Here is a 281481-nt window from a genome sequence, read left to right as displayed (position 1 = left end):
AGGGCTCGCAAGATGGCGCCGTGTTAACAAGCTTGTGTACGTTGCTTGTGAGTTATTTGAGCGAACTCAGTTTTACTTTACGATGTGGTGAACTATTTTATTATAGTATAATGGCTTACTGATTTATATATACTTTTTTGTTTCGTTGGTTGCATTATGGGCAAACGTTCTGCTAAAAATTCAAACAGAAATCTCTCGAATTCCCCCTCGACAAATCAGATGTAAACGTCTCGGGTTACGACTGTAACCCTTGTTCCCCGAGAAGGGAACGAGACACTGCGTCGTCGTCGTGACGACACTATGGGAACGCCCCCAGCGTAACGCATCTGAAGTATGAATGAAATCTGTCCAATCCTGATTGGTGCTGCGTCATGACGTAGTAGATGACGGCATGCCCGGAAGATACAAAGGGACGCTGGCTCAAACACACGTTAGCTACTTTGCGATGAAGCAAGCGCTCTGAACGTGATAGGTGTGGCGACGAGACGCAGTGTCTCGTTCCCTTCTCGGGGAACAAGGGTTACAGTCGTAACCCGAGACGTTCCCCTTCGAGGGAACTCGCACTGCGTCGTCGTGACGACACTATGGGAACGCAATGCCCACTATGCCACACCGTAAGCACGCCACCCTAGTGTGAAGCTGGGAGACCAGGCACACTTAGGACGCGATCACTCTGGCGCCAGGCGTCACAGGGAGTTGCAGACTATAAAATCTTATGAAGGTGTGTGGAGTGGCCCACCCAGCCGCTTCGCAAATATCTTGAAGCGAGGCTCCAGAAAGGAGGGCTACCGAGGAGGCCATGCTCCTGGTAGAATGAGCCCTCACAGCTATAGGTGAAGGCAGACTGCGCACCTGATAAGCCATGGCTATAGCCTGAACAATCCAATTACTGATTGTCTGCTTGGATGCAGGCAGCCCTTTCTTGGGTGAACCAAAGCACACCAACAACTGGTCTGACTTCCTCCACTGAGAGGACCTCTCAAGGTACACTCTCAGGGCTCTGACCGGGCAGAGCAGGTGAAGTCTCCCCTCTTCCGCCGTCACGTGAGGTGGAGGATGGAATGCCTGAAGAACCACTGACCGTGCCACATTAAATGGCACCTTGGGCACATAGCCCGGTCTAGGGTGTAAGATGGCCTTAACTCCGCCAGGGGCAAACTCCAGGCAAGTTGGCATTATAGCCAAGGCCTGGAGATCCCCCACTCTCCTCAGAGAGGTGATAGCAAGGAGAAAGGCCACCTTAAGGGTCAGGTTCTTTGCCTCAGCCGACTCCAGTGGCTCGAAGGGGGCCTCAGCCAACCCTTCAAGTACCACCGCCAGGTCCCAGGTTGGAACTCTGGAGCGAGCCGCAGGCCTCATCCTCCGAGCCCCACGGAGGAAACGTACAACCAGATGGTGCTTCCCCAAAGGCCCCTCACCTATAGGCGAGTGGAAAGCCGCAATGGCAGCCACATACACCTTAAGTGTGGACGGGGTAAGACCGGCGGAGAAACGATCTTGGAGGAACTCCAGCACTGAAGCCACTGGGCAGTTAACTGGGTCCACCTCACGCTCTCTACACCAAGTGGAAAACACATTCCACTTCAGGCTGTACAGTCTCCTGGTAGAAGGAGCCCTGGAGCTGAGTAGGGTCTCGAAAACATCTGCTGACAGGCCAGCCTCTAGGTACCGAGCCCCCTCAGGGGCCAGACCCAGAGGTTCCACAGCTCTGGCCGGGGGTGAAATATTGTGCCCCCTGCCTGCGACAGCAGATCTCTCCTCAGAGGGACCTGCCACGGAAGGCCGTCCAGCAGTGCTACAATGTCCGAGAACCATACTCGGGTCGGCCAGCGGGGTGCTACTAAAAGTAGGCTGATCCCCTCCCGGCGGACTCGCTCCAAGACTCCCGGGAGCAGAACGATCGGGGGAAATGCATACAGACGCAGCCTTGGCCACGTCTGCATCATGGCGTCCAGCCCCAGCGGAGCTGGATGCCTGAGAGAGAACCACAGTGGACAGTGGGACGTCTCTTGAGACGCGAACAGATCCACTTCCACTGGGCCGAATCTCACGCACATGGCTTCCACCACCTCTGGGTGGAGTCGCCACTCCCCGGGCCTCAGCCCCCGCCTCGACAGGACGTCTGTTCCCTAATTTTGGTCCCCGGGGACGTACATCGCTCTGAGAGACGACAGTTTCCCCTGGGACCACAGAAGGATCTGGTGTGCCAGTCTGCATAGAGGGCGCGACCTCAGACCCCCCTGATGATTCAGATACGCGACTACAGAAGTGTTGTCCGAGCGTATCAGGACATGGTGGCCGCGGAGGTCTGGGAAAAAGCTCCTCAGAGCTTTGTAGACCGCCAGCATTTCCAGGCAATTGATGTGCCAAGAAGAGTGCCGGGTCTCCCACAGACCTCTCGCAAAGCGGCCGTCCATGACCGCGCCCCAACCAGTAAGGGAGGTATCTGTTGAAACGGTTTTCCGGCAACATGATGCTCCCAGTACTGGTCCCTGGGACAGGAACCAAGGTTTCCTCCATATGACGAGAGAACGAAGGCATCTGCGCGTTACTCTGATCATACGGAACGGATTTCCCCTCGGGGAAAACCCCTTGGCTCTCAACCACCACTGTAGGGGTCTCATGTGTAGCAGGCCAAAAGGTATGACGTTGGACGCTGCTGCCATGTGCCCCAGCAGTATTTGAAACTGCTTCACAGTGAGGTTGTGGCCTAGCTTCACTCTGGAGACCAACGCCTGTATGGAACCCACCCGAGCAGGAGACATTTGTGCCCGCATCGTCGTGGAGTCCCATACCACTTCCAGGAACGTAGTCCTCTGGGAGGGCGTCAACACGCTTTTCTTCGTGTTGAGTCTCAGCCCCAAGCACCTGATATGAGCGAGAACGACATCTCGATGTCGAACTGCCATATCGTATGACTTGGCTAATATTAGCCAGTCGTCGATGTAATTTAGTACACGGATGCCCTGGAGTCTCAGTGGAGCCAGCACTGCATCCATGCACTTGGTGAAGGTGCGAGGGGAAAGAGCTAGGCCAAAGGGAAGAACCCGATATTGGTACGCTTCGCCCCCGAAAGCGAACCTCAGGAACTTCCTGTGACATGGAAGGATGGAGATATGGAAGTATGCGTCCTTCAGATCTATCGTGACGAACCAGTCCTCGAACTGGATCTGACTCACGATGGCTGGAATTGTAAGCATCTTGAACCTGAATCTCCTCAGAGAACGATTCAAGTGCCTGAGATCTATTATTGGACGCAACCCCCCATCCTTCTTGGGAACTATGAAGTACCGGCTGTAGAACCCGGACTCCCTGTCTGGCAGAGGAACACGTTCTATGGCCTCCTTGACCAACAGGGATTGAACTTCCTGTTCCATAACCCGAACCTGCTCTGGGCCGACCACAGTCCAGACCACCCCGTTGAACTTCGGGGGAGGGGAGCTGAACTGCAGTCTGTAACCCAGCTCTACAGTACGCAGGGCCCACTCAGATATATTCGGAAGGCATGACCATGCGCCGAGATAATCTACTAAGGGAACCAGCCTCTCGAGGCTGGCCTCGGGTGTCAACCGAGCCTCGTTCCCGACCCCCTGAAGCGGCTGACCGGCAGGGAGCAGTCGAGAATGATTTTCGGTGTGCGTACGCGTTCGCTGCCCAGCCGCAGGTCTTACTTGAGGCGGCTGGAGCGGCGTGCGTGCGCGGGAAATCAGTGTGGCCCGAAGCGTACTGGACGGCGGGAGCACAGCACTGATTCCCCGAGAGCTCCGGGACGGAGGCGACCTCAATCGCTCCATCCCGGGGGGGACAGCTCTCAGCGGTGCGGCCACGCCTAGGACCGCTTAGAGGAAGCCTTCTTCGCCTGAAGGACGGTCCTCAGATCGACCTTAGGCTGGGAGGGCTTACCTCGAGAGCGTCGCCTCCTTTGCCAGGCTCCCTCAGGAGGGGCGCGGGCGGCGACACTCTCTTTCTGCACCTGACGGTGCAAGGAGCTGGTAGACGGCTGAGACTGCCCTTTTGCGGCAGTCTTCCCCGAAGAGCTAGGACGGCGAGGGAGATACTGATGGAAGGCAGCTGACTGCTTTTTCACCTCCTGAAACCTCTCGACTACGGAATCAACCGCGCCGCCGAAGAGGCCAGAAGGCGAAATCGGAGAGTCGAGAAGAAAGTGCTTCTCCCTCTCCTTCATCCCTGATAAATTTAGCCAGAGATGTCTCTCTACGCATACCAGACCAGCCATAGAGCGGCCGATTGCACGGGCCGTCTCCTTGGTAATGCGTAGAGATAAATCAGTAGCCTTCCTCAGCTCCAAAATATCATCAGGGGAAGGACCCTCGCCTTCGTCTAGCTCTTTGAGGAGATCAGCTTGATAAGCCTGCAATACCGCCATGGTATGCAGGCAGCTACCAGCCCGCCCGGCCGCCATAAAAGCTCTGCCCACCAGAGAAGATGTTTCTCGGCATGGCTTGGTGGGCAATACCGGGGCCTTCAGGGAAGATGCGGCCTCGGGAGAAAGATAGCTCGCGAGAGCTTCCTCTACCCGAGGGATCTTCCCATAACCGTACTCTGCCGCCCCCAGTACATTAGCGAAATCGAGCACTGGGGGATTGGAGAGCCTGGCTGAATAAGGTTTTTCCCACGACTTGCACAACTCATTGTGCAAGTCAGGAAAAAACGGAAGGCCCCGGCGTGGAGGCTGAGCCCGGCGCTTAAAGAACCTCTCATCCAGTTTACTAGATGGCTGGACTACAGGTTCTTCCTGTGGCCAATTTATATTTAATTTGGCCACAGCGCGGGTCAAAACCTCCACCAGCTCTTCTTGAGCGGGTGTATGGAGCGGTGGATGGGGCTCCATAACACCCGCCTCGATGCTCACAGCATCTGACCCCTCAGAGCCTGATAGCTGAAGCATCGGTGCCTCCACCTCGCGGGAAGAAGCCGCATCGCGGGCTTCCACACGAGGCGGGAGAGCGTCAGAATCTTCAGACGAGGACTGGGAAGATGACGAATCAGTCCCATGTCCCGCTGAAAGATCCATCTGCGAACCCCATGATCTGCGGCGCCGCGCTGCCTCGGCAACGGCGGGCCCAGAACCACGAGGTTCGCGAGCTTGGCCGAGCTGATCAAATATAGCAAGCCGCGAGCGCAATACCCTCAGCGGCAGCTTCTCACACTCGCTACAAGCGGCTCCCTCGAGAGCCGCTCTAGCGTGCTGCACGCCGAGACAATGCACACACATGAGGTGTGTGTCCGTGCCCGAAATGAAACGTGGACACGGGTGCACACACCTTTTAAACTGCTCGCTTGCCATATTGATAATAATGCTTGTACAAACAACACCAAATAAGACTCACAGAACACAGAGCGCTTAGCTGAAGAGCAAAAAGCTAACGTGTGTTTGAGCCAGCGTCCCTTTGTATCTTCCGGGCATGCCGTCATCTACTACGTCATGACGCAGCACCAATCAGGATTGGACAGATTTCATTCATACTTCAGATGCGTTACGCTGGGGGCGTTCCCATAGTGTCGTCACGACGACGACGCAGTGCGAGTTCCCTCGAAGGGGAACTATGGTGCACTCTTCACAGACAGAAGAGATGGACATGCATACCTGTGCGAAACCTCTCGATTCAGGTTCTACTCTTGATATACCACTACCTGATACTCCTGACAAATGCCCATTGGCCAAGAAGTCACGTGATACAGTGAACGAAGATGATGTACCGAACTCTGTTATCTTGGCGGCTAGTCTTGGGCGAGGCTTCAATCTGTGGAAAAGTCAGTTCAAGAGAATACTACTTCTATTCTCACAAGGAAATCGAAGACGTTACGAAAAGAGTTGCTTCTCTGGAGAACACGGTTACTAACCTCACGAAAGAAAATGAAGTCCTTTGTCAGTCTTGTCTGGAACTGGATGAATATAAACGGAGATGGAACTTGCGCATTGCAGGTGTTCCTGAATCTAACAATGAGAATGTAAAGAAGATCATCCTGGATGTCTTCAGAAATGTTTCACCAGAATCTGCCTCGTCTCTTGCTAATTCTGTGGACAGTGTACTTCGACTTGGTCCGAAAAGAGCTACGGATTGTTCTCGTATTATCATCCAGTTTACCTCGCGCAGCATCAGAGACACAATCTGGAAAGATGCCAAGTCTTCCGACTACCTACAACGTAATAACTAAAGGATTTTGGAGGACTTGTCTTTGAACATGGAGGAACGCAACAAATTGTGGCCACTAGTGAAAACAGGCAAGAGACGAATTAAGGAAAAAGGGCAGGTTTTAGAGTTGCATTTGCTTACGTAGAGGGGAAAAGATATTGAGGTAAATAGTTTGTAACCAGATTGGGATTGTATGATTTAAATATAAATGAAAAGGTGATCCATAATGTAAACCACAAGCTGATTACAGCCTTTTACATGCAGCTCTGTTTGCATGAATCCATTTTTGTTGATAGTTTATCTTTCTCTATAAAAAAAAGTAAACCATGAATGGTTTTGTATTCTGAGTAAGCTCCTTTTCTTTTAATTCTTTACTTTTTTCCAAATTCAGCTTTAAATCTGGTTGTTTAGCTTAATTATTTTATTTAATATTTCTTGTTTTTCACTTAATGTTCGGAGGATAAGAGACATAATGTTTTTTGTAAATCTTTTAACTGGGATGTCTATTTCATGCAAGAAACTCATTCATGTGAGGAAGACGAGAAATTTTGGCAAAATCAATGGGGTAATAAGATTTTATTTGATCATGGGTCTCGCCGTGCAGCTGGTGTCGCTGTTTTGTTTGGTAGAAATTTCAGTGGTTCAGTTATTGATTTCTTATCTTATCTTATCTTATCTTATCTTATCTTATCTTATCTTATCTTCTTATCTTATCTAAAAGGAAGGTGGATATTGAAGACAAACAGTCAGGTTTTATGAAAAAACTGCATATTTCTAATAATATTCTTAATAAATAATAATAAATCTTTGATTTACTAGATTAGTCTGATTTGAATAGTAATGACGCCCTTATTCTTTTCTTAGATTTCTTCAAAGCTTTCGACTCAGTCAAACATAACTTTATTTTTCAAGCTTTAGATAAATTTGGGTTTGGCCCAAATTTTATTGGTGTTGTTAAAACCTTATAATGATACAAACAGCTGTGTCTCTCTTGCCAATGGTACTTCTCCTAGATTGTATGTTTACAGAGGTATAGGTAGGGGTGTCCCATCTCCCCTTTTTTGTTTTTACTGGCTGCAGAATTGTTAAATCTATTTGTGGTGAATTGTGCGGCTATTGAAGGAATTCATATTGGAGAGGAAAAGTTAATGATAAGTCAACTAGCTGATGATACATGCATCTTTTTAAAGAATCAATGTCAAGTAAGTTCAATAATCCGCGGCCTAAATCATTTTTCTAAAGCCTCTGGGTTTGTAATAAATACAAAAAAAAAGTGAAATAATGTTTATACACAACTCAGATGTGACCTCTGTTGATGGAATGTTAGTAAAAAATTTTGTTAAATATCTTGGTATTCATATTTGTAAATCTGCCAAGGAGAGAATTTCGCTGAATTTCCATCCTAAACTAGATTCTGCCAAAAAGATTTTTAGCTTATGGTTACAAAGAGACCTTACAATATATGGCAGCTAAAGCTGAAGGAATTTCACGCTTTGTTTATCATATATCCCTTAATGTTTATTCTGTCACCTGTAAATATATAGACTCTCTTAATTTTAAATGTATATGGAAAAATAAAGGGGAACACGTCAGCAGGAAATCGTATTTATTTCAAAGTGTTTTTATTGTTTTAAATGTACATAACACAAACAAACCAACATACATTCTCTTATGTCATACAAGGCATCCCCATCAAACCTCACACTTTGTATACATTATCTCACATATCCCCTTTCGTCGCAGATTGGCATCCAAGGTTCGTACGTCAGCAGGAAATCTTTATCTCAACCGTTCTCAAAGGGAGGTTTGAATGTTTTAGTTTTTTTTTTTTTTTTTTTTTTTTACCTTGAACCCGGTTTTTTAAATAAACTAGTTGAAAAAAAATTATAAAGTGGAACTCAGTCTGGTTCTAGATTCCTAATTTGATTTTTAAAAGATGTGGAAATTATAAAAAAAATTTGCTGTCTTGCGATTTTAAATGTACAAGACTACCTATGAAACTTTCATAAGCAAGCTCTTGTGTCATGGAAGCTGATCTTTAAACACAATTTTTCTCCTCATATCATATGGAACAATCAATATATATTATCAGGCCGTAAATCCTTTTTCTTCCCTGATTGGTTTAATAAGGGCATTGTTTTTGTTTCAGACTTAGTAAACAATAGTGGAGACTTATATTCTTATAAAGATGTTGTTGAACTATATGGTTTAAATGTATCAAAACAGAACTATATTAAGCTTACAAAGACTATCCCTTCTAATTTGTTGTTTTTAGTGAAATCTGATAAATCCTATGGTAATTTGAATATGAATGTCCCTCAACTATTTATACAAGGGGTGAATATCCTGGATGTTAAATGTACAAATATTTTTTTTAAGAAACTTTATCACTGATAGTAATCATTAAATTATTAATACTTATTGGAAATGGTTTGCACTTTTCCCAAATATCACATCTCATACCCAGATAGCAACATTGTTTCTGCCCAGATCCGGCCCACATCTGGCACTTGTGGAATGTGGATCTGGCCCACATGCAGCGTGGAATGATGGCACTTGGGCGGACTGCTCCTGTTCGCCAGATCTGGGCCACAAGCAGGCCATAGCAATGCCACATGTCAGCCAAGAGCAAAGAAATAAACCAGAACTGGACCTTATCTGAGCCACAAAGTCTGTGTATATTAAATATGGAGTAATTTCAGCCTTAATAAGCCTGTTAACAAGCAGAATCACTGAAGGAAAGAAGAGAACAGAAAAAGAGACGAGCAGAAACACAAGAACTACAACTGACTTCAGACACAGCCTTAGATGAAATCAACTGAAGAGAAAAGAAGACATTACATCTGTGAAGATCTCAGCAGAGGAGGATTAAACAACTCCTCAAACAGCATTACCAGCTTCACTTATTACTAACCAGACTGACTTTATTTCTGTCAGACGTCTACAAACGTTTTTATTGATAATTAACAAATGTTTAACTCTAATGTGTTTCATTTGAAGTCACCATAACGGTGATTAGTGTTTCCATTAGTTGGGCTCTTAACTCTTATTATATCTTATGTCTTTTTTTGGCCGCTGTGACAGTGTGTTTGTCAAACACATTTGCAGCGGCAAAGAAAGCTAAAGTGAAACGAGATCAGGTGATGATGGTTACCTGGTGATGGTTTTATAATCATCATGAAATAACCTGTTTCAATGATGTCTTTGGAATCTAACAATTGTGTTGATCCATTAATATATTCACATCACAAACCCTGAATTACTGCAGCATGTTCAGTGTTCTGTATTGTTTCCTTTGTACTGATTTATAATGCATGATATCGGTGTCAGTAAACAGACTGTGTTAATGCTGTGACAATATACGTGTGTGTGTGTGTGTGTGTGTGTGTTTGATATGGTGTACGTGCATACAGTCCATTCATGATCACGGGGTTGCTCCGTGACAGAGACATTACAGTATCACTGAGGACACTTTAAAGTGATTTCTTCCTCCTTTTTAAATGTACTTTTGTACCAATAAAATCTTTATATTTTTATAAATTAAAGAGAAATTGCCTACCGTTTATTAAAGAGAGTCGAACCTGTGTGACCTTTAACACCTCTTTGTTATTAATATTTCCTTGAGTGAAATTCCCAAGGTGGCGTAGTCGAATTTTCTACAAGTAAAATAACTTGGGCTTGTGTTTTAAACCTGTACCGCTCCGTCACATGGTGTAAATGGAAATCTCAGAGGAATCAAATCATTGACATGTGTGAACCTTGCATATGTATTTTCTTACATATAAACAAGAATTTAATTAACAAACAGGTTTGGGAAGAACTCTTTTTATTGATGTAGCTGAGTATAATTGTAAGTAATACAGTTGAATCGTCCTTCAAATATTTGTATAGCTATTTTTTGTTTGAGAGACAGAGAATCAGTTATAAAAGTCTTGTGGATTTGGCCGCAGGTTCTCATTACAAAAGTCTGCATAAATAAAGTAATATCAAACCTGAAATCATGATCTGGAAAAGTTGTTCATGGGACCATAGAAACAGTGATAAAGAACTATCACATATAGAGAATATAGAAAGTTTTATGATCTAAACATGGAATATTGTTTGTCAGTTACCATAAAACTATGCATTAAGAGTAATTCAAGAGTTTCTTATCATTTAGAGCAGTTGTTTCAGATGATAGTTTGATCGATGTAATGAAATGAATCACAGTAACTGTCATTAAATTATGAAATGGTCAAATTTTTATGTCACATGTTCCCCATTTTGTGTGTCATTTTGTACTTTTATGTTTAGTCTAAGGTGCTGTTTACACACCGTTTTCAACTAAAAACGTAAAACTTTTTATGCATGTTGGCCGTTAATTTACACGAAAACAGCATTTTGGGTGGCTGAAAACGTAAACTTTTGAAATCGGGTTTCAAAGTGCACGTTTTTTTAAACAGTCTCCGTGTAAACAACAAAAACACAAATCTCTGAAGACGATGACGTCATGCAGATGCATACTACGTCTTCAGTCTATAGTGTTTCATTGCTATCTGATGGCCTGGCAGCAGAATACAGGGTTTTTAGTGGTTTTCACGGATCCGTGTGAATGGGGAATGTTTTGACAATGGTGTCGTCTGTAAGGGGAAACCTCAAAGGAAAAACTTTCAACTTTATTGTGTTCGTGTTTGTCAGTTACCTCCTGTGTATGGTAACACTTTAGAATAATGGTCCATAGTTAACAAGTAGCTATGCAGGAAGTAATAGGTAGTACTGCATTAACACCGAACTTAATACTATTAACTAATATGGAAGCAATATTAACTAAGCAGTAAGTAATATCTAATTTAGTACAAAGTTAGTTCCTTGGTAGGTATTTGATTATTACTAAAGAAATATATCCTCATTGAGAACTACTTGTGAACTAAGAAAGAATAACCAATTAATTACTAATCACAAAAGTAACATGTCTAAAAAAGTGAACAATTGTGGGGGCTTTTTTTACTCTTAACATGGTCATAACATTTCAGAAGCTTGTGCCTCAAATGGCTTCTTTGTGGAAACCAGTTTATGAATATTACATTCCCCCAAATACATTAGCTACATGTTGAGATTGTGAATACTACTCTTGCCAAAAGATGGACGTATGTTTATTTCAAACTTAAACATAGAATAATACTAATAATGATAATTTCTTTACAATTTTAAATAATTAGGAAGTGATGCTGACACTCATGATTGGATTAGTTCACTATTATGAGCTCTATTGTGTGTCAGTTCAATGTCTCAGACTCCAAAGACCTACCTTTATGTTACAGTAGCCGAATGCTAATAGGAGCGCTGTCTCAATGGACAGAAAAATTAAGCTCTACTGTCGGCAAAGGCTCAAAAGGAGGACTTTGGAGCGCTCTATTTTTAGCACTAAAGTTAAGTCCCAAGAGGGTACAGGGTGCAAATCACGAGGTGGATTTAGCCTCCTAGCACCCTTGAGGAATCTGATGACCAGGTCGTGCTTCCCCACGGACTTACCTTCAACTACATCGTGATGTGCGGTTATTGCGGCAACATACACTTTGAGGGTGGAGGGAGACAGCCTTCGCTCCAACCCCTCTTGTAGGAAGGAGAGCACGACCCTGATCGGGCACGTTCGTGGGTTCTCCCCGTGGGAAGAACACCAGTCGACGAACAGGTTCCACTTCAAAGCGTAGAGGTGCCTCGTAGAGGGGCCCCTGAAGAGATGGTATCTACCACTGCCTGTGGCAGGCCATCTAGAACCTCCGCGTCCCGTCCAGGGACCAGACATGGAGTTTCCAGAGGTCTGGACGCGGGTGCCATAGAGTGCCCCGTCTCTGAGAAAGGAGGTCCTTCCTCAGAGGAATCGGCCAAGGAGGGGCTGTCGCGAGGAGCGTGAGTTCTGGGAACCAAGTCCAGGTTGGCCAATACGGGGCCACCAAAAGGACCTGCTCCTCGTCTTCCCTGACCTTGCACAGGGTCTGTGCAAGAAGGCTCACTGGGGGAAACGCATATTTGCGTAAGTCCCGGGCCAGCTGTGCGCCAGGGCATCCATGCCGAGAGTTCCTTCGGTCAGGGAGTAATACCACTGGCAATGGGTCGTGTCCGGAGAGGCAAACAGGTCTACCTGCGCGGCTCCGAAAATTCGCCAAATCAGCTGGACCACCTGGGGATGGAGTCGCCATTCTCTTGGCAGGGGAGGCAGCCGTAAAAGCTCGTCGGCCACACGATTGAGCTCCCCTGGAACATGAACGGCACGAAGCGACCTCAGATGCTTCTGACTCCATAGGAGGAGGTGGGAGGCGAGTCGCGACATACGACGGGAGCGTAGACCACCTTGTCGGTTGATGTACGCAACGGTCGCAGTGCTGTCCGTACGGACCAGTACGTGCTTGTGCTTGAGAAGCCCCTTGAGGCGACACAAGCCTAAGCGTACTGCTTGCAACTCTAGGCAGTTGATGTGCCAATGCAGCTGGGGCCCCGTCCACAGACCCGAGACTGCATGCCCTTTGTACGTGGCCCCCCCCACCCCATGGCAGAGGCATCTGTGAAAACCACAGAATGCCTGAAAACCTGGACTAAGGGCACTCCGGCCCACAGGATCCTACCATGGGGAGAAGGTTTGGCGACAGTGCGGGGTTACTTTGACCCGGAACGTGCCGCTCTGCCACGCCCACCTCTGGACTCGATTGAAGCCAGCACTGAAGCGGTCTCATATGTAACAGGCCGAGCGGCGTTACTGCGGCTGCGGCTGCCATATGCCCCAGGAGCCTCTGAAATTGTTTCAGTGGAACCGCTGTCCTGCCTCGAAAAGACCCGAGACAGGTGAGCACTGACTGGACGCGCTCCTCCGTGAGGGGCGCAGTCTGGGCGACCGAGTCCAGTTCCATACCGAGATAAGAGATCCTCTGCACGGGGCAGAGTTTGCTCTTCTCCCAGTTGACCTGAAGCCCCAACTGGCTGAGGTGCCGGAGCACCATGTGCCTGTGATCGCACAACACATCTCCAAAACTCTCGAATAGTCTTCCTGATACTGTTCGTTGCTCAGACTCGCTCTCCCAGTTTAAAACTAGATTAAAGTCGCATCTCTTCAGCCAGGCATTCATATAATCCCACAGTTCAAACTACAATCCGACCTCTAGCTCATAAATGCCAGAGGAGAACTGGCCCCCGACTGAGCCTGGGTTCTCCCAAGGTTTTTTTTCTCCATTAGGTCACCTGATGGAGTTTTAGGACACCATTAGGTCACTTGATGGAGTTTTTCGGTTCCTTGCCACTGTTGCCTTTGGCTTGCTCAGTTGGGGATATTTTGGGGATATTTAATTTAATTTTATCAATCAATAAATTCCTCTTGAAACAAACTTTGTTGTATTATTTAAATTTAATACTGTGAAGCTGCTTTGATACAATCTGTATTGTGAAAAGCGCTATACAAATAAACTTGACTTGACTTGACTTGACATCTCGCAAGTGCGCCAGAATGAGCCAGTCGTCGAGATAGTTGAGGATGCGAACGCCTTGTTCTCTCATGGGAACAATGGCCTCCTCCGCGACTTTCGTGAAGACACGGGGCGACAGGGCCAGCCTGAAGGGTAGGACCTTGTACTGATATGCTCAACCCTCGAAAGCAAACCGTAGAAATGGTTTGTGTAGGGGAAGAATCGAGACGTGAAAGTACGTGTCATTCAGGTCAATCGCTGCAAACCAATCCTGGGGACGGATGCATTCGAAAATGCGTTTCTGCGTGAGCATCTTGAACGGGAGCTTGTGCAGGGCCCGATTCAATACTCGCAGGTCCAGGATCGGCCTTAACCCACCGCCTTTCTTGGGTACAATGAAGTAAGGACTGTAGAACCCTGACCTCATATCGGCTGGAGGGACCGGCTCGATCGCGTCCTTCGCCAGCAGGGCGTCGATCTCTTTCCGCAAGATAGGAGCATCCACCTGACGCACACGGGTGAAGTGGATGCCCTTGAACTTGGGAGGCCGGCGTGCAAACTGAATTGCATAGCCGAGCCGAATGGTGCGGATGAGCCAGCGCGACGGCCTCGGGAGCGCTAGCCAGGCCCAGAGAGACCGCCACAACGAGCCCACTCGCACCACCGGCGTACCCGCGGGGGGGCAGCGAGGTGGAAGACAGGGACACAGCTCCGGAGGCTTTGTAGCGGCCGAGAGCGGGGTCTGTGTGTGTTCTTGGACAACACCTACCTGTTTCCACTGGGGGACAGACGGCAGAGAAGACCCTGGAGTGTTCTGCTGCGGGCTGTCGCCTGGCGAGGGAAGGGGGGGGAGACGAGGAGCGAGGCCAGAGGGCAGCTGCTGGTCTCCGCGCCTTCCGGTCCAGCGGCAGACAGGAGTGACGAGACCGAGGTGGCGCCACTGCTATCTGAGCGCTGGGGAGAGGGGAATGAGAGTGGCGAGACCCGAGGGTGGCGCACACTGACATCCCGCTCTCGAACGGGAGAGACTGCTTGCTCGACAGTCTCGGCCGTGAATGACCCAGAGGAGGAAGAAACTGCTCTTTTACTGAAGTTTTGGGTACCACCGACCGGCCGGTCAGCGGCGGAACAGAAACTAAATTCTCCACCCGGCCCTCCTCCAGGGGAAGGAGTGGTGATGACACGCACTCCCGAAGAGCAGACTTCACATACTCTGGGTCGCTCCTCTCAGGGTCGTTTCCCTTCCTTTTGCTGGGGAGAAACGAACTCCGAGCGAGCTGGTTTAGAGGCGCTTCTGGACCACCAGTGTGGACATCGTCTGACCGAGGGCCAGCGCTGTGACTAATCACGGTCAGTCACTAAGCGCAGCTCCACCCCGAGTCAGAACTACCCACGTGCACTGAATGTGCAGGGGTAGTGAGAGAGGAAAAACTTCTGCAGATTTAGGCATGTTTGGCTTTCCATATTGGCACCAAAATGCTTCCATACTGCCAAAATTTTTCACACCCATCCAGGCACTTTAGAATAGCCCAGCATGAGTTCTGAATCTTCAGCATGAGAACACACCATTATAGTAGGAACTCAGCATCATTTTCAGAGAATAACAGCCCTCTCTCCGATGTAGCGATCGACATCTGTCCTCCCCTGGAGCCCCGAATGAAATGCTTGGTCCCTCACGAGGAGGACCAGAATCCCATCCGAAAGCATCGACGGCACACGGCACGCTGAGCGGCTCAAGCCTTTACGAGAAAGGGGAGACGAACAATGTGCCGACGTGGTCATGCACTCATGAGAGAACATGAACCACCCACGAACGCAGTCTCAACACACTGATTAGGTATGTGAAACAGTGATCGTGGCCGTCAACCAGGCATGCAAGACAGTGAACGTGGCCATCGCCTCGATGACACACGGCACGCTGGGCGCTCAAGCCTTCAGGCAAGGCGAACCACGTGCCGACGTGGTCATGCTCTCATAAGAAAGCATAAACCACCCACGAACACAGTCTCCGCATATTTGCGATGCGCTAGAGGAGTGGGAAGCTCGTGAGGGTCTTTCACCTGGCGAGACGTTCCGCACTGTAACTCCCAGATCACCAAATGCTCATTAGCCAAAGTAGTCCTCCCCTTTTTAGAAAAGGAACTAGATTGGGGAATAAGCAAAGGGACTCAACCTCGTAGAGTTACACGAGTCTCGACCGCGCATCTAGAGCGGCGAATGACGCGCGCTGGGTTGCCGTGACAACCCGCGCTCTCAGCCGGCGCTCGACGGCACACGGCACGCTGAGCGGCTCGAGTCTTTAAAAAGGGGAGACAAACAACGTGCCGACGTGGTCATGCACTCCTGAGAGAACATGATCCACCCACGAACGTAGTCTCACACACTGATTAGGCATGTGAAACAATGAACGTGGCCGTCAATGAGGACAGGAAACGATCGCATCCAGAAACACTCGAGTGAAACGTCATCCTGAAAAGGACGCGATCTTCACTCGTGTTGCTCTTTCAGGAAGAAAGTACTCTCTCAATTGTGCTGAGGCACACAGGGACCCAACGCGGCAACACAGCGGGGAAACTGCAAGCTCGCTGTGCGCGTTCAACCGTTTACCAGCTGTGAAAACAGCTTTTGAATTAACAGCGTGTAGACGCAGCCGGCAGACAGGAAATCGCGCGGACGCTGAAACGCCGTCTCACCAACACAGAGAGATCCCCTCCAGAAACAGCAAACTCGTAGAGCGTAAGATAGATACAATCTTAAAGCTCATTCACTCAGAGAGGACACAAACGGTCGGCTCCGAAGCTAAAAGCATTTGTGTATGCGCTTGCTTCCGCCTTTATACCCGCACTCGTAGGCGGGCTGCGGAATGCAAATGTTGCATGCCAATGTTCATTGGCTCGTTTTAATTCACTCGAAGGCAATTGGTCTCCCTAGCGTGATCCCAATTCGTCAGGGGAACTCCCCCGATGAGGCGTCGGAGTTCCCTGATGACGAAAGGGATAGTTTGAGCCACTATACCCCAAAGTTACCCCTAAACCTAACAATTTCTTAAAACTACGTAGGCTACAATTATAAAGGAAAACAACAGACAGACACGTATAATCACAATAATTTATTTATTGAGAAAATGTCAAAACCGGTACCAAAAGTCGGTCACATGACGTTGTGTCGCAGTCCTCTCTGGCAGTATAGTTTTGTATGAGGTAACGTTACAGAGCAGAATTTAAATCATTAATCCATGAAAATGTTCATCCGGTTTCGGTTCGCTGTTCGCTCTGTGAAGGCGCGCGCGCTTCTCCAATTCAAATGTAGTACACCAACTTAAACACGGCATGTCGTAATCTGTGACGAAGCATGCGAGAGCCAATGAGCGTCTGATATCACTGCCGTAAAACATGTCGTAACGCTTCGGGTGCAATTGTTGAATTTGAATTCACTAGCGCAGGATTTGACGTTTACGTTCTCTGCTGAGAAATGGAGATGAAGATCGCTGGATAAAGGGCTGAATTTGGATCTATTTCTTGCTAACAACGTATGGATTATAAAGATTTTGATTACATCAAGCTAATAAAATTGATGTCTTTTGTGAATTTATGTTGTGTTTTAGTGTATTATGGGTCTATAGGAGAAAACTCCTTTGTTTTGTGTCTCACGGTAAATAAACCAAGTATTACAAAATGGTTAAACGATTAAAGAAGGTATTTTTAAGGTTTTAAAGTGTATTCTTGTTTAACACCATATAGGCTAATCCTCCGAAACGAGTTTGCAGCAGAAGGCATGAACAGAGTGAAATGTTATTATTTGAGTAACGTTAAACTGTAATAAATGCGACTGAAAATGTAATTGATAAGACAATTGAATGCAATAGAGTAAAAACATTAATGCCACGATTTTAATATGCATAAGTTAAATAGGAATACGTACAAATTTGTACGTCGGTAAAGTTGTTTATACGTAAATAAATTACGTTTTTGTGCTGTCAATACGTAAATGTTATACGTTTTAGTGCTGTAAATACGTCAGTATTATACGTTTCTGTGTGTATAAAACGTAAATAAATGTACGTATGGTAGAACTACACTTTACATAAAAATACACACGTATTCTCATGAGATCACGTTGACTAGTGATGTGGGCCATTATTTTAAAGTGAGAAACATGTTACCTCCTCACTAATTACTCAAGCGTTACCTTGTCATCCCGCAGGAACTACTAGTGATGTGGCCCATTATTTTAAAGTGAGAAACATGTTAACTCCTCACTAATTACTCAAGCGTTACCTTGTCATCCCGCAGGAACTACTAGTGATTCACTAGTAGTATAGTAAAGTGTTTAAAAACACTAAGTGTTATAAATATAAAAATAATGGGTCACATCACTAGTAGTTCCTGCGGGATGACAAGGTAATGCTTGAGTAATTACTGAGGAGTTAGCATGTTTTTCACAAGTAATACAAGTTATTTAATTTTATATTTGACACATACTGTACAGGCATTCATTTCTGTGAGGCACTAGTAATATTATAACGAACATTGTAAACTGGAAGATGTGGTTTTGCGATTAACGCAGCCAATTTCTTCATTAAGGATGCAAATTGTTTTTGACAAGAGAACATCAATGTTTATATTCATATCCTAAAGAGAAGTCCTCCTCAGGCGGCTACTGTAACATAAAGGTAGGTCTTTGGAGTCTGAGACATTGAACTGACACACAATAGAGCTCATAATAGTGAACTAATCCAATCATGAGTGTCAGCATCACTTCCTAATTATTTAAAATTGTAAAGAAATTATCATTATTAGTATTATTCTATGTTTAAGTTTGAAATAAACATACGTCCATCTTTTGGCAAGAGTAGTAGTCACAATCTCAACATGTAGCTAATGTATTTGGGGGAATGTAATATTCATAAACTGGTTTCCACAAAGAACCCATTTGAGGCACAAGCTTCTGAAATGTTATGACCATGTTAAGAGTAAAAAAAAAACCCCACAATTGTTCACTTTTTTAGACATGTTACTTTTGTGATTAGTAATTAATTGGTTATTCTTTCTTAGTTCACAAGTAGTTCTCAATGAGGATATATTTCTTTAGTAATAATCAAATACCTACCAAGGAACTACCTTTGTACTAAATTAGATATTACTTACTGCTTAGTTAATATTGCTTCCATATTAAGTTCGGTGTTAATGCAGTACTACCTATTACTTCCTGCATAGCTACTTGTTAACTATGGACCATTATTCTAAAGTGTTACCCTGTGTATATAAGGTTTCCTGTGTTCATTTGTTTGGTGTTGTACATTGTGGGATGTGTCGACAATGTTCTCAGTTCTGCTCACTTGCTCACTCCTGGTTTGTTTATTTTGGTTATTGTTATTAAATCATATTCACCTGCACATGGATTATCCTTCCCAATGTCTCTGACAGCACCTGACATTAGGCCAGCCACTATCCAGCTGATGAATGCATGTTTCGTTAGCAGTGGCAATTACCCCTGCTGGACTACTGTCAACAGTTTTAGGAGGATGCTTCAAAGACTCCCTGGGCTGAGCGTGCCCTCCAAACTTTTTTTTGGATGGGACCATTCTGTGAGGGAGGTTGTCCCATTGGACAGCAAGCTTGATCTGCAGGATTGTATTATTCGGATTTTGCAGACAGCACCAACGCTCCTAAGTCCAGTGGTCTCAGTGCCTCCAAGTTCGGTGATCCCAAGTCGGTGAATCTGGAGGTTCTTCCACAGTCATCAGCGCTTCCTGTGATGGCAACTGCCAGCTTGTGTGTTTGGGCTGCACACACGTCGGCAGCTCCCTCTGAGGCAGCGGTGTCTGCTGGAGCTCCTTCAGAACATCGTGTTTGTCCTGTCATGGGCAAGAAGACCATCTCTGAAACCTCTGTGCTCGCAGTTACGGCCAAGGAGGCCATCTTTAGACTCTCTGTGCCCCCCTGTCACGACCACAATAGCCATCCCTGAAGCATCACTAAAGCCCTCTCTGTACCCCCATTATCTCTGTTAGAGCCACAGAGATTGTATCTAAATTCTCTGAATTCTCTCTCTTTCTCTGTTTCGCCGGCTCCGTCATGGTCTTCAGATCCGGCCCAGCTCCTAACTCTGCCTCAGTCTCCAAACCCACTTCCACCTCACAGGCCTGGCTCTCCACCCCTCCCCCTGGTCTGCCTCTGTCCCTCTACTCCTCCAATTACATCATATGCTCTCAATGTCAGATGAAGAAAAGTTGATCCATGCGTTCATGACCTCAAGGCTAAATTACTTTACTAGGTGCTTGCCCTGCACGCTTAATAAACCAACCATGCAGAAGTTAGAGTTCTCACTAGAACCAGGAAGTATGACCATATTAGTCCCTAATAAACATTGCATACATTTCTAAATCCTGTTAATTACTTACAAAGCTCTAAATGGTTTAGCTTCTCAGTACTTAAACACGAACTATTGCATTATGTTCCTTCATGTTTTTGGGGTCTCAAAATTCTGGCCAGTTGATAATACCTAGAAAATCAACTGCGGGCAGTTGATCCTTTTCCTATTTATCGTCCAATCTCTGGAACAGTGTTCCTAACCTTGTTTGGGAAGCAGACACACTCTGTCAGCTTAAATTAAAGACCCATCTCTTTAACCTAGCATATACATAACATTTCTATAATTCAAATCCGTTAAAGGATTATTAGGCAGCATAAATTATCTCGAGCTCTGAACACCCGATGTACTTTGTACACTGTAAGAAGAATAGCATCTATGCTTATATAAGTCTCTTTGTTTCATCCTTATCCCGAGATTACCGTAGTCAATCGGATCTGGTCCCTATCTAGATCAGATGGTTAACCTGCACCTGGACAACCACAACAGCCCTGAATATCAGTGGACAGGGGCGGAGCTACGGCCACACAGATTGACAGCTTGCCCACCCTGTCAGATCCAGGGAAATATATACATTTTTAAATAATAATATTTTCTAACATTTAACATAAAAAAAAATTTTTTTTTTAAAATATGATTTGTTTTGTCATGCATTAGAACTCTATTCTATATTGCATAAAGCGCTATATAAATAAAGGGGACTTGACTTGACTTTGGTTTTCAGTGGCATTGCATTGGCTAATTTTATTTTAAAGGTGCAAAGGATCTGATATGATTTATTTTCGTTTTATTTTTTACATCTGCAGTTAGGTGTATGAACTACCCCAGACAGCAACATAGCATCAGCCCAGATCTGGCCCACATCTGGTACGCGTTGAATCCACATGTACCAGATGTGGCCTGGATCTGGGCCGACACTATGTTGCTGTCTGGGCTTGGTTAGAAATTGTATATTCTCCAAATTAATAAATGTAATGTATATACATATACAATGTATATTAAATGTCTACAAATAGTTTTTGTAGGATATAGATTGCAAATCAGTTTATGTAAATTCACCAGCAAGTAAAGCTTTTTCAAGCAAATAAAGACATATTACCCAAATAAATGGCTGTACTTTTAATTGTGTTGCGTTAAGATCTTTGCGCAGTACTGTACATATGGGAATATATAAGCTGGTAAAGACAGCTCTTTGACTTATGAAATACTGTCAATATGCTGTGCTGGAGAGGCACAGCAGGAGTAGACACAGTACTGTCTGATGGAGCTTTTAAGACCGCAATTAGGCCATTAATCCAACTGCAGCAGGACTCTTGCATTAATGGATTTTTAATCGTAGCCAATTCACACCCGTTTGTCCCTTGCTACCTGCTGACTGCATCAATAATGCATCATTGTGACCTAAACACCCATCGACAGTAGTCAGTTCTCAGAATCAACTCAAGATCTTTTTAAACCGCAAATTATACTGAACATATTCCTGATCAAATGTGATTAATCATAGACTGACATTTAGCATTCACACAACTTTTTAGATTATAGAACCCCCATTCTCTGAGACATGTAAATTCACCAAATCATGCCAGTCCTATCAGAGGTGCTTGCAGGATTTCATTGAGAGTCCGCACAGAGAGGATTCTTGTAAGTTAAAGGTGGGGTAAGCGTTTTTTCCAAAACGCTGTTTGGAAGTTAGTCGGACCGGCACACAAACAAACAACAACAAAAGTGTGTAGCCAATCAGCATTAGTATGACGGTGGAGGAGAGAGAATGAGCAAGAGGGAGATTTGAAGAAAGACTGCAGAAATAGAGATAAGACACAATACAAAAGAGAAAAGCTCAGAAGAATATCACTGGAAAATTAAAGGTTATGACTGGGAAAAAGCTTTAGGACCCGTGTTAATATTAGAAAAGCTTGGCAGCGCTGGAGAGAGTTAAGCAGGAAGGCCAGAAAACAGACACGGACACTGCTTTGATTCGGCTCCACACGTGAGTTTGGACTGTCACACACACTGGGTTTGAGTGTCATTGTTTGCCTGGAGCTGCTGTGCTGTTGGCAACTAACAACAAACTCTTGTTTGTAATTACTATTGTGTACTGTTCATTAATTTCTTGTCATTCGTTCATAATCTGCTCTTTATTTTTAGTGAAGCATTATTTTGTTGTGCTTCTGATAAACAGATATCAACTCTTGAATTGCGTGTGTAATGGAGGCCAGCTAGTTAAGAGTCGCACTGACAACTGCTAGACAATGCAGTGTTTATTGCCATTGTTAGTGCACTCGCCTCACATGATCAGGGATCAGGGTTCGATACCGACTCGGAGCAGGGCAAAGCAAGGAAGATAGGGGTGTGTTTGTTTGGGATTTTTTTTTTTTTAAAACAACAACAACAAAAAATGTCTCTGTGTCAGGGATAAACACAAGATCCAGTTACAAATGCAATAACAGTTTATTAATAATAAACAGGAGAAATGAGCAAAACAGGATGGTAAGATGCAATAGTGCAGGGATGGAAGCAGGCCTTGGCAGCAAGGGGACTAAAATGGGATGAGATGTCTGCCGATTAATGAAGAGATGATAATCCAGATGGTAAGTAATCCAAACACAAGCAGGAACCAGACACGCAAACAGGAACTTGAGAGATACTGATGAAAACAAGGTGGCAAGACATGAAACCCAGAACGATCTGACAACGAACACAGCAAACACAAGACTTCACATTGGGACCCATGACGAGCCGCAGGTGCGGCTGATCTGATTAGCTCGTCAGCGCAGTTGGTAGCTAGGCAACACTGATAGGCAATCACACCAATGACAGCACACAACAAACAGTCAGAATGAAGAGACAAACCTACGAACCGTGACACTGTCTGGATTTAAATAGGCGAATACTTAAAGGGTTAGTTCACCCCAAAATGAAAATTCTGTCATTAATTACTCACCCTCATGTCGTTCCAAACCTGTAAGACCTTCGTTCATCTTCGGAACACAAATAAAGATATTTCATATTGTTTATATTGTAACCACATTGCAGCGCTTCCGGGTTCTATGTCAGAACGCCAACGGCAATTGGCCTATGCTGTTCACGTGATCACCACGACATATGTGTGTGATGCTGACGCAGGAGCCGGCGTTCTGATTTAATGAAGTCTTTACTACCTTTCTGGGCCTTGAAAGTGGTCGTTGTGTTGAAGACCATGGGGAGGTCAGAATAAGGTCTCGGATTTCATCAAAAATATCTTCATTTGTGTTCCGAAGGTGAACGAAGGTCTTACAGGTTTGGAACGACACGAGGGGGAGTAATTAATGAAAGATTTAACATTTTGGGGTGAAATAACCCATTAAGAGTCTAAGACTGGATCATTATTGCTGTAATTATAATTTTTCTTGCACGGTATATGTTTGGGAACAGTTATTTTAACCATAATTAATGGAGTGTGTAACTTTTAATTTCTTAAACAACCATGTAGGAAGACATCATGGCCATATTCCAGGATGACAAAGCCAAGATTCATCAGGCTCAAAATGTGAAAGAATGATTGGGAGGGAGCATAAAGAATCATTTTCACATATGAATTGGCATCTCTGAGTTCAGTCCTTAAAATGCATTTAAATATATTATTCATGTTACACCTGCAGGCTGGAGTGCCCATGATAACCACCAGAGGGCACTCCTTCAGCCTCCTTTAACTACATTATCCCGTAATCCATTGCCTGGACTCATGTTCTGATTACTGCCACCTGTTTGTCATTATCTCGTTTATATTTGCCTTTTTAATCCCTGTGTTCTTTCACTAGTTGCGAAATCTTGTTTAGTGTCACACTGCAATTCTGAAAAAAAAAAAAAAACATAACCAGCCAGTGTTCAAAACTATCTGCTTGCCTTAGCTCGATTCAAATCGGTTAGCTTTTAATAATGATTTTAATTCCAGTGGTACTGGTGAATTTCCGCGGGAAATTCAAACATGTCTTTGCGTCATTATGTCACATCTGTCCACATAAAGAAGGAGTCCCGGCTAGTAGGCTATATTGTGTGTGAGGATGTTCGAGTTGTAAATTTATAGCCTTTTCTCACAGCACTTGAAATAATTAAACTTATAGCGGATCCAGAATGTTTCAAACAACAATCACCAGTGCCAACTGGAGATTCACCAGTTGTAAAACCCAAAAGACTTTGTGACTAGAGAAAAAAAAAAGACTGCAACCGGGCCCATGCGAAAACAAGGATAAACATCGGCAGGGCTGTTGAAAGATGGCGTGAACTCAGTGTTTTAAAGGGATTCAAAACGGACGCAGAGACAGCTTTTTTTTTGCTAGACAGGTAAGACATTTCAATAGTTTAATTACGTAACAGTAGAGCACTTGTTCGCTTACTTTACACAGTTACGGAGTTTCCTTTGTTGTGCCTTTCTCGTTTTGCTATTATGTTAAATATTAATTATTTTGTGCTAGCTATGAGAGGGACCAATTCACCTCTACTCCAAGAAAATCAAACCCGCCTCCTCCGTTGTCAAGTATTGGATCTGAATCAGATCGGTAAAGGGAAAATGTTCCTGACGTAAGATGTTTATATTATGTTATATTATAACACGTTTATGCATAACAGGGATTCCGTTCATACACCGTTTATTTCATAGCACTATGATTGTTATTTGTTTGTACAAAATAACTGCTCTTCTATGATTTGCACGGTTTGACATGATATGATAAGCGATCGTTAGATTTAATCAGCGCAATTTACTGCAATGCTTTTTTTTTTTTCTTAGTTGATCAGAACAAAAGTGGATGTTACTTACTTGTTCAGATGTCATTTTCCGTTGAAAATTCTAATATTGGTCATACTTCCAAAAAGTATATTCTGTGATTCTGAATGCCCGTATCCACACCTGCGGGGTGAATGACAGCCTATACGTTTTATTATAGGTGATTGACTCTCCTCAAAACATTGGATTCGTCCGCGCTGTTTCATGCCGATGTACAACCCACGTAAAGTTGATAATTCCGCAAATAACTGCAATTGCAGATTTCGAACAGAGATGTCGACAAAGAGGAAAAGCTACGGACTGCAGCTTTAAATTTTTTAAATAAAACTTTAAAATAGTCCATCTAAACCTTTGGTGAAAGTTTTTATGCCTCATTTAATCTTTAAATCTGTCACAATTAGTTTTTAGCCCTACTCATAATTTGGGGCACACATTGGATCTGGTGTTGTCACATGGTTTTCCCGTAACAAATCTGAGAGTGATTGATGCTGCTATTTCAGACCATTTGCCAACTCTCTGTTTCTTCCACCTCCACTTGCTCTCAGTCTGTAAGTTATTCTCCTTTAATTCAACCTTCCACTGCCAGTATATTTTCAGAGTACTATCAAGCTAACTTCACGGATGCTGTCTTCTTTGACAAATTAAATACTGAAGAGATGGTGGAGGTTTATACTAAATCCTGTTCTGTTTCTATATACTCTGTTGCTCCCCTTAAGCCCAGGAAAGCTAAGGGAAAGGGCATCACTCAACCTTGGTGAAATGATAACACCCGCTCTCTTAGACAAGTGTGTCGTAAGGCAAAGCGAAAGTGGAAAAGAGACAAACTTCAAGTCTCGTATGAATGTTTAACTGCATGCTTAACCAGTTACCAAAAGTCAGTAAAAGAGTTTTCCTAAATTCCTCACCAAACTTATCACTTAAAATGCTAACCGACGAGAATGCTGTTTAAGACAATTGTTTCAGTGCTAAATCCCTTACCGGCCCATTCTCTTGTTCCATCTTGGAAAACCTGTAAGAACTTTAAAAATATATATATTTATAAAGTCTTGGAGATCAAGGCTTCCACTAAGCCAGTGGTTCTCAACCTCTCCTGCAGGGACCCCCTGACAGGCCATGTTTCTGTTTTAACCCTGAAATGACACACCTGATTCAATTAATGAGTAGTTATTAGAGTAAGAAGAGTAGGAATTAGTCAATGAATCAATTAGTTAACTACTCATTAAGCCTTTAATTAATTGAATCAGGTGTGCCATTTCAGGGTTAAAACAGAAACATGGTCTGTCAGGGGGTCCCTGCAGGAGAGGTTGAGAACCACTGCACTAAGCCATCAACATATGATCCCCCTTTTATTTGTTCACCAACAGATTCAAAAAGTTTTCATTCAGTTACCTCTGCTCAGCTAGCTGATATTGTTTCCCAGGCTAAATGCTCCAGCTGTGAGTCTGATGTCATCTCAACTCGACATTTTAAGGAAGGGTTTGTAACCTTGAGCCCGGCCATTATTAACAGTTCTCTAGCAAATGGAGTTATACCTGCTAGTTTCAAACATGCTGTAGTTCACCCTCTGCTTAAGAACCCCATCTTGACCCAACTATCCTTAGCTATTTCAGACCAATCTCCAAATTGTCTTTTCTTTAAAAGCTCTTAGAGTTGTAAAATTCACCAGTAAACGTGCCTAAAAAAAGATACAAACACAAACACACACAAAGAGAAAAGATGTGCGCACTACAGTGTACATGCAGCACCAACGGAGGTCATCCACCAAAGGGACCACACCCGCGTTCCAACCAGCACCCCTCAGTGATCCGCTAAAACAAAAAAAAAAAAGAATAAAACAAATTAGTTGGTTCTCAGACTAAAATAATGCTCAGGAAACTGACAATTTAGTTTAAGCAGCCCCTATGTAGACTAATAACAGCATTACCTCAGTAGACCTTAAATCAGGATGGAACTGCAAACTTTCTGGAAGGGGGGGTCCCAGGGAAAAAGGGCCTGGAAGACTCATCAGTAGAATGCACCTGTCTAGAAAGGGAGTCAGCATTAACATTTGTTCAGCCAGACCAGTAACGGATAGTCAAGTCAAGTCAAGTCAAGTTTATTTGTATAGCGCTTTTCACAATACGGATTGTATCAAAGCAGCTTCACAGTATTAAATTAAAATAATACAACAAAGGATAGTAAAATCAAAGGCAGCCAATTGAGCCGCCCATCTCTGCTCGGTGGCCCCCAACTTGGCTGTATTCAAGTAGCTGGGAGGGTTATCGTCAGTCCACACGACACACTTATGCCTCAACAGATATTCCCGGAACTTCTCCATCATGGCCCACTTTAGGGCCAGGAACTCAAGCTTCATAGGACTATAGTTGGACATATTTCATTCTGAAGGGGAGAGAGCTCTACTAGCATAAGCAACAGGTCTTATTCTTCCTCTTTGGTCTTGGGAAAGTACAGCTCCCAGGCCCCTATGACTAGCATCAATCTCTAAAATAAAAGGCAGAGAGAAGGCATATGCTAACACTGGTGCTGTGGTCAGGGAGGCTTTCAAGTGCTTAAAACTCTCCTCACATTCTTTGGTCCATGCTGATCCTATCAACTGTCCTTTCCCCTTCTTGTGCTTGCCACCGAGAGTGGCACAGAGGCGATGCAATGGAGCGGACAATCTGGCAAAAAAAAAAAGCGGACAAGCTAGCGAATCCCAGGAAAGACCTCAACTCAGACACTGTGGTAGGATGGCCCCAAGTGGAGACAGCAGCCACCTTCTCAGGATCTGTAGAAACACCATCTTCGGAGATGACATGGCCGAGGTATTTCTCTGCAGTCCGAAGGAAAGCAGCACTTTTCCAACTTTACTTTAAGCCCCTCCATTTGCAAACAGGACAACACAGATTCCAGATGGCCAAGGTGTTGATCTACAGTAGATGAAAACACAATAACATCATCAAGGTATAACAGTAAAGATTGGAAATGCTGTGCTCCAAAAAGACGTTCCATTAGCCTCTGAAATGTGCTCGGCGCATTGCACAGTCCAAACAGCATGCGATTAAATTCAAACAGGCCACAGGCGGTGCAAAATGCAGACTTACTCTTATCCTTCTCGGCCATTGGCACCTGATTATATCCACTCGCCAAATCCAAAGTGGAGAACCACTTGGCTCCAGATAATGCATCTAAAGATTCTTCGATACAGGGTAAAGGAAAAGCATCCCGCTGAGTCATGCTGTTCAACTGCCGGTAGTCCACACACACCCGTAGGCTGCCATCTTTTTTCTTCACAAGAACTATGGGAGAGGCATAGGCAATAGAGCTCTCACGAATCACCTGGGCCTCTAGTTGGTTAATATGGGCTTTAACAGAATCATAATCTGATGGAGGAATACGTCTGTACCTTTGTCAAATAGGCACATCATCTATATACAGCACCCACACACAAGCGTGGGGGAAACAGCCTACAAACAAAACAAACAGGAATCCCTTTAAAAGATGGTACTATCCACACTTCACTTAAGGGCTTCACTTTAAAGTCTCATCCCGCTACACTTCGACCCTGCATGTTAATATTTTAACTCCAGTCGTGTCTTGTTCAGTCCTGTTTTGAGGATGAATCCCATCTAGACTCTTGATAGAACGATCTGGCCAGGATGGATTCAGCAGGCACAGAGCAAGTAAGAACTTGGGCCGGCATGCCACCTAACTGACTACCACTTCCAGGGAGGTTGATTTTCGGACTTCTCAAAAGGCTGATCTAAACGTCCACTTTATCAGTCATGATCATATCGTGCATTGACGCCAGCGTCGGGCCGCCAGTTCCTCCTGAAAGTCTTTTCCATCAGACCGTCTTATCTCCAAATCAGTCTCCTCTACCTGACCCTGAGCCCATGCAGTTTGGCCATCTTCATCTCACACCCCAGGAGAGACAACACCTCACCCAAGGCCTGTGCTTGTACAGTGGGAAGCCAGGACACTTTGTATTAAGTGTCCTTTAACCCCCTGGGGTCGGCGGTATCGCCGGCGATACCAACTCGCTTTTTTTTTTTTATCAGTTCAAAAGAGATTAATTTTGCTCTGTTGACTTTGATATTACAAACACGTTTCATACATCAATCGATTCTGTTAAATGTGTATTATTTTTGTGTATACTCACAATAAAAACAAAGTGTTTTGCTTTTTGCCAAATAAAGAAAAATAAACACGAAGCGAGTTCTGCCTTCTCTCTGTCAGTGTAGTCCATTCTGAAACGCGTCCGAAAATGAACAATAACTCAGCGAATACTCAGTCAAACAGGCATACAGACACACAGGCATGAAGCTTGAATTCTCTTCTTTTAAATGAAGTAATTTATATAAAAAACAAATATTCTCAGTTCATGTAATCTGTAAGAAAATAGCGAGATGTCAGTCGTTCTCATCTCATCTAATTATTTTTAATGTGACTCCGCCCACGGAGAGCGCGCTCTATTCAAACGCAAATTACTGAGGCAATCCACGCAAACCTGTGAACGCCCCCATATTAGCTCGAGAAAACACAAGTTTAATCAGATCATTGTACTTGTTTACACCATCTCGCAGCGCTGTGAGGAATAATAATAATGGAAAATGTACCTCAGAAGTGCGGGTATTTCGAGGAGCAAGGATCCGACTGAGCTGAGGAATGCTGAAGTAAGTTTTTTTTCCTTCTCAAGTGAATCGCGTTTCTGTTTGTGAATGAATGAACGGCAGAGATGCGCGCTGTTTACCACAGCTCGCAAAAAGAAGGTTTAAATTTAAATAGCTTTTCTGAGTGTGAATGAATAATGATGTTTTAGCAAACTGTATTGCTATACTGAGATGAGTAAAAATCTACTGAAATATGTTGAAATAAAATGTAGGCTATTTGTATAAGCAACGTATTAAACTGCAAATTAACATTTATATGCCCTAATATTTCATAAAAACAACGTTACAGTCAGGCGTTCTGTGTGTGAATGAATGTTTCGTTTTTAGCAAACTGTATTGAGTAAAAATCGACTGAAATATGTTGAAATAAAATGTATTTGTATAAGCAACGTATTAAACTGCAAATTAACATTTATATTTCTTATAATAAAAACGAAAGACCTATGTTACAGACATATGAAAGACAACATTTCGTTGATTAGTTTTGGATAGATTATACATTTTTACTGTAAAATATCTGCCACCTCAAATAAGCTTTTGTTTGCCAATTTTTGCTCATATGTTAAATATAGTATGTTTTGTCAAAAATAAAGTAATCAAATAATCATTCAAATCCTTAACTTTGAAATATGTATGATAAAATGTATACTTTAGTTTTTACAAAGAAAGATTACACTTGAATTGTTGTTGTAATTGTAACCTTTTTGATAAAAAAATATATTTACAAGGTAGATGTAAACAAACTATTAAAAGGTAAATATAAGCCTTTTCTTTAAATAATTTTTATTGTGTTTTATTAGTGACAAATTTGGAGAGAGGATAAATATTCCAAAACTGAAAATACAGTATGAGAATTAACTGCACAATTACTAGACATGTTTTCCTTGGATATTATAGGCCAATTTGCAAGCACAATTTGTGAAAAAATAAATAAATAATAACAATTAGATGCTTCCAACTGTTGCTCTTGCATTCTTTCTTGTGGCTATAGGTGACACACCTGAATGAATGGCTCATTAAGTATGCGGGCCCCATTGTCTCCTCAGGTGCGAACCACTAAATATGCATGATGGTGTCATTGGATCGTTGACGCCCACTCGAATATTGCCTTCCCAAACAGAAAGTGCTTTGCAAAATTTAAATCAATGTATTGTGTTATGTGAATGATAAGGCAGGGTGATTTTCACATCATTTTGAAGAAAAAACTCTAGGCGACAACATCCATTAGTCAAAAGTCTTATTGACACATATTTAGCATGTGTTTTGTGGCCTTATTTCAGAAACTTTAGTTTTTAGTTTTTTCAATAACCATGCATAAACATTATTTTCTCAAAAATGCAAACATGTACATTCTTGTTGCTCACATATTATGTTAGCCCTGTTTGTGCTAAATAGAGTGTAATTTTTTTTTTGCCATTAATATGTTTATAAGCAACTGAAAAAAGCACAAATGTCAGGGCATGTCAGAACATCTCAAGGACCCCAAAAACACCTTAGGCCCCAGAGGGTTAAAAGCCAAGACCCATCAGTAGACCGTGGGATCCTGGTGGGTGCTTCTGTGTAAATTCCCCTTCGTCTTGCACTCTGTTACCGGTCACAATCAAATTTTAAGGGCTCTTGTAATTCCTGCTCTGCGCTGGTGGATTCTGGGGCAGAGGGCAATTTCTTGGACACCTCCACAGCAGCGCAGTGGGGCATCCCGGCCGTCCCCTTACCTGTCCCTGTATCTGTCTGGTCCCTTGATGGCATCTTATCACTTCCATCACCCACTCCACTCCTTGTGTTAGTCTCGTAGTGTCAGGCAATCACCATGAGGTGACCAAGCTGTACCTTTTTAATTCTCTGAGTGCCCCAATAGTCTTGGAGCATCCGTGGCTGCACCAGCCCTCATGTGGATTGGTCTGGAAATTCTGTGTTGGCCTGGAGTCAGTATTGTCTAGCATCTTGCTTGGGTACTGCCTTTTCTCCTGGCTCTGTGTCTCCTGTTTTGCAGGTTGAGGCAGCGGATCTGACCGGGGTCCCGGTGGAGTACTACAATCTACACCAGGTGTTCAGCAAGTCCCGTCTCTACCTCCTCACCAGCCGTATGACTGCACCATTGATCTCCTCCCAGGCACTTCTCCGCCCAAGGTCGTCTTTATTCCCAGTTCGGTCCAGAAAGAGAGGCTATGGACAAATATATTCACGATTCACTCAATGCCGGTCTCATTCGTCCCTCTTCATCGCCTGCTGGTGCGGGGTTCTTTGTCAAGAAGGATGGCTCCCTGTGACCCTGCATAGATTATAGGGGTCTGAACAATATCACAATCAATAACAGGTATCCCCTACCTCTCATGTTGTCTGCCTTTGAGTTGCTGCAGGGAGCCAAGGTCTTCACTTAGTTAGACCTCCGCAACGCCCATCACTTGGTATGGATTTGTGAGGGGGATGAGTGGAAGACAGCGTTCAACACACCTACTGGACACTGAGTACTTGGTCCTACCTTTCGGTCTGACTAATGCACCAGCTGTCTTTCAGGCTCTGTAGAACTGAAGAGGTGTCAGTTCCTGGAGTATGTCATCTCAGCTGATGGGGTGGAATCTGATCCCACTAGGGTAAGGGCCGTGGCCGAGTGGCCAGCCCTCGACATCCGAAAGGGCTTGCAGCAGTTTGTCTACAAACCTGGGGTTTGTCAATTTCTACAGGTGATTCATCAGGAACTTTAGCCAGATTGCTGCTCTCACCTCCACCAATGTAGCGTTCTGCTGGAATCCTCAGGCTCAGATGGCCTTTGATGAACTGAAGTTCAGTTTCATCTCTGCCCCTGTTCTCGCTATTCCAGATTACAAATGGCAGTGTATTGCCAAGGTGGATGCTTCTGATGTCAGGGTACATCCCTGTGCCTGCTTCTCCCATCGACTTAGCCCAGCAGAGCGTAACTATGACATTTGTAACAGGGAGCTGTTGGCAGTCAGATTGGCTTTGGAGGAGTGGCGCCACTGGTTGGAGGGGTCGGCACAACCCTTTTTGGTATGGACCGACCATAAGAACCTTAAATATATTCGCTCGGCCAAGAGGTTTTGTTTTTAAAATGTAAAACCCAAAGCCCTCTCTCGGCTGTTCGGGGCCCCCGGGGGTGAAACACTGACTGGGACTATCCTCCCTAGTGGAGTGGTGGTGGGGTCCATTTCCTCGGGCATTGAGCATTCCTGGGGCATGATTCCCTGCCGGTAGCGTCTACGGGTTTGTCACAATTTTAATGTTCTGTTGGTTACCAACCTCCTCACAGGAACCCGATGCTGCGATCCCGTCGGCCTTTGCCTTCATCTAGCCTGAATCTCAAAGATTGTGTTTAATTGTGAGTGTGAAGTGTTTTGCCCAGAGCGGCAATTGAGCTTGTGTCGGCCCTGATGCTAGAGTAGAGTTGATATGCAGAAAAGAATAAACTGTTTTTTTTTTACCCGAACAAATAAATAGAATCTTAATATGCTAATTATCAGTGTTCAGGAAAGATTTTTAAAATCATTTTAGATTTTTTCAAAATTACTTAGCTTTTAACTAGAGCTCTGTGTTTATAGTGAGCATTGCAGAAGCCATCTCTTGTCTCATCTGCTGTCACTGAGACAGGCGGTAGGAGGAAGCTTTGTGCAGTGTCAGGGTGAGTGGTGTCAGGGGACTTTTAGACTGTGCATTGCTCATACATCATTTTCAACTCATGAACAACACTTGAGTCTGTAGGGACACTCCTGGACACCAGACGCAATGCAGTGATGGATATCCACCCAACAACAATAACACAGAGTCTGAATTTTCTAAAATTTTAAGTTCTGCATTTGTAGAACCAAACGCATTTGGATACGAAAACATCACACCTGATGTGATGCGTCTGAACACACTATTTGTGAATTGAACACACCTACAAATTAGTTGTGTGGACTAATTTTATGTTGTTGGTTATGTGGATCTTTACAGTCACGATCACTATGAACTGTCATTATATGGAAAAGAGCTGTGAGAAGATTCTTTCAAAATTCTGGTTTGAGTGAATTATTTCTTTAAATTAAAAATCTCTAATACACTGTTAATTTTATAAATGCTTTAATAAGCAACCCTCTTAGTGTCAGGGAATACTAGATTCAGAGACAGGGAGTAAGTTCAACCCAAAGAGTTATTTATTGACACACTTGTTGGTGCAGCACTTGGTTAAGCTCACTTGCTGTTTTATGAAAAAGAAAGCCTCCTGCAATGAAACATATGATTGACAACAGCCATACAGTTCTTGTAAAACATGTATAATAGTTTCTTGATCTCCCCTTCTCAACATCTGAATGATATTCACTTTCAAAGCAAAAAAAAAGAAAGCTTGTTCAGCAGGATTAAATATTTGAATGAATAAATGTGCGGTACATCCGTGCCCTAAATAAATTTAACGATATTAAATATTTAATTAATCTTAAAGAGTAACGCACACAGAGGAGAATGACAGGGAACTACTTTAAAATATTAATTACGTATTTTGGGCATAAACGTGTAGGAGCCAAAATGTGTTTATAAGGGTGATGTGTTATTCTCATTTTGACCATTGAGTGGCGCTATGAACATTATATAGATATCAGTGTATACAGGTGGCCTTCCTTATGTTGTAGATAGGTGTGTTGACCTGGAAGGGCAAAAAGGTTTTGACCACAACAGCGAAAGCGGTGAACGTATGTAAACTTCTCTTAAATATATGGGAAAATCTAAATTGGACATTATGCACGGTGGTGTTGTGGAGTCAATGAACTGTATGGTGATGCAATGGAAGAATGGTCTTCTCTTTTCTTATGGATGAAGTAAACAACGTAACACCAAAGCGCAAGAAAGTGAGTCAACCTAATTACTCCGGGACCAAACAACTATACAACCAAACAACTATACTTCAAGTAGCTTGAAGTATAGATTTAGCTCCTACAACATGTATAATGATTGACAATGAAATATGACACAGAATATTGATTAAAATATTTAATTCAAATAAATGTTTGTTGGTTACTGATCTTGAGCAATGACACACTGTGGAGAAATAATCGTGTATGTTTAACAGCCACTGCTTTCTCAGATCGGCTTGGGTTGGATTAAAACTTCATGTTCTGATGAGTTTGGAAAATTCTTTACACAGTAATCATAAGAATTTCTCTTCTCCTGTCTTTGAACCTGTCACATTTTTTAAATCTTCTTGCGGACACTCATTGTAGGTGACGTTTAGTCAACTCGAGATCTACATGAAAATATACATAACTGAAAATAAATGAGTTGTTATATTTCAAAACTGAAGTGCATCACAAAGCTTAGTCCAAGTAGTCCATTACATAAACAATATCTAAATCATACAAAATTATTATTATAAATAATAATAGCTAAACGCTGCCCGGTCTATTGTCATTAAGTAATTAAAGGTTGCATTTTCAGTAGAATTTGAGGAAACCACTTGAAAGATTGTGTTGTGTTGTGTTGTGTTGTGTTGTGTTGTGTTGAGCTATTTCAATGACTTTTGTCTGATTTGTTCATTGCAAACAGCCTGTAAATGTTATCAATAAACCGGATTTGCAATGGGAGTTGAATAATTTATATTACAACTGTATGGTGCTATGTTGTTCTGAGTGGTTTAAACACATTGCTTGTTGCTTTCCTTATAAAATAAGAGCTATTGCCAAGGGTGAGTCCTGGGATTGTTTGTGGTGATCAACCCTGTGACATTATAACCCCAAATGGATTTTTAATGAGCTGATTATTTATAACAAGCTTGAGCACTCTTCTCTCAGATGAAGTGTAGCATAAAACGATACTGTCCAGAGGTGTTAATGTACTGTCAACATCAGCTCTAATATAACACCATCCACTTTCATGCTCTGCTGAAGATGCAGCCTGATGCAGTACTGGGTCAACTGAACTGCTGATCTGTCTGAACTAATTTACATAGATGATTAGTCTATTATTGTCAATCAAAGCATCTGATTAGACAATCCTTAAAGGTAGGGTAGGTAATCATTTTTCTAAAAAAAAAACATTCCAAATTTGTTTAAACTGTCTTTATATACCAATACATAATTAAAATGTAAGTACTCTGAAAAAGAAAATATAAAAATCGAGTGACTGTAGACCTTTTAATCTGCAATAAACACAGCTCATTATTTCCATTCACTCCACCCCCTCCCTTCTGAGCTCCTTCCAAAGCCACGCCCCCAAAACACATGAACGCGCGACGCCAAACGCTCAGGCAGGAACAAGACGCATTTATTACCTGAGACGAGTGGAGAGGAAGGAGCGCAGTACATACAGTGACATCATGTCAGAATCACATGTAATAAAATACCTAACTTTATCACTATGAATATAAACAAATAAGATTTCTTTTAGTACTCACTATCAAGCTAGCATATCGATAATGGTAAAGTTTCATTCGGTAACGAGCTATATTTATAAGGCAAAACTAAAAACAGGTTGCATTGATACACGTTTTTCCATTACCATCAGTTACACTGTGATGAAGATGAATTTCGTGTAAGATTCATAACATATACAGTGTTTTGCATGTAAGAGTTTCCATGATGAAAACATTGTTGACTCTAATGAAGACTAACTTACCACCAAGTCCGGAGACAAGTACCGCATCGTCGGTTCGAGGACAGGTCCGGGGTTGAGGGCGAAGCAGAGGAGGTCGTTCAAGAGTGCGGGCAGGGTCCGAGGAAGTAGTTTTTGCCTTGTTTGCCTTCGCTGACTGCATATGCAGGTGCTTTGAGCTGAATATTTCCGGGAACGGTGACATGTGATGAGTGCACGCAGGGCAGCGCGCGCAGTGGGGCTCGGGGCGGGCACGAGACATGAAGGCATCTGATTGGTTCTTTACATTCGCACCGAATGGCAGTGATTGGTCAGAGTTTTTACTGTCCTGCAGCTGCTACAGAGGTCTGATTTTTTTCATTCCTTTTTCTAAACACATAATGTATTGACTACTATCAGGATGGAAGGACCATTTCACCCAGTATAAAAAAAAGTGTTTCTGAACAGGATTACCTACCCTACCTTTAACTAGACGAAATACACTATATTTTACTTAACATTAAGAGCTAATAAGAGCAGATCAAGATTTTCTTTTCATCATAAAAAGGGAAATAATATGTTGTAAAAAAAAAACATATTCGCTCATGTTAATTCTCCTTGCTTTTCACGTGTCGCCCCGCCCCACACTTACTCTGATTGGCTCCGCCGTCTTTCATAGGCGTACGTGATAGAAAAGGTGTTCATAGTTGGTGTAGGAAGGAGTATGTCATTTGAAAAACTGGAAAAGCTGTGCAGTTTCACAGAGCCTTCATTATAATGCACAGAAGGGAGAAAAAAAAGCAATAGCCTATAACTCGCTATATCCCTGAATTGATTGTTTTGGTAAATTAAGATGGTCTTTGGGCTAACGCACGAACGACCCCACACTTCAAAAAATGTATTGGTTGATTATCCACAACAGGAGGTTCAGGTCTTCAGGTAGAGGAATTAATTATGAATTAGGCTAAATAATTTATGATATTTTGAATATTTCATATCACCATAGTATGAGAAAGGAAGTGAAAATGATGTATATATACTATCATTATCAGTAACATGACAGGACACACTTCTAGTTACAGAAGGTGTTATTGGACATGCAGTTGTATGTTAACTAAATAACACTGCAATAGGCTAATGTGTCTGCCGTGTTATCTGTGTGTGTATATGAAGCTTTATCCAGCAAATACAGAACGTTGGCACAACGTATCCAACCTTCTAACAACGTTTTAACTACATGACTAAAAGGTTGCTATAACTACGTTGTGTGATGAAGGTTGTTACAGCATTCGTCACAATGTTGACATTGAACCACCGTTCAGGGACATTGCTTAAGGTTGTGTCTAGGGTGTTTGAACAACCACTGGACAAAATATGTACTCGTCACTATACAACGTGCCCTGAAGCGCGAATCAGCCTTTTAAATTTCATCCGCCCGTTGGGCTCATTGTGTTCTCTTATCCTTCATTGAGTATTGTATTCAAACACAACCTACAACTTCCTTGTCTAATGTGACATTATTTGTTCTGTCTACCTGAAGGGACAGAATAATGTTAGCTGATAATTTATGGAGTTTGCGATCTTGTGTAAGTTACAGTACCAGTGTATAACGTTAGCTATATTTATTTTAGTATTCAGATATCCTTTAATCCTTACCGTTAGGAAAATTGTTGAACATCTTCTGGTCAGGTATGACAAATATTTTAACGTAATGCCAAAAGTATTAAGCCATAATGAAGCCAAAATTACTTTAATGATGAGTAATTGACATTTCAGCACTTCTTGAACAGACAGATTTAAGTGCTTACTTGTTGCACGTTAATGTTTTTTCCTTTTTTTTTTTTACGCACAGAGGAAAAAAAGTGTCTGTAACCGCTCCCACACCAGTTTATTTTTTCCTTTGATTTGTCTGCTATTTATGCTATCATGTCTGCTCATGCTAGTACTCCCTGTATACCCAGCAAACACAGAACGTTAGCACAATGTTTTGACAAAAAGGGCAAAAGGTTACTATAACTATGTTGTGCTGTGAAGGTTGTTACAGTGTTGTCACAATGTTGACATTAAACCACCGTTCAGGGCCATTGCTTACGAAATATGTACTCGTCACTGCCCTGAAACGCGAATCAGCCTTTTAAATTTCAACTGCCCGTTGGGATCATTGTGTTGTCTCATTCTTCATCGAGCAGTCCTCTGGACTGATTCCAGTTACTGACCTTTATCACCGGGCTACGCTCCACTGTCTGCCATGTACAGAACCCGGTTTTGTTCATTAAATGTTCTGATCTGCCTTAGCTTTTTATTTTTTATACATAAATTTATTATAATAAATTTGTATATATATATATATTTTTTTTTAACAAATTTATGACTTGTGGAAGTGCAATTTGATCACCATATGCAGTTTTAATAAAGTTGAATTAACGTAAACTTCGGTCATTTTTACTCTTCAAAGTGTACACCTGCAGGTGCTGATTATTCAATTCAATTCAATTCAAATTTATTTGTATAGCGCTTTTCACAATACATATTGTCTCAAAGCAGCTTTACAGAAAGTGCATTTCAGAAATGTACATAGAAAAATACAGTTAGTTAATCATGTATTAATTTAGGGCATAACATATCGCCGGCGTCGAGTCGTCTCCTCACGGGCGTGGAGTCGTCTCCGCACGGGTGTTGGGGCATCTGAAGTTTCCATGAGAGGCTGGATACAAACTGGAGCTGACAAACTCTATTTACCTCGGGACTAGCGTCCCGAGACAACGACAGAAAAGCAGATGGGAAATAATTAGCGTAGCTGCTGTTCATAATATTAATGCATTCAATCTGATTCAACTGTAGTATAAAGGTAAGTATTATGTGAATGCTTGGCTAAAGAGATGCGTCTTTAATCTAGTTTTAAACTGGGACAGCGAATCTGAGCCTCGAACAAAATCAGGAAGGCCATTCCAGAGTTTAGGAGCTAAATGTGAAAACGCCCTCCCTCCTTTAGTGGACTTAGATATCCTAGGAATGGCCAGAAGCCTCGAATTTAGTGATCTTAAAGAGCGCGATGGATTGTAGGGCGAAGAAGTTCTGTTAAATACCCAGGAGCTAAACCATTTAGGGCTTTATAGGTCAGAAGTAATACTTTGTAATTGATACGGAACTTAATAGGTAACCAGTGTAGAGATGATAGAATTGGTGTTATATAATCATATTTTCTTGACCTAGTAAGAACTCTAGCAGCTGCATTTTGGACTAACTGTAGCTTGTTTATTGAGGATGCAGGACAACCAGCTAATAAAGCATTACAGTAATCCAGTCTCGAGGTCATGAATGCATGAACTAACTTTTCTGCATCAGAGACAGATAGCATATTACGTAGCTTAGCAATGTTTCTAAGGTGGAAAAAGGCTGTTCTTGTAACATATGAAATATGATTTTCGAAAGACAAGTTGCGATCTAGTATAACTCCCAGGTCTTTTACTGTAGTGGATAAAGTAACAGGACATCCTTCTAAATTGAAGTTGTATTGTAAGAGGTTTTGTGGGCAGTTTTTTGGACCCATAAGTAATACCTCCGTTTTATCTGAATTTAATAGCAGAAAATTACACGTCATCCAGTATTTTATATCTTAACACACTCTGTCAATTTAGATAATTTATTGTTTTCATCTGGTCGTGATGAAATATATAATTGAGTGTCATCAGCATAACAGTGGAAATTAATTCCATGTTTTCTTATAATATTACCAAGTGGCAGCATATATATTGAGAATAGCAGAGGGCCTAACACAGATCCTTGCAGCACTCCATAGTTTACTGACGTTATCTTCGATTTTTCCCCATTTAAACAGACAAAATGGTAGCGGTCTGATAAGTACGATCTAAACCAGCTTAATGCCTGTCCATGAACACCAGTGTAGTTTTGTAGTCGATCTAAGAGTATTTTGTGATCTATAGTGTCGAACGCAGCGCTAAGATCGAGTAAAACTAGTATTGAGATACAGCCTTGGTCAGAAGCTAGAAGTAAATCATTTGTAATTTTAACGAGCGCAGTTTCTGTGCTATGATGCGATTATAATTAGGCTAATTTACTGATAGGCCCATTAAATAATAATAAGGATAAACAATATTTAAAAAGTATATAATTATCTAACATCTGACAAATAAAAAATTTACCTCAAAACATAACATGCTAAATGGGGGATATCTATAGGCCTATCTAGCATTAAAAAAAAGTAATTATCAGAACGTCAATTGTCGATTGCTGAATGTCGCACAACAACGTTGCTACAGCCCTGCCGCGTGTTACAATTCTACGTTGTTACAATGTTGCGAGCACGTAGACATCGACGTTTCCACAGTAGAAATACAACAACGTAAATGTGTTTGCTAGGTATTTTCTTCAATACATTGAGCATAATATAAAGACTTTTTGCTACACTTTATTACAGAAAAAACAATCTGTTCGTCGTTATTTCGAAGTGATGAAATCGATAACTTTTTATTGGATGATTATTCACATTAGTTGATTATAACCTGCCATAATTCGGAAAGAACGTGCCTAGTCTGTTGCTACAGTAATGAACGCAACTTTCATGCACATCTGACTGACAGATAAACAACATAATTATTTTTATTATTTTTATCTCAGTGCTGTTGTTTATGTTGTAGTTATTTCAGAAAACAGTTTAGTAAATTATTTATGTATGTAACCCTCGTTACTTGAAGGAGGGAACGGAGATGCCATGTTGGGGACCGACGAATATAAATCTTGCTAGAGAGGCCAATCTACTTTGAGTGAAACTAAACGAGCCAATGCACATTGGTGTGCAATCATTTGCATCAGCTGTTCAGTCACGCAGCACGGAATCTAATGAGCAGCAGGTGGCATTGCACTTCAGTTTTTTGCTGAGGAGCCGAGCCGATGAGCTGGCTGCCCCAGCGGGCCGCAGATGAGGCGACGGGACGTGGCGTCTCCGTTCCCTCCTTCAGGGAAAGAGGGTTACCATATGCAACTGAGACGTTCCTCTTCAGTCGGTCTCTTGACGCCACGACCGACAAATAGGAATCCCTAACAAAGGGCCACAACTGCTGACCCATCCAGCGCCTGGAAGGACGATAGGAGAGGGCTTACACAGAGTATATCTGTCACTATTGTTCCATGATAACCCATACATTGAGATATATGGATAACACTGGGAAAGTGTGCCCTTTCTGTTAGGAAGGAGAACACTGCGGAATCCACATTCTTCCCTGAAGGAGTTATATGGAGATATACATATGGACTGACCCGAAGGTTGTGCTGCATATGAAATACTGAGTGACTTAGCCCAAGGGAAAGACACAGGCTTCCATTTAGGAGCAGCCGTGGAAAAATACCCATATGGGATCCCCGCAGGGCCGCATATATGGAACCCAGCCTAGACCTGGTTCTCAAGGATTCAACGGATAAAGGCCTGGCGCCTACAACTATCTCTGCAGCACTCTAAAGATATCTGTTAGCGAGGAGTGAGCAGGCAACCTGAGCGGGCAGGGCACGCCTTGTGCTTGGTAAGCCAAGGCAATAGCATCCACTATCCAGTTGGCCATCCTCTGCTTGGAGACAGCCTTTCCCTTCTGCTGGCCTCCGTAACAGACAAAGAGCTGGTCTGAGGTCCTGAGGCTTTGAATTCTATCCACGTACAGTTGCAGAGTGCGGACAGGACAGAGCAAAGTCAGGGCTGGGTCTGCCTCCTCCAGGGGCAGCGCTTGCAGGTTCACCACCTGGTCCCTGAAGGGAGTGGTAGGAAGCCAGGCCGGGGTCTCAGTACAACATGGTTGTCACCCGGGCCGAACTCTAGGCACGATTCGTCGACCGAAAATGCCTGCAGGTCCCTTACCCTCTTGAAAGAGGCCAGTACAACCAGCAGAAAAGTCTTCATGGAGAGAAGCTTTAAGTCTGCTGATTGCAAAGGCTCAAAGGGAGCAACCTGAAGTGCTCGAAGCATCGGGGAAAGGTCCCAAGATGGTATGGAGGGGGGTCGAGGAGGATTTAACCGTCTCGCCCCCCTAAGGAACCTGAGAAGGAAAGCACGGACCCTATCGAACATCTTCGGGGGTCCTCTCAGCGAGAAGAACACCACTCGACGAACAGGTTCCACTTCAAGGCGTTCGCATGTCCAGGGACCACACATGGAGTTTCCAGAGGTCCGGACGTGGGTGCAGAAGTCAGGAGTCAGAAGGTCCTTCCTCAGAGGAATGGGCCAGGAAGGGACTATCACGAGGAGCATGAGTTCTGGGAACCAGGTCCGGGTGGGCCAATAGGGAGCAACCAGAAGGACCTGCTCCTCGTCCTCCCTGACTTTGCACAGGGTCTGTGCAAGTAGGCTCACTGGGGGAGACACATATTTATGAGGGCCCCGGGGCCAGCTGTGTGACACCATTTCTGAAATTGACATGTCAAACAGCCAATCAGTGTTTAAATTAACAGGATTGCTGGATACCAGCACACATACCGTGTATTTGTCCATCATGCTACCTTGTGAGGACAGGGGAGAAGTGATCCAAGAGGAATGCATGGTCATCAGCACCATGGTCCACTAACTCCTCTTGGTCTTCAAGCCAGCTGTCATAATTTAAGATGCTGAAGCATTTGACAGCCTTGATTGTGGCATATTTGACATCATCCTCTCCTATTGGAAGGATAAAGACGTCTTAATAAATGAGTAACATAATTTCTGATCTATCAATGTGTTCATAAGACGGAGTACACTTGCCTAGGAGGCTACAGAATTCTGCTTTCAAATGTTTGACAGTGGATTTGATTGTTGCCTCCATTGCTCTTTGAAGTTTAGTGTTAGCAGTACCATCTTCTGCCAGCTTAGACACTTCCCCCTTGAGTGTAACTGTCTGTGTGTGACATAAAGCATAAACACACATTGTGAGTTCGATATTATAAATATTTTGTTTTTTAGAGTATTTCCTATATCAGAAACAAAACCATAAATGTACCTGGAATTTGTAGATTGGTATTTCACCGTGACCCTGCTCATCCTGCTGCCTCTTCTGCAGCCTAAGGTCAGCCAGGAACTGGGACAGTCTGCCGCCAGGCTTAGGCCTTGCAGCCTTCACCTCTGTGGTCACCAGTAGATTCCCCAGAGTACAAACTGCCTGTTTAGACATATCAAGCACTTTTACAAATACAGCTGAATTATATCCCATTCATCTCCCTTACTTGAGGTTGGATGGTCTCATTTTTCTGAAGTAGGAGACTAAACTTGGTTATTCTAGCAAAAACATCAGCCAGAAAGTGACGAATAGCCACAAAAGTGCCATCTTCTATTGATTTATTGACCTGTATCATACAACCACAGCAACTATTCAGATACAACATGGATAAACTAAATTCTGGGGGGAAAATGACTGAAGTTAAAGTGGCAATAATTTAATAAATTCCTTGTGGAAATCACCTGACCTTTGTCGCTCGACCTGCAACATCTGCATTGGCAGAGGACCCTGCCAAATAGTCCATATGACAGTGAACTGGCCTTGATGGACATTCTGTCTGGGTCTGAGGAAGGTCTCCAGGGCCCTGGAGACATGTGGAAGCCATCGTGTTCCTTTAACCCCACCAGGGACTAACACATCCACTCCCAGGTCCTCTACAATGGTCTTCAGCTCCCTCATTGATTTGGGACTAAAATTATAGGTCTTCCACACCAAATGTAGCATATCATACACTTGACGGATCATTGCATTGTCCTTCAGGACCGACAACATGGCCAATTCCAATCTGTAAAGATACACCTCTTTATAAGGAAATACACAAAAGCATACAATGTGCATTGGGGTGTCAGGTACAAGATTTAAGCCTACCTGTGTGGCATACAGTGAAAGGGTATGATGAAATCCCCTGCGTCTTTTTGTAAAAGGGCTATAACTCCCCCTTTGCTAACAAGATTAACTGCAGCACCATCAGCCCCCAGAGCAACTGTTTTTTCAAGCCAGTCTCCACACTGATCCCCAAGCGCAGCAAATGCTTTCTTTGTGACGGCATAGATTCCTAATAAACAAAGAAAAAATATAATGCAGGTCACTAGCCTATAGCTTGCCAGGTCAATACTTTTAATGTGATCAAGGCTTACTTAATTTTTTTTTTTTTATGATTTTTTAATTATATTTTAGGCCTATACAAATTTCTTAAGATTTCTATTTCATATATCATGCTATATTGTGGGTAGGCCTTAACATAGGGTACACTTACCTTGTGCATGACCATGCTCCACTTCACTGTGTCCAATTAGTATATTGACCGGTCTCCCTCTCCTCAAGATCCGGCTGTAGACAATCACACACTCCTTCATGGAAATGTCTGTGTCACTGTCGATCATAAATTACATGTATGTGGAATTCGCGATAGCAACAGTCGTCTTTTTTTAAAATGTGTCGGCTATTACCCCACTTTACCCACTTACCCACTTTAGTCACACACTTATCGCGGCATAAAGTGTGTGGTTTTTTTTATATACATTGTGCTTTTTCAGCGTTTCGATTCGAAACGTTGTTGATCCACTTACAAATGCACTGTTCCCTGCCATGGTCTGGCCACATTCTTTACAATAAATGCAGTGCATTACATTCTCTTTCTTATTAAACCTTAACCAGGGATACTGGTCTAACCAGACTTTACGATATGTATATGTTTTTCCCTTTTTATTTTGAGTCTCTAGCTCAGGCTCAGTAGGCTCTAACTCTGTCTCTGAGTTGAATGCCATCTCCGATGAAGGACAAGGGCTTGGGATCTTACCAGGGACTGGGGAGACTGGTGGCTGAAGTAGCTCCATGTCTGGGCTGTTGTCGGAGCATTGGCCGGAGAGTGTGTTGAGGGGAACAGGCCTACTTTTCTAAGAGAAAAAACTCTCTATGGGTCTATTTCTTTTCATTGTTCGTCGTCTGTTTTCTTGTGTTTATTTTGCTGATGCTGATTGCCGTAACTGATTCTCTGGTGCTCAGGTCGCAATTTCAATCACACAGCACGGAGCAGTGTAGGCCTACAGGAATATCTGGACCACAGCCAATCAGAGGCAAAGACCCGCTCCATCTCTGTCTCTGATTTGTTTAGACCACGATATGATCCAACCATGAGTGTGAGTTCCGTCAAAGGAGAACAAACGCTTCCTTCGTGGAGAGGCAGCGGATGCGAGGACGTTAGGTGCACCAGTGCGACCTAGGAAAAAATTTTGTCGCACCCTTACAAATTTTGGTCGCATGTGTGCACAAATTGGTCACACTCTAGAGCCCTGGATATCGCAGGAATGAAATCATATGGTCCTATGGTTGCCAACCGCCGTGAAAAAACGAAGAAGAAGAAGTCGCTGTCACTTACTGATCCAGCAGCAGTGATAGTTATCGATTGTATTTCTGATTTGAGCTTGAGCTTTAGAAATGCTTGGGAAAATGTAGCTTGTGTGGACACTACTACGTGATCAAAAAAAGAGCTTCACTACTGAAAAGCTATTTGATTTAGAAAACAGTGACGCTACCACCACGCTACTGAGAAATGTGGTTAAACTAGTAGCGTCACTACTGCCCAACACTGCATATAAGTAACATGCAAATTATTGCAGCAAATTGCAACTAATAAGAACTGGAAATTGCACTGCAGATGTTAGGCATCCAATTAATGAAACCAGGCAGCAGCGCTGACTTCGCCCCCTGTGAGCAACGCAGATCAGAAAACGGAGATAGAATACAGAGAGGAGAAAGAGTGATTTAGCGAATTAATTGTGAAATAACTGAAAGAAAACCTAGAATTTCATTGAGAATCAGTTTTATGTTAAAACTACACTGATAGAGAAGTTTTTGTTTAGACACTTAAGTTACCTGCACAGAGTTCCTGTTGATCTGTAAATGGTTAAGGCCAAACTAACACTAACCAAGCTTAACATAACATATGTGTTTTTATCTTTTGAAGTGATTGCTGTAGCCGTCTCGGCGGCATTCCCTGGGAGTTGCGTCACGCGTTCATTGAAAGCTTTAAGGTATGTCGGCTATCGCGATGTGGTGTGGTTTCTATGGTGTTAGTCGAGTTTAATGGGGGTTATTGTGTGTTTTTAGCGGAACATTCGCGAGTGCATCCTGACATTGTGATATGTGTGATTCTCGTGTGGTATGTATGATTTAGTGAATGTTTTGTATCTCTTGATTGGAGTAAATCCTTGTTTGATTGTTATGTTTTGTTTTGCAGTCTCTCGCGTACCACGTGATGGTTAACTCAGGTCGCGCTGCTGTTTTTCGTGACTAGGTTATTTTCTTTGTCTTTCGTGAACGGATACTTTTCTCAGGTTTTCATAACTTCATTAGTCTCTGTGTTTTTTTTTGTGTTTTTTAATGGTTTGGGCTATTTTGTTATTTCTGGATGGAAGTTGGTTTGACCAGTGTGATTTGGGCCGTAGTGGCCGTGTGGTGTAATTATCTAGCAGCGTGTAGTGTCCATCTAACCGTCACCCGTTGAGTACTTTGGGGTCCTCAATGCCGACGAGGTAGGACGGGTTATCCGTGCACCAACTGATTTGGTCAATCATCATATTTGTGTCTAATGTGATTGTTGTGACGATTTTGTATTTGTACCGCACCCACTAATTTCTCTTTTGTGTATTTTGGTTCGAGTCAAGGATGAGTGCACCGAAGGGGAGGCTAGTCACCTGGGTGAAACACATTTGCTGTGAGTTGGAGCACCAGGTTTTGAGCACCTCTTCCTATTTTGTTTGCTGTGCACACATAAGTGGTTGAGAGCACAATTTCTTACAGCTAGTTTTCCACCCCTAAGGTAAGCTTTAGTCTTGCAGTTTCTATTCTTTTTGTTATTAATTTTATTTTTTTCTTTATTTGGTGGGAACGGTACAGTATTTTGCTTTTGTGATGTTTGGTTTGATGTGGTTCAGTGTTTGAATCAGGCGGGTCTGGAGGAATGTTCTTTTAACATTGTGATATTCCTAATATTGTTATAATAAACTAATTTATAAATTTATACCATGATTAAATGATGCCATTTGAATATTTTTCCTTTTAAATAAAATTATTCATTTGTTTACTGGATGATGCGACTCGTGTCTTTTCACTGCACCACCGAACCTGTGTTCCTTTCATATTTCCTTGGGTGCAATTCCCAAGGTGGCGTAGTCAGTGCTATCTGGATTAAGTGATATTAGGAAGTACCAGGCCGGTCACATAATGTAAAGAGAATTGAATAAATACGTTGCCCTGTTGTGTGCAGGCCAGTTTTTGCATGGATGTGTTTTGAAGTTGGATTTTCGTACTGTGGACTGCGTTCTTTGGCGTGGATACATCGAGTCGCGTGACGAGTGAAGGAAATATGGCGAGCCACCCATAAAAAGAACGAACTTGGATCTACTTTTCTCATTTTCCATTGGATTTACGTCATTCCTGCAGTTCGTTCATCTGTAGGAGTTCTTCTCTTTTGAACTTAAGGATTGAGGTATTTTTTTCCTTTTGGAACCGACACTTTCCAAGAACTAAAGTCCAATTTATACTTCTGCGTCGAACTCACGCCGTAGCTACGTCGAAGGCTGTGTGTAGCACGCGTATCCTGACGTGCACCTCTCCAAAAATTTACCAACGCATCAATTCTACGCGGACCGCAAGCGCTGATTGGTCTACTACAGGGGTGCCCAATCCTGCTCCAGCCGATCGACTGTCCTGCACAGTTCATCTCCAACCCTAATCAAACACACCTGAAGCAACCAATTAATGTCTTCAGGATCACTTGAAAATTAAAGGCAGGTGTGTTTGATTAGGGTTGGAGATGAACTGTGCAGGACAGTCGATCGGCAGGAGCAGGATTGGGCACCCCTGGTCTACTAGAACCCCAACCGCGGGTTCACATGCTCCCTCTTGCATGTGTAATTGCATGTGTAATTGCATGTGTAATTGCACGTCAATGCGAACAACGACGCAGAAGTATAAATGAAAACCAATGCTCAGGCTACAGCGTAGAGGCTCCGGCGTAGGTCCAACGCATAAGTATAAATCTGAAAATTCGAATTCTTTGTTGTTTGGACTGAAATCTTTAAACTGAAAATAATTATTTGATCTGATAAGAGGTGATATATATCTCCTACATATTTTCTTTCATTATTAATGTGGTAACGAAAAGGTATTGTACATTTATTTTGTTTGGAAATTGTAATTTAATTTTGTTTGGAAATTGTAATTTAATTTTGGTTGTGAAAAGGTCATTTCACAAAATACACTGAAATGAGGAAACGAGATATATCCAAAACTAGTAAATAACTAATAAAACCTGTAAATTAGGTGCAACTAAATAAGGTTATAAAAAAAAATGCCAATAAAGCAAATTCTAAATTATGAGGAAACTCAGAACAGAAACCAATTAGCTAAAAGGGAAAAAAGAAAGGAATTAAAATGTTGACATTTGTCTTTTGTTGACATTGTTTGTATTTAATTTGGGTAATTGTTTTAATTTGTAACTAAGTTAAGTCACCACTGAATTGTGTACAATGTATTTTCTTTAAGGGGTATTGTTGATTCATATCTACTTTTTTTGTCTTTGTTTATTTCATCCCATTGATTATTTTCACATAAAAAAAGTGTGGCTGGAAAAGTCTATGTGTGTGTAACTCTGCCTCCTTCGACTCCTGTGTCTTCTGACTGGCCCATTGATCTGGTTTATCACAATTTCTGAGTGATCGAAATTAATTCACATTTTGAAGCCTTGAGCTGACCCTGTTAGCGTGGGTTATTCACACACATTTTGCGACAAAAGTGATTGAGTGCTGTGGAGATGTGGCTATCTGGCTGAAAGCATCTCTCTCAGTCGGGGATTATACATTTATTCAGGCTTGTCTAAAATACCCCAAAGCAAAGATGAAACACTGTGGATTGATGCTATGGTGGCTATTAGCATTTTCTGCACAGCTTGAGACTGCAGGACTTTGTGTCAGCTAGTGGTACAGCAAAGCTTCAGTCTATGTTTGAAATAACATTCTCACATTTCTGGAGAATGTAGCATGTATGTATAATGTGCACATTTTCTGTATATACATGGAATACCCAGATGACCTACTACTGCAGTGCCCTAGTGAAAAGAAAAAAAAAACGATACCAAATTGTGTCTAAATTCATTCATGTAAAGTCCGCCTGTAGAGAAAATCAAGCTTGTAATGTTGTTTATATGTCTATGTGGTGTTTTTAATATGCTTTAAGAAAAACCATGTGCAAATTCTTAAGTCAACAGCATTGCTGAGTATTTTCTCCTTAAACTGCAGTGACAGTCTCAAAAACACACAAACTACCTTGTAACCAATCAGGTCAATGTGTGATCGTCAACAAGTGGATCTCTGAACTGGAGTGAGTCTAATTTGCATGGAGGTGGGGCTCATTTGCATATTCATAGAACCGCTTATACTAAATGAGGCAAAGCTGTAGAGTTACTTTCAAGCTATCATTTTGGTGATCAAAGATGAGTTGACAAATCCATTAACATATTCACTGACATATCGCTTGAGACTTACTGATATAAATATTATAATTAAACTTTATTTGGAGTACTTCTTTATTGCACAATGCACATTTCTTAATATTAACCCTATAATGTGTTTAATATCACTATATGCTGCAGGATAGAGATTTATCAGTGGCTGGTGAGCTGTTTTACTCATCCTAGAAAATCAAAGAAACATCATTTGTATACTCCACTTTGTTTTCCGAGTTATGTTGTCTTATTTCCTGTACAATACCCTTACGAGAAAGAAGTTTCAACTGTGCTATTAGTATACTTCTTTTAAACTAAAAATAAGAAAGTATACCTTGTCTACGTATGTACAGTGCATTCGGGAAGTCTTCACAGCGCTTCACTTTTTTCCACATTTTGTTATGTTACAGTCTTTGCCATGACACTCAAAATTGAGCTCAGGTTCATCCTGTTTCCACTGATCATCCTTGAGATGTTTCTACAACTTGATTGGTGTCCACCTGTGGTAAATTCTACCCTGGTAATCCAGAGTTCTCGCGAGAGCACAAGTTGAATTTGCTCAGCGAGTTACTCTGGTGTTGAGTAATGATGCTCATTAAATATGCCCCTCTATCTGAGGTGCACCAATCACATCGGGTTATCTGATATAGGCGGGCCAAAGGCGAGCTAAACAGTTGACGACAGCGCTGTGACGTCGAAGTCATTAGTAAACATTGCAAGATGGCTATGGATGAACACCAGTTGTTTGAAACGGCTTTGGCCGCAACAACGATCGAGTTAGACTTAGCTTTTTATCTAAAACAGGAACAGAAGACAGCGGTCGAATCATTCCTTTGCATGAAGGACGTTTTTGCTGTTTTGCCGACCGGATACGGTAAGAGTCTAATCTACCAGTTAGCTCCGCTGGTAGCTAAGCGATGTTGTGATTAGTCGTAGTGTTATCCAATTTGCGTGCAGTGATTTTCATTAGTCGACGCCAGACCATTAATCTTTTAGATTTAGGTCTGGATTTCCAGGCTAGGTAAATTCAGTTGATTGGACATGATTTGGAAAGGTACACACCTGTCTATAAAAGGTCCCACAATTAACAGTGCATGTCAGAGCACAAGCCAAGCCATGAATGCCAAGGAATTTTCTGTAGACCTCCGAGACAGGATTGTATCGAGGCACATATCTGGGGAAAAGTACAGAAAAATGTCTGCAGCATTAAAGGTCTCAATGAGCACAGTGGCCTCTATCATCTGTAAATAGAAGTTTGGAACCACCAGGACTCTTCCTAGAGCTGGCCACCCGGCCAAACTTGAGCGATCGAGGAGAAGGGCCTTAGTTAGGGAGGTGACCCAGAAACCGATGGTCCCTCTGACAGCGCTCCAGCATTTCTCTGTGGAGAGAGGAGAACCTTCCAGAAGAACAACCATCTCTGCAGCACTCCACCAATCAGGCCTGTATGGTCGAGGCTGTGGGGGTGTTTTTCAGCGGCAGGAACTGGGAGACTAGTCAGGATCGAGGGAAAAATGAATCCAGCAATGTACAGAAACATCCTTGATGAAAACCTGCTCCAGAACGCTCTGGACCTCAGACTGGGGCGACGGTTCATCTTCCAACAGGACAACGACCCTAAGCAAACAGCCAAGATAACAAAGGAGTGGCTTCTGGACAACTCTGTGAATGTCCTTGAGTGGCCCAGCCAGAGCCCAGACTTGAACCCGATTGAACATCTCTGGAGAGACCTGAAAATGGCTGTGCACCGACGCTCCCCATCCAACCTGATGGAGCTTGAGAGGTTCTGCAAAGAAGAATGGGTGAAACTACCCAAAAATAGGTGTGACAAGCTTGTAACATCATACACATAAAGACATGAGGCTGTAACTGGTGCCAAAGGTGCTTCAACAAAGTATTGAGCATAGGCTGTGAATACTTATGTACATGTGATATTATTTTTTTAGATACATTTGCTAAGATTTCAAACAAACTTCTTTTCATGTTGTTATTATGTTATTATTGTTTGTAGAATTTTGATGAAACTAATTAATTTAATCCATTTTGGAATAAGGCTGTGACAACAAAATGTGGAAAAAAGTGAAGCGCTGGGAATACTTTCCGGATGCACTGTACTTCTCAGAAATATACTTACAATTGCTCTTAAGTAAAGTTGACATGTACAGAAAGAAAGGTCTAATCTGGCCTGTACTTGTGCTCAATCTTTTGATCGAGATTTACTTAAAAGTATAATTAAGTATACTTGGCTTGTAGTTGGTTGAGTTTAATCTTTATATTGAGTAGCTGTAATTGATCCACTGAAGGCAAGTGTAAATGAGAACCCAAGTGCAGTTTATTATAACTAAAACAAAACATGAAACAAAAACATGGCGTGGCATATGAACATGAACATGAACATGAACAACAGCAGACTACAGGAAACAATGCTTGACAAAGACACATGGCAAACATGAGGGCCTAAATACACAGACTAAAGACAAGGGACACCTGTGAATAATGATCAGACAATTAACCAATGACAAGACACATGGCAGGATCACATGACAAACAGGGAATCACATGACAGACATGGAAACATGACATGAACAAACCTAAAACGTGACAGTAGCCTATTAAATACTTTTTTACATGGTTGTACTGTCTTATAAACTTTGTTTGAAAATATTAATTTATAATCGCTTTGCTTCTGCGTTTGTGTAAGAAAATGATCTATATTTAAAACTTTATAAACTAAAATAACTAGCTTCCGACAGACGGCCGTACGCATAATTTTACGGCGAAAGAGTGACCCTTGACCTGACGCGTGACGAACGCGGAAGCGCAGAGGATTGAACAAAACAAAACACTGAACACGAATTAGAAGTCTAAAACGAGAATTTTTAGAGATAAATGTCAGAGGACTTCAATATAAGAGAAGAGGACTCTATAATAGAACTCTATTATATTGAACTCTATAAGCTAGAGTTTGTTGCCCAGCTCTATTTGTTTGAACCGTGAGAGCGTCAGAGCTTACGCTACTCCTACATCCTACGTCATACATCACGTCAGGGGTTACTCTTTTGGCTTAAGTCGACTGGCGTAGGCTGTCTGCCGGAAGCTAGTTATTTTAGTTGATAAAGTTTTAAATATGCTTATTTTTCTTACAAAAACCCATTGCTTTGCTTCAGAAGGCCTTTATTAACCCGCTGCAGTCATATGGATTACTTTTATGATGGATGGATGCACTTTTTGGACATCAGGAACGCCATTCACTACCGCTATGAAGCTTGAAAGAGCCAGGATATTTTTTTTAATATAACTCCAATTGTGTTTGCCTGAAAGAAGATGATCATAATCATATACACCTACAGTAGGATGGCTTGAGGGTGTGTAAATCATGGGATAATTTAGATTTTTGGGTCAACTATCTCTTTTGGGTGAACAATCCTTTTATGGACTTTGTATGAACCCTGTCAAAACCATCTAGATCTTTACCAATAGACCAAACTGTCCATGGGCTGCAACTGGACACAAGCTGGTATAATGTTCCTCTGCTCACTGTGGTGTTGTGCTGGCATATGGAACACATCATTTTTTAAAAGGGGATAGACATGTATGCTGGAATGTAAATCCCTGGCAGGCCTGGGACCATCAGAGATGCTGGATTATCTCTGCAATCTTCTGGAGTGAGTGGCTACTCTCTTAAACACACACACACACACACGCGCAGGGAAATTACTGTGTCCAGGCTCTAATCCTCGGCTGCATACAAACACAGACTTCAAATCCAAACCATAGAGATGAAATGATAGCAATCATTTTAAAATGCATCATCCCATTACATTTATTTCTGCACTTATTACTCTTGCATTTCTTTAAAGATTTCCCCCCACAGTTTGGTTAAATTATGATAATCACAAGGAAAAAACAGAACATGGACAATTCGGATTGAGAGAAGCCTGTAATGTGATCACATATTCTGTAGGTTTTCAGAAACAAAAAAAAATTATTTTGGTGAATTATATTTTTCAGAAACTTCTACTGGCCTGAATAATCAGCTGTTAACCATAGGCTACTTTCACACTGTGAGCCTTAGTGCTCAATTGCGATTTATTGCTCAGATCCGATTTTTTTGTTTAGCTGTTCACATTGCTGTTTTAAATGTGGCCAATATCAGATTCCAGTCAAACAGATCATGGTCCTGAACTGACCCACAAGGGCAAAAGAACAATAAAAGGACATACATGTTGTAAATGATTTCTGGACAAATACCGTTGCCCTGTTGCTGCTCAAATATTTTTATGCCTGACACATGAAAAAACAAGATATTGCAGCCGAGGTGGTCTAAAGAAAGTCTAGTCCACCTGGAGTCAGGTTGAGTCCCGACTGCTCCTGTGGGCTGATTTTTCCTCTAGCTTTCTATGTGGGTGTGTGACACTACTGAGATTGATCATCTCAAGAACACTTTGTCCACCCACTTGCCAGGTTTATAGCTTATATTTGTTTCTTGCTAGACAGACAAATGTGTCGAGGGGGGAAAAATTACTTCAGGACAAAACGTGTGCATCAGAAAACAATTCCTGTGGCTTTTCAGACGAGTGTTTTGGCTTTGCTTGTGTCTAATGATTTATAAAGAAAAGGCATTTTTAAATGCTTGTGGTGAGCCTTATGATTTGTTTGGATCATTGTTTTTCCAGACCACCTCCTTTTGTGGACTGTTCTCCCCTCTATCAATAATACAGTGGCTCTGCCTGGGAAGAAGCTAAATGTGGCTCACACCAGGGCTTTGAACAGAAGGTCAAGCTCTTGAGGGGGTACTAATTAAATCCACCCTCCTGCCCACTCACTAACACCCTCCTGCAAACGCTGCGTTCATTAGTCCTCTGAGCCCAGCAGTGCCCTCACCTCTCTAACCTCCACAAATAAACACACTTCCCTGGTGTCGCAGCATCCCTGCTTTTAACACCACAAAAAGTGAGGGTGGCCACAGCTGGGCAAAACTGTAAGATATTCATTGCACAACTTTTCTTTTAAAGATTTCTTGAAAAAATAGTTGAAACTATAGTTGAAATAGTTTCAGAAAATTCTAATATAAGACCTACATATACCTTTAGGTAGCAACAATCCTCTGAAACAATTCCAATGCCTACGGTAACATCTTAACTGTAAAATTACCATAAAATTATCATTTAAACAGCTTTACTGTTCAAATAATACAAATACTTTCAACAATAACAAGAAGCTTTATTAAATAATTAACCTCACATTTCAGCCTAATACAGTCAGTCTATGTAAAAAAGAGGTAATCTAACTAAACATATCAACATAGATATCGTTCAGAAAACTCGTATCTCCATATTTCTTTCATTTTCCCCCCCATAATCATTACTATTGATCACCCTTACACGTCTGTCTGTGGGTTTTGCAAATATTTAACCAATGAAAAGTATTAAAAAGAGCTTGTGACTAAACCTTGTAACTCCATTGGATCCTCAAACTGTCAGTCAAACCTCATAACTCCACCCGTCTCTACGGTGAATGAAGTGCTGCACACAGTCTGGACTAGAGCTGAAGATCTTTGCCCGAACCCGACGGGACCCGACGGGACCCGACGGGTTTGGTCCGGTTCGGTCTTAATTTCTATTATTTTACACGGGCTCGGGCCGGGCTCGGGCTCGCGCTTCGGGTTGCGTGGTAAATGAGCGGTCAGGTGATGTGTTTAGATTAGCGTGAAAATGGATCTTGAGGAGGTGAAATGGAGGCTGGTCTCTGGAGGACTTATTTTATTTCTTTGTTCCAACTTCCAAGTGGCCTCTAGCCTCCGTTAGTCATGAATAAATGATGTTAAAAAATGTATAAATTACTCCTTTTTTTTACGAAAGACAAAGCTGTGTGCGTGCGGCGCAGTCTCTTTTTTCCTTTCTCTCCCTTTTCCGCCGAGTGGTGCGTGTGCCGGCTCGCGGTGTGAAGCGCGTGTCCGCGCTATTCTCCGACACTCTTATCACTGCTGATAGACGGCCTTTTGGACAGTCGGGCTGTAAACGGGTTCGGGCTTTTAAAAAGCTGTCAATCAAAATGTACTTGTCGGGCTCGGGCCAAACTCTGTCGGGCTCGGGCCTTTTCGGGCCGAACTTTTAAGGCCCGATTACAGCTCTAGTCTGGACCGTCTTTGCTGGTTTGCAATGCAAAGGTAAATAAAGAACTGTTTGTTTAAATAAGTACAGCATTTTTCTTTACTCAAGAAATATACGAATGTCCAACATTCTCTGTTCAACATCCTCGTAAATCCATTAGACACATGCAAGTGTCTGACTATACATACAGCCACAAAATCAACTGCATGGAGGAGCTCCGGGAGGATAAAAGCAGGAGCGACGACAGTGAAGGACGAAAGAGGATCAGGCCTGGACATTTATGTTATGTTTTGTTTATGTTTGTGAAGCAGTAATCCGTGAGGGGCTGCCACCTTTGCTTTAATTTTGTTGTTTGTTTATTTTGGGATTTAAAGTGTGTTAAACGTTTGCCGGTTCCCGTCTCCTTCTTCCCTGAACCTTTAACATTACAGGGTACTTCACCACTGGCAAAATGGGATTTCTTAAACTTGGCTGCCTATACAGTAGAAAGGCGAAACATTTTTTGTAATCGCTGCTACCTGACTAGTGAAAACAGAGAAATAAGGCTGTTGTCTTCCCGTTTGCCAAATAGGTAGGAGAACACCCATAATGCACTGGGCATGTTGCCATCCAGCACTTCCACCAGTCTGCTATACACTTACCAGAGTCAAATACCACCTTTCTTTAGTAGGAAATACTTCTTAGCAAACTTTAAGTCAAAATACCTCCCAGATAATTTGTTATAGCGTGTCAAATATGCCCCTTTTTGGGTGTGAGCAAAAATGTGCCCTTTTTGTGTGTGTCCCTTTAAATGCAAATGATCTGCTTTTCCCCGCCTCTGTTCAGAAAAGGGCCGATGCTTTACATGAGCTTCTGCAGACCTGGAGCCAGTAGATACACGGCCCAGGCAGTTTTACGCCCCTGTTGATCCTAATGCGTCCAGTAGGGGGAGGCTGTACAGTTAGCGACACGAATTGAGGTATGTTAAATAATCTGCTAAAGTTAGTATTGTTTAGCAGTGATGCAACATTTATTATTTATAAACGATTAGCTAAGGGTAGATATCAATTCATTTCTATATGTCAATGGATGGGTCAATAATTTATTTCGAGAGACAAAAAAAATACTTGACGGTCAGGACAGGTTGATGTTCTGTCTGGCTTAAACTTAGCTAACCACGTGTAGGTTTAGCTGCCTAGTCTTCTCTACTCACTTTCAAAATTAATTGTCTTTTGTTGTCTGTCTTTAGCTTGCAAGATGGCCTCTTCTGGTAAGACCCTGTTTACTCCTTGCATTAAAACATACTCCACATGGTTTCTGGGACAACATTACAGTAGTTATTGGAAATATGTGAACTTTGTGTTGTTGTTGTTTTTTACAGTCTATGGTGTGAACACACAAAAGACACATTTATAATAGGAATATATCTATGCATGTATGTAAATCTCTCTCTCCAAGTAAAGAGTTGAACTGCACACTCACTCAAATAATTTTATTATTTCCGACGTCATACATGATAAAACCCACATTAAAAACTTTGGTCCCATATGGTTTGAATGTAGATTTTGGTTTGAGTTGTTTCTTATAAATGAGATGATCTAATTATCTATCTTAATATACATTTTTCTAGGGATGTCCCAATACCACTTTTTGCATACTTTGCAATACTTTCATTTTTGGTACTCGCCAATACCGATACCGTAACCGATCCCTGAATTTTCACTGCATTTGTAATTTTTAAATGTATTAGTAGATAAACCAAAAGAATATAAATCATATTAGTTGTCTTAATTTGTTCATCAAATATACATTTCTTTCAGTTATTTTCATGCTTAATTAAGCCTGCTAAAATGCATTGTATGAGCTTCTGTTACTGTCACCGTTAATTCTATTGCTCTATCATATTTTATCTTTCATTTAATAGCCACAGCAATATTTAGAGCTGCTTCAGCAGGGCTCAGTGCTGAGGATCGGGTCAGCGGTTCAAATGTTTGTCAAAACCAGTGAAATATCAATTATTTAATCCAATTTTGATACTACAACAAAAACTACCAGCCTAATTAATGTGAATTTAAAACAAGTAAGCAGTCAGTAACAAAATAAGAACAAACAATCGAATTACAAATAGGAAAAATAAATACAATAGAACAAAGAAAGGCTACAAATGAAATAAACAGTGTTTTTAGAGTTTTTCGGGTAGATCTAACAGGTACAGAAATTTGAATAAAGTAATCAAATGTGAAAAAAAGCATATTCATTACTGTATAAATTATATATAGATGGATATTTTTGTATAGTTGAAAAGGGTAGCCTATTTAGTCAAGAGCAGTGAGTATTTTTTTGTCCTTTGTTTGATTAACATTAAAGGAGCTGTATGTAAGAAATGTATTTCAATTAATCATAAAATGGCCCTGATATGTCAGTAGACATTAAGAAATCATGTTAATTTCAAATACTTATATCACTGACAACAATAGTCCAGCCAGGATATTGTCATTTAAAAAGTGAAGTTGCAGCCCTCAACTGATGTTGATGTTGTCATCTTGTGTTTTGGCCTGATGCTCCACCCTCCACCTATCTACCAATCACGAAGTCAGTAGTGTTTCGGCATCGGGGTTGCCAGCTCTGCTCTAGTTACCACAGCTACAGCTGGATCCTGCAGCCTATCTGGCAACCTCGAGTCAGGGGGAGGGGGAGGGGGAGGGGATACACCGCTCTACAGTAATTTGAAAGTGATTGCAGTACCAGTTTTGGCCACAATCTTACATATGGCTCCTTTAAAGGGTAACTAAACCCTAAACCAACTTTTTTTAGTTAATGATCTGTAAGAATGGGGCTTTATTAGTGCTGTTCATTGATTCAAGTAGTTTTTTTGACATTTGTGTTTAAAGTGTTTTAATTTTACAAAATATGGTGTAAAAACGTCTGAGTGCTGCCCTCTTCAGGTTGAACAGTGGCTACTGCAGTTGAATTTTCCTATTGGAAGTTGTGGTACCCTCTGACGTCAGAGAGTACCAGTTAACCACGCCCTTGCCTGCAGAGAGATAGGTCACAGATGCACGCCCCCTCTCCACTGGGCTCTGCCTACTTTTCCAGCATTTTTCAAATATTGCCAGTGGGTGGAGTCAGGCTCTGACCAGGGGTTTAGTTACCCTTTAAAACACAGAAGCAGGTTTATCAAACTGCCGCCCCTTTAAGACCGAACGCACGTACGGACCCACATTTGAACATGGCTAAGTTCATTTGAGATATAACCGACTTTGTTTACTATAGGATACTCGCCAAGACGTTTTTACATAATTTTGTGTGAATTCGTCCGTACAAGCGCAAGACGTGAAAGACAATTTAATTCAGTATTCGCGCGCTGAGACGCTGGTTTGCTGGTGCGCGCTTTGGATGTTTGCGTTCATGGAACTTCTTGACCTGCACACGTCCTGTAATAATGTAGGGAACCACCATAGACTGTAAAAAAATATGGACGTAGTGTCCGTGCCGTCACCCGTAGGTTTCTGAAGAGCATTTTTGAAGCCTAAAGTGGGCGGAGCCGGCCGTCGCCATCTTGGCCTCGCGTCACTCCCGGATAACAGAAAATGGGCAAAGAGGCGGGGCGGGTGGGGAGGTAATGCTATGCTATATGCTACTGACAGTACCAAGTCTGCGACTGCACAGGGCCTCGCGCTAAAGTGACATTGATGATGTAAAGCCAATTAAAAGTTCCTGTTTTTGCCCTTCGAAATATTATAATAGTTAAAAGACATGGCAACAAGTGAGACTGTGTATCGTGATTCTGTACTATTCTGCTAGTTGAAAATGTATATGCAGTAACTTAATATTACTCTGGGAGAGTGTGTGTGACAGTGATTTATGTGCATACATGCTAGTCACTCTTTTTTTATAGTGTATGGTCCGTCAGCGCGGCATCGCTCGTCAAGTTCGTAGAGAGCTTATTCAGTCCATTTTAAATTCTGATTTTGGCCGCCTCTCAAATGGGTTAAACCATAGATATATTAACGTTACCTATGAAGTTCAAGTAAATGCGCTGGAAATCCGCGCTCATGTAAGGATGTGCATTTATTGCATGGACGGAGAAAGCGCCGACACCTGCAGTATTTCACCTGACGGTACATAAGCATATTATAATCTGTTCCGTGAGAGCAGAACGAACGAGCCTTTATAGACGTTTTTAAATCTGAAAACTCCAAAAAGCAACGAAATTGTCAGACATCCATTAGTGCATGTTCACAGAGGAAAACAACTGAACTACAGCGCTGGTTGTTCTCTCGAACGATACTCGACGACAACGACAGAATCCAAAGCCGTGGGCGAAGTAATGGGTGTATTAAATTGTATGAAATGATCCAGAAAAAAAGCACAAACACTGCAGATATGGCAAGTTCAGCAGCTAAAATTTGCTGAGGTGAAGTGACGGCTAGTAACAGCAGACAAACGGCTAGCATTGACATCAGCGGCAATCCACCTGTCACTCAAGTGGACACACCCTTAATTATGCAGAACATTAAATATTAATCAACTAAACGGATGAGTTAAAAAAAAAAATCACCCCCCTCACAGTTGTCATGAAGGGCAAAATTAGCTGTATAGACCAAAGCCACATATACAGACACCAGGCTGTAAACATGTTTTTTTCTGCTGTAAAATTTGGCATTTTAACATGGGGGAGATACAGATTTGACTCACTTTTGACACCAGCCTCAAGCGGCCAGTCAACGAATTGCAGTTTAACTCACTTCCGTGTTGGTTTCAAAAGAGAGACGGGGAGGTTGCCGCTTGGGAACCACTCGTTATACTTAAATCAGGTAACAGTTCATGTTTACTTACATATACGATTCAGTTTTCATCCAAATAACATGTACTGAGTGAACGATCAGCAATCAAGAGCATTCAACAGAAGTGCGCTCGCTCGCTCTCTCTCTCGTCAGTTAACGTTAATAATAAACTACATGCCTCGTTTTATTTTCTTTGCCATTGACATCTGACTGAACAAACTTTCCACTGATGTCTGTTTAAAGGGATGTGCTCGACCAGGGGCCTGTACCATGAAGCCGGTTTAGGTGGCTAGCCAGCTATGTTTCAGTTTAGTTTCCGCCAACCCTGGGTTTTAGGTACTATGAAAGTAGCTCGGCTTTAATCGGTGTTCGTTGCCATGGTATCTTACGCTGCACGGCTAACCTGCTCCGGGGCAGGTTATGTTCTGGATTCAAGATCTCAGACTGAAGTTTGACCAATCAGCTGAGAGCAAAGAAACATATTGGTGACGTAACTTATTCCCAGTGTCTGTTGCAATGACTTCACCTTTTCTTCCAAATCCTGTGGACATCTCAGCGCAAATTGTTTGACGAGCACTTCGTAGAGAAAGAGTTTTTAGCCAGACAAAATCCCCTTGCCTTTCCTGATAGTTGTATGAAAGATACAGATTTTATAAAAAGTGTGCATGTATCATTTTTTATATATTATAAAAATAGGCTATAGGCTATATTACACATATAGGCCACACATACATACATAATTTTACATAAATATAGAACGTATTTGTTTAACTTACACATTAACAATCAGCAATCTTTCTCCAACAGTCTTCTCTTGCTTTGGCAGCAAAGACCGTATTGTTTCGAGCTTGAAATACATATTTAAACTCATCGTAATTCTGAATGATTATCTCTTGCTCCTCCGCGGAAAAATATATCGCTCTCGCTCTACCCGCGATTGGTGGTTCAGTGTCGACGTCACTCTTTTATGTGCACGCGCGCGTGGAGTAATCATAGCTTAAGGATCAAAGCCTGAGTTGACAGAGAAAGTTGATGAGCTGCATCATGGTACCAATAAAGCCTGATTACATCGGTTTGGTTTTGTCAACTCAAAACTAATCCTGTAACCTCGAGTTTGTTCAGCTACCTTCATGGTACAGGCCCCAGCTCGCGCATCTATGCCTCAGTTCACCTCGACAAAGCACTCGCTGCGGCCAGTTTCGTTTCGCAAATTGTATGTGGTATCGGTGCGTGGTATCGGCACATTTTTATGAGTACGAGTATATGAGGACAGTATCGGCCCGATGCCAGTATCGGTATCGGACCATCCCTACATTTTTCTTAGCTTACTGATCTGGACTAAAATTTATGTGCACTTAATGTGGGTTTAATCATACTCTGTCTTTACCAAGTTCTCTTTAACTTGCATCCCAAAAAGGTGTGTGTTTGCTTTAGCTACTTAAGGAAATGAAAATCTCTCTCTCCCTTCTTCTTCTTCTTCTTCTTCTATCTTTTAATGGCGGTTGGCAAACAACTTTTAAGTGTGCATTACCGCCACCACTCTCTCTCCCTAAACTTGTATAAACTATAAACACCCATCTCTTTTTTTAACTGCATTCCAAACCAATTCATGGGTTTCATCCGGTCCCTTTCCACAGGTGTATAAAATCAAGCACCTAGATTATGAATGCAGACTGCATTGTGCTTGATTAATACACCTGTGGAAAGGGACCGGATGAAATCCATGAATAGCTTGTCTAGTAAATAAACGACTTACAGAGACATACCGTCACGTCACCAGCTAAGCCACCACCTCCTCATTACATTTCCCATCATCCTCCCTGGCCCTCACCTGTAGGCACTTCCCAATCACCTGAATACTAATCACCTGCACCTGTTATTTATCAGCCATGGACTACTTAGACACACACCTCACTCACACACATTGTCTGTTCTCCCAAGCGGACACTAGACTGACACTTGTAACGCTACTTACCTATTGACAACGCCTCTTCCAAAGATTCCTATACCTTCTCCAGCATTCCACGATCTCCACTCTATTTCCCTAGTCGTACTCCTTCATGCGTTTCACCGTGGTTTCCTTCAACTCATTGACAACTGAGGTGTGTGCATACCATCCATTCCCTTCGTTCATTCCCCACTCAGCTATATTCAAGAAAGGACTGTTACTCTCATCCTCCTTATCATCGCTCTTTGCTCTGTTTCATCCTGATACCTGCCTGTTGTGACTCACTCTCTGCTGCATCAATAAACTTGTTTAATTGTTCTCCCGTTGTACTCCCTGAGTCCATCATCAGTGGCCAAAAGAAATCAAAGTGGCTTGGCACTTTTTCCAAGTGTTCCACCAAGACAGTGCCTGTGCCGTTGCACACTGAAGATCAGGAGCAAATTGATGCAATCCACACTCCCCTGACATCAATTCTAGACAGCACACCCACAGTGACAAATTCAAATTCACCATGGATGTCCTTTTTAATTTGTTTAATTTAAAATGTAAAGCACTTTGGGAGCACTTTGACAGGAGGATAAAAAACAGTTAAAGAAGAGTGGCAAGTCATAGGGGAGTCATCTATGGGAGTCATCCTAATTCATAAATGGTGTTAATAAATAACTTTCTTGTGAACAACAATATTGTCTCTTTCTTCTAAATGGCCCTTGGAATTTTAGAAAAGGGATCAATTGTGTTTATCTTCATAAAATGCCATGTAGGACACTGTTTTGTAGCTGTATGACGACCAATAGTGAATAGTACAGTAGATATTTCATTGAGGATCCATATGATTACACGGTATGTCTAATGGGCTAAATATGGTTAATATCTAAATGTAACTTTATATAGATTCACACATCATATTTCACTCAGTCTCCTGTATATAAAAACCTACGGTGAAGATAACTATTCTACAGTAGGCCTAGGTCATATGTCATTACTTTGTCCATCTGATCCAACTATGTGTATTAATTTTTCAATTCACAAGAACAAATAGTCTTCTGTATGCTGAGTAAAGCCCAACTTAACAGATATTGTAATCCATAGAGCAGATCATTCCACTGCCTATCGTTACATTGTCTGCACTGTAACATTTATATTTAAATTAACAAAAAACACTAAATTAGTCAAAGTCTATGGACAGGACGGTTATTACAGTTTTTCTCGATTGCTTAAACACATTTCTTGAAACTAGGCCTTGTATTCTCCAAGCAGTAAACACAAATCTGTAACATCTCACCCAGTTCCCCAAACATCCTATTTTCAGGTCAAAATGAAGCTCTACACTCAAAACCATTCACTCTTGCTAAAAAAACAAACTTTGCCCTCAGACATCACACACAAGCCCTCACAAACACACACACTACAACATAGTCTTACACACTGGTGCAATAAATTCAAAACAACATTTCCAAAACTGGTAAGTTATGTTGCTTGTGGTTCCCCCCTCACAAACCTTTTCACACGATGAACACAAAAGACACAACCAATGGATACATTGTCACATTTTTATTCATTCATGTACTATTCATTCATGTACAGCACACACACAAAATTATTCTGCCTCAGCATCCCGGCATCCCGTCTGGGTCAGGCCAGAAAATCTTGTCCACATCACAGGCTATTTTGGCCCTATCCAGGCAGAGGGGTAAACTCCCCTTGCATGCCTGTTCCCCGCTGGGACGCATCAACTGAAATATTTGGCAGGCTTCTTCCATTTCATCGACTCTGTTACTGTAACTGTAACACATTTTACAGTTGTTCTTGGTCGAGGGCCCACGGACCTGAACCGATGTGTACGCTGCCCACACACACTGATTTACAAAATGGAAGCATTCAGAAAACTCTATCTGTATGTGAGGCAATTTGATGCATTTCTTTTTATGACAGTAGTTAAAAATACAGTAGAGAGCAGTCTGAAGTACATCTACCTGGTTTTCTCCTGGAAGGATTTTATGATCAAGACGACAGTGAAGCGACTCAAATTTGGCCTTCCTCGTCGTAGCCCAGCCTCCCTCATAGTCATACCATGGACAAAGACATGGGCAACTATAGTGGCACGAATTTCATCCGAGACTTGTCTCCTTGCCCTGGCCCTTCACCTTCCTCTTCCTCCTCCTCCTCCTCTTCCACTCCAGTGTCCTCGACCTCTTCCTTCATGTCCTTCTGGATCCATTTTTCCAAAACCCAATGAATTAACTCTGGCCCTTTTCTCTATCTATTGAAGGTTCTGATTAGTGTGTGATCAATTTTGACTCTTAGTGTTTCCCCTTGGGTAATTGTTTGCTAACTGAGCTGAAGCTATGCTGATTTGAGTGAACAACATTGAATGCTAGTGCTTTCTAAATGACAACATGGTATAGGCAATGAGAAATGAAGGGATTTGTGTGTAAAATTTGCAGTGACAGTTCAACAAATCTGACTCATGTGTCAAAACCGGGAAATTGTGTTTACAGTTTAGGGAAATGGGTGTGCTTTTTAATAAATGACAGTTATGTTTTTGAAATTTTTGTTCAAAAGCCTGGTTATAGTGTTTAACCCTTTCACACGTAAGTTTAAAATATTCTGGCTGACCCCCCAGCGTGAGTTTTTCAAGGCGACCGTTATTTAGAATGTGTCACTTTATGGTTTCCATGGTGACGTGTCATTGCTTGTCACGTGACACACCGCAGCAACAACAGAGCTGAATGAATGACGATCTGCTTTTATGTCATTTTTCCTTTTTTATTCAAAATATTCACAAATTTGTTAGATATGACATGAAATATCTGATATTCCGATTGTCAAATATATGCAAGTGGAAGTATTTTGTTGTTTAAACACCTTTATAACGATCGCGTTAGTTCAGCTGTATTCGCGATGGGCGCCGCCATCTTAGTTTGTGCCGCAGACGCAGTTCAGAGAACCGGATCTGTTGGATTTACAACACGTGAATTCATCCACTTCTCCCGAAATACATAAAACAAGTAAGTGGCAGGTGAACTGGGAGAAGAATAGTGTAAACTTTAAAGTTACTTACACAATGTGTATCTGATGAATAAAACTAATGGAAAGGATTATTATTGCCTCTTCCTTTGACATCAGTGTGTATTTTATAAACTCTAAATGTATTGTTTATTTAGTACTTATATGTCTGAAACCTAAAATAAACATTATGTGGTTGAAAACACTGAAAAGTTGTGATATATGACAGCTCTGAGCGCGTCTGTCTCTGGCTCAGCGCCAGCCAACGCGGGAAAGCCCATTTGAATTTAGCAGTTGATCACGTCATGTACTGACCGTTCTAATCACACCGGTGTGATCGTACGCTCCAGGGACCAGCCTAGACTGATCACACCGGTGTGATCGTACGTGCGAAAGGGTTAAGCAATCAAGAAAAACTGTAATGTGTAAGTTCCGAGCGTCGATTTAATGATATTACTTCGCCGTATATTCTTCTCCCCCTACTGGACGCATCAGGAACAACAGGGGCGTAAAACTGCCTGGGCCGTGAAACTGCCTGGGCCGTATATCTACTGGCTCTAGTCAGCCTCCCCATATAGCGAGCTTTGGATACTCGGCAATAACAAACACGAATTTCACTCATCCAAAATCTCAGAAATCACCACCAGTAGGGAGTGCAGCCTTACAGAGAGACTCAGGAAGAGGTTTAACTTTTAGATGCACCTGGACGTTTCTGAAAGGTTAGTGGATACATTTATATAGTTGTTGTGAAGTTACACTGATTCATGTAATTTTCATCGACTTGCATGTACCGTCATGTTTAACTTTTACACAAGTTGATACAATTCCCTGAGATCTTTATAAGACAGCTGTGACTTTTTTTGGGTCAAATAATGTTCAGTGCTCGTCTGTGCAGCAACGACAGAACAGTTTGCATGCTTTGCTCGAACTTTTGCCATTGCGTTAGAACTGGTTACACTGTTGTAGCTTGCCAAAAAATGAAATGGCGGCGCTGTGGGTGGAAACCCATGGTGGTAATATTATAATAAGATCCCCTTCCTACGTCAGAAGGGGAGTGAAATCTGATCAGCTTATTTTTTTACATGCTTGCAGAGAAAGGCTTACCACAACAAAGTTACTTGGTTGTCACTTTTCACGTTTTCTCAGTTGGCAGATTCACCGGGGACCCGATAATAGCACTTAAACACGGAAAAAGTCAGATTTTCATGATATGTCCCCTTTAAAGGATTAAAGGAGTAAACATTTAGCAGGAGTTTCCTTTCAGTTTCCAGTGAGGATACAGTGCGATGTAGGCAGTGGCTAAAGGCTTCACAGAATTGTAGATACAGAGAGAACGCCGTGACAAACAATCTGAAAAACCTCTTAACATTTCAAACTGGATGACCACAAAGTGTTTTAGACATTTTGTATCAGCTGGCATACTTTTGCTGACAAAAAATCTTGAATTTCTTGGTTCAGCTAAAGGGGCGTCACACTACACCGTTTCGTTCCATTGACTTCCATTCATTTGCATGCCAATGTTTCGCGTTTCGGCGTGTTCCAAAGTTCATGTTTGGAGAACTCCGATCTGCGAACTCGCATCACATGCGAACATGAGCATATGACAGCTTAAAATGTTATCTGATCTAATAAAAAATATATATACAAGACAAACTAAAATATTTTCTAAATAAAATAAAATTATTAACTTTTTCATATAAAATAATGGCATTTTTTAATAATTAAATATAAACTAATTTTTGAGTTTTGACTATGAACACAGGAAAACACAGCTATACAACATAGTTCAAAACAAATAAATAATTAGTAATTTCTGAACATTGACTCTAAGTCTTTATTCACCTTTTTCTCATGTTTTCTTAATAGAATTAATAAAAGTATAGAATATAATAGCATATTTCTAATAGGGGCTCATTGTAACGCAGTGTGACAACATGCCCCACCTGCACAACTGGGATTTAAACCCAGCTAGTGTCTTCTGCTAGTTAGTGAAGCATTAAAGATCTCAACTGTTAAATAACATATTGGAGATTAAAATAATATCAGATTTGTCTAATTTTAAATAAACAAAAAAAAATAGAGATGAAAAATTACCTTAAAGGAGAACTCTGTAACTCTAGCGAACTCTAGTCACTTCTTCGCTGATTTTCCCTTTTGTTGTCGCATGTTTTCCCCACGAGCTCCCCCTACAGCTGTGGGGGGGGGCGTATATTTCACAACACAGTCGTAAAAAACTCACTTGCGGCGGCCTCCTCCCCCTCTCCACCGCTGCTCATGTGCGTTTGTTTTGATCGGAGCAAGCCAACTGTATCGTGTGGAGCTATGTCTACCGAGGTGAGTAATCTGGTAATACATCATACATGCGTGTGTGTTTATGTCGAATTGCCGTAAAGCAATTTGTGTTTCGCGCTCGTTCTCGTTCTAGTTCTCGCTTCTCACGAGACTTCCAATTTCTAACTTGCCGGGACGGTAGTGTTGCAAGTTGCAAGGTTGGTTTTCCGCCTGGGAACGCTGGGGGGAGCGGGGAAAGTCACCAATATCACCAGAACAGGTTGTTTAACCATCCAAATGATTTCTAGACAGTTTTATTAAGTTAAAAAAGTTACCAAGTTCTCCTTTAAGAAATTTACTTTTGCTATGGTTTAATAAATGTCTATGGATATCTTCCAAAAAATGTTTTATTTTGGCGCAATTTTTTCTCTACATAATGTTGATATGGCAACTAGTAAATACACCAAGTCATGCTAGCATGTGTGGAAGTATTTAAAACAAGTGTGTTACAACTAGCCCCATGTTACGTTGTGCCCCGCGCTCCCCTAAAGATCGATACGTCAACTCTTGGCTGAATTAAAAGAATGATATTTTTTACAGTTAAGTCAGGTAGATTGTATATTTTTACATTTTGAATGTATTGCTATTTGTCATGTTGAATTCATGTTCATAAAAAAAAGAGTGTGACCTGACGTCATTTTACGACCGTTGCAGTGTCTGAAGAAATCGTGCTCGAAGTCTGTGACCGTGTAGATATTTCATAAGAGACCTCTTTCAAAAACATAAAAGAATCATAATTTTCCCCAAACATTTGCCCGCTAGTGTGTATAATTGGTCTGAGCAAAATCGGCAGACGGCTGAATGAAAATGCAAATTCACTTTCGTACTCATGGAAATGCAGAAATACAGGGGTGATGCATTCCCCAGTGTTTGGTTAAAACTTGTCAAACACAGTGTTCACTAAAACCCCTGCAACCCTGCTTATGAATGATCTCAGCTGCTGCAGATTTTTAGACTGGACACGCTAAAGGCAAAGCAATTCTGCCTCTCACTGCTGCTAGACATTCAGCTTTACAAACACAATACTGTGAGCTATTCAACCCGAGTAGCAACACAAGGAAAACAAGTCATTTCAATAACCTTAGTGGGTGTAAATCAGTGTTCAGCTTTCTCAAAGCAATCTATTCCTGAGTAGCTTTAAATATCCATAAAAACCCTCCATCTGCTAAGATTTCTGAAATCGAAATGAACCTGCTGGCACTCTTAGCATTAAAGCCATTGCCACAGGCAGGTATATTCAGCATTAATTGCTTTCAGTGTGGACACATTTGTTCAGGTGTTATTCTGGTGGCTGCGTGGGTAGATCACTTACAGAATCTATTTTAGTGACAGAGAACATGAGCCTTCTGTATAATTACTGTCGTCTCGGTCTGATGACAGCAGATCTCGTGGAGCGACGGGGTTTCGTCCACTGAGGGGACAATTAGAGAGAGATCCGTCAAGAAAACACTGAATTAAACAAACACAGCTTATCTAGTCATTTACACATCATAACGTTACTCAATTCATCAACACATTACTATGCATTGACATCAATTGATTAAATCATATTAAATTCCACTGCATCTGCTAATACACTGACCTGTATACATTTGGGAGGCCCGACTTATCAAATAATCATGAATCAGAAAGAGACTTGAAGGGATAGTTCACACAAAAGTGAAAAAATTATTTCATCATAACTCACCCTCATGTCATTCCACACCTACGGACCGGCTCCTAGACTAGAGGGAGATGGTGGTGGTAAAAATAATTAGATGGGAGGAATAATGACATTAAATATTTATTTATTTTGCATTCGCTTGCAAAAGTATTAGTCTCCCCAGTATGGAAGCTTGTTTCCGCCACAGAATAAAACATTTAAAAATATAATTGCGACTTTTTATCTCAACATTGCGAGATATAAAGTCAGAATTGAGTGATATGAAGTCGCAACTGCGTGTTATAAAGTTGCAATTCTGACTTTTTTTCTCGCAATTCTATTTATATTTTTAATTTATATCAATTGCGACTTTATATCACTTATAACTCGCAATCGCGACTTTATATCACGCAGTTCTGAGATTAAAAACTCAGAATTGTGAGATAAAAAGTTTCAATTACCTTTTTTATTTTCTATTCTGTGGTGGAAACAAGGTTCCATACCTCAGAGAAACATTGTTCGCAAGACTTTTGTGATGGAAATAATATGAGGTGGAAGGAAAAACTAAATGTCAGAGCTTTTGTGAGTGAATGCAAAGTTTCTCAATGCTTTTCGAGAGAACACAAAAGTTTTGCGAGAGAACGCAATATATTAAGGGGTTAGAATGCAATGGTTCCCAAATTCTATATAGTTTCTGCCTGTTCATATTCACGCAAAGGCCAAGAAACAGTGCAAAAGTGCATAAGTGAGAGGAAATCTGTCATAAATTAAGAATATGTTCAAAAGACACAAAAGAGGCTCTATCATGTCGGTGTCTGGTGAAGTTTGGGATGGCTGCCCAGATGCTGAGGTCTTACTACACATGCACTATTAAATGCATCCCATTATGCTCTACTCCCACCGAACAACACCACACAAGACGGCAAAGCCATGCAGTCAGTGATAAGGCCCACACTTCCCACACTGCACAACAAGAATAAACGAATGATCCCAGCCACGTGAGCAATTACAATTCAATTACAGTTCAGTTAATTCAATTCAGTTACAATTCTATGTCTGTGATTCGGTCGGGACTAACATCTGTGTTCATTACAGAGGTGAGTATGTGTTTGTTAAAGTAAGGCATTTTAGAAGGTCATGTGATGTGGACGTGGTAGTGTGTATTTTTAATGAAATTGATATAATTTAATTTATTATAAAACCTTTTATTAAATAAAAACAAAGACTTAAAAAATTCAATGTGGAAACACACATTTTTCTGACGTCCTTTGGGCAAATCTGTATAATTGCAATTTGTTACTGTTTCTTCTGGAACGCACATCACAGTAAACCACATTAGATGGGGTAAAAGTCACCTTTATAGTGCTTAATACAGATTGTTTCAAAGCAATAAACAGGAAAATATAAGAATCAATTATGCAAACTTGAAAAATTATGTAAAGCAACTCCACAGAAGACAATAGTGTCGTTATTCAGCTCAATTACCCAGTTATTCAGTTCAGTAGCAGTGTTCATGCTGCAAAATTGGTCAATTATGAAATGAAGTAGAATCAGCTGTAAAGCAGCACTGCAGAAGACCGAATGATAAGTATGTCAGAATTCATAAAATGGCATAAATCATTAAACACATGAGTAGTTATCTGTCACATATACAAAAATAATAAGCAAAGTAAGCTCTCTCCATCCCCAGCACTACTCCACTGAACACTGGCCTCCACAGACAGACAAACAAACAAGAGATTCTGATATACCAGTTTGGTTAGAATGAGGAAAACTATTTATAAAAATGTAAAGAATATTTGCAGTGGGCAAATATCTGCATTAAGCCAAAAAACATATGAAAACCATGATATGCAAAAAGGGCTTAATGGAGGATTTAACTTTAAGCTCTGTAGAAGGTTCTGTAATCTGTTTCGCCATTTGGATTATTATTCAGTGCAATGGTTGGAGTGAATTAAAGTGAAACTTAAAGCGATATTTCACCCAGAAAGGAAAATGCAGTCCTAATTTACTCACCCTCATTTTGAAGATTGTCGGGAGCCAAACAGAAAGTCATACAGGTTTGGATCACGGGGCATGAGGGGTGAGTAAACGATGACATCATTTTTGAATGAACTACTGTATGCCTTTAAGTGCACAGACAGGCTAGAGAACCAGAGAATTTAGCTGTCTCATAGGTTTACGTTTTAAATCGAGCAGTGGAGTGGAATTTGCACTCTCAACATGATGACAAGCTTAGTGATGGCTTCAGGATAGCACTAATAAGATTAAGAGGATGAACATGGACTTTGGGAGGAAACAAGGCAGAAAGCATGGGGTCAGAACCACTGGGGTTTCAGTGGGAATCACAGGTTTACCCGCTTCCTAAACAGCCTTTACACCTGTGACCAAGTGTGATTATGTTGAGGGGAGCGTCAAATGCTGTAGGGATGACATATTTTTGTCATATTTAGTATTTTTGACATATAATATATGACCCACTTCTACCCCAAATAACTTTGAATTTGGTTACATGAAATTTTTGGCCAAAATAACTGCTATTATGAATATGCTATTCCATCATGTAAGCAAAGTACAGTGATTACAAGATGTTTGGTTTCATTTCTTCACTCATTTCATTTCTTTGTTATATAATTGATGACTAGTCTATTCTTGGGCTATGGTTTAGAAGTCTATAAAATTTTCACAGACAGCCCAAATTTTGCCTTGTTTTAGCCTAGACGTCAGGGCTGTGTTTGGACGGCTATTAGACGTCTTTTTAACGCAAAATTGCTTGCTGGGATCGTATAGAAGTCTAGTTTTAGTTAAAAGCCTGAAATAAGGTCTGTGGTGTACACAAGCTCAAGATATCTTCATGTTTTAATCTACAACATAAAATACAGTAAAACCCCTTTGTAATTTAATACAGATTTTACTTGTCTTGAAAAAGAAGTGGCTAATTCTCATAGAATAAACATGGTAGGAAAGCACATCTCCCAAATGTATAAATGCTAATTTTCTAATTTGCTGAATGTCCACTAGTTAATAACACCCCATAGACTTCCTTGAGCTCATTCTAATGAAAAGGCATATAACCGGAATAAACCGTAGGACAGTCATAGCCTCAACTTCCTCACTAAGAAGTCCCATTACTTTCTAGGCCCCTGATAGTCTGTCTGTGTTCTGGACTAGGAGGTCGAGTGCTCAGAAAACTTGCTTCTTCCGCAGTCCTTCTGAGCGAACACTGGGCGCTGGTCTTCAGCGGCGTTCATCACAATCAGCTCCCATGCTGGCGACACACACAGGGGACGGTACGCTTGTGCTGGCGAACTAATTGCTCCCTTCCAGACCCACACTGTGCTCAGCTGAGGCAAGAAAAAAACAGCAGTGCTTATCACCATAATGAAGAACAGCTGCTCTCAGTCAGAACAAGAACAAAAGGCTTGCAAATGATCGAGACAGGCTGGCAAAGGCTGCATACAAATATGCTTACTTCCTTACTGTGTAGCAGGTGAAAAACAGTATGTGAAAAGAGTAGGACGTTTAATGAATTCATAGTATTCCTAAAACAGTGGGCGAAAAGTACCCGGATGACCTCCCACTACGACTGCGATTCTGACAACATGGTAGATGTCGTATGTCTGGATTTCATTCATAAACACATTCATACTATATAGAATTCACTTTTCAACAGTTGCGGATTCAAAAGAAGGACCTACTCAGAGAGTATGCCATTTTGGAAACTGGCAAGCATCTTCCAGCAACAGTCTCTCTGTAATGCTCTGCATTTTAGATTTTGTGGTTGCTTTTAAATGTCTTATTTTACACTTGAGAACATGTGCTGGAGAGTGTATCACCAAATCAACAAAAAATATAAAGAAATAAGGTTAAAATAACAAATGTATCAATAGTGTATCATCATACATCATTCATTCTTATTATAACAGTGGAAAAAACTTAAAATACTCCTTAATTTATGATCATACAGATAAGGGTAAGACATCATTTGAAACTGTAAAGGGGTGGTTTTTATTTGTGTACACTCACAATAAAAACAAAACATTTCCGTGAAGTTAGTGGAGCATGTCACAAAAATTAATCGCAACTCAGCGTATCGGCTACAAGCAAGCTCTTGCGTCCCATCTGAACTCGTTTTGGGTTGGTGCGTTGATAGTCTGTTCTTCTTTTGCTCTTTTTCATGTTGTGGCATAGATATCCATATAAGGCTGGATGTCTCGTCCGCGCTGCTGGCCAATGGAGGTCTACGTCCGCACACGGCGGCCATCTTGCCACAGGGAGCTCGCTCACTCGTAACATTGTGTTTTAATGGTGCATGTACTTTTAAATAACCATAACTTGCTCAATTTTCTACCGATTTTCAAACGGTTTGGTTTGTTATAAACGTCAGAGATGTAGTTATGACACTGCATACATATGAATAATTATAACAATGGACTTCTATATGAAAGAATTATAGCCACGTTAATAAAGTTTGTAAGAAACCAAACTGTTTGTAAATCCGTCAAGATTTCAGCGAGATAAGAGGATTTGTGTTCGTGCTGATCACTGACCTTACATCAGGTACCACAGAGCTCGCCAGAAAGCTTCCTTGTGGCAAGATGGCCGCCGGTGATGCCGTTCGAGACTCCGCCTTAAGACATCTAGCCTTATATGGATATCTATGGTGGCAGTTAGCAAACGGCGTTGCAGTGACGTGTACGCCCCCTTCTGGATGGATCGCCTGTGACAGACTGTATTTGCCGTCTGACTGTATGCACTGCAAAACACCATGTAGACCCCCACATTACAACTGAACAAAAATAATGATTATAGGGGTTGAGTGAAGAGCCTCATGAATTTTAACTACAATATTCCTTTGAACAAGTCCGACATTAGGCTTTGCATTAGACTTCAAAGCTTTAACAATTTTCTTATTAACCTTTGTTCCAAAACCAAATCAGCTACTAGACTTGAGTATCGTAGGCCAACAACAGCACAGCATGTTGACCAGGTGACACACAGCATATGCAGGAGGCCTTGCAGTAATTCATAAACATCTCGCACTCATTCAAAACCCTCAGAAATGTATCATCTCTGCTGTTTCATTGGTGTCTTTAGACACTTTGCATGAAGAAATCACACCCTCTGTTGGTATCCAAAGCTTTGTTCACACTGGACACAATTACCATTTGTTTTTCTCCTCTCTCATTTTGCTAGTAGTTAAATTTGAGGTTTTGAGGATTACCTGCACAGCTCTTTACTAGCTGGCCTCTATTAAACTTTATTTTGTGTTGTGATTTTTGCCTTTTATTGGGACAGGACAGTAGAGAGTTGACAGGAAATGAGGTGGGTGATGGGATCGGGAAAGGTCCACGAGCCGGGACTCGAACTCGGGCCGTCCGAGCACAACTACGCTACATGTCGGCGCGCTGACCACGAGGCTATCGGCGCCGACAGGCCTCTGTTAAACTGACCACCCCTAAACCAAACTCCCATGCAAGTCACAGCAATAATGTAACCCCTTCAGTTCTACTGGCACAACTCCGAGCGGGACCAGTGGAACCAATGTTTCCGGCATGGGAGGCGTGCACACTTACAAGAATGACAGTCGCTATTCTTCTAGAGACCAGTTGCACAGCTCTTATTGGCTGGCCTGTTACATATGCAAGTTTCAAAATGTGTCAAACCACTCTTATAAAGCAGCAAATGTATGTTCATGGTTACAAGATGTGCAATGTAATGTCTTCAACAGTTCTACAGTTTTTCTATCAAGTCAACTACACTCATGGAAGAGAAACAGAAAATCAGAAAGAAAAAGTTAAGACATATAAAGGCAACACCATAGTACCCTAACATTGTAACACAAGTCTGCTCAACAAAACCACATGCAATGCTGTACAATCTTGTTTGCATGCTTGTTGTAGTTGTTGAGTGGTCAGGTCTACACAGATGATTGACAAAAAAAATCATCTGTACAGTGTAAATATGACAGTGTGCTTGCTTTAGCAGAGGAAGAATTGTTAAAGTGTGGACTGGAATGTGAGCTGACTTCTCCAGCTGCTCTCTTGTGCACTAAATTAGCAGGAGGTCTAATATATTTAAGCTAACTGCTGGCCCAGCAAGTTAACAGTCAGTCTAAATTGCAATGCACCGTTCCTTGCTGAGAGCAGTGGATTTGCAAATGAGTTTAACACTTTCCAGTCACCCAGCTAACACCCAGAAGAAATATTCATACAGCATGAAATCATAATTTCTTCAATGTCTGGGCTAGCTAAAGGGCTAACTGACCCATCGCTGAGCCCTGTTCCCTCTGTTTACTGTGCCTTTTACCAAATATCCCACAGGAAAGAACTGGAGGTTTAGGAGATTCCAGATGTGGACTAGAATCAGTTGTAATGTTGCTAAGCATCTTTTATCCGCCCTTTCTCATTAAATAAATTGTTAAATGATGCAATAACATGATTAAAAACGGAAGAGACTGGGAATCAGAATTGAGGCAAATCCTTCTCACAATCAACTGAAAAAAGAGAAGCCTGATTTGAAAGAGATGATGATAACATTAGTAAAACATTAGGGTAAGTGAACAGAACAACACACTCGGATCATATCAGCTGTGCAGTTACTATCACATCTGTTAGGACCACAATCGTTCAAAGTTGCAAAGCAAAGATGCTAACAAAATGTAAAGTTAGTAAGCTAATTTTAAGTGCTGTTTAGTTTAACTGAGCTGTGAATTTACTTGATATGTGACCCTGGACACACAAAACCAGTCTCATAGGTTTTTTTTTTTTTTTATGTATATTTATACATCATCTGAAAGCTGAATAAATACGCTTTCCATTGATGTATGGTTTGTTAGGATAAGACAATATTTGGCTGATATGCAACTATTTGAAAATCTGGAATCTGAGGGTGCAAAATAAAATCTAAACATTGAAATCTCCTTTAAAGTTGTACATTTATGTTCGCGATTGTGCAGCATTCACACACAAAAATGAATGTTTTATATATTTACGGTAGGAAATTTACAAAATATCTTCACGGAACATGATCTTTACTTAATATCCTAATGATTTTTGGCATAAAAGAAAAATGTATCATTTTGACCCATACAATGTGTTGTTGGCTATTGCTACACATATACCCGTGCGACTTGTGGCTGGTTTTGTGGTCCAGGGTCACATATCTCTTTTTTTTTTTTTTTTTTTTTTTTGATCTGTCATCAAGGGGCGTTTTCTGGACCAAAGCTCAAGTTGGTCATCCCCACTTGTTTAAGAGAGTAGTTGCTTAAATATGCTCATGTTAATCCTTTAATTTGTCACCTAGGTTGACTGAAAACTCTGCTACAACTTATGGAAATTGCACACTGCCTGTTTAAGGTCTGGCTCATGAAAGTACTGTAAGGAGTCACAACTTGTCAAAAGTACAAATCGTAATTTTCAAAACTGTAAGGTTATTTGCAATCAACACCAGTGGTGGAACCTGGGTGCATGTTGGGTGTGGATCTGGTGGGCCCTTTCCCCAAAAGCTCTAAACAAAATGAGCATCTTTTATCTGGTCAAGTAATGCTTGAATTGGGTGGAACTACTGCATATCATCCTCAAACTCACCTCACAGAACGGATCAACAGGGCTTTAAAAACCATGATCGCCTCATTTGTGGGGAAACAACCATCGTCATGGGGATAAATGGTTATCTGAATTCAAGTTTGCCATCAACACAGCCTGACAGGGATGTAGTGTAACGTGCATTTTTTATAATTTTTTCCGAAGTGTTGACAACTTAGTGTTAACTAATAATTGTTGCAAACTGGTTCTACCAATAAAATGTTGGTGCATTCCTGGAACTGGGCGTCGTTACACTACATCCTTATGCTTCGCTTTCTCCCATGACTTTTACGTGCTTTTCCCTAATCACTGAAGTGACGTCGACGTCCAGGTTAGCGGTAGCATTAGCCATCAGGCAAGTGTTATTTAAATAAACTCCTGAGGTACTTACAAACTTTCCAATGCCTCGTTTTATGAGTACAGAACCTATTTGTACTACTGTAGAAGTTTGGTACCATTCTGGGCATTATTAGTGGGGTAATTTACGAGATACAACCTTGGATCCATTAGCGCCTACACTAAGCCATCCGGCTGATTTCTCTAAATAAGCTCTAACTTTAATAATGTTCAACCAAGGGAAAAAAAAGCTTCTGGGGGGTGTTTGGCTCGAGGTCATGGTGCAAAGGACCCTATGTTGAAATTACTCTGAACCATCCCTTTAACAACTAGTGGAGAACCAGCGTACCACAGTGCGTACTCGATGTATTCAAATAATGAGCAGTTGTCGTTCCCAATCGTTAAGCCTGCTCCAAATGTGCACCTTTAAAGTGCACTCGTCCCAAAAAACCAGAATGCACAGTTCCAGCAAATCATCCACAAAATCCTCCAGTGGCCGTCCTCCTTGTTATAAGGCCTAGAGTTGTTCCTCTGATTTTCTTTTAGTAGTCCGGTTTTCTGTTAAGTTTTGCCCCAGGATGAAGAATATAGATGACATAATTCAAATAGAAACATTGTTTATCAACCAATACCTGTGACTCTGGTAATCCAAGAGTGAAGAAACACAAACGACACAGCGTTTAAAACACAATACCAGACAATGAACAGAAGGGGAAGAGGAACTTAAACACACAATTATAATGAACTCAAAGACTAACAGGTGTGATTGTTAATGAATATTTGTGGTCACAAAAGACTGGCAGGAACAAAGGAACACAGGAAACGGGTAAATAGGCAGACAGTGTGAAAACGAAACTGAAACAGAACAAAACAGAAACTTCATGTGACAATGATACAGTTAACTTTCCATACCTGTTAACACTGGCTACACATTCACTTTTACTTTTACACACTTATAACTGGAATGTTGTACGGTAATTTGCTGTTGACAAACTGTAGTGGGAACATTCAAGTTTAAACATTAGTTGATAATAATGGGAATTGCTCTAGTTTGTTGTTGTTGTTTTTAATGTTGTGTGTGTTGTGTCACACTTGCAGTGTACAGTGCTACAGAAAGGAAGAGAACACAGTTTATTGAGATACTCAGATTTCTCAGGACAGCTGTCTGTCTGGTCTGAGTCACAACTAGATCACAGGCTAAACAAATTCACTGATGAGACTCAACCCTTCAGTCTGGACTGCGATGTGAAAACAACAGACAACTGCAAAATATTAATGAGGAAACAACTTTGAGGTGAAATCTTGCGAAACCATTCCCAGCCTTCACAGATGTCTGGCTAAATGCTGTGGATGTGTTCAAGAAGAATCATCTCTCACTCATGCAGTGCTATAAGTTGTTATAAGCAATATGAGCTGTTGTGTGTTCAGACGTTTGATGAAGGCCTGTAGAATTCCCCAAACAATTAAATAAGTATAGATGGAAAATAATAATTGGCAGGCCTATAGTCCTTTTAAAATGTGGAAAACAACAATTTATACACTGTAAAAAATATTGTTGCAATTAGCAATCACAATTCACAACTTAAAATATTTGCGTTAGAATAACTTTCCCAGATTTACCTTGAGATAGGCTAACTCAAATATTCAAGTTGTCACTTACTTCACATTTTAAGTTGACTAAACGTAACAATTTAAGGCAGCATGAACACTTTTTTTTTTAAATATATTTTTACAGCTTTAGAACAAAATGAATAACTTATAACTTGCAATGTAACAAAAAGGATATCAAATTAATGTGTAATCAAGAAAAATAAATATTAGACACAATTACAAAACTAAAGATGAATGATGTTTGAGAGGTAACGATTCTTATTCCTACAAATATAACAATAGTAATAAAATAATTTTAAATACTATTTTATAAAATGAATATAATGCGCCTTTGAACTACAGAGAAATGGTGCTTTAACGGGAGCAACACCATGAACACGGACGCTTTGTGTATAGGCTAAATCTGCATTAGATTCTTATTTAGGTCTTATTCATTTATAGAAGAGAAAATGGTATGAATTATGACTATATTCAGTAGTAGTGAGACAATTTTCCATTATGAAAATGCGTAATGGCTTCAGTGCCATCTAGTGGAAACCATGCCATTAAAATACTTGTTCAAATATAAAACATGCAGCATTTAAAAACTGTACTAGAGTTAAAAAATATTGCAATTCCATTGTATGAGTGCATGCTACATAAAAGTAATAATTTCACATTTTAAATCATTAAAAAAAAAATAAAAAAATTTATTTGCAGCTGAAGAGTGAAAATATCACAGGAAAAATTATAACATGTTGACATATGAAGCATTTAGGTTGCAACCACAAAGCAATGCCACTGACTCTGGCCCGCCACATGTTCTTGTGTAAGAACGTGTGCATTTGTGTTGCTTGCAGCATGTCTTGATATCTGTCAGCTCTTTGTTGTGGCTTGTGCACAGCAGAAGCGGCGGCAGCGGAAACCGTCTTAAGTGAGAACATGTGCTGCACTTCATCATGTCAGCAGCAATACACCCCTGATCTCAGTGTCCAAGTGTGCCTCTGCATTACCCAAAACACTGAGCACAAGAATCACAGCAGGCGAAACAATGAATCTCAAAAAAGGGCAAGTCAACTGTACGTAAAAATTTATTCAGCATAATTTAAAATAATTTCACGGTTAGTTCATTTACACAAATTTATTTTGGTTACAAAAAGGCAATTTTGACAAAATTGAGTTCCCAGTGTATAAATGTAGTACCACATACCAGAGACACACAGACAGTGTGCAGCGTGAAGCTCATGACAGGACGCTGCGCTGAAATGATGAAACCGAGACAATCCCTCGTCCTTCACCACTGCACACGCCGTCACACCTAATAGTGAGAGCAAGGTTTGCCTTTCCCTTGCAGATTTCATCTCGGCAACAACACAGCGATGCTTACATCGAGTTCGGCAACACTCACTTTAAATCTAAACAAGGAATGATTAGTTGAGACGCTCTCCTGGATTTAATGAGAGAATCATGTCAGGTGCGACTCAAACGTTAACGTACACGAGTCCAGTTATTCCACTAAAAATCTTTGTATCCAAAAGGCACTCTTTGGCCATGTTGGGCGGACAAGTAAGAAAAAGCTAAACAAAAAAAAAGTTCAAAATTTACAAATGCTAGGCAATTTAAAAATCAGTTATAAAACATTGGCTGTCTAACTTTTTAAAGTGAGTCACAGGTTTCCACAATGTCGGTCATTCAATGATGTCAGTTTTGCTAAATGTTTAACCACGGCTTCCAGTTATTAAAGCAAATCACGTATCAGCACATGCAAAGGTCTTTCATAATGCCTGCAGTTCACCGACTGCCTGCTACCATTATTTGAAACTGTGCTGAGATGAACGAAAAGACACTTTATGACAATAACACTGAAAACATTCTGTATGTGAGATGAGGATATTGAAATACAGTGGCCAGTGTCGTTCGGTAACATGACAGACAACATTTGGCCTCTTATTGAACATGCAACCTCAAATAAAAATAACTCCACGGCTGATAACAACAATAAAACGCCTAACCCGAGACAAACATCTTTGATTGAAACATTTATAATCAGTTCTGAGTGCTTGTTGTGTTTGTACTGTGGACCGGCGGATCACGCATGCCTGCTGCTCAGTCTTTGGGCTTGGAAGATAAATCAGTGTTTTTTTGTCACACAGTGCACAGCGAGAGCGAGAGCGAGCCGTTCGCTGGGTCTGAGGAATGAGGCGTTGACTAAACCAAGCGACGACGACTCCTGTGAAGCGTCAGATAGCGAGACAAGCTTGAAAACTAAGAATCAAGTGGCAGATCAGGCCGAGTCGAACTCGAGGCTCAGTAACGGCATGCGGAGGAACCTGACTGACGATCTCTGCTGAAGAACATATGGGCTGCTATCTTGACAACAGTACTAATATAATACATGTTTAGCAGCAGGATGAAGCCCTTTAAAGAAGCACATAAGGCACAATTCTCAGGATTATGGGTTAAGATCAAAAACACCATTAAGGGTCATATTTAATCCCAAAATCACAAGTAAAAAAAAAATAAGAAATTATCTTTTGCATTAAAATTTTTGGACCACTAAGAAGTTTTGCATTTGTTAAATATAACTGGAAATGTACATCATTACAGTATTTGTTGTACCATCTTAAAAAATCAGTTTGAGTGTGTGGACAGGAAGAGTTTCATTCTTGCATTACAGGAAAGGACTTCAGGATTTCTAATAAAAATCTGAATGCTTCTAAAAAAAAAAGGTTTCATTTCATTATGGAGTTTTTTCTTTTGATTTTGGAGTGAAATATATCCTGCAGTTTTCTACATGAAATTCATCATCGCAACCAAAACAATCCTCTCTTCTTTTTTTCGACCTGTCCAAATATTGCTTTTGTGATGACTGAACAGGTACGGATAAAAAATATATATTTTAAAAAAATATCTAAGGCACATCAAATATTTGGCTGGGAAACTTCCCGATAAGGGACTATAAACGTAAAGTCTGATGTGTCGACCTCATTCAGTCTTCATCATATTGCACATTTATCGGAAGGCACAGGACAGCGCGGGTCAAGAGAGCAATAAGGCCACAATCCCGATCTACACACATGCTAATGTATCTTTCATTGAGTGGCAATAAACTGTTATTAATCCTCAGAACAATAGGTAAGCGACTGCAACAGACTGCATTTACAAGGAATGTGAACGTGTCAGCGAAATTCAAAATCAGTGAGCCAGAGGAAGTCCTTTAAGAGCTAGAGAAGAGGCCAAGATGGGAAGAGAAGGATACAAACACCAGGAGGATCACAGCGTGTTTATGAGTTCATGTCCGACTATAAGAGCACGCACCTCTTGCTATTCTTTTTGGTGGCGGGGTAGAGCACTGCGCGAACGGCCTCCACGAACACCTCCCGCACGCCCTCCTGCAGGAGCGCAGAGCACTCCATGTACTTCACGGCCCCGATCTGCTTGGCCAGAGCGCCGCCCTGCTGGTTGGTGGTGGGAGCGAGCCCTTGCTCCTTCAGCTTCTTAACCGTTTCCGTATCCGAGCGCAGATCCCTCTTGGTGCCCACCAGAAGGATGGGCACGCTGGGACAGTGGTGAGACACCTCCGGGTGCCACTTGTGGCGAACGTTGGCGAACGATGAAGGGCTCCCGATGGAGTAGCAAATGATGAAGACGTTGGTTTGCGGGTATGAGAGCGTGCGCAGACGGTCGTACTCCTCCTGCCCCGCCGTGTCCCAGAGGTTGAGGCTGACCGTACGCCCGTCCACACTCATCTGAGCGCTGTAGTTGTCGAACACAGTGGGGATGTACTCCTCGGGAAAGGCGTTTGTCGTGTAAGAAATGAGGAGGCACGTCTTGCCCACCGCCCCGTCTCCCACCACAACACACTTAATGGTCTGCATTCTGCGTCCACACGGGCAGCGGCACCTGCGAGAAAGTCAAGGAGGAGGCGTTAAAGGGGTCATCAGATGCAGAATTTGCTTTTATATGGTGCTTGCATATAAATGTGTCTTTGCAGTGTGTGGACAACCATCATACAATGAAGAAAATCCATTCGCTCCTTTTTTTATAATCAAAAAGCCTAAAGACTCTCAAGCCGTTTGGATTTTCAAAACATGCTCCAACCACTGACGGATTGTCCCGTATTAGCATATTTCCCCCTCCGCCATATGTATACTGTCCGCCAAGGACAGTATTTTCAGTACAGCACAGGAATTAAAAAACACATTAAATTATCATTATTTTACAATATGAATAAACCAAGTAACTGTGGTATCACCTGGAGACAACAAAATAAGATTTTTTTGAAAAATATGTAATTTAATTTTTTTACTTTTGTGCATGTAGGCCTACTCATGCTTTATCATGAATAATTGCTAGAAATCAAGGAATTGAGATGAATATTGAGAAAATTAAATAGACCTTGTGTTTCATATCACAGTCAAAACATCCTGAAGACATGTCTTCACTGCTTTCATAATTCATAAAAAGATCCCAAAGCATCTTGATTGAATCAAAACAATACATTATGAATCCAACAGAAATCCTGTCATATTTCATTCAGTTGAGGATGTTTTGGGAAGAGCCCGGGAATCAGAAACCAGATCACTAAATCCCCTTGAAACCAGCAAACTTAATTAACTGACTCAAACTCTCAGGTTAGTGAAGTGGCATCAGGTCTCTAGAGCTGACAGACACACTGTTATTGCGGAAGCGGCTAATGCTAACCGTTAGATTAGCTATCGAAAAGTTAATAAGTCAATTAAAAAGTCTCATTTTCATATTCAAGTTTCTTTAAAACTAACACACCAGCACATGTTGTTAACCATGTGTTAATACTAGAGAAGTGAACCCTTCCTTCATTTTGAAAACAGTTTCTCCAGACTGTGACATTGCTTAGCTGCTATTAGCAGTGACTGTCTCAGGTCTCAACACACAGCCACACTTCACACGACGAAGTACAACTATCCCGCTATAATATTATTTATAATGATGATTAGTTTACTGTATATTGTAATAACTGTTCTTATCATTATTACGGGTATCTTCATGTTTTATTATTATTTTAGTTTTAGTTTAACTGCTGTACGTTAGTGTACTGACGCTTTGACAATATTTGTAAAACAATCACGCCCCGAACGCGCTTTTCAATATGAAAATAATAATAATATTAATATTAATAATAAAAATAAAAATAAAGAAGGTTGTTGCAGTTTTGACGCGTATGAACGCAGTTCAGTCACTTCATTATCAGATTTGACATGGGAGTTCCTGCGCGCGCCCAATGACAACAAGTATTTCCTGTATTTTTCTCACATCCATAACATATGTTTTACACTGCAACTAAACACCAGAACTAACACGAGTCTTCATTTAAGCACTAACACAATAATACAACTTATTAAATGACTTTCAAGAAGTTCTCACCGCCTCAGAGATCCTCGCGCGCCTGTCCGATGGCGTTCAAACTCGCGTTCGCGTGAACTCACACACTGTGATCTTACGGAAGCTGCAGCGAAACACAGTGTCAAAATAAAAGCCAAGAACTCATTTAATTCTCTTGAACCCTTGTTATGAAAAGTAGCTCAGATTTAATTTGTGTACTTGAAGATTAATGGTTAAAATATTTGTAAATCAATATTAGTATTAGGGATTTAAATCAGGACAAGGTCCTCTGGCCCCTTCTTAAAACTGAGTCTGAATTTTGATTTAGCCTAGTTTTAATTTTAATTTAGTTGCCACAGCTGATGTGAAGCTGCTACATTAGAACACTGATCAGCCAATCACATGACTTGGACAAATACATCATTAATGGTCACATGGATCATGGAATGTTGAGGCTCGTTTAAATGGATGGGAGAGTATGTTCATATTAATCAACATCACAAACACGAGTGCCGGTGTTGTGAATATCAGCACAACTGTGATGCGGCAATAGACACGTGGCCACAGCTCACTGCCATGAAGTTTCTTACACAACAGTTTCAACAAGATTTTAATAGAGAGTGGTTGAAAAACTATGTATCATTCACAGACAAATAAAGCGATACAAACAGTCAAATATTTTGATACGCACTCATAGAATTTTTTTTTTTTTAAATGCCACACAATCACAGGCTAAAGGCATTGACCAATCACATTGAAGTACTAAAGAGAGCCAAGTAAAAATGTTTTATTTAACTGTAAATAAAGATTTTATCTATTTAGTTTTAATGCTTATGCACACTCGTCTGTCACCCCTTAAATGATCTGTACAATGAAAACAAGTGTTCCATAAGTACTTAAGACATGCTATACAATTTTATTATTATGAAAGTAATATATTTTTTGTCTTTCAATTTTTTTCTAGAGTTAAAATATATTATATTACAAGCAAAAATGCTGTTAAATCATTTAAATATTAACTTACAATCTTAGGAGTACTTCAAGAAAATATTTTTCACATTTAAAAATATATTTAATGGTGATGTTTTGCCGTATACTCAACATGCAACAATATGGAAGCACATATTGTATATTGTAGTCTATAGTGTAATTTAATTTCAAATCATTGCGTGAACGTCATCTTAAATAATACTTATATTAGTTATGCGTTTATTGTCCTATTTCTAAAAACACAGGCTTTTCATAGAATCTTAAATTACATTTAAAGTGGTCTGACCCATGAATCCCTAATATATCACTGATGTGCATCACCACTCAAAGAAAGAAAGAAAAAAACTCATTACATAACCAAGGTTCCGCTCTGTTTTTCCAGGACTTTTCCTGGACATTTTCACTTTCACTATGGTAGAAAGGATCACACCCTAAAGTAATATGTTCCTCTCTCCTCAAGTCTTTAAGACATACAGTTTATATCCATGACTTAACTATGAAATCAGATTTTCTAGATTTTTTCAAGTGGTTCTTGGAACAAATTTAAATACCATAGCAATTTTTTTTTAAAATATATACTTAACTTGAAAATAAAATACAAATATTAAATTATGTCAATTAATTATTCATAATTATAAGTTCAGCCAAGTCACATACAGGCTGAGACACAATGATGGTAGAGGAATGGATCAGTTCAAACAGGCAAGTTTATTAGCAGATATGGCAGGAACTCAATGGATAGATCCGGAGGAACACACACACACACAGAACAAGGGATAGGATAGCTAGAGGACAACTTGATGACTAGAAGATGACTTGGATGACTGGATAGAGGAAACCACAGCAGCGAGTGTGACCATCAGGAATATGTCACGCAGTCAGTGGTCTTTAGCATCAGATGAGGTCAGAACATGACTGAGGGAATGTGTGTGTGTGTGTGTGTGTGTGTGTGTGTGTGTGTGTGTGTGTGTGTGTGTGTGTGTGTGATCTCTATATAGCGCTGCTGTTGATGTCTAGATGAGTTTTGGTGCCAGGGAGGATGATGGGAAAAGCAGTCTGTGACAAGTTGATTATAGTAAATATATCTGAACCCTTATGTTGTGGTCTGGTCATTTTGACCCATAGAGGATTTTCTTTTCCCTGAAAATGTTAGTCACTGTTATCGCTTTCGCATTGGACTAAAACTTACTGAATTTGTTCACAGGATACATCTACTTACCAATTTTTTATTTTTTTTTACAGTTTTGGGGACTTTTCCCACCCCACCTTCTTAAACTTGTGGTGTCCCCGGGTCAAAAATGGCCAGCCAACAAAAAATATCATATAAATCTCTCGTCATGTTATATTATCACCAACTTGCTTTCTTTTTATTTGGACAGGTTTTATTTATTTTTTTAAACTGACTGATTGGAAGTCGAATTCATCTGAGCTACATTTTTTAAGTATTTGTGGATCACTTTGTCAATTTGCCAAAAAATATTTTATTGAACCACCTATAAACCATTTTGAAATCTCAGTATTGACTTGGTTTCAAAGTACTTTTGACAACAATCATTAGTAAATAAAGCAGGCTGTGCCACTGCTGTAGGTTATACCGCTTCAGTTAGCAAGTTAATGAATTAATGTGAACAAGGTTAGGTAGCAGCTTTCCATTTAACATTCTCAGCAAACATTTGAGCAGTTAATAACACAAGTTAACTACTGCCAACATGATCTGTCAAAATGCTTCTCTCATGTGTCAAAACTCTTTCAGGGAGTGATAAACTCTTTTCCAGGACACGTGGGAACACTTCATTTTGATTGACTGCCCAATTTTCCTGAAAAACACACAAATACGAGTTCAAACACAAAGTTTTATTATAAAAGACTGCATTGGAATATTACTTTCTTTAAACCCATTAAATCATCATTTTAAACATTTAACATTTTCAACAGACATCAGCTTTTGTACAGAGCTTCTATGGTTACAGATTCTTCTTCTTTAATGAACCAGAAAGTCATGTGTAGAACAGCACAGAGTAGACGGGCTTGTGTGTGTGTTACATCGTGCTGTTACGAGACAAACAAACAGAAAGGAAGAACGAAGCCCTCAGTTCAGAGCTTGGCTTCCCTCAAGTAAATCACAATCCTCCATAACAGCAACACATAACACGGATTTAAATAAAAAAACCCACTCAAATCACAGGTAAAGGTGGATTAGATATTAAATTCACCTCCGCTATCTTTAACTGAGCTCTTGACAAATCAGCACAGATGTGTCCATCAATCCCTCTTGAATAGCATCCGTTACGGAAGGACAGTCATATTGTCGTAGATGTGCGCTCTATATAAACCTGCTGGTATGATCAGCAAATTTAACAGGAAAAAAATATGACTGATTGAAAAATCAATTCCACACCAGCTATTCTATTGAGTTTCATCATTCATAGTTTCATACTCTCCAAACTAACCAGCTCAAGCTTGAAATATATACGAATCGGCAATTTCCAAGCAGAACTGATGGACAGAACAGATATTCGTGTATTTAAATATAAAACATTTATGTCTTGAAGTCCTGATTTTATAAATACTCATTGCTGATATAGACATCCCAAAGCCGATCAGACACACATTCAGCCTCGTTTATCTCCAACACCAACCAATGTTTTTGAAAAATATTATTTCTAAACACAAAGATATATCTTTAAAGACATCACAACACAAAACACTGCGCCCAGTGGCTGGAATGCATGTCTAAAGGCTGAAGGCTCACGTCTATGATGAGCATGTATATCTATCGTCAGGCTGACCTTTAAATCCAACATGGCAAATCAAACACTTCATTGCACATTTTGCTTCAAGATTGATGCAGATTATTTTCAGCAGACACAAATGAATCGGAGCTTCTAGACATTAAGGGAGGTGGATGAGGAGAATTGGTAATATTGTTTTGTAGAGTTTACTGTCAAAAACACAGTATATGTGAGAAGATCTTGCGTACGCTGCTCAGAGAAACACATTCAGTCCCACAGTGAACTCCAGGGTCACAGGCTTTACTGCTGGCCCTCCTTCTTCTCTCCGGCGTCTCCTCCTGAGCTCGAGCCGCTGCCGCTGCCGCCACCTTCTCTCTCTGACGCCATCTGACAAACACACACACACACATTCAGGAGATGAGGAAATACTTCAGACATACCTGAAAACACCTCAGGTGTAAAAAAGATAGAGGTACTTTCAGGTAAAGTTCAGAGAATGACGCTGCATACTGTGTTTTTACCAGATTAATCTATTAATAGTCCATACGCTTCAGGGGGGATTTTTATTGTTAAGTTAATTTAAATCATAAAATGACTATTGCTTTGATTGTTTGTAAGTGCAGTAACTAATAATGTTACATGTTTATTTCTTGGAAATGTACATTTGACAGTAAATCACTGAGCTGGAGTTGAGATGCAGATCAAATTAACTTAACATGTAAAAACCCTAATTTTTAAGTTTTTGGTCATCACATTTAAAAGAACATGCAAATTGGATAATATTTAGAGCTTTGAAGTGCTGGAAAAAGTAAAGTTAATGTAAAAACATTTGACCATTTCTGCCACAATACTTCGAAACGTTTTACAGTTAGCGTTTCTAAACTGGTGATGTGTGGACTGAAAAGCCTTCTATATCTTGTTTGTTCATGGCACAATGTTTCTCCTGTTTCCACATCAGTGCTGTTTGATCAGATAGGGTTTATAACAGAATTCTGCGCTGAATTTGAAGGCTTCTCACTGGATTCCCCAGCGCTGTGTAGAGATCGGCCTGTGAGTAACCCTCACGCAGCGCTGTATCATTGCTCCGAGCTGATGAACGGTCCACACAGGCTCAAACCAGTAGCGCGGTTTCGTTCGATACGCAACAGAAACGGCAGCTCTTATCAGTTGGACCACGTGGCGGTCGCAGTCTGGAGCCCTGTACTTTATTATTATAACAACTGTAAAGGCCCATTCACACAAAGAACAATAAAGATATAAAGATAACAATTTATTTGGTCACCCTTTATATTAGGTGTCTTTAAGACGACTACTAACCGTACTAACATTTAAATTAATAATTTGATACAATGCATTATAATTACCTGCATGTAATTACATCTGTAATTAATTTCTGTAATTACATGTATAACTACACCGTTGACCCTGCCCTTGTTTTTAACCCACCCATACCATCAAACCTTCCCCGTATCCCTCCTCAATACCAGCAAAGGTGTCTTACAATACAACATCAGCACAAGTACACTATATAATATGTACTTGCATCAAATAAGTACAGAGTATGAACCCATATTTAGTAGTGGTGTAACGGTTCAAATGATTCATGGTTCGGTTTGGATCACGGTTTCTGTATGGTTTTGGCATGTTGACAATTGTGTGTGAATTTGTTCGTTCAAGCGAAAGACAAAGTGAAAGAAGTAAATTTAGCATTCGCACTGTCTGAGACCAGGCATTAAACTTCTCACACAGTGCTCGCTACTTCTCTCGAGTCTTCTTGTGCTTGAATATTTAAATGGGTAAGGCTTAAAAACACATGCAAATGATAAACTTTCGTGACGATGCAGCACTGGCCTGATCGGGACAGTGACAGCTCCGTCAACTGTCCCGAGCGTCAATCCCTGGCCATACGCTGATTTCACGCAGCCGTTATTTTGAAATCGAAAGTGAGGCTCCGGTGGGAAGAAAACCGGAAGTGTCGCCTTTAATCATAGGAGAGTCGTGAATGCGATGGCGTATTGTTGTGTTTAATGATGTTGTGTCAATTCTAAAAATGTACATACATTTCTTTCATACTTTAGACTATATACAGTGAAATTCATTTATAAATAAAAAATTGTATATATATAATTCAGAATGTAAAAAAAAGAAGCAGGAATGAACTATATACATATCCTATATTGGATATTAACATCCAATAGTGTAAATCGCGGCAGCAGCTTCAGGTTGGTAATCCAAGGCATTGTTGTTTATCTTTACTTCCGGGGTTCTTCCCACCGGAGCCTCACTTTCGATTTCAAAATGGCGGCTGCGTGAAATCAGCGTATTGGGCAGTGCTTGTGTTTGAGCCCGTCAGCGCTTTCTTCATTGTTTTGAGTCTGTCTGAATTGGCACTGACTGTCAGTTTAAACAGTTGGGTTTAGGTCTCACCTGCGCTCGGGTGATGATGCTGTGAAGACTGGTCATATCAGACATGATGCCTTGAGCATATGGCACTCGCATCGAAACAAAGTTTACAAAGAGTGACTGTTGTCCATGTTCTTTGGACCGTCGCTGTTGTCACGTATTGGGGAGCCAGAATGTTCTCAGACAGGAGTTTAGTCTCCTTCACATGCTAAACTGTGACACCCCAACACTCAAGAAACTGATGTCAGCAACAGACTAACATCCTAACAGTACACAGGCCCTTAGAGAGTATCCATCGACAGACTCATAGAGGAACTCTGTCTGTCTCATGTTAGAGATTCATGCCGAAACGTGGGTGGATAATGGTTTGGTTCCTTTTTTTTTTTTAACAAAGAGCCGTCACAGACCTAATATTTAGCGCCCACACCAACGCACAATATCATTGTTTATAATAAGAGTGCGCTACAGATTTGTATTCTGCTGGTTTAAATGCTCAAGTTCTTTAAAGCAGGATGGATTCTGATTGGCTGTCAATGTTTTTATTGTCCATCAGCTGGAAAAACTTGTTCTGAAAGTGACTCCAGCGATATTGTTTCTCTGTGCTGTTATAGTTGTAATATGGTGTGCTATTCTTTTACATTCAGAAAGATTTTTATATATATTGTTAGTTATAACCATCCTTGGTGTGAACGGGCCTTAGGGCTCTTTCAAAATAGTCCACTGATTGACAAAAGCTTGTCAGGTTAACAAGTCAATAGGCAAAATATGAGCGAGTCAAATTAGTTTATCAGAATATATAAAGTAAAAAAGGTAAAGGGTCACGTGATTGACTGTACCTTCTTATACGCCATCTCAAAGAGTTTGAGTGATGCTTGCTGCAGGTTTGTGGCAGCTTGCTTGATGTTCTCTCCCGTCTCCGCGTCCTTCCGTGACAGAAGCTCTTGTACTTTAACAATCTCCTCCTTCAGTTTGTTACACTACAGGAACAGATCACAAAACATTTATACAACGCCTCTGAACAATCCTGGAGTTTCAGCACTTCAGACTGATAATAAAGCAGCAGAAGTAGAAGTGTCGGACCTCATCGGCTGGCAGCTGATCCTTAAACTCCTCCATCTTCGACTCGGTGTCGTGAACGATACCCTCGGCCATGTTCACCGCTTCCACACGATCCTTTGAATCGAAATCAAAAGATGTTGCAACAGCTTAGAAGGTGCCACAAATAAAACCACGTTCAAAACGGTTTCAAATAAAGACAAACATGTTGAAAACGAACTGTGATTTTGAAGCATTTGAAAATCGGACGCTACCTTCCGCCTCCTGTCCTCCTCTGCGTACTTCTCTGCATTCTTGATCATGTTTTCTATGTCGTCTTTGCTGAGGCCACCAGACGACTGGATGACAACTGAATGAAGCGCATGCAAAAAATAAGCAGAAGCAAAATTTATGTTTTTCATTAAGACTCAAATTCTACATGTGATGGTTTTCACAACCTATTTTACTTCTGTAATGTGATGTGTTCGAGTTAAACAGGATTTTCAAACTGAGCGGACTGGATTGAAAGTTGCATGCTAGAAAAGAGTTGATCTGAATGTGAGGTTGCAGTGGACTGCCAATGACTTTCATATATATAAAAAATAAAAATAAAAAAAAAGTTTCAAAGATACTGTTATTGACTTATTTCTGTGACCTTTACTACATTAACTTGAACTGCATTAGTACAGGTCGCATTACCTACAACAGTGGCGTAACACAATGAGTAAATACCAGCTGTTTGAGAACTGGTTAACATGAACCAATAGCCTCCATAAGAAAGTTATTATATTTTGATGAACAACTGAGAAAGGTTTTCCTTTGAAGCTGATTTTGGTCTAGACTTACTCTGCTGTTCTCGGCCGGTGCCCTTGTCTTTAGCGGAGACGTGCACAATCCCGTTAGCATCGATGTCGAAGGTGACTTCAATCTGTGGGACGCCACGAGGAGCAGGAGGGATGCCGACCTGTTCAGAACACAGAAATACAACATTTGAGCCGTCAATGGATATGAAATGTAAATCTGCATGTCAGTATTTCGCCCCAGAGCACATACCAGGGTGAACTGTCCCAGAATCTTGTTGTCTGCAGCCATCTCTCGCTCTCCCTGACAAACCTTGATCTCCACTTGAGTCTGTCCATCAGCAGCCGTAGAGAACACCTGAGAGGAGACAGATCACCAACGTCAACACATGCATAATTCATACCTTATATAGGGCTGAGCAAAACATAGCTTAAAAAAAGATTTATCATAGACCTCCTTTTAGGTCCTGAAATGGCTGATTTAGAGTAACCTTCATTTCCACTACTGGCCATTGCAACTTCAAAAATGTAAAAAAAGAGAAACACTGAAAATGTTTAATGCAAAAATTTAAACAGTAAAAAAATTAAATAATAATCAAACTGACTAATATAGAAATTTCTTTTGACATTGTTTTGGTATTATCAATATGATCATAATAAACAGCATTTTCTGCCTAGATACACAACCGGTCAAAAGTTTTGAAAGCATTAAGGTTAATATATTTTAAACTGTAATTTATTCCTGTGATCAAAGATGAATTTCAGCATCATTACTCCAGCCTTCAGTGTCACATGATCCATCAGAAATCATTCTAATATGATGATTTGCTGCTCAAGAAACATTTATTATACTTAATGTTAAACCCTTGTGCTGCTTAATATTTTTTGTGGAAACATTTCTTTTTTTCCTGATGAATAGAAAATTCAAAAGAACAGCATATTATAATTAGAACTTTTTAAAAATATTTATTAATTTCAGAAATGTGACCCTGGACCACAAAACCAGTCGCACGGGTATATTTGTGGCAATAGCCAACAATAAATTGTATGGGTCAAAATGACCAATTTTTCTTTTATGCCAAAAATCATTAGGATATTAAGTAAAGATCATGTTCCATGAAGATATTTTGTACGTTTCCTACCGTAAATATATAAAACATTTATTTTTGCGATGTCCAACATATATGGACAACTTTAAAGGAGATTTTCTCAATGTTTCGATTTTTTTGCACCCTCAGATTCCAGATTTTCTAATAGTTGTATCTCGGCCAAATATTGTCATTTCCTAACAAACCATACATCAATGAAAATTGTATTTATTCTCAATTCAAATATGTATTTCAATTAAAAAAAATTGTGGTTCAGGTTTTGTGGTTCAGTGTCGGGGGGAAAAAGAAAGAAATCAATACTTTTATTTAGCAGTGTCTCATGATTTCCACAAATAAAATAAAATAAAAAATAAGCAGCTAAAACTGTTTTCAACGTTGATAAGAAATTATTTCTGAAGGATCATGTGACACTCAAGACTGAACATTCAGCTTTGATCACAGGAATAGCAAAGTTTTGGTGGAACAGACTTTCAATGAAGGAACAGAAATCTCCCAGGTTTCATTAAAATTATGAATTTGGAACGACATGAGAGTTCGGAATTCTGTCATGGGTAAATGAAAATTTTCATTTTTGTGTGAAACCATTTTAATACGCCACAGAAAGACAAGCTGTCGAATCAGAGCTTTGAATCTTTATATTGACAGAGACAGTTTCAGTAAAATGATAATGAAAGCCACATCTGATACTGAGGTTTAAATTAGTGACGCTGTGAAAACACTTAATCCCTGTTACACACAAACACAGTGCATTCATGTACTTGTAATTCTGACAAAAAGACTTTGTTTGTGGGAAGAAAAAACATAAGCAAAGCACATAACAAAATGTCAATTTCAAATCACCATTGCTTTTTCCATCCCGTTTATGAACCTACCTGGCTTTTCTTGGTAGGAATGGTTGTGTTTCTGTTGATGAGTTTGGTGAAGACGCCTCCCAGAGTCTCGATCCCGAGAGACAGAGGAGTCACGTCCAGCAAGAGCACGTCCGTCACGTCCCCGGCCAGAACTCCTCCCTGGATGGCAGCGCCGATAGCCACGGCTTCATCTGGGTTCACGGACTTACTGGGAGCCCGACCAAACAGATCCTGAACCGTCTGCTGGACCTGAGAACAGAGGGAATCGTCAAGTCAGCTTCATTTATACAGCGCTTTTAACAATACAGATCATTTCAAAGCAGCTTTACAGAGATAATAGGAAAGGAAAGTAATAGAGATTGTTTAGGCTTTACAGCAGCTCTAGAATAAAGTTATTGTCCAGCTAAAGTTAGTTTTGATTGATTGATTCACTTCCGTTGCAAAGATCATTAGTTATTAACTAAGCTAACACGACACCGTTCTAACAGAAATCCCTTAACGTGCTCCAACCCGCTCATCTGCACAGATTCAGATTGTTTTATTTAGTGCCATATCAGCATTCAAGCCTACTTTCATGGCAAAAAAATTTAATAAAAAAAAATAGTTCTGGTTCAGTTCTGACCTTCGGCATTCGGCTCATTCCCCCGACCAGCAGCACTTCTCCGATGTCACTCTTGGAGACTTCGGCATCTTGCAAGGCCTTCTGGCAGGGAGACACCGTCCTGCGGATGAGATCTGCCACGATGCTTTCGAACTGAGAGCGTGTGAGCTTCATGTTCAAGTGTTTCGGGCCAGAGGCGTCCATCGTCAGGTACGGCAGGTTGATGTCAGTCTGTGTGCAGAAACATTAACAATCAACCTGACTTCATTAAAAACCTCACACAAATGTATCATAACATGCTTGTTATTTATTTTTTTAAGAATGCATGCATGTATTTTGGACTGATATGTTGCCAATATGTTGGCATGGCTTGGTGAAATAACAGAAATAGCCGTTCCTCTTCTCCCAATTTCATAATAATCTGTTTCCTAAAAATACAGACTATTCACCAATCATCTTCCCCTCAGGACTCAAATTATGCTTGGCACTTTTAGATGTGTTGTGTTGAGTTTGACATGTTCAACAGCCATGCAAAAATACCAAAAACAAACACTTTGGTTTGAGTGCTTTAGTGGAAGGGAAGATTACTGGTAATTACAGACTTAAAGGCAAAGCACTGCTACTTGGGCGGAGTGATTGAAGCCCTGTGGTGAGGAGCAGAGAGTTCGCTCAGAGTTGGAGTAAAATCACTCCGCAGAAGTAGCAGTGCTTCGCCTTCTGAGAATATAGTTCCCAGTATGTATACGGTTAGAAGATGGCTGTGTCTCATGTGACCTTGTTATTTGTACACGCAGTGACTATACAAATCACAACATGTAAATAGGAAAATGTTGGCGTTATTTTGTCACTTATTGGGAGCAGTATGCTAGCTGGAGCCATTTACCTCCAGTCTTTGTGCTAAGCTAGGCTAGCGGTGGGTGCGTCAGACAGAGTTACGGCACGCACGGAGATGAAAAGGGTATATATGGACTTATCTAACTCTGGGGGATACGGTGAATAAGCTAAAGTCCCAAAAAGTCAGCATGTTCCTTTAACCATTAATTATAGCCATTCAAAATTACAGTGTAATTGAAAGCTATATATATATATATATATATTTACATTTATTATGCTTCAAATTCTATTGAAGTGAACTTCAAATAAATCCTCACATAAACCCATAATAAATGTAATTTGCCTGTGCCCTTCCTGTCTAACATTTAAAGAACAATATACAGAAGTAGAATAAAGTTATCAAACAGTCTGCACGCCGTAAATTCTAGATTAAATATAGACTAATCCTTAAAGCTACAAAAGTTCTTTAGTCACGCACACGCGTCTCATTCTCTCACAACTCTTTACTTTCATTTAAGACTTTATTTAACTCAAGACGGCTCTTATGTTATGAGGTATGATAATGTAAAGCTAGCCAAACGATAAAAAAAAAAAAAAAATGTACGGATGCTGTGTTAATTACGTTGCGTTAAACTGTCTTCCAGCCACTTCTGCTGGAATTTGCACTTTCCCATTTTTCTGGTCTAGTTTTATTCCTGTTGTTCAAAATGACCCGCGTCACCTCCGCATCACGGCAATTTTGCTCCGGCCGGAAGTAATTACCAAACTGGTTCCGCGTGTTTATCACACTAACGTACATATTTTGCGACAGCAATTCAAAATTATTAATTATGGAGGCTATATTCAAATAAATTGATAATATACAATTTTCTTCAAAACTATATCTATACATTTTAATGCCTGTAATGACTTTTAATGGTTTTTAATGCCCCGCGGAAACCCTGGTGTTATAATTTGAATAATAATGGCAAAAATGAATAAATCACTGTATGATTATTGGGTTAAATCATGTCTTTGATCACATGACTGCTCTTAGCACTCACACACTCACCTGCAGAGAGGAAGACAATTCACACTTGGCTTTCTCCGCAGCCTCTCTCACCCTCTGCAGAGCCATGTTGTCTTTCGTCAGATCCACTCCAGACTGCAACGAGACCACGCACACACACACACACACATTAACAAGCAGCACAAACTCTCCTCAACAACACTTTACCTGGATGCTGAAAATCCTGCATTAGGTACTACTTTCCTAATGCAAACCGTGACCCATTTATACAAGACAGATCGCCTCAAAAGCAGCTTTACAGTGATAACAGGAAAATAATGATTCATAGAAATGCAGTGAGAATACAATTCTCAGTTCAATAACTGAGTAAAGTATGGTAATTCTTCTGACTTGCTGTACAGTTAGAGATGGCGAGGACAAACATACTGCACATGAATGTAGAACTGAATTAAACAGATGCAAATACAAATGAGGCTGTACGTGATGTAGTGTCTGTTACAGCAGTCAGTGTGGAGAGATAAGAGAAAGTGCTTATGTGTGCTCTCCGCCTCACTCAGCCCGATGCTACTCTGTGGTGTTTTCTGATCCACAGATATGCATGTTAGTAGTTTATATACAGAATTACATGCGTTTATAGTTTGACCTTCAATAACTGCACTGCATCTTCAGGCTGTTGCCTAATAATTGGTGGTTTGCATTACAACAAAACACCAAGACGTCATCTATACTGATGATTTCTCACTGCTCGTTTACGGGTTGCCAGTACATCACAATGATCTTAGATAGTAAAACAGCACCATTCATAACGGTTTCTTTAATTTAATTTTAGCATTTTACACAATGTAAATTGTATGAAAAATTTTGTGTGGTACATTTTAATACAGCATACTAACTAGTAAATGTATGGGCAAAAAAAAGTGATCGTTAACAGCCTTTAAATGTCCCGATGGGTGCAACACTACTCAAAACACACACAGACACACATAAACAAACCTCTCTCTTGAACTCCTTCACTATATGTCTGAGAAGGTGCTGATCAAAATCTTCTCCGCCCAGGAACGTGTCTCCATTGGTGGATTTCACCTCAAAAACACCCTTCTGGATCTCCAAGACAGAGATATCAAACGTCCCGCCACCAAGATCATACACAGCAATTCTGGAATAAAGACAGAAATAGTTTCCTTTTGAATGAAGTTATTAGTAACAAGCCTACAGATAATGCGTCCGTGCATTCGGTCTTTGTTTGTTTGACTTTATCATCTGTTCAGATTTCCTGGACAGAAATGTATCTTTCATGCTGGCATAAAAAAAATAATAATAAAAAAATACATCAGACAACACTGTACAACTACATTATGTACCACATAACACGAGGAACACACATTTGTCCCTATCAAAAACATGCAGATGAATACAATATATATCTGCATAAATACACGCACACATACCTATGCATACACACCTATAGTAACTACCTCAATTAAAGATTTGATTAATACAGGGCTGCCAACTCTCACGCAATTTACACTTTTCACACGCTCTCACGCCACACATCCATTTTCTCACGCACAGAAAAATTGCGGAGCAAAGAGGTACTTTTAATAAGGACAAGTTCGGTATTTTACACTTAAAGCCCTGTTTACAGATCGTTTCTGATGAAATAGAACGGTTAAGATAAAAATTTGGACACATGCTGCTGTCCCGAGAATTTTAGGTTTCTTTCGCTTCAGACAAAATACGTTTGGCGCTTGTAAATGTGACAGATCGCTGAGCGCCTCAGTTCAAGTGCACGTGAATCGATCATCTGTTACTCTTTTATTTAAAGATGCAGTACAACTTACCGAAAGTATTCATAATAGACCAATTAGTGTTTTTCAACCACGGAAAGAGGTCAATATATAATAGCAGGAGAACAATGATGTCACATAACGTTACATTTACCTCAGGAAAGCCATTTAATGACCATAGCATGCTAATTGAATAGAAAAAATAGCTAGAGAGGAGATTTTGCTGAGCACTATATTACATATTTATTATGTTTTTACTTATGTCATTAAATAATTGTTATTATAACAAAAACTGCATTATATTTATTTAATTTGTTATTTTTAACCTTTAATAATACCAGCAGATTGGGCCCTCTATGTTTACAGCATTAGGTGAGATTATTTTTTTAAATAAAATTTTAAATAAACATGTATCCAAAGTAGTCAATATTGAATCAAATTCGGAATCAAATCACAAGAATGGAATTGAAATCTTGAAATTTTTGTCAAGCAATAATAAAAACTGTATCCTACCAGTCATTGTACAATGTAAACATTGTAACATGTTGTCACTAAACTTCATAAAATTCTATTTAGTTACCAAATGTTTTGTCCTCTAGAGTTCCTCTCTAGTAAAGAGTGAGAAGCGATCGGTTTACGTGCCGCTTTAACTGAGGCGCTACGGCGATCTCTCCCGACACATTAAAAAGTGCCAAAACGGGATTTAATTTCATAATAAAATTGAAAGCTTAGACTTTGTTTCATATCAAAAGTAACAAAGCTTTTTGCAATTATTGTATGGCAGGTGCGCTACAAATAACGTTTTATGATTTTTGTTCACAAATCAACTGAAAACAGCACAAACTATTGGTTGTTGAAATTTAATCAATATCAGTTCATCAAAATGTGAAGATTAAAATTGAAAAATGTATATTTTCAACCCTATCCTGAACTTTAGCAGCTTTAATAAGAATTGCTATACATTTAATTTATACACTAAAGACTATGCTTTATTTTGTACAATTTATTTTAATTTCTGAATTTCTTATTTGCTACTGTTTAATAGTACCTGAAAAATTAAAGCACTTTTTTTATATATTATTGGATTGTTATCAGCATCTGAATCTGTATTGGACATAAGTGGAATGGAATACTCCCTACAGATGTTGGTATATAAAGATAAAATAAATGATTAAGCGCATCTGATACTTACATTTTGTCTTGAGTCTTGTCCAGTCCGTAGGCTAGAGCAGCAGCAGTCGGCTCATTAATAACACGCAGCACATTCAAACCTGCAATCTGTCCCGCGTCCTTGGTCGCCTGTAACAAACACACCAGGTTTTACAGACAGCAATGCATCTGATAAACCAAAGTTGTTCACAACATGAGCACTCACGTCAGTGGCCGAGAACAGAATGCTTTCTAAAATGTAAGATTGAAACGAGCATTTTCTGTGAAATGCTTTGAAACAATATGTACTGTGAAAAGCACTGTCATCAACTCTGTCATTATTTCCTCACCCTCAAGTTGTTCCAAACCTGTAAGAGTTTCTTTCTTCTGCTGAACATAAAGGAAGATATTTTGAAGAACGTCAGTAGTCAGACAGTTCATGGGCCCCATTGACTTCAATAGTATGGAGAAATAATATTATGGAAATCACTGGGTTCCATAAACTGTTCGGTTACTGACATTCTTCAGAATATCTTCTTTTGTGTTCAACAGAAGAAACAAACTCATCCAGGTTTGGAACAACATAAAGGTGAAGAAAAGATGGCATAATTTCCATTTCTGGGTGAACTATCCCTTCAAGTCAATCTAGTAGAGTGTAGAAAGCAGAAGGTGTGGTGAAACACTGTTCACCTGTCTCTGGGAGTCGTTGAAGTAAGCTGGGACTGTAATAACAGCGTTCTTCGCCGCATGGCCCAAGTAGCTCTCTGAGAAAGAAGAGGAGGAACAGTGGTTTGATGGAGCTTTGATTATTTCGGTCTTAAACTGCTGTTCTTCAGTCGGATGGACTCACCTGCGGTCTCCTTCATCTTCATCAGGATGAAGGCTCCGGCCTGACTGGGCGAGTACAGTTTGCCGTGGGCTTCCAGCCAGGCGTCTCCATTAGAGGCACGCACAATCTTATAGGGCACATTTTTCCTGTCAATCACAGCAAAGTTTATCACTTATTTGCCAGAAAAACAAAAACTACATGGTAAGGATGTTAATTATTTATTTGATTGATTAATTCCAAGTTAATGATTTAATTGATTAAGCTAATTGATTAATTTCAGCACAGATGCGTTCAGTGATCATGCGAGCGGAGGGTTAAGACACTGCCTATGAAATCCTCCGACGCTAGAGTGCATTTCACCTCTGCTGCACAAACGCACAACCTTGGCTTACTCCAAAACGGTAAAATGCGGGCTCAACGCCATGAGGGTTGGAGTATTTCCTTGTAAGTAAATATTATGAACACCATGATTGTATTTTAAAGATGAAACAAGACATCGTCTTTATTTGCAGTGGTGATGTTACTTCTAATAAGCTCTTGTCTGTGTGTTTGAATGAGCGCTGTGTGAAGTGTCAGAGGTGAGTGCTGTGTGTGAAGTGTCAGAGGTGAGTGCTGTGTGTGAAGTGTCAGAGGTGAGCACTCTCGGTGTGTCTGAGCGTTTCTGCTTGTGTTCAGATGAGCAGATTTAGCAGGAGGAGAAACAGTGCACTTCACGCGAGGAACATTTTTTGTGTGTCCCCAGTGTCTGTTAACCACGGCGCTCACGGTGAGCGAGAAGCACAGAAAATAACGAGACGCGGCGCAACATATACGTCTACCCCACTGTTCTTTCCCAAATATGTTTGGTACCGTTCATGCCAATATATGTAATCATTCATGTTAGCGTTAACGATTAATCGATAAATTGATTGTTAATATTTAATGAAAATCGATTATTAATATTCCTGATAATGTACATCCCTAGTACATTATATTTCAAATATTTTGGCAATCGAGTAATCTGTCGATTATTTTGACGATTAATTGGATAACAGTGCAACACCTTACTATGAAACGAAGCACATCAGACTGTATGCCTTCCCAAAATGCATGTTATTGGAAACCCAAACAAACAGAAACTGAGTTTGTGCAGAGCAGGATTTACTGTGAAGTATGGCTGCCCCCGACTACAGACTAGTGGTCGTTCATTTAAGCCATTAATCGTAGGTTTATATTACTTTAATTACTTAAATATATACTGAGGAGAATACTAAACCATAATATAGCCTATTCCGCACTCGAGCGCACACATAAAGCTAGCCGCAAAGCACCGGCAAAAGTAATGATTGTGAATCATCATCAGTCAGAAAAATAGCAAGGAGACATTTTAATTATTTATTAATAATCTAGGTCTGTTTAAAAGTAGACATTTCAAGCTTTCTTTTTTTTTTCTGCTACTAATCAACTAATAAAATTGGTCAACTAAGCCTCTCCTAGCCGACTAACATTTCGTTTTAATATGTCGTGCAGCAGTTAGAAAACGGTGTAATAATGCGGTTCATGGATTCTCGTGCTTGGAATGCAACACTTCTGAAATTTTGGCAATTGATCGAAACGTGTAAATTGCAATCAAGGATTGTTTTTTGTTTTATAAATCGAGTACTCAAACTCTGAGGAATCATGACAGCCCTAATTACAAGTTTGCTAGTATAATAGCACACATGTAAATATGTATGTACATGTTGGTGTGAGTGCACGTATGGATATCAAGTTTGAAGTTAAATGCCTTACAAATCTTTCTGGACTTCAGCGTCATCATAGCGCCGTCCAATCAGACGTTTAGTGGCGTAGAGAGTGTTGTTGGGGTTGGTGACAGCTTGACGTTTGGCCGGCATTCCCACGAGCCGCTCTCCATCAGATGTGAAGGCCACGACTGACGGGGTCGTCCTCGCACCCTCTGCGTTTTCCAGGACCTGTTACAGTGATGCGTTTTAGTTCAACAGCATTTTGATTCAATGTCAATTTCAGGCAGACAGTAGTAGAGGTGATTGATCCTTCCTCGTCACTCAAGATTCATTCAGATCTGTTCTTGTTCTCAATAGGGGCTTTACATAATTTCAAATGTGCATTTCATAGTAATTCACATGGTTTCTGCAAGTTTTATGAAGGTAAATTTCTGAATTTTAAGACCTTTTTTAAAACAATTTTAAAAAAAGGAATAAATTGAAAAGAACCTCTTTTACTGTAACTTCTTACAGTAAATTTGGCTTTAATTTGTGCAAGGATGAATTGAAGACCTTTTTAAGACTTGCAGAAACCCTAATACATTGTGATCTTTCTTCCACCCCCATAATACTGTCAGTAAAGCATTCATTCAATCAATCAAAATGCTTAAAATATTTATTCAAAAACACTGCTGTATTGCCCAATGTAAATTATTTCATAAGCTTTGTGCATATTTTGTGCATTTTAAACAAAGACATACAAGTGCATGACAGTTCAGTATAACACTGATTCTTGAGTCCTAGGACAAAACCATTTAAAACATTTTTTTTTTTAAGTTCATGTATTAGGGAATTATTCTGGATTAATCTTTTCAACATGTTCAGGGGCAAGGACCAAGTCTTGCCTTGCCTATCAATATGGGCCAAAAGCATCAGAAAGAAAAAGTACTTCAGTTATTATGGGTTGAGATCATCTCAAATTAATTTCAAAACAGAAATGCCATCATTATAAAAACTACAGGCAGGTTAATTTGTGTGTCCCACATCTCAAGAATGGACACAATGGTGATAGTTGAACCTACAGCCTTTTGGTTTCCAGCCCTAATCTTTAACCACTAAATTAACACATCATGGCCTGGTTTCACAAACAGGGCTTAGATTAAACCAGGATTAGACCTTAGTTCACTTAGGGCCTTTAAGTGGCTTTTATTAACGTGCCTTAAAACAAAAAAACACATTACTGGTGCATCTTGAGACAAAACAATGGCACTGACATATTTTAAGAAATGTTTCTTTCAGTTAAAACAGCTTGAACATGCATTTTAGTCCGAGACTCGTCTTAAACCTCATCTGTGAAACCAGGAGCATTAGTTCTGGCTTACCTTTGCTTGTTTTCCCTCCATCACAGCCACGCAGGAGTTTGTGGTTCCCAGATCAATCCCGATGACAGCGCCTCGGATCGCCTCGGAACTGAAAAAGCACCCGGCAGCTCAGACACTCGTTCATGGACCTTCATCATCTATGATACAACAGCTAATATGATACTCACGCATATTGGCGTCTGGCTGAAGTCTGGAGAGTTTGTTGAGTCAATCCATTCCAACAAGCCTAACAAAAATGAGACAAAAAACAAACAAATGGAAGTTACACTAGAATATAAAAACTATAATACAAAATAGAAGGGAAATGACTATATGAGATGCCGTACAGAGTACAGTAAGTGCCAAAAGACAGACATATACAGAATTACTCAATTTGACAGGTCTGACCATGTGGTCATGTTGAAACAAAGAGAATCACGTAGATTACAGTACTTTCACATAATAGCAATATTACTTCAAACACTTGGTCAGTATATGTTAATAATGAACAACAAGTGATTTATCAGTGAAACAGCCAGATGAAGGAAAGCTCATGTCATAACCCGAGGTGGGATGCTTCAGGGACACTTCATGAAGGTCATTCAAACACACTCTTCCTCAACTCCACACACACCAAATGAATGACCTCCACTGCTGTTTACACACTTTTAACTGTCTAGATGATTTAACGGATAATAATTCATCACGTCTCTAAAACAAATCACTTACATAACGCTGGAACGTGGTTGAATCACGTGAACATTTGGGTTTATCTTAATTCAAGGGGGAAATTGTTAATTTAAAGCTTGTCTTCCCACTGTTGTGTGATTTTAACATATTTTATATGATGAGCATGGCTACAAACACATGATTACTAATCACTTCAGCCAAATGTCAACGGATCCTGTTACCAAACCTAACGTTACATCACTGCAAACTTCTACAGTCCAGATCAAAATCATGTCGGCTCGATATAAAGAGACTGAATCAAATACACACTGAGAAATCAATCTGACTGACAGCACACTTTAAGGGCACTCAGTAGTAGTGAAGAACTCACTCACCTTCTTGATGAGTCCAGACACACTGCTGGAGGTTTTCTGGGAGCACGACATGTTTCTCGCTGCTGTTCTCGCCGCAGACAACATCTTTGAGTCCTTAATAGCTAATATAAATGAACGTTGAGGAACAGGTCTTTGCAAAGCCACTGAATGTCAAATAAATGAGCTCTGACGGGTCACTCTCAGGCCCTGTGCTTCGGTACCGCTTGTGATGAAGTCTCACTGACGTTCTTCTAGAATTATCCAACACCACATGGCGATCAGAAGGACCTCATAGCAGGCCACGGAGCGCCTGAACAGAAAACGACATTCTGCTTTAAACTAAAATAGCACTTTTGCTTAATGCAATTATCCAGTGTGTGTTATATGCTGTTTTTGTCCGAAATTATATTAATCTGAGCCAAAAAATTTATTAAATACTTTTTAAATAGCAAAATACACAAGGCACATATGTGGACATCAAAAGCTGCAATCCTGAAGGTCAAACCAGAAACCACAATCTTTCGTAGTCATTACATCATGTAGCATTTTCATTACTTCTATACCATTATTATTATTTTATTATTATTATTACATTCTGCCAGGACTCTCAATGCATCTGACAAACATTATATTTGGGTATTTTTATTTATACACTAAAAAAAAAAGTAAAATAAAATTTAATTTTATTCTTTTCTTAAGTAAATTTGGGCTCTTCATGTAAAATTTGTATGTATTGGCCCTTTCTTTTTTTATTATTATAATTTGTATGTGATATTTTTTATTGTTATGTATGGTTATAACGCTTTATACTAGTGTTATTGTTCTCTGCGATAAAACAATTATTATTAGTTTATTATAGTTAATTGCAAATTGCTATTTAGCTAATATGTTTGGTTTGTATAATTATGTACTGAAAATACCATTGTCATTATTTTATTGGAGAAGTTTCACATTCATTATTTTCATATAGCCCTTATTTTCGGTTAGCCTATTATAAAAAATTAAAAAAAACTGGAAATTACATAGATACTGTTTTGAGGCCCTTTATGATTTTTATAAGATTTTATTTTGTTTGTTTCAGACTAAAACGACTAGAAGACATTTGGTGTCAGCAGGTTTCCAAAGAAACCTCAGACAAAACCTCAGAAAAGTCATGCTATATCCAGCAGTACAGATAGCGTTTTGCACTTGATTTGATCATATGCATAGGTGTATGGGAATGACACCATGACATAATTCTATGAGGAGACAAACTTTAGCCACCTTGCAAAGCCATCTAGCCTAATTCATTTCCTTCTTAGTTTCTCTCCTCTATTTCTGTCCAGGCATCAGAACCATATGTCTTCATGACACTGGGTCCAGACAACATTCAGAGCTTGACCTTCTACATCCAGCATTATCACTGGAGGAACTTAAAGATATCAACTCTCTCACACTTCATCTACCCGTATTTTCCGGACTATAAGTCGCACTTTTTTTCATAGTTTGGCTGGTCCTGCGACTTATATTCAGGTGCGACTTATATATCAAAATTAATTCAGACTGAGATGAACCAAGAGAAAACATTACCATCTACAGCCGCGAGAGGGCGCTCTAGTTGGCAGAGTTGTTCAAAAGCGACACCAAGGATGAAGAAAATGATCTGGAATGAGATCGCGGGAGCTTGGTGAACTTGTTTACTGGTAACTTGCTTGTTGGACTCGCTGGCTTATGTTAATTTAGCCTATTCAGCCTCCCAGGTATATGTTCTTTATGCTACTGTGTAGCTGAATAACTGTTAATGTGTTGCGTTAACATACCGGACACCTATTCAGCCTGTTGTTCTGTGTAGTTGAATAACTTGCCTTTCCAGATTAAATGTCTGTTCTTGGTCTTGGATTTTGTGAAATTAATTTCTAAATAAATGCGACTTATAGTCCAGTGCGACTTATATATGTTTTTTTCCTCTTCATGACACATTTTTTGACTGATGCGACTTATACTCCGAAGCGACTTATAGTCCGGAAAATACGGTATATTAGAAGCTGAAATGAAATGCAGATTCAGTCTCTGACAGCAGGTGGCGCTCATGGAAAAGCAGAAATACTGTGTGACCCCTGAACACAAGCATCTTTCTCCTCTGTTCTTCTGACACTCTTTTGTTGTCATTGTCACAATTCTAACGAAAGGAATAAATGAGGTCAGAGTATTTACAACAGCCCTACACATTTGTTTGCATTCGCTACGCTGTTTGTCAAACAATATCAAATACTTAAAGAAGCCATTTTTTAACATGTTTATGAGTAGACTAGTCTATTGTCACATTTTAATCTGGACTAAAACATGCCAGCCAATAAAAGATATCTAGATATTGGTTGAAAATGTTCTTATTTATTATTATTAGTTGTGTTCTTTTACTTTTGCATCGTGCATCTTTTCATTTTTATTGTGAATTGTTTTATTGTTTTTAAATGTTCAATGATCTTTTTTGTTATTTGAAAAAAGTGGGTTAACTTCTTATTTAGATGAAAGCACTCAAATTTGCTTACCTTTTTTATTGCAATTCAATGTCATAATTAAAGGTTCAGCAATTATTGTGATATGAAAAACTGATGCTGTCACATGTCCTTTTAACTTGTTTGTTTGAGATATATTTGTGTTTTTTTATATACCTCTCAGTATTGTGTATTGTTCTCCTTGAGACTGAGGGACATTCAGCCTGTAGTGCTGGACAAAGATGTTGAATGGCTCTTCGCTCTGCTTTACATTCCCTGACCTCAACAATGTTTTCAGAAATGAACATGAGCTTTTTCTGCAGCTATAATGAAAATGCAATTCAGCTAAAGCTCACCATGAGCAGCATCCCTGTATACTACTAGGCTCTCTGTGAAACTTAACACCAAGGATGAGACTCGAACCCATGCGCGCAGAGTAAAATGGTTTAGCTATCCATCACCTTAACCACTCAGCCACTTGACTGCCCATGGTGTTTTTCCAAAGCTATTTTTAGTATGATGACATTATAGTTGGCAGCAAAGGGCTTTGCCAGGCGCGCTGGGCTCTCTTGAACACTAAAGACATCAAACGACGGGATTTGAACCCACGCGTGCAGAGCACAATGGATTAGCAGTCCATCGCCTTAACCACTCGGCCACCTCGTCACGCCTGATGAGAGAGGTAACCCTTCGACTGACCTGCAAGGAGCATTGGGTTCTATGGGTTAGGAGACTCACAACCGTGTTGATAGAGGGAGATGTGCTTATGTTTCGTTTGTGTGCTGCTTCTGCTTTGTTGGAAAGAACCTAGAGAGAACGCCTGGGTCAAGAAAAAGGCAGCATAGCTTGCACTGGACCTCTCTCAGAATATGTTTGCAGTGTCCTTGCACTCTTCACTATCCTACCCAACCTCGTAGAAGGCTCGTCGAATTGATCCCGAACTCAAACATGTTCTTGGAGTTTGAGCGTTATGACTCCGCCCCTTTGCTACCAGGATACCCATAATTCTCTCCCAACAAAATTACGAAAGCAGCGCACTTTTTGTTATTTGAGTGAAGAGAGAACAATGAATAAACCTTTTTGTGCATATCACTCGCCTGTTTCGTAGACACACCATGCAGCCGTCAGTGCCAAAAGGCTGATTACATGGCAGTTTAAAGCTTGATACCACCCTGTCGTTCCATGTCCAGATAAAAGCACAGGAGACGTCGCTACCTTTGCTGGCATTCTTTCGCAGAGGCAATATCATATTCTATGAGGTTCATCCGAGGCATGATCTTTGCTGGTTGAAAACTTTACCCAATACCCCGCTGGGATGACTTGAAATACAGTCAGCCTTGGCAATTTTTGTTGGTCTCTTAGGAGGCTTCGTGACTTGTTGGAAAAAGGAATTGTGCTTTTGCTTCTATTGAGTGCTGCTTTCGCTGTGGTGGCGAAAGCGTGAGCTTGAAGAAGGCTGGTGTAGCCAGGATTTGGACCTCCCCTAGAACGTGCTTTTGTATTTCTAATGGTCATATCCATGCATCAGGGGGCTTCTTGTATTGATCCAATGTTTTCAGAAATGAACATGAGCTTTTTCTGCAGCTATAATTAAAATGCAATTCAGCTAAAGCTCACCATGAGCAGCACCCCTGTATACTAGGCTCTCAGTGAAACTGAACAGCAAAGATGGGACTTGAACCCATGTGCATAGAGCACAATGGATTAGCAGTCCATCGCCTTAACCACTCAGCCACTCTCCTTCCAGTGGTACGTTTCCGCAGCTATTTTTAGTATGATGACGTTATAGTTGGCAGCAAAGAGCTTTGCCAGACACGCTTGGCTCTCTTGAACACTAAAGACATCAAACGACGAGGATGGGATTCGAACCCACGCGTGCAGAGCACAATGGATTAGCAGTCCATCGCCTTAACCACTCGGCCACCTCGTCACTCTCCTGCGTGTCTGGGCGAAGCTGGGCTCTGGTGTGTTTCTGCAGCTATTTTAAGGATGATGTCGTTAGAGTCGGCAGCAAGGGACTTTGAACGGCTTTGCCAGGCGCACCAAAGACATCAAACAACAAGAATGGGATTTGAACCCATGTGTGCAGAGCAGAGTTGATTAGCAGTCCATCGCCTTAACCACTCGGCCACCTCGTCACACCTCTTAAACCTGTTCAACCGCGGAGATAAAGTTCACCATAATGTGTTGTAAAAGGTTGGGCTGATGAGAGAGGTAACCCTTCAACTGACCTGCAAGGAGCATTGGGTTCTATGGGTTAGGAGACTCACAACCGTGTTGATAGAGGGAGATGCACTTATGTTTCTTTTGTGTGCTGCTTCTGCTTTGTTTGAAAGAACCTAGAGAGACCGCCTGGGTCAAGAAAAAGGCAGCATAGCTTGCACTGGACCTCTCTCAGAATATGTTGGCAGTGTCCTTGCACTCTTCATTATCCTACCCAACCTCGTAAGGGGCTCGTCGAATCGATCCCGAACTCAAACATGTTCTTGGAGTTTGAGCGTTATGACTCCACCCCTTTGCTACCAGGATACCCATAATTCTCTCCCAACAAAATTACTGTTTTTAAAAACCCTGGCACAAATCGTCTATAGACCATAAATTCAGGTTGAATGGCAGGAGGGGGAGGAGGCTTTTCAAACCTATAATGTCTTATACTTAGTGATGCTCCTCAGGCCTGTCCAGACTGACGCCAGATTGTTGGATGTATACTGTTTTTTCAGCTTTTCAGAGTACCTTCTTTTAGCCACTCTGATCTCCTTTTTCAGTCTGTTTCTAGCCTGGTTATACATCCTCTTTGGCATGATGACACTGTCTGAGTTTTGCTATAAACCATGGTTTATCATTATTGAATGATAAAAATGTCCTAGTAGGAATGCACATCCTCACAGAAACTGATGTATGATGTTACTGTCTCTGTGAACTTGTCCAGATCGGTGGCAGCAGCTTCAAAAACACTCCAGTCAGTGCAATCGAAGTAGGCTTGTAAATCCTGCTCTGCTTCATTTGTCCATCTTTAAACAGTCCTTATGACAGGTTTAGCTGATTTTAGCTTCTTCCTGAAGGTCTGTATAAGATGAACTAGACAGTGATCAGAGAGCCCCAGAGCTGCACGTGGGACAGAGTGATATGCGTCCTTTATTTTGATGTAACAGTGGTCCAGCATATTACTGCCTCTGGTGGGACATTAAAATCACCAAGAACGATTTTAAGAGAGTCCGGGTAACGTTGCTCCATGTCTATGATCTGATCAGCCAGCTGTTGCAGAGCTGCACTCACACACGTGTAAAGGGTATACCTACTAAGAGAGAATATTATTGTTATTTCATGGTTAATAATGTCATTGGTTCCTGTAGACTGTTATGATGTGGTACCGAAAGACTCCAGAAGGTGGTGGGGCGAGTTAATAAGAGGCACGTGGTCCCTTCCCCACTCTTCATGTTGTCTGTTCTTTAAAATAGATGTTCCCCATTTTCAGGTAAGCCCCTTAAAATTGATGTTGATTTGAGTATACACAATGTTTGTATAATTATTATGCAAATGTATAATGAAAAAAGGGATGAGATTGAGTCGACTGAGGTGAACGTATAGCTAGTGGTGGGCAGATCGAGGCTTCGTGAAGCAATGAAACAGTTGAACCAAATGGTCCATATTGTTTCGAGGCTTCGAAACAATCCGACACCCGTCTCAACGGTGACACCTAGTGGTCACTTGTAGGTGTTGATCTGAAACAACCTTGACGAGCCATTAAAAAAAAATGTTTTTTTTTTATTATTGTATTTTTCTAATATGTGAAGCTTGTAACCTATAGGCTCCTCACTGTGCATAATGTTATTTTGGTCCTGCAAAATGAATATTAATAAAAGAAATCAAGCCACAATGCTCACTTTCTCTGCTGTGGAAGGACTTAGCCTACTTCTTTTTTTACAGATAATTTCTCCAGCCTTTGAAAAAATCCTCTCACAAGGGACACTTGTTGCTGGCATGCAAAGATATTTTTTTAGCTAGGACATACAAATGAGGAAAGATTACTGCTCTCTCTTTCCAGTAAGTTAGTGGATCATGAGTTCTGGGCAAATACGCAAATTTCAAATTCTCCTCAAATGGCGCATCATGGATGATGTATTGTTGCAGTAGGCTAGCTGCCGATCACAATACACACATCTCACTTTATTTGGGGTTTCTAAACGGAAATGCTCCCACACCACAGATGTACAGCATCTCTTCTGGGGAGCCTCCATTTTATCTATCTATCCAAATCTATCTATCTATGTATCTATCTATATGAATCTATCTATGTATCTAGATATATATCTATAATCTATCTATGTATCTAGATATAATCTATATATGTATCTATCTATAATCTATCTATGTATTTATATATGTATCTATAATCTATCTATATATGTATCTATCTATTAATCTAGCTTGCTATATATATTTATATCTATGTATCTATTAATGTGTCACTATATGTATACTCTGTCTGTCTCTAGCCTATCAGTCAATGTGTTGTGTAAATTTAAATGTAAGCCTAACTATGTCACTATATCACCAAAAATCCGCTATCTCAAAATCAAACTCCTCTCACAAAAACCCGCGAGGTCAATATGCGTTGATTCCACGCGATTGTGTGGTCTGTTCCCGACCCTGTCAATCAAACGCTGATTCAGCGGACCACACCTGATGAAACACTTGGTGAAACCAAGCGGCAACATTCTAATCTGAAAAATGAAGCCTACCCGGAAGTGCGAAAAACTGCAATACATCGAAAATCCGCTAGGGGCAGGTCCCAAAAGGGAGCAAATGTCCATACACCCCCATGTTAAAATGTCCGTTTTCACAGCATAAATTCATGTTTTTACAGGTTGGTCCCATGGACTTTTATTGTATTTTTCGATAGGTTCCGAGTGCCTGACAACTGTGAGGGGGGTGAATTTTTTTCTAACTCGTTAGTTTAGATCGTATTTAGATATAAAATGTATGACAAATAAGGGCGCGATTGACAGCTTGATTGACAGCTGACAACGAGCATAGGCTGCGCCGAGTGGAATTCCTGAAATTTGACGTCTCGGCCATGATCTGACACAACACATCACACCTGTAAGTTATCCTTTCTGAACATTTGTATTGAAATATGGCGCCGCCCATACCCCCCATAAACGGCCTCAAAACCGTTCTTCAGAAGTCTATGGGTGACGTCACAGACGCTTTGTCCATATTTTTTACAGTCTATGGGTGAAACACTTCAAGGCTTCGTTTGGCCATAGTCACGTGACATGGGTGTTTTGAATCACGCTTCGGATCAGTGTTTCGAAACATCTGCGCTTCGGGATCTCGCAAAGCTTCGGAACGACTGTTTCGCGTCAGCCATCCCTACGTATTCATGGGTTTCATCAGGTCCCTTTCCACAGGTGTATTAATCAAGCACATGCTGTCTGCATTCATAATCTAGGTGCTTGATTTTATACACCTGTGGAAAGGGACCTGATGAAACCCATGAATAGCTTCCGATGCTATGCTAATGTTAGTGCTACATTAGTGTAGCACTGACTGACAAGCAAGAAATGCTCACACACAATGAACGCAACGAATCAGCAAAGACATGCAGGGAAAGGAGCACAATGGACTACTTGCATAACTACTTGAAACGTTCTACTTATTACATATTCGGGAGTTTCCGGTAACAGTGTTCAGCACACCTACATTCATGAGAACGCAGATTATCACTATGTTTTATGGCTGCCAATTGATTAAAACAATGAATCAAGAATTAACATGAATTTACATTTCCATTTATTAATTTAGCAGATGCTTTTATCCAAAGCGACTAACAAATGAGAACAATAGAAGCAGTTAAACGAACAATAAGTGCTATGACCCTTCCCAGTTTAATCCAACGCAGTACATATATATTTTTTTGTATTTAAAAAATAATAGTAAATAGATATAGAATAAAAGAGAAAGTGTTAGTATTAATGGATCAAGTGCTGCTGAAAAAGAAGCGTCTAAAGTAGGGCTGGGACAACGCATCGAAGTCATCGATGACGTCGACGCAAAAAATACGTTGACGCAAAATATGCGTGTCGATTCGTCGACCTGTTTTCATTTCTCTAAAAAACGTGTGCAAATTACTTCACAGTGTGTACCTTATGTGCGCTGATACGCGATGGCCATCATTCTATCCAACAATAACCAATCCAGTGGTTTTCCTGCATTGAATTTTTTTTGGCGGCTGCCAAAGCCTTATTTGATCGGTGAGTGATGTAGAATAGAATGACTGACTGCGCTTGACAGGGCGCATAATAAGTACGAGAGAGAGCGCCGGCCGCGCGCGCGCACTCACCGTCTTCAAACAACACGAGCGCTGTCTTGCTCTCTCGCTCTCCCTCGTGCATATTAATCAAAATCATTAGACACGATAGAAAAAGGGCGGAAGACCAAAGTTTCACGTGGAGCATTCGGAGATTTTTTTCTCTTGAATTACCGCGGAGTGTGAATTGTGGTAAACAATAAACTGCCGGGATAATCACACAACGCTTGCCGTAGGCTACACGTCCACTAATTACACGTCCGATTCGCGAACTAATGACTCATTTGAACCGATTCACTTTAATGAATGGTTAAAACAACTGATCTGTCCAACACTGAACTCACGAGACGTCTGAATCGGTGTATAACAAATCGGTAACACTTTACAATAATGTTCCATTTATTACTGTATAGGTTACTGTATTCTTTCAATTGCTCTAAACAAGTATTTTGGGTGACCTTTTTATTTTTTTATTGAATGCTAGACATCAAGTTGTTGTTATTTTCATCTGAAAGAAGAACTTTTTTTCAGTAAGCTAGGCCCTATGTGTTCAGTAAGCTTGTTTCAGTAAACTATGTGTTTTCAAGGCTTTAAGGTTTTATTGAATGCTACCTCTGACTAAGAAAGCATTACTATGCACTTGTATAGTCTTTTATTTTGGAATTTTAAGAGCAATAAACATATATTGCAATGTTAAGGAATTCATGTTTTTTTTCATTCAGATATGTAAATTAACATGTATAAATTGCTATTAGTCAATTAATGGGGATTGGGGAGATAATCGATAATCGAAATCAAATCGGACTGGAAAAATGAATCGTTAGATTAATCGATGCATTGAAAAAATAATCGCTAGATTAATCGTTTAAAAATAATCGTTTATCCCAGCCCTAGTCTAAAGCCGTTTCTTGAAAATGGCTACGGACTCAGCCGCTCTGGTTGAGTTAGGCAGATCACTCCACCAGCAGGGAACAGTCCAGGTAAAGGTCCGAGAAAGTGATTTTGTGCCTCTTTGAGATGGCACCACAAGACGACGTTCACTTGCAGAGCTCAAGTTTCTGGATGGCACATAAGTCTGAAGTAATGAGTTTAAGTAAAAGGGAGCAGAGCCAGTGGTTGTTCTGTAGGCAAACGTCAGTGACTTGAATTTGATGCGAGCGGCAACTGGCAACCAGTGCAATTTAGTGAGGAGAGGTGTGACATGAGCTCTCTTCGGCTCGTTAAAGACCTCTCTAGCTGCAGCATTCTGGATCAGTTGCAGAGCTTTGACAGTGCAAGCTGGAAGACCAGCCAGGAGAGCATTACAATAGTCCAGTCTGGATAGAACTAGAGCTTGGACAAGGAGTTGTGTAGTATGCTCTGATAGGAAGGGCCTGATCCTCCTAATGTTGTAAGGCACATCTACATGACCGGGCAGTTCTAGCAATGTGGACTGTTAAGTTTAATTGATCATCAATTACCACTCCAAGGTTCCTGGCTGACCTTGATGGAGTTATGGATGACGAGCCTAGCTGACTGGTGAAGTTGTGATGAAGTGTTGGGTTGGCCGGGACCACAAGCAACTCTGTCTTTGCAAGGTTAAGTGGAAGGTGGTGGTCCTTCATCCACCCAGAATGTCTGTCAGGCAGGCTGAGATCATCAGGCTGGAATGAGAGGTAGAGTTGTGGGTCATCAGCGTAGCAGTGATAGGAAAAGCCATGTTTCTGAATCACAGAAGTGATGACATGTAGATGGAGAAGAGAAGCGGTCCAAGCACTGCGCCCAAGAGCCCTGAATTATCCTGAACCTGCTGAAATGTTCCGATAAATATATTTTCTTTCCAACTGTGCATTCTGAATAATAAATTAAATATATTTCCCCACTAATCTGCAGCAGTGCAGACTAGCTCATCTTCTTATTAACAGTGTTTTCCTCTTACTGATCATATTTTATACCTGTTGAGTGTGTGTGCAGGTGCTCTTATTCCAGTCTTTTAAAATAGTTGAATGAATGAATGCGTGGTACGTGCCTTAAAATGTTTTTAATGATGTTAAATATTTAGCGTCTAGGATAATGACAGTCAACTACTTTAAATATAAATTAAGCATTTTTGGCATAAACATATAAATTACATACAGTATTGACCATTTAAAAAGACAGAATAGTGATTTAAAATATATAATACAAATAAATAAAGGTTAAATGAAGGTTTGTATTCATCAGGTATCACACACTTCAGCATTGCGGTCACTAGTTTAGATGAGCATTTTTTCGTTTAGTCAACTTGATGACTACAGTACATGGAAACTATACATAACCGGAAATACGTGAGATGGTCTATTTCAAAACGGAAGTGTATCACGAAGCTCAGTGCAAGTAGTCCATATTGAGCAGTGGTTCTCAACTGGTTTGGTCATTGAGCTGCGACCCAATATATATATATATATATATATATATATATATATATATATATATATATATATATATATATATATATATATATATATATATATATATATATATATATATATTTAGGAATTTGACCTAATTCCTAAAAAAATATATAAAATGTTATAAGTATATATATTTTAATATATTTAAAACTAATTTATTTCACACAAATGGTTGACATACTGTACTGTCCTGCTTTACTTAACATGATACAGATAAATTGTAAGAATATGATACTGATGATTAAAGAGTTTAAGGTAAGGCTATTAAATAGCAGTCCTAATCTAGATTTTAGTAACACGATAAAGTTAGTAGAATGAGCCACCACAGTCATTTAAAAATAAACTAAATAAAAGTGAAAATAAAGTAGCATTTTGGGATTACAGAAACAATAGTTAACATGGTTAAAACACAATAATAATACATGAACTGTAAATGAAACATACGGAAACTGCCCCTGATGAATAAAATGAATATCATACCTGCATGCAAATCCTTAACACAATTCAACTGTTACATAATTTATTGGTACTTTTTGGTAATTTAATGACTTACCAAGGTGAGATACTTTTTATTCCACTACCAGGTACAAAAATAATGTTAGAATAATGTTAGAATAATGATACTGACATATAGCCTGACAACACCTCATATGACCACAGATACTGAATCAGGACACGTTTTTTTCAGACACTCTTTACTTAAACTGCGTCTTACAGATGTGTCAACAGCTTTCACGCAGGTATTGCATCCGCAAGCATTCACACAGGTCTTATATCCGAAGAATTTAGAATTTTACATTTGTTGTTGTTTCTTTGACTGCACATTCCGCGACCCACTCAAAACGGTCTTGCGACCCACCAGTTGAGAAACACTGGTCTAGGGGAATGCTTCAGGGCTGACCTGGGAAGGTCTGGCTTTAGGAATCCATAAGGGTCAGGTTACACAGAGGATGGGATGGGAGGGGTGGGGATATTATTAGTGGCCCTTCTGGTAACATGGGTTCGCTCCACTGGCAGGGACTTCTGACTGGGCTTGATGTCTCGGGCAGATTCAGGAACGCCCACGGGGGCTGCAGGAACAGACACTGGGCTTGACTCAGGGGCGCCCTCAGGGGGTGCTGAAATGCCCTCCGGGGCTGCCGTGACAGACACTGAAATGCCCTCTGGAGCTACAGGTACTAGGAGAATGGGCAGCTCTGGGACGGCCTTCGTGGCCTTGACAGTGGGAGCAGGCAGCTCTGGGACCACCAGACTTGGGTCCTGCTGTTCTAACGGACAGGGGAACACTGGGCTTGGGGGATCCTAACTCGGGTCCTCCGGGACCACTACACTTGGGACCATCAGAATCGTGTCCTCAAGGACCACTGAACTTTGGGGCTCCTGACTCTGGCTCTCCTGGACCATCAGAATCGGGTCCTCAAGGACCACTGAACTTGGGAGCTCCTGTACTGGAACAGGCTTGACTTGCCCAGGGATAACTATCTCGGCAGACTTTGGGGTGACTGGAACTGACTTGACTGCCCCTGGGATAACTGCCTCGGCAGACTCTAGGGTGACTGGAACTGTCTCAGCAGACTCTGGAGTGACTGGAACTGACTTGACTGGCCCAGGAATAACGGTCCTGGAAGACTCTGGGGTGACTGGAATGGTCTCAACTGGAACTGACCTGGCTGGCTTTGGGATGACTGGAACTAACTTGACGGACTCTAGGATGACAGGAGCTGACTTGAGTGGCTTTGGGATGATTGGAGCTGACTTGGCAAATTCAGAGACGGATGCAGCGGTCTTGGCCGTCCTCTTCCTTCTCAACCTTTATTTTATAGTTGGAGTCAGAAGAGGATCGGGAACTTGACTCGACGAGGGAGGGAGAGCAGGGTGGTCTGTGCAGACAGACTCTGGAGGTGTAAAAATCTGCCAATCCTTGCGGCGGTGCAGGTAATAGGAGAAGTTCCAAAAGTCCAAGATCCTGTTTAAAAGTCTCCCATTGAGGCAGGGGATCATCCAGACAGAGGTTGAAAGCCTCTTTAAGGGCCGCATCATGGTACTCCAGGCCCTTGGCCATAGTCCAGGCGAAGGACCGCACATCCCGGCCCTTCTGACGAAGTGATGCCAACACGGATACTCATTCTGCTGGGTGCGGTTCTGACTGGACCAACTATCCACAGTGCCATCTTGTACCATCTGATAGTTATGACAGTTCTCCTATGGCCAAAAAGAATGAACACATTATGATTTCAGATTTCAGTCAGACTTTTTGTGGACTGATATTATTCCAAATTTTGCATTCAGAAATCAGAATAAGCCACGGTGGAATTAGATGATGTTCAGCGGGTTGAATCATGCGGGTTGACTCGCAGTTTATCCAGCAGTAGATGACAGGCTCATCAATGGCAGCACACTTTTTACAAAACTATGGTAGTAACCAAACTATACCCAGAAAACATTGCAATTCATGCTTCTTAGTTGAGGTGTGGAAACTCAACAACTGGTTTTACCGGATCAATTTGCTTACCTAAATAAGTGACCATTGCTTTCGCTAATTCACATTTTGCCAGCTTCAATGTTAGTGAAGCGTTCGCCAACCATTTAAACACTAGGTCAAGGCTATCCAAATGTGATCCTGGATCACAAAACCAGTCATACGGGTATATTTGTGGCAGTAGCCAACAATACATTGAATGGGTCAAAATGATCGATTTCTCTTTTATTTAAAAAATCATGAGGATATTAAGTCAAGTCAAGTCAAGTCAAGTCAAGTTTATTTGTATAGCGCTTTTCACAATACAGATTGTCTCAAAGCAGCTTCACAGTATTAAATTAAAATAATACAACAAAGTTTGTTTCAAGAGGAATTTATTGATTGATAAAATTAAATTAAATATCCCCAAAATATCCCCAACTGAGCAAGCCAAAGGCAACAGTGGCAAGGAACCGAAAAACTTCATCAAGTGACCTAATGGTGTCCTAAAACTCCATCAGGTGACCTAATGGAGAAAAAAAAACCTTGGGAGAACCCAGGCTCAGTCGGGGGCCAGTTCTCCTCTGGCATTTATGAGCTAGAGGCCGGATTGTAGTTTGAACTGTAGGATTATATGAATGCCTGGCTGAAGAGATGCGACTTTAATCTAGTTTTAAACTGGGAGAGCGAGTCTGAGCAACGAACAGTATCAGGAAGACTATTCCAGAGTTTTGGAGCCAAATGTGAGAATGCTCTCCCTCCTTTGGTGGTTCTGGATATCCTAGGTATGACCAAAAGCCTTGAATTTAGTGATCTTAAAGAGCGCGATGGATTATAGGGTGATAAAAGATCCGTTAAATAGACTGGAGCTAAGCCGTTTAGGGCTTTATAAGTCAGTAGCAATACCTTGTAATTAATACGGAACTTTATAGGTAACCAATGCAGTGATGATAAAATCGGTGTTATATGATCATATTTTCTTGATCTAGTAAGAACTCTAGCGGCGGCATTTTGGACTAACTGTAGCTTGTTTATTGAGGATGCAGGACAACCAGCTAGTAAAGCATTACAGTAATCCAGTCTCGAGGTCATGAATGCATGAACTAACTTTTCTGCATCAGAAACTGATAGCATATTACGTAGCTTAGCAATGTTTCTAAGGTGGAAAAATGCTGTTTTTGTAACATAAGAAATATGATTTTCAAAAGACAGGTTGCAATCGAGTATAACACCCAGGTCTTTTACTGTAGAGGATAAAGTAACAGGACATCCTATGATGTTAAAGTTGTATTGTGCGAGGTTTTGTGGGCGGTTTTTTGAACCGATAAGTATTACCTCTGTCTTGTCTGGATTTAATAAAAGAAAATTACGGGTCATCCAATCTTTTATATCTTTAACACACTCTGTCAATTTGGAAAATTTTGCGTTTTCATCCGGCCGTGATGAAATATATATTTGAGTGTCATCAGCATAACAATGGAAACTAATTCCATGTTTCCTTATAATATTTCCAAGTGGCATCATATATATTGAGAATAACAGAGGGCCTAACACAGATCCCTGCGGCACTCCATAGTTTACTGGAGTTATGATCGATTTTTCTCCATTTAAATAGACAAAATGGTAGCGGTCAGATAGGTATGATTTGAACCAGCTTAGTGCTTGTCCTTGAACACCAGTATAATTTTGTAGTCGATCTAAGAGTAATGTATGATCTATAGTATCGAACGCAGCACTAAGATCAAGTAAAACTAGTATTGAGATACAGCCTTGGTCAGAAGCTAAAAGTAAATCATTTGTGATTTTAACAAGCGCAGTTTCAGTGCTATGATGCGGTCTGAATCCAGACTGAAACTTTTCATAGATCTCATTTTGTTGCAAGAAAGAGCCCAGTTGAGCGGACACCACTTTTTCTAATATTTTAGACATAAATGGAAGATTTGAAATGGGTCTATAATTTGCTAGATTATTATGATCTAATTGTGGTTTCTTAATGAGAGGTTTTATAACTGCCAGTTTAAATGTTCTTGGAACATGACCTAAAGATAAAGACGAGTTAATAATATTGAGGAGAGGCTCTTCCACTACAGGTAACACTTCTTTCAGTAGTTTAGTTGGTATAGGATCTAATAAACATGTTGTTGTTTTAGATGAAGTGATAAGTTTATTTAACTCTTTTTGTTCTATAGTTGCAAAGCACTGTAATTGTTCTTTCGGGGTGATAATTGAAGCTGAATTATAAGGCGCGATTGAAGATTGAACGTTTACAATTGTGGTTCTGATGCTTTCTATTTTCTCAGTGAAGAAGTTCATGAAATCATTACTACTGAACTGTAACGGGATATTTTGTTCGGGTGACGTCTGTTTATTTGTTAGTCTAGCCACGGTGTTAAATAAAAACCTTGGATTGTTTTGGTTGTTTTCTATTAGTTTGCGGAGGTGCTCAGCCCTGGCCGCTTTTAGGGCCTTTTTATAACGTGACATACTGTCTTTCCACGCGATTCTAAAGACCTCTAAATTAGTTTGTTTCCATTTACGCTCTAAAATACGCGTTTCTCTCTTTAAAACATGCGTAGTATTGTTATACCATGGTGCTTTATTTTTCTCTCTGACCTTTTTTAATTTAATAGGTGCAACCACAATGTTCTAGAGAGAATGGTGCTCATAGTGCTAGTTAGTTCTTCTAGTTCATCTGTTTGTTTGGGTTCAGGCAGCAGCTGAGACAGATTAGATAAGCAATTTGAGAAATTATCTATGGTGGATGGGAGGATTGTTCTGCCTGGTTGATAACGCGACGCCGCATGACATATTACAGCAGTACGTAATATGCAAGTTACCATGTAGTGATCAGTGACTTCATCACTTTGTGGAATGATATCTATATCGCTTGGATTGGTTCCATGTGATATAATTAAATCGAGTGTATGATTAAGACGATGAGTTGGTCCGGTGACGTTTTGCTTGACCCCAAATGAATTTAATAAATCTGTAAACGCAGCTCCTAACGCATCATTTGGATTATCTACGTGTATGTTAAAATCTCCAACAATTAGTGCTTTATCGACATTGACTAATAGGTCTGAGAGAAAATCTGCAAACTCTTTTAGGAAATCAGCGTAAGGCCCTGGCGGTCTATATACGGTAGCCAAGGCTAGAGATAATAGGGATGTTTTTCTAACATCTAAGAGCGTAACATTTAGTACAAGTACTTCAAATGAAATAAACTTATAACCCATTTTCTGGGTAACATTTAGAATATCTTTATAAATGGTTGCAACACCTCCGCCACGGCCAATCAGACGGGGCTCATGCTTATAACAGTATCCAGGAGGAGTAGACTCATTAATACCGAAATAATCATTTGGTTTAAGCCAGGTTTCAGTAAGGCAAAGTATATCGAAGCTATTATCTGTGACTATTTCATTTACAATAACTGCCTTAGGTGTGAGTGATCTAATGTTTAGAAGACCTAGCTTTAGAAATAGTTTTTGTTTACTAATAGCAACATTTTCTGTTTTAATAACAATTAGATTTTTCCTAGATCCTGCATTAGATTTATTATTTGATCTCACTAAACGAGGAATAGACACGGTTTCTATGCAATGTTCTACACTAGTATTTATATCAGTTGAATTGGTGCAACAGAGACTATGATTTGGACTTTTGGTTACTAGTCAAAGGGTATTTAACATTTTGGAGATGTTATCTGACAGAAGATCCACTCCGAATCTGCTTGGGTGTAAGCCATCAGCACGGAAAAGCCTAGGACGCTCCCAAAACAGATTCCAATTATTTACAAATAGCAGTTTCTGCTCATTGCACCATGACATTAACCATTCATTTAGCGCAAATAATCTGCTGAACTTTTCATGCCCTAGTCGGTACGTGGGAAGCGGTCCTGACACAATGATCGTTGTTTCAGGCGATGTAAGTAAAGATCATGTTCCATGAAGATATCTTGTACATTTCCTACCGTAAATATATAAAACATTTATTTTTGTGAGTGAATGCAGCACAATCGTGAACATAAATGGACAACTTTAAAGGAGATTTTCTCAATGTTTCGATGTTTTTGCACCCTCAGATTCCAGATTTTCAATAGTTGTATCTCAACCAAATATAGTCCTATCCTAACAAACCATAAATCAATGGAAAACTTATTTATTCAGCTTTCAGATGATGTATGAATCTCAAGTTCCAAAAATGTACCCTTGTGGTCCAGGGTCTCAAATGATGATTCCAATTGGATTACTGCAATGCTCTACTGGCAGGTTTTCTAGCCAGAGCGACTAAGCCCCTGCAGATGATCCCGAACACAGCAGCACGTCTGCTCGTCAATCAGCCAAACAGAAACTTCTTCACACTTCTCCTGATCTGATTCCTTCACAAGGCACAAAGTAACTCTCCAAAGCCTTCACCCTCACTGGTCGAATGAGCTGCCAACCTCCACCCGATCTGCGACATCACATCTTTCAAGAAGCAGCTAAACACTTTATCACTTTACACTCTTAAAGGGATAGTTCCCCCAAAAATGTAAATTCTGTCATTAGTTACTCACCAACATGTCGTTTGTAAAACATGAGAATAAACCTTGCATGTCAAACAAACATGCTTGAGCTTCCGTTTACAACAACTGATGTGTGAGTTGATCAATGTTTATGTGTGAATAAAAACCTAAATTCAATCTGTTCATCATATAAAGTGATCGTGTCTCTTCAGAATATTTGGACTAAAACACTTAATTTATATGGATTAGTTTTACAATCTCTTCATGAACTTTTTGAAGTGTCAAAGTGGTAGTTGCATAGCTGTCAATGGACGGACAGTGTAATACATTAGATAATACATTTTGATTAAATTTCCAGGAATTCAGATGGTTAGGCCCAGGTGCTTCCCCAACAAGCCTCTGCTGCCCTCCCTTCAGACTAACTGTCCTCAATGACTCTCTAGAGCACCTGATCTCCTCAGCTAATCAATTCATGAGATTAGGACTGGAAAATACACATTAAAACCTATGATTTTGCCTGGTCTTACTATTCTTCATTCTGTGTTGCACATGCAGTTTCTTCTGTTCCAGTTACAATCCCTACAGTATGGGCCTTCATCGTCCATTGTTTTGGGTCTAAAAAATTGCAGCCTTCATCCATTAAAGCACTAGAATAAGGAATTAAATTCCATCTAAGATGCTTGGTTCCCGAGATGCACAATACGCACAATAACTGGAATTTAAAACTTCACTATGTGAAGAAACAAATTATCAATAAACTGTTGGACAGATATAGGCTACACTAGGATTTGTGCGCTCGACATTTCTTCGCTTTGTGCCGTGAACTTTTAAATGCACACGTTGTGCAGCGCAGCGCTGCACCATCTGCACCCGCGATGCGCATACGCGCTTTGTGCGCTCTGTTTTGAAGCGTTTCATATTATCATGGTTTTTCCTATATTTTTTATACCTAGCCTGCACAATACATTTAAAATAGGCATAATTTAATTGTATATTATATTGTATGCACTAAAGCTGGTGAAAACCTATCTCAGATCCACAATGTCAGATGACAGATTAAGCAATTTAGGTGAACTAAGTATTGAGTCAAGGAGGGCAAAGGCCTTAAATCTAGATGAATTTGCTGATCTTTTTGCAAAAAAACCCCCACAAAAATCGTAGAATACAGTTAATGTGACTGATTCTGAATATGTAATGCAAATCTAAAAAATATAATGGAAATGCACATTGTTGAATGATTGTAAACATGGTATTTTGCCTGATAATGCCTATAGTGCAGTGCAGAAAATGATATGACAACAATAAGGTCTAAACTGGCCCCTCTAACAGTACAACTGCCCCCAGCTTGCCCCCCCCCCCCCCCAAGTTGAAATGGTCTAGAACCGCCACTGCTCGCGGCACGAATGTAACAATTCTACAAATAAATAAAACATATCCAGTTAACTGGCAGAGCATTCATTTCGTTCGTTTTTTTAAATAAGAGAAGATCTAGCGCTGAAATGTGTTTTTTAAATCAAAGTGCTCGTTGCCGCTGCGATCAGTGGCACGGATACAGTGTTTTCTCGTGTGGCTCGCGCACACACCGCACTGTCTTCATTTGGACGCGCGCTTCAATCCGTTGTGGATACTCTAACATAATGCACACAAATGTGTCCCTGCTTGATATACAACCACTGATTAACATAATCGGTTTTGATGAGAAGAAAAAAAACTAACGTTATACGGGAAAAATAAAACTATACGAGAGCGGATTTGAACCCAGAACCTCTGACACACTTGGCTGAAGTTCTACCACTGGACCGTTAAGATACACGTTGGTGAGGTAGGCGGATTCTCGATGAAAATTCTCGAACTGACTTTTTTCCCCTCTAAAATAAATAGCAAAAAGTCATAGCTGAGACTATGTGCATGATTATGCTGTATTATTCTACTTGATAAAAACGTATTGCAGCGAGATTATGCGTGCAAAAGAATTAGAACAGCTACGTCCGTGTGACTGTAATTCATACGCAATTGAGCATCCACATCAAAGAGCAGGGCCTCGCATTTCAAGTTCGCACAGGGCCTCGCACCCCACCTGCGACGGCGCTGCCTCTCTTCCATGGTCCAACACCTGAACTACCGCACTCATTCACATCCCAACGAGCCACTGTTGACAAGACATCATGACAAGATGCACACATCACCTACATCTCCTTTGCCAATATTGTGGTCTAGCTAACCTCTAACCTCTACACAGCGCACTCCTTCCGCATCGGAGCAGCCACAACAGCATCTTCTACCATCCCTTTTCCTCTGCTCAAAAGAATGGGATGATGGACATCTGCTTTCCAATGCTATATTCGCCCATGAACTAACGACATATTGCAAGCCCAGAAAACCATGAGCCATCACACTCTATAGACTCAACCTCTGTTATGAACAGAACTCGCTAATCCATTCTAATGTACCACTTACTCAGTTTTTTGGGGGATTGATAATACATTTCAGAGTCAACCTACGTATTTAAGTACAGTCTTTTTTCTATAGTTCATCTATTCATTCATGATCAGACTCTGAAGACTAGCTCAGGGAACCGCCTTCCCTACCCTCTTGAGGTACGCTGCAACTGTTGATTTTAAGGGGTTAATCCCAACTCAATGACTTTGAACTACATTATTGTGTAGGGGGATTTATGCCTCAGAAATGTATCTCAAACTGTCTAGTATGGCTGCTGAGCCCCTTGTAGCCTAAGCCTTTCGCCAAATCCAAGAATTGTCAAGAAATTGTATTATTCTCAAAAGTGGTCCTGACAGAAATCACACTGTACAACATTGATCTAATAAACTTGGGTACAACATGTATGTAGAGTCTACGATGATGACACCTATTGTATTGTAGGCTACGACGCAAGATAGTATAAAGAATAAAACTTCATCAGCATGTGCTATTGGTAAACAAACAGACAAGATTAATCACACTTCGGCAATTGTGGTTTATATGTGCGTTGAAAAAAAGAGGAGAAAGTGAAAGAGGAGAATATGGATGCGGTCATGGCTTGGGAATGGAGGCCAATTTGGCATGTCAATTTTGCAAATGAGTTTGAGGTAAGTAGTTTTAAGTTTTAGCGCCATGTCGTGTTGATCAATACGCCATTTCATGCTGCATTTGGAACCTCTCTCACTATAAATAGCGCAGTTCACAGAGCTCCTCCACATAGCTCTTCTCCAGACCTCTGGAGTTGTTTCATCGTCTGTACAGGAGCAAACACACAAAGGAGGAGGTTGAACCCAGCTGCAGGATCTTTATTGACAGTAGTGGGAAACAGGTAGTGAACAGGTTTTTGAGCTTAACCTGATCAGAGATCCATCCAACAGTGGAATCTCTTGATTAAGATGCAGGAGGAATGAAGAAGATGGGAGATTATAACCTCAAGGGAGATTGATGAAGATCTGAGTGTTTGGAGAAGCGAGTGCAGGGAAAAGTGGGTCTTTTGGGAGGGAGTTTGCGGTGAGTATATGTGCAGTACTTGATTAGCAAGTGATGAGAAACAGGTGTGTATGATCTGCAGTTCATGGAGAGTGGGCAAAGAGTGAAATGAGCCCAGTGCAGGTGTAACAGTAGGATTATAAGAGGAACATATAAATACAATATTGAAGACTAAAAACGTGTGTAGTACTAAGGTTGTGCACAATGAGTGAACTGATGTACAGGTGTATGGACGGTTGGAATACACCCAAAGAATTCACGTTAAATGCTAAAAAGAGGATCATACTGGGGCTTGAAGGTTCTGATTATCATATTATATTTTTCTTTCATGATTGGTGATAGTGGTAAGTAATCAACCTTACAGTGGGCTGGACAATCATTAATAAAAGAGCTTCTTGCATATGTTATTTCTATCCCTGAGGCCGAGTGCATGAGTGTGATCTATATTTGACACCGAAGTGTTTGGTTCACCCGTTTACTGTGGAGTCAGCTGTGTCGGATGGACAGACTGTAACGTGAGATTACACGTACTTCCTCACTTTACTGCACCTTATACCTACCCAGACAACCTGCAGTCAAGCTAATGAATATCTTTACCAATAGCCCAGTCTAGTGCCTGTCTCCATTTCTTTTACCGTGTAGAAGACATCCTTTCAAAGAGGGGGGCAAGAAAGATTTGCTGTGTACTCTCTTTGAGAGGGTAAGAGGGCAACAAGGTGGGTTTTTGTCTTTTAACATCCTTTAGCCTTGGTTTTGTCAACACACTGGAATTTAGCCCACGCTAACAGGATACACTGGTAAGGCTCCAGGTTGTGAAGTAGGTACGCTGGTGGGACACGTGCAAAGAAATGTTTTTTCTTAGCATGAGAGGTGGCTAATAAGTTGCTTTGACAGAATGGATATTTATGTAATTAGACATATATGTTGATTTGCTCAAAGAGGATTTGCTCATGTTTGACAGACAGACATTACATGGTTGTGCAAAAACTATTTCTGGCTTCAGTGCTGATACTGAAACATCTGTAGGTGCTTAAACTCCACTGTTCAAAAAGCTATCCAGATTATTTTTTGAGGATATATTTGCAAAACAATAATCCAGTTGGTTAAACTAGTAAGCAGACAAAGTGTATTAGAATGCAATCTTTGATGTAGGGCCACATATTTTTGATCAACCAAAAGGAAATGTAATTTAATTTAATATTTTGTATTATCCCAACATGAAACTTCAATTGACATAAAAAAATGCAGAACCCTTTGCAGAACCCTGTTCTTATCTTTCTGTATGGGATCTGGAGTTTCTATTTGGTTCTTTGGAGTTCTTGATGTTTCATTTTAGGTTCTCCAACAGCATATTAGATTTTGTGTGATTTAAGGCACCAGTCCGATTTTCAAAATAACTAGTTCTTTCTCTAAAAAGTTCTTTATGGAATTTCCATGGAATGTATTTCCTTATGGAATCCCCCCTCCAGACTGTAAATCCTTTTTATTGTAAATGGACCCTTTTATTTTGTAAGGTGTACCTCACTTTTGAATGAAAGCACTTTAAAAATCGTATTCACAAGGTAATTTGTGGAAACAATAATGATAATTATTACAAGATAATTCTTATAGTATCACCTGAAACTGACACAGAGAATACATTTTTCTGATTATTTATTTAATAAATCCCTTTTTTAGCTGTTTGCTCAGTTTACTTAACTAAAATGAGCTAAAGCAACACAATTTTTTACATTTTTGCTTAATTATCATTTGCACTCAATTTTATTCCGCCAAATAAAACAAAATTTGTCAAATGTTAATTTAACTTAATCCTTAATACTTCATGCAGTCCTTAATACAAACAGTATTGGGACTGCATGAATAATTTTTATTGCATTGACTGAAACTGAGCAGTGGATTTCTAGTTCCCAGTATGCTTTATAGGGCTGGATAAGGATTGTACATTTTGAAATTAAGTGCTAATGTGTTTTGAATGAAGGGAAAGACCTGTTAATGTTTAATGTTCAGTTATGTTTGACATTTAAAAGAGTTTCTGGTGATTTTTTTTTTATTTTTTTATTTTTTTGGTTACCATTGTTCTGAAGAATAAAGCTTATGTTTAGGCTGAGGGTGGCTACATTCAATCCAGTTCAATTCAATTCACATTTATTTGTTTTTCGCTTTTCACAATAGATATCGGTCTAAAGCAGCTTTACAGAAAATGCATGAGTCCACATTACAATTTAGAGTGACCTGTTATCAGAGGTGACTAATGAATTTCAGAAATGTATACAAATCACAGTAAGTTAACATCATATATTAAGTTGTGAACATAATGATCACAATATAGAAAAGTTTTCATTGGTGTCTGTTGATTCAGGAGTTGGAGTCGTCCAACATGTTGGGCATGTAAAGGTTTTTGTAAGAGGCTAGATCAAAAACTGGAGTTGACACTCTCCAGTTATCTCAGAATGGGCATCCCGAGATAAAACAGAAAGCAAATGGAAAGAAATTAGAGTAGCTGCTGTTCATAACATTTCAAGCTAAGATAATCATGTGCTTTTGATTTGATATAAACGGAGTACAGGGTTATGAGATGCATTATGTGAATGATTGGCTAAAGAGATGTGTCATTAATCTAGATTTAAACTGGGAGAGCGAGTCTGAGTCCAAAACATTATCAGGAAGGCTATTCAGGAGCCAAATGCGAAAACGCTCTCCCTCCTTTAGTGGTCTTAGATACCAAAGGTACAACCAGAAGCCCAGAGTTTTGTGATCTTAAAGAGCATGATGGATTGTAGGGTGATAGAATACATACAATACAAAGATGCTGTACTCAATAAGCCATAACGCTCACAGAAAACGTCAAATGAAATTGGTGTGATCTCATTGAATTAAGATAAATTTTACACGTCAGTACAACAACACTAGTTTAAGTTTGAATCAATCTATTCAACTGTGTGGAAATGTGTGTCATAATTTTATTAACTTAGACCAACAAGCATTTTTGAGTGAGATGGCACTTTCAAATCCAAACCAGGGTGAAAGATTTATCCTTCACCATGTGTTTCTAAATGCAACACACAGAAGGCACAACAAAATTAGCCCAGGAGCTGCTCAGGTTTCGTTGCTTCACTCTATTGAGTACCAGTGAAATGACAGTAAAGGGGTTAGGCTCAGAGCATTGCAAAGGATAAAGTCAACGATCTGTTTACCAAACTTGCTTAAGCGTACTTTGAAGTGTGAAGACATTGAGCGTGCAGAAAAGAGAGAAAGATTTTTCTCAAACAAAGGTGTTTTTTTGTTGTTTTTTTTAGTCGTGCTCATTTGCAACTTTACACCATGCACACTACAGGATGACCCTTCTTGCTATTGTTGTGTAGGGTCTACTTTATGCCACAGGATTTTGTGTATTGGATGTGGATTAAAGGTGATATGTGAGTCTTTCTCAAGAACACTAGTGCAACTTTCTCCACCACTAGTGCAAATTGTAATTGTGTGTTAAGATAAAATCTTCCTTTCAACAAATGTATGTATACTAATAAACATAATAAACCCTTCATGCCCTGATTAACTCAGTATTTCTCTTTTCTTGAATTTTCAAGTGTCTCCTACTGGGCTCATCAACACGCGCTGGAGATACTGGAAACATGGCACAGTAAGAGACCGACAGATAAAAACATGCTCTTTAAAGATGCTCTATGATCATGCTCTAACCCTAACCCAAAAAATGTCAACTCTGTCTATATTTACTCACATTTAAAACCTGTCAGGCTTGCTTTCTTCTGAAAAAAATGAAACTGTGCAGGTTACCTTTTTCATGCAGTTACAATGAACAAGTATTCAAGGTTTCATAGCACCAGAAGTAGTTTCAGTGTGTCCCTTGCATTTAGCAACTAGAAAGACTTAAAGGTGCAACGCGCAACATTTCATGTTAAAAATACCCGTTTTTCTAACCCATACATGCTTAAACAATTGCCTGATGGGCTGAATGAGCCCTTCTCTGATCACTGCGATTGCCTCTATAATCCTGTACAGTAAAATAAATAAGAGGGATTCGGGACGGAATTTGAGACTGGGCGTGACGTCATGCGCGTTCACGCTCACCTGGCTATGTCTGGTTGCAGTTTCGCTTGTCGCCTGAGGGGGCATAGTTCTGCAAAAACTCAGAGACTTGCGCATTGCACCTTTAAAAAATACTGGTAACATTTTATTTTAATGTGTCCTTGTTACACGTTACATATTTACATGCCGCTAATCCTAAATCAAACCCTAATCCTATAAACCTATAAGTACATGTAGTTAATTCATATTAATCAGTCAATTGGTCCTCACAATGCAATGTCATTTATTATAAATTTGAGTAAAGTCCCTCTGTGCCCTCTGTGATGAAAATCAAGTTTTTAACGTTGTTTATATGTCTATGTGGCGTTTTAAATATGCTTGAAGACAAACCATGTGCAAATTTATAAGTCAATAACATTTCGGAGTATTTTCTCTTTAAAACTGCAGTGATCGCTGAAATCGTTCGCGTTTGAAATTGCTGGTGTTTCTGACATCACAAACTACCTTGTAACCAATCACGTACGTCCTAGCGGGCTTTAGCATATCGTTAACTGCTCTGAAGCAGGGGAGTCTCAAGAGATGCCAGGTCATCCTGCTATATTTTTCTGTTGATATGAAAAATCAGGTAGATTTAGCAATATAGCGGGTATATGATGTATAATGAACTATATACCTTTCTCCGTTCTGAGTTGTTCAAAGCGTTTCTAAGGATACTGAGGCAGCGGTCTGACTCTGAGATGGTGAACGGGAACATGATTCATGTAACATTAGCAAACACTATTAGCTGTTTTATAACATAGTCAAGCAAAAGGCTAATCATATTAATTACCGACGTTGTAAGGAGCGATCCCATTGTGCAGCGTTTTTACCTCAGTAAGTTGACTGAGTGAATCTGTGAGCTGGAGTGAATAAATGGAGGCGGGGCTAATTAGCATATTCATAGATCCACTTGTACTAAATGAAGCAAGGGTGTCGAGTTACAGAAAGCTACTTTAAGGCATGAAGAAATTTTGTCACAGGAAAAAAAAACGTTTAAATATGTAATTTTGGTGATGAAAGATTAGTTTTAAGTGATACAATTATTGACTACAGGAGGACTTTAACAATTAGTTCTGTAGATTTCTCTATCTTAAAGCTTTAATGTGTGTCATACTTGTTTTGTCATAAACTTTACGACGCTATTTTCTAACTCTTCAGGGTTCCGAAAAAAACCTCAACTATGTCCCTAACTATATCATCATGTTCCCGTGAAACATCCTCCTCCTCTTCATCATCATCTTCCTCAACAGTGCTTCAGCAGAGACACTCCACTTTAGTACAGCCTCTCTGCATCAGTCCTCAACTGGTAAGAACATAAATATAGATCAAATAATTTCTGTTTTTTATAGGTAATCAGAGTTGAACTTGAATGAAGTGAAGCCTTAACAGTTTGTCAAGGACTGTGGACAGTTGACTTGAACCAATCTGCCATTTTTGGATCGACTTCTTTAATCTGAAAATTATTAGCTTTCTTTAATCTTCACAGAAACCATCCTTCTCAGGGTTTGCTCTTGTATGTTGTGCTTTGTGATTTATAAATGAATTGCTTGCTTGCTAATGCTGCACTAAACGTTTGATTTGACTTTCCCCTGTGCCAGAGAAAGGCAGCTGAGGTTTTGAATATGTCCACTGTCCTGCAAAGCTAAAAAAAAATCTAACCTGGTTCTGAATCCCATTTTGCCTGCTTTATTTATTTTTAATATGATTATTATTCAAGTATTCTTTTCATGAAGAAAAAGTAAATTTTTCATTTGTAGCAGAAGAGTATGTTATGACGTATCCTATTACCACGTCATAAAATTACATCTTGGAACCACAAACCATTTTGTCGCATAGTTACATGCATCCTATCATCATTAACACGACAGATAACGTCCTCGTTTAGACACAAACTAAGGGCACGTCGTTTACAGGACACTGATGTAAAAAAACGTAAAAGTTTTTCACGTACAGGTTAAAACGTAGTCAAAATGATCTCTGTTCACACGGATCTGCAAAAACAATTAAAAAGCTGCATTCTGCTGTCAGGCCAGTAGTTGGCGATGTAATTTTGTCAGGAAACTACATGCCTATAAACTGAACACACATGCTAATTATGTAACAGTTTCCACAAATCCATGTTTTTGTAGTTTACATGGAGACAATAACGGTATCATTTAAAAAACGTGCACTTTGAAACCCGTTTTCAAAATTTTGTGTTTTCAGGCCTCCAAAATGCCGCTGTCTTGTAAATGAAAGGCCAAAACACATAAAATAAAATAAAAACATGCCATGTAAATGGACAGTTCCTGGAGGGCCACAGCCCTGCAGAGTTTAGCGTCATCCCTAATCAAATACACCTGATCCAGCTAATCAAGTCATTCAGTCTTAAGGGCTGTTTACTCAACACCGTTTTCAACTAAAAACATAAAACCTTTTATGTGTTTTTGCCGTTCATTTACACGACAGTGGCGTTTTGGGTGCCTGAAAACGCAAACTTTTGAAAACAGGTTTCAGAGTGCACATTTTTGAAACCAGTTTCCGTGTAAACAACAAAAATGTGAATATCTGAAGACGATGACGTCATGCAAATGCTTATTACGTGTTCAGTCTATAGTGTTTACAGAATACATCGCTTTTAATCATTTTCGCGGTTCTATGTGAATGGTGATCGTTTTGACAATGGTGTTGTCTGTACGTGGATAACTCAAGGAAAAACTTCTCCGTTTTAAGCATTGTTATCGTGGAAACGTGCCCTCATTTGAAAACTACAGGTATGTGTGTTGGAGCAGGTTAGAACTAAACTGAGTTTTGCAAACTATAATAGTTTTTTTCTTTTCTTACAAGTTTCCATATTCAAGCATTAAACTTAGAAATGTACATTTTTAAAAAGTGCTAAAGCACTGACGGTCTCACACGCATTGGCGTCCACCATTTTTACTCGGCCAAAGCACAATGAGTAGTGGGCCACATTAGCCGTTAAAGCAGGGCAGGACAAGACAGGCAATCTTTTTTTTTTATTTTTTTTAGCTTTTAGTATGAATATGTTGGCCTTGAGGTTATGAATAAGCTGGTGTGCTTGCATTTAGGAAATATAAGCATTCAAAACTTAAGTCTCTCACATAAGGATTTTTATGACATCACCGCGAACTTCAGCTTCTCATCACATCTTCTGTCCAATCAAATGCTCTCTAGAATCTAAAGCTCCGCCCCCTATGCTATAAATACCACCTGGCCAAAGCGAGAGTTGACACTTCACGGAGCGATACGGGTTGGAGATGTGAGTTCGGTTGCTCAAACGTTCGCGTTTTATTCCGTTTTCCAACTGTACGTTGGTTAAGAATGAAATGGCTCGAATTTATTCCTCTACTATTGAATCCGACGCGCTCGGATTCGCTTCCATGGTGCTGTCAAGTACGACTTGCAGTCTGTGAGGTAAACTAAATGCTATTGGCTGTTTGAAAAAGGGGAGGAGCCATTCAATATGTCCCACCTTAGCTTCCTGTTTCAGTGGAAATTACGTCAACACACCATACAAAGCTGCGCGTTTAAGGCACTTCAGTGGGCCTTTAAACATGATAGTGTGTTATGCATTTATATATATATATAAATAACCATACTTCCAGCCTAAACAGATTGTTGATCTGTGTTTTTGTCATGTTTCAGGTTCAGAACACAAATCATGGTTCAGGAAATGCTGGAGTTTCTCCAACATATGTCAAGGTAATAAACAATAACATAAACCTGAAGTTGACTGGATCAGTCTCTGGTTGTGATTTGACGCTGTGAGCTCTGATGTGGTTGTGTCCTGACAGCGTCTCCATGACGTGAGCACCGTGAAGGGGCAGCTGGTGGTTCTGGAGTGCAGGATCAGAGGAACTCCTCCACTGCAGATCTCCTGGTTCAGAGAGAATGAGCAAATCCTTGATTCGGCAGACTTCCGTATTCTTAGAAAGAGTGAGTGGAAAATGTAGCATTATTTTACATGTTCTCTGTTTAAAGGAATAGCTCACCCCAAAATGAAAATGCGGTCAATGAAAGTAATCTTTACACAGCTCTTTTCATATAATAACAAATCATAGTGACCATGTCTGGGAAGCTCTAAAAAGAAAAGAAAAGAAAAAAACACCATAAAAGTAGTCCATATGACATACTATACTCCAAGTACGGTAGCTTTGTGTGAAGACCAAAATTTTGGTGTTTTTTTGTTTGTTTTTTTGCATTCACTATTAAAAAATATGCACACAAAAAATGTTTTGGTATCAGTGCCACTTTGGCATTTGTGCACTATTTTTAACCTGAATACAAAGGATGGAAAATACCAGCATATAGGTTTAATTTTTCAAAAAATGTCATTTGAACTATTGCTTTAAAGATAATAATAGGTATAAATCACCTTCCATACAAGTCAATAAACTAAAACTGTTTCTTATTTTATTTTTGTCCTTGTCAGAGGCAAGTTCAGCTTCTGTTCCTGGTGAGTAGACATATCTCTCAAATGGATAGTGCATAAATGGATGGACTTATTCATCTTTTGAGAGATAAACAAACAAGAGTTAAAAGCCTGACGAATATGTTTGTTTTATTGCAGAGGAATTGTGCACCCTGGTGATCACAGAGGCTTATCCAGAAGATTCTGGAATATTTAAATGCACAGCATCGAATCAGTTTGGAACAGCAACATGTAGTGCCATGCTTGAAATATACACAGGTAACTTGATTGTTTGATTCAATGCATGCTTACAAATAAATCTAAATGAATGTATGATGTATGTATAATTATATTATTATTTTACAGAAGTACATTATAACACATGAATGGAAAAACACAAAAATAAAAACACACTGCTTAATTTTCTTGACACAACATGATGATGACTCCTGTATACAAAACAAACACAAAAGCCCATGTATCCCGATGGTCCCACACAATCTGAACCTCTGTTATTCATTAAATTCTACATTCCTCTCCACACTGTTTAATACATTGTACCAAGTTTAAATCCATTCCATGGAATTCTGCAGAAAAACAAGGCAGCAGATTCCATTTGGGCCTCCTAATGAATTGATCTATTTTACTGATCCATATGTATATAATTGATCTATTTATCTAAAACGACAAGTGAAGAAACATACTACATTCAATGTTTAAAGGAATAGTTCACTTTTCATTTACTCACCCTCAAATTGTTCCAAACCTGTATGAGTTTCTTTCTTCTGCTGAACACAACGGATGATATTTTGTAGAATGTCAGTAACCAGACAGTTGATGGACCCCATTGACTTCCATAGTAGGAAAACAATACTATGGACGTCAATGGAGCCCATCAACTGTTTGGTTACCCACATTCTTCAAAATATATTCCTTTGTGTTTAGTAGAAGAAAGAAACTCATACAGGTTTGGAACAACTTGAGTAAATGCCGAAAGAATTTTCATTTTGAAGTGAACTAATCCTTTAATAATATATTTGTGTTCTTTCAAGACCTAGAGGAGGTTTTGGGAGATGAGGATGAGCCTTCCTCTATAAGCTCAGCTGGACTAGAGCAAGATGAGCATCCCTTGTTACTACAAGAAACACTAATTCCTCCTCCAGAATGGCCTGACAGTTCTGAGGAAGAGACTGCCACCCCTGCTGCACGGTAGGATTTTTTCCAGCATCTGAGGTGTAGCAAATTAGCTGAATATTTAGCTGAATGTATACATTTATCCAAATGAATATTTGGATCAGTTAATAGATTTGACTTAATATAGGAAAATTAATATTACAATCAATTAACCTGTTTGTGCCATGAACTCTCAGTGTTAATTGTTTATTAATTCTAAGAAATGTACATTTCCGGGGTATGGGAAATGTCTTTCTTACTGTACAGTACTATTCAGAGCCTGTAGTCAAAATCTATGATTAGGGACTCCAGTAAATGAGCTTGAGACACGGACAACTTTATGTGTGTCATGAACAAGACTTTATTAACTAGACTAAATATTTAAACTACTCTAACATACACATACATACAAACAGTTTACCAAGGGAAAGAGAGCTGAAGCAGAATATGGGAAAGCAAAAAGTTATAGCATTGTTTGAAATTCAGCAGATCAACAGCCTTGAGCAAACCATCAGTTTAGTTCTTACACGCCATTCTTTTAAAAGGGGCAAGGATACTTAATGTATCAAATAATGAGACTAAGTTTGATACTTGCATTTCTCGCCCATTTGAATTAAACTGTCCTGATGCAATTTGTTGAGGCTCCAGTTGACCTTTGCTGATGTTGTCTTGATGAGAGAGAACCTCTTGATAAGAGAGAACCAGTGGGAGTGAGAGGATCTTTGGTGAATGGAAAGACAAGGCCGCAGCCTGGCACAAGCTTGGGGGTCCTTAGGAAACGCCTCAGGTTACGAATGTAACCTATGTTCCCTGAGAACAGGGAACGAGACACTGCGTCAGAACGCTATGGGGAACGCCTCCACGTGAACCGCTGTCTGAAACGCTCATCTAATCACGGCAATCCTTTTGGCCGGTGACAGCCTATGACATCATCACTAGTGCGACCCGGAAGTATATAAGTGGAGTCTGGAGAACATGTCAACAACTTATCGTCTGAGGGCACTGTTCAGCAGGCATCCCCGAGGAATGGCGGAAAGACGCAGTGTCTCGTTCCCTGTTCTCAGGGAACATAGGTTACAGTCGTAACCTGAGACGTTCCCTTTCGAAAGGGAACTCGCACTGCGTCAGAACACTATGGGGAACGATCTACCCACGCTGCCATGCTGAGGGGAGTGCATGCCAAATTATGGCTGTGACAAAAAACGTCAAAAAACGGCAGTTTCACTGAAATGCCAAAAACGCTCCCCCTTCGGGTCACATACCCGAAAGCCATTGACATTCTGACGTCAGTGACAATATTCCCTATGGCCACTGCCTGAGCTTGATGTTAAGCGAGGACGTTACTTTTGCTTTCACACGAAGGACTTGACCCAGAGCCAGCTCAAGGGCATGGATACCACAGCCTGACTGGGGGGTTCCTTTAAGGGAATATGAGCAGGGGGTCCAAAGGAGTCCCGTCCAGTCCCTTACTGAGGGGGACATGAAGTCAACCCCACATGCCACTAGGGAGGCTGACCTGGTCTAATTTAATGACCTAGTCTTGCCAACAACCTGTCTGTTTCTTAAACAGAGTCTCTAATATATTTTGCTTCACTTGTGGAGGCATCCGACTCTTGTAGTAAGAGGAGGCCAGTACTAGGAACAACTAGATTTACAGGAATAAATGATCCTGATATACTCTAACTCTAAGGAGCCTTCACTCAGATACTGAGAGGCTCGGGGCGAGAATGCTTAGCAAACCGCCACCAATTTCCTCGTTACTAAGCCTAAGCCAGAAATCGAGGTGGCCCCGTGAGGGCCGACACACGAATATGAAGTGACTGAAGTTCAGAGCTATAATCTCAACGACTTTCTAAAGTGAGAGGAGAACTGCTGCTCTAGTATAAGGTGGCTATCAAGGTGGCCTGAAGAGGGCCAACGCTTTACTTTGTAGTTATATCTGGAGCTTGACAGAGCGGTGGCCTCAGTAGAATAACTCCCGATAGGGAGGAAGCCATCTCAAACAAAAAATTTCTATTTGGTGCTCGGATGAACGGTGGCCTCACTGTATTTTCCATACAGCCAACCTATTCCCTACTACAGATTGGCACTACCCATTATATAAGCCTGACAACTCTAACATAAGAGGAGGCCAATGGGAAGGGTATGCATAGCCTACCTATATATGGGAACTTCAGGGCCCTAATTTCACCATCCTATGAAAATCATATTTAACACCCTCTTAATACTTACTAACAGGGAACCGTGGCCTATTATTCAACCTTACTAAAAACTCACGTAAAGGGAGAAGACCTACAGAGCTCAACCTGCTGCCCATAAAGCAAGGGCCTAAACTACATTCACAAAATGGAGGCCTATCACGGAAAGAGCACGAAAGAGCACACTTACTACCAAACCCGACGCCAGGCCTACAGAAGGGTTCCAAATTGAAGGAATAAATCATAATAGGTCGAGCCTCAGGCTGATGCAAGAAGCGCTTGGGGTGAGAGATGTTAGTAACAACACATCCTCATCTTGGATTAACAACTCTCTCCACCTCCTCATCGAGCGCCTTCTGAAAAAAAGACACAATTCCAGTCTCTGCTCTGCCTCAGCGTGAGCGGGACCTGAATCGCCTGGTACAGATCTCTGTCCCTCTTCCCTCGAGAAGAGAGCAGACGAGAGTGGAGTTTTCTCAGGGGAAAAAAATCACAGAGATCCCTCTGGAACTGATCGTGCATGCTCTGAGCCCAAACAATAAACACACAAGTTGTGTGTCATCAAGTGTCAATATCTTAGACATGGATGCACACACTTCCTGAAGCGTTTTTCACAAGCCATGATTACCTTTTTGAAGTTTTCAGGTTGAAGCATACAAACAAAACAGTCCCTGAAGACGAAAAAGTTGTTGACATGATCTCCAGGCTCCCCTTATAGACATCCGGGTCGCACTGGTGATGATGTCATAGGCTGTCGCCGGCCAATAGGATTGCCGTGATTAGATAAGCATTTCAGACACCAGTACACGCGGAGGTGTTCCCCATAGCGTTCTGACGCAGTGTCTCGTACCTTTTCGAAAGGGAACTTGTCGTTCAGCATCAGCTTCACATCAGGATTTCAGAAAGGAACTAAAAGATTAAGAGACTAAAAGACTAAGAGAGGTGATCTTGTGATCAGTAATTTTTTAAAGCGTGAAGATGTCACACCCTCTGGAGGGTTGTGAGCCAATAAGAAGTTGTTCCCTTTGGAGGGAATTTCTTTACGACCCTTTGTTCAAGCAGGCCTTTGAACATGTAATTTGATTGGGTGTTTAACAAAAGAATCTTCAAGATTCTTATAATACTAATGCGTCACAAAGTTAGCTAAATGTAATTTTGTAAATTGACAAATGGGGGATGAAGATTGGAGTTTATAGAGACTAAACATGCTACACATGATTTTGGTTAGCCATAGTATGCAAGTCTGAAACATTAATCCAAAAGAGTTGAATGAATACAAACCACATAAAAGTTGAATGAATCAAGCCAAACCACATAAAAGGTACATCATGAGATGGGAAAATTAGATACATGTTTATACATTTCTCAAGTGGTTATATAAATAGAATATATAGGATTAACAGGGTTTATTTATCCTTCTCAGCAAGTGAGTGAGAGTCACAACTCTCTGCAAATTCCTTTTGGGGTCGTAAAAAGTCTTATGAGTCTTAGGGCCCGTCCACACGGAGACGCATTTTGCTGTATACGTATACATTTTTTATCGTATTGGCGTTTCGTCCACACGGATCCGGCGTTTTCGGAGACTGAAACCGCTATTTTTTTAAACCGGGTCCCAAGGTGGATAAATCTGAAAACGCCGCCCTTGCGTTTTCGTGTGTACGGCCAATCCGTACATTTTGTGAAACGATGATGTCATCACACCAAGTGTCAACTAGTCAGACACCGTTAAGTCACAGCAACTACATTTATGGTTTTTCATATTGTTCAACAAAGTTCTTGATTAAAAAAGAAAAAAGAAAAGAAAAAAATAAGCTACTGTGCCCAATATTATTGTTGTATACAGCCATAGTATACAGCGCGCAAGGTTTATGCGCATGCTTTAAGTCTTCTTCTCCGTTTTTAGTGTATGTCTGTGGCAGAATTACAGCACCACATACTGGTCTGGCATGTATACTATATCGTTTTGAGTCGGTTTCAGTGGTTTCGTGTGTACGCAGATATTTCTTGAGACGACGCCGTGTTTACGGAATTTTTTTTTTGAACGGGGAAAAAAAAAATCGTATAGGGAAAGCTCTGGCTTCGTGTGGATGTGGCCTTAATGTGTCCTGTAACAGGACACCGGGTTCTGCCAGTGTGTTAAAGTCCCTGTAAAGTCAAAATTAAGTATGTGTTCTGAGTTCTGTGTCACACCACAGAAAAAGGTGTTATTAGCCACCCAGCCAAATTTGAATTATAAAAAAAGCCGGCAAGTACATAAAATAAGCTATCAAAATCTTGAAAAAATGAATCTCTGCTCTCAAACTCTGGGGGCGTGTCCACTGGCTGCGCTGAAACCACGCCCACTCGTGGGAAAGCTAAGCTTCCGTCGCCACACTGACTGACTGTCACCGCTATAGCCGGAATGGATGCTCCTAGGTTTTACAAAGCCATACATGTTCGAGCCTGGACTACCTACTATAATTATAACATAAGCCTACAAGGCAACTTACACTCATTGGTGGGCACGCACTGCCGTCTGCCGACGATGGCACCAGTTGTCGGCGCGACGGGAGGATGAAGGCCGAGGCGAGAGCTCGTCGGCTCGGCCCCATTCACGCATTTCCGTGACGAAGGCATAGTTAGCTAGCAAACTGTAGGCTGTAGTAACTAATAGTAGGCTACTGACAGTAACTCGCGATCGGCAAACTGATGTGAATGTGCTATATTGTTAGGGGAGGGGCAGTGTCAGGGGCTCCAGTGCGTCATCAAGTAGGGGCGTGTCCAGGAGCTCAGGGGCTTCAGTGCGTCATCGAGCCCCCGTTTTAGCCCCGCCCAAAAAATCCGGAACACAGCAATGGAGAAAAACTGTTTAACGGTCTAACTCCACAATTCAGTACTTCACAGTTCACAGTCTTTGTAATATGTTTTAGCAATACATTTCTAACATTTCTAATGTGTTTAGAATTTTTTTTTAGAATTGCCTTTACAGGGACTTTAACTTTATTTGGGATGTTAGTTTTGGGGGAAGTTTCATAGACCTTTGTTGGGAGAGTGAGTTTGCTGGATTATTCATTAAATATAATGAATAATTTGAGTGTGTCTGGGTCAGAGGTCAACCAAAGATCAGATTTTATTATTTCATAAGGAGAATGATCCGAGCCAAATCAGTCACTGTTGGAATACTTTAATGATTACAGTAGCCAACAAATGAGCTCAATAGGAGAGGCAATATAAATGAATGGCCAAAACGCATAACATTTTTCCGATTTTAGTTGAAAACGGTGTCGTGTAAACAGTCCCTAAATTCAACCTGAAAAGAAGCACAAGGAACAAAGACACTGGAAAGAAAGAACCAAGAAACCAATAGGTTACTGTCGTAACCCCGGTTCTCTGAAACATCGAGTGGAGAGATCCACCTATGGGAAGGGCATCCTGTACCTGACCTCTGCAGAAGCATCCAATGGTGGATCTCTCCACTCGATGTTTCAGAGAACCGGGGTTACGACAGTAACCTATTGTTCTCTTTCATCATCTCGTTTCGAGATCCACCTATGGGAGAGACATGGACAGCTCCCCGATTGCCCAATACACTCACAGTGAGGTTCTGAAGGCCAGAGAAGGACGGTCACCTCAGAGAGGCGGTGCCTGACACATCCCACAAACATGACCCTGCAAGGGTGACGCCACGCTAAACTGCTGTGGACAAGCAGGGCATGAAACATGCATGAAACGCATACATGATAATGGCCCCCGCACCACCAATGCACATAGCTAAACCCAAGAAAGGAATGCGAATGCTTGGTGACAGGAATGAACATGGCCAGCCGGCCCATTCACTCCTCGTTGGTTGACCCAACGGGGCTGTGGGGAAGGGCTAAGAGGACCCTACCCCTAGGACCGAGTGTGCCACCGAGGTTCTGGTGACATCCAACCGGTAGTAACGCTCAAAGGTATGAGGAGAGGCCCAGCTGGCCGCGGAGCAGATGTCCTGCAGTGGCACTCCCCTGAACAAAGCCCAAGAGGTGGCTAAGCCCCTTGTGGAATGAGCTCTGATGCCCCCTGGGGGCTGCACTACCTTTGCTTCATAAGCCATAGTATAGCGTCCACAAGCCAATGTGAGAGGCATTGCTTTGAAATGGGACTCCCCTTGTGCGGGGGAGCCCTTAAAACAAAGAGCTGGTCGCTCTTGCGGAAAGCACTGGTCCTGGTCATATATGCTTGCAGAGCACGGACGGGACACAGAGCATTCAGCCCCTGATCCTCCGGGGAGGAAAAGGGTGGAGGGTGAAAAGCGGATAGCTCCAAAACTTCCGAAGTGAACGCAGGGAAGCATTTCGGCATGAAGGCCGGGTTAGGCTTAAGGGAAACCTTATCTCCACTTAGGGAGAATTTGGCGCACGAGGGGTGAACCGAGAGTGCATGTAGCTCACTGACCCGTAGAGCAGATGCCAGGGCCGAGAGAAAAGCTGTTTTGAGGGACAGCAGCTTAAAGGGCATCTATTATGCCCCTTTTTACAAGATGTAATATTGGTCTTGGGTGTCCCCAGAATGCATTTGTGAAGTTTCAGCACAAAATACCCCACAGTTAATTTATTATAACCATTTGAAAATGTCATTTTTGGAGCCTGTTTTAAAAAGAGCTGTTTTGGAGTGTACCACCTTAAATGTTAATGAGCTGCATATCCCCGCCCTGCTGCTGGACCCAGATGATGAAGAGACACGAATGAGAATGGACTAAACGTCTCGGAATGGTTATTTGATACATTTATGTACTTACAAAGTTTTAATCGCGTCCCCTTTGCAATTATGGATGTGCAACTCACACACACACACACACACACACACACACACACACACACAAATACTGTGATAACGTTTGCTAAGTACAAACGATTTATTAATTTTTTTCTTAAGGGGAGGGAGATAGACGTTTATATACTGTCTATGGAGATAGAGCAGACCTTAATTTATTTACATTTGTAATTGCTGCAAAAATGATAGCCTACGTGACATAAAACTGTCTGACGTTGTTTGTTGAGACATCTATGACGACGACAATAAATAGCTTTATACGCATTTGTTGTTGAACTGGCTGACATCGATTGAAATGACTATTTGCTCAAAAATCATAAAATACACTTACTTCTGGAGGTGACGTTGAATCGCGAACTGTAGGCAATGATCCACACTTGATTAACTTTGACCCTCGTTCACTAAACAGTCAGTCAGAAAATGAAGGAAGTTTAAGTGGCGCCGTTTCTTCATAAATAAAATCCATCCGCTGCGTTTTCAGTGGCTCTGATGTTAGTGAAGACTACTATGTCCATTCTTAAATTCCACAACAGAACACCTAAGTTACACTTCTTATGAGACATTACACACCGGCTGTCGTTGAAACAATGGAGGATGCAGATCACCGAGGGTGGGGTCTATGCCAAAACCAGACTGTCAATCAAACTGCGTCGGTGGGGCTTAGCGCATTTCTACGTCACAGTGAGGGAAATCTAGAACAGGGCGTTCTGAGACAGTGCTTGTGATTTATTGAGATAGTAAAAAAACGACTGGGTGGATTTTTATCATTCTAGGGTGGTTTTGCTCAAACACTGCCAACACACATTTATGTTCAAACACCATGTAAAAGTGAATTTTGCATAATAGGTGCCCTTTAAGGGAAATACTCCCCAGAGGCTCAAAAGGATACAGAGACCGCGCTTCCAGCACCATGGAGAGGTCCCACTCTGGAACAGATCTCCTGATGACTGGCAAAGAGCGGCGTGCACCCTTCATAAAACTGCGGGTTAGAGGGTGCTGCCTGACGGTGGAGCCCTCAAAACCCACATGACAGGCTGAAATCGCAGCCAGGTAGACCTTAATGGTGGAAAAGGACCTGCCTCTTTCCATGAGGTCTTGCAGGAAACGCAAAATATCAGGCACCGAGCACTGATAAGATGTGAGACCACGCCCATCACACCACCCTTCGAACACTTGCCACTTACAGCCATATAGGGATCGCGTGGAAATGGCCCTGGCATTCTGAGTAGTGGCGATTACACGCGGCGGGAGCCCCAGTGCATTTAGGTTCGTCCTCTCACGGGCCAGGCCCAGAGAGCCACCCTGTCCGGGTGGGGGTGGTAAATCTCCCCGTTGGCTTGGGACAGTATGTCCGTGCGAGGGGGGAGGCGCCATGGCTCGGCGTATAACAGAGGGATTATCTCTGCCAGCCACGGGGCTTTGGGCCACCTGGGTGCTATCAGAATGAGAGACAGGCCGTGCTCTCTCACCCTGGCCAGTGTGAAATTTTCAGGCACAGGGGAGGAAAAGCATACAGCAGCACTTTGGGCCATGGGTGGGCCAGTGCGTCTGCCCCGGGGGGGCGCGTCCACGTCCTTTAGCGAGAAGAACATAGGACAATGGTGGTTTTCGCGCAAGGCAAAAAGATCTACGGCTGCCTGTCCGAATCTCATCAATAACCTCTCCACTATCTGCAGGTGAAGACGCCAATCCCGGTAGATTGGGTTTCCCCTCGATAGCAGATCCGCGCCTCTGTTCAGAATGCCCGGAACATGAGTCACGCGTAATGACAGAAAAACCTGTATGCTCCACACCAAAAGCCTGTAAGCTAGAGCGTGGAGTTTCGACGAGCGCATGCTGCCCTGACGGTTGATATAAGCCACTGCCGTGGTATTATCGCACCATACTAGAACGGGATGTCCCTGCAGGCGAGGCAGAAAATGATTCAGAGCTTTCCAAATGGTAAAAGCTCTAAATAGTTAATGTGCGCTGAACATAGTCTGCTCAGCCACAGACCGTTCACCGTTCTGCCTTCCTGGGTGGTTCCCCAGCCTGTTAAGGACGCATCTGTCGTCAAAACTTTCCGCATCGTAACCGTCCCGAGGGGGGTTCCCCGTGCGTAAAAGTTATCGCTCTCCCAATGGCGCAGGGCCGCCGAGCAGGCGCGCCTCACCGTTACCGAGCGGCAGAGATCGCGAATCGGGCTGAAGTGTAGTGACAAAACCCATTTCGTGAAACGCTCTCATTCTCAGGAGACCCAACGGCACAACTTGGATAGATGAAGCCATGAGACCCTGCAGCCTGAGGCATGTGCGATATTGTACTCTCGCCCCTTCTCTGAACTGAGACAGACAGTCCATCAGCGAGCGAACGCGCTCTTGAGAGAGACGCGCTCGCATGGAGACTGAGTTAAATTCCAAGCCCAGGAAAATGACATTCTGACTGGGAGTCAGATTGTTTTTGCTCGCATTCACCTTGAACCCGAGGGATGTGATGTGCGCGAGCACCCGGCCGGTGTCCAGTGACACCATCTCCTTCGATTTGGCTATGATGAGGCAATCGTCTATGTAAGTCAGAATTCTCAGCCCTGATAGTCTCAGGGGTGCCACACCCACCTCCGCACACAGACAGAAAGTTCGGGGACTCAAATTGCGCCCGAACGGAAGAACTGTGAATTCGTAACAAATGCCTTGGTAGGCGAAACGAAGATATTTCCTGTGTGGAGGGTAGATGCTTATGTGAAAGAAAGCATCTTTCAGATCGACTGATGTGAACCAGTCGTTCTGCTTTATGGCACGGGCGAGAGAGCCTTGTGTCACATTCTGAAATTGTATTTCCTCAAATGTTTGTTCAACACTCGAAGGTCCAATATAGGGCGGGGGCGCCACTCCTTTTGGAACATGAAAATACCAGAAATAAAAACTTCATGGTTTATCAGATTGGGTGGCACCATCTGAATCGCTCCCTTGTTTAGGAGGGAGGAAATTTCCTCTTTCAGAATGTGTGAGGCGTTTTCTTCTGTGTGAGAAGAGAGAACGCCGTTGAAATGCGGAGGTTTTATTGCAAACTGCAGCCTGTAACCCTGGGTTACGGTACCCAAAACCCACTTGGGCGCTGAAACGGCTTGCCAAGCCGCTTCGTGACTCGCGAGCGCCCCCGCTCGGGCCGGAGCGGGGCTGTATGGACCTAGCTGGTTCATTTGTGATGCAAAGGCACCATCTAGTGGGCACACTAGAGGCGACATGCAGGGGTTCGGAGGGATTTCCTCTCTCTGCAGTGAGAAGTTTTCTCTGCGGAGAGAGGTCTTCTCTCCAAAACGAATTCATTTGATTCGTAACTTTGTGTGTTTTGTGTTGGGCAAACACTGGGGCCGAAGCCTTTATTGACAGAGTGAGGGGAACATAGTGTGGTGTCCACTGTGCTAAACTTACCCTCACAAGGTGCCCCCTGAAAGTGGAGGGAAAAAACACACATCTCCTGAACACATGAACTGAGCAGTCTCAAGTGCAGGCAGAAAAATTATATCCGCAGAGAGAGATACTCTCTCTGTAACGGATTTATTTAATTCATTTGTTTTAAAGTGTTATTTAGTTATGTGTGTGTTTTGTGTTGGGGAACACAGGGGCCAAAGCCTTCCACACACAACGTCCACTAACAACACATGGGCTGGGCAGCCACGAGACGGGATTAACCGACCGTCCGCGGGAGACCCTGTGTCTTTTGGAAAGGGGTTCCGAGACCGGGAGAGAATCCGGAGGGCTCGTGAACGCGGGCTCGATACTCCCAACGGTCGAACAACAGGCAGGCCGCTTGCGTTCGGGGCCGCCTTCCTAGGAAGGCATAAATTGAAAGCCTCAACACGTAATCGTAACACATCAAGGCCTGTGAGGCCGTGTTAACAGTCTAGCGGGACGCTCCAGCCGCGCTTATGAGCTTCGCGAACGCTGGAAAACGGTTTTAAGAGTTGTTTCCTCAGACTGTTTTTGGTGGTCCCAGCGCTACCCGTCGTAAATATTCCTATCCTGGTCAGTGGCGCTCAGTGGAGCTGGCCACACAATGTTGAGACGAACGGCCGCTCGCTCACAAACTTCCAGGAGGATGGACTGAGGCAAAGCCGCGTGAGCGCTAGCCTAGGGAACGCTAAGAGGACCGTGTTATCCCCGTCGCCGGAACCGGCCGGTTCGTCAACGAGGGTGAGGTTTTCCGGCGAAGATGTCCTCTTCAGGGAATGCGGATTGGGCTGATGTCAGCTCAAATATTTTAGAGAGGTGGCACTCCGGGAGTCCCCCGGTAGCGCGTCATCATCACCGTGTCCCCCATCCGAGTCAGAAAGGCTGAGCACGGCGCGCTGGGTCGTGCAACTAAAAGCCGGCTTAGAAAAAGCGACATGTTTTTTAGCAATTACAATGACCGCAATTCTCCGGGTTCTCCAAAGCTTCTTGAGCGTGTTAAGCCCAAGCAGACCGCGCAGAACGAGATGGTCCTTAGCGGCGATGAGAGCACCACACGCGGCCGGGCAGGCTCGTCGTGGTAGGCTGTTCCCCTGAGAAGCGGCGGTTTAGACGGTCACATAGCCATGGGTGGGCCAGCGGTGAAGAACTCTGAAAAAATCCGTGGCGGGCAGCCATGTAAGGAGGAGCAGGTGAAGGACAGCGAGAGCACGGGCGGCTCCGGATGCAAAAAACACAGCGGATAGGCTGAAGAACGACTGTCACTCACGTCTGGCGGAGGCTGATCTGGCGATATGTCCTCCTGAAGACTCGAAAGTGCGCAGCGTAACGTTAATCCACGCTTCTGTCTGTTAGCCAGACTAGGTGCAATTGGATGCTTCTGCAGAGGTCAGGTACAGGATGCCCTTCCCATAGGTGGATCTCGAAACGAGATGATGAAGAGAACAAGCATAACCCTGACACAGGGATGTTTAATTTTAGCTCAGTTTATATGCTTCAGTTTGTTAATTTTACATTATATAATCTACAAAAAGAATTGATCCCACAAGGGGATTGTTAACTATAAAGTTATATTTGATACAGTTATGTATAGATTAAAAACAAGAAAGTTAATTCACATATAAATGTAATCATTCTTTATTTCACAAATAATTGAGATTTGCAATGCGATGAGATTTACATTTGTTGAATTGTGTGCATATTTTTGGATCTCTTCATGTGCATTTCTGCATTCCAAGCTACATGTGGGTTTTTAAGTTAGTTCTTTGTCTGGTATTGTCTTTATGCACTAGAGTGTGTTCATGCATTTTTATTCTCCTGTTATCGCCTGCGTTTGATTAAAGACTTTGTATCAGCACTTCCTTGTGTGTAGTGTGACTAGAACACACCAGAAGCCTGACAACCAGTACCCCCTGATAGCCGGCTGTTTTAAAATGCTTCTGTGAGTGTTTGTGTAAGTGCTCTGTGAAGGTTTCTATTTACAACATATTTTTGCAGCGTTGAGCTTAACCCTCTGAGGTCTGAGGGGTTTTTGGTGTCCTTGAGATGTTCTGACATGCCCTGACATTTGTGCTTTTTTCAGTTGCTTATAAACTTATTAATGGCAAAGGTGTAATTACAATCTATTTAGCACAAACAGGGCTACCATAATATGTGAGCAACATGCATGTACATGTTTGTATTTTTGAGAGAATAATGTTTATGCATGGTTATTGAAAAAACTAAAAACTAAAGTTTCTGAAATAAGGCCACAAAACACATACTAAATACGTGTCAATAAGACTTTTGACTAATTGATGTCTTTGCCTAGAGTTTTTTCTTCAAAATGATGTGAAAATCATCCTGCCCTTATCATTCACATAACACAATACATTGATTTAAATCTTGTAAAACACTTTTTGTTTGTAAAGGCAATATGCGCAAGGGGCGTCAACCATTCAACAGCATCATGCATATGTAGTGGTTCACACCTCAGGAGACAATGGGGCCCGCATACTTAATGAGCCATTCATTCAGGTGTGTCACCTATAGCCACAAGAAAGAATGCAAGAGCAATATATATACAGTATATATATATATATATATATATATATATATATATATATATATATGTATATGTATATTCTACCAAATTGGTTCACAGTTGGAAGCATGTAAATTTTTTTTTTTTTTCACAAATTTTGCTTGCAAATTGTATAATATCCAAGGAAAACATGTCTATTAATTGTGCAGTTAATTCTCATACTGTATTTTCAGTTTTGGAATATGTATCCTCTCCCCAAATTTGTCAATAATAAAACACAATAAAAATTATTTAAAGAAAATGCTTATATTTACCTTTTAAAATTTGTTTACATCTACCTTGTAAATATATATTTTTTTATTAAAAAGGTTACAATTACAACAACAATTGAAGTGTAATCTTTCTTTGTAAAAACTAAAGTATACATTTTATCATACATATTTCAAACTTCGAATATAGCCTACATTGACAAAACATACTATATTTAACATATTAGCAAAAATTGGCAAACAAAAGCTTATTTGAGGTGGCAGATATTTTACAGTAAAAATGTGAAATCTATCCAAAACTAATCAACGAAATGTTGTCTTTCATATGTCTGTAACATAGGTCTTTCGTTTTTATTATAAGGAATATAAATGTTAATTTGCAGTTTAATACGTTGCTTATACAAATACATTTTATTTCAACATATTTCAATCGATTTTACTCAGTATAGCTAAATAGTTTGCTAAAAGCAGATCATTTATTCACACACAGAAACGCAATTCAAATTTAAACCGTCTTTTTGCGAGTTGTGGTAAACAGCGCATCTCTTTCGTTCATTCATTCACACAGAAACGCGATTTACTTGAGAATGAAAAAAAAAACTTACTACATTATTCCATCCGTTGCTCCTCGAAATACCAGCACTTCTGAGGTAAGTTTTCCATTATTATTATTCCTCACAGCGCTGCGAGACAGTGTAGACAACTACACTTATCTGAATAAACTTGATGTGTTTTCTCGAGCTGATATGTGGGCGTTCACAGTTTGTATGGGATCGTCTCAGTCATTTGCGTTTGAATAGCGCGCGCTCTCCGTGGGCGTGGCCGATTAAAACGTAATGAGATGAGATGAGCTCGACTGGAATCGCTCTCTTTTAATACAGATTTCACAAGATGAGAATATTTGTTTTTTATATAAATTACTTCATTTAAAAGAAGAGAATTCAAGCTTCATGCCTGTGTGTCTGTATGCCTGTTTGACTGAGTATTCGCTCAGTTATTGTTCATTTTCGGACGCGTTTCAGAATGGACTTCACTGGCAGAGAGAAGGCAGAACTCGCTTCGTGTTTATTTTTCTTTATTTGGCAAAAAGCACAACACTTTGTTTTTATTGTGAGTATACACAAAAATAATACACATTTAACAGAATCGATTGATGTATGAAACTCCTATGGAAAATCAAAGTCAACAGAGTATTTATGAGTTTCTTTTACTTTGATAAAAAAAAAGCGAGCTGGTATCGCCGGCGATACCGTAGACCTCAGGGGGTTAAAAGCCAATCACATACATATCTGTGGAGTGTATGAACACAATGGCCAATCAAAGAGTGGAGGTACTAGCTAGAGAGCAGTCTTCATGCCACGAGTTATGTTGGTTTCTTTGTGTTTTGGTTTGGTTCTGTTCTGTTCGCCTGTGTTCTCAATCCTTGTTTGCCTGCGTTCTCAATCCTTGTTTGTTTCCATGGTTACTGATTATGTTACGCACATGTCACTAGTTCTGTTGATTAGTCTCCTTGTGTATTTAAGTCCTGACTTTTCCTTTGTTCCTTGCCTAGTGTTAACTTTATGTTATAGCATGTAGTGCTTGGTTTTCCCTGGTGTTCATTAAAAGTCAGTTTTAGATCTGGTATGTGTCACCCACTATCAAGGCACGTGTGTCCTTGGACGTGTCTGTGCCAAGAGTGGATGCTGGGGCAACATTACTCTCCATTCACCATCTGCCTCATGGATGAGGTCAATGCCAGCCCCACTCCAAACCATAGACTGTAAAAAAAGATGCACAACGCAACTTCACTCTCTTCCATTGTAGAAAAGTGAAGTCGCCAATGTCCCAATATGGCGCTGACATCATAGCAGTAGTGAGCGTGAAGTGGAGCCGCGATATCAAGGCCCTTCCCACATTCCCACAGAATCGGTTAGTACACTTTACTGCAGAACAACTCATGATGTCGCTGTGAAATAAACAGTTAGGGAAATGTAGAAATTAAAGTTAAAGCTCCAATCTCCTCCTTTATATATCCCGGAAAGTAAAAAAAAAAACAAGCACTTGAACTTACATCAGCGTGATAAAAAAAAAGCTACCTAGAATGACAGAAACCATCTTTGGAATTTTTATTTTTTTTTAAGTGTAATTTGATTTAGTTTGTCTCACATCTCATTGGATTACATGGAGAGGGCGGGTTTATGACCTATACTGGACCCAGCCACCTGGGGGCGATCGAAACGTTTTGGCTTCACTTTTCACGACTTGTGCAGCACACTTGCTCCAAACCCAGATCCCAGCCAGACTTCAGCCACACTCACCACAGACCAAGAGCCTAAGCCCACTGCAGCCTGGTAGACTGCAGACTCCATGAAGAAAACGTGCCAGAGACTACTGAGGCCATCTTCGTCCCAGAGCCCATGTCCCACCGAGATGCTAACCAGGTGTGTGTGCACCAACGTCCGTCGGTGCACATACAGTGGAGCCCCGACCATACTCCTGCTGCTGAGGGTTAGCTGTGCCAGGTTTATACATTAATGATTGATGGATTGGAAAATATGATTCCTCAGTCTCCTGTTGATGCTGGTCCCGCCTATCTCCAAGTCTTCTGTGTCTTTGCTGGTCCCACCCATCTACAAGTCTCCGTTATTGCTCTCTGATGGTGCCACTGCTCTCTTCAGTTCCTCGGCTCCTCCTCTGTTTATTTCTCTCTGCTGCGAGGATCCGCCTCGGGTCTTCCTGTCACCAGCTCCGCCTTGGCATGTGGACCACCTGTCTCTGCCAAGCCCGTTACTCCATCTCGGCCCGTCAAACAGTCGACTCCATCTTGGCTTCTACCTCCCTCGGCTCCACCTGAGACCGTTGTCCTCACACCTCCACTGGGCTCCCTCGTCCTTCCGAATCTGCATTTGTCAATCGTCACCCGGCTGAGCCTCGTCCCGACCACCTCCTCGGCTCCATCGGGCTCCTCCTTGGTCCTCGGTCCCACCGGCTGCGCCTCAGTCCTCCGGCACCATCGGTTTCGCTGTGGTCCTTTATCCTGGCTGCGCTCTTGGTCATCATCTGGATCCTCCCTCCATCATCTTCCTTGGTCACAACCCTCTGCAGCTCCACGTCCTCTTCCAGAGCCCCCACCCTCCCTTCTCTGTTGGACTTTGCTATTTAGTTACAGTCCGAGGACGCATCTTTCGGGAGGGGGTGTAATGTTACAAGTATGTTAGTTTCTTTGTGCTTTGTTTTGGATCTGTTCCTGTTAGCCTGTGTCCCGATACTTGTTTGTTTCTATGGTTACTGATTATGTTTTGCACCTCTCTAGTTCTGTTGATTAGCCTCCTAGTGTATTTAAGCCCTGAGATTTCCTTAGTTCCTTGTCTAGTGTTAACGTTATTTTATAGCGTGTAGTTCTTGGTTTTTACTGGTGTTCAGTAAAAGTCAGTTGTATCGTGGATTACTGCAGCTAACCATAACACTTCACAACAAGAATAAATCAAGTGAGCAGATTTACTCAGTATTCTATGTCTACAGTGTGTATTATCCGTGTGTTGAATGGGTGGTTGCTCAGGAATGGAGGGGGCGTATGTCTGTTGCTCACATAGTTTTCTATAGATAAACAGCCCACCAGTATCTCATTGAGTGAACAGATGCCAAAGAATCGCACTTCACCTTTCAAACCAACTTTACTGGCTAGCAAAATAATTTCAAAGAGCAGGTAAGCACAATATTTCTAATCTGAATTATAATCTTTTACACTTTCTTGCAGTCAGAATGACTAGAAAATCAATATATCTGTTTTAACAACTTTATTTATCCAAAATGTCAATGTAATCATTCTTTTTAATGCATAACCTGTCCTTATTTTGCTTTCCTTTTTCAGTACATAAAATAACACATCTTCTTTGCTTTATAAACTGTAAGTTTGACCCATGTTGGTCATACAATATGATGACTTCATCGCTGAAGCTTTTTGACCTTTAACTCATTGCTGTGTGTTTGTGTCATATTGGATGCACTGTTAGTTTAGAAAGTATTTAATATATTATGTTAAGCATTTGCTTCTGGTGTTGTGATAAAGAAAGTTTTTTTGTCATTATGTACAAGGCTACATTTTTTATGTAAACATGCAAATTATTAAATTAACTAAATAAAAATGTTTGATTTGTACAGCAAAGAAACATTAATTGTTTCTTAATTCTATTAAGATTTCTGCACTTCTTTCTTCACTAATAAAACAAGTAAATTTGTGAGACTGACTCAAAACTTCTTTTTTACAGACGCTCAAATGTTTTTCAATTTTAACTCAAGATGCTCTTTTTAATATTCTCAAATCATGCTGGATAACATGATCATCAGGACTGGTTCATGTCAGCTTGAGTGCTGCTGTCAATAAAGCAAAAGGGACATGTCTGATACTAAGACATTCTCAAATTCATAGTTACATTCAAGTTGCTATGCTGATTATTTAATTTCTTTTGGAATGTACTAACATTATGGACAGTAACCACAATGAAACACGTTCATTGTTGATCAGAATGGTACAGCTGTTTACGTTAAAATGTCTATTTTATTTAATAAATATTTTGCTTGATTATTATTAAATATTTAAACCTTCCTTGGAAATAAAATAATATGAATATCAATATAAACCTGCTTTTAAATTGAGCAGTGATTTCACCATGTCACATTTATACATTGTTCTAAATTATTAGTAAATGTCATTTAGTGCACTTAGACCCTTATTCACAATGACCTCCAAACAGGGTAACTGAGTGCCAGTGTAGCTGTAAATGAACTGCACCTGCCATGTCTGTCAGTCGCTGCCTCATGACACTTTTTTTAGCCACATGGCTTCCTCACAGAGACACACCAGCACCAGCAGTATACAATGTTACGAACCACCGTCATGTTCATTCAAGGGTAAAAAAGATTACATAATGTAAATTATATTTATTTTTATTTGTAGTTTAGGTTAAACTCAGCATTTAATGGAAGTGGCGATAGTCTTTTTTTGCCTATTGTAAAGTATATCCGTGTGAAATGGCTGGAACAAGAACAAATGTAGGACGGGGCTTCATTTTGTCCATGGTGAATTGATTGGATGGTTGTCGTTTGCTATTGGTCGATCACGTGTGAGTGACAGGTCATCCAGTCTTTTTTTTTTATTAAAGATTATGAGTGCACATGAATTTAAAAAAAAATCATGATATGCACAGATAAAATAATAATTATAAAAAATAGATGTCCTACAAAAAACAAAAACAAAAACAAGGATTGTCCATTTTGATTCCATGGTAACATTAATTCAGTAATAATTTAATATATGTGAAAATCACCACATGGCAACACTGTTCATTTACATAAAGTTAAACTATACTAAACTTTGCTATACCATGGTCTAATGTCGCTCATCTCACTTTTGTTTGAATTAGGTCTCTTGGCTACAAATCATCAGTATGTGTGTGTCCATTTTTTTTTTACCTGAGTAACCCAAGCCAAATATTTCATTCCAAACAGGGTACTGGAGTCTGGTATCGAAAAGGTTGAGTCTCCTGCAGACACAGAAGGCAAACAGAGTTCTGCCAGTCAGGTGACTGAAGCTACACAGCTCTCCTCAATGATCAAACTTGATCCTCCACCGACAGGGGTTAAAAACAGTGTTCCACATCCATTCCTTTCCACCAGCAAGCTGAGTAAACCAGTGGAACCCAGAGCCATGAATGTGGCTGACCTGCCCACCTTCTCGCCATCACTTTACCCCCCCAGCGCCTTTAATTATGAGCGTCCTCGTCATTTCATTCAGTCCCTGCCCAGTTATCACACACCCGACAATGAGATCAACAAGCCGAACAATCTCAGCTGCCCAGCTTCAACCACTGCGCCGTCGGTGAGCCCGACTCAGCCTGCAGCCACTCGCACATCAATGTGCTCCAGCATGACTTTGATTCCTAAAGCACGGGCTACTCCGAACAGTGAGAATCTGTCGCCAGCAGCTTTCCTATCATCTGTCCTGCCTTCACTGCCGAGCTCCCAGGCAAAATGCATTTCCATACCTCAATCGCCCTCTCCCAGGCGTTCCCCTCGATCACACAGCCCATCGCCAAAGGCCCAAGAACAACCCCTGTCTCCTCTAAGTCAGTCACTGAATCCCGCTCCTTCAACTGTCCAGCCTCGGATATCTCCAAATTCCCTGAAAGCACCTGCTCCACCTCAACAGCCCCCACCTGTGTCTCAGATTACCTACACACCCAACATGTAAGTGTGTTATCACAGAAATTCTCTGAAATTTGAATTGCATTGAGGATTTTTGAAAATTGAACTATATTTCAAAATGTGCTCAGATATGCCAAGATATATAATCAAAATTCAAACAATTTTCATCCAGAACTTCCAAGACCAAATTGTGAGTGATGTAATCCACACACAATTTGTAGCTCTCTGTCAAAATTTGTTTTTATTTTACTTAAAGTGCTTTAAGAGAAACATCTGAGGAATTTTGATAAAGTTGATACTTTGAAATAGGAAATATAACTAAAATCTCAGAGCTTTAAAAGAGCAAACAATAAGCAATGCAAATTTCCCATGTATTTTTCATAGTTTGCCAAAGCCGATCTTGAAGAAAACTGTTTCCCGACCAGCGTCTCGTGCCACAGATGAAGACATTCAGGGCTCAAAAGATGCTCTTATCCAAGACCTTGAAAAGAAGCTACGAAACAAAGTTCCTCAACAAAGGAACAGTCAGGTATCTAAAGATTTTCCTGAGTTTCTGATCTGTCTATTGGTAAAAAAGTGCTGCAATTAAAATTTAAGAATGAGTGCATTTTTGTCCCCACAGCAGAAGATGTCTTATGAGGAACGGATGGCTAGAAGATTGTTGGGTGCAGATAGTGCTGCCTCAGTATTTGATCTTGAAAACTCCTTCAGTTCACAGCCTGCAGAGGTATTGTCGTTTTCAGTTATTGGATGTTTAATGTAATTGCCAAATACTAAGTCTCTGTGCAATCCAAGATGACTGTTTTATGGCTATGGCTATATTCACACAGCATCATGTTTGTATCACTTAGTACTGTGTTTATACACAGACAGTTGGATTGGGGAAAGAGATTGACAACCACATCATTTTACTGAAGAGACTCCCTCAAATCTTCAAGAGTCTTTTCAGTTAATTTGATCAATTCTTTATGAATGGACCCGCAACTTTACAGCTATTTTTTTCTTTCAATCTATGTCATTATGTTTACATGTACACTCATAATGTAAATGTATCATATTGTAACTTTACCTCATGTAAACAAAATACACCAATCAAACTACTACGATTAAGCTCGTAATCCTAGTAACCATAATCGCAGTAAACTAAGTGGCGTACACCGATTCTAATTAATTGCATTATTACCACTCTGACCAAGGCGCGCATGTGCTCAGACGCACACGAATGCCATGTGTTGTTCACATCTTCATGAGTGAACTCTGTGACATTATTCTGAAGTTTTCCCTCTGCTCCAAATCGCTGAACTCTGTCAACACAACTGGCTGCACAGTCCCTACTCCTTATCTTCATCCAGAGATGGTGCGAAAAAAAAAAAAAGGTCAGCATAGACATTCTCAGTTACAGGGGCATTGCTATGTTCATCACGGCTCCGAATAATATCCAAAACATCCATAGAAAAGAATTTTGCATTTGATGAAAGTAAATTAAAACATTGACCAGTAAGATGCCTACTGTATTCTGGATCAGTTGCAGAGGTTTGACAGAGCAAGCTGGAAGACCAGCCAGGAGAGCATTACAGTAGTCCAGTCTGGATAGAGCAAGCACTTGGACAAGGAGTTGTGAAGCATGCTCTGATAGGAAAGGTCTGATCTTCCTAATGTTGTATAAGGTAAAACTGCAGGACAGGGCAGTCCTTGCAATGTGGTCTGTTAAGTTTAACTCATCATCAATCACAACTCCAAAATATCTGGGTGTCCTGTATGGAGTTATGGTTGATAAACCTAGCTGAATGGTGAAGTTGTGATGAAGTGTTGGGTTGGCTGAGACCACAAGTAATTCTGTTTTTGCAAGGTTTAGTTGAAGGTGGTGGTCCCTCATCCAGCCAGAAATGTCTGTCAGGCAGGCTGAGATGCGAGCAGCTTCTGTTGGATCCTCTGGTTGGAATGAGAGGTAGAGCTGTGTGTCAACAGCATAGCAGTGATAGGAAAATCCATGTTTCTGAATAATAATAATAGTAATAATTCTTTACATTTATATAGAGCTTTTCTCAGCTTTACATTGAAGAGGGGAATCTCCTCAACCACCACCAATGTGCAGCATCCATCTGTCCATCTGAATGATGCGACGGTAGCCATACTTGACAGCGAATGACAGATCCTAGTGATGACATGTAGATGAAGAGAAGTGGTCCAAGCACTGAGCCCTGAGGCACACAAGTAGCTAGATGTTGCGACTTGGACACCTCACCCCTCCACGACACCCTGAAGGACCTTCCAATTCTTAGCATAATCAGAATAATGAAAATTGCATGTATACGGGAGTGAAGAGGTTTGCTCTGTCATGTAAACATCTTACTGCTATTGAGTCCTTACTCTGATTATTGAGAATAATTGCATTATTTGTGCACATGTAAACAGTCCTTGTGACTTAACCTCTCTCGGTGATGGCCGATTGACCTCTACTTTGGCTTCCTCATTGAAAGGAGAGCAGGAAAACTAAAGTGGGCAGGATTAAGGCAAAGTATAAAGTATAAAGGCCTGGGTATATTTCATTTTTCATGTTCAATAATTTGCGCTGCTTTCATACTCAATTGACTGAGAGTGGATGAATGCGCATAGTAACGAGTCAGTGTCTTAAACAGTTTTTGGAACCATTTGCAAAGTTTATTACAATCATAAATGGAACTAAGTCCAAACTCAATCCAATAATCAACGTAATATTCTAAGACTCAAAGACTCAGTAAAGACTTAAAGACAAGCAGATCAATCCAAACAACACTCTGTAACATGTTCCTTCAAAAGACGAAATGCTATGCAGTGACAATGGCTTTATATACCCTCAGTGCTCATGATCTTGTGTCTTATATAGAATCCATGTTACTTGATTAATATTACAGTATACTTACAGTAAATAATGCCACAAGCAAAGCTAAAACACCTGGTACTCGAGTGGCAGTTTATGCAGCTATACTTTGTTCCCATTTGTTACCATCACTCTAGTTGTCTAAAGCAGGAATTTTCTAAGCCAGAGCAAATAGATAACAGCCTCTACGTGGGCCTAAAATAGCATGTGTACAATCCATGTTCTCTTCAGCTATCCTGTTCATCATGATGCTATTATTATAATACCACATGTGTACGTACACTATAAGGCCTCAATTCCCTTAGTTTGTCTGTCTATCTTATGTTTAATGTTATTCAAAATAAATTATTATATGCACTATTCTAACAGCCAGGGTCTCCAGAAGATCACCACCCTGGAGGAATATGGTAAATGTCATTTTGCATTAGGAGTATCAGTTTGGAGTTTGTATCTGAAGTTCATGAGTGCATGTACACCTAACAGTTCTGACACCTGAATGAATACTGGCTGACATTTGTGAATGCAATAAATATCGAATGACAGTAACACTTGATGGTTCCCTTTAGACATTCTGTTGACTAGAAGTACCTATAAGTCAACTAACTCTCACTAGATTATCAGTAGACGGTCTGCTTAATATCTGCTTAATATTTTGATGTTCCCCTTCAGACATTCTGCTGACTACAAGTACATCATGTCAACTTATTTTACTAACCCTAAACTAACAGTCTACTAATACTCTAATGAGAGTTAGTTTACATGTAGGAGCAACATTACTTATAGTCAGCAGAATGTCTTATGGGGACCATCAAAATGATCAAAGAGTAACCTGAATGACTTTTCTGGCACAGGCCGAGACATACACATTGGTACTTTTTGTAGGTGATAATCTAATGCCCATACTGTGTTACTGTGCTACTGTTGTTAATCCAACCATCTCCATTGACTTTGTATTGCGTGAAGCTGCCTCCTTGTCATTTCTGACTTTCTGACAAAAGTGAATACAGGCAATTGAAACAGGGCGCAAGGTGTCTTTACTCTGAGAACTACGCCTACTGGAGGGGTACGTAATCGGCTACAGGGATAGCTTAGCTTACCGAAATATAATATATAAAACTGACTTTGAATATTTGGCTTACCAGTGACAAAATGTTTACTGCACACGTAATGTATTTTTAGTGCACACTGAGTGTCAGGATCCCACAATGTACCCATTCGTTCCAGCTGATGCTTCACGTCTTATTGCCTATATCCACTTTTGTGTCCTTAAACACTTGTTTTTTGGTGTCGACAGCTTATAAAAACTTAGTTCTGGGTTTTTTAGCTTGTTTGCTGTACACCCTTTCACATAGCAGCTTTTAGACATTGTTTTGTTTTTGTTATAAAGGAGGCAGCTTCACGCAATACAAAGCCAATGGAGACGTTTGGATTGAAAATTATTGGAAAAAGTATTTGTCAATGCTTTTGCTTTCTCTCACAAATGCTTTGCATTCCTTCGAGAAACTTTGCGTTCGCTCGCAAAGAGCTCAAAACATTTTGCGAGTGAATGCAAAGTTTCTCGAGTAAATGCAAAGGTTTTGCGAGCGAACGCAAAGTTTCTCGGGGGAACGCAAAATTCTTATTCTTTTTTCCTTCCCATCTCATATTTTTCACTATGTCCCTTTAGGGGCTCCCTAAATTTCCACCATTTTTTGTGCAGGTCCAGAAGAAATCGTTCTGGAGGGGACAGTACAGAGACCACCCAAGAGAAGTGTTTTGCTCCTCGTTTTATACAAGTTCCACAAGATCTTACTGTTGAAGAGGGACGATTCTGCAGGATTGATTTTAAGGTAGGAATGACAGTTACCGGTTTGACGATAAACCATGATAAAAATTCCCGACGGTTTCGGTTTCATATTTTAATTGTCATTGAAACCGTATATTGATTATCGCGATTTGAAAAACTCGCTGTAAATACCGTTCAGCATCAAGCAAAGTTAGAAACAGTTTCACACAGCGTAGGTTTTGTGTGAAAACATGATGGAAGGCAGAGTTCTGAGAAAAATTATATGAAAGATAAATTAATGATTGAATGAATTATATCTCTTAGGAGGAACCGACTGTCTTTAGAAAAGTTTTGATGGCAACAAAGATAGATGCAAAGATAGGTGGAGTCTAACAGAGTCTAGAGTTTTTAACAGAACTTCAATTGTAAAAAAAAATCTTGAGGTGTGTTAATGTCATTTTCATGTAATTTCAGCTTGTAAAAAAGCGTTCACGTCCTCATAGAGATTATAATTACACTTTGTAAAATGGGAATTTTCTGAGATATCCTACTTGCACCATGAACGGCTCCGAACAGAACGTTACATATTGTCATCTCGAGACCACGGCCATTACAACATGGTGTGAATGCAGCATTTGTACACCAACATTTAGCTTTTCCTTCTTTTTTCCTGCAGGTTGTTGGTTTGCCAACCCCAGATATTTCTTGGTATCTGGATGGGAAACCCATCCGACCTGATGATTACCATAAGATGCTGGTGTGTGAGAAAAGTGTCCACTCCTTCATTATTGAGATAGTGACCATTCATCATGCTGGTGTTTATGAATGTGTAGCAAAGAACCGTGCTGGAGAGAGCCACTTCACCGTGAGGTTGGATGTGATTGGTGAGCCGGCTTTTCTTACCTGTATAACATAAGAGTAAAGTTATATCTTCTCTAATAGTGTGATTGTGTTGTCATTTTTTATTTTTTTTATTTTTATTTCACATAAATATGCATACTTCATAGGTTCATTAAATAGCAAACACTGCCTTTCCAAATCATGTCCAATCATGTTAAGTTTCAAGTGCCACAGAAAAGCGTTTGAATGCTTATGCAATATAATTATTAATTTTTTTACTGAATTTGCAATGTTATTATGGGTTATAGAGTGTAGTTTGATGTAAAAAACATTTTTACATTTAAACCATTATAGAATCAGGTTGCAACATGAAGAAAAATGTGGAAAAATCAAAGGAAAAAAATACTTTTTCCAGTCATTTTATCAGATGATGGAATGTTTGATCATTTTGATCATGATTTGTTTTTCCACTGCATTTGTGCATTGGTAACTACCCTGCATATTAAACAATAACCAGTCTTACCTAATACAACATAATTACATGCAACACAACACATTAGTGGCCACCGTTCCACAGACATTATATGACATGATGATTGTGAAAATACATGTAACTGTTGACTGTCTCTCCTCAGCTCACGAACAGTTGTGTCCTCCCACGTTTGTGGTGAAGATGAGGAACTCTCGAGCTCTGGAGGGAGACGGCGTCAGGTTCGAGTGTAAGGTGACTGCGTCTCCAACCCCTCAGCTGTACTGGAAGAAAGACAAGGAAATGCTGCGGATTGACCCTATGAGAATGAGGTCTGTGTCACCATTATGGACACTTATTTTGATATTCTGTTTTGTTTCTCTTAGTTCCTATACAGAATCCCTGCCCTGTTTCCTTCGTTTCTGAATATGTCCTCATTTGTTCCTACAATATTTGCACCTGTCATTTCCGTGGTCATTGATTTATTTCCTGAATTCTGTGATTAAATACTGTTCTTTCTGAGACCCTTTTTCAGCTACTACACATTACAGTCTGAGACAGTTTTGTACACTTAAATTACTATTTTTTATCCATTTTTGTGTGGTTTTGGGACAACTGCTGAAAGAAAACATTCACACAAAGAATGAAAATAAGTTATTCCACACATTTCTTTCATATTGGGAACACAAACGCTATTTTATAAAGTTATTTAACTGTATAAAGACGAAACAAAAGCACCATAAATGAAGTCCATCTGACTCATGTGCTACGTTCCCAGTATTTTAAAGTTTAAAGCTTTGTGTGAGGAACAGGACAACATTTAAATCTGTATTCACTAACAATCGTTTGAAAAGCTTACAAACTTTAAAAAGACATTCCCATAGATTTTAATTGAAGATATTCCCATGGTCATAATGTTAGAGATCCTTCCATGAGATTTTAGCCTAATTGTCTGTACAGTAAATGATAGTTTAGATGAAAGCTTCATAAAGCAGTCTCTGTTGACATTTGCATGTGTGGTGTGTCAGTCTTTCTCAGGACAGTTCAGGAAAGCAGTGCCTGATCATCGATCCGGTGATAAAGTCTGACGCAGGCTGGTACACTGTATCCGCCATTAATGAAGCGGGAATGTCCATATGCAATGCCAGGCTGGATGTGGCCAGTAAGTGCACGTACTCTATTTACCTTTTTATCTTGAGACTTGTTCGAAAGTTTGTGAGTGAGTATTATTTTGCTTTTTTCTGAACTTTTGCTTAGGCATTGTAAAACATTTTTTTATTGATAAAGTTAAAAAGTGTATGAATGCATAAGGATTTGTAAATTGTGTAGGAAGGTGCTGTAAATGGTCACCATTTCTTTTCCATTTTTAATCACATTTTACATAGCCCTGTTTGATAAAAGTACAAACATTCCAAGTTGTCTTTCCATTAAAGGTGCAGTAAGTGATTTCTGAGAAACACTCTTGATATTTGATATTAAGTTCACACGTACATGAAATTAGATATAGTAAATTTATGCTTATTTGGCGTGCTGTCCGGGGGAAATTTGGCCCGAACCGAGTACTCACCCTCCTTGACTGGGATAGAAAACCAGCCAAGAGTGAGGTGATGGGGTGGTGGAGGGATGCTGTGAAACTGTCATGGGACATCGTGAGGGAAGGCTATATTTATACCGGCTTCCTCTTGTGCTGATTGGTTGATTACCTGAACGTGTTCCTCCCAAACTTTGTTACATAAAACTTCATTTGAAATCGACACCCAAATAAACATACCCCTACCCATAAGAAACACACCCCTCCCTTCATTGCTCCGGCCCTGAAATAACGAACATGGTATGCAACACAAGCAGCGATCAACAAAGGCCGGAGTATACTTCATTTTCTGCGTTCCCCTCCTTTTAAAAGTGAACTTCTTTGGCCGTGAGTGTGGAAAGACAAACGTGGTGTTCACTGCTGAGCCAAATTACATCCAGTCCCCCTCTCAATATATAATGGTTGGAGCTTGACCTAGTCCAGCTCTGCCTCTGTGGATCTAATGGGTGGAGTTATGTTTAGCGATAGGGTTATGGGTAGGGTTAAAAAATGGTGGGACCATGTAGCTCCACCCATTACGTCCAGCAAGGGGGAGCTGGACATCAAGTGACACCCATTAGCTCTGCAGTGAACAGCCTCTCGAAAAACGTGTTAGGCGTGTGCATGTAACCGGTCCTACTCAACCCACTCCGAGCGGGATTCGAACTGTGGTCTCTGTCGTGGGAGGTGGGCGCTCTATCAAGGAGGCTAAAGACCACAACCTCTAGCATCAGTCGCTGGTGCGCCTCTTGAGATCAGGGGAGTGAGGTTTACACGCACAGCTCTTATCTAGTGGACTTTGTTTTCAAGTGCTCAAGTCACTCGCACGTGTGATGTTGTAAGCACACAATTCGCGAGAACACAAAAATCGGGCTGCACGCGGATGGTGTGCACGGACATCCACAACACTCCTGATGACAAAAACTGACATAAACTAGATGTACCGCATGGCGGTACAAAATATGACCGCCGCTCAGGCCTGCACTGGCTTTCCACAAAAATAAATGACGTGGAGCAATTTGGCTGTATTGCGTGTTTATGTATATACCTAAAAAAAGTAGTAGTATGTGCATGTCTGTCTGTGTGTGTGTGTATGTGTGTGTGTTTGTGTATGTGTGTGTCTGTGTGTGTGTGTGTCTGTGCGTGTATGTATGCGTGCGTACATGTGTGTGCGCGTGTGTGTTTGTGTGTGTGTGTCTGTGCATGTGGATTTGAATGTGTGTGTATGGGTGTGTGTCTGTGCGTGTGGATGTCAGTGTGTGTGCATGTTTGCGTTTGTTTGTATTCCTGCATGTGTGTGTGTGTGACAGTATCATCCTAAACCAGCAACCCTTCGCTCAACACCACCATCTACAGGCCGATGAGTGTACAGTCACTAAATGTGCACATAAATGAATTTATTTTATACCCCCCCATGGATGAAATTCTACGAAACTTAGCAGAGGATACCCCCAGAGGATGTCAAGTTAATCATACACATGAAATATGGTGCAGTTCTGAACATCTCAACTGAAGATAGGGGCGATTAAAGCAGAATAATATTGCATTTTAATTTTTTATGGGAGGGGCGCAAATCACAAATGAGTGATTATGGGCTAGGCTGATGTGGGCCCTTAAGACCAACATACCATAAAAATTTCTTCATCCTCGGTGCCACGGTTCAGGTAGTTATTTAGGAAAAACTGAATTTTTTGGGTTTGGGGGGGCCCAGTGCAGGGGGGGAGTGGCCCCCGGGGACCAAACGAAATTTTTCCGTAAAAGTCTAGTGGGGCTACATGCCCACCCAATTTCATGTTCCCCGGTGTTTCGGTGTCCCTGGTATCGTTGACGAAAAATGTAGTAGATGACGGAAAAAAAAAAAGAAAAAAAACTTTGACAATCCCTAAATGACCGCTTTCGCTAGCTATGCTAGCGGCGGTCATAATTATGTGCATGGACCATTCAAGTAGATACAGCTGCAGACCAGAGAAATCCAAAACAGGGCGTCAACTCGAAAAAGGGCCAGAGTCTCCACATGCAAAGACTTTCACTTCCACCGAATGAAATTACATTTCAAAATAAAAGTTTGTAAATTAAACACTGTTTTTTGCTGAAAGATGAATCTTACGTAAAATTTAGGCATATGTTAAATACTGTTATAAAACATGATATATAAATAAATATGCTGGTATAAATAAAAATATTAAAAAAATGTATTGACATATAGCCGATCAAACTTTCATCTTTAGGAGGGCAATAACTCAGTGAGAGGGGGGTCCTGGAGCATGTGGCTGGTGGCGTTCGGACAGGGCCGAAGGGACCTCTTGTCCCCCCAAATTTGAAGCTCTGGTTCCTCACCACCTAACCAAGATATAAGCGGGAATCCTGTTTCGGAGTTCACAAAGTTTGGGGCGTGCTGAAAAAGATCTTTATCATTGGGGAAAGCTGTTTGTCAGGGTGTGGGGAAGGGTTAGGGGTCCGTTTCTGTTGTAGTAATTCACCTTTCTGCACGCCCATTACTCTGACCTTCAGCTATTCCTGTCTCCAGGCGGAGGCATTTTAGCGCTGTCAGCAGCACTGAGAGACGACAGAGTTTCGCAGTGCAACAACAACAGCATATGTTGATGTGAAACATAGCAAAACCAAAGTTACTCATGTATCAAGCAGAACCAGAGCAACTTTGGCGTCCGTTTGCAGGCCTTCCCGCTTAGGTCTCTTTCAATATTAGGTAGCTTTTCCAATATTAATGCAGGTCCTAGTTCTTGCCTTATAACAATTATTTTTCCAGTTATATTCCTCTGACCTATTCCTTTTTGGTAATATCTCAACCATCTTTCAACAGTCTTTCTACAAATGTCCCGCTTGCTCACTCTCTCTCCTCCCCCATCATTGGACACGCCCTCTACTGCTGATAGGCTCACTCTCTCCTCCCCATCATGAGTCCCTACTGCTGATTGGCTGACTCTCTCCTCCCCCATCGTGTGTATACGCCCCCCCTACTGCTGATAGGCTCACTCTCTCCTCCCCATCATGAGTCCCTACTGCTGATTGGCTCACTCTCTCCTCCCCCATCGTGTGTACACACCCCCTACTGCTGATAGGCTACAATATTGTTTTGGTACTCGGTCCAAGCCACTGGTTTTTCTCCTATTATTTACACAGCCAGGTCTGTGTACCAACACAATATTTTTTCAGCACACACACAGAACAGACATCTAGCAAAAAAAATTTGTGTTGAGTGTTGATTTCAGTTTTTACAGCACCTCTCAGAAATCGCTTACTGCACCTTTAATGTGATCTCATAAGATTGCATGTTTAAAATGAGTAAAATGTTGTTTCAAATATTTTTAGATGCATACTGCAGGACAGTGATATCACTGAATAGCATGTTATCTACTCAAATATTGAATGATCTTCTTTTAACCTGAATTTGCCAGTTTATTGCTTTGTCTCTCAGCCCTAAATAGCCATGCCTATTTTCCTCTAGCTCGAATGAACAAGACTACCCCTCCTGCCAGATCGTTTCCCATCGTAAGCCAGTTTTCCAGGTTGAGCACCGAGCCTCGTCCTCGCCACACCGCCCCTCTGTACGAGAGTGAGGAACTGTAGACACGCACCGGACTCGTGCAGATGGGCATCTGGAGACATTATGCAGGATATTTCTCTGTAAATGACCCAGTTAGTGTAGTTGCTCCTTCAATCAGTCAAATTCACTTTAGCCAGTGCCTCTGATGCTTTCCCAAGGAATGATTGGAAAAAGTTTACTATTCCAGTGGAATCAATAGCCTCATCCCAACACATGACTTTACTGCTACACTAGTTGTTTGCCTGGTTCGAAAAATGGATGATGACCAGTTTCATGTAAAGCTACATATTTATGAACCCCCTATAAAAGGAAACATGTATCTTATTATTTTTGTTTGTTTCAGTTTTACATAAATTAGAATAATGCCTTGATTTCTTTATCATCTGTAATGTGTGTTGATGTAATGTTTCTCAGCCGTGGAAGCTGAATATAGTATGTGTGCAGCGTCGTCACTGATACACTCTGACCTACACTATGATGTTATATGTTTTGAAAAGGAAATTTTTGCTACTAGAACAAAGGATATGGTCAAATATATTGATTAAAGTCCAGAACACAGATATGATTTGTGTTATACATGTGACATGATCATTTGAGTAAACTTCTTTGTGAGAAAACTATAAATGTATCTCTGAGGTGTTTTTTTTTTATGACTATTACGTCAAAAAACTGCAACAATGATGAGATAATACAATACAAAAACAGCATAATCAACTGAACTACTGTCATTGAGGAGGATCTAGCACACTTATGGGCAGTTGTTCAGGTTAGACTGTGTGTAGATGCAAGTTGAAGAAGTTAGAAAGGCTCTTTTCCAACAGATTTATTACAGAAACATTCTATAAACAAATTATGAAAAAGCCAAGACAAAAATATTCAGTTAATCATAAGCACTTGGATATACACTCATTCATCACATGATTTCTGATCCTTTTCAATACAAATACAGTATCTGTCGTACACAGGACTCAGTGTGAAGTTCCCTTTTATAGCTAAACTTTGATAAAAAGGAAATACTGTTGTGACAATAAAAAGTTCTACACAGGGAAAACTACACAGTTACAATGTGCATGAAGAAAAACAATTCGAATTGGCTTTCACACATTCATCACAATGCAGTTAAGTACTATAGATATGGCAAGGAATGGACATCTTCATAGCTAAAGACCCAAGTCAGGTCCATTCTTCATCAGATCTCCACATCACTTTCTTTATCATTATCATGGTCACCATCATAAAATTCATTCGCAGCTTCAGGCCTGTGAGGAAACAGACGTAGAGGGTCAGGATAGTCAATATGCAGTCAAGCAGCTGACAGTTGGCAAAATTAAGGGACCAATGCAAAATAAGAGGTTTCTTTGGATTTACTATCTATATCTATGCGTTTGAGTAAAATATTTTTTTAAAGTTTTATTTTAATCACTACTGACAACATTTCTTCCAAATTTCAAGTAAAAATATTGTCATTTAGAGCATTTATTTGCAGAAAATCAAATAATGCAAAGAAAACAAGTTTATATTCATGTTTAAACAACACAATACTAATGGTTTAACTTAGGAAGAGTTCAGAAATCAATATTTGGTGGAATAACCCTGATGTGTCTTGGCATGTTCTCCACCAGTCGGTCACATGCAGTTGGGCGACTTTATGCCCGATTCTAGCCTTCCTGAAGAAGCACCAGAACATCACCAATCCTCCACCAAACTACACAGTGTGTGTGAGAGACTGTGGGCTGTGGGACTCTCCAGGTCTCCGTCTAACCATTAGAGAACCAGGGGCCTGATGTGGAAACGTTGTGTACACACAAAAAGGGCATTGGAATTTGCGTTTGCACTTTTCCACGCACATATCGGGATTTATATTAAAAAAATAGACAAGGCGTAAATATGTGCGCACCGTACGGACACTCTAGACTGCGTGCACACACTTTCACTGGAGTGAGTGAAGTACTGAAGTAAACATGATGATCCATTTCCACATTTAGATTAAATATGCCATTCTCATTAATGGAGTTAAGCACTGAAATCACATGAAATCATCTTGAAGGTACAATATTTTTTATATTCATTTAAATAGAAATATTTGTAGTGGATGCGATGCTTTTGAACACTTTTCCTGTGGCATGCTGTGTTATAATGTTTTAACTACAGCGAGGATTGCTTGGCGCATGATAGGCTTAATTCCGTCTTTAAATTGTATTCTAATTAGCCGAAATATTTTCACGCGAATAATGATCAATGATGCGCACTCGACTCCTCTAGGAAGACGGCTTAGCAACATAGCCTAGACGGTATAATGACAGACACCGAAGGACTCGCTCAGTGACAGAACGGTCCATTGGTACAACTTCTAGACAGTTGCCTAATTATAACCCCTTTGTGGTCTTCCCAATATTATGTAAAATACCACGTGTTTGAAGGAAACGGTAAGATATGCACATTATATATTTTTTTATGTTTTGTCAGTGATGTGCTGAGTAAGAAAATAATTTACAATGCAAAAATATCTTCCTCCCATCCATCTTTTTCCATTAAAAATATATATAAACATTCTAAAATATGTGTTTACCTTAAGGGCAAAATTGCATAAATTTGATTTGTGTAAAGCAAAAAGTACAAAAATAGTAAAAATAAATAAAATAAAATACTATTTGGCCAGTGGAAAAGATTGGGAATAATTCTTCTCTGAAATGTATTTTATACAATATTTATTTATTCTAAAACAAGGCAAGAGTATATCCTCCTGAATGATTTATATACAGCATAGTCTGTATCTCATATTTTTCTAATGTCTTGTGTTAAACTTGTGGATGGGAATATGCATGGCAATAATATGCAGATGATGTTATGCATATTAAAACTAGGCTTTGTAATCTCCATATATGGTTTCGGGGTGGAGATGCTTTTATCCTCCGCTGACAGGGTTTTATAGAGGGAATTTTGCGCAGGTTCTGCCGCTCACATGGTTTAATAAATCTGAAAACTTCTGTGCGTACGCACACTTTTAGGATGAAAACTACAGAAAGTTTTATACACCCCAGGTGTAGGGCAAAGCTGAAACCTGAATCAGGAAGATCTGTCTTTATGAAGGACGCGTGACTCAAGTCAAGTCAAGTCACCTTCATTTTTATAGCTCTTTTAACAATATAGATTGTTTCAAAGCAGTTTTACAGTGATAATAGGAAATTACCGTAACAGAGATTGTTTAGGCTTTACAGCAGCTCTAGGATAAAGTTATTGTTCAGCTAAAGTTAGTTTTGATTGATTGATTCACTTCCGTGAAAAAAAATTCTTCCTTCTGCTCTGACAATGTTCCCCAACTGGAAGGATTGTTTTTTCCCGCAAGACAAAGCTCCAATCCACAGCCAGGACAATCGAGCTGAGGATGGAGGAGCACCAGATCGAGACCCTGTCATGGCCAACACAATCTCCAGACCTGAAGCACTGAACACCTCAGGAACGCGATCAAGAGCTTCACCAGCCATTAAATAAAGACAAACTGTGTGATGTTTTTCACCAGGAGTGGCATAAAGTAAATGTGCCTAACAGCATGTGACCGACTGATGGAGAACATGCCAACACATGAAAGCTGGGATTGGAAATCAGGGTTATTCCACCAAATATTGATTTAAACTTGCTTTCTTTGCATTATTTAAGGTCTAAAAACGGTCATTTTCTGCAAATTAATGATCAAAATGACAATATTTTGATCTAAAAGAGTATAAGTTTGGGGTCAATTATTATTATTATTTTGATTTAAAAAAAAAAAACAGACTTTAACATTGTTCCCAAAAAATCTATTTCAAACAAGTACATTTATTTCAAATAAAAATCATATTTTAAAATAAATAATCTTTATGATGTAACTTTCTATTCATCAAAGAATCCTGAAAAAAGGAAATAATAGTTTCAAAAACAATTAACAGCATAGCCGTTTTCAACATTAATAATAATCAGAAATGCTTCTGATTGAATGATTTCTGAAGGATCATGTGACACTAAAGATTAGAGTAATGACAGGATTAATGCCATCACAGGATAAACTACTAAATATATTACAATAGAAAATAGTTATTTTCAGTTAAATTGTAATAATAATAATATTTCACAATATGACTGTTCTTACTGTACTTTTGTTCAAATAAATGCAGCCTTGGTGAGCAGAAGACTTCAGAAGAATAGTGTTAGTCTGATAATCACCTAGAGAAGTTCTCTTCTGATCCTCTCTCATCGGGATCCGCCTCATCCGGCCGCTCATAACTCAGCAAATCAGAGGGAACGTCATGGATCTGAACACTTGGTGCATGATTCAACATCTTCAAGTTCTCGAACACAGTTTGACGAATCTGCTCCAAATACTGCAAAAAGAGGTAATAAAGTACTGGTTAGTGGCCACAGCGCTGAAGACGGTCTCCTGAACACCAATGAAACATTCACCTGAGGTTTCAAACAAATACTCCAACCTTTAGAAGTATTTCTGCATATGAAATCAGAAACAAACCCCATCTGGGTGAGCTTGCCCTTGAAAATATTCAAATGCCAGATTTATGTAAAAAACCTAAAGTTAAACTTGCAAAAATGCTTCTGTTATGCATTACTATCATTTAATACAAAAATTAAAATTTTAATTAAAAAAAAATTGAGAACAGTTTAGTATTTGGTTTGGTTTTTTGCTTTATTGACGGCAGTACAGTCTCTTCCAAAGATCATCTTGTGCTGCATCTGAATCCAAAACATTTTTAATAGATCTTTCATTATTATTGGTTTTACATTATGATCCTCAACTTGTTTATTTCCAGGTTATAAAGAGTCTGAGACCTTCGGACCCTACTGTATATGTCAAGACAAATGTAAATGTAAAGACATGTTTGTAGACACATACAAATGAGGAAAATAATGCATACTTGTCTAGAGTTTTGATTTTCTATCCTTGTGCTGACATCTGGATGAAGTGTGAAGTCTGGAGCAAAATATTCAAAGTATTCTGTGCAGAGGACAAATATAGAGATGAGAAGATATTTTACAAACATCAACAAACAAAAGTAATAAGGGGCAGTTTTAAAGCAGTGCGGCGTAACCTAGATCAGGGGTTCTCAAAGCAGGGTGCGTTTTTTATCATCTGAAACGTGATGCGACTTATATATTCCACAGTGATTAATTTAATGCGTTTAATGTAGGAAAACGTAGACACTTAAAGGTTTTTACAGATGTAATTCTCAAGTCTGCGAGGCAAGTATACGCGGAGTTTCGGTTCATTTTTGTGACACGCTCCTTTAAACAGTCCAAGGAGACCAAGAGCCTGAAACGGCAGAAAGTGCATCCTTTTGTTTTCTTTATTTTACAAAAGCAAAATGTTCTGTTAGTTTGAATGTACATATTTTTAAATGTACAAAATGGATACTTTACTGTAAAACTGTAATACTTTACAGTTTTGAATGATGAATGATTTTGAATTACTCTCTGTATGCTCATAAACACGTTTTCTGCTGCTATATGTAAAACATTTTTTTTTTAAATAAATAAATAAAAATCATCAACTATTCATCATCAAACTAAAAATCCAGTCAGCCAAAGAGAAACATTTATTTGGCTAAATTTGTCAGCGTGACAAACCACCTTACCGTCGCACTGGTGTTATTCAAACATATTTTTCGCACATGTGAAGGTTGCCGTTTTATTTGGATATTGGAACATGAGTGAAGTACAAAGCATTATTTATAGGGCTGAGTAAAAGATAATGATTTCTCCATTTTAATCGATTCTTATTTTTATGAACAAATATCGATTCTTAAAAAAATCCCAAGAATCGATTATTCTATCCTGTTTTCAGTTGATGAATGAAGCGCACCTCCCACCCAAAAAAGTGCAAAAAACGTTGTGTTTTTACACTTCTGATATGAAACAAAGTCTCAGATTTCAAATTAAGTCCATTTTATTACGAAATTCAAAAAATAAACCGTTTTGGCGCTGTTTAATGTGCCGTGACAGATCGCTGTAGCGCCTCGGTTCAAGAGAAGCGTCTCCTCCACTTTAACACCAGTTACAGCAACAAGTAAACATTAATGAACATCAGAAGGTATGTTAAAAGATACAGTACAACTTATCGAAATCCATATGTCTCATGTAAGCTCAACCAGTGTTTCAAATGCGGAAAGACCGCATGTCACATAACGTCACTTTACCTCAGAAAAACCATATTCAGTGACCATAAACTCGTTAGTCAGCTGGAAAAAATTAATTCTCGAGGAGCATTTTGCTAAATATATGCACCATATTACATATTAAAAATTATAATGAATGTTCTTCAATAATGCATGTTTGAATAAATCCATACATTTTTTATGACAGCCATCATTTAAATGTTTTTATTTCAAAAAACTAATTGGAGTAGAAATATAATTATGTAATTGTAAAGCTAGTATTATTAATTATTATTATAAAAACTTCCTTGAGTGTATGAAGTGTTTGTATACAAATCAGTTCATTTTAACCTTCAATATTACAGTAATGTTGTCCCAACTGACTCCCATGTTTAGTTCACAGCATTATAGAGATTGTTTTCCCTTGAGAAAATTTATATATAATAACCTATATATAAATATATCCAAAATAACCGATCTCGGATCGCAAGCTTGTGAATCGATATCGAATTGAATCGTGAAATTTGTCTCAATACCCAGCCCTTATTATTGCCATGATAAATAATAGTTTAGCCTCCAAATACATGTGAATATGGAAACATTTGTATTTGTGCTGAATGAGAGAGGAGTCCAATGCCAGTTTCAGTTTAAATAAATTAGTTTAGGCTAAATTTAATGAATAAAATAACCTTAATGAATGCCACTATAATTTATGTTTATTTTATAAAATAAACATGAGAGGGAATAAAATACTTGTATAAAATAATGTTTGTAAACAAGTTTTATTTACCGGTATTTTACATTATTTTTGATGTTTCAACGTTTTTTTCCCCAACAACTTAAGTTTGACCTGGTGTTTCTGTATTATTAAAACGTCCATATTTACAAATGGAGGCCTTTTGCGTCAATAAAACAAGCATATTGTTTCCATAACTCCCACCCACATTAACTTATAATTATGAACTCTGTAATAAAAAAAAAACATTGAGGGATCCCGGGCCCCAAAAAGTTTGCGAACCCCTGACCTAGAGGACACTAATTCACACAACCACTAGATAATATGTAACAGAAGAACAGAAACATGGAATAATTCTGTCTTACCACTATATGGTAGTTCATCACTTATGGACTCGTCAACTAGCAAGGATGTTTCAAATGTCCTAAAAATGAAAGCTATGATGCATTAATGAAAATATCAGAAGATAACAGTCAGTCAGCAAAGATATCATATACTCAAGAGATTAAAGGGGTCATATTTTTTTATTTGAAAAACCTTTATGTACTATGAAAACTAAAAAGCAAACAAAACAAACAAAAAAAAAACACAAAAAAAGAGCAAACGTTTCAGTTGCGTTAAAATTAAAAACAGCCCAGAGAGCAAACGTGTCATCTCATGGCGTTCTTCAGAGAAATCTAAGGCTGAAACGTTTGCTCTCTGGGCGGTTTTTAAAACACTTTTTATCACATGCAATAAGTGAAATAAAAGGTAAATTTTTTACATATATTTAATGGTTAAAATTGAGGGGGACATTTTTTTATTTCATAGAGAGTAGCAGTAGCAGTATTGGTATCGGCGATGCCTTCTTTCATAAAAACATGCCATTAAACACATATTAAAAATATAGGCTACTGTTGTTTCTACATTAATTTGGAGATTAAATGTGAAATTATTACAATATGAAAATATATCAAAAACGTTAATATTAGGTATGATTAATCGTGAGTAATTACAGAAAATCTGCAATTAATTAGTTGATTTTTCTTTTATCGATTGACAGCACAAATTAAGAGATTTAAATATTGGTTGGTTTTGTTCTAAGCGAGAGAAAGCGATTATCAAAGTGTTGATAAAAACAAGACCGTTGTCTGAGGTGAGAAGTCTGATGCTCGGACACACGTGTTAAAAAGTAATTCAGGGATTTAGATAATGGTCGGTTTTGTTGTAAGCGAGAGAAAACAATTCTCAGAAAAGATCAATGAAGATACAGTTCAGTTGTCTTAAGTGAAACATAGCTGGTTGTCAGAGTCTGATGAGAGTTTAACGTTTTCAACTTTTAAGTCATTTAAGCAACGATATTGCGAAATATAGCGTATGGCTTTCATTTTAATTAGCATCATCTCTGGTTCCATGCAGAATTACTATAGTGTGACGTTGTTCCTTACTGTGATTGAAAATTACTTATATCATGGTAAAGATTTTGCTTAAAAATTACTAATTTTCTAATTACGAAATCTTCTAAATTGCTAGTTTTGCCCTCCTCTAGTAGTTTAAAGAGGGAGAGAGTCAAGACTTTAATATGAGCAAACTAGAGGTAACATTGGAAAGTGATGCAAAGTAATCAAATGTATATGCCAATGGCAATGAATTTTTACTTTGGTTATTCAGACTTTTCAATCATGCTATTATTAAACAGGAAGTTCAGAATGTTATTGGACTTGACAGCAAACCCAGTGTGTGTTTGTTTGTTTGTTCTTAATGCCATGCCAGCTTCTGTGGCTATTTTCATGGCGAGAAACAATTATGGTAAAACTCTATCAGGTGTGTACAATTTATTTTTACATTTTAAAGACGCAGCAGCAAAAAGACTTTGGTGAAAATATGAGAGAGAGAGAGAGAGAGAGAGAGAGAGAGAGAGTATAATATGACCCCTTTAAAATGAACTGATTTATACTAAATGTAGATGAAATAATAAAATAATGAACGCACCAACATCTAGCAACGTTTCGCACCGTGTAGCCTCCTCCACCCAGCACAAGCAGCGGGATTTTGAAGCCCTTCACAAACTCCACACATTCTCTACAAATACAAACGTTTTAAATGAGATTATCAAGGAGTTTTATGTTCAAGCTTTCAAATATGTGTGTAGTTTGATGTGAGGGTATGGAGTCTCTTACCCATGGCCTCGTATGCTGAGATTGAAGCATCCTAATCGATCACATCCCAAAGAATCCGCTCCACACTGCAGACGAGACGAGAGAGAGAGATGAGCAACCAATACAACAGCACAATATTAAGACTGACAGAGATCGTGCTCTCACCTGAAGAACGATACAGGTCGGCTGATAGAAGTCCACCACCTGCTTGATGACTGGCTGAAACAGCTGTCTATAGCCTGAGAATACAAAAGAAATAAATCTTGCTCTATGTTTGCACGAAATCAATATTAGGTAGCCGTTTTACCCACAAACTAGTGTGTTTTCACACATACAGCTGCTTTTTCTTTACTTCCTGCCCAAAACACAGTTTCTTTATTCAGTCTGAGAATGTGGTTGAATATATGATATTTTTGTCCATATATGAGCCAGTGAAACAGCAGTCTTTGGCTCTGCTATTACAACTGCATGATCTGAGTCTTTTTCAGACCTGTACGTTTAATTGTATAAAGACCCAAATGTGAATATTAGACCATAAATCAACTCACTCTGGTCATCAATGCCGTCTCTCAGCGGGACATTGAGGCAGTAGTAGCGACCGCTCTCAGCTCCCACCTCATACATGTCACCTGTACACACACAACAACAAAAACAGTGTATTATTAGTACAGTGTTTCAATCGCAGTCCCTGTGTTTGTGAAGATTAAGCTGTTTACATGAATTCATCTTTCCATATGTGTGATTAACAGCTAAAACCAGGGCTCTGAATCGGTTCAAGATACGAAGACAAAAACCGGAGAAGAGCGAAATTAAGGAACATAAACAAAAACAATCAAGTTTAATCAATCTGAACAGAAATGCTTCTTTGAAATTACCATTAACCGGTTATATATAACAACATTATTTTATCGTTCAATTTAATATTTTAATTTGGCAGTCAACCAATCATGAATTCAAATAGTACGGCCTATGCAAATGTGACGTATATGACCTGCGAGTGAAAAGTCATCATAGATAAGTCGCTGGATTTAGCTTTTGGATCTCAGGAGTTTTTCCCGACGATATGTCACCAACCGTTGAAGCAATTGCATTAAAAGTGAAAATAAATGGCAGATTATATCCAGCATGGTTTGCTTTGAAACCAGCCAAAATTGCAGGTTAGTGTAGAACCGCTGGTATTAAGGAAATAAATACATAAAAATAATAAACAAATTAGTATTATGACTTTATGTATACTCAGACACTTGCGTGTGTCATTATATTAACATTTTAACATTCCAGCTCTTCTATAAAGTATAGGCAAAACATTATTATTATTGTTTTTTATCACCGGGTATTTATTCTACTCAAAGCGTTTTGGATTTCAATTAGGAATTCAATGACAGAAATGTTAAAATACTGATTCTGCTCGGAGAGAACCGATTGACCGACAATGTGCACGACGACACTGTAAAGATGACTTACCAGTTCCTGGGAAAAAGTAGTTGCCATATTTGTGGAATGATACAGTCATGACCCTGTCTGTGAGATAAAATGCTTCCTGTACACCGTCACCATGATGAATATCAATGTCAATGTAGAGCACACGTGGATGATACCTATCAGAGACAGAAACAGTAAAGATATGTAGAGATGAGCTGTAGACCACGTGTTCATGCTTTACTCCATATTAACTGTTTCATGAAGCATTTAGCTAATTCTATCATTACGGATGCAGTTTTTACAAGGTCATATTAAAGGCGTGTCATTTCCACACCACTATCATCACCAAAAATAATTGCAATAAGTTTCAGGCACTAACACTGGTCAAACAAACAGGCACTTCAACCTCAAACTCATGTCATTGGTTGAGCCGATGTTATTATGTCTGCCCTATTCGCTACAAAACAAACAGGTTGCAGTTTCGTTTGATACTCCGAGTAGTGCAGAAATTACACTTCATTTTTATTCGCTACAAAACAATTGAGAAACTACAAGGGATATCTGTATTTTAATGAATTTATTTGCCACACCTGCAAGACTATTTAAGCTCATTTAAAAAAAACCTAAAGAGAGATTATAAGTTCGCCTTATACTTTCATAAATAGTCTCAGAATCAATTTGAATGCTGCATTTTAGAATAAGAATTAATCGCGGGTGTAAGTGAACAGCAAAAATAATCAAATTAAAATGCAAAACATCAGGAGTATCTCGTTATTTGGTGTGATGTCACTTCCTGCCCATCTCTCACTTACTTCAGGAGTTCAAGAATACTGATGACAATGTCATTCACGTAGCAAAATCCAGACGCCTGAAAATAAAATCATGTAAAATCATTTATACGCACATGATGTTCTTCCAAACTGCAGGTAATTGTATGTTTTTCCCTCTTCATCTTTGAATGAAAGATGTGAAGAGAAATCAGATGCTTACCTCAAACTTTTTTGCATGATGTAAACCTCCAGCCCAGTTTATGGCAATGTCACATATCTATACAGTGAACAACTGAATTAGTCTTCATCAAAAACAATGCAGGAATTCAAAGAGTTCAGGATCTGTACTAATCTGAACCATGAACCATGTTTTCTTTTCTTTCTTTTTTTTTTTTGTTACTTTTTTTTTATTTAAAAATCAATTTATTGACTCTTTTTATTGACATATTTTAGATTTCAAATAAAGGGTATTTGCAGGGTTTTTAAATCAATGCAAAAGTCTTAATTTTATCTTTAATATTTTCACACAAAAAATGGTTTTAAGCCAGTTATTTATTTATTTTGATGTAGTGTGTCAGAAGGAAAACTCCATTTACAAACATTCCAGGTAAAAAAAAAGAAGAAAAAGGATGATTTCCAATGTACAATTCATGTGTAAGCGCAACATTTCTGACCTTGTGGTTTAACTGAGTTGCTCCTTGCAAGGAAGCTCCGGTGTATCTCGAACAAAACTCAAACAGGCCTGGAAAGACAGGACTAAGAACAACAACAAAAAAAGGACAAATTATTAGAAAAGTCTTATTTAATTCAACATTTAAAAGAAGACGTATATATTAAACCAAGCAGAGTTGCTACTTACTTTCACATTCATTCAAATACATTTGGTTTGTAACCTAAAACTTTTACATCTTAAGCCAAAATTTCTATAAAGACTTCAACAATGAAATGATTTTAAAATAGTTCATTTTAAAGGCATATACACATGGGAAAACTCACCAGTCATCTCCTACGTTGAAGGCGTTGAGACTCTTGGTGAAGCCCTGCATGTTGTTTGGACTGACCTTCTGCAGGAAGTCGATGTAATCTTCCGAGTGGAACCGGCACATGTCATGCTGGGATGCCTTGTATGGTTTGAAAACCTGTACAGAGAGAGAGCTTTGCTCATGAGCTTCGAATGTGAACCGCTTCTTGTCAGAGAAATGTGATTGGATTAAACAAGTGCTGAACAGACTGATCATACCATCATCTTCTTGTAGAGTCCATAATGCAGGACAAGACTGTGTGTGAGGGACAGTCGGTGAGGCTTCATTGGGTGTCCTGCACCTGGAGCAAAAAAACACAAAAAACAGAGATGAGAATAATAAAAAAGTGCTTTCTGTAGTTCACCTTATGTTCTGAATATCACATTCATTCACAATGGTGTTGCCTAGCTGGGGTTTCTATTAGGATGCTTTCACTTTGTACTTAAACTCATCTTTTTTGGTGTCCTTTACATGAAAATAAATAACTGTTAACCTATTACATGACAGTAAAGTGTCTACTTCGATGTTTCAAATAACTTTTGTTATAATAAAATCCCCAAATATGGGTGAAATAATGTACCAAACTGCAAAATTGTCATTTAGTGTAACGGTCCGAACTTTGATTTGACCATTACATCTTTAAATAAACAGACAAAATACCAAGTTAAAAAAATACAGTATTTGTTTTCTTTGCATGCTCAAACAAGTGTTGGCTGTGATTTATTAAAAGGACTACGTCTTATTGTTTTTCTTAAGTATTGAAATAACCAGGAGACTTTTGCCCCGAATACGCAGAGTTTGTTAGAGATTATTCAGAGTAACAGGATCAAGAAGCCATTTTGAAATCATATAAAAAAAAAACTGAGGTTACACTTTATTTTACAATGTAGTTACTGAATACTAAGCACTGAGTAATATTAATTAGTAACGTAGTTACATGTTACTACATGTATTTACTAGTAATAATAGTAAATTATGCATAATTACGAGTAACTAACCCGAACTCTATTATAGAGTTGTGGTTAGTTACTCGTAATTGTGCATTATTTACTATTATTAGTATAGTAAATACACGTAGTAACATGTAACTACGTCATCTTAAAATAAAGCGTTAACAAAACGGATCATTCGACAGTCTGTGACATCATCAATTCAGTGTAACAATAGTTTGTATAAAAATAAAAAAAGAAGAATTTAATGATACAGACTTAATACTAAAAACTTTGCAATAATGAAACAATGACAATACTAGTTTTGACCGGGACCAGATTTGATTTACTGTTGTCAAATTCTGTTATAAAGATCATACAGTTATTAATTATTACATTCCTCTTATAAACAATATATTAAATGTCCTACAAGACACTATAGGCTTAAAACAGGTTTTAACAATTAATCACAAATAGTATCACATACAATCTTTCTTACTTTATGTGAACAACTGCATTTCAACTTAATATTATTTTTCTAAAAGTCCACCATGACTATATTTATCAGTGACTGTGAACTAATGACGCGAAGATGTTTTGAATATTTGAAAACTTTTGAATATTGTCCGATCAAGATTATTTGAACAGGATCACCAGGTTTTTAATGTCAGCTTTAGTGTTGCAACGATAATAAGCGCGTGTTAATGACAATTATAATGCTGTATTAAATGAATGAAATGCACAATAAAAGCTTTATTTTCAGACTTTTGGTTCCTACTCTGTAGAGTGCACAAATGTGCAATAAATATATAGCGTGATTTTCTGGCATACCAGTTTAAGATCAAATCTATCAAGCGTCACTTATAAAAGTAAACAGTGAGCATTTGCAGTGTGTTCATTGATTAACGTTAGCCACATCTGCTAACAGACACAGATACATCTTACCATAGTGAAAATTCCCCACGTCTGGGTCGTAGAAATATGCCGTTCGGGTCGACATTTCGTCGCAGAGTCGAAATAAAAAGGGCGGTTTCTGGCACAATGTTTAATTTTTTATTATTATTTACTTTCTGCACCTAACTGTCGCCATCTTCATTACAGAACCGGAAGAACTCACTCAGTCTTCTTCGTGGCTCCTGCCGCTGCTGCTATGAGGAGATTATGGAGCACAGCGCCACCTGACAACTAGTAAAGGAAATACACATTTCAATTCGTTACAGTAGCACTAGCAGTAGCATAACAAATGACATTTTAAAACTGTGAATAATAAAAACAATTATAACAATTATTATTATTATCATTATTACTATTAATTAATATTGATCAAAGGGTGACGTTTTGGCTGGCTAGAATGGTCCAGTTGGTCCAGTATCGAAACGTCAGCCTGGCTTCCCAAACATCTGTCAGCTGAAGCCAACTCCTGTCCTGAGAGACTTTAAGTCAACATTTCTATAATTTAATAACATATGTTTATGGTTCTCTTGTGGAATGGTTATGCCATGCAGGTGCATAAATTTTTTAATAAAAAAAATAATAATTTGGTTATAGGCTAACGCTTCATTAGTTAATGTATTTACTAACATGAACTAATCGTGAGCAATACATTTGTTGCTGTATTTGTTAATCTTTGTTAACATTAGTTAATAATAAAAATACAGCTGTTCTGTTTGTTCATATTAGTTCACAGTGCAATAACAAATGTTAACTAATACAACTTTTGATTTTAATAATGTAATTTAGTAAATGTTGAAATTTACATAAACAAAGATTAATAAATGGCGTAGAAGAAATGTTAATTCTTGGTTCATGTTTACTAATGTTAACTAATGAAACCTTATTGCAAAGTGTTACCAATATTTGCACTTTATTATGATTTTATTAGATGTTTTATATATGTCTGCAAGATTTGGGAATATAAATGTCTCCACAATTATATTGTGACTGTTTTGTCATAAATTGCAGTTGCTATTTGAAATACATTTAATCAAATAGAGGCCACACTCTGATGCCAGTGGCAATGATAATGGAAATACTTTTTAAGGATTTTAACACTTGGGTTCAATCTTTACAAGAACCAAATAAAACCTCTTTCAGTGATCAAACTGATCAGACATTTTTTTTTTATATATAACTTGAATACATCTGGATGTGGGCATTTTCTGCCATTCTTCTCAGCAGATCCTCTGCGTCTCCGTCAGGTTGGATGCCGGGGGGCAGTGTTTCATAAAATATTGAAGCTTCCCGGGGCGCCTCCATTGATTAGCGGACCATCACCTGCTGTTAGCATTCTATTGACTCCCATTCAATTTGGCGTCACTTTGACAGCAAATAACTTTACATCTGAGGTGTTTAAAGACTCCATTTGTCCATTATTTATTTATAAAGAAACACGAAAATGTATAAAAGGCTCCATTACCTTGTAGCTTACATTATGGCCCCGTAGAAGCAATTTTTGTAAAAATAGGCTAACGATTGCGTCATAACCACACGACTCTCTGTCGCAGAGTAGAGAGATTAGGCTACCGTATGGACAGGAGGAGAAGCTCGCGGTCAATCGGGGGGACGTGGAGGCAAAGTGACAAAATAATTAATCAGAATACTTAGCAAAAGTTTCTCCTTCTCCTAGCTCATGGACACCTCCTACTCACACTCTCTGCAAGTTTCGGAAGGGAATGATTCAGATTTCTCTTGGCACAGCTATTAGTCAAGTCAAGTCAAGTCAAGTTTATTTGTATAGCGCTTTTCACAATACAGATTGTATCAAAGCAGCTTCACAGTATTAAATTAAAATAATACAACAAAGTTTGTTTCAAGAGGAATTTATTGATTGATAAAATTAAATTAAATATCCCCAAAATATCCCCAACTGAGCAAGCCAAAGGCAACAGTGGCAAGGAACCGAAAAACTTCATCAAGTGACCTAATGGTGTCCTAAAACTCCATCAGGTGACCTAATGGAGGAAAAAAAACCTTGGGAGAACCCAGGCTCAGTCGGGGGCCAGTTCTCCTCTGGCATTTATGAGCTAGAGGCCGGATTGTAGTTTGAACTGTAGGATTATATGAATGCCTGGCTGAAGAGATGCGACTTTAATCTAGTTTTAAACTGGGAGAGCGAGTCTGAGCAACGAACAGTATCAGGAAGACTATTCCAGAGTTTTGGAGCCAAATGTGAGAATGCTCTCCCTCCTTTGGTGGTTCTGGATATTCTAGGTATGACCAAAAGCCTTGAATTTAGTGATCTTAAAGAGCGCGATGGATTATAGGGTGATAAAAGATCCGTTAAATAGACTGGAGCTAAGCCGTTTAGGGCTTTATAGGTCAGTAGCAATACCTTGTAATTAATAGACTATTAACTAGAAGACAGACAGGTTGCTCACGTCACATCTACGTCGTCAAGCTCAGTTTGAGTCTGCGCAGTACGCTCAGCCATCAGGAAGTTAGTGCTTCTAATTGACTTCACTTGTCTCCGTTGAATCCAATGGGGTCGCTGTGTCCAGTTTATATACTGTCTATGGTTGGATGGGGGCCGTCAGTGGACAGACATTTTCAGCTTTCTCCTCTCCACCATCTTTCTCTCCTCTATCGATAGCCCTGATCCCAACTAACAAAAATAGGTTAAAAACATTTAGCTAATGTTCCCGTTAAGTTATGGAAACATTATCTCTGAATGTTCAAAACGTCCCTTTTTTAATGTTTCAAGGCCAATTCAAACTACACCCACAGAAGGCAACAGATACTTTTTGGTTTTGTTGAATCTGTGTGTTACCCCTACAGTATGTCTGCATTGTTCGGCTCTGGTTTTCGTTGATTGAACATGTTGAATCGCCCTTTGTCAGGTCGTGGAATGTCTGAGAAGTGACATACTGTAATCTGGTGACTGTCAGCGTTGGTGATGAGCTGTCTCTGGTTTCCTCCAGACATGAGGTTCATCAGACCAGAGAATCTTATTTATCACAGTCTGAGGGTCTTTTAGGTGCTTTTTCTTCAGATTTCCAGCAGGTGTTCGTGTGTCTTTACTGAGGAGAGGCTTGAGTCTGGCAACTCTGCCATAAACCTTAGATCTGTGAAGAAGTGATTTTATTATCATCACTTGTTGCCGTGAGTTTCTCCCATTTCCACTTATGATCTCTTGATGTCAACCACAGTGACAACCAGCTTTATGAAGGGCTGGTTCTTTCAAACTTCTTTTATTTAAGAATTAGAAAAAGGCCACTGTGCTCTTATAATGCTCTGGATAATATTCTGATTGTTCCCATCCAATCTGACTTCTGACCTGTAATGCTGCCTGAATCATAATCATACACTGTTCCTGCGTTGGCCAGATGAGAACTTTTTTGCATTATTTGCCTGTTACTTATCTCTGTAAAGCTGCTTTGAAACAATCTGTATTGTAAAAAGCGCTATATAAATAAATGTGTCTTGACTCTTAGGACCTTCCTGAGATCTATGCTTTAACACAATCCTGTTTCTAAGCTATGCTGGTTCTTTTGATCTCATTGTTTGGTTTTTGCTATGCATTTTCAGCTGACACTGTGTGTCTGTGCAAATCATGTCCAATTAATTGAATTCGTCACAGATTTACTCCAATCCTTTGTTAAATTTAAAGAGCCATAAAAAATAGCAAAGTTTTATTGTCAATAAATACCTGCATTTGGGTTCACTAGCATCTGTCTCTAAATCTGGTTTATTTCTGACAGGGACTTCATTCAGATGTATTCAAATTAGCCTTCTGGGAGGAGGCGTCCTGTCACAAATGTCACAAATACCATCATACATACGCACATACAGCGAGCGGATTTCGCCCAGCACACAATATTGTTTTGGATGTTCGGTAAATTCTGTTTTAGGACTGAAAATGAACAGACATTTACTTTCCTGTTCCAACCCCCTATTATTTGTCAAAAGGGCCATTTCTGTGGACGATACTCAGATTTATGTACCAGTGAGACAGTTAAATACAAATTCAATTATTGCTGTATCAGCTTGTCTACAGGACATTAAGGACTGGATGGCTGAATTTTTTTCTAAAGCTTAATGAAGATAAAACTGAAGTAATTGTGTTTGGCCCTGGCAGCGATGATGTGAAACAATCTTTGAAATCAACCCCTTTGTCAGGCTTTGTGAAATCCAATGTGAAAAATGTGGGCTTTATTTTTGATAGCAATTTAAAAATGGACAGTCAGATAAACTCAGTAGTGAGAACTAGTTTTTTTGTTGTTGTTGTTTTTTGCCTTTTAGTTAAGACCAAACCATTTGTATCAGTCGCAGATTTTGAGAAAGCACTTTAACAGCTCTGGTATTCACTCGTATGGACTATTGTAACTCCCTTATTTTATGGAATTGAGGCGAGATCTCTAGCCCACCTTCAGAAAGTCCAAAATGCTGCGGCTAGGATGATCAAGTCTGCAAAAAAGTATGACTCTGTTACACCACTTTTAATTTCCTTGTAACGTCTGCCTGTATGGTTTCGAATTATGTATAAGATTCTCATACTTGTTTTTAAGGATTTTCACAATCAGGCACCTATGTATATGTCCAATATATGGAGATATGGAGGGAGTAACTTCAGGTTTATGTTCTGTTTTCTTGGACTTTTAGTTTGCATAAACTTGTTTTCCTGTGTTCTGTTCCTGTTTCCCCACTTTGTTACCATGGTTACTGATTTAGTTGCACACCTTTTTATAGTTTTCTCCCTTGGTTGGTCAGTGTATTTATAGCCCTCAGTTTGTGTTCTCAGTTGTCTTTTCTTGTCTTTTGGTTAATGGTTGTTTCTCTCCTGCGTTTTATATTCTCATGTGAATGTATACTGCTGCATTTAGATACAAGTAAGCAAGCTAGAGAAGAAATGCAGGGTTTTTTTCGTGTATGTGTGTGTGTGTGTGTGTGTGTGTGTGTGTGTGTGTGTGTGTGTGTGTGTGTAATTGCATTGGTTTTAGTGTGTGGGGTGGTTAAAGGTGCTTTAAGCGATGTTGGGTGAAGTCACTTCTTCTTGGCGTTCAAAGTATTGTCAAACAAAACGAGGCTGGCTCGACCCTCCCTCCTCCTCACCCCGTCCCTTCCCCCTCCCTTCCGTGCTTCCTGAAACAGTCATGAACCATTTAGAAAAACCAAACTGGATTTACCCACCTGTCCAGCAAAAACACCTGAATTTCGGATTGGAAGCCCTTCTGCCGGCGGAGTTCTCGCCACCTTTTGAATGCTTTTCCGATGTAAATTCGGGACTTCGCACGTTCCTTCTCCTTTTCCCTCTTCTTTGTTATTTGTTCATCGGAACATCGTCTCTTTGGTCGTGTGTCGGCCATATCAAAATTCTAAAGAATATACATTTTTAACGTTAGTCGTTTGACGTTGTCTAGGACATCTCTCCTCTAGCTCATTCAGTAAACTTTGCAGGCAGGAGGGAGAGTAAACTTTTAGGGGAGAACTAGGGAGATGCAGTTCCAGTGGTAGTTCTGAAAGCCAGCATTAAATCCTTAAAGGGGACCTAAGATGTAATAGAAGTCTCTAGTGTACCAAGAATGTGTCTGTGAAATTTCAGCTCAAAATACCCCACGGATCATTTATTATAGCATGTCCAATTTGCCCCCATTTGTGTGTGTCCCTTCAAATCCAAATGAGCTGCTGCTCCCCGTCCCCTTTCCAGAAGAGGGTGGGGCCTTTACAGCTCGTGCTTCAGATTTTCCGGCAACAACAAAATGTCAAAATGTCATAATGTCAGCCAAAATGTCAGAAATTGCCAGTAGCAGAGTTGAGCCTTATATGTTCAAACCGGAGTCTGACAATAATGGAGAGACTCAGGAAGAAGTTACAACTTTAAGGCTGCACCTGGATGTTTCTGAACATGGCTGCCCTGACTATCTGGAAACTCCCGACGAATCCTCAGCACCACACAGGCTGGAATCACTACGCATATTTGCCATCCAAGGACACATCCACATACCCTACACAATATTAATGTATTTGTAAATAGTTATTATTGACTGTTATAAACTAACTTATAAGAAAACATGCAATGCTAGAATGTAAATTTATATTATATTTTATAAATAAACACAGAGTTTACTTACTGAATGTTGGTTCTGTCTTCACTGGTTTGACCGTGCATTGTCAAATTTTTGTGCAAGTTATTTTTACAACAACTACTTTACCTGCACAAAATTCCAAGAAATGGAAAGACCAAATTGTTTCAGGCAAAACATAGGATGACGCAGTGGAAAACCTCCAAGGACAAAGTCTGGTGATGTGGACTTAGTTTGGTGACTTACTTCATAATCTTCTTGTTTGCCAGAACTTTCTCCAGCTTGTAGAAAGCCTGAGTTCCTACAAATGGGATAATGTGTTTTGATTCTATGACTCACAAATAAAATGAACTATACTTGCAGTTGATTTACTATGAATGATAGTCCCTACATTTTGTTTACTCATGTTCAGAATTAGCTCAAACCTTTTCCAGATATCATACCGGCAGTTAGCCATTTGCTCCTTTCTCTGCTTTTCCTTTGAGCATGTAGACAAGCTGGAAAATGTGGGTCCTCATGTGTATGTTTGTCCTGGACATGGATTAGAATCGAGGTCCATTAAGCCATTCTTTCAGGACCAGTGATTGAAGATGCCGCAGTCCAATATATGTGGTTTTTAATGCTGCACATCCACTTCCATATTTTATTACAGTCTTTCAACTTGCAAATGTTCTCAGCCTGCTTCGTAATTCCTATAAATGTACATTCAGACAAGCATCATTACAGAGACAATATTTTGAGCAATGTCCAGAGATTGGAATTTAAAAAAAAAAAGTACTAAGCATGATAATTTGTACTGGCATAGTGGATATACTGTAGACTTCCATATTTTCAGTATTTTTAATTTTGCAAGAAGTGAAACAAAGAGGTTATTAAGTTTTATACAATGTGTCAGGTAACATACCTTCATATGTGCCAAACATAAAATTGGGTGATGTTGTGTTCCCTTAGGAATTTCTGGATTTGAGGATGATAGTCGGGACAATCCAGTCAAGAGTCACACCACGATTTTCCAACAGAGCAAGGCTCCTCTGTAAACCTTCTTTTTCCATTGGGTAGCTTCCTGCCACTTCATTACTCTGTCAAAGAAATGCAGTGCAACGAAACAGGTCCATCATGGTGGAACTGCCAAACTTGTAAGAGTGCCCTTTGAAAACAATACATAATGCATTTTACCCACTGTGCAGTTTGTTTTACTTATACTAATAATTTGTCTGTGCTCTGCTTTATAATCTGCGAAACCCCTCAGATCCATTTGATTTAGAACTATGCACCTGGTCAGTCAACCCTCATGTCACCTTGTAACGCTTTTCTTCTCACAAAAGGGCGGATAGCTTGCCTGAATGGTTGTGGTCAGGTGTAAGCAAAGACTCACGTAAGATGTAACTGATATTCCACAGTGGTGATTTATTGTCAGCGTCATCGTCGATCCCACACACACATGGGCAGTTTACAAAACACACCACTAACAACTGCGTTACTGAATATAAATAAAAGCAGGATAAGAGCAACAGAAATATAAAACGGGTTTGCATGCATATATGCAATGTTCACTGCTCGCACTCCTCATACCGATTGCCCACTCTGAGTGAGGGAGTAACAGAGTGCGTTCCACCTTAAAGGCACAGTACCTAATTCTACTTGTTACAGATTACCCCCCTGTCAAATAAAGGCTGACCCCAGCCGTACACAACCAAGGAGCATTACTGTTTCACTTAACAACCATACATACATGCCACAGTTGAAAAGCTGTTACAGGGTGAGAAAAACAAAAAATAATGCACAACCAGTACAGTCCCACAAATCTGCACTTAGGTTCAACAAAACAAAACAACTGTGTGCAATACCCACATATGGAATACATTCTTTTTTTTATTTTTTCAAAACATCAAACCTTGAACATTTGTCATAGACAACCAGTGATCATTTCAAGAGTTCATCTCTCTGCGTTTATGATATGTGTTAGTCCACCTGTCCAGTCAGAAGTAATTCTGGGGTTCTGTCTCGGTCTCAAGTTATAATGGTCAGTACCCTGGAACGGGTCATTTGTGTCAAATCTGTGAGTGTCAAAGTCACATCTCATGTCAGAGTACACTGTGTCTGCAAAAACACCACCGTCAAGTGTCTGTTCAGGTAAGCTTTCTGAGGAAACATCATTGGGGAGTTCGGTCAACCAGTCTCTAGCAACACTTAAGGCAGTATCATCAGATTCTCTAGCCCCGTTTTGCATAGAGGCACCTTCATCCCATGATTGTCCATTGCCACAATTATCAGAGAGTTTCTGTTTGGACAAAGCAGTATTCCATGAGTGAAAGGGCTGAGAGTTCACAACGTGAAACACACCAACATCTTCTCAAGTATCGATTTTTTCCAGCCTGTAGTTAACATCAGACAGTACTTTTGAGACACTGTATGGACCAGAGTATACTGGAGCCAGCTTGGCTGTAAAGTTTGCTATTGCATTAGACTTTGGGTGTGTTTTCACTCTAACCAGATCATCCACAACATAAGAAACCGAATGCCGTTTTAGGTCATAGTATCGTTTCCTACGTTTATGTCCTTCCTCTAGAGCTACTCTGGCGTGATCATGAGTACGTAAGGAAGCTCTCAAATTCTCCGGGTATGTTACATCCGGGCCATCCACTCCATTAATATTCGGTTGTGTGACCAAATCAAGTGGAGTCTCAAGCTCTCGTCCATACAACATCATTGACGGTGACAGGCCTGTACTCTCATGTGGCGCAGTGCGAAGAGCGAAACATATCTGAGGTATGTATCTGTACCATGAGGTGTCTTTGTCCCCCATGTATGTACGAATATTAATAATAATAATACATTTTATTTATTTGCCGCCTTTCTGGACACTCAATGTCGCCTATGGCTGTTTTCAAGGTACGGTTCACCCTTTCTGTAAAGTTTGTATGTGGGTGATATGTCGTAGTCAACCTGTGTTCTGTACACATCCTGGAAGAGGTTACTCACAAATGGCGTGCCACGGTCTGAAATCAGGTAAGTTGGTGCACCATGTCTGGCAAAGATTTCACTCAGGAACTTACTTGCAGCAACTTGCGCTGTCGCTGTTCTGACTGCATTTACTTCTACCCACTTTGAGAAGTAGTCGACAAACACAAGAATAAATCATTTCCAGTCTGCGTCCGAGGGAGAGGGCCCACAAAGTCTACTCCAGTGTATTCCCAGGGCTTTTGTGGTTTGATTGGGACCATCAGACCCATTGGTTTCTTTTGACTAGGCTTTGTCAATTGACACACGAAACATGAGGTAACGTATCTCTTCCCATCCTCTGTCATTTTTGGCCAGAAGAACCTAATCTTTAGCCAGGTCAAAGTTTTGGTAATTCCGAGGTGTCCAGCAGTAGGGTGGTCATGGTAGTATTTTAACAAAGTACCTCTGATGGATGTAGGCGCGTAGAATTTGAGCTGTTTCATTAGATGAATTGAATGTCTATTGTCCAGAGCACAAATCACTCCTAAACATTCCTTTTCATGCGTCAAGTAGCGTTTCTCAGCCTTGTGTAGAGTTCTGCTTGCCAAAGCCACAACAACATCTCGTCTCATGTCGTCTTTTTGCATCAGGGCCGCACCAAGACCCAGGTTGCAAGCGTCTGTGTGTACATAGAATGGCCGTGTGGAATTTGGAAAACATAAGATTGGTGCTGACGTGAGACACTTCGTCAAGAAATCCATAGCAGCCTGGCAACTTTCATCCCAGCAGAACGGTGTTTCTTTCCGGGTCAGACGGAAAAGTGGTTTTGCTTTACTTGCACAGCCAGTGATGTCTTTTGGTGTTCTGAACTCAGTCACCGCCTTTACTTTTGCCGGGTTTGGTCATATACCCTCAGGTGTGATACGGTACCCAAGGAATATGAGCTTACTTAGACAGAACTGACATTTGCTCAGCTTTAGAGAGAGACCTGCTGTCTGCAGTATCAACAGAACCTCCCGAAGGTCTTCAAGGTGTTGTTCAAAGGTCGGTGAAGCTATTACGATGTTGTCCAAGTACACTGCACAGCATTTATAAATCAGGCCAGCAAGGACAGTGTTCATGAACCTTAGAAATGTAGCGGAGGCATTGCTGAGCCCGAAGGGAAGGACTTTGAACTGAAATAGGCCACAGTGAGAAATAAAAGCAGTTTTTGGTCTACACTTTCCCTCAACGGACACTTGCCAATACCCTCGAGATAGATCCAGAGTTGTAATAAATTTCCCACGGTACAGAAAGTCTAATGATTCATCCACCCGGGGTAGAGGATATAAATCTTTCAGTGTGAGCTGATTTAAACCTCTGTAATCAACACAGAACCTGGGTTCTCCACAAGGTTTCTTTACGATCACGACCGGCGCAGCCCACGGGCTTGATGACGGCTCAATAATTCCTTCCTCCAGCATTTGTTTTATCTGGCTTTCAATTATCTGCTTTTTCTCAGGGGAAGTATGGTAAGGTGGCAAACTACCGGTGTCGACCATGTGCTCTGCCATTTACATATGGCCCAAGTGACCATCAAACATGCACCAAAAATCTTCCACCAGGGCAAGGAACTGAGCTTTATGTCCCTGTCCTAAACATGCCTCCTCGACTTTCCTGTTTAAGTCCGATGTTATTTTATTTTTTTATTATTATTATTTTATTTTTTATGAGGTTAAGTGCTCATGGAAGAGATGAGTTTTCAGTTGTCTTTTGAATGTTGTCAGGGATTCTGCATTCTGGATGAGGGTGGGGAGAGCATTCCACCAGCATGGAACCGTGAATGAGAATGTTCTGGAGAGTGATTTTTTGGCTTTCTGTGATGGTACCACGAGCCGTCGTTTATTGACCGATCATAGGCTTCTGGTAGGGATGTAGACTCGTAGGAGCGAGTGAAAGTAGAAGGGAGCTGAGCCTGTGGTAGATCTATAAGCAAGCATCAATGCCTTGAACTTGATGCGAGCAGCGAGTGGTAGCCAGTGCAGAGAGATGAACAGAGGAGTGACGTGGGCCCTTTTGGGCTCGTTGAAGACAAGACGAGCTGCAGCATTCGGAATCATTTGTAGAGGTTTAGTTGCACATGATGGAAGTCCAGCCAGAAGAGCGTTGCAGTAATCAAGCCTAGATATGACCAGGGCCTGGATGAGAAGTTGTGTTGCATGCTCAGTTAGGATAGGCCTGATCTTCCTGATGTTGTGCAGTGCAAACCTGCATGATCGAGCTGTCTCTTTAATTTGGTCTGTGAAAGTCAGCTGGTTATCAAATTTTACTCCAGGATTTCTGACCGATCTTGATGGGGTGATTGATGATGAATCTAGCTGGATAGTGAAGTTTTCTCTCACCTTCTTGCAAATTCTGGCCTTCCTCCTCCTCCCTTCATCTGTAAAGTTCTTGGACCTGGACCCCAGCTCCTGCCACAGCTCCTTCGCCCAGTTCCTGCCTGCATCCTGCACTCCCTGCTTTTGTAGAGCAGCATCAACAACATCCTTGCATGTATCTTTGTCTTCTTTATTCAAGAAGCCATCATAAAACCCAACAAAAGCATCCCACACTGACATCCAAGACTGAACTTGGTGTCTAAACTTTGGTCTAAGGTCTTCCTAACATTGTCCGGGAAGCAGACACACTCTGTCAGTTTAAATCTAGACTAGGCATTCATATAGAACATTATATATTTCTATTATTCAAATCAGTGTGATTATTAGGATTATTAGTATATTATCCTATGATTATCAGGGTGCATAGATTAGGTCAGCCGGAACCGGGGACACTTCCTATAACACCTGATGTACTTGTTACATCATAAAAAGAATGACATCTACGCTAATGTTAGTCTTTCTGTTTATTCCGAGGTTTACTGAAGTCAGACGGATCCGGGCCGTATCCAGATCAGGTGGTGGACCTGCACCTGGACCCATCCACAACGCATCCCTGAAGTGCCGGCCTCATCAGCCCTGTGAAGGACTCATCGACACGACAGCCATCGGCACTGATCCTCAACAAACTCGTCTCCATACCGGCGTGATGACTCCGACTTCCAACCAGATGGAACTGGATACATATTCTGAATGTTCTGATCCAATCTGACTTCTGACCTGTAATGCTGCTTGATTCATAATCATACACTTTTCGTTCGTTGGTCAGAGGAGAACTGGTCCCTGACTGAGCCTGGTTTCTCCCAAGGTTTTTTCCTCCATTCTCTCACTGATGGAGTTTTGGTTCCTTGCCACTGTTGCCTTGGCTTTTGGCTTTTTTAGTTGGGGACATTTAATATTCAAGAATATTATTGATCTCCCTTACTTAAAGGGATACTTCAGGATTTAGCATTAAACTTTGTATTAGTAGAAAACCTGTAGTATTTTCGGATTACCGTGCTTTCCACCCTCATATCCCCGAGACGAGAGATTTATGTATTTTTTGTCAGGAAAAAATCCTCAGATGACGCAAAAATCGTCATTTTGCGTCATCGGAGGATTTTTAGGCTAGAGGCTAAAGACTACAGCCAGTAGGAGGAGCTGTCCCGCATGTTTTCAACCCGCCCATAGGAGGTGGGATCTCACTCACAGAATGTACACATAGTATCAGCCGTCTTTCTTTGGAAGCTAAGCTAGCAGGCTCTTGTTCTGTGGAGAAAGCTGAGTAGTAGGAGAAAGCTGAGTAGTAGGGGTTACCATCCTCTTTTTCCCGGACATGTCCTGCCGTCGAGATCGTCCAAAATGTCCGGGATTCGACTTTTGCTTTCTGCAGTCGCCATTCATTGTTTACATGCACACCTTTTGTTTCAATCTAACTGAATTCATTCCGATTGGTGAATCTGAATGTAGTGTTTACATGAACGCTAAACAAGTGATCGGTTGATGTGTGTTTTAACATTGCTAAGAAAATTCCCGCTCCTCCGTGAGAGATACGAGACCTGTGCGTCTCAGTAATCACGCCACCGGCCTCGCGCCGTTCTCCCGCGGCCCTCAGCCTCGTCCTGTAAACTAGAGTTCTCAACGGGTCGGGTCGGCCCGACAAACCCAACGGAACCCGCAGGTTCGGGCCGGGTTCGGGTCGAAAATTTAAGCAAATGACTCGGGTCGGGTCGGACCTCGGGCTTAATCTTTTCCGCTCAGTGAATTTTTTTATTAATCATCGCTGCTGTTCACCGTAAAGAAAGTCTGGCTGCTGCGTGCAACGTGCATCATGGAGAGGGGCGGGGGCAGACCTGGCGCCGCTGCGTGCACGCCTTTAGCCTGGAGAAGAAGATGGAGTTGGTGAAAAGTAAACTTGCCGCAGATGAATTCACCGTCGCTACTACAGGAGTGGGAAAATCAGAGGTCTGGAAAGTGTTTGGAGTGGTGCTGGATTCTGATGGAAATTCTACAGGTTATGTGCAATGCTCAAAATGCAAGGTGCTGATGAAATATCACAGCAAAAAAACAGGGTCTTTTTATTTATTATTGTCTGAAGATTTTTATTTAAGGCATATTTATATAGCCTATTTATATATTTAAAGTTTATTGTTTCAGTTGTTTGTATTGTTTCTATTGTTAAAAGGCGTGAACATTAAAGGTTGATTTGAATTCCCGTCTGCTGGTCATGATAATACGTGTATGAGAAAAAATACGTCGGGCCGCGGGCCGGGTTCGGGCAGATAATTCGGGCAGATAATTCATGTTGATGTGTCGGGTAATATCGGGTCCGGGCTTTAAAAGCCACGGGCCGGGTCGGGTCGGGTTGTAATTTTCAGGCCCGTTGAGAACTCTACTGTAAACATAATGAATGGCGACAGTAGAACGCAAAAGCCGAATCCCGGACATTCTCGTCACGGAGTCTCACTAGTAGCCTAGCCTTGTTGTTTTCAACTGCGCTCTCTTACCGGTAGGCGTGGCTTGGGAGTGGCATCGTAGGGTAGCGAAGCAAGTGCATTCTGGGAGTTGTTGTCTTTCATCCACATAAGCCAAAAATACATTTTCTGGCTTTTCTCAGTCTAGAAAGCTCCAAATTCAAAAATAATTTCAAATTTCTTCTACATAAATGACCTATTTTAAATACACATTCATCTTTCCAGAGGTGAAGTACCCCTTTAAGGTGGACGATGAAGCAATTTTCTTCTAGAAACAAACTTTGTTGTATTATTTTCATGTTGTCACTGTGAAGCTGCTTTGATACAATCTGTCTTGTAAAAAGCGCTATATGAATAAAGGTGACTTGACTTGACTTGACTTGACTGGGAGCCACCTGTGGGGGATATAGCACTCTGGACGAGAGAAAAGGACTCTAATTATGCAACAGATTTCTCTGAGATATTCTTTCATGTCGACTGACCATTTTTGGTCAATGTGTAGGTCTGACAGCAGAGCCTGTCAGAGTCAATGTTGAGGGAGAAGGGAATGCTTCTTATTCCTTTATCTTATTCCTTGTCATCTAGGATGGTCTTTTTCACACTGTGTGAGCTTGTATGAAGCAGATGTCCTGTCCATATAGAGTTGGGCAAGGGCTTTGGGGTCTTTAGCCAACTCCTGGGCCAATTTGATGATTCCTGGTGCAATTGACAGAGGAAGAGAATGCTCTGCAATAAAGCCAATAACTAGTGCCTGAAAAACAAAAGCCCACCAAAATTACCCGGAACAATTTGTCCCAGGAATTTTTTCACAGGAAATTTTTTAAGTAATCAAATGTAAAATAACACTGCTGCATACATTAAATATAGACTAATCCTTATTTAAAACGACATGTGTTATTCAAGAGCAGTGAGTGATTTTATCTTTGTCTTTTCTTTTTTGATTAAAATTAATGACTGCAGCAGTCATGTTGGCTGCTGTAACTTTAACAACTGTAATACATTTGAACCATTTTGTAAAATTATTTAAGTGTCAAACAAACATACACTCTATTCTCTAAATTAATGTTCAGTGTTGAAACATGAAACTTACAATTAAATCATTAGTTTACTTTTGCAACATTATGAGTAAATTCAAGTAATGTTACCAAACAAACACAACATATTAACTTATATATTATAAATGCCTTACCACAAATTTGAATTGTGTACCGGAAATGCTGGTCATTGCTGTAAATGAAATGGGTTTAATCACAATCCCAGTAGCATGTTTCAAACCTTTTTTTAGAGCTTAACTAAATTTTATATATAGGATTCAGCTGAGACATGCGATGCATTTGATTAGAATAATAGTGATATTTTATATTTATTTAAACGTCTAATTGGTCATGGCATGATTTTTTCGCTAATGCCGCAATTCATTTTTTAAATTTTTTATGTTTTCGATATACAAACATTTCTGATTACCATCTTTCTGAAAACATGACATCTTTCTAATGTCTTCTTCTTCTTCTTGTTTTAATGGCGATTAACTCCTTAGGAGCATTATCGCCACCTACTGTACTGAAGTGCAAATTAACATGGTTGATGAGTGAAATTTAAACCCCCCCAGAGGCTTTATTGAGCTTCATCCGGCGCTGTGTGTTCAGCTCCTCCGTCCACACTCAACCCCTATGGTGGGATTAATCCTAAAAGTAATCCATCCACACATATTATATTCTAGACCCTAGACCCGTGTCATATATAATTGTCATTAGTGCTCTGTACAGCTGTCTGTCCAATAAGCCCTTTCCTAAAATATTTTTCATTATATTCTCCCCTTTCTTAAAGTGATTAAATAGTGTATCACAATATATATTATATTTACTACATATAAAAAGCATATGACATGCATTTTCAAATACACCACACACATCGCATAACCCATTTTCATGTAAACCAATAAGTGCCAGTGTTGATTTCAACCAAGTGTTTCCTAATCTTAATCTAGACAGCAAAACTTCTTCTTTTCTATTTTCTCCCTGACAATTTATCCTCCCTACTGTCTGTGTACTATACAAACTGTCATTTCGATCGCAAGTTCAGTATGAAGTACCACAAGGCTCAGTCCTAGGACCGTTGCTGTTCACTCTGTACATGCTACCCTTGGGAGATATCATTAGGAAGCAAGGCATTCGTTTTCACAGTTAAGGCCGGGACACACCGAGCTGACGGTCGGCCGTTGGGCAGTTTTTGTGCATCGGCCGACTAAGTTTTCTCAGTGTGTTCCGCACCGTCGGCTGAAATTGGTCCTCGTTGGCTTTTTTTCGGCCGATTCGACATGTTGAATTTAGTGAATTGATCAGGGGTTTATGTGTGGATGCCTCTTGTGTACAGAAAGGGCAGGATAGCGAGGCGATGGTGCGGATGGGAGAGACGGAACCGGGACCCTCGAAACTGGATTATGGGGAGCCGAGCGCAATTGAGAGACAGATTATCTCGGAGCGCGATGATTTTTCCCTGGAGCAGTCTTAGGATGAGTCATTAAAACACGCATTTGAACAGGTCCGTACCATCGACGGTCAGTCTCTCCAACCCGACCGTCCGCTCACACACAACCTATCTAAATAGGGATACTATTTTGCGATTATTAAAGATAGGTTGTATCGAGTGACACAAGACACTCAGTCAAAGCAGATTACAACCCAATTATTAGTACCAAAAAGCCGTCGGGAAATGCTTTTCCAGGTGGCTTATTCTAATCCCATGGCAGGACATTTAGGACAAATAACAACACTTAATCGTCTCACTACGACTAGCTCCCAATTGTAACTAACTGCACGCATTAAATTTAAGATCTTTTTACACTTTGATTGAATTTAACTAATATTTTTTTACATGATAACTTTTCATCAAACCATAAACCAAGGTATTTAGGTATTTTTAATACCTAAGGTATTTTTAATCTTTAATCTAAACAAGGTATTTTTTAATCTTTACATGGATGACTTATCTAAATGCTCGAATGCCTGTAAAACTGGTTGTATGGTTGGGAACATCTTAGTGAACCACATTATGTATGCATGATGAACTTGTGGTTTTTAGCCCTAGTAGTGCTGGTCTCCAACAGCTGTTAACCATATGTTCTGTTCATGGTCTTGAGCATGATATTTTATATGCTAGTAAGAGTGTTGTGTTGATTTGCAGAACGAAGGAGGACAAGAGTTGTTTAAATCTTCCAATTTTTAAATTGTCTGATAAGGATCTTGCTGTGTGTGCGAAAGTTAAAGGGATAGTTCACTTTGAAATTCATTTTTGGTATGTTTTAGTTTACCTCAAGGGCATCCAAAATGTAGGTGTCTTTTTTTCCGCGGTAGTTTCAATTTTGATATTTTTAGGTCAAACCGTTCTTGTCTGTCAGTCATATAATGCAGGTCTATGGTCACGGTCTCAAAACACAAGCACAGAGTCCAAATTAAAACAATTCCCCGTCGTCCAAATTAAACAATTCCCCATCGTAAGTACACATTGATGGCCTGAGACACGAAACGAGCGGTTTGTGTGAGAAAACGAACAGTATTTATATAGTTTTTAGCTCTTATACGCAGCCACGTCCAAGTGATCTGAGGGCGCTCGCGCATCCTGGTGTGTGACGTGTACGCAGACTGGTGCATAGATATATATACACTAGATGTCGCTTTGTCTACGGCAGTTCATTGGAACGAATGTCTTTAAGGTGACATCTAGTGTATATATCTATGCACCAGTCTGCGTACACGTCAGATCAGATCACTCGGACATGTCTGCGTATATGAGGTAAAAACGATATAAATACTGTTCGTTTTCTCACACAAACCGCTCGTTTCGTGTCTCAGGCAATCAATGTGTACTTACGATGGGGAATTGTTTAATTTGGACGACGGGGAATTGTTTTAATTTGGACTCTGTGCTTGTGTTTTGAGACCGTGACCATAGACCTGCATTATATGACTGACAGACAAGAACGGTTTGACCTAAAAATATCAAAATTGAAACTACCGCGGAAAAAAAGACACCTACATCTTGGATGCCCTTGAGGTAAGCTAAAACATACCAAAAATGAATTTCAAAGTGAACTATCCCTTTAAATATCTTGGTCATTTTATAACTGAGCACATGACAGATGATGAGGACATTGAACGGCAACGTCACATGTTGTGTATGCAGGCTAATATACTTTGCGTAAGTTTGGTTCTTGTTCAGATAAAGTAAAGACATCACTGTTTAAAGCATACTGTACACCACTTTGTACTGCCCATCTGTGGACAAGTTATAAAAAATCTAGTTTACAGAGGCTTCAAGTAGCTTACAATGATGCAATGAGAATTTTATTAAGGAGACCTAGATGGCATGGTGCGAGTGAAATGTTTGTAAGTGTGGGAGTTAACATTTAAAGCTGTGTTACGGAATCTTATGTACAGATTTATCATCTGCTTCTAAAAATGAGATAATCATGGGCCTATCAAATATAAGGTTTAGCACTACACGTTATCAGTCTAAGTTGTGGAAAAACTGGTACTTTTGTATTTTTGTATCGTATTGATGAATGTAGGCCTATATGTTTTTTTTTTTTGTGTGTGTGTGTGTTTTTGGTTATGTTTTAAAAATTGGACCCTGAGTCTGTAATAAAGATTTGATTATTTAAAAACGAGTATTCTTTCCACTGTTTTATCATGCAACTTCAGATTTTATGTTCATGCGCTAATGTCTTATACTAATTAGGCTACTGCCTACTCAGATGTGCACGTGGTGAATCAGTCAGTCAGTTTTTTTTTATCAGTCAGTCACAGTCTGCTACCGCTTGCCTAGAAATCCGCAGCACTTTAGCTTTTTCTTAATTTCCTCAACCTTACCGATTTTAGTCGAATATATCGACTAATCCAGAAACATGATCATCATCCTCCCGAGAAAGCCCATTTTTTACAACACCAAACGGTGACATCCACAAATAAATTCAAACCAGAAGAAACTTCGCCGGGAAGGTAAATAAAAAAGGTTGATATTGATAAGTTTACTGTGTTGTAAGCATTTGTTAGTTTAACTAACTAACGTTAGTGGTAGTAGACAGTAACGACCTGGCCTAGTTGTTCTACTTCGTTGTAAAATAGGCCTATCTGTAGGCCTAACTTTTACTCTTACTTTCCTAAGTTACATTAGGATACTCGACCACATTCCATAAAAACATATCGTTCCTTGTTATTTCGAACTGAAGAAATCGCCACTTGATGACCGATTCATGAGCGACATGATTCTTTCGACTTGAACCTGTTCGCGAATCGCACTGATCCACTCGCTGCTGTTCTGAAGTCAACAACTCACTGATTCAATGATCCGATCAATGAGCCAAAGCGAAGCTTCAAGTTTGAACCTGCGTGCAACTGATGGCGCGAAAAGTAAGTGACTAATGAATTTTAGTATTGTTTTTTTTTTTTTTTTTTTTTACTAAATCTGCTGTAAAAGGGCAAGTTGTTTAAGCCCATTGAAATGCTTTATGTGGCTGCCGTCATTTCATGTCACGTCAGAATGGCGATTTTAGGTAAAATAACGCAAATGAAGGCCCATGCATTTTCTCCGCTGTTGTAGCAGCTTCAAATAATATAAAACGTGTTTTGCATAGCGTTCCTCTCAAAATGTTAACCCATTTTGCCCCATATGTTGAATTTTTATACTATTTGTCGCCACATAACGTTAGTTGCATAAAAAAATCACAATTTTTTAAATACGCGTTTGTTGTTTTCGTCCTTGAAATGGTCTAGCTGCTATATATGGCATATTATTTCACCAGTTTGCACATTTAAAAGATACGTAACTTAAATGTATGTTTTAGTAAGGTTGTTTTGATAGTGTATAAGTATTTTTATTAGGCTATGTTAAAAAATTTGCTTATTAATTTGCTATATTAAATGTCTGCATTTCTCTGACTAGTGCTGGCTAGAATAAATATGTTTAATCGATCAGTACTTTTTAAATAATTGCTTATTTGAAACAAGTAACGTTACTTTTAATAGCCTATTTTAATATGGCATCTATACTTTTACTCAAGTATTTGATTTGTGTACTAGCTGCTACTTCGTCCACCACTGAAACTAACTCTTTATAGTCAATCATGTCCAGTTGTCCCAGTTTTTTAACTGCTATTATTGCAATTTTCGCTGAGCAGGACACTTATTTTTTTTATATTTTATTGTTATGTTAATGTTTTAGTCCATGCAAGTGTCAGAAATGAATCTTTTATTCAGGGGAAATTTTTAGCTCATGGAAAAAAAAATTTTCTTCTTCTTTTACATGAGGATTTTAGAAGCATATTTTTTTCTAAAAATATTTGTCAAATAAGGCACAAGTCAGACTTGTCTGACCAGCACAAATTCAACATTAAATCAAAGCAAAGGCAATTGAAAATTACTGCTTCACAACATCATCCTTTGGTATTAAAAAAGGAAAACTTATCTCATCTCATCAACTTATCTATTAACATTATCTCATCTGTAACTTGCAAATGAGATTAAACAGATTTTGACTTCATATCTCCAAAATCAGCTGCACCTGCCTTTAAGAGAGTGGATACTGATACTTTTTTCTCTCTCTACATTTAAATATCTTTTTTATTCACACTTTGTGAGATTTTGCACCTGGTCCATGTTATAAAATTATATTCTGCTTTTATCTGAAATTAGAGTAAAAATACCTGCAACTGTTATGACATATGTTGGATGTTTTGTTCAAGAACAGCCTGAAGGTTTTGCAGTTCAGATCATCAACATCCATCGGAGAATACCTGTGAAAGGCCATCATAATCAGATCTTCAACCCTAATGAGATGTATCCTAATCCAAAACGCACAATTAGGCAAAATACTGCTAGTGACGGAGTTCGCCGTCATAAGTTGTCATCCTCTCAGCTCATTCACTTTCTGAGGAGTCAAAACCCAAAACAAGCGTCTGAACTGGCTTCATCGGCTGATGAAGTCGAATATATGACAAACATAACTGAGGCATCATCAAGACTGATGCAGCAACCAAACATTAATGCAATGGCGTCTATGGATCAGAGAGGCGTGGCATTGGCCAGTGCCGAGAAGGACTTGGAGAATAAAGTTTCTGAACCCATATTTGCTGAGAAAAACATCAGCGTTGATTGTGTGGCCTATCGCTGGATGATTACCACAAATAGTGAATTGTGGGACACTGGGAATATTTTTTCAGACACAAATCACTCTACGGCAGAGCCATTCACAAAAGAAATGGTCGGTTTCCGTTTCCAAGATGACTGGAAAGTTGCTAACCTCTCCAGCCAGAGGTCCTGGCCCTCCTCCTCAGAAGAGTCGTGCCCTAAAGGCTCCAACACACTGACTGGTGAACCTGAAGATGATGACGGTGTACATGTCCAAATCCCAGAGTTTCAGAGTCGCAAATTTGACGAGATCCCAGTTGTTATCACTCGCGTTATTCACCCAAACAAGTTCTTCATCCAACACAAGGACACAAACCTTTGTGAACTCTCTGAAATCATGCTGTAAGTAGATTAATATGGCATCTCTTTATTTATTTGACTACAGTTCAGGTACTAGTGTCTCTTTTTTTCCTGTTTTCTTTGATTTAAGCAGTAGGAATAGCAGTAGATCTTTTGCAGAGATGAATAGTGTCCCAGAAATTGGGGCTTATGTCATGGCATGGGTTCCCAAGCAGGAGGTCTGGTGCCGTGGCCAGGTCATCAAAATATGTCAGTTGAGTAGAGGTAAGACAAAGCTGTTTTAAATGTGCAATTTTCCCCAAAATGTATATTTTCATTTTCCTGTCCATTATTACCGTAATTTCATCTGTGAAATGCATTGTTTTTTTCCCCCTGCTGCCCGTACCCCGTACCATACCTTTTCTGTTTTTCCACTCATACAAGGTATGAATGGGATGAATAAATGTTAACTGAATCTTCCTTTTTAACTTCTTGTTTTAGCATAAAAAAAAAATAAAATAAATGTCATTGATGAAATGTACTACGTTCATATATGCACCAATAATGTTATTATTTACAGTAATCAAGAGTAACTAACTTAAGGTTATGTTTACCGCCATTCTTCATAAACATTACACTGCACAGCACAAATGAACTCGCATATGTGCATGTGTGTGTTACTGGCCACAGTTTTAGGGGCCGTTTACACGACACCGTTTTCAGCTGAAAACAGCAAACTTTTTATGCGTTTTTGGCTGTTCATTTACCCGACAACAATGCTTTGGATGCCTGAAAACGTAGACTTTTTGAAAACGGTTTCAAAGTGCACGTTTTTGAAAACAATACCGTTATTGTCTCTGTGCAAACTACAAAAATGTGAATCTGTGAAAGTGATGACGTCATACACATCCGTATTACGTGCTCAGTCTAGGCATGTGCATTTGCCGTGAGTTCTCTGTGAAGAAAGACTGCACACATAAGCCTTTTTTTACAAAAGCCGCGTAGGCACTTTCCCCAGGAACTAGGAACTTTGGGGTGGTACTCGGTGTGTTTCGACTGCAGGGACAAGGGTCTAAATGAAGTTCCGTGTAAATATTTCCCCCTCCGAAAGTCCCTGCCCGCGAGGTAGTACTTTTTCAAAGTTCAGGAACTTTTGGGGGTGGGACTTGTGCGCTGAACATGCTGATTGAGTTCACGCTGCATTTTATTTCAACCGCCATTTTAAAAAATCTATTATGGCGGTCCGTGCAGTAAGAGTTGTCTGTCTGCAACTATGGAATTTAATAAAAAAACGACCGCTGGACAAATTTGCATAACCTCCCCTTTACTCTAGACCGCTGTGTAAACGCAGAAAGCTACCGGTCTGGGGAAAAAAAGTTCCTGGGACAAATTGTTCCGGGTCATTTCGGTGGAAACGCGGCTATAGTGACATCGCCAACTACTGGCCTGGCATGAATAATGCAGCGTTTTTATTCGGTTTCACGGATCCTTGTGAATGGGGATCGTTTTTACAACGTTGTCATCTGGTCAAAGAAAACATTTTTCTTCGGTGTGTTTTTTTATTTTATTTTTTTGTATTTTTTTTTTACATCGTTGCTGTGTAAATGTTCCCTTAAGGCCAGGGTATACTTCATATTCCGCGTCACACTCCGTCTCACGACAGCCTTTCAAATTATACTCCTTTGGCCGTGAGCGCAGAAAGACAAGTGCGTATGCGCATAGGATCTAGTGAATTTTGTTTTCAAGCGCTCAAGCTCAAGAAAGGCGCTATAAAAAAATAAACGTATTATTATTATTAAGTCACTTGCACATGCGCTGTTGTACGCGCAATTCATTACGTCAAAATTACATCATACCGACGGTGCGCACTGCGCAGACGTGTACTGCTGAAGTATACTTTGGGCTTTAATCTACTTGTCAAACGCAAAACACATTTCTATGGACATCTTGGGTTTATTTTGGTGATGCACCTAAAACGTATTTTTCGATGTTTTCGGCCATTAATGCCCTGGTGAGTAAAACCTATTCAAATGTATTTAAAATGCATTTATTTATTTATTTATTTATTTCCTACTAAGTATTCTACAATCCAGTAACATAACTGACACATCGCTTGAGACTTAGTGATATAAATATTATAATTAAACTTTATTTGGAGTACTTCTTTGCACAATGCACATTTCTTAATATTAAGCCTAAAATGTGTTTTAATGTCACTATTAGTAAGGATAGGATGATCTCTGTATAATATCCATCTTCAAATGCAAGATATTTAAAGTGTATCTAAAGTATACTTGCAATAGTTCCACTTTAGCAGTCAAATATACTTAAGTATATCTTTAGTTGGACCTCAGCACTGTTTCTGGATAACTAAAGTGCTTTAAGCACAAAATGAGTTGTTCCAATATAAATGTATTTGAAATGCATTTATTTTATATTTATATTATATTCACTAGGGTAATACTGCATGATAATCCTGTCGCGCAACGTTGTCAACATGAACTTAGTTTCTTCAGCTGCCCAAAAATGTGATGCCGCCTTTACCGCTATGTTTACAAATCATGACCGCATCATCCACGTTTCATCACAAGCACATGCACACTTCAGTCAGAGTGGAATAGATGCCAATAAAGTGTTAACTTGGTTAAAATCGGTATATGCCACATTTTACAATGTTTATGGTTACTACGCTTATGAGTTTAATTGCACCAATTTGGATGAAGTATTGTTTACGTTAGGTAAAGTAAAAAGTTTAATCACAATATTGACTAAATCTCATAATCACATTGAGTGTGCTGGTAAACGTGGTCATTGATGATGATGATTTCTGCACAGACATTAAGGTGGAGGTCAGGAGGATTGACTACGGAGATGACGTTTGCGTGTCTCTTCGGGATATCAAGGAAATGAGTGGAGAAGTGGCATCCAGACCCGTGCAAGCGCTGCAGGTCTCGCTGGCAAATGTGGGTGACGCTATTTTGGGTGTGACGATACACGAGCTCACGAGATGATCCATTATATTGGGTTCACTATTTTTAAGAAATCCTCAATGACAAATTATATGACTGGAAAAATGTCTTTTATTCGACTGAAAGTCACAAAATGCAGAACAAAACAGGAGCATTTTGAAATGAACTAAGAGAACAATAGCCTTTAAAATGACTTACAATGCATCTATACTTACAATGAGGCTATAACTGACTCAATAATGTATTACAAGCAAGTAATTTAGTTTTTTTTAACAACTGTTAAAATACATAATGTAATATCTATCTATCTTATGATTTCGGTCGTATCCGACTGATTCTGTGCCCGTCTCTTGCCAAACACGAGAGACTGTCCATGAGTTTTCTTGGCAATGTGTTTTCCAGGCTAGGTTGCCTGCAAAAGCGAGCACAAGGTTTTACCACAAGCTCAACTTCGTCATGTTTTAATATGGCGAGATCTCGTCATACCATTAACATTAATATTGTTTAATGCATTAAGCTGTTTTAACTTGTATGGTGTAGGTGAGGCCAGTATTTGGAGAAACCTGGTCTTTTGATGCGATCAGCTGGTTCAAAAGCAAAGTTCAGAACAAGACTCTTTATGCCAGGATTTACCCGGAAGGAGAAGTTGAGCTCTTCATGGAAAAGGGAAAGATTGGTGCTATGAGGTAAGGACAACCCTATTCTCATTCCAATAATTTGGACAAGCATTACAGTGGACCCTTTGCTAATCCCATAAAAAAAAATAAAAAAATGTTTCTGATTATTCCTACCTGAGCAAACTACTGTTATCAGACACGTTTTCTTTTTTCTTGTCTGATTTAAATCTGAAGTCGTGTCTGTGTGTGTTTGGTTGTATTGTTTTAAACAAATCTGTACAAGACAAACTTGTATTTTTACTCACATTTCCAAGTCTTTAAATAAATCTTGAGGTGCCTGCTGTGTATTATGTAACAGCCCTCATTTTGAAATAGACAAATGCTACTGGGTCGATTATTATTTATAACATGTACTTCTTGTCAGCTCATAGCAGAGGCGATCGTAACTTAAGCATGTTGTAATGGCGATGATCACTTTTAACACTAAAAGTGCATTTGCCTGGCTTCTAATCCCCAGTCTCAGCAGGTTTTAATTGACAGTAATTCCTAATGTTTGTCCTTTTGTGTTTGACTCCTTTAGGAGAGGTGATTCCCTTTCTGAGAGACTTGCACAAACTAGATTTGCCATTCTCAGATGTAACGAGCACAAGGGGTTAAAGAGAAGTGAGTAGCACCTTTAAGTGTCATGATATAACTGGAAGATAACATGATGGACATGAATTCTTTATTGTAACATTTACAACTGATGTTATTTCCCAGGTGACGCCCAAGAACGAGCCCGAAAACGGTCCTCCGAGTGGGAGAAGTATCTGATCGCCTGTTACTGCTAAAACGGGAAATAATGTTGTCTGTTCCGTCATCACCAAAGTTTGTGCTTTTGTCGTTGATCCGTTCTCATCAACCTTATACATACTTTACATTATGTACCTTTTACTATGCAAATTTAGTTGCATGTGTTTTTACTTTCACTTAGTTTGTGTACAGTGCACATTTATTACAAGATAGGTTGTATTACAGAAGAAAGTTGATGTTCATTGCTGTAGAATGTGTTCTTTTTGGTTTAGATGTTTCATAATTATGTTAATTCATAATTAAAAAAATGAGTTCTAAGATAGAAGAATGTCTATTTCAAAGAAGTTTAGAGTCGACTGTGGTCTTTTTTTTCTTTTTTTTATATATTATTGAAACATTATGTTTAATTGAATACGCCCCAGAATCATGAGACACTTGCAAAATTATTGTCTGGATGTTAGCCTGATTTTATAGCATATATAATCATGCCTCAAATAACTTTAATTTGAAGAAGACAAATCAGTAATTACAACATGCAATGGTTTCATGATCAGACGAGAATAATAACAAAAGTCCTTATCTTTTGGGGAATTTTGGACTGTCCCGTGCAGAGCGTGGATGCTAATATGAATGTGCACACAGATGATGACAGTTGGAAGGGAAATATTCACAGTTACAGATTGACGCCAGAGTCAGACCCTTCTTTCCCTCATATCTAGCAGATCCCCTGCATGTGTAGTTGAGAAATGATGCTTAAGATTGTGTTGCTTGAAAATGGATTTAGGGATAAAACTCAATGGCCAAAGTTTGAAACACCTGGTTTAAAATTGTATATCCGCCTTGTTAAACTGCAGCATATTTAAGAGGAGCCTGTTGAACTGTTTTTGCACTGATGTCTTTGGTAAAAAAAAAAAAAAAAAAAATCTGTTCTAAAAGTTACATTTGGAAAAGCAATCAATAAAAATCAGTTTTTCTTTGCATGCCTGAAATGTTGTTCTGCTTGTCCAGCTGATCCGATGAATGAACTTTGACACTCTTTCCAAACATGATGGCAGTAGTACAATGAATGTCATGAGTCGCTCTCAAACCAGACAGAACCATCACTATCTCATGGCAATTTGTAACCATGTTACATTTTTGCAAATTGGTGGCTTATTCATATGAATCAATTCATTTTTGTCTGCTTATGCCCAAGTGGTGTTGGACCTTTACGCTTGTTTTTTCTCTTTCTCAAAATTGTATGTTTTCATACAATTCCCATTGTATGATTTCTTCTGAAATTGTAATAATCGTTGTAAAATACTTTAATAGTTTCAGCTCGGGATGACAGAACTCAAATGCCAGGGTTAAAGCTATTCAACAAAATGCAGAAATGTGCAAATGTTTATTTTACTGGTGTCCCATCTTCAGATCTTGTGTAATTTTTTTTCTCTCTTTTAAAATGCTGTCTGAAATCTGTCATTTACATAATATGAATGATTTCGCCACAGATTGAACCTAGAAATATACACAAAAGCCTGACAGTGTTATTTCTCAAGTCGACCTTCTTTGATAAATTGTGCTGTGTTTGATAAAGTGAGAGCGGGTCAGAAACGCCCCTCATTTCCTCTCCCTGCCAGGCACAATGAATAATGTTGCTGCTCATTGTGTCCACACAGATTCTTTCTTCTGCCCCGTGTGGGTGGAAATCAAGGCATTTGATCTGAATTCTGAAGAGTCTTGTTAGCCTCCATAAAGAGCAGCATTGTGTATAAAATGGGTTATGTAAGTGCATATGACAGCCGTGGTGCAGGGTTGTGGCTAGTAGAGCGTAAATTCATTGCGTTTGCAGAGGGGATGGTGATCATTAGAGAGGCCAATAGCCGTTTCTTGGAAATGTCTCTTTATTATCTCAGCTGAAGGTAAACCACTCTATAAATCAATTTTCTACCATTATCAGATATGTTGATTTGACTGCTCAGTTCTCAGTTCAGTTATTTTTGGACCACATCATAAAATTGAAATCCTTTTTGCAAGTGGGAATTTAGATTCTTCATGTAGTTTAAATGGATGAGTTGCTTTGACCACTGCAAATATCCTGTATTTGGAGGTTATTGTGTGGGCCGACTGTAAGCTTGCTATTGGCCAGGTTGTCTTGTGTCAGGTGACGACATGCGGTAGACCATCGCCTAGGCTCTTAACCAGCTCCAAAGTGACCAGAGCATTTTTGTATTTCTGTCAACCAAGTATCCAAATGCCAAGAATAAAGTCTGTTGTTCTTCATGTTTGGACCTGGTACAGCATAAGCTGCTTTCTCACGGGCTGAACCTGGTAAATTATTGCTCCGATTCAGAATTTTGTGCCAGGAAAGATGTTTGGTTGAGAATTATGTTGCATTGGTTGCTAGGATTACATTAATCTTTAATGTTGTGTAATTGGCAGTTTATAAGTGATTAATCATGTTGTGTTTGACATATCTGAATATGTTATACCAGTCATAAGTTGGAATAATCCTTTACTGTGACTATTTTTTACACTCTTAAAATTAAAGGTTCCAAAATGAGTTCTTTTGTTGCAGCGATGTCATAGTAGAACCATTTTGGTTCCCCAAAGAACCTTTCAGGAATCAGATCCTAAGTTTTATTTTTCTTAGTGTGAAGAACATTTGGTGACACTAACTAATGTTAACTAATGAATTGTAAAATGTAATAACTAACATGAACTAACCACGAGCAATGCATTTGTTACTGTGTTTGTTAATCTTTGTTAATGTTAGTTAATAAAAATACAGCTGTTCATTGTTTGTTCATGTTAGTTCACAGTGCATTAACTAATGTTAACAAGATTTTAATGTTTTAGTAAAAGTGGAAAAAGCATGGCACTAACAAAGATTAATAAATGCTGTATTCGTGCAGTTCATTATTAGTTCATGCTAACTAATGTTAACTAATGAACCTTATTGTGAAGTGTTACCGAACCTTTTTTTGAACCTATAAAGAACCTTTTGTCCAATGGAAAGGACAAAGGACTTTATTTTTAAGAGTGTAAAAGCATTGAAACGCCACAAAATGGAGAAATGGGAATTATGTACTGATTAAAAACATTATATATATATTTGAGCTTCCAACTTCCTAGCTAGTGTAGTATAAGTAAGACTCGATTCAGAGTTGGGGAGTGTTTTGAACTCGATGAAACTGTCGAGAACCATGTAAAAGTCATTGTGCTTTGGATTCTCTTCTCTTTAGTCTTCAATCCAACCATGAATTGGGCTTCGTTTTATGCCGTGATCAGTGGTGTGAACAGGCATTCGACGGGCATCGGACGCATCTGGCTGTCGGTCATCTTCATCTTCCGGATCATGGTGCTGGTCGTGGCGGCTGAGAGCGTGTGGGGAGACGAGAAGTCTGGGTTCACCTGCAACACTCAGCAGCCCGGCTGCAACAGCGTGTGCTACGACCAGTTCTTCCCCATCTCTCACATCCGCCTCTGGGCTCTGCAACTCATCCTGGTCTCCACTCCAGCCCTGCTGGTCGCCATGCACGTCGCACACCGCCGGCACATCGAGAAAAAGATCCTCAAGATGTCCGGCCGGGGAAGTGAAAAGGACTTTGAGAACATAAAGAGACAGAAGTTCGAGATCGCCGGTGCTCTGTGGTGGACTTACATGATAAGCATTATTTTCCGCATCATTTTCGAGGTGGTTTTCTTGTACATTTTTTACTACATCTATCCAGATGTCAAGATGTTTCGTCTTGTGAAGTGTGACTCCTACCCCTGTCCCAATACAGTGGACTGTTTTGTGTCCCGTCCCACAGAGAAGACCATTTTTACTGTCTTCATGCTGGCGGTGTCTGGAGTTTGCGTCTTGCTGAACATCGCAGAGGTGATGTATTTAATAGGTCGGGGGTGTATGAAATATTTTCAAGGAGCTGTAAGTCAACCTAAAGGACCGTGGCTCTCTCAAAAACTGCCAACCTACAAGCAGAATGAAATAAATCAGCTGATATCAGAGCACTCGTTCAAGCCTAAATTCAATGTTGGGCGTAAACCTCCCACAGATAAGAGCGAACGCTGCTCTGCTTTCTAGACTTGTCCGCCTCAGAGGTTTCATCCAACTATCAGTTATTAATGGAACGTGGATGTCTAAAATCAAATTAATATATTGTCATTGATTTGCTCTTTTAGTGCGAGGCTTCTCAACTGGTCCACTTTCCTGCAGAGTTTAGCTCCAACCCTAATCAAACTCACCTGGAGAAGCTAATCAAGGTCTTCAGGATCACTAGAAAGCTCCTGGCTGGTGAGTTTGAGGCCCTGTCCACACGAACACGGGTATTTTCAAAACCACAGCTTTTTCCATGCGGTTTGGCCTTTCGTCCACACGCAAACGCAGTATCCGTCACTGAAACCGGACTTTTTTGAAAACTCTTGCCAGGGTGAAGATTTGTACAAACTCTGGTTGCAGTGTTGTCGTGTAGACGGTGAAACCGGAGATTTTGGCTTGACGTTGGAACCGAAACCGCTAATAACCTTTTCTCCAGGCTTCTGATTAGCCAACATGGCTTTACGTTTAGGGTTATATCGCCACCTGTTGGTTTGGCATGCTCTTGACAGCACGTCATAGCGTTTTCATGTGGACGCGAATCTTTTTTAAAACAAAGGAGGAAAACCTCAGTTAATAAAAAATGTCGGTGTACGTGTGGACTAGGCTGGTCAGGGTCAACCTGAACCCTGGTTTAGTGGCTCCTCTACATGTGAGAAGTGATCATCGGGAGATATATGCTGGAGAACTGTGAAAAAAGTGTGTACGTCTGCTCAGACCCTGACGTGGCGATACACACTTTTCCACATCAAAGGAGAGGCTGATCAATGCAAAGCCATGGTGGAGCGTGAAGTCTAGCTCCCCCTTTCTGGGTGTAATCTGGGTGTAATTTGGGCGTAATGGGTGAAGCTAGAAGGTCCACCCACACCACAGTATCCCTCCACCCATTAGATCCACAGAGGTGGAGCTGGACGTCATGACGTCACTTGCGTCAAAGACCGTTTTTATAAATCTGTGCATATGCACGTTTCGTAAATGAAGCCGCAGATTGTACGCAAACACTGGAGAGCGTATCAGTTCGTCTTTTGCTTCCGTACTAAAGTTTGGTGACCTGCATATTCATGTACAAAGATATTTGACCAAAAGAGGGTCTATCACAAATTGACTCTTTGGCTGAATCCGAAACCGCCCCCTATAGCCAATCATAGTGGTGTCCGAAACTATAGTGGACGTTATTGAGTGCGCTCATTCAATCCCACAATGCACCGGAATAACGAGTGTAGGCTACAACTGATGTACGCTCAACAGCTGTCCGAATTCGCTCACTCGTTTTCATTCACTCCTTCAAGTGAACTGTATTAGTGTAGGGAACGTAGGGAATAGTGAATGAGGGTTTAGGGGGCGATTTCGGATTCAGCCTGTCTCATAAAAAAAGGCTCAGTGTGTTGCATGAAAGTGGAGTAGATGGTATGTGTTAACATTTTAATTTTATTGTATGTTATTTAAAATGTATTATTTATTGACAACAGTAGCCCTCAACTCTACAGAGGACAAGCAGCTGAGAAAAAGATGTGTGTATGGATGAAAACAGAAGCCCTAGAGCAGCGGTCGGCATAATTGAGCGGAGGGATAATCACATGCACCTCCGGTCGCGTCAGTGGATTGTCAGATCTGCACACTTGCACAGGTTAAAATCTCATACTTTAAAGGCCCACTTTAGTTTAGCTTCGTTTGATGCGTTGACGTAATTTCCACTGAAACAGGAATCTAAGGCGGGGCATATTGAATGGCTCCTCCCCCTTTTCAAACAGCCAATAGCGTTTAGTTTACCTCACAGACTGCAAGTCGTACTTGACAGCACCATGAAAGTGAATCCGGGCACCGATGATACGTTGGATTCAATAGTAGAGGAATAAATTCTAGCCATTTCATTCTTAACCAACGTACGTTTATAGCATAGGGGGCGGAGCTTTAGATTCTAGAGAGCATTTGATTGGACAGAAGATGTGATGAGAAGCTGAAGTTCGTGGTGACGTCATAAAAATCCATGATCCATTTTAGTGGAAGTGAGAGACTTAAGTTTTGAATGCTTATATCTCCTAAATGCGAATGTTGTCATTGTTTTGGAACACACCCGCTTATTCATAACCTTAAGGCTAACATATTCATACTAAAAGCTAAAAAACTTAAATTTTGATTTCAGGGGCCTTTAATGGTATTTACTTAATTTAGTAAAACAGGCTATGTGATAATGAGGAATGATCACCTCAAAATAAAAAATAAAAATTAATAGAAATAAATACATCTTTTTAGCCATCGTCACGTGCCAGTGATTATCCCTCCACGTGTGCCATAGGTTGCCGACCCCTGCCCAAGAGTGTGACATCATTGGTTGATACTGTATAACTGATATTTTGACTGTCTAATATGGTGACGTATACGGTGTAGTATGAACGCCCCTTAAGAATGCTACATTGACAAAATATACATTTCTGATTGTTTATCTTTGTATGTTTGACGTACAAATGTGCAATGATTTCTGTCTTAAAAGTTAATCAAAATGCCACTTTACATTTTTAGTAAAGTTTCTTTGTTATTTTCCTGACATGTAAATGATTTGTGAAAATGGTGGAAATTTTTTGTTTGAGTTTTTCCATTTGTAGTTTTATTTTAGATAGACTTGAGGCTGCATTTATTTGATTCTAAATGTGTCTTGGTCTCACAATGTAAAGTTACACTAGCAATCACAGTCTGTCTAACACACCTTTCACGAGTCATACAATCAAATATAATTGACTGGCTGTCCTCCACTAACATGTTTGGGAATATTTTCTTTGTTGAAATCCTTGATGCAGCTTTATGCTTGTTATATCAACTTTGTTATTAAAAGAAATGCATTATATTGTACATACAATTTTGGATCATTTTAACTTCTTAATATGTCCATGAAATTCTAAAAAAGAAATTCTCATTCCAGTAAAAGGAGTTGGTTATTAAAATAATAATAATAATAATAAATATATATATAATATATATATTGTCACTATCCACAATACATATTGATGCATTTTTGTATTGCGATATATTGTTACACCCCTAATGGGCACCTCAAAACACAGATTAATTTACATGTATTACCTAACTATGTACCTAACTATAATTATGTTGTACAGAAAAAGACATTAATTACACAACCATTTGTATTTATTGAGAATATTTATAATAGATGATTTTCTAGAAGTAGTTCATTTATAAGTTAGTCCAATTTTAGTCGCACAGATTTCTGCTCGACATTTGGGAACACAGTACAGCAAGCCAATAATGCTTAATATAAGACGATATATAAAAGACACGGGCAAAGAATGCTGACTTGATGATCTAGCTTTCCTGGCTTTCAGTAACTCGCAAGCCTCCTTTTATGGCACAAATCATATATTAAGGGAGCATTACAACATTCATTAAGAACCAAAGTTCCTTTGCAACATTAGTGAGGAAACAAGCATGTTATTGCCTTTTAATATCAGGAGAATTAGTTTCCTGGCAGAAACACTAGATGCATGTGAAATCAGCAAAACAGGAGGAATTCTTCTGGATGATTCCTAGCAGTTCACCCACCACCCTGTGCATAAGAAACAGCATAAACATGTCAGTAAAACAGCAGCCACCAAAATAATATTTATCTTTAACCCTGTCTGTTAATCTAGAGACACATATGTTTCCAAATATTCTAATCACAGTTTAAAAGCACAGAATTCTATGGAAGCTTGTTTCCGCCACAGGATAAAAAGTAAAAAAGGTAATAGCGACTTTTTCTCTCACAATTCCGACTTTTTTCTCACAATTGCGAGTTTACATCTCAGAATTGCATGATATAAAGTCGCAATTGTGTGTTATAAAGTCAGAATTGTGAGATATAAACTCTGCAAAGTCTTAAAAATAAAAACTGTCAGTCTTTTTTTTCCCTTAGAATTGGACTTTATAACTCACAATTGCAAAGATGTCAGAACTGCGAGATATAAACTCGCAATTGCATCTTAAGTCAGAATTGCGAGATATCAAAGTGTCAGAACTGCGTGATACGAAGTCAGAATTGCGAGATATAAGCTCACAATTGCGAGAGAAACGTTCAGATTCATTCTAATCACAGTTTAAAAGCACAGAATTCTATGGAAGTTTGTTTCCGCCAAAGGATAAAAAGTAAAAAAGGTAATTGCAACTTTTTATCTCACAAATATAAATAAATATGAGTTTACATCTCAGAATTGCATGATATAAAGTCGCAATTCTGAGGAAAACTGAATTTCTTTTTTTTCCTTAGAATTGGACTTTATAACTCAATTGCAAAGATGTCAGAATTGCGAGATAACAAAAAGTCAGAATTGTGAGATATCAAAAAGTCGTAATTGAGTGACATGAAGTCAGAATTGCGAGATATAAACTCACAATTGCGAGAGAAAAGTTCAGACACTCAAACTCTCTACGCCGGCAGTCTAGCGCATGCGCATGTGTAGACTGTGTTTGGGCCCGTCCACACGCTCAAGCTTCTCAAAGTGTCTCCTGGCGTTCCGGATGTTGATGAGGGTAGCAGCTGAAGCTGGAAGAGAGAGAGAGAGAGAGAGAGAGAGAGAGAGAGAGAGAGAGAGGCTTTACTCCGGGTCACAATGTGCTTTTCTCAAACCTCATTTGGAGTGCAGATGGTGAAAGAACAATTTGTAGGTGTTTTGAAATGCAAGGAAGGACAGTTTCTAATTACATGCAGGATCTGAAAGCTGCTAAATCTTTGTGTAAATGAGGAACGGTCAAATCCAACACAAGTTAAGTATGGAGTGCCACAAGGTTCTATCTTAGGTCCCCTATTGTTCTGAATTTTTCATTATTGTCAGTCACTTGTCAAGTGATTTTTTAAATACCTGAAGCAGGAGAATAAAGGCTTACTCTACTTTCAGTCAATTCTTTGTCCACTTTTATCAGCTCTCATTCTTGTCTTCTGTTTATTTAAATAAACCAATGTGTCAATGATCAGACATGCCACTCTATCAATGCCATTATTTGAATAAAAGTAAATAAATTGCTGAAGATACAATGGAATAAGCTAATGTATCATCAAGCTTGACAGTGATGAGATGGAATGAAAGTCAATCGAACCCTGGCATGAATAAGGTAGAGATGTTAAGAATATAATGCACATTCTGTGGCATGGCTTCAACTTTTAAATAGGATCAAATAAAATAAAAACTTAACCACTTAACCCTTCATATTCATGATAGTGTAATACAGCATGATTTTCAGTAATATCCAACACATACACGTGTTGACATCTATAAAAAATAAAATGCGTTTCATGGTTTCACTGCCCTTCAAAGACCCAGGAATTTGTATTTTTAAAACCAAATTCCTAAACCTATTATAATACCTAAATATTCCTACAAAACATGCTGTATTTTCCTGATGCAGAAAAGTTAGTTCATGCATTCATGACTTTGATACAAGATTATTATAATTCTCTAATGGCTTAATGTCCTAATCACCATAATCAAGCTTCGAGTTTCTTCAAAATGCAGAAACTTGGCAGATCCAGAAATCTTGCTGATGGATGCCCACTGCCAACTACACAATTGATTAGCCAGACATGAAGGGCCATTTTATGATCTTACTCTGAACACTGTCTGCCTCTCAAGTAGAGGACACACTTCAAATACTATTAATCAATAATTTCCCTTTCAATTGAAAAATACTAATCAATGACATTTATTTAATGAAGACATGACTAGTATTACCCACTCTGAGTAAATTAGAAAATATTTGGCAAAAATAAATGTTGTTGTCAAGAAATAAGGCTTAATTGTCATGAAAATGTCACCCAAAAATGTTTTGTGATTATATGAGAGCTGGTCATTTGTGGCCATGATAGCACTGCTACAGTCTAGAAATCAAAGAAAGGAAAGATTTATTTCCCCAACATGTTAGACCACAGTTGAGTGTAATAACTAATCTAGTAAAGCATAACTCTCGCCAAAATAAATGCAACCTAGAGTCTTTTTGTGAATCTACCCGAGGCAAACTTTCATTTAAAAGCATAATTAGGATGGAAACGCCACTTTAAAGATTGACCGTATTTTCGTTTTCGGTCAAATTGCCTTTTTAAATTCTGTCAGTCAAAAATAGTCGATCTCCGAATGTTAATGAACTGACTCTGAATTTTAGTATTGATTCTTATATGAGGATCCTTTTTCAAATACAAGGTCAATATTGACTTTCACTAACGACAAAACAACAAATTATCCATGAATTTATATGGAACTAAGCTTTAGGAGCCTTCCATCTTTACTCTCCTCCCTGTTACGTTGCATTCGGAGATCGACTATTTTTGCCTGTCAAAATGCCGGCGGACGGAAACAACCACAGCTACAGATAGTTGTTCAAAATATTTCTTTTTAGTAAACTCTGTGTACACAAACAATGTTCTCAAAGCTCAAGTTCATGTGTAGAGCCCCTGGTGATACTTCCAGCAAAGTTTCATGTTGTGTCGAGCCTTCTTAGTGTTTTAAAAATAGCGATTTTTGATGCTATCATAGTCGTGTCCCAAGCACTCCCACTCAAAAGTCAATTTGACCGAAAACGAAAATACGGTCAAACCTAAAAGTGGCGTTTCCATTCTAATCATGCTTTTAAACGAAAGTTTGCCTTGGGTAGATTCACAAAAAGACCCTAGGTTGCATTTTGGCGAGAGTTACTCTTTAATAGTTAATAACTAATGATCTTTGCAACAGAAGTGAATCAAGCAAAACTAACTTTAGCTGGACAATAACTTTATTCTAGAGATGCTGTAAAGCCAAAACAATCTCTGTTACTTTAATTAACTATTATCACTTTAAAGCTGCTTTGAAACGCTCTATATTGTTAAAAGCACTATTTAAATGAAGGTGACTTGACTTGATGTGAGATTATCGGGTGGCAAAACCCATTGCTGTGCATGCATGCTTACGTATAGACGGGTCTGACATGATCACCATGACGTAGGTGTTGGACGTGAACACATCGATAAAGGCAGCAAAGTTAGAGTTTCGCACTTCCATGCTTTGGAAAGAGGCCGCCAACTTGCTGTGGGACAGAGAGAAATGTCAACATGATGCCGTGTTCAGCACTTACAGCTACATGAACAGAGTCTGACTGACCTGCAGCTCAGCTTGAACTGCTTGATGATGTTACTGATCTTCTCAAAGCGATGAGCATCACGCTGTTCCTTACACTGATAATGAGAGATCACCTGACAAGACACAAGTAGACATGTCAAATAATTTGTTTGTAAAGCACTTTTACACAATAAGTTCTGTTCATGTTCACTGCAGTTTTCCCTTTTTTGTGTGTTTTATTTGCAGAGTTTGACTGAATCTGTATACCTGTCAAACACCAATTGTTATATAAGCTAGAAGTGTCAGAAAAATGACCACAGAAATAACCTGCTCCTGCCTATTAAACCTGCTCAGTATCCAAAGAACTACAGTTTCAGGCATTCGGTGTTGGGCGTTTAGGATGTCTGGCACCAGTTTACCATGATGGCGGAAAGCGGAAGAATGAACGCTGACTCTCTCACTTTTTGCATTGCATATTTTCAGATAATCTGGTGTTAAAGGATTAGTTCAGTTCAGAATTAAAATGTCCTGATCATTTACTCACCCCCACATCCTCCAAGATGTTCATGTCTCTCTTTCTTCAGTCGAAAAGAAATTAAGGTTTTTGAGGAAAACATTCCAGGACTTTTCTCCTTATAGTGACTTCAATGGGGTTCAATGGGTTGAAGGTTCAAATGTCAGTTTCAGTGCAGCTTCAAAGGCTCTACACGATCACACCTGAGGGTCTTATCTAGCCAAACCATCGCTCACTTTAAAAAAAACAACAACATTTATATACTTTAACCAAAAATGCTCATCTTGCACTAGCTGCGAATGTGCCACACATTACGTAATCACGTTGAAAGGTCCACGCGTGTTCCGGTTCAACAATGTAGGATAGGGCGAAAAACTTCATCTCATTTTCTCCTACCAACTTCAAAATCGTCCGACATCGTTGTTTTACCATTTATTTGTATTTATTTTTGTAAATAACGTTTGACATAAGTCTTTGCACATTTACTTTGTGAATGCTAGGTCGGTACTTCCACCTACGTCACATGTGACTTTTCAATGTGATTATGTGGCGCATCGCAGAACAAGTGCAAGACGAGCATTTGTGGTTAAAAAGTATATTTTTTGGGGGGGGAAATGAGCAACGGTTTGTCTAGATAAGACCCTTATTCTTCGGCTGGGAGTGGTGCACGTTTTCTTTGTCTCCCTAATCAAACACACCTGATTCAACTCATCAGCTCAATTAACCCGTGTGATAATGAGCTGATGAGTTGAATCAGGTGTGTTTGATTAGGGAGACAAAGAAAACGTGCACTGTTGGGGGTCCTTCAGGACAGGTTTGGGAACCACTGGTGTAGAGCCTTTGAAGCTGCACTGAAACTGACATTTGGATCTTCAAACTGTTGATTTCCATTGAAGTCCACTATAAGGAGAAAAATCCTGGAATGTTTTCCTCAAAAACCTTAATTTCTTTTCGACTGAAGAAAGAAAGACATCTTGGATGATGTGGGGGTGAGTAAATTATCAGGACATTTTAATCCTGAAGTGAACTACTCTTTTAAATGATGTTGTGACTCTGGATAAAAAGTTTGTGTTTGACACAGAAGGTTTTGTGTTTTGCACATTCACTTCTCGCAATTCATTGAAAATCTGTCCTCAAACCATCCTTTTGTTGGCAGGCAATAAGCCCTCATTGGCAACATGGGGAAAGGTGGAACAAGGCACGCGCGTGTCAGCGACTCTGGATACCAATTGCCCACTGGGACCTATTGTCCATTCAAGTTCTCCTAAAATTTTAATGGACCCTTCACTTCAGCAGGGATCTGGCAACACGTAACTATTTTGAAGCTGTTACGTCCAGTATTTCAAAGTGTTCACCTTACGTGCGCTCAGTGTGGGTGGTGCCAGACCTGGGCATTCATTTTTGATACACTTATTAAAACCAACCTCTGTATATCCAGAGAACAATAATATTAGTGCCCTTGAGCAATGAATGGTTTTTACGTGAATTCTAGTCAAAATCACCACACCACAATTGTGTGCAAAGGCATGACCATGCAATAATTCAATTCATTGTTGATTGTTTTCATTATAAATTAGTTTTTGCAGACCTACAATTTAGATTTATAGAGCTGACAAAATACATATAAAAACAAAATTTTAGTTTAGTTATATTTGACCATGTAAAACTGTGCAAACATAAAATGGCAATAAAAGCATAACGTGAGGTCATGCCGAAATTTTGCAGCGTAAATTTGAATATATATGCAAGTATCGTGTGCGTGTGTAATGTGTGCAAGTATCGTGCTTCAGTTTGGTACAAACCAGGAAAGTAGCTCTTTCAAAAAGTAAGACTTCATCTGCCTCAATGATCTGAGCGAAGTTGCGCAGGTTACACTCAAGCTGCTGTACATTAGGAATGAGCTGATACACAATACTGGACCAAGCCTGCAGACACAAACACAGATCAGAACATATTCAACTTTCTTACTGTTGGATTGGTGTATTCATACTTAATGTCTTTTATCCTTTTTATGAATCTTACTAATCTTTTCTTTATGAATTCCATACATTGGTAGCCATGTACCATTTAATCATTAATCGCTATATTCCTTATGTTGCATGATTATTCATTTACATGTTATTCATTTCTACTAAATACTCTGATATATTGGATTATTTTCAAATGTAAGATCTTTTGTGTCTTCCTTCGGAATTATTTACTTATAAATCATATCAAAATATGTCTGTTTGCATCTCTGCAATATGCTCTTAAAGGGAAAGTTCACCCAAAATTAAAAATTTCGTAATCACTTATTCGGCCTCAAGTTGTTCCAAACCTGTATGAGTTTCTTCCTTCTGCTGAACACAAAAGAAGATATTTTAAAGAATGTTGGTAACCAGCTTAACAGTGGCCATTGACTTCCATACTAGGGAAAACATTACTATGAAGTCAATGGGGTCCATCAACTGTTTGGTTGTAAACATCTTACAGGTTTGGAACAACTTGAGGGTGAATAAAGGATGACAGAATAACATTTTTTGGGTGAACTATCCCTTTTAAGGTGTTAAAACCACAATGGCTTATCAAGTTATTCGGTGTGCCTTACAAGGACCATGGTGACCAAATAACACCTGCTTGGGTACAAATAACAATAGGTACTTTCCCTAGTCCCTTCCGGTTACGGTACATAGGCACAACATATAAACGTGTAGTTTCAGAAGACACTGGGCTTCTTCTGCCGATGATGCTTCTCTTTTTCCTCTCCTTGCATTCTGCAAATATCTTACTTCTTTTGGGCCTTTCTTTCTCTATACTCTGATCTTCACAAACCTCATCTGTTAGATACAATACTTTGGATATTACTTACTTTGAATATATTACAATTAAAGTGGTGTAATTGTGCAATTACAATCCTTTGGATATATATATATATATAATGCACACATCTTACTTTATACAGCGTCTCGTCCCAAATGGACGTTCTGAAGCAAGTGCAGGCCAGTGGGCGAGACAGTCTTTTCAGGTCCTCCTCACGCTCTTTAAATATCTAAATAACCACAAAGAAATTTACAGATATTAATTAACACTGTTTATGTCGATTTCAATGTATTTTACCAGTCTGAAGACAGTCTACATGGACTTGCTTCAGACTCCTTACAGTAATGAGAATGAGATTGTCTTTGCATTTCAGTAATGAGAATTTGAGGGGAACATGCTTTTGTTCAAAAGAAATCAAGACCATTTATATAAAATGGGGCCATTTTGGGGATTCAATGTGACCCAGACATGTTCTTGCAAGCAGGTTCCTTGAGATTAACAGTCAAGGGATTACAACAACAAAAAAACGTCCTAAAAAAATTAAGTTTCCGCTCATATCGTACCAGGTCTCTCTGATCCTCCTGGACCAGGTCCATCTTGTGCACCAGGCAGAAGATCTTTGCGTCAGGCGAGTTCTGGAGGATGGCTTCAAGACACGACTGGTAGTAATGCATATCTTTCTCCAGCTCTCGGCTCTCCACATCAAACACATAGATCAACACCTCTACGTTGCGAAAGATGTTGTCTCTTTGACTCGTGAAGTAGTTTTCCATGAAAGTGTCCTGCCTGTGCAATTCACATGTAAAGGTGAAACAAGGATTAAATCATCTTCACAAAAGCCATCCAACAAAACTCGTTCGTACAGGGGTGCTCGTGACACTTACCCACCGCAGTCCCACAGGTTCAGCACCAGATTGCCCAGAAATCGCACATGAGAGTGCTCCACATCAACTGAAATGAGGAAAATCAATCAATTGATTTCACTGATCAATATCGATTTGTTTACACATATATTGTGCCTGGATCGTAGTTCATACGTGTCATAATATATGTTGACATTAACATCTCCCGTTCCGCATCAGGTCTCATTTTTATTTAATGTAAAACAGGGGAAATTGTTTAATATTTTATGGAACTCTACAGTACAAATTAAAAGTACCACAAATGATTATTTAAGCCACTGAGAACAATAACCACTGCAGAAAACTGCCCTAAAAATAGTCATCTTTCTTATTTTTTAAAGCAAAATAATCATCAAAGAACCAGTAAATGTTTTAATGTGTTTTGGGAAAATATCTTCTCCTCTGCAGCTCGAAATCTCATTTGCACTTTTGCATTTCCTAACCTGAAGCTCTGATCACAAAACACATCAGATCCAACAGAGTCTGGTGTCACCTGATGCGTCTCGAGGTGTCATGCAGGTTTGGACCAAAATGAGTTTGAATCAAACATGACAGGATTTGCATTTTCTAGGGAACTATATCTGGTAAATGTCATACTTGTGGCTCCAAGGCGGCGAGTGTCTCTGGCGATGTAATTTGCAAATATAATTGACCTCATACTGGTCTTTCCTGATCCACTTTTACCCATCAACAGCACCTGCAAAAAGAAACAACAGAGGTTCATTTCATGAGGGGAGAGCTGGAATCTATACATTAGGGCAGTGCTTCTCAAACATGTGGTTCTTTTTACATTAAATAAAGCACATAATCTGCACCGAAGATTATCCTTGAAGTACTTTGACTGTTATTCCAGCCGAAACACCACAGAAAAAGAAACTGTTTGTAAAAGAGAATCTTAGCAGCTGGTTAGTACAAAAAACTCTGATTAACTATTTCCCTGCCATTGACAGAATTTAAGCTTTCTGTGTTTTCACTGTTATACGGTAGGGGGCGCTATTACACATCTTCTGAAAGATAGAGATTCTCCTGATCTAAACACAGGCAAAGATGTAAAAACAAGCAATAGCATATGCAAGCTGATGCATATGTAAAATAATGCGATCGTCAACATTAAACAGCATGTAAATCAAAACTGCCTAATGTTCCTGAATGAAATGTCAACCCAGACGAGGGACAGGAATGTGAAGCTTTGAGGGTGTAGATGGACTCGATCTACATGTTTTCGATCCGATCCAGGCGTCGTCTTTGACAAAAAAGTGATTTTCTAAATTTTTGTTCAAAATGTTGCATTTTTATGAAACTCACCCACATTTAAGTGTTGATAAAAAAAGCATGAAGCAAGAAGAAAAGGTTTTCATGTTTGTTTAAAAGCAGAGGGTCTGTTCCTTCATTTGATTTATTGCATGTTCAGATATTCATATAACAAAAGATTCTGAGGGCCATGAAACTGTTGTGAAAATGATCAAACAATGGCTGGCAATTATTTATTTTTTTAAACACAGGCAGGGAAAGAGTTAACATGGAAAAGATTCATTTTCTCGCATGTTGCGTCGCGTCTGGTTAGGACACGGTGTAGGCTCAAGTCCGTTTCAGAATTTGCATTGATTTCGTATTGTTTAGTCTGTGCATGTCTGTGGACTCTTGTCGTATGGTGGATTTTTGTCCACATTTTGTTTAGATATTACTTGAGAATGTCGTTGTTGTACGCCAGAAGGAATCATGACATACCCTATGATTATGATAAATGTGGATAGGAGCAGGCTTCACTCAATGTGTACACTTGTCAATTTTAAGAGTGCTAGATAATTATAATACATAAAGTGGGAGAGAGGCCGCACTATGCTTAAATATGTTTTTATTTGTATTTGCACAGACGCGCCGAAACGTGTCTGTGCAAATACAAATAAAAACATATTTAAGCATAGTGCAGCCTCTCTCCCACTTTATATACCCTATGATTACGTGAATCGCCGCCACTGGATAAGAGGTTGTTTTTTTTAATGGATGTCACAAAAAAAAGAAAGCTGACATTTCCTTTCCATTTCCTTTCTCAGCTAAAGATCGAGAGATTATGAAAAATATTTGTAAAGTGTATACGCAGCAAGAAAAAACAGCACTGCTGCTATGTGCTATGAAAGCTGAAAGGACCGCTGAAAGAAAATATTAATATAGCCACGCAAGTCCATTTACGGTTCAATAAGCTTAGAAAACATGTTATCTTAGAAACTTCAAAAGCGTTGCATATTAATTCATAAGCTAAGTTATATTATACATTATATTGATATTCATTTAAAATAAAAGCTTAATAGATACAGTGACAGTCCGACAACAGACGCACACATTGTTCATGGCTGTATAGTGTGTGTGTGTGTGTGTGTGTGTGTGTGTGTGTGTGTGTGTGTGTGTGTGTGTGTGTGTGTGTGTGTGTGTGTGTGTGTGTGAACATGGTAAATGTTTTATATCTTAAAGTGAAGTGAAACACATTAACAGTCAGTGTTATATAACAGTGTGGTTAAACTCACCTTCTTCTTCATGGCTGTGCTGGACATTTCCCTGCTGAACTTCACCACTGTAAACCACTGTAACTGCAGATTGTCAAAACCTGCAACAAGACCAGGACACACAGATCATCACTCTTCTGTCTGGCTCATTCAGCAATGCTCTGATGTAAATAACTGATGAAATCAGAAGAAATTAAAAAGTACAGCTACTCAATCGATATCTCTGCAAAAGAGCACATGAAATCTGATCTCTCTGATTTTCTGGTGGTTTTTTGTTAAGACTGTTCACATGACCTTTTAAACGTGGCCTAGATGAAGCCCCATTTACACCAGGCAATAGATTCGGCCTCACAAACATCATAAGGTCAACTTCTAATGAGATCAGTGAGATTTTCCACTTGCAAACGGAAGACTTGTAGCCGTTAAGTCGGTGTTTGTGTGTAGCTTTTTTCACTCAGTACTGCTAAATTCAGCGCCTGTATGTTCAAAGAATAAAGTTCAATATAAGCCTGTCCTATTTAAATATCATCCAATGACCGGTCGTGAAACTGCAGTGTCGTCATCAGATCTCGTGCAGCTGCTCTGGAGTAAGTTGATCTAGATGATGATGAGTTAATCTTACGTCATCGGCACCACCTCAAGTTAGGGGTGGGAACCACAGGGTGCCTCACGATACGATACACGGCTCACGATGCCGATAATATCACCATACAGCAATTCTGTGATAATCAATATATTGCTATACAATCCTATAATGATACATCACGATATCTGTCTCATCCATGTGTTGAGCGCCACCTTGAGGAGCCATGAAGTAGAGACGCTAGGAGCAGTGAAATCTATTTACAGCGCCTTATTTTATTAATTTAAGTATTGATATTTGGTGCCAGCGTATCGATTCTCATATCGCACGGAGAAGGACGGCAATATATTGCCCTATTCACAAAATTGCCAGTATATATTTATGTAACATGTATGTGTGCATTAAAAGTACCATTTCGGCAACGATAACGTTTCTGAGCCAAATGAGGATAAAGATGTGTTCTGGCGACTGGCGTGTTTATTGAACCAATCAGATAAGAGTAAATCGAGAGTCAGCGAGAAGCTCATCTGATTGGCTACATGATGAAGGTGGATCCGCCCTCCTCTACGCACTTGCAAAACTCAATGATACCCCTTTTCCACCAAAAAAGAACTGGTTCGGAACTGGTGCTGGTTCAAAGTTGGTTCAACTTGCGAACCTTCTCAGAACCCGTTTGTTTTTCCACTGACTAGACAGCCCAGCGAACGACGTCGTTACGTCACTGTGTACGTTGCCATACATCTTAGCTTTCCCAGAAACGCTTGCGCCAACTAAATACAATGGCGGACTACATTGTCTTTCTGCAAATGTTTCTCCTGGCTTTGCGATCCTATATTGGGGTCAGAAGAATACGTTTAGAATCCATCTTTCTTCAATCATTCTTTCTACTAGCTAGCGCTGTGTTTTTAGCAATGGTGGTCACAACCTTTCTCGTCAAGTTGTTGGTCACAATAACCCCATTTAAAGCCACAATATGTAACTTTTAAAAATCACTATATCTATGTTATATATTTTTTTTAGTTGTGTACTTACATTATCCCGACTGTTTCCAACAACTTTCAAACCAGGAGAAATTTGTAATTTAATTCGAGAAACGTCCAGTTTCTTTATTTCCGTTTTGTCGCCGTCAATGGCGTCATATCCGCGTTGTCCCTGGTTTCCGCTCGTACTGCCATGGCAACCAGAGCTATGAACCAGAGCCCTCTGACCAAAGCGACTGACGGTAGTTCGCAATGTCTATTTGCACGCTGTTGTTGTTTCGTTCAAACATTATGGACCATGGCAAGGAGACTTTGGATACAAAAGGAGAACTAAAACGAGAATCAATATCAGCGTGGTGTTTTCGAGATGCCTAGAGCTCCCATAGACAGTATATAAACGAGAGCTCCACGTCCGAGACTTCGACCGCTTCTACATGTACTTTATTAAACAGGTGAGCACATTTACATAAAACTAATCAATGTTATATAGCTCAACATGATGAAATGTTAGAATATGATCTGTATGTTATTCTAATGTTGATCTAGCTAGCTTACTGCTAGTCTCATACAGACAAACTAACACATACATTTCAACACATTCAAATGCAGTTTAGTGTGATAGTATAATGTTAGACCAAGTGAAACAACGTTGCGTTACCTCACAAGTTTAATTTGTCTAATAAACTGACCTGTGACTGTGAGTAGTAATTCTGCACTCGCGTGTAACGTTAGTTCGGTAGAATGAAATGTCCATATTCCTTATGCGGGACTCGTGTCGCGTGTGGAGCTGATAGCTGTCTCTTAGCAATCCCGAACTGCTTCATATCACAGTCATGATAAAAGCATCGATGTATTCAGTCATCCATAAACATTATTAGATCCATAGATTAGATCGGTCGGCTTGACGTTGACGACAAGATCCATAATTCTTAGCAAATGTTGCGTCATCAAACTACACCTTTGTTATTGTAAATAGGTTAGCGACCCCTAGTGGCGAAAAATTCCATACTGTACGTTTAATGAGAGCTGAGTGATCTAGTGAACATTGAGAAGTGACGATTTATCAGCAATGACAAGTAAGATCTTTTCTGGAGTTGAAATGGCATGTGAACCAATCATCTCTTCCTCTTTACTACTAATTACAGCACCAAATAAACATGAACGAACATCAGAATACAGTACAACTCACCAAAATCCGTATCATGTCCCATGTACTCGCTCAATCAGTGTTTCAACCGCATAACAGCTTGTAAACAATGTCATGTAATATTACATTTACCTCAGAAAAGCTGTTCAATATCGAAAAACTTCATTTTGTTTCATTTGTCAGCAACAAAAATGAACACTAGAGGATAATTTTGTTAAATAAGCACTATATTGACCAGGTTTTTTTTTTTACCCTGTTGTTCAATAGCTATTTAATACATTTTTATTATATTTCAAGTTTTTATGAAAGCCACCATTTAAATGTTTTTTTTTTAAAACGAGTAGAAACATCCATAATTAAAAAAATATTATTACAATGTTATAATTATTAAAAACCTCCTTATGTATAATTTAAATGCACGTAGACTACAAATCAATGTGAAAATTGTGTTAATACCCAACCATACTTATTTCTAAAGGCTATATTTGTACACCGTACTTTGGTTTCCCTTTTTTGGACTGTATGCTCGTTGTAACACATCTTATCAGAAAACTAAATAAAGTTTACAAAAACAAGAGGACAGAATTTCTAGCCAACATGCACTGCTCCCAATCAGACGCACGTGAGATATTTGGCATGATAAATATCTGGACCTGTCGGCGATTCACAATCCTGCTGTGTGAAATGTGTTCTGACTGAAAACGATGACCGACAGCCAATGACAGAGCAAGATACAGGGCAGCAGGATGTTCGGGGAGGAGTTATAGACCAGAATATCAGTATTTTAATAGATATATTTACAATTATATCAAACCGATATCAAATACACAAACATTTGCTTGACCAGCAGCAACAGCAGCACTTTGCAAAATTACTTATTTACCCCCAACTCTCTTTGCAGAACACACAATCCTTGCTACCCTCGTCTCCCCAACCATTTCCTCCTGACACCTAACTCAAACGTTCTGGGAAAAGGTTTTTAGATACAGACTGAAAGAGTTGTCGGAAGTTTAGTGATGGTGACGTTGAATTCGTGGGAGGGTGGTGTAGTTCGTTTATAGCCTACCTTTAGCTTTTTACTTCTGGCGACTGCATTTAGGCTTCAAAATTCATAAATATTGTGTTCATCTGTGACAGTTAAGGATGATCAAAATGGCATTTTCGTTTTTTAAAATCGTTTTTTTTAAAATCCAGATTCAGTAAAATTATTCAATTTAATTAAAAAGTCTAATAATATATTTTTTTTAATTAAATAAACAAATTTTACCAAAAAAAGCAAACCATTTTTGGTTTTTGGCCAAGTGCATCCAGAAGACAGTGTCAAATCTACGGTACACAATTCAAACTTAATTGTTATCTTATGGAGATTTCTCTAGGCTACATGATCTTAAAATTCAATTGCATCACTGTAACCTCATCTGTTGATTCAGTGATGTTTAATATAGCACTGACATTTATATTTGAATTATTAATTTCACCAGACACAGTTAGAAACTTAATGGCAGAAATGTTTACAAATGTTTACAAAAAAAAACATCGGCAAACAAATTATGCTCGAGATTTTCCAAGAACTTACTTTGAGACCTTTTGCATTGACTATTCATCACAGAGGCGATTTCTAGTGGGTGTAACTGTTAAGTTATGGTCAGTTTCCCTCAGGTTCACACACAGGTGTCAATCAGACTGACAACAAGTACTACATCATCATCTTCATTTTCATCTTCATCAACATCATCATCATCATCATCATAACAACATGTTCCAGACAGTAACGTCTGACAACCACAGAGTGCCAGAATTCATTAGCCTAAATGTGTAACGTTAACTTAACCAACTTCATTAGTGAAATACATGCTATGGTTTATGCTACACGCTAATGCTTTGAACATTTTGTCCAATATAAAGACAATCGTGAGTTTTTGTGTGTCTTGGGTGTCCAAATGAATCCTGAGGGCAGAGACGCGCTGTGGTTTTGCAAGATTTGGTAACGTTATTTGTTTGTCACTTCCCGCTAATGACTTACTCAGATCTCAAATACCATATTAAGAAATGAGGACTGTTCTTTATTTTCCTCTGCTGAAGTCGTTAACTCTACACTAGCGCTGTGCTAAATACGATAGAAGAGTCGAAATAGAAGAGACGCTTGCTGTTAATGTGGGTAATGTTGACAAATAAACACATACCTGATTAAACTCCCCATCGATGTTTGTCTCCTGCTAGTTCGCGAATGGTGACGATGAGCACGTGACTAACAGCTGCTGTCTCGCGATGACTTGACGCACTCCGCTCGGATGACGTCGGCGCACAAGTGGCATTCACGTGACTAGTCACACTGTTTACCTTATAAATAACGAGAATGTGCATGTCTTTCACATTTTATTATTATCGAAGCTTGACATTGTTGTCATCCTTTATCGTTTTCAGTATTTTTCTGTGGACAGTTCTTTTACCTTTTAGATTGGGTGTTGTAAATGGGCTTTGCGACGAAAGGCACTTTATGTTAGTATTATATATAATACCAGTCCCCCCACACCCCCACCAAGAATATCTCACCCATGTATAATATGTAATAATATAATATGTATATATAAATCTTCTGTTAACCTTCGACAAGCCTAGATAAACCCAGATAAACCTTCTGTAAAAAATAAATAAATGAAAAAAATCAGTTTTGAATAACACAAATTATTTAACACTATCACTAAAAAAATAATGCTTTATGTTTATTTAGGGACATTTTTATTGACAATATTAACTAAATGACTCCCACTACCTATTACTGAACATCTTTCCTGATCTGATTCATGCATTCAACTTGAATTAACATGAAATAAATAAGTCTAATTCTCAACTTTTTTTGTGCTTACTCTTTTAAGTTATATAAACAATTGCCTAGAATATCTATTTTCTGTATCATTTGTAATTTCAGTTTTAAAGTGAAATGCTCAAAATACAAAGGTCAGGCATTGCTCAGAGTAGCATAAGCCAGACAAGGGAGGATTAAAGGAAAAGGAAAGATTTTTTTTTTCTTTAGGTTAAGTGAGAGGTTAAGTGCTCACGGAAGAGATGAGTTTTCAGTTGTCTTTTGAATGTTGTCAGGGATTCTGCTTTCCGGATGAGGGTGGGGAGATCATTCCACCAGCAAGGCACCGTGAATGAGAATGTTCTGGAGAGTGATTTTGTGCCTCTCTGTGATGGTACCACGAGCCGTCGCTCGTTGACCAATCGTAGGGTTCTGGTAGGGATGTAGAGTCGTAGGAGTGAGTGAAAGTAGGAGGGCGCTGAGCCTGTGGTCGATCTGTAAGCAAGCGTCAATTATTTTGAACTTGATGTGAGCAGCGAGTGGTAGCCAGTGCAGAGAGATGAAGAGAAGTGTGACGTGGGTCCTTTTGGGCTTGTTAAAGATGAGACGAGTGTTATGAATCATTTGTAGAGGTTTAATTGCACACAATGGAAGTCCAGCCAGAAGAGTGCTGCAGTAATCAAGCCTAGAGATGACCAGGGCCTGGATGAGAAGTTGTGTTGCATGCTCAGTTAGGAAAGGCCTGATCTTCCTGATGTTGTGCAGTGCAAACCGGCATGATCAAGCTGTCTTTGTAATTTGGTCTGTGAAGGTCAGCTGGTCATCTCCAGGATTTCTGACCGATCTTGATGGGGTGATTGATGATGTACTTAGCTGGATAGTGAAGTCGTGCTGTAGAGACGGATTGGCAGGGCGAGAAGCTCAGTCTTTGCCAGGTTGAGCTGCAGGTTATGTTCCTTCATCCATGCCGAGATGTCCGCCAGACATGAGAGGAAATGAGAGGAAGAGCTGTGTGTCATCAGCATAGCAATGGTAAGAGAATCCATGTGCCTGTATGATGGGTCCCAGTGATGTGGTGTAGACGGAGAAGGGGAGGGGTCCAAGCACTGAACCCTGAGGAACCCCCGTGGTCAGTTGATGTGCTTTGGATACCTTGCCTCTCCATGCGACCCTGAAGGACCTACCTGTGAGATAGGACACAAACCAGTGGAGGGAAGTTACTGTGATGCCCAGAGATGAGAGGGTGGACCAAAGGATCTGATGATTCACAGTGTCGAAAGCATCAGACAGATCCAGGAGAATGAGAACTGATGATTTGGAAGCAGCTTTTGCGATCCGCAGGGCTTCTGTGACCGACAGTAATGCCGTCTCGGTTGAATGCCCTTTCTTGAAGCCAGATTGGTTGACATCCAGCTGGTTGTTCAGAGACGGGAAAGATGATACTTGGTTGAAAGTAACTCGTTCAAGTGTTTTCGCAATGAATGATAGGAGAGAGACAGGTCTGTAATTCTCTACAAGGGATGTGTTTATCATCGTCTCTTCCTCTGGAGGGAAACTCTGCAAGGCACTGAGGTATGTCCTTATGTCATAATTCTTCTTTAGTGCAATCTTTAGTGGCAGAAGTGATAGGTCTAACATCGGCTTTGCAGCCTTGGCTAAATGAAGTTTACACAAGACTAGATAATGATCTGAGATGTCATCGCTCTGCTGCAGAATTTCAATGGCATCAACAATGATTCCATGTGATAATATTAGATCTAGAGTACGACAATGAGTAGGTCCTGACCTACCAATGAGTATAGGTGTTGTTTAACTCTATCAATAGAGTTAAGAATGTCTTTAAATGCCAATCCCAATGCATATTTTTCGTTATCTACATGTATAGTAAAATCACCAACAATTACAATGTAATGTATTTTCTCTGGCTCTTGTTTTAAATTATTTTGTTCCGTTATTATGCTTGTTGTTGTCATCTGTTGACAACACGTTGTACAAGCAGAATGTGGCGGTTGGTCGGTGTGGTATTAGTCCCGCCCCTCCTCCACTGTGATTGGACGGTTGGGTAAAGAGTGACAGTGATGAGCGCTGCATTTTACCCAAAGTCTCAGTGACCTGTAAAAAACGCTGAGCACTCAGAGCTTCAGCATGAAAAAAACACTCAGCACCTTGTTATGCTCATAGCATTTTAAAAACGTGGCGCTCCCATTGAAAACAATTGAAAAAATATGCCAGCCGTGTGAAAAAACGCTTTGGTGGACTATGAGTACTCTGAAATTATATCAGTTGAGTTCATTAAAAGAAGAAATACATTGCAGTCAAGAAATTAAGTGATTAATTAAGTGATGATTGAGCATTAGTGATGAACACCTGCAGTTAACAAGCAGAATCACTTAAAGCTACAATATGTAAGATTTTTGCATTAAAATATCCCAAAATCACAAGGCCAGTGTTATATATTTTGTTAAGTTGATTACTTACAATATCCCAAATGTTTCCAAGTATTTTTAAATTGTGAGAAAATTGCGATTTTAACCAAGGAAACGGGGCGTTAGAGCAGGGGGGAGCTGGGAGTCGCCGGTCAATGGCGTCATATCCGCGTTACCCTCGGTTTCCGCTCGTACTGCGTGGAGTCCTGGACAAATGCGGAAGTTGTAGTTGTAGCATCTATCAAGCAACAAACGTTAGCTTGTTTGATGCAGTCGTTATGGAACACAATTATTCTTTACCAATTGCAGCTGGTTTTGTCGACAAATACAAGTCCCATAAACGTAAACGTCAACGTACGGGTCAACCAAACGACCCAAGAAGAATTTGGGACCAGAAGAGTTATGTTTATGTAAGGAAAATATTATTGCTTTAGGTTTGTGTTTAGTTTATTGACATTGTTTATCACGTCTGGTGTTTATGGTCATGTAAATAAATATAGCATGTGTTATACATAAAGATTAATCAGTATTTTGGCAAATGATGTGGGTATGTTCAAATGTACTTTTACAACAGTTGTTTAGAACACGTAAAACTGCGCAGCGTTATCACAACAATGAACTCGACAAATACAGTAACATCTATGATAACCAATTTAGTATTAAACCTTACTTTTCTTGCGGTTAATTCATTTTAATGAAATAAAAGCATGTCATTAAACGCAACATTTATAAAAACAGAACTTTACCTCATCCATGAACATGGTTTTTCGATTCCCGTCTGACTGATTTACATCCATGGTGGAGTTGAAAACGACAGTTCCCATCATTCCAAGCTCCTTCACATCATCATCAAGCTACGCTGTTGTTGTTGTTTGGAATGTAGCGCCCTCTAGCGGCAGAAAATCTTGCATATTGTACCTTTAAGGAAAGAGGAACAACAAGAACAGAAAAAAGAGAAACAAAAACTACAAATGACTTCAGCCACAGACTTAGATTAAATCAACTGAAGATAAAAGAAGACATTAAACCACTCCACAAACAGCATTACCAGCTTCACTTATTACTAACCAGATTGACTTTATTTCTGTCATATGTCTACAGAGGTTCTTATTGAGAATTAACAGAGGTTTAGATGATTTATTAAGTTTCATTTGGAGACACCATGCTGTTGATCAGTGTTTGCTTTAGTTGAAGCAAGTTTTTAGACGGTTCGTTTTTAGATGGTAAATGGAAAAAGTTCAGAGCAAAAGGGATTAGTTGTTGGGGAACTGACCCATATGCATTTTTAAGATTGAGCCAAACTGAGGCAACGTTTACACGACAACGATGTGCTAAAAACGGGAATGTTTTGCTGTTGTCATGTAAATGAACAGGCAAAACGCATAAAAAGTTTTCCGTTTTTAGTTGAAAATGGTGTTGTCTAAACGGCCCTAAATGGACATCTGATTTAAACACTTGGCTGTCTAGATTTGGTCCTAGATCATAGACAAATGCTCCACACTAGGGGAGGAACAATACATCATGTCACAATATATTGCAATACAAAAATGCAACATGTATCGTAGACAGTGAGAATATGTATTGTGTGGTTGGTATATTTCACCCAAAATGAATATTACTGTGCTTGAAAAAATTCAAGTTTACAGAGTTTTAGTGTCAGTACTACATTAAACTACTATATATAAAGGTTGAATATATATATATATATATATATAATATAATAAATATAATAATATATAATGTCTTATGTTACCAGTAAAAAGGGCCCTACATTATTTTAAATATATCTAGTCAGTGACAGAGTGGAAGCATATTCGTCTAAAATAATTCTGTTTTCAGGTTCAGAATCATGAATATGGTTTATTCTGGTGTCACTATTGTCCTGTGCATTGGGTTTTCAGCACCAAGTCCAAGCCTATTCTTTTACACACCCACTGTTATCCCAAATTTACCATTTTGTTGGAGTATCGCAAGAATCGTGAGTTCAGTATCGTGAAAAGTATCAAATCGTGTCATGAGGGTATCATTACACCCCTACACTCAGAAATTCTGAAATGACAACTGGAATCAATGTAGCTGTTCATCATTTAAGACAATTTGGAAGGAGTGGTGTCAAACTGTGTGGAGGACAGACTGGGGGAGATGCATACCCTGTGGAGATTTTACTTTTGACTATGACTGAGCTTGTCTATGATGTCATTCTCAAGTTTTCCAGTCTTCCAGAAGCTCTGGGGGATTGAGATCTTCTGCCTCTGATCCTCAAGGGAATGGTACCCTTGGGTGAGGAGGAGGATTTGTACTACTGCAAGATCCATTTAGACGGTCTGTTCTTCTGTCACAGTGAGGAAACAAGGAGAAGAGATGAGGATAGTTGCAGCAGTTTCGCTTTAATAAAAGAGACAAAACTCAGGAGCAGAAGAAAAATGCTGGAGAAACGGAAACCCACACAATAATACAACAAGAACCGACAAAACATAACTGAAACTGAGGGATACAAAAGGCTAAATGAGGAACCAAACAAGACACAGGTGAACATACCCAGAAAGCAAGCAATAATTGTGAGTCAATGTTGATGCGGCAACACATTAATGTCATTGAATTAATGTTATAAAGTGATGTTGGTTCAATATTAATTTTGCACCCTCAATTAATGTTGAAACAATGGTGAGATTTTAACGAAAACCTTTGTCAATGTCGTTTAATCAACATTACACTATATATGATTGATTCTATCACTGATGTTGAATCAACATTGAAATGAACAAAAAATAATCATTGGTAATATAGTTTGATCAACGTTACACTATGATGTTGATTCTACATCACTTTTGTTGAAACACTGAAAATACAACTGAAATATAATGGCAACATAAAACAATGTTGCCATCTGATATAGTTAGTTAAAACAACATTAATATTTCAACTACACTTCAATGTACATCAAGAAGTTCCTGACAAATTTCTAAGTTTGGGAAAAAAACGTTTAAATTATAAATGACACCTTTCCAGCATGCAGTTGAGTCAATTTATTTTATTTAACAGTTTATCAGTCATTATCTACAAGTGGTCCAATGGTTTAGGTTTTTAAAATCTGGCTTGCATCAGACTCTTTCCTTTGGGTTATAAGCATAATGTTACTTAAGAGCAAGTTAATTCAGTTGTCAAACATACAGTCACATTCAAGAATGTTAATATGCTAAACACAATATGATTCACTTAAACAAATGAAAAATAAACAAAAATAAAAACTCCTCTGAAACATCTCAGATCCTTTTTCATGAAACTATTTAACATTCAAGTGACAAGATTATCTTGAAGAATAAAAGAGCTTTCAATGAATGTTTTTTTCAATGAAATCTCATTCAAAGCTGCAGATTCACTTTAGACCTTAATCTCTTTAAATATCACAAAATATAGCCTTGTCAGTCACTTAAGATGTAGTTTGTGTGTGTGTGTGTGTGTGTGTGTGTGTGTGTGTGTGTGTGTGTGTGCGTGTGTGTGTGTGTGTGTGTGTGTGTGTGTGTGTGTGTGTGTGTGTGTGTGTGTGTGTGTGTGTGTGTGTGTGTGTGTGTGTGTGTGTGTGTGTGTGTGTGTGTGTGTGTGTGTGTGTGTGTGTGTGTGTGTGTGTGTTTGTTTTGGTGGGAACAAGCTAAGCTGAATGGAGATCAGGTCAGGTGATGATCCTATTGACTACAACTCAATGTATGATCAATGTCAGCATTATCAGGAGGGTGCTTCTCTTTATTTTAATTGTCCATCCTCATCTGCCTTCACTAAAGGAAAGAAGGCAAGCAAGGTGCTCTGTAAGCATTGAGTAAATCATGCAATATGTATATTCTTGCTCATGTTCAAGAAAAAATCTGTTAAATGTTGTTAGAACTTTAATCAGGAAATTATAAACATTCCTAAAGCAAGAAGCATTTTTAAGAATGTAGAAAAATGGACGCTTTATTCAAACACTACTTTTTTAATGAATGCATCTCATTGCAGTCAGTAACAATACAAATCAAACGCAAATAACAAGCACGCAAAACAAAAGAACAGAGAAATAATAAGGTATGATGATGCACCCTAGTTTTAAATTGTCGGAGAGTCAGATGCTTCAACACAAGACTTCTGCGGGATGCACCTGTGTTTTCTCTAAAACTGAGAATTGCACATGCAAAACTAAAACGGGTGTTTACCAATCAGTGGCCATTATTAATCTACAATGCATGTTTTTCCAACCATTTAGAGGGTTGGAGCGTTTGAAAACACCCCACTGATTGAGAAACAGCCACTAGTGTTCTGCAGAGATACTGCACATGCATGATCTTGTGCTCATACACACGGTAACACTTTAGAACTGTTCCTGAATAGTAGTTGATTAGCTAATAGTGAACTTCCATGCTGGTGGAACGCTCTCCCCACCCTCATCCGGAATGCAGAATCCCTGACAACATTCAAAAAACAGCTGAAAACCAATCTCTTCTGTGAGCACTTAACCTTATAAAAAAAAAAAAAAAAAAAAATAAAAAAAAATCCTTTCCCTTTGAAACATCACTTATCAGGCTTATGCTACTCTGAATAATACCAGAACTTCGTATTTTGAGCACTTCCTGCGTTGTTGTTGCTTTTGCCTCTTTATGATGACTCGCTGAACTTAGTCCTAATTTGTAAGTCGCTTTGGATAAGGGCGTCTGCTAAATGACTAAATGTAAATGTAAATGTAAACTACCACATTCGACTAAGCGCTATTACTTACTAATTCCTTAATCAGAGTTTCTTGTTAGTTAATAGTAGTTACTAGAATGTGAAAAGTGCGTTTCTCATTTATTCCTGTGTAGTTATTTATTAATGAAGGAACAGTTTTCTAAAGTGTTACACAAATCACTGTTAGTTCAATGTCACTGTCTCCACACACGTGTTCTGTCGGCTTTCGTCAAAATGTCAATGCTGGTCCAACATTCTTTAAACACTGAAATGTCAAACTTGACCAACATGATGGTTTGGATCATTCTATCAATGTCACCTTGCTATCTGTAATCAGTAACGAGGAAACCCATATCAGTACAGCAGAGGAAACACGGGAAGCAGAGTGAACAAAAAACACTCAAGATGAACTGAAAACACTCAAAGAAACAATGCAAAGCACCTGCAAACCTGAGTGAAAGTGAGAGTCTTGAAAAATGCTCAGTCAGAGAGATACAATATTAATCCGTATTTAGATTAGTATATCTTTCATTTTTTTGGCTGAGTAATTAACTAAAAGTGTTTATTTAATAAAATGTGGATAATTTACATTAAAAGAGACATGGAGATGTCAGAGGGCTCAAATAGCCTACATGCCATAAGAATGTCTCATCAGGACTTTTCACATTTGAAAGAGGAAATGTTACATTAAGGACTTTTTTTTTTCACACTCCATTTGGGGTGAAGAGACACTATAAGCCGGTGTGTTGCTAGTGTAAAATCACAAACCGAAACTCACAGACTCTTCCGGTCAGATAGGGACATCCCGGATTTAGTAATCATTTTAATCATTTTTATTCTCTGCTTTTATTTTTATTTAGTATAGGCCTATGCATGATATTTATACTTTAGTATGCATCTGTTGTGACTATTTTATGGTTATTTTAATAATTTTTTATGTAAAACACTTTGAATTACAATTGTGTATGAAATGTGCTGTATAAATAAAATTGCCTTGCCTTGCTATGCTAAAACTCTCTCTTAAAATTTCTTAGCCATTATTTTATTAGCCTGCTTTGTATTACTAATATTTATGATGATTATTTTAAACTATCAAAAATTATGTTATGGTATGTTTTTTTTTTCTGTTGAATCTGTAGCCTGGTATAATAATATGTATTTTTGTCCAGTATGCCCAGTAACTTGTAATCATCAGCAGCATCAGTGGTCTTTCTGTCGAAACCTCCACCCTCACCTAACAGTGGTGGGCGGGGTTTGTTTGTGTCAGAACGATGATTCTGCATCTCCATTGGCTCGTGTCATCTCCGACGTCACGATCATGATTAGAATTGATGATCGGACGTTTTGATTTCATTGTCTAGCCAGGGGATTCGTAAGGAAATCTGCTGAATTCGAGGGGGCCCGTTGATTTCTACAAAAGGTATCTCTTTTAACACGCCGAGGAATATTGTAAGGTTGTGGTGACAGCACGGGTCTCATTCCAAATAGCCCGTGTCATACATTTATACCAGCACCGCTTTTCGAGCAATGCAAAATAATAATAATAATAATAAAAGTTTCGCGTGGTGGATTTGGCTCGCGCGTGGCCTCCTGGGCCTCTCTCGCGCACTAGCGCGCGTCAGGAATTTGTCTCTATCTTTTTTCCCCCCTTTTATCCCCACTTTACTTCAGTTTAGTTACGCATTTCATTTCATTTGTTACCCCAACCCCCAGCGTTTTATCTCCGAGATGAGGGTGGTCGTATGCCCATTTTAGCTCTGTCTGAGATTATTATGATTTCATGCACGAGCGCAAATGTATTACGTGATATTATTTAAAACGCACAAATGAAACGTCGGCGATTAACATACATTTTCTGAGCATTCCAGATATCCACATGCTAAATCAGATGAACGGTTTGTTTACCATGAGCTGTCCGAGCAGCAGTGACACGCTAACGTTAGATGTTATTGAGTGTTTGTAATGGCGCGGGATGGAGACTTTAGCACTGCAGCTAAACCGCATCAGCACCGCCACTCATCACAACAAACAACGCTCATGGTTACGCGATTACGCTGAGGCACACAGCATTTTTATTAACAGTTTTACCTTGTTTCATTTTATTAAACGGAACGGTAATCTATTATCTTGGACGAAATTTAGATTTCACTACATTCACGTTGTGATGAAAGGCACGCCTCTTTCACACAGTCTAACAATCTTTGGTAACACTTTATTTTACGCTGTCATTGTTGCATTGATATGCTACATGTAGTTACTGTAGTAATAACTACAAATTATGTGTAATTACATGCAACTAACCCTAAACCAAATCAAACCCTTATCCTAACCCTATAGTAAGTACATGTAGTTACTTATTCTACATGTATCACTCAGTACTTAAATATATGATTACAGTGTAACAAAGACACCTTAAAATAAAGTGCAACCCAATCTTTTTGTCATTGTATTTATTTGAAGAACAGGACTAACATAGTTTTATTATCGTAACATATAGCCTAGTAACTATGATTTGGCAGGAACTATGATAACCATGAATCAGTGATTTTATGCTTTTTGTTAAATAAGCAGATGAAGAACTTTCTCAGGTAATATCGTTGGACTGAAATTGTAAACAGTATTTTTAGGTCCCAGTTTATTTGTCCTAAATTAAAAAAAAAAAAAAATCATCTAAGATACACTACTTATTGTGTTGATGTTGTATTGCAAAACACTTGCTGCTATTGAGGTGGGATACAGGGAAGGTTAGGACAGGTTTGGTGGTATGGGTAGGGTTATGGGTGGGTTAAGGAGTAAGGAACTGTCAACAGTGTAATTATAGATTTAATTACAGAAATTAATTACAGCTGTAATTAAGGCATTTCAATTCTTCAGAGTTTTTTTTTTTTTTAAGTGCCCCTATTATGCTATTTTAAAGCTTCCTAATGTTGTTTTGGAGTCTCCTACAACATGTTTACATGCATCAAAGGTAAAAAAAAACAGTTTAATTTTCTCATAATATACATTTGCACATCACCACATTTTCAATGATTCTCAAATGACTTGTCAGATGAATCAGTCTCTCTAAATCTCTACTCTGCTCTGATTGGCCAGACAGCTCAGTGTGTTGTGATTGGTCTACCGTGTACAGCCTGTCGAAAGCAAAAACACCCTTTGCCTTTACAACGTCAGCTGTCCTGAGGTTTCCTACACCTTAAACTAAACACAGTAACGAACAATGACGTCGATTTTACCATATCAATTCGAGCGCAAGTGCGATGATGAAACATTGGAAGAACTAGTTATTCAACCTGAACCTCCATCTCAAGGATGACTCGAGCAGGACGTTTCTCAGTGTTATACGCAGTTTGAGGGACATTATCCCGATCCTCCATCTCAAGGATGACTCGAGCAGGACGTTTCTCAGTGTTATACGCAGTTTGAGGGACATTATCCCGAACCTCCATCTCAAGGATGACTCGAGCAGGACGTTTCTTAGTGTTATACGCAGTTTGAGGGACATTATGAGATGTTGCAACTGTAATTCCTCACAATCAGCATGAACAAGTGCATGTCCATCAACAAACCAATTATTTTACTTGTACTTATTTATTTACCGTGTATTTTTCTAATTTATTGCGGTGAACGTGTATACATTTATTGCGGTGAACATGTTGATACAGAACAACTGTATCAATAACAGTGCATTCTTTAGCCGAGCTCTAGCGTGAATGACTGATGTGAATGACTGATGTAACATAAACATTGGTAAAACAAATATTGCTCCATGCTTAATCTTTCCTCAAAGTAGTGAGAACGACAATCTGCATTAATAGACACAGTTTTGGGTAGTGTCCCACAACTGATTAGCAGAAGTATTTCAGTAAGACAGTGATAACGTGAGTTAGTTAGCAGGAGACCTACACATTATAAAACTCAAAACTAAGTATTTTGAACACCATCTTTCAAGAGCAAGCGGTTTGCGAATCCTGCATTGAACTCCGAGATTTGAGAAGCAGTCGTCAGTGAAATAAAGGGAACACAGCAAAAGTTTAGGATCATACTGCTGTGATATCGTGGTAAAGATTAACTTTAACCAATGATCTTCACATGCTCGTCCTTGGGCAGTGAAATAAAACTGGCTTTACCGTCACATTATAGAGCATAGCGTCTTGTCGACATGATGCTATCCAGTTTCCACAGGAATCAGCTGCCGGTTTGAGGTTCAATAAGTGGGCGGGCAATATGCTAATGTTTCGTCTTGACGTCACAAAGAAACGGCTTATGACTCTTTTGAAAAACATTAATTTCATTGACTCAGAGTCTTTTGAAAGACAATAACTTTTTATACGGTGCACTTTCAGATTTAAAACTTTGCAGGTTGTTTTCATTCACTTTAAGGTAACACTTTATTTTACAGTGTCCTTGTTACATACGTTACATGTACTTACCTTAGTAATAACAGTAACTTATGCATAATTACATGCAATTAACCCCTTGACCAAAACTTAATCCTACCCTAACCTTATAGTAAGTACACGTTGTTAATTAATGACTCAAATATATAATATATTATTACTTAAATATATAATTACACTGTAACAACAACACATTAAAATACAGTGTAACCTTTTTTTAAATCTAAGTAAATTGTACACAAAATGTGCATTGTATCTACTGATTAATTTAAATGTTAGTACCACCTAGCAGTTAAAGACATGTAATTATTTAAAGTGTTTTTAGTGTTGTTATAGCAATAATGACTGTTTTGAAGAACAACCTTTCCATATGGTCTTTTTCAGATCTGAGGGGTCCAGACCTGGAGAGTGCAGGAGTGTGTGTGTTTATACACCCTCCCAAATACAGCTTCCTCAGCTGAGACACCTCGTAAGAGCAGTTCAAAGTGTTGCGATGGCTGAATGCTGGTGTGAATAGATGTGCACACGACAGTGTGTCTCTGCTGTATGTTGAGATTCATAGTAGCTCAACCTGATTCCTGGGGTCTCACTTGAACATCCATCAGAGGGATGGAAAAATGGCTGGAAAAGAGGAGCATTCACACTGTGAGTATCTATACAAGTGCATATTCATTAGAGACGTGCTCTAAAGGGATTCACATACACCATTGTGCTGTGGAGTGCAATACAATACAATATACCTAACCAATGCAATGGGTTTATTACTCTTATATTGAGAGATTTGTTTTTATTTTATAATAAAAGAGGGACATAACTGTTTAACCATAAGTTGCACAACTACACACTTAAATATTGTTCAGGGTTCAACATATTAAGCTCTATCAATGGCATCTGATGTGTTACCAGCAAATATAATTTTGATCCATCTGTGTTTCACATAATATTTAAATAAAGATAATGCAAAACTTCACATGTTTCCATCAAGTAATGTTGTGATGTCTCAATTGTGTGTCATGACCTCCTTGCTTTGGTTATCTTGCCATGCTGAAGCAGTTATAAATAGTGTTATGAAATACCGCCCGGAGATTGTGGAGAATGAGTGAAATAGCTCACATAATGATTTCCCCATACACAGCTGTGGGTGAAACATTAGAAAAATACATCAAAATAGTTGGATGGAAACCCAGACACTCTTTCAAAAGTATAACCACAAAACATTCGATGTGATTCTAATGCTTTCACCTACATTCAATCCAGAACATTCATTTAAAATAATGAGATTTGCTTGCCTTTGTGACTCTACATTTGTGACTGTATATGTAATGTGGCTTTTCTTATTGCATAGGGTGTTCTTGATACTGTTGTCTTATTGCCTGTACTGTGCAGTAGTGTTTTGTCATTTTCATTATTATAACTTCCTTTCATCTTACAGATGAACTTGCGGTCGGTATTTACTGCCGAGCAACAGCGGATCCTGGAACGCTACTATGAGAACGGCATGACCAATCAGAGCAAGAGCTGCTTCCAGCTCATCCTACAGTGTGCTCAAGAGACCAAGCTTGACTTCAGCGTGGTTAGAGTAAGCATGTTTTATTTATTTTTTATTGAACATTTTATTTCAGACCATTATAGGTCAACCATCATGGATTTTTCAATGACTGTTCATTGAACGACTCATATCTAAAGAGCAAGATGATAATTAAGTGTACACTTATTTTAAATTACAGTATTTACTCAAAATTCTCAAAATAACAATGCATATATCTATTCCCATTACTTTTAAATTCTTTATTGAAAGTGCCTCAGTGATTGAGAGCAATAGGAGAGGGGGACATTTTCGTTGAGTTATGACTTATAATCAAAATTAGTAAAACAAAAACAAAAAAAAAACGATTTGTTAATGTCACGGATTCTCTCTGTTTCTGTTTAAAGATGTTCATTTGGAGTATTTTCAGTTCTCTTTTGTTTCCCGTGTTCTTGTCACAAGCCGTTTCTCAATATGTGTTCTTGTCTGTACTAAGTCCTAAGTCGTGTTCCAATTCAAAGTTCACATCTAGCCAAGTACAGTTCAGATCCCCGTATGTGTTCTTGATCTGCTCCTTTTATCGAGGATGCATCGAGAGGTGGCTTGTGCGGACTTGAGACAGCCAGGTATCCCAGAATGCATCTCGCACCAACCAGCAAGCATCAATAGCATAGGAGAAAACCCACGTAATTTAAAAATACTGTTATTGTGTCACGAAATGTAGTTTTAAGAGGTTTTCAGGCAAGAATGCAGTTGCTTAATGCTCAAATCTGTGGTTTATTTATGAAGATAGCTCTTCTTTATTTTAGCTATTTGAAAATTTGAACTGACGTTTTCAGGGTTGTGAGATCCAGTCGATCACCGGGCGCTCAGCGCTCATGTCAGCGCTCATGTACCCCGACTGGAACAGCCTTTCCTCGGCTAGTCCTTCTGACGTTTGCCGCTGGCTCTGTAGTGCTTAAACATGAGCTATAATTAATCTTGTGTATATCTAACGGGCGATCTTTGGTCTCATCAATCTATAATTTGTTCCCTGGCAAATCGTTTTGGCTGAGGGCAAAGAGGAGTTTCATAACTTTATATATTTAGGCTATTTAACTACCAATGTAGAGCATTGACTTTGTGCTGATCATTAAAACTGCATTTAACAAAAAGAGACAGGGTTGTGTTTTATGTCATATTTCATTTCATTTTATTACAGTAAAGATAATCAGAGTAGCCTACAAATGCACATATTGCCTGAACCACATATTAATATGTTTAATATTTTTTAAATGTAAACGAAAAGAGGCAGGGTTGTGTTTTATATTTCATTTTGTCATAAATATACGTGCGGTGAAGATAATCAATGTAGGTGTTGCCTGAACCACATTTGTGTGGCTATTAATAGATTTTAAGGACAAGTTCGGTATTTTACACTTAAAGCCCTGTTTTCAGATCGTTTCTGACGAAATACAATGGTTAAGATTGAAATTTGGACAAATGCTGCTGGCCCAAGAATTTTCGATTTATGTGGTAGCACCCCCCCCACCTCCACAATGGTTGCATATGTGCACTGGAACAATCCTTCCTAAAACGCATTAAACTTTCGTTTACAAAGACGTGAAACTCACCGAGTGGTCAGGGGTGTTCACTGATATGCTCACACAAAAATCGCTGCAAAAGATGCTTTCCAACAGGTTTTATCGTAGTTTTTGTCCAACTCCAAGTCAATGGAGTTAACCTGACAACGCTTTATCTGTAGAGAGGTAAAGAGAAGGGAAGGAGGCCTTCACAGGGAAGAGACTAGTTGACACTTCGGATTCGGCGGACTGCGGTAAACCTCGGGATAAACAGAGAGACTAATATTAGCATGGACGCCATTCTTCTTATGATGTAACAAGTACATCAGGATTTATGGGAAGTGTTCCCGGTTCCGGCTGACCTAATCTATGCAGCCTAACATTGAATTATAAAAGTCTATAATGTGTTATGTGTATGCTAGGTCAAAGAGATGTGTTTTTAGTCTAGCCTTGAACTGACAGAGTGTGTCTGCTTCCCAGACAATGGTAGGAAGACTGTTCCAGAGTTTTGGTGCTAAAGGGGAAAAGGATCTACCGCCAGCAGTCGATTTTGATATTCTAGGTATTATCAACTGGCCGGAATTTTGAGATCGCAATAGACGTGAAGGACTATAATGCGTTAAGAGCTCGCTCAAGTACTGCGGAGCTAAACCATTTAGTACTTTGTAAGTAATCAGCAATATTTTAAAATGTATACGATGTTTAATAGGGAGCCAATGCAGTGTTGACAGAACAGGGCTAATATGGTCATACTTCCTGGTTCCAGTAAGAACTCGAGCTGCTGCGTTTTAGACCAGCTGTAGTTTGTTTATCAAGCGTGGTAAACAAACGTGCGTGGTTGACGCACATTTGGTTATCCGTCAAGGATAACCAATCGTGGTTAGGTGGCAAGCGTGGCGAGGATCACCAAACGTTTGGTTATCTGTCAACCATTAAGCGTGGTTAACTACCTTAGTTAAACATGAACTAAGAATGAACAATACTTCTACAGCATTTATTAATCTTAGTTAATTTTAATTATAGCATTTACTAATACATTATTAAAATCAAAAGTTGTATTTGTTAACATTAGTTAATGCACTGTGAACTAACATGAACAAACAATGAACAGCTGTATATTTATTAACTAACATTATCAAAGATTAACTAATGCAGTAACAAATGTATTGCTCATTGTTAGTTCATGTTAGTTAATACATTAATGTTAACTAATGAACCTTATTGTAAAGTGTTTCTCTTTAATTCAGTGGAAAAGTGCAGCAGGAACATTCCTCCAACATTTTTTCTGGTGGAATAGTTGGACTTTCTCAAACCTGATAGCAGTGCATGTCTCTACTTTTCTCTTTTTAGACATGGGTAGGAAACAAGCGACGGAAGCTGGCATCTAAAGCTGACCAGAATGGTGCGTCTGCTCAAGTTTTGTCCCATCAGCACGTTCCCTGTGGATCTGCCGGCGCGCTCGTGGCCGGATCGGTGTTGACGGCTGAGATGGCAGCCATGAGGAGCATTCAGCGTGGACCCGCTGTGACCCACCTCCTCCCCCCACAGGCCTCATCCTCCTCATCCTCCTCTTCTCCGTCATCTTCCTCCCCACTCAGTGGCCACAGTGATGTGATTTTAACAGGCATTTATGCCAGCTGCTTTGATGCTTCAGCTCTCAACAGGACAGGGACAAAATCATTGCCCTCGCACACAGAAAAGGAGCCGCCCGCTCACGAGCGTATACAGCGGAAAGTCCCCATCCTCCCCGGCTCTAGCGCAGCACTTAAACCCTTAAGCTCGAGAGACTCTGCGGTAATCGCTCCCAGTTGGGCCAAGCAGTGCAGGACGTCCCAGCATCCGTCATGGCCTCAGAAAACGGCGCTGGCTCATTGCGGTCCTGTGGGTGGTGGCGCTCAGATCCAGCATGTTTTCACCCTGGCCGGATTAGAGGACCTGTCGCAGCGAGCTCTCCCGGGAAGCGCTCGAGACACAGCGGTGAGAAAAACCCGGCCGGTCGACGCGTCGGAGATCTTCTCGATCGCAATGGAAACCGCTGACGCTGATGACGAGTATTCCAGAGAAGAAGAGCTAGCAAACATGGGTGTGCAGATGCACTGCGGGAAAGCCTCTGTGGGCTCCAGCGCCGGTTCCTCTTCTTTGATTGACAGTCCGGGACAAACAGAGAGGAGCCATTCGGCCTGTGCGCTGAACCTCTCAAACTCTGCTCTCTTTGGGGAAAAGGGATGTCAGACCAGCAGCTCCTTACTGATCAGATCATCCTCCCCCAGCAACTTCCCGTTAAACCTGCAGACATCTTCCAGAATCCCCTGTCTCAAGGTATGCCACGTTGATTATTATTTATGATTATTACACAGTGATTGTTTCAGAGACCCACACATTTTCTTGACGAGCCTCACCCGTGTGCTGTTGCGATTGTTGTAAAGCCGTAGAGTTGCTATTAATGGCTGTTAATTTGGACAGGGACAAATGAATTTGAACTTTGCTTTGAGATTCACACGAAATATCATTTTGATTGATCAAGAAAAATTAACTAAATAAATTGCACTGAATCTCCAAATTAATGATGAATGCACAAAAAGTAATTTTGGTAACACTTTACAATAAGGTTCATTTGTTAACATTAGTTAACTACTTTAGTTAACATGAACTACGAATGAACAACACTTCTACAGCATTTATTAATTGTAGTTAATGCAAATTTTAACATTTACTAATACATTATTAAAATCAAAAGTTGTATTTTGTTAACACTAATTAATGCACTGTGAACTAATATGAACAAACAATGAACAACTGGATTTTTATTAACTTACATTAACAAAGAACAAGAAATACAGTAAAAAAAGGTGCATTGTGTAATATTTAGGAGGATCTGTAGACAGAAATGCAATATAATATACATAACTATGTTTTCAGTGGTGTATAAAGACCTTACTTAATGAACCATTTTTATTACCTTAGAATGAGCCATTCTATCTACACACACCGCGGGTCTCCTTACACCGTACAGTGGCCCTAAACGGACAAACGCGTTTCGTCACTATGTTGTTCTTCGTGCAAAGAAGAGATAGCTAAAGTCAGCGAATAAAACACTGACACAATGATGAACAAGTAATAATATTCGCAATAATATATGGGGCCCTATTTTAACGATCTGAAACGCAAGTATCAAGCACGAAACGCAAGTAACTTTGTGGGCGGGTCTTGGACGCTGTTGCTATTATACCGGCGGGATAAATGACTCTTGCGCCCGACGCAAATCTAAAATGGGTTGGTCTGAAGGCTACATTACTCATAGATGTGGTTTGGGCGTAACGTGAAATAAACCAATCAGACATCTCACATTCCCGTTAAGAGCAGGCGCTTGTTCCATGGCGGGTTGCTATTATAACGGCGGATTTGTCAGGCGCACGCCAGGAGCGGTTCACAGCCGAGGAGACCGACGTTCTCGTCAGGGCCGTAAAAGACAGAGAATTGACATTGTATGGGGATGGAGAAACCCACCCAAATTAACTTCGGTTAAACAGGCGTATAATAATTTGGGTAAATGTATAAGCTAGATTTATGCCTATTTTTTCACATCTTCATGGACACAACAATGATTTCACTCGTGTGTTAATATTTTTCCTTGTAATAATGTATGGTTTTCTAAAAATGAGAACTGCTGCATCTGTGTGTAGATGAGAGAAGCAAAGTATATGCTCGTTGTGCACACGCTACATTGATTATGGCCAAGCATGCGCCCTTAAAATAGCATCTGAATAACATGCGCAACGCGCCACTGGCGCAAACGTTCCCTGGTGCTATTTTGCAGGTTTAGAAAACAATTCCGCCACTGACCAGGAAAAACCTAGTCTAAAGTCATTGTTTTCGGAATTGTTTTCTAAACCTGCAAAATAGCACCAGGGAACGTTTGGGCCGGAACACGCCTCCTCTTTTCGCTGAACCGCCCCCGGGAGCGCAAGTTAATTTCCTAATTTACCGGCGTGCGTCTGTGGAGGGAAAAGTCCGCTGTGCGCGGGTGCAAAATAGGAATGATACATGCGTCGGTGTACAAAGTCAATTGTGCTTGGTGCAAGATAGGGCCCAGGTTTTACTGAATAATTAAGTAAACATAATTTCTTAAATGATCTTTGTACAGAAACCTCATTGCTTAACTGGCTACTCTCTGCTGTCTCAGACGACGACATCACTTCTTGTAGGCCACCGTAACTTTTGATGGTTGTAATTCGTAACCTCACCACTAGATGCCGCTAAAAATCACACACTGCACCTTTAATACATTAACTAATGTTAACTAATGAACCTTATTGTAAAGTGTTACCGTTATTTTTTTCCCCTCCACTTTAAAGTTTATTTTGCGCATTCATTTTCACAATAATTAAAACATTTGGTATCAATATTTTATGTGGGGATCGATCCCCTTGATAAAGCATCAGTATCACAAGTATTCATTCTTATTTCTGCACGTACACCTGCGTGTCTAAATTACCGAGACAAGCACGTTACTGAAAGGATCAGACTCAGGCTTATCTTAATTCCCGAAGGGCCACAAGAAAATGGTTTCCTTTGTATTTCTTCAGGTAACGAGTAACATGTCAGCTCCCTGGCTTCAAAGTAACTCCCGGAAAAGAACGGTGAGTCTCTCAAATATGCTGATGCTCTTCTCTAGCACATATATTGATTAGAGATCATTTTACTGTCAGTTTTTGATGATGGCTTTTAATAAAAGGTGTAGTGTTTATTAAGCTGCAGGACAGGACGCAGTTTAGCGACAGAGACTTGTACACACTGAAGCGCTACTGGGATAACGGCATGACCAGCCTGGGCTCTCTGTGCAAAGAGAAGATTTCAGCTGCAAGTAATGAACTCAGCGTGGACACTGAAATTGTCAAGGTCAGGAGTCTATACAGAAATCATAATTTTCTTGTCTTCTTTTATACTTACGCAGAGACACAGCATAATACAGTGGCAAAAATGTTGTTTTTGCATTTTTCCCTCGTAAACAATTTCATTATTCATAATTCTAGAAGAATAATTAAACATTTTCTTTCAATAATCGAATAGGCTAAAAGGTTCCTTAAGTAGTTTTTTTGTTTTTCTATCGAGTAGATGCAGCATCACAGAAAAGTTTAGCTAGGCCCCTGATATGAAGTGTCTTCATCTGAATGTGCATCATGTCAGTGGTATTTATCAAAAGTACTGTTCATACTTTACATTGCACATTTATTTCCTTAGGGATAAAACCTCATCATTTTATGAGAATATAATATCACATTATTAAGAGAATAATATAAATGTTAATTTAACATCAAGAAGTGACATGCAGGTGAGACGATGTCTCTGTGGTATTCTGTCAAATTGTATTTGTGTCTAAGTTACTGTCTGATTACTATTTTAGTTTTTTGTAGAATGTTTAGTTTTTGTTCCTTCTGTTTAGATCGCAAGTCAATTGATGACAATGATCGTTTTTTCTAACCATTTTCTTCTCAAAAATGATATTTTTCTGTCTTAACATAAAGCATATTATAATCGCACACAAATATTTTGTGCACACCGTTTCAGTTTGCTTGAAATTGCCTTGGAAAACATCCTTTCCCTTGTAATATCAAAATGGTGTTTAATTATTGAGCTTGGCAACTAGCAGATATGTTACAATGATGAAATTGTAATGATGTAATTTTATTGAGAAAGCATATTGTTTTTTTCTTTGATGTGAAATATACTCTCAATTATAGAATGAGCCCAAAGTAATAGTAGCAAACTGCATGTGTTATTTATAATTTAGGGGGAGGGGACGTTCTCATTCTAGAAAGCATCTGATTGGACAAAATGTATCAAGTGCTTTGTAAATCATCATATTTTCTGGGTCCCTGCTCCCAGAGGAGAGAGTTTAAGTTGAAGTATATCATGTCTTTGCCTTTTTTTAAACCTGTATTTGACAGACGTGGATTGGGAACCGCAGAAGGAAGTACCGTTTGATGGGCATTGAAATTCCACCACCTAAAGGAGGGCCGGTCATGTTCCCCAATCCTACTGCACCTCATTCACCTCACATCCTTGAAGACGACTGTCCGGAACTAGGAGAGGCCGGCGAACACAATGACTCTATGTCACTCTGTTTGTCTGATGGTGGGCAAGATTTTCATGGTGTTGACAGATGAGATCACATTTTATGCATTTGTTAATTACATTGAAAATACAGGAAACTATTGTTTCAAGACATTTTAATGTGTAGTAATTGTACATTTGCCTTTTTTTCTTTTTAAAGATGGAGCCAGTGATTATTATCTGAAAGAAAATGACGATATAAATGATGAATCAGATAGTTCCACCCCTGCTAAACATGTGGTATGAGCACATATTCATTAACTTGTTAACCCAAACTCTGACCCAATCTTTGCTAGTAACTCAAACATAAAACTTTCTTTTAGAAGATTAAAATCATCGAAGAAGAGGATGATGATTATGACGATGGCATGTTGACCACAGAGATGGAACAGATGCATAACCTCTTAGAGTTCAAGGTAAGCAGAGAACCATGAGATAATGAAGAATCGTACAAATACCAGGACAGATTAATTTTGCCCCGTATGCTTTTATTTAAAAAAAACAAAACAACAACAACATTTTGTAATGTAAAGAAACACAGGCCTCCGCTTTATTTCACCAATAATATACGGGTTTAGTATGACATGAGGGTGAGTAGATGATGACAGAATTTTCATTTTTGGGTGAACACAAGGATTTCAAGGGTGTTTCTGAGTTCATGCACGGCGGGAACTTTAAAATTAAAATGCTTTCATTCCCACCCATCCCCACAGTTCCCACTGGTTGTTCTTCTGTTACTTTGTGCAAAACAGCTTTCGGAGTGCAGTACCTATCCCCTCTTTAAAAGGTATTAGGGCACATAAGATTGTTACTATAGGCTGCCCCACTAAGGATGGCTGGGTGCCAACTATACAATTGGTCCCTTGGTTTCAGAGTTCTGGGGCGGCTCCTCTGACACTTAAGGGAATACGTGGCCACCATTACTGCTGGGCATGCGCTTATTGATGGAGAATCATTGAGGAGACATTCGTTAGTCTCCAATTTTATGTGAAGGGTGAGGCCTTTCTGTCCAGGGAGAGTTCCTTCCTGGAAGGGTTCAGACTCCCTAGTCAGCTTTGGTTGAATTTCTGACCCTTAAGGTGGCTCTTTTGCTAGTCTTGATGTCTCTTAAAAAAATGGGGGATTTATAGGCCCTGTCGGTGGGCTCGTCTTGCTTGGACTTTGCCCCTGTCCTGATTATGGTCTTATTGTACCATTCTAAGGGTGCCATCCTCTACCGCTTAGTTGGTTATGTTGTGGAGCAGGAAAGTGTCACATCTACCCAAGAGCAGAAGAATGCTTAACAGTTTTATTGACAAATGCTGAAATATATTCCTGGACAATTAACTCAGCTGGCTCCAGACCAACTCAGGTAGATGGTCAAACAGGTCTCACTCTTAATCAGCCGACAATTATTCAGATCCAGGAACGAAAGATTAGAGTCCGACGAGCAAGATGATAAAGACCAGGCAGGCAAAAAAACTGGAATTACTAATCAGTGGGAATAGTGTGCTGTAGTCACACTCAAATGTACTGTTCATTAATGAAGCAGACTTGCAAAAAAGTTCAGATCCAGAGTCAGGAAAGAATGGGATGGCAAAACCAGGGAGACCAATCCAACGTTGGGAGAAACAGGTGAGACAGGAACCCCAACACCAACTAGGCAGAGAACAAAAACCAAAAAATAATTAAGAAAATCTGCTCATGTGAGCAACCAAACTGGCAAGACACTGAGAAAAGACAAAAGAACAGATGGCAATTAAATCAAGAATAAACTGAGAACAGGTGTGCGCAGTCGCCATGTGAAAGAAAGAAAAATAAAATAAAAACTAAAAAAGGAGACAGAGTGATCAAACCTGAGTCCTGACAGTACCCCCTCTCTCAGGAACGCCACCTGGCGCACGCATGGGAAGGGAAAACTGGCGATGCTGATTTGATGATTTGTTTTGAGCACAGACAGAGCATGCGGCCACAAACTGACGAATGTGCTTCGCCATGGCCGGCCTCCAAAACCGCTGACGGATGGCTGCTTGCGACCTACTCAGTCCTGGATGGCATGCTGATTTGGAGGCGTGGCCCCACTGAAAAATGGCGGCGAGAACACCCTCAGGAACAAAAAGCAGACTCGCTGGAAATGACCCTGGGAACCTCAACTAGACTAGAGCTCACCTGTCCCGATCCTTGATGGCCCAGACGACGGCCCCCACCACATGGCCCGATGGCAAAATAGTATCAGGATGGGGCACATCATCCAGGGCACCAAAGCACTTGGACAAAATGTCAGGCTTACCATTTTTAGAACCCGTTCTGTAAGACAGCATAAACTTGAAGTACCTGAAGAACAACTGAAATTCAAGCATTTAGCTGATCAAACATATTTCAGATTCCTGTGGTCAGTCCACACCCCAAAAGGAACAGCCACTCCCTTCAGCCAATGACACCACTCCCCCAAAGCCAGACAGACCACCAGCAGCTCTCATTTGCTGATGTCATAATTCTGCTCTGCAGTAGACAACCAGTAGGAAAAATAAGCACAAGGGTGAAGCTTATTATCATGAGGGGATATTTGAGACAGGACTGCTCTGACACCAAACTCTGAGGCCTCTACCTCCACCACAAAAACTGACGTGATGGGTCCAGAGTAATAAGAATGGGATCAGATGAAAATTTGGACTTGGGGCTTAGAAAATGCCTCTTGAGCAGCTGAAGACCAAATAAATTTAGATTTGATGGATGCTGATGCTAATGCTGTTAGAGGGGCTACCACCTGACAGATAAAAATGGGCGAATTTTAGGAACTGTTGAAGGTCTTTTCGGGAGTCAGGTGTCGGCCAGTCAGAAATGGTCCTTACTGTCGCAGAGTCCATGCGAATCCCCTCTAACAAAATGATAGCCTGACGTCGTCATACTCAGATTCTAGTCAGAATATGAGTCTGATACTGCTCCATTGGGCTGTGATTATGGGGCGTGTTTCAACCGAACCAGGAAAGAAAATGCCTCTGCACTCAACTGGATAGACCTACAACCAATCAGAGCAACGGAGTAAGTGACGTATGTTCTTCATTCATCTTTCCGATCGACAAATGCCTTGATCGTGGTTCTCTGTTCCTCTTTTAAAATGAATGCACTGTCAATATCTGCTATAACAGACCCGATGGTGGAATCTACACATGATCTTTCATAAACAAAGTTCGGGAGGAGCACATTCAAATAATTAATCCAATCAACTTGTCATCAAACAATTACCGTCTACCCTATCATTTTTACATTTACATTTACATTTATTCATTTAGCTGACGCTTTTATACAAAGCGACGTACAATTGCTATATATGTCAGAGGTCGCACGCCTCTGGAGCAACTAGGGGTTAAGTGTCTTGCTCAGGGACACATTGGTGTCTCACAGTGGATTCGAACCCGGGTCTCTCACACCAAAGGCATGTGTCTTATCCATTGCGCCACCACCACCCACCACTATCAGCATGAGAGGAAGCATATATTTATTCACTCTGTCAACTCACCTAACATTCCTTGACAGTTTTCAGCATCCCTCCACCACCCCGACTCCTCACTCTTGGCTTGTTCTTCCACAGCCAGGAATACGGGGGGAGTACTTTGGGTTCGAGCCTGGAGCCCTCTCCTCGGACAGCACGGCAAATATGCATTTATTCTATCTGACTTATTTGTAAGTGTGAACTCGTGAAATCTCAATTCTCCAGCGGCAGTCATCTTTGTTGTAAACGAATTCAACCCAAGCGCTCTTTGGTGACGTGGATGATTACGTTACTGTTGATCATCTGTCCATCATCGTGTAAAGCCCGCCCTGACAATTTGATTGGTCCGAACAGCTCTGTTGCTCCACAATGGATCAAGTCCAGACCGAACTTCCCGACCTCAAATGTTGTGGGCTGTTTGGCTGGCATCCAGTCTACCAAAATGATGGACCCAGAAATGAAACTGACTGGGCATGAAACATGCACTTCTCCACTTTGACAAATAACTAATTCTCCAGCAACCGCTGCAGCACTCGCCTGACGTGCTGGATGTGCAGCTGAAACAAACAAGAATAGATCAGACCGTCGTCCAGGAAAATAAAGACAACTTTATTTATCATGTCTCTCAGCACGTCATTGACAAGTGCTTGGAAGACAGCCGGAGCATTAGACTCCAAATGTAAAACCAAATGTTCAAAGTGTCCTGTGGGTGTATTAAAAGCTTTCTTCCACTCGTCCCCCACCCTTACAAATGGGAAGAGTTGCTTAAATCAAATTTTGTGAAGAATCTAGCCCCCTGCAAAACCTCAAAGGCTGAAGACATTAGAGGTAGGGGGTACCTGTTCTTAATAGTTATGTCATTCAGCCCCCGATTGTCAACGCAAGGGTGCAAAGAGCCATCATTCTTCACGAAGAAGAATCCCGCACCCCGGAGAGGAAGAGGAATGGATAATGCTGGCTGCCAGAGACCAGAGATATTTTTCCATGGCCGCTTGCTCAGGATTGGACAAGAAGAAAAGCTTGTTTAGGAGAAGTTCAAGAAGGTTGACCCTGTTGTCTATTCACTCATGGACCTACGAAAGGGAACGTCTCTGTTCCTACTCATAGCTGCATAGCGTTGCCATACTTTCACTTCATGCCTGCTGCGTCTTCCTCAGAGAAATCTGGGGAAGTGATGAAGCAGATGGGCTTTATGGTGCTGGTGACACAGCACACACATGCCACATGCTTTGTCATTGGCCATTGAAATTGGTTTGATTGTACACATGCTTCAGGTACCTGAGGTACTCCCCATAGCATCGCTATTGACACAGTGTTGAGTGACTCAAAACCTTTCAAACCTTTCCTACTTTGCATTAATTGGTTCTAAAAATGCATCTGGGAGTAAGTTCAGTCAATACAAATCCTTTATCCCAAATAAGCCTACTTCCATACTATTAAAAAACAGTATGTTAGCCAAGTAGTATGTCCAAATTTATAGTATTTATAAAACAGTAAGCAAAAAGTACCTGGATGACCTACTATTTCCTGTGAGATTTTGAACTTCGCATCCAGTGGACACTTTACTATATCATGAGGTCATGGGAGAGGAGTTGTGAATGGCAGTGAAGCTACGCAATTGACGCTGATAGGACACATGACTACAAACATTAATACTATATAGAATGTACTTTTTTGAACAGTTGTAAAGCAAGTTTCAAACCAAACGTAGTACCTACTATACACTATTCAATTTTGGACACAGCTAAAGAATTTCCCAACAGAGCTCCACATCTCAGAGTCACCATACAAACGGACACTAAGGGGCTGTTTACACCTGGCCACTTCATGCGTTTTCTCATATCGGATAGCTATCCGATCGTGAAAAGACCAGGTGTAAATGCCCTCCGAAACACATTCGAGACGCATTTGAATCCGATCGCTCAAACCACTTCAGGAGGTGGTCTGGGCCGCATTCCAGACGAAACTGGACAAGTGTAAATGCATCTGGTTGTTGAAACCACATTATGTAAATTGTACTCCTCCCAAAAATGCTAAAAAAATAAGCGTGTGAGAGCGTGTTATAGTCTATATGTTATAGCCAGATATGACGACGCTACTGCAACACGCATAACCGCAGATGAGAAGCTGAGCATCTATTCATTAAGCCAACGTGCAAACTATCGCAAATCAAAGTGAAAGTAAGTCGCAGACGCTTAACACACAATCATCATCATTAAAAGTAAAGAAACGAAATGATCTTACCAGGGCTGTTGCCGCTCTCTCTTATTGCGGTCTTTGATTTAGAAATTTTAGCTGATGATCAATAAAATGCAGCTCATATCTGTTGCTTTCGGTGACGTGCACTCCATTAAATCTGCATATAGCGCGGGAATTGAAGATCGGATTTAAATCCGTTTCGCAAAAACACATTTATGTGACCAGGTGTAAATGGAATCGTTTTGATAAATCAGATAGCTATCCGATCTGAGAAAACGCATGAAGTGGCCAGGTGTAAACAGCCCCTAAGAAGAAGCGTGCCATACTTCTTTCTTTTTCTTTTGTTTATGGTGACTAAACTCCAGAACAGATCATGTTCAGAGCATATGTTGCTATGTGTACTTGCATACCCTTAAAGTTACCTCAGTATTTGGAACCGAAAGCTGAGGTTTTCCATTTACTTATCCATACACTTACCCAGCTATGTTGCTTAACCTGCTTTCTGGAAAACCACCTGGTATACACACTTAACTAGAGCCAAAGTTGTTTCCTCTAAAACCTAGATCCCAGTTGATTTGCCCCATTCTCCATCAAATGCAGAGTCTTAGATTTGTAGAAACAGACTATAACAATAAACCGAGGCAATGCTGTAATTTTCGAATAAAAGTTACAATATATACAGAATCGAGTAAAGTTCAATATATAAAATCAAATATATATTTTTCAAGTAATCATGTATCATGCCAAATCCATAATTACACCATTCTGAGATAACAAATATAAAACATTGAAATGGGACAAATCTGAGAGTGAAAGATACATACCTTACATTAGAAAGATACGTGATAGAAACATCCAACACTGTCATGCTGACTCTTGAAATAAATCACTTTGGTCACACAAAACATTGCATTTTACATTTAACGTGAATGTGGCAATCGTTGGGGTCCACGCACATGTAAAGAGAACATGAACAAAATGTATGCTGAAAATCCAGTGTAACGAAGTCTACTGATGTCGAGTTGAAAGTGTAGAACCCAAGTGCAGTTTTATTTAACAAAAGTAAACCGTAAAAAGTAAACAGAACTAAAACATAACATAAACATGAATACCAGAAATTGACATGGCTTAACAAAACATGAACATGACTTGAACAGAACTCACCAACAGCAGGTTACATAAACAAAGCAAGTTATGTCATGAAGTTCTTATGTCATTAATCCTTTATTATACATAGCTCTCAATGAAACATGAGAGCTATGTATACTAAAGGACTATGACATAAGACACACTTGAATGCAATAAACACAATAAACAAATAAGAACTAAATACAAGGTTAAGGAAGCACATGATCAAGGGGCAAGGAAATCACATGACATAAGCAGAAACCATAATTATGAGAAATTCAAAATAAAAGACATGAAAATATAAACAAGAACACAACCAAACAACAGCATGACATCCATTTGTTTGGTGTCATATTTCAGAATAAGAATCAGAAAAAGCTTTATTGCCAAGTATGTTTATACATCGGCTGTATCCGAAATGTTGTTCTGTGAAATGTTGTACCAGTGCTGATAGTAAGGGTCCTGGATGTGAGTTTTGAAGGACGAACTGAAGTCCACAAACATCTAAACACCAATTTTCGTTAATTTAGAAACATAATCCACTGCCTCTTTTTTTCCCTGTTAACTCTGTGATGCGATCCGCTATGAACAGCTGGAAGCCCAGCTGATGTAGAGCGTTATCTGGAATAGCTTCACTGAGCCAGGTTTCAGTGAAGCACAATGCAGCAGAGTTTGAAAAGTCCTTGTTTGTGTGGGTGAGGAGAAGAAGTTTGTAGGTTTTGTTTGGAAAAGATTTGAGATTCGCAAGATGGATACTTTGGAGCACAGTTCGGAAGCCGCGTTCACAGAGCTTAACCAGCGCACTGATGCATTTCACCCATTTGCGCCTGACTACACGTTTAGATAGCACCACTGCTCCTCCAACAAAACGTTGGAAAAAACGTTGAAAAAAACTAAAAAATATTGTCTGGTATGTGTTGCCTAATGTTCAGTAGTTTGTCTCTGGTAAAACTGATTGAAAACAAATTGACTTAACAGAACAAACAAACAAAAACAACAGAAGAATTAGAGAGCTCCACACCGAGGCAAATTCATTTAATTAATTATTTTTGTCATAAGTATCGTTGAAATGGTATTTGACATAGAACTAGGTTTCTGAAATGAAATTGGCAAAAAAAAATCTTGTGACAATGAAAGTCAGTTTGCCTATTTGATTTTGGGGCACTGAAGGATTCAGAAATCATTCCCCTTCTTGCAGTTCCAGTCCATACCCAAATTACTTAATTTCTTCTGTGGAACACAACAAATGTCCAGTTGTATGAATTCAGCAGTATGGCAGTATAGGGACTCCCTTCCTATGCTTCTTCTCTCATTGTACCAAAGTAAAAGGTGCGATTTTGTGCTTTATAAAGCTTTAAAGTGAGTCACAATGTGCTGCTGTTGTATTGAATTTATCCAGTTGGATATTCATGAAATTATCACATTTCGTGTTCTGTAGAAAAAAGAAAGTCATTTGAGTTTGGATTGGAACCGCATGGACAGGAAAAATTATTATTTCACTTCTGAATTCTTCGCTGTCCCAAAATACAGGCTTCATACTGGTTTGGAACAACATGACGGTGAGTAAATGATGACAGATTTTTTTGGTGAACTATTCCTTATATTCTTAATTTATTAACTGTTATTACAGCACAGTTTCACTAGTTTGAACTATGCAGCACGGCCCAGTGGATAAACTGAACGCATGCTCAAAGAAGTTGCGTTTACTCCCGGTCCCAGACATCATTATTAAACAGCGCAGCGACATCCAGTGAAAAGCGTTTCAATTTGACACACACCTCTCTGTTACAAACCACAAATCACTCAATGATCAAAGTTGTTTTGAGTCAGATGAAACGGCCCCCTCCATATCACCACCCTTACAAACATTTATAATGAATGTACTGTAGTAACACAGTCTGTATTTACCATGGTTTGGGCAGAAATGTGAACTATTTGTATTGAATACGATGTTTGTCACGGATGGCTACTAACAGGAAGCACACGACGAAGGAGAGTTCAATACCAATAGTCTTTAATCCAAAAGCTCCCATCCTGGAGTCCTGGCAGGTGACCAGGATGATGAGGGCAGGCTAAGTAGCCTCCAGGACGGTACCGGCAGTACAGGAGACCAGGGAGGCGCCGGCAGCACAGGGAGACAGAGAGGAATTCTCAGATTCTCAGGAAGGACGGCCTCCATGTCTGGGAGAGCGGACGAATGGGTGGCTCTTGGGCAGCCTCCGTGAGATTCCAGCTTGACCCTGGCACAGTATGTGGATGTTGATACTGGCTATTGTGTACTACTGGCTAAATGACAGCTGTACCTTAATGTTTCAACCTGTTGGACAGACTGCTTCTCTTCCCACCTAATATTTGTTTGACAAATCCCAATAATTTTTTCACACCATGTTCGTTCATCTAGGCCAGGGTGAAGCTTGGGTTCCTTGCCACTGTCACCTTTGTCTTGCTTAGTTGGGGACACTTAATATTCAGTAATATTATTGACTTAACTGCACTGACACTGTCAGATGAGACACTCCAAGCCCATGACTTCACCTCGGCCTGTCGACCCATTGGCTCCATGTTCCCTCGGCTCCACCGTGATCCGTCATCTTTCAGGCTCCACCGGGCTCCTTCATCCGGCAAGCACCACCTTGGTCAGGTGTCACCCTGTTTTTGCCAGTCTTCTGGGTCTCCTGCTGCACCTCAGCCTTCCACCCCTTTGGCTCCACTGGGCTCCTCCTTTGTCCTCGCTCCCACTGGCTTCACCTTGGCCCTTCAGACCAGCAGTGTTGCCCTGTGTCCTCTGCCCTTTGGGTCCACCTGGATCTCCACCTGTCCTGGCTCTGTCTTGGATGGTTGGTGGGGTCTTGCTCAACCATCCCCTCTATGGTCATCTCCTCTTCCGCTAGCCCTGTGGTGGTCTGCTCCTCCAATGGCTCCTCTGCACACTCTTCCTCCGACTCCTACATGGTTCCCCCCCTTTCCAGTCCTGCCATAGACTATTCTGCCCTGGGGCCCTAACCCCCTTATAGAGACCATCACCCCTCCAGTCACTTTGATGCAATTTTTGTTTATGTCACAAAGAGGCGCCTGCTGGGAGGGGAGAGTTCTGTTACATTTATGACCTGTTTAGTTTGATTCTTTGTAAATAGTTTCTTTGCTTGGTTTGTCTCTTTTCATTTGGTTGTCATAGTTACTGATTTGGTTTCCCTTGTTACTGATTTTGTTCACCTGTGTCTTGTTTGTTTCCTCATGTAGCCTTTTGTTTATATAGCCCTCAGTTTCATTTGTAGTTAGTCTGTTCTTGCTCAGTCAATGTTTGGTTTAGTTTTCCGTGCTCCTTCATTGACCTGTATTATATAATGTTTTTGTTTTCATAAAATCCCAATCTCCTCTCCATGTTGAACCAAGCCTTGACATTAGGGGCTTTCGCACCGGAGGAACCATTTCATAGTTCCTAAAACTAATGGCGAGAGTACACGCTTTTGGCGTGTTTGCACCTCAGGAACTAGGAATGATTTTAGTTTGAGGAACGCCTTTTGGGGAAACTATATTAGCTCCTACTTCAGAGTAGGGTCTAAACCAGCACAATAGGAATTACCAGTGACGTTAGTTTACACTGATTGGCCGAACACACGCAAAACACCAGCACCAACCAGTGATGGGAATAATGGCGTTATAAATAAACGGCGTTACTAACGGCGTTATTTTTGTCAGTAACGAGTAATCAAACTAATTACTGTTTCCTCCGTTACAACGCCGTTGCCGTTACTGTCAATAAAAATGCGGCGTTACTATAATTGAGCTCACTGAAGCGGTTTTCATCCGAGTAGGCTCTCTCTGTGTGTGTGTTTATGAGGCGCCGGACTGGACAAAAGCGAGGCGAATGCCGCGAGCCAGCGCGCTCGACAGTCCGCGAGAGAGACCGAGTGTGTCTGAGAACGCGCTCGACAGTGCGCGAGAGAGACCGAGTGTGTCCGAGAACGCGCTCGACAGTGCGCGAGAGAGACCGAGTGTGTCCGAGCAACGAGCATAAATACTTTATTTATAAATAAATTACACATTTCAGCATTTGAATAATCTCTGTAGCATATTGGTATCATATGCAATGTTTTAATTAGTTTATATAGCCTAACATAAACTCCAAAATAACCTGCAGGGAACGTTCAAACATGGCTATTTGTTTGACCGGTTGTTGTACGGCAAACACGACTAATTTGGCTAAAATAACCTCTGATGATGACGTTCTCTGTAGGTTATAAAAATAAAGTCCCAAAAGATTATATTTTATTATTATTATTTATGTTGGTACATTGTTCAGTATTATATTGAGAGCACTTTTTGTTAAACTTAATATTGTGAGGAAGAAAATACTTCAAGTAGGCTATACAGAATGTCTACCAGTTGTAAAGGTGTGTGAGTTTTAATCATTTTAATGATATGCACTAGTGTATGTGTACGTAGGCTATATTTTCTATTAGTATTTATTTATTTTTGGTACATTTCTTAAGAAGCATGTTCTTAATTCATTTAACATTTCATATTGGGGGTATCCAAGAAATTTCTTATATTTAAACTTTTTTTTCTTTTTTTTTTTAAGTAACGCAATAGTTACTTTCCCTGGTAATTAGTTACTTTTGTAATGATGTAATTCAGTTTCTAACGCAGTTACTTTTTGTGAGAAGTAACTAGTAACTATAACTAATTACTTTTTTAAAGTAACTTACCCAACACTGGCACCAACACCATTTTTTTTAAAAGCTGTGTGCACACAGATTATAGCCTATATATTTACTCTACAAACTAACTCTACGGACATGGAAAACAGTGATAGATGGACCTCTCAACCTTTATGCTAAGGAGAAAATACAATGAAAATTTGAGGGGACCAAGTGAAACATGATTATGTATTTCTGCTCAGCTAGCGACATTGGACATCCACCACACGGCAAACGCTAATACTTTATCATATACTGTCTACTTTCTTTGTATAACAGTTCTATCTAATAACGTATTAGACAGGACTGTTAAACTGATCGTAAACTAAAGAAGTAGAATATGAGCGCTGTGTGCTCAGGATCTGGTGGTCTCATAGACAGTATAAGAAGTGGACAGAGCCATCTCATTGGAGCTCAATTGAGACAAGTGAAGCCCATTTTTAGCGATTTTTTAGCACTTCCGTTCCTGACGCGCAGACTCAAACCGACTCAAACTAAGCTTGATGACGTGAGCAACCTGTCTGACAGATGTAAATCTTCTAGTAGCTGTGTGTGCAAACTGCCAACGTTAATCTTGCAGAGACGGCGAGCTTGAGCAAAGAGTTCTTTGGCGTGAGTGAGCAGGAGTAAGTATTCTGATTAATTATTTTGTATAGTATTTATTTTAAAATGTAACGCCAGTACGCCATATTATTCTCCTCCTGTCTGTACGGTAATTTCTCTACTGTGTGACAGAGAGTCGAGTGGTTATGACGCAATCGTTAGCCTATTTTTTACAAAAACTGTTTCTACGGGGCCATAATGTAACATAGAAGGTAATGGAGCCCTTTATACATTGTCGTGTTTCTTTAGAAATAAATAATGGACAAATGGAGTCTTTAAACGCCTCAGATGTAAAGTTATTCGCTGTCAAAGTGACGCCAAAATGAATTGGAGTCAATGGAATGCTAACGCAAGTGAAGTTCTGCTACAAGATGGCGGCACGCGGCCGGCTTCAACTTCCAGTCGATGGATTACCCGCCTGGGTGTTCTCAGCAACATCAAAATAAAAGTCCGCCCCGCAGTCAAAATAAAAGTCACAACAACAAGCGTGGCATACGTCACTTCAGAGTTCCAACTGGTGGTGTGAATCCAACCAGGAAAATGGCCCTAGGGGAACGTTTATTTCTTGGGGAACCACTGTGAGGCCTGCCCAATCGGCCCAACGACAGTTTCCGATAAGCAGGTGAAGGTTACTGCGTGTTACTGTCTTTTCAGCGTGGCAAAGTAATTTAATTCCAATTCAACTTTTTTCTGACTCCATTTTATCACAACCTTGAATTTAGGTCAGAATGCCAATTGGTTATTGGTAATTTATATAATGGTTTAGCAATACATTTGATTATTCTATATAACTCTTTACTTTATATTTTACCCGTTCATATTAGGAATCTATGTCGCTTTGAGGTCCTTACGCCGACCATTTAACGCGGGTCTCACGATCACAAACTCGTCAGTTTTGGTCACTAAACAGAGGTAATTGGCTAATATCTTTGATGGGCACATTCACGCTTACACAATCAAAGATATTTTTGTATTACCCTCCTTGGTTTGTATACACTTGAATTAAAGTAACGTTTCAGACAGACAGAGGTCATGGCCACTACTACAGATATAACCCGACCAATATTACTTCTCTGATAGTAGCTTTGGTTTGGCCATGCCATGGTTTCCCACATACACCTAACTAAAGTAACATTACATTAAACAGAGGTAAGACTCACCCTATTTAGGTTGGTCGAGCAGCAGTTTGCTGTCCTAAATGGAAATTCCCTTTTTGTCTTTACAAACCAAGTACACTTGAATTAGTGCCAAATATTAGCCGAAACTCTAAAATCGCAGTTAGTTCCTATAACTAAGTTCCTAGATGTGAAAGGGGCTAGACTAGTGTTTACTCAAAGGTCAAGAGAAATACTGTGGCGAGCAGGATGAGGCCGAGGGCCGTGAGAGATATGAGACCCGTGCGTTGCGCAGGTGTCACTCATCAGTAATCACGCCACCGGTCTCGTGCCGCTCTCTCATGGCCCTCGGCCTCGTCCTGCTCGCCACAAATACAATTTCAAAATGTGGGGTTCTAGATCACTGCTTTACAAAATGCAGTGATGATGACAGTAAACAGAAAACTAAACAATATAATATGTGCCTGGCCATGAATAACATTTTTCTATCTTTTTTTGTGACCACATAACAAAGAATATAATTTTCAGCTTCATATGAAATTAGTTTACACATTGCTGACACGTTTGTTTTTTTCCAGTGAAAAGCATTTTTCTACTCTATAGTTTTTCAGTTGTAGTGCAGTAATATTCAGGGTGATTGTTAGCCTGGTAATACCAAACTCTGCTACTTCGCTTTGCTTCGTAGACAGAGTCTGGCATGACATAATTGAAAAGTGTTTTCTTTCTCGCGGGGGGGCGCTTGTCTGAAGTTTAAAATCATTGGTTACCCGTAAGCCAATCACATAACGTTTGGTTATGACGTGTGTTATGCGCTGGCTCAGCCGCATCTAACTTCCACTGTAAACACATGTATGATGCGAAAACAAAACCATTGAGCGAAATACCGGAGTGAACATGGCTGTGAACGACTATTGCAGATTATGTGAAGTAAATCTACGCATCCACGGTACAATCAGCGTCTACGTCACGGCTCTCAGCCCGCCCTCTGTTCGTTGATTGGCCGGCTGTTTTCAGGCCGGAGGAAAACTGATAGACAGGTCGCTATCTCAGACTGAGTACAGAAGCGAACTGAAATTGAGCGGAAGTACGAAGTCTGACGTAGTCAGGCTAGGTAATTGTTGTGTTGGCTTAAAATGTTATGCTGGGTTAATATGGTCTGCCCACTAGGGGCCGCTATTAACCTAGAGTGTTGAGGTAAAAAAGAAGTAGAATAAAAGGATGGCGTGTTGAGCTACTGCACACTTGTTTCAGCTGCGTTTTCTTTTATTAGTACTAGTATAAAATACAACAGTGATGCACCACTAATCACTGGATTCTCTCAGTAATTTGTAATACTCTCTCCAAATTTAAACAGTAAAATCACTTTCACATTCACTTGCACAGTCACAGTCACTGTCAAATATGTCCTTGCCACACACTTAATTGATCCTGTTGCTATTTTTTAACCATTTTATCACATTTGATAAACTATTCTTTCTTTTGCCTCTTCCAAACAGGGGTCATTCTTATGTTCCCAGGGTTCTATGTTCCCCAGATTTATATAGCACATAATAAACACATAAAAAAGGGTCCTGTGTTTCCAGGGTCCTATGTGTCCCAGATTTATATGGCACATAAATGTAAATTTAAGTTCAGCCCCATAAAACCTAGAGTAGATTTTATAAACGTGCCCTAGAAAAAAACATTACTGGTGTGCATCTTGAGACAAAACAATGGCACTTCCACATTTTAAGATATGTCAGTGTAAGTTGGTTTCAGTTAAAACAGCTCAGACATGCATTTTATTCCAGGACTAGGCTTAAGCCTTGTCTTTAAAAATGGGTGAAAATGTTGCTACCGTGTTTTTATTTTTTTTTAAAGCTGCTGTCCATAGCTTTTTTGGGTTAAAAATGATCCAAAATAACTTTTTGAGCAAGTACATAACCAGCCAGTGTTCAAAACTATCTGCTTGCCTTCGATTCAAAATGGTAAGCTTGTAATAATGTTTTTAATTCCAGTGGTACTGGAGGATTTTCGCGGGAAATCCGAGCATGTCTTTGCGTCATTACGTCACATCTGTGCACATAAAGAAGGAGTCTCGGCTAGTAGGCTATATTGCATGTGAGGATGTTGGAGGTGGAGATGTATAGCCCTTTCTCACAGCACTTGATATAATTAAAATCAATTTAATGGCGGATCCAGAAAGGTTCAAACGACAATCACCAGTGACAACTGGAGATTCACCCGAACAAACGCGAAAGACTTCGGAGAAAAAAAAAGAGACTGCATCGGGCCCATGCGAAAACAAGGATAAATATAGGAAGGGCATTAAATGTAGTCACGCAATGCTGATTTTGTTAACATCAACAATTTGAGAATAAAGTATAATTTGCACGGTTTGACGTGATATGATAAGCAATCGTTAGATTTAATTGGCGCAATTTACTGCAATGCTTTTTTCCTTTAGTTGGTCAAAACAAAAGTGGATGTTACTTAACTTCTTCAGATGACATTTTACGGTGAAAATTCGTATGTTGGTCATACTTCGAAAAAGTTGAATCTGTGATTGCGAATGACAGTATCCACACCACCAGCGCGGTGATTGACAACCGCACGTTCTCCTCAAAACATTGGATTTATCCGCGCTGTGCCATGCCAAGGCACAACACACGTAAAGTTGATAATTCCATGAATAACTACAATTGCAGATTTTGAACAGAGATGGCGACAAAGAGGAAAAACTACGGACTGCAGCTTTAATTTTTTTTATGATGAAGTGCTGGCTACGGAAGCCCTGAACCGCAATGTAAAAAAAATATATATATTTTGAGATTAAAGTCGAAATATTTCGAGAATAAAGTCATAATATTTTGAGAATTACGAGATACAGTCTTCCGTAGAAGTTCTTGTTTATTTATTTTTGTAAAGAAATGTGCTCGTGAAGTCGAACTGCTTCTGCCATGGATCTAATAGTAGCTTTTTAGTTTTATCTGGGCTTCTAACAAAAGGAAATTCTACAGGTGCTAATAACAACATGGCATTACCATTTGTTTAAGGATGCCTAGACGAGCACGAAGACACCACCGGAATAGGTACCACAATCCTGGTCCAAACTTTATGTGGCACGTTGACTCGAAGTCTACGTGTTTTCGTGCTCGTCTATAGGCAACCACAGCTGCTGTTTTTTTATTTTACAGGTTTATTTTTTAGAGTGTGGGAACCTGATTTTTTTTCCCCCATGCTCTGTATTTGCTTAACACAACTAGGGCTGTCGCGATAACCGCAATATCGCAGTACCGCGCTACTGACAAGCCAACCGCAGAGGAATTCAAGTAACCGCAGCAACCGCAATATTCGCGTGTTTTCTTTTTTCATAAGGCTATACCCTTCTTGTTTTGAACTTCGTGCATGTTTTGAATGTTAAAAAAGTTAATAATGGTGATTGGTACAGAGGCTTCGTGGATTTGCACTTAAGCCTAAACAGACAGTGAATGAGAGAGATCGACTGAGCGTGTGCGATTACCTGCGTCTGTCTTTGAGGTCGATTCATATTCTTGAAAAGGTTGCCGTGTCCAAGGAAAGTTAAATATTTGTCCTGTCATCCTTTTAACGTTTAAAATAAAGGGTATTTACCATGAATGGCATCAGCGACAGCGCTGGTCAGCATCCACAGCGCGAGGAACTCGCGGTCGCGGGAAACAAAACTCAGTGAGTCACGCATTGAATCAATGCCATTTGTCTCTATTAAGTGAAGCTTCGGCGTTACCCATGCGATGCATTGCTGGTCAGCTGAGCCTTGAAAAGTGGAGCTCAAAGTTAAAAATAATTAACCTTGTTTCATTACTATCTTTTAATGAATCAATCAGCGTTTTTGAACGTGTTGTTGAATGAATGGTTTAAAGGGATAGTTCACTTTGAAATAAAATGTTGGTATGTTTTAGCTTACCTCAAGGGCATCCAAGATGTAGGTGTCTTTTTTTTCCGCAGTAGTTTCAATTTTGATATTTTTAGGTCAAACCGTTCTTCTCTGTCAGTCATATAATGCAGGTCTATGGTGACCACCTCAAAGAGCATGCACAGAGTCCAAATTAAAACAATTCCCCATCGTCCAAATTAAACAATTCCCCATCGTAAGTACACATTGATGGCCTAAGACACGAAACGAGCGGTTTGTGTGAGAAAACGAACAGTATTTATATAGTTTTTACCTCTTGTACACAGCCACGTCCAAGTGATCTGAGAGCGCGGGCGGGTATAGATATATACACTAGACGTCGCCTTGGCTACGGTTTCGTTCCAATGAACTGCCGTAGCCAAGGCGACTTCTATTGTATATATCTATACCCGCCCGCACTCTCAGATCACTTGGACGTGGCTGTGTACAAGAGGTAAAAACGATATAAATACTGTTCGTAATTTGGACGACGGGGAATTGTTTTAATTTGGACTCTGTGCATGCTCTTTGAGGTGGTGACCATCGACCTGCATTATATGACTGACAGACAAGAACGGTTTGACCTAAAAATATCAAAATTGAAACTACTGCGGAAAAAAAGACACCTACATCTTGGATGCCCTTGAGGTAAGCTAAAACATACCAAAATTTTATTTCAAAGTGAACTATCCCTTTAATGACTCACTCAAAGACAGTCTGTTGCCGTAACAACTGCACGCTGAGTGACAGGCTTTCAATACGCAGAGACGCTGTTTAGTTTCGGTTACATTGGTTACTGAAAATGTACTCGTTTTTGTGCATGCTGACCACATCGTAACACTTATTTATATAGCAACAAATAAATCAAAATAAATTAATAAATGCGGTAAAACCGCATATCGCGCTATTGAGCCACTCAAAATTACCGCAAGGGAAAATCCTTCACCGCGACAGCCCTAAACACAACAAGTTATTGTGGAACTCATCAAAGGGGTTTTCTGTTCCTGTCGTAGGGCTCTCACTGTAATAGTCCTAATCTTGAGGGATATAAACAAATGGTTGGATTAATGTAAAAGGTCATAGCTCTCTTATAGGTTTAATATATAGTTACTAGACTTTGCAATGAGTGACTGAATAAAACATTGCTTATATAGGCACAGTCAACAAGGGTAATGACAAACAGGTGGAAGTGATCAAACAATAATGAGTCCGGGCAATGGGTTATGGGAAATGCAGTCCTTGATGATATATCAAATAGGGCTGGGACAATAAATCGATTCATCGCGATTCGTGGATCGATTCCAGTGTTTCCGAATGCATCGCCATTCTCTCTCGAATCAATTCTGAGCTTAGTTTTTCACAGCAGATGGCGCTCTAGGCTAGTTTTTAACCGCACACAAATGCTCACGAAGAAGAGCGCTCATGTGTTCGGCTGAGTCTGAGAATGTACTTGCACCTCAGAACGCTTTTATGACACAAGATTAATGTAAACAGCCCACTGCAAACACCCTTGTACTTTGCTTTAACCTTTTCGAACTTTATGAATGATTATTTTATAGAAGGTTCAAGTGGTGTGTGTAAGGCATTGGAAGCCAGCAGAGTACGGCTGTTTCTAAAGCATGCAGTGCCATCTGAGGTTAAAGGGGAACTTGGCAACTATTTCAACTTAATAAATCCGTTTAGAAATCATTTGGATGGTTAAATAACCTGTTCTGGTGAGAATGGTGACTTTCCCCGCACCCACCAGCGTTCCCCGGCGGAAAACCAACCTTGCAACATGGGGACTAACGTTGGTAAGTTGGAAATAGGAAGTCTCGTGAGAAGCGAGAACGAGCGAGAAACACATACTGCTTTACGGCAATTCAACATAAACACACACGCCATATGATACTGTGTATGATGTATTACCAAGGGGGTAATCCAGCACCCGGAAAGCGTACCTTCCCTGGGGGCCGCCATTGGTTAGCAAGCCATCACCTGCTGTTAGCATTCCATTGACTCACATTCATTTTGGTGTCACTTTGACAGCGAATAACTTTACATCTGAGGCGTTTAAAGATTATTTTTTTATTTCTAAAGAAACACGAAAATGTATAAAAGGCTCCATTACCTTGTATCTTACGTTATGGCCCCGTAGAAGCAGTTTTTGTAAAAATAGGCTAACGATTGCGTCATAACCACGCGACTCTCTGTCACACAGTAGAGAAATTACCGTAGAGACAGGAGGAGAAGCTCGCAGGCAATCGGGGGGACGTGGAGGCATAAAGTCCAATAAAGTCAAGGGAGAAGCCCATAGAGAGTCATAAAGTTGCTCCTGCTCCTAGCTCATGGACACCTCCTACTCACGCTCTCCGTCTCTGCAAGATTCGGAAGGGAATGATTCAGATTTCTCTTGGCACAGCTACTAGAAGACTTACAACTGTCAGACAGGTTGCTCACGTCACATCTACGTCGTCAAGCTCAGTTTGAGTCTGCGCAGTACGCTCAGCCATCAGGAAGTGAGTGCTTCTAATTGACTTCACTTTTCTCCGTTGAAGTCTATGGGGTCGCTGTGTCCATTTCTTATACTGTCTATGTTTATTACCCACCTCGGTAGGCATAGCTCCACACAATAAAGTTGGCCGGCTCCCATAATAACAAATGCACATGAGCAGCGGTAGGAAGGGGGAGGAGGGTGCCGCAAGTGAGATTTTTTTACTACAGTGTTGTGAAATATACGGCCCACAGCTGTAGGGAGAGCTCGTTGAGAAAACATGCGACAACAAAAGGGAAAATCAGCGAAGAAATGGCTAGAGTTGCCATGTTCCCCTTTAAAAACTAAGCTCATAATCGATTCGAGAGAGATGCATTTCGGAAAATCTCAGAATCGATCCAGAATCATTTCTCGATTCACGATGCATCGATTTATTGTCCCAGCCCTAATATCAAATATGGAAGGAGTGCCCTCTGATGGCTATCATAGGCACTCCAGCTGGTGGGCGTGACACTGGGGAACATAGAACTATTTTTCATGCGTTCATAATGTGCTATATAGATCTGGGGAATATAGAAACCTGGAAACATAGGCATAAACACATCTAAAAACTTCTCTCATCACTGTTATCATTAGGAAATCTGGCTTGGATCCTTCTCAGCTGAGCAGTTTCAGACCTACCTCAAAACCTGTGTTCTTATCCAAACTGAATATGTAGACTTTCCTCTTAGCTACAATCTCTTTGGCTTTCTAACAATGTTTGTTACTCTTTCAATCTGGACTGTCAGTGATCTTCTTCTAGCAGCTCAGTCTAGTTGTCTTAGATCTTGAACTAAGCATCACATTTGATGTACTCTGCTATCAGCATCTCACTAATAGACAACACACTCTGGGCTTTTCATATCTTAAATTGTGCACCCTTGCATCTTAGTTCATCTCTCCATGTATGCGAGGAATCCAAGGAAGACATTTGTAAATTGGATTTTTGGATTTCTCAAGTGGCACTTCACATGACATGACCTGTTGAAATATGTGAGATTTATGTTTAATTTAAACTTCATTGGTAAAACATGAATTAAAACTATTCTGACAGATGTGAAGGGGGAGGAGAATTTATACATGTCAAGTGTTTCCACAAAACCTCCTTCAAGCATCCTCAGTAAGCTTTCTCCATCCTTGATCTTCTCCTCCTCACAGTGCAATTTTACAATTGATATGTCCTTCATCATGGGCAACTTTATTTATCACTGAGGCTAAAATATCTAACTGATTAATTGGAGATCGTGATTGTGTGAAATATTGTGGAATAATAGTTTAAATATTGGTGATTTGTTCCCTCAGAATGAAGAAGTGCAGTTCCTTGAGAGTGAGCTTCAGAACCAGAAACAGAAGTTCTCAAAGCTGAAGAGCTTCACCAAAAGCCTGCTGATCGCTGTGAAAAACAAAGACAGAAAGAAACAGCAGGTAAGGAAACAGTTGGGTTAAACTTTTAGACAGCAATGAAGGAAATCAAATCTTGATCAGTGTGTTTGTCTGTGTTCTCAGGAGCTGTTAGCCAGTCTACCTCAGAAAGTGAACGAGGACTGGGACCTGGGCCTGGAAAATCATAGCATGTCTGGCATAGAGACGCCCACCATCCAGAAAGAGTCCTCTGTATCAGAGGAGGAGGGGGACACAGATCAAATGAGACTATAAATGCAGGGCAGCTTCCACCTCTTCTGTTACTCACATGTGCCACATAGTGCCTGTGGAAACGAACCAATAACTGTTGGACCCCACAAGTCATTTTCTATAGCATATCAGACTGCCTTGGCCAGGTCCAGTACTATCAAATAAACGCCACTAAGTCAACACAAGATCTGTGTCTTTTTATTTTTATGATGGCTGGAAGCATACAATGTTCTAATTGAGATTTTAATTAAGCAGTTTCAAACAAGCAAGAGTGCTTTTCTGGGATGCGTTTCCCAAAGCCAACTATGGTTACAGGTTACAGTTCAAGAGAACTTGTGACCATATTTGGCCAAACGTGTTTTGGGAAACGCACGGCTGAATGTTGGCACGCCTGGGATTTGGCCATGGCTGCAGGTAATTGCAGCTGTGCTGATATTCAGAATGACAGCATGATTCTATAAGCAAGTAACTTGTGTTTCCCAGTTGGTTTGGATTTTTGTTCATTCTCAGTGAAAACAGCTGTGTAAAACTGTGCATGTCAGCAAACCTCTGGAAATGTGCATGTGAGTTGAGCGGAGAGTCTTATGTAGTCACTATGTTACAACCACCTGGCTCTAGGTGATGCAACATAAAGAGGGGAGGCCAAACATGGAAGTCAATTTAACAGAAAAACATTTAATCAGAAGGAAATATTAATATTAATGCAAAAAAAAGAACTAAAAGAAAAATCAATCCAGGACTGAAGGGGAAAAAGGTAAACGGCACCAGCAGACTTGCAGACAACCTTAGGGTACGTTTACACGACAACGATATGCTTAAAACGGAAACGTTTTTCTTTTGTAAAATAAGTGTAAATGTGTACAAGTGTAAGTGTGCACTAAGTGTAAATAGCCTGTCTTGTTGGCAAAGGCTATTTACACTAACCCCGCCCACCAATGTCTGGTTGGGTCACACAAGATTAAAGAAGACGCACACTTCTCAGTGTTTATGGTGGCGTAGGCCATAGGGAGTATGGCGTGGATAAGCTGCCTTTGACTCAAGTTTCGAGCCCGCCTTTTGCCGAACTTGCTTCTTGTCTCCATTTTCTCATCACATATCAGATCAGAAAGGCATTAACTTTCAATATGAATGAAAAAGAATTTTTTAAAGTGGAAATAAAGTGTCCAACAAGTGTTTAATAATAAAGTGTCCAACAAGTGTTAAATAATAAAGTGTTTATCGGGTAGGGTTAGGGTAGGTGTAAGGAGAGCTTTACTGTCCCAATAAGGCAGCATCCATTAAATAATTTTAATAAATATAGTAATTTACACTCTATGCTATTATTGCATACTGTTAATGTACAAAAACACAGAGGTGCAAATAGTATCTGCCACTATTTATAAGTATAAAAAGCATCTAACATCTATTTGCACTAATTGCAAAGAACTGCTAGTGTAAACATACATACATATATATATATATATATATATATATATATATATATATATATATTGCTATTTTCATTTAGTATATATATCGCTAAGAAATTGCTGTTATCACTTGCTTCCGAATTATTCTGATACATAGAAGACAATGATGTAGACTGACAATTCAAAGAACAATGAACAAAAAAGTAACTATGCCTTAATTCTTTATGTGTTAAACTGACGCTTGTCGTTTGTTCAGAGACTGTAGGCTATTGCTCTTAAATGTAATGAAAATATTATTAAACGGTAGACATTTTAAATGTTCTACCATTGTACTGTTCTCCTTGCATGTACAGATGCAATTTAACAGCCAGCCAAACTCCATCCATAAAGTACAGACGAGTCAGGATTCATCTTAGTCTTCGCCATTTAATAAGATGCCAAGTACATTATGAATTAGGAGTAAAACTGTAAAAAAACAGCAAATAAACAATAATCAGAACAATTTTTCAATGACTAAATAACATTAATGTAGTTCTGAAACTCTTATCTGAAAATACACCATATGAAATCAGTGTCATAAATTTACTTAAATGGGATTATCAGATAACAAAGAAAATAGCAATAAATACAGATATTGTCTCATATAGTGAAGTTATCGTATCAAAGTAGAATGGAATCAACACATTGAATGCTACACCAAAGAAAGGCTAGGATAATAGCAAAAGGCTATCACCAAAATTACATTAAATCAAAGCTTTGAATAAACGTATCACAAATATATGCAAATATGTATCATCAAGCATTATGTAATGAAGAATTAACTTACAGATGATGCTTTTACAATCGCAAAACAAAGGATGACATCCAAAGATTGAGGAGAAGCTGACTGTGTGAAATGTGATCACTTATTTTTCTAGAGAACTGCCAACTACAATCTGAGTTATATAAAAAAATGTATTATGGCAGTGAATGGCCGTTTCTGTTTTGAAGTCCATAAAAGTGCATCTATCCATCATAAAAGTGCTCCACACGGCTCCGGGGGGGGTTAACAAAGGCCTTCTGAAGTGAAGCGATGCATTTGTGTAAGAAAAATATCCATATTTAAAACTTAATTGACTAAAATAACTAGCTTCCAACAGACGGCCGTTCGCATCGATTTACGGCGAAAGAGTAACCCTTGACGCATTGACGAACGCGGAAGCAAAGAGGATAGAGCAAAACAAAACACCGGTCAGGAATTAGAAGTCTAAAACGGGAATTTTTAGAAATAAATGTCGAAAGATTTCGATAAAAGAGAAGAGGGGCTTTACACTCCATAATGACATCTTTCCAAAATGTCTGTACACTTTGACAATCACAAAAATAAATGACCTAGACTCCTAGAGACTCTTCAGTACTATTACAAAAAGAGCATTCTTTCCCAATATCCATAAACTTAGAAAGTACAATATTAGATTGATATATTTACATTTAGCAGATGCCTTTGTCCAAAGCGACTTGCAAATGAGGAATACAGCAAGCGAGTCATCGTGAAGAGGCAAAAACAATGCAAGAAGTGCTCAAAATACAAAGTTCAGGCATTGCTTATAGCATAAACCAGACAAGGGAGGATTAAAGGAATATATATATATAGGAATATATACATACGAGGTTAAGTGCTCACGGAAGAGATGAGTTTTCAGTTGTCTTTTGAATGTCGTCAGGGATTCTGCATTCTGGATGAGGGTGGGGAAATAATTCCACCAGCATGGAACCGTGAATGAGAATGTTCTGGAGAGTGATTTTGTGTCTCTCTGTGATGGTACCACGAGCTGTCACTCGTTGACCAATCGTAGGCTTCTGGTAGGGATGTAGAGTCGTAGGAACGAGTGAAAGTAGGAGGGCGCCGAGCCTGTGGTCGATCTGTAAGCAAGCGTCAATTCCTTGAACTTGATGTGAGCAGCGAGTGGTAGCCAGTGCAGAGAGATGAAGAGAAGTGTGACGTGGGTTCTTTTGGGCTCTGTGGCGAGGGGGGCGTGGTTTCGCGAAGTCTGGAGCGGGAGAGAAAGGTGGGGGCCGAGCGGTGAGTAAGTAGGTCAAGTACAGATGATGAACACCTGTGTCTGATTGCAGTAATTGGCGTGGAGAGACCGCATATAACCGAGGAGAGCGAGAGAGAGGGAGAGAGAGTTTGGACTGGGACCTCACAAGGACGCTGCTGGAGAGTGGAAAGAGAATTGTGCTGAGAATATTGTTTTGTCTGAAAGCTGTGCTGTGACACGGTGAAGGCGCTTTGTGCGCATCTTTTTATTTATTTGAGAAGAGTTAATAAAGTGAGCGTCCCAGTCAGCCGACCCCTGTCTTCTTCCTTCCTACATCTACATCATTACGAACCTTATTACAGTGGAGCCGAAACCCGGGAAGGAGGAAGATCATCGCCACCATGCAAGTCCCGCCAGCCTCGCCATTTGCGGACATCATACAAACGCTCGCCGGTCTTCACCAGGAACAACATCGACAGCTGCTGGCCATAAAGGAGGAGCAAGACCATCGCTTTGAAGCACTCCTCCGAGGCCAGCATGAAGACCGCGAGCTGTTCCGGAGCTGGATAGACCGGGAGGTTAAGGCCGTCCCCCAAACACCTGCGTCCTCACCGCTGCCGCTGAACAAAATGGGGCCGCAGGATGACCCGGAGGCTTTTCTGGACCTCTTCGAGCGGTCAGCGGAGGACAGGGGATGGCCCTCTACGGACTGGCCAATGCGGCTCATCCCGTTGCTTTCCGGGGAAGCACAAGTAGCCGCACACCAACTGCCAGTCCGGAACCTCCTGGTCTATGAAGACCTGAAACGTGCCATCCTACAGCGGGTCGGCCGGACCCCAGAACAACACCGTCAGCGCTTCAGGACCCTGAGCCTCGACGAGTCCGGCCGGCCCTTCATCATGGCACAACAGCTCCGGGACTCTTGCCGCAAGTGGCTGATGGCCGATGGAAGCGACGTCGAGGGTATCATAGATCGAGTGGTACTGGAGCAGTTCACCTCGCGACTGCCAAAGAGGACTGCAGAGTGGGTCCAGTGCCACCGCCCGACGTCGCTGAAACAGGCCATCCAGCTGGCGGAGGATCAGATGGTGGCGTGTCCAGGGGTCGGCGAACCTCTTCCATCTGCCTCTCTTCCTCTCTCTCTCTCTCCCTCTCCCTCTAGGCCCGTCCCCCTCCCCAGGACTCGGGGAGGACCACCGCCGAAACCTCTACCGCGGTGGAGGATGGGGAGCCAGAGTGAGCCGGCGGCTCCATCCAGAGCCTTTACCCGGGGGGGGGGGTCGTTTTCTGAATCGGGTCCTCCGCAAGCGGCGGCGGCGCTCTCTCCACGCCAATTCCTTGACCCGCTTCCTACCCACAGAGCAGAGGGGAAGCCTGGGCCGGCTTGTTGGCGCTGCGGGGACCCGGGTCACTTCATAGATCGGTGTCCAGTGATGGAGGTGGGGACACTGATCCGGGTCCCCGACGCCCCACGAGCTGCCCCCGATCAAGCTGGCCAGTATCGGATACCTGTGAGTATCAAGGGGGGTACCTATCAGGCTTTGGTGGATTCAGGCTGTAACCAAACCTCCATGCATCAAAGCCTGATTCAGCCCGAGGCATTGGATAATGGCCGCATGGTTAGGGTAAGGTGTGTGCACGGGGATGTGGTGGATTATCCTAGATTGCCCGTGGAAATTCAATTTAGGGGACAAAAACATAGTGTGGAGGTAGCAATTAATCCGCACCTCCGGCATCCGTTAATTTTGGGAACTGATTGGCCAGACTTTAATAAATTATTAGGGATTTTGTGTACGGATGCTTCTTGGGAAAAACCGGAAGGAAAAGAGGCGGTTGCTCAGCTGGGTGAAGCTGAGTTAGAACCTCTGGGTACTGTTTCAGGGGAACAGAGCGTTTCGGGAGGAATTAACTTTCCGGAACGCGATGATTTTCCCCTGGAGCAGTCCCAGGATGAGACACTAAAACATGCTTTTGATCAGGTTCGATCCATCGATGGCCAGCTTCTCCACCCTGACCAACCGCTCTCCTATCCTTATTTCTCAATTTTAAAAGATAAGTTGTATCGGGTGACCCAAGACGCCCAGTCAAAACAAGATACAACTCAGTTGTTAGTTCCTCGAAGCCGCCGGGAAATGCTTTTTCAGGCGGCTCACTGTAATCCAATGGCCGGGCATTTAGGACAAACAGCGACACTAAATCGTCTCATGGCCCGATTCTTTTGGCCGGGCATTCACGAGAACGTGCGCAAGTGGTGTGCGTCTTGTCGTGAATGTCAGTTGGTAAACCCACCGGCTAACCCAAAAGCACCTTTGTGCCCACTTCCTTTAATGCAGGCCCCCTTCGAGCGAATTGGTATGGACCTCGTCGGGCCATTAGAACGGTCAGCACGGGGACACCGCTTTGCATTGGTCCTGGTGGACTATGCAACGCGGTATCCCGAAGCAGTTCCACTCCGCACTATTTCCGCTAAAAGTGTGGCGAGTGCTCTGTTTTCATTGATCTCCCGGGTGGGAATCCCGAAAGAGATTCTCACCGATCAAGGCACGGCGTTTATGTCACGAACCATACGCGAACTTTACGAGTTATTGGGCATTAAAGCGATTCGTACCAGTGTCTATCACCCACAGACAGACGGGCTGGTCGAACGGTTTAATCGCACGTTAAAAACCATGATTCGAAAGTTCGTACAGGAAGACGCCAAAAATTGGGATAAATGGTTAGAACCCCTCTTGTTCGCTGTACGAGAGGTCCCCCAAGCCTCCACGGGGTTTTCCCCCTTCGAGCTTCTCTATGGACGTCAGCCTCGCGGGGTGTTGGACGTCCTTAGAGAAACTTGGGAGGACGGACCTTCAAATAGCAAAAATGAAATTCAGTATGTCATGGACCTGAGAACAAAACTCCACACTTTGGGGCGGCTATCCATGGAGAATTTGTTACAGGCTCAGGACAGACAAAGTCGGTTGTACAACAGGGGGGCTAGACTGCGTCAATTTACACCGGGAGAAAAAGTGCTTGTATTACTTCCCACTTCTAGTTCGAAATTACTCGCAAAGTGGCAAGGACCCTTCGAGGTCACACGGCGAGTTGGGGATCTCAACTATGAGGTAATACGAACAGATAGGGGCGGGGCACATCAAATATACCACCTCAATCTCCTTAAAAAATGGTCGGAGGTGGAGTCAGTGTTGTTGGCGATGGTGGTGAGCGGAGAGGAGGATCTCGGTCCAGAAGCGCTTATCAAAACTCAATCCCTCGCTCTGGACCCTGGGGGAGACCACCTCTCACCATCCCAACTCACTGACATAAAGAATTTACAAGCAGAATTTGCTGATGTGTTCTCGCCTCTGCCTGGTCGTACAGATCTCATTCAGCACCACGTTGAGACAGAGCCGGGGGTGGTAGTTCGCAGCCGGCCGTATCGCCTGCCAGAACATAAAAAAAAAGTAGTGCAGAGCGAATTAGAGGCAATGATGGAAATGGGAGTAATAGAAGAATCCAACAGTGACTGGGCGAGCCCGATAGTTTTGGTTCCCAAAACGGACGGCTCAGTCAGGTTCTGTGTGGATTACAGGAAGGTGAATGCTGTGTCGAAATTCGACGCTTATCCAATGCCTAGGATTGACGAATTGCTTGATCGGCTGGGTACTGCTCGTTTTTATTCGACACTGGACTTAACGAAGGGATATTGTCAGATCCCCTTATCACCTATGTCCAAGGAAAAGACCGCTTTCACCACGCCGTTCGGATTACACCAATTTGTCACCCTTCCTTTCGGTTTGTTCGGGGCTCCGGCAACGTTTCAGCGTCTGATGGACAGAATTCTCCGGCCGCATGCTGCATATGCTGCTGCCTACTTGGATGACATCATCATCTATAGTAGTGATTGGCAGCGGCATATGCAGCATTTGCGGGCTGTCCTGAAGACGCTGAGAAGGGCTGGACTTACGGCAAACCCAAAGAAGTGTGCTGTTGGGCGGGTGGAAGTTAGATATCTGGGCTTCCACTTGGGTCATGGACAGGTGCGTCCCCAAATTGATAAGACGGCAGCAGTTGCAACTTGTCCAAGACCCAAGACCAAAAAGGAGGTTAGACAGTTCTTGGGGCTGGCGGGATATTATAGAAGGTTTGTGCCTAATTATTCGGACCTCGCCAGCCCGTTGACTGATCTGACTAAAAAAGAGGTACCAGATACGGTTCAGTGGACGGAGCAGTGTCAGCAGGCTTTCACTCAGATAAAGGCTGCTTTGTGTGGTGGCCCACTCTTACATGCCCCTAACTTTTCTCTCCCTTTTATTCTGCAGACCGACGCATCGGACAGGGGGATGGGCGCAGTCCTGTCCCAGGAGGTGGAGGGTGAGGAGCGGCCGGTGCTGTACATCAGTCGGAAGCTCTCGAAGAGAGAGACGATGTACAGCACCATCGAAAAAGAGTGCCTAGCCATCAGGTGGGCCGTTCTCACCCTCCGCTACTACCTCTTGGGACGGGAGTTCACCCTCTGTTCGGACCACGCTCCCCTGCAGTGGCTCCACCGCATGAAGGATACCAACGCGCGGATCACCCGTTGGTATCTAGCTTTACAGCCGTTTAAGTTCCAGGTGATCCACAGGCCGGGTGCACAGATGACTGTGGCTGACTTCCTCTCCAGGAGGAGGGGGGGGGAGGCTGCAGGCCGGATGGCTCCCCGGCCTGAGTCGGGCGGTGGGGGTATGTGGCGAGGGGGGCGTGGTTTCGCGAAGTCTGGAGCGGGAGAGAAAGGTGGGGGCCGAGCGGTGAGTAAGTAGGTCAAGTACAGATGATGAACACCTGTGTCTGATTGCAGTAATTGGCGTGGAGAGACCGCATATAACCGAGGAGAGCGAGAGAGAGGGAGAGAGAGTTTGGACTGGGACCTCACAAGGACGCTGCTGGAGAGTGGAAAGAGAATTGTGCTGAGAATATTGTTTTGTCTGAAAGCTGTGCTGTGACACGGTGAAGGCGCTTTGTGCGCATCTTTTTATTTATTTGAGAAGAGTTAATAAAGTGAGCGTCCCAGTCAGCCGACCCCTGTCTTCTTCCTTCCTACATCTACATCATTACGAACCTTATTACAGGCTCGTTGAAGATGAGACGAGTGTTCTGAATCATTTGTAGAGGTTTAATTGCATACGATGAAAGTCCAGCCAGAAGAGTGCTGCAGTAATCAAGCCTAGAGATGACCAGGGCCTGGATGAGAAGTTGTGTTGCATGCTCAGTTAGGAAAGGCCTGATCTTCCTGATGTTGTGCAGTGCAAACCTGCATGATCAAGCTGTCTTTGTAATTTGGTCTGTGAAGGTCAGCTGGTCATCAAACGTTACTCCAAGATTTCTGACCGATCTTGATGGGGTGATTGAGGATGAGCTGGATAGTGAAGTCGTGCTGTAGAGACGGATTGGCAGGGAGGCCGAGAAGCTCAGTCTTTGCTAGTTTGAGCTGCAGGTGACGTTCCTTCATCCATGCCGAGATGTCCGCCAGACAGCTTGAGATCCGTGGAGCTATTGTGGGATCATCTGGTTGAAATGAGAGGAAGAGCTGTGTGTCATCAGCATAGCAGTGGTAAGAGAAACCATGTGCCTGTATGATGTGTCCCAGTGATGTGGTGTAGACGGAGAAGAGGAGGGGTCCAAGCACTGAACCCTGAGGAACCCCCGTGGTCAGTTGATGTGCTTTGGATACCTCACCTCTCCATGCGACCCTGAAGGACCTACCTGTGAGATAGGACTCAAACAAGTGGAGGGAAGTTCCTGTGATGCCCAGAGATGAGAGGGTGGACCGAAGGATCTGATGATTCACAGTGTCGAAAGCATCAGACAGATCCAGGAGAATGAGAACTGATGATTTGGAAGCAGCTTTTGCGATCCGCAGGGCTTCTGTGACCGACAGTAATGCCGTCTCGGTTGAATGCCCTTTCTTGAAGACAGGTTTGACATCCAGCTGGTTGTTCAGAGACAGGAAAGATGATACTTGGTTGAAAGCAACTCGTTCAAGTGTTTTCAAAATGAATGGTAGGAGAGAGACATGTCTGTAACTCTCTACGAGTTATGTGTCTAATGTGGGTTTTTTTAAGCAGTGGGGTTACCCGAGCCTGCTAGAATACAGTAGATGGCTTGTAGAAGGTGTGAGGGGATGGGTTCTAGAGGGCAGGTGGTAGGATGACTGGAGAGGAGAAGTTTAGATACTAACATTTACACATTTATACATTTGGCAGACGCTATTTATCCAAAGCGACTTAAATTGCATTTCAAGGTACACATTTTACATTCTTATCAGTTCTTGCTTTCCCTGGGAATCGAACCCATGCGCCAACGCTCCACTGTTTGAGCTACAGGAAAGTGATTTCTGCCTCGGTTAGTGGAGGGAAGGAGGAGAGAAGGTTATTGGCTGTGGGAGAGGTTGGTCTGGGTTCCTGTGTGTGTGGAGCTGAGAAGTGACTGCTGATAGTTGTTGTTTTGTTGGTGAAGAAATTAGCAAAATCATCAGCCGTTAAAGAGGAGGTGGGTGGTGGAGGTGGACAGAGGAGAGAGTTGAATGTCTTGAAAAGTGTCCGTGTGTTAGAAGCGCTGTTAATCTTGTTGTGGAAATGTGAAGATTTCACAGCATGAACTTCAACAGAAAAGGATGAGAGCAGAGACTGATACTCAGGTCAGATGGGTCTTTTGATTTGGGCCATTTCCTCTCCGCTGCCCTGAGTTTGGTCCGGTGTTCACTAGACATGTGCCGGTATT

General features: G+C 40.3%; 9 protein-coding genes and 1 long non-coding RNA gene across 18 annotated transcripts; 4 read left to right on the top strand and 6 right to left on the bottom strand.

The window, feature by feature from the left end:
• Positions 1–42090: 42090 nt before the first annotated feature.
• LOC309505069 (zinc finger protein 862-like) lies at positions 42091–44484 on the bottom strand. Its single transcript, XM_082178453.1, has 6 exons — positions 44165–44484; positions 43777–43963; positions 43376–43693; positions 43136–43255; positions 42913–43071; positions 42091–42810 (listed from the first exon to the last, which is right to left on the bottom strand). The coding sequence occupies exons 1-4, from the start codon at positions 44289–44291 to the stop codon at positions 43240–43242; spliced, it is 648 nt and encodes a 215-aa protein (XP_082034579.1). The 5' UTR covers positions 44292–44484; the 3' UTR covers positions 42091–42810; positions 42913–43071; positions 43136–43239.
• A 35321-nt stretch (positions 44485–79805) lies between these two features.
• Positions 79806–84282, bottom strand: rhogd (ras homolog gene family, member Gd). The gene is made up of 2 exons (XM_082177524.1): positions 84136–84282; positions 79806–82635 (listed from the first exon to the last, which is right to left on the bottom strand). Exon 2 carries the CDS (start codon positions 82608–82610, stop codon positions 82035–82037), a length of 576 nt encoding a protein of 191 aa, XP_082033650.1. The 5' UTR covers positions 82611–82635; positions 84136–84282; the 3' UTR covers positions 79806–82034.
• Positions 84283–86922: 2640 nt separating this feature from the next.
• hspa9 (heat shock protein 9) lies at positions 86923–104600 on the bottom strand. Its single transcript, XM_082177430.1, has 17 exons — positions 104351–104600; positions 103475–103533; positions 103308–103395; positions 101993–102174; positions 100244–100368; positions 100084–100157; positions 99437–99543; positions 97451–97613; positions 96500–96592; positions 94636–94845; positions 94035–94262; positions 92307–92411; positions 92100–92217; positions 91529–91623; positions 91299–91391; positions 91055–91195; positions 86923–88202 (listed from the first exon to the last, which is right to left on the bottom strand). The coding sequence occupies exons 1-17, from the start codon at positions 104432–104434 to the stop codon at positions 88116–88118; spliced, it is 2052 nt and encodes a 683-aa protein (XP_082033556.1). The 5' UTR covers positions 104435–104600; the 3' UTR covers positions 86923–88115.
• Positions 104601–107461: 2861 nt separating this feature from the next.
• On the top strand, positions 107462–167150 carry myot (myotilin). 5 transcript variants are annotated; one of them, XM_082178307.1, is made up of 17 exons: positions 107462–107485; positions 129566–129618; positions 131223–131370; positions 133710–133766; positions 133859–134000; positions 134497–134520; positions 134635–134754; positions 135528–135684; positions 154349–155086; positions 155429–155573; positions 155670–155771; positions 158274–158311; positions 159604–159733; positions 160346–160553; positions 161145–161310; positions 162007–162140; positions 166015–167150. In XM_082178307.1, the coding sequence occupies exons 1-17, from the start codon at positions 107477–107479 to the stop codon at positions 166134–166136; spliced, it is 2493 nt and encodes an 830-aa protein (XP_082034433.1). In that variant the 5' UTR covers positions 107462–107476; the 3' UTR covers positions 166137–167150. The 5 variants fall into 5 exon arrangements, with proteins under 5 accessions (XP_082034433.1, XP_082034432.1, XP_082034434.1 ...); XM_082178306.1 differs by having other exon boundaries at positions 155667–155771; XM_082178308.1 differs by lacking the exon at positions 107462–107485 and adding an exon at positions 126477–126697 and having other exon boundaries at positions 155667–155771.
• On the bottom strand, positions 166922–180404 carry hdac3 (histone deacetylase 3). The gene is made up of 15 exons (XM_082178379.1): positions 180216–180404; positions 178560–178642; positions 178316–178458; positions 177994–178075; positions 177540–177596; positions 177362–177417; positions 176592–176725; positions 175676–175756; positions 175293–175366; positions 175149–175213; positions 174961–175050; positions 173355–173413; positions 171018–171097; positions 170314–170471; positions 166922–167372 (listed from the first exon to the last, which is right to left on the bottom strand). Exons 1-15 carry the CDS (start codon positions 180268–180270, stop codon positions 167303–167305), a joined length of 1287 nt encoding a protein of 428 aa, XP_082034505.1. The 5' UTR covers positions 180271–180404; the 3' UTR covers positions 166922–167302.
• Positions 180405–185333: 4929 nt separating this feature from the next.
• LOC309505146 lies at positions 185334–187964 on the bottom strand. Its single transcript, XR_014208326.1, has 4 exons — positions 187564–187964; positions 187194–187368; positions 186733–186981; positions 185334–186590 (listed from the first exon to the last, which is right to left on the bottom strand). It is a non-coding gene; the product is annotated as an uncharacterized lncRNA (long non-coding RNA).
• Positions 187965–207468: 19504 nt separating this feature from the next.
• gjb1b (gap junction protein beta 1b) lies at positions 207469–212689 on the top strand. 2 transcript variants are annotated; one of them, XM_082178435.1, is made up of 2 exons: positions 207469–207841; positions 209165–212689. In XM_082178435.1, the coding sequence occupies exon 2, from the start codon at positions 209179–209181 to the stop codon at positions 210004–210006; it is 828 nt and encodes a 275-aa protein (XP_082034561.1). In that variant the 5' UTR covers positions 207469–207841; positions 209165–209178; the 3' UTR covers positions 210007–212689. The 2 variants fall into 2 exon arrangements, with proteins under 2 accessions (XP_082034561.1, XP_082034562.1); XM_082178436.1 differs by lacking the exon at positions 207469–207841 and adding an exon at positions 207848–208250.
• Positions 212690–213144: 455 nt separating this feature from the next.
• On the bottom strand, positions 213145–228847 carry rraga (Ras-related GTP binding A). The gene is made up of 11 exons (XM_082178417.1): positions 228701–228847; positions 223829–223908; positions 221904–222003; positions 221289–221355; positions 220968–221190; positions 220538–220633; positions 219408–219530; positions 217134–217225; positions 216944–217059; positions 214402–214552; positions 213145–213577 (listed from the first exon to the last, which is right to left on the bottom strand). The coding sequence occupies exons 2-10, from the start codon at positions 223853–223855 to the stop codon at positions 214449–214451; spliced, it is 948 nt and encodes a 315-aa protein (XP_082034543.1). The 5' UTR covers positions 223856–223908; positions 228701–228847; the 3' UTR covers positions 213145–213577; positions 214402–214448.
• An 8569-nt stretch (positions 228848–237416) lies between these two features.
• Positions 237417–272354, top strand: hdx (highly divergent homeobox). Of its 4 annotated transcripts, none has more exons than XM_082178329.1 (11): positions 237417–237858; positions 241220–241480; positions 242268–242414; positions 245273–246241; positions 248509–248562; positions 248675–248821; positions 249871–250057; positions 250197–250276; positions 250363–250452; positions 270981–271103; positions 271185–272353. In XM_082178329.1, exons 2-11 carry the CDS (start codon positions 241445–241447, stop codon positions 271332–271334), a joined length of 1983 nt encoding a protein of 660 aa, XP_082034455.1. In that variant the 5' UTR covers positions 237417–237858; positions 241220–241444; the 3' UTR covers positions 271335–272353. The 4 variants fall into 4 exon arrangements, with proteins under 4 accessions (XP_082034455.1, XP_082034457.1, XP_082034456.1 ...); XM_082178330.1 differs by having other exon boundaries at positions 237421–237858; positions 248681–248821; positions 250360–250452; positions 271185–272352; XM_082178328.1 differs by having other exon boundaries at positions 237439–237858; positions 250360–250452; positions 271185–272349.
• Positions 272355–275058: 2704 nt separating this feature from the next.
• LOC309503962 (uncharacterized protein) lies at positions 275059–279600 on the top strand. Its single transcript, XM_082176824.1, has 2 exons — positions 275059–276251; positions 279560–279600. Exons 1-2 carry the CDS (start codon positions 275142–275144, stop codon positions 279560–279562), a joined length of 1113 nt encoding a protein of 370 aa, XP_082032950.1. The 5' UTR covers positions 275059–275141; the 3' UTR covers positions 279563–279600.
• Positions 279601–281481: the final 1881 nt, after the last annotated feature.

The sequence above is a fragment of the Leuciscus leuciscus genome (genome assembly GCF_965113295.1).
Source record: "Leuciscus leuciscus genome assembly, chromosome: 8".
Classification (NCBI taxonomy): Eukaryota; Metazoa; Chordata; class Actinopteri; order Cypriniformes; family Leuciscidae; genus Leuciscus; species Leuciscus leuciscus.
Note: the sequence above shows the minus strand (reverse complement) of the source record. Positions and strands in the feature narration are given on the sequence as shown.

Bases quoted from the DNA above. Each gene is read 5' to 3' on its own strand.
- LOC309505069 (XM_082178453.1), bottom strand. From the start codon at position 44,291: ATGATCGACAGTGACACAGACATTTCCATGAAGGAGTGTGTGATTGTC. The intron at 43,964-44,164 runs GTAAGTGTACCC...TTTGTTTATTAG, and splicing joins GGAGCATGGTCATGCACAAG to GAATCTATGCCGTCACAAAG. The intron at 43,694-43,776 runs GTAGGCTTAAAT...GTATCTTTACAG, and splicing joins TTTCACTGTATGCCACACAG to ATTGGAATTGGCCATGTTGT.
- hspa9 (XM_082177430.1), bottom strand. From the start codon at position 104,434: ATGTTGTCTGCGGCGAGAACAGCAGCGAGAAACATGTCGTGCTCCCAG. The intron at 103,534-104,350 runs GTGAGTGAGTTC...CATTTTTGTTAG, and splicing joins TGTCTGGACTCATCAAGAAG to GCTTGTTGGAATGGATTGAC. The intron at 91,624-92,099 runs GTAAGTCTAGAC...CGCTTCATTCAG, and splicing joins CACCGGCCGAGAACAGCAGA to TTGTCATCCAGTCGTCTGGT.
- gjb1b (XM_082178435.1), top strand. From the start codon at position 209,179: ATGAATTGGGCTTCGTTTTATGCCGTGATCAGTGGTGTGAACAGGCAT.
- rraga (XM_082178417.1), bottom strand. From the start codon at position 223,855: ATGTCCAGCACAGCCATGAAGAAGAAG. The intron at 219,531-220,537 runs GTAAGATGTGTG...TTGTGTCTGCAG, and splicing joins GGGACGAGACGCTGTATAAA to GCTTGGTCCAGTATTGTGTA. The intron at 214,553-216,943 runs GTAAGCATGCAT...TCTCTCTTCCAG, and splicing joins CATGTCAGACCCGTCTATAC to CTTCAGCTGCTACCCTCATC.
- myot (XM_082178306.1), top strand. The intron at 133,767-133,858 runs GTAATAAACAAT...GTGTCCTGACAG, and splicing joins TTTCTCCAACATATGTCAAG to CGTCTCCATGACGTGAGCAC. The intron at 161,311-162,006 runs GTCTGTGTCACC...GTGGTGTGTCAG, and splicing joins ATTGACCCTATGAGAATGAG to TCTTTCTCAGGACAGTTCAG.
- hdac3 (XM_082178379.1), bottom strand. From the start codon at position 180,270: ATGTCGACCCGAACGGCATATTTCTACGACCCAGACGTGGGGAATTTT. The intron at 177,597-177,993 runs GTCAGAAATGTT...TTCACTGTATAG, and splicing joins CAACTCAGTTAAACCACAAG to ATATGTGACATTGCCATAAA. The intron at 176,726-177,361 runs GTAAGTGAGAGA...TGTCTCTGATAG, and splicing joins AGTATTCTTGAACTCCTGAA to GTATCATCCACGTGTGCTCT.
- hdx (XM_082178328.1), top strand. From the start codon at position 241,445: ATGGAAAAATGGCTGGAAAAGAGGAGCATTCACACT. The intron at 246,242-248,508 runs GTATGCCACGTT...GTATTTCTTCAG, and splicing joins CCAGAATCCCCTGTCTCAAG to GTAACGAGTAACATGTCAGC. The intron at 250,453-270,980 runs GTAAGCAGAGAA...TTGTTCCCTCAG, and splicing joins ATAACCTCTTAGAGTTCAAG to AATGAAGAAGTGCAGTTCCT.
- rhogd (XM_082177524.1), bottom strand. From the start codon at position 82,610: ATGCAGACCATTAAGTGTGTTGTGGTGGGAGACGGGGCGGTGGGCAAG.
- LOC309503962 (XM_082176824.1), top strand. From the start codon at position 275,142: ATGCAAGTCCCGCCAGCCTCGCCATTTGCGGACATCATACAAACGCTC.